General features: G+C 33.1%; 24 protein-coding genes and 1 long non-coding RNA gene across 43 annotated transcripts; 7 read left to right on the top strand and 18 right to left on the bottom strand.

The window, feature by feature from the left end:
• Positions 1-4607: 4607 nt before the first annotated feature.
• On the bottom strand, positions 4608-7271 carry LOC116402060. Its single transcript, XM_031880819.1, has 4 exons — positions 6990-7271; positions 6154-6894; positions 5945-6061; positions 4608-5848 (listed from the first exon to the last, which is right to left on the bottom strand). Exons 1-4 carry the CDS (start codon positions 7269-7271, stop codon positions 5072-5074), a joined length of 1917 nt encoding a protein of 638 aa, XP_031736679.1. The 3' UTR covers positions 4608-5071.
• A 3178-nt stretch (positions 7272-10449) lies between these two features.
• On the bottom strand, positions 10450-18297 carry LOC101215351 (ERAD-associated E3 ubiquitin-protein ligase HRD1B). 2 transcript variants are annotated; one of them, XM_031881236.1, is made up of 8 exons: positions 18159-18297; positions 16470-17013; positions 15827-16003; positions 14870-15019; positions 14576-14781; positions 13301-13460; positions 12863-13142; positions 10450-10904 (listed from the first exon to the last, which is right to left on the bottom strand). In XM_031881236.1, exons 2-8 carry the CDS (start codon positions 17000-17002, stop codon positions 10731-10733), a joined length of 1680 nt encoding a protein of 559 aa, XP_031737096.1. In that variant the 5' UTR covers positions 17003-17013; positions 18159-18297; the 3' UTR covers positions 10450-10730. The 2 variants fall into 2 exon arrangements, with proteins under 2 accessions (XP_031737096.1, XP_004139202.1); XM_004139154.3 differs by having other exon boundaries at positions 13301-13457.
• Positions 18298-19593: 1296 nt separating this feature from the next.
• Positions 19594-22205, bottom strand: LOC101215592 (50S ribosomal protein L18). 3 transcript variants are annotated; one of them, XM_031880522.1, is made up of 4 exons: positions 21918-22195; positions 21693-21772; positions 21378-21569; positions 19594-20255 (listed from the first exon to the last, which is right to left on the bottom strand). In XM_031880522.1, the coding sequence occupies exons 3-4, from the start codon at positions 21486-21488 to the stop codon at positions 19803-19805; spliced, it is 564 nt and encodes a 187-aa protein (XP_031736382.1). In that variant the 5' UTR covers positions 21489-21569; positions 21693-21772; positions 21918-22195; the 3' UTR covers positions 19594-19802. The 3 variants fall into 3 exon arrangements, with proteins under 3 accessions (XP_031736382.1, XP_031736383.1, XP_004139203.1); XM_031880523.1 differs by having other exon boundaries at positions 21693-21748; XM_004139155.3 differs by lacking the exon at positions 21693-21772 and having other exon boundaries at positions 21918-22205.
• A 709-nt stretch (positions 22206-22914) lies between these two features.
• Positions 22915-36917, bottom strand: LOC101215828 (probable manganese-transporting ATPase PDR2). Of its 2 annotated transcripts, XM_011650489.2 has the most exons (22): positions 36759-36917; positions 36346-36646; positions 35155-35247; positions 34318-34520; positions 34074-34146; positions 33753-33925; positions 33494-33665; positions 33314-33418; positions 33122-33232; positions 32932-33018; positions 32639-32821; positions 31123-31173; positions 30905-31030; positions 30701-30780; positions 28704-28812; positions 27169-27297; positions 26378-26443; positions 26095-26166; positions 24939-25090; positions 24688-24799; positions 24488-24604; positions 23219-24334 (listed from the first exon to the last, which is right to left on the bottom strand). In XM_011650489.2, exons 2-22 carry the CDS (start codon positions 36592-36594, stop codon positions 23219-23221), a joined length of 3579 nt encoding a protein of 1192 aa, XP_011648791.1. In that variant the 5' UTR covers positions 36595-36646; positions 36759-36917. The 2 variants fall into 2 exon arrangements, with proteins under 2 accessions (XP_031736789.1, XP_011648791.1); XM_031880929.1 differs by lacking the exon at positions 36759-36917 and having other exon boundaries at positions 22915-24334; positions 36346-36594.
• Positions 36918-38110: 1193 nt separating this feature from the next.
• LOC116402221 lies at positions 38111-38853 on the bottom strand. Its single transcript, XR_004214677.1, has 2 exons — positions 38711-38853; positions 38111-38392 (listed from the first exon to the last, which is right to left on the bottom strand). It is a non-coding gene; the product is annotated as an uncharacterized LOC116402221 (long non-coding RNA).
• A 2786-nt stretch (positions 38854-41639) lies between these two features.
• LOC101216070 (vesicle-associated protein 2-2) lies at positions 41640-47088 on the bottom strand. Of its 4 annotated transcripts, XM_004139157.3 has the most exons (10): positions 46696-46940; positions 45957-46074; positions 45808-45878; positions 45626-45707; positions 44985-45100; positions 44704-44919; positions 44326-44598; positions 43842-44030; positions 42688-42765; positions 41640-42021 (listed from the first exon to the last, which is right to left on the bottom strand). In XM_004139157.3, exons 2-10 carry the CDS (start codon positions 46003-46005, stop codon positions 41911-41913), a joined length of 1185 nt encoding a protein of 394 aa, XP_004139205.1. In that variant the 5' UTR covers positions 46006-46074; positions 46696-46940; the 3' UTR covers positions 41640-41910. The 4 variants fall into 4 exon arrangements, with proteins under 4 accessions (XP_004139205.1, XP_011648790.1, XP_011648789.1 ...); XM_011650488.2 differs by lacking the exon at positions 46696-46940 and adding an exon at positions 46955-47088 and having other exon boundaries at positions 44326-44919; XM_011650487.2 differs by having other exon boundaries at positions 44326-44919; positions 46696-46941.
• Positions 47089-54322: 7234 nt separating this feature from the next.
• On the top strand, positions 54323-56342 carry LOC101216307 (acyl carrier protein 1, chloroplastic). The gene is made up of 4 exons (XM_004139158.3): positions 54323-54479; positions 55155-55256; positions 55353-55475; positions 55973-56342. The coding sequence occupies exons 1-4, from the start codon at positions 54414-54416 to the stop codon at positions 56099-56101; spliced, it is 420 nt and encodes a 139-aa protein (XP_004139206.1). The 5' UTR covers positions 54323-54413; the 3' UTR covers positions 56102-56342.
• Positions 56343-57479: 1137 nt separating this feature from the next.
• On the top strand, positions 57480-69778 carry LOC101217350 (coiled-coil domain-containing protein SCD2). 4 transcript variants are annotated; one of them, XM_011650484.2, is made up of 19 exons: positions 57481-57790; positions 58001-58311; positions 58986-59578; positions 60341-60416; positions 60870-60911; positions 61240-61302; positions 61917-61966; positions 62056-62083; positions 62985-63062; positions 63148-63258; positions 63342-63402; positions 64075-64182; positions 64355-64473; positions 65884-65944; positions 66336-66377; positions 66840-66880; positions 68304-68427; positions 68927-69089; positions 69508-69778. In XM_011650484.2, exons 2-18 carry the CDS (start codon positions 58006-58008, stop codon positions 69040-69042), a joined length of 2019 nt encoding a protein of 672 aa, XP_011648786.1. In that variant the 5' UTR covers positions 57481-57790; positions 58001-58005; the 3' UTR covers positions 69043-69089; positions 69508-69778. The 4 variants fall into 4 exon arrangements, 3 of the variants coding, with proteins under 3 accessions (XP_011648786.1, XP_011648785.1, XP_031737161.1); XM_011650483.2 differs by having other exon boundaries at positions 57498-57790; positions 57985-58311; XM_031881301.1 differs by having other exon boundaries at positions 57499-57790; positions 57985-58311; positions 68927-69074.
• Positions 69779-70540: 762 nt separating this feature from the next.
• On the top strand, positions 70541-71623 carry LOC105434715 (senescence-specific cysteine protease SAG12). Its single transcript, XM_011651800.2, is given in 6 exon segments — positions 70541-70570; positions 70735-70886; positions 71057-71366; positions 71369-71411; positions 71414-71453; positions 71455-71623. Coding segments are annotated over 6 exon segments (744 nt in total).
• A 124-nt stretch (positions 71624-71747) lies between these two features.
• LOC101217582 (pentatricopeptide repeat-containing protein At1g06270) lies at positions 71748-73342 on the bottom strand. Its single transcript, XM_004139326.3, has 2 exons — positions 73154-73342; positions 71748-72983 (listed from the first exon to the last, which is right to left on the bottom strand). The coding sequence occupies exon 2, from the start codon at positions 72927-72929 to the stop codon at positions 71898-71900; it is 1032 nt and encodes a 343-aa protein (XP_004139374.1). The 5' UTR covers positions 72930-72983; positions 73154-73342; the 3' UTR covers positions 71748-71897.
• A 738-nt stretch (positions 73343-74080) lies between these two features.
• Positions 74081-77924, top strand: LOC101216556 (superoxide dismutase [Cu-Zn] 1). 2 transcript variants are annotated; one of them, XM_031880774.1, is made up of 9 exons: positions 74116-74275; positions 74452-74508; positions 75149-75237; positions 75326-75427; positions 75527-75622; positions 76236-76267; positions 76357-76432; positions 77160-77213; positions 77723-77924. In XM_031880774.1, exons 3-9 carry the CDS (start codon positions 75162-75164, stop codon positions 77743-77745), a joined length of 459 nt encoding a protein of 152 aa, XP_031736634.1. In that variant the 5' UTR covers positions 74116-74275; positions 74452-74508; positions 75149-75161; the 3' UTR covers positions 77746-77924. The 2 variants fall into 2 exon arrangements, with proteins under 2 accessions (XP_004139207.1, XP_031736634.1); XM_004139159.3 differs by lacking the exon at positions 74452-74508 and having other exon boundaries at positions 74081-74275.
• An 857-nt stretch (positions 77925-78781) lies between these two features.
• LOC101216792 (probable pre-mRNA-splicing factor ATP-dependent RNA helicase DEAH5) lies at positions 78782-83731 on the bottom strand. The gene is made up of 2 exons (XM_004139160.3): positions 80249-83731; positions 78782-79430 (listed from the first exon to the last, which is right to left on the bottom strand). The coding sequence occupies exons 1-2, from the start codon at positions 83509-83511 to the stop codon at positions 79037-79039; spliced, it is 3657 nt and encodes a 1218-aa protein (XP_004139208.1). The 5' UTR covers positions 83512-83731; the 3' UTR covers positions 78782-79036.
• Positions 83732-85930: 2199 nt separating this feature from the next.
• LOC101217025 (translation initiation factor eIF-2B subunit epsilon) lies at positions 85931-101583 on the top strand. 3 transcript variants are annotated; one of them, XM_011650479.2, is made up of 15 exons: positions 85931-86426; positions 86879-87109; positions 88094-88408; positions 88748-88855; positions 90769-90958; positions 91778-92040; positions 96991-97102; positions 97890-97966; positions 98192-98446; positions 98527-98603; positions 99597-99688; positions 100422-100504; positions 100639-100710; positions 100932-101057; positions 101135-101583. In XM_011650479.2, exons 1-15 carry the CDS (start codon positions 86292-86294, stop codon positions 101180-101182), a joined length of 2184 nt encoding a protein of 727 aa, XP_011648781.1. In that variant the 5' UTR covers positions 85931-86291; the 3' UTR covers positions 101183-101583. The 3 variants fall into 3 exon arrangements, with proteins under 3 accessions (XP_011648781.1, XP_011648780.1, XP_031736633.1); XM_011650478.2 differs by having other exon boundaries at positions 96991-97114; XM_031880773.1 differs by lacking the exon at positions 85931-86426 and having other exon boundaries at positions 86975-87109; positions 88059-88408; positions 96991-97114.
• A 615-nt stretch (positions 101584-102198) lies between these two features.
• Positions 102199-112288, bottom strand: LOC101217267 (protein HASTY 1). The gene is made up of 22 exons (XM_031881171.1): positions 111918-112288; positions 110731-110832; positions 110116-110259; positions 109572-109652; positions 109366-109435; positions 109100-109170; positions 108863-109026; positions 108711-108782; positions 108392-108629; positions 108109-108171; positions 107717-108007; positions 107032-107145; positions 106824-106941; positions 106571-106740; positions 106406-106495; positions 105945-106048; positions 105361-105649; positions 104765-105012; positions 103507-104010; positions 103087-103381; positions 102794-102977; positions 102199-102713 (listed from the first exon to the last, which is right to left on the bottom strand). The coding sequence occupies exons 1-22, from the start codon at positions 112020-112022 to the stop codon at positions 102634-102636; spliced, it is 3597 nt and encodes a 1198-aa protein (XP_031737031.1). The 5' UTR covers positions 112023-112288; the 3' UTR covers positions 102199-102633.
• Positions 112289-113590: 1302 nt separating this feature from the next.
• LOC101217497 (probable serine/threonine-protein kinase At1g54610) lies at positions 113591-119470 on the bottom strand. Its single transcript, XM_004139163.3, has 8 exons — positions 119145-119470; positions 118511-118918; positions 117847-118131; positions 117434-117751; positions 116794-117021; positions 116510-116610; positions 115528-115645; positions 113591-114445 (listed from the first exon to the last, which is right to left on the bottom strand). Exons 2-8 carry the CDS (start codon positions 118850-118852, stop codon positions 114152-114154), a joined length of 1686 nt encoding a protein of 561 aa, XP_004139211.1. The 5' UTR covers positions 118853-118918; positions 119145-119470; the 3' UTR covers positions 113591-114151.
• A 1411-nt stretch (positions 119471-120881) lies between these two features.
• On the bottom strand, positions 120882-124362 carry LOC101217731 (probable nucleolar protein 5-2). The gene is made up of 9 exons (XM_004139165.3): positions 124204-124362; positions 123741-123840; positions 123442-123483; positions 123111-123290; positions 122858-123022; positions 122537-122737; positions 121867-122364; positions 121651-121785; positions 120882-121573 (listed from the first exon to the last, which is right to left on the bottom strand). Exons 2-9 carry the CDS (start codon positions 123816-123818, stop codon positions 121238-121240), a joined length of 1635 nt encoding a protein of 544 aa, XP_004139213.1. The 5' UTR covers positions 123819-123840; positions 124204-124362; the 3' UTR covers positions 120882-121237.
• A 5994-nt stretch (positions 124363-130356) lies between these two features.
• Positions 130357-142138, bottom strand: LOC101218131 (acyltransferase-like protein At1g54570, chloroplastic). Its single transcript, XM_011650475.2, has 14 exons — positions 141455-142138; positions 140808-140859; positions 140310-140365; positions 139439-139597; positions 139240-139344; positions 137614-137720; positions 136305-136426; positions 135280-135388; positions 134295-134428; positions 133082-133451; positions 132834-132947; positions 131612-131697; positions 131020-131342; positions 130357-130895 (listed from the first exon to the last, which is right to left on the bottom strand). Exons 1-13 carry the CDS (start codon positions 141864-141866, stop codon positions 131042-131044), a joined length of 2127 nt encoding a protein of 708 aa, XP_011648777.1. The 5' UTR covers positions 141867-142138; the 3' UTR covers positions 130357-130895; positions 131020-131041.
• A 2256-nt stretch (positions 142139-144394) lies between these two features.
• On the bottom strand, positions 144395-157971 carry LOC101218371 (WD repeat-containing protein 48). The gene is made up of 19 exons (XM_004139167.3): positions 157711-157971; positions 156845-156954; positions 155328-155483; positions 155001-155066; positions 154808-154897; positions 154336-154641; positions 154125-154222; positions 152995-153030; positions 152652-152772; positions 152343-152579; positions 151725-151820; positions 151562-151627; positions 151282-151320; positions 151059-151193; positions 150006-150367; positions 149020-149113; positions 147005-147178; positions 146071-146182; positions 144395-144922 (listed from the first exon to the last, which is right to left on the bottom strand). The coding sequence occupies exons 2-18, from the start codon at positions 156941-156943 to the stop codon at positions 146084-146086; spliced, it is 2274 nt and encodes a 757-aa protein (XP_004139215.1). The 5' UTR covers positions 156944-156954; positions 157711-157971; the 3' UTR covers positions 144395-144922; positions 146071-146083.
• A 5374-nt stretch (positions 157972-163345) lies between these two features.
• LOC101217819 (probable disease resistance protein At5g66900) lies at positions 163346-168118 on the bottom strand. 2 transcript variants are annotated; one of them, XM_004139327.3, is made up of 6 exons: positions 167966-168118; positions 167212-167852; positions 166706-167115; positions 166174-166532; positions 164967-165175; positions 163346-164874 (listed from the first exon to the last, which is right to left on the bottom strand). In XM_004139327.3, the coding sequence occupies exons 2-6, from the start codon at positions 167840-167842 to the stop codon at positions 164042-164044; spliced, it is 2442 nt and encodes an 813-aa protein (XP_004139375.1). In that variant the 5' UTR covers positions 167843-167852; positions 167966-168118; the 3' UTR covers positions 163346-164041. The 2 variants fall into 2 exon arrangements, with proteins under 2 accessions (XP_004139375.1, XP_011648776.1); XM_011650474.2 differs by having other exon boundaries at positions 167212-167855; positions 167966-168110.
• A 2885-nt stretch (positions 168119-171003) lies between these two features.
• Positions 171004-175591, bottom strand: LOC101218606 (cysteine synthase). Of its 2 annotated transcripts, none has more exons than XM_004139168.3 (11): positions 175468-175591; positions 174542-174603; positions 174309-174421; positions 173832-173889; positions 173449-173712; positions 173234-173371; positions 173088-173139; positions 172838-172917; positions 172150-172209; positions 171920-172000; positions 171004-171429 (listed from the first exon to the last, which is right to left on the bottom strand). In XM_004139168.3, exons 2-11 carry the CDS (start codon positions 174581-174583, stop codon positions 171337-171339), a joined length of 981 nt encoding a protein of 326 aa, XP_004139216.1. In that variant the 5' UTR covers positions 174584-174603; positions 175468-175591; the 3' UTR covers positions 171004-171336. The 2 variants fall into 2 exon arrangements, with proteins under 2 accessions (XP_004139216.1, XP_011648774.1); XM_011650472.2 differs by lacking the exon at positions 175468-175591 and adding an exon at positions 175303-175362.
• Positions 175592-182900: 7309 nt separating this feature from the next.
• Positions 182901-193423, top strand: LOC101218843 (5'-3' exoribonuclease 4). Of its 2 annotated transcripts, XM_011650470.2 has the most exons (22): positions 182901-183266; positions 183910-184012; positions 184092-184168; positions 184255-184446; positions 184625-184744; positions 184883-184945; positions 185046-185189; positions 185280-185444; positions 185621-185698; positions 186323-186409; positions 186826-186906; positions 187665-187757; positions 188697-188767; positions 189025-189153; positions 189547-189623; positions 189917-189957; positions 190083-190157; positions 190864-191015; positions 191116-191220; positions 191301-191376; positions 191928-192010; positions 192196-193423. In XM_011650470.2, the coding sequence occupies exons 1-22, from the start codon at positions 183060-183062 to the stop codon at positions 192866-192868; spliced, it is 2892 nt and encodes a 963-aa protein (XP_011648772.1). In that variant the 5' UTR covers positions 182901-183059; the 3' UTR covers positions 192869-193423. The 2 variants fall into 2 exon arrangements, with proteins under 2 accessions (XP_011648772.1, XP_011648773.1); XM_011650471.2 differs by lacking the exons at positions 182901-183266; positions 183910-184012; positions 184092-184168 and having other exon boundaries at positions 184304-184446; positions 184570-184744.
• A 218-nt stretch (positions 193424-193641) lies between these two features.
• On the bottom strand, positions 193642-195585 carry LOC101219075 (rubredoxin). 3 transcript variants are annotated; one of them, XM_011650468.2, is made up of 2 exons: positions 194572-195584; positions 193642-193777 (listed from the first exon to the last, which is right to left on the bottom strand). In XM_011650468.2, exon 1 carries the CDS (start codon positions 195201-195203, stop codon positions 194598-194600), a length of 606 nt encoding a protein of 201 aa, XP_011648770.1. In that variant the 5' UTR covers positions 195204-195584; the 3' UTR covers positions 193642-193777; positions 194572-194597. The 3 variants fall into 3 exon arrangements, with proteins under 3 accessions (XP_011648770.1, XP_004139218.2, XP_011648771.1); XM_004139170.3 differs by having other exon boundaries at positions 193670-193974; positions 194572-195573; XM_011650469.2 differs by lacking the exon at positions 193642-193777 and adding an exon at positions 194025-194229 and having other exon boundaries at positions 194572-195585.
• LOC101218055 (probable transcription factor At3g04930) lies at positions 195206-197588 on the top strand. Its single transcript, XM_011650467.2, has 2 exons — positions 195206-195230; positions 196486-197588. Exons 1-2 carry the CDS (start codon positions 195206-195208, stop codon positions 197586-197588), a joined length of 1128 nt encoding a protein of 375 aa, XP_011648769.2.
• A 246-nt stretch (positions 197589-197834) lies between these two features.
• On the bottom strand, positions 197835-199465 carry LOC101219313 (40S ribosomal protein S24-1). Its single transcript, XM_004139171.3, has 5 exons — positions 199286-199465; positions 198923-198964; positions 198461-198631; positions 198267-198353; positions 197835-198180 (listed from the first exon to the last, which is right to left on the bottom strand). The coding sequence occupies exons 1-5, from the start codon at positions 199355-199357 to the stop codon at positions 198139-198141; spliced, it is 414 nt and encodes a 137-aa protein (XP_004139219.1). The 5' UTR covers positions 199358-199465; the 3' UTR covers positions 197835-198138.
• Positions 199466-204833: 5368 nt separating this feature from the next.
• LOC101219552 (probable serine/threonine-protein kinase WNK9) lies at positions 204834-208228 on the bottom strand. Its single transcript, XM_004139172.3, has 7 exons — positions 208145-208228; positions 208016-208053; positions 207664-207891; positions 207329-207549; positions 206565-206722; positions 206056-206485; positions 204834-205958 (listed from the first exon to the last, which is right to left on the bottom strand). The coding sequence occupies exons 1-7, from the start codon at positions 208220-208222 to the stop codon at positions 204913-204915; spliced, it is 2199 nt and encodes a 732-aa protein (XP_004139220.1). The 5' UTR covers positions 208223-208228; the 3' UTR covers positions 204834-204912.
• Positions 208229-214991: the final 6763 nt, after the last annotated feature.

The following is a 214991-nucleotide window of genomic DNA, read 5'->3' as shown; positions in this document are numbered from 1 at the left end:
GGATTAAAAGAGAAAATCGTGTCACATTGGTCTTTTAGTTTTTCCATTATTTTTCTCTAATCGGCATGAAAATATCTCCTTGTTTTTACACATTAGTTTTACTCCAGTGAAAAAATAGTCTTTTTTTTCCTTTTGATTCTGCCTTGTATGGCTTGGATGAGTTCAAAAGAACTTCCTTGTGTAAGAACCTTAGCATAAGATTGTATCGTCTCGGCCGGCTATCGAAATCAGATGAAGTGTTGGAGTTGTATAGTCTAGCGTTCTTTATAACCTGGTTAATTGGTTGATACTTTCCTTTTCTTGGTTGTTTCCTTTCTACTAGACAACATTTCAACAAATTTGGTCCATCCATTTCTGTATGTACCTTCAGGAATTAGAATGTAGCATCTTCGACTTCTGTCATCAACACGGAAAATCTCTGCTAGGTCCCTTTTCTGTTGTAACTCTTCTGGACCCACAGACAATATTCCTCCAAATCTCTTTTTAACAAAGAATCTAGTCGTTCTTGGTGTCTAAGAGGTTTTGAAGGTGGACTGAAGCCATTCTGGTGATTCTTGTGTGTGATATGGCTATTGAAAAAGATTTATAAGGCCCCATCTCTATGATAAGTATCTTCAGTTCTCTGGGTCTATTGTCCACAAATATCACGAAATCCTTCTTCTCAATGGAGCATAAACGGGGAAGTTGATGCAAGAAAGCCATTGATCTGTGTTGAAAGGGAAGTACAAGAAGAAACAATAAAAGTAAATGGTAGATGAAGTACCTTAATAGGATTGAAGTTCAAAGATCAATCTGAGATGAATCAAAGAATTTTTGGAATTAATGCAGTTGCTTGAAGTAATTATGAGTTCAGGGGAAGCTCACCAGTTGTCCATTAGTGTTGCCCGTTCCCTGGTCAGCTGGTGATGAAGTGTGGGCGGCAGAGTGAATTCTAGAGAGAGGGACTCTCGTTTTTCAAAAAATAAAATCCTTCCTTTTGACAACAAATATTAGAAGAGCAGTTGTTCAACGTCAAAAATGTTAGAAAAGTCGTGAGTTTTTTCTACATTAAAATGGTCTAATAAGAAAGTCAGGGGCTAGGCTATAAAGAGTTTGTCTTTGGTTTTTCAATTGTCTCCGTTGGAAATTTTTAAATTTTATTGTGCTAACTCTAATTAAATTGCTTTTGTATTTCTCTAGTTAGAGAGAGTGGAAAAAATGTATAAATGGTCAAAAGTTCTGAGAGAGTATTACGTGCAATCGATGTCAGAAGTGAAAATTATTTTTGTGTGAGCAATTTTTCACATACTATCTCTTTCTTTTTATGGTTTTTCTCCATTAAATTAGTGTGTTTTCAATTTTTATTGTTTTCACATAATATCTCTTTATCATTTTCAAATATATTATATATAGCAAAACGAATCAAGTTATTTATAAAATATAGCAACATTTTACTGACCATCAACTATAAATGTCAACATGAAACTTTCGTGAGCTATTACTTATAGATAGTAAAATTTTGCTATACTTTTCAACAATTTTCTTATTTTTTCTATTTTTAAGATATGTTATGACATATCAAACTAAATTTTTAAAAAATAATAATCACTCTTCTCTCTCTTACCGTCCTCTCTTCTGTCTGCCGTCTTCCAAATTTAATTATATCTACGAACTTATATCTCAAGAAAACGATACAATGAACTATACTCACTTGATTTCTTCAATTTTTAAGTTATTGGATTACAAATTCCTAAGTAGTTGACTGGAAAAAAATAATTAATTTAAATTATATGGGTGCAGTTTCTTTGAGAGAAATTTCAGACAAAATATTCCACAAGTGAAAATCGAAGATGGAGAAGAAATAAGTGATGGCATTGGAAGAATATAGCAACAAGATTTCCCTGCCTTCTAAGAAAAAACAATAAAGTTGAATTTGAATTAATTAACCCTACAAACATTATATCAATCACTTGGACTCAAAAAGAAAAAACAAATGAAGACTTGAATACTTTTACGAAAATGAGAGGAAGTTCAGATGATGTATATCATAAATGTCGATGGGAAGATTTGTTTCCAGACTTACAATATTTGCTTCCAACCGTGCAAGTCACTGATGCTTATTATCTTTGAGTATATATCATAAAAGAAATGACATAACTTAACCAGTTGTACACGCATTGCATTCTTTCGTCGTTAAATATGCTCTTGAATGGTAACGGCAATAAATCCTTGCAGCACAAGATGAGAGTGTTAATTTTCTAACACCCACAACTTATGTTCTGTTCTAATTGAGGGGGAGGGAGGTGAGTTTGTGGCGGCAATGGGAGGAAATTCATAGATGGCATAAAACATATATAAGAAGTTCTCGAAATGGAAAAGAATTTTACATAAATCTGAAATCTATTAGATTTTTGTTGTAGAAAAACTTCATAAAAAAAAAAATGAAAATAAAGTTTGAATCTTTAAGGAAATCCGTATACTCAAAATAAATCAAAAAAATTCATAACATAATTGTATCTAGAGTAATTCACTTTGAAGCAACTATTCCCCGGACACACATCCTACACACCTCTTGATTTAAGAAAGACCTAAAGTTAGAGATTTATCAATCGATAATGTTGCTCAGTACCCAACCAAAGGGCTACTGTGGTACCAATAAAAAAGGCGGCTGTCACTGAGATGAGAAAAGGAGGCCGGAAGTGAATGCTTATATGGGCTTGTGTGGGTTATGGCAGTGGTGTGTTGGTGGTGGTGGCGGCAGAAGGGGAGGATTAAAGTGGTTTCGTTGTATCAAGGAGGAGGAGATTGAGGAGGCTTTGCTGGATGTGGAGTGTACGATGTTGATGAGGTCAGAGATTTGGACGGAGTTGGTGGTGAGGTTGCCAACAGCATACTGTCTGAGACAGTCATGAAGAGACAATGCGGGAGTAGATGGTGGTGGAATACCATATGCAGGTGGAGAGTGGAGCACCATATAGTTAAGGAGAGGGTGGCAAGAGAGATGCAATCGGAAATTGTGGAATCAAACGGTTATGGAGGTGACTACTGTGGTGGCAACGAAAAACTTGGTGGGGTTTCCGATGAGATGAGGCGTAGTTGTGGAATCTATTCAGAGTTAGACAATTGTTACATTGGTGGCTATGACGAACTATTGGATGAAGAATTTGAAGCTGGGATATTCATGTCTTAAAGGAAAGGAAGAATTTGAAGTTGGGATATTCATGTGTTAGAGGAAGTGAGAAGATGAACAAATGTGGATTTGTTGATATCACTTCGTAAATCTAATAGGATTGATGAGGTGAAGAATAAAATAATAATAATTTTATTAAATGTTTATTTTGTTTTTATTAATAAAAATTAGTAAAGTTTTGTTGAGACATTAAAACCTTGAAGGCATTAGACGAGGCATTGAGATTGTATAAACACGTTTAGAGGTGAGGTGTTAAGGGGCTAGGTGCTCTGATCGCTTAACGCATCGATCGTTGAAGCATTACGCTTTAACATGACATTGAAACATTATGTTTTTAGCATGATCATTGAGGCGTTACAGATCCGCAGGCATTAATGCTCTTATGACTAAGGTGGTATGAAGCCTATATATTATATATAGTCCATCTTCTCGTATCATTTTGAATCATCAAAAAACTTATCTCTTACAAAATTCTCTCTATGAGAGTTCGATATTTCAATCGATTTTGATGCAACTTCGGTCAATTATTAGGTTGTTTTACCCTGAGACAACGTTGCAATATTAAGAGTTATTTATAATTGAGAAAAGCCACGAAACGTCCTAAAGAAAGCATGTTCCACAACTCAACCTTCATCTTACAAGATTCTATCTTGTAGCTAAGCATACTATTTAGGTGTTCCGTCCAAGTGACCATCAATCTAGGCATTTTATCTAGGTGACCAATCTAGGCATTCTATATATGTATCGATCTTCTAGAGAACTATCATCCAGGTGATTAATTCAACAAGCGACCAAGTTACAAGTGTTTCTGTTCGAGGCGTTCAAAAGCTCAATACCAGTTTCAACACAAATTCCTACTTCCACTATTATTTCCAAATTTGATAGATCAATCACATCCTAAAATATTTTCAAAATACCATAATAAACAAGGTTTAAATCTCATTCCATTCCCTAAATTTAAATTTTGTTATATTTTGATATCTACCAAAATGTTTTTTTCAAAAATTATTGGCGTGGCCACTATTTTAGATCGAATGGGCATTTATGTGGTCGACATGATTCCAAATAAGCAGGCATGGTTTATTTTAGTTAGATCTATGTAGTTTAACACTAGAGACTATTTGCTTTCCAAGATTACAATAATCTAACTGATATTGAAACATAGTGTCCTGTGCCCATCTCAATCTACCAAATTGAACTCAAACTCGAACCAAAAACCATTCAAATAAACGTTCTTGTGTTTTTCATTGAACATGAAAAGGATAGTCATTGACTAGAAAGTCCCTGTTCACGGTTCTAATTATTCTTAATCTAAAAAATGTGAGTAAACTCGTAATGGAGACTGCATTCTCAAATTGCAACCAGTGCCCATCATCACGCAATCTTCTTTAAAAGATCAAGGACTAAATCCAACATCCTAAACAAAATTTGTTCAAAGTTTAAAGATCAAAATAAGATAAAAATATAATTTAAACAATGTACTGTATAAGAAGCATGCAAACCTGCCTAACTTTACAAAACTACCTAGAGTTACAAAAAGTGAAATCGTTAAAAACAATTGTGCTACATAAATAACGTCCTCCATATTCACATTATTCTTGACCTACTCGAGATTTTTCATCAACAATTTGCAATCATCCTCAAATTCTACATCGCGTCAAAAACAAGTGCAGCAATGATTAAGAACCCCAGTTTGATAGAGCAATCTTGCAAGTAATTAAGCACTCGCCAACAAAATCCAATACAACAGCCAAAACCCTACTTCCCCCATCGTCACATTATCACTACTAAAAAGGTAAGATGGAATTCCAACTGCACAATGAGGGTCTGAGACTCAAAATTTCATACGCAGTCGAAGTTCTATTGCTATATGGAATTCTGGACAAAAAATGGAAATCAAAGTTAGCGATAAGAGAACGATGGACCAGCGAATGAGTACAGCGATGAAACCGGCATTGTATCTTTTTCCACATCTTTGTAGTGCACTTGATTGTAATGCGATAGAGAACCAGCAGCATGTCTCATGGGTTCAGTATCAGCTAAATAACTTCTTGAATAAGTTGGAGGGGCTGCTTCCTCCCTCCTTGATGAAAGCAGATATGGATCAATAGAAGAAAGGCCATAACGACTGTAAATTGAATCATAAGCATTGTGTTCTGTACCACTAGCAGATATTGGTCTTCGAGGTGATATTTGATGTCTAGAATCAATACTGTAAACTGGATAATCTTTCCCATTAAAGTATACTTGATCCGAATGGACTATTTCTCTCTGTGCGTGTGTCGAGACATCATCCCTGTATCTAGGCTCTAGATGTTTCAGTGGATAGTCCCTATCATGATCCCTGCGGTATGTTTCTAAAGAAGATCGAGATACAGGGTCTAAATTTCTTCTCTCTGCCCGGAGCCCATATGTTCGATAGTCCCTTTCGCTTAGGTATAAATCACGAGGAACCTCCTCTCTACGTCTAGGTGCCTCTTCTCTCTGTCGATCCCTTCCATGAGATGACAAATGGTATTTTTTCCTGGCATCATCCTTGGACTTAGAGTTCCTAATCCGAATGTCTTTAGCTTTCCCATAAACATTTCTATCCCTAATTGGTACCTCCACATGGGACAAGACAGGAGCAGCACTCGAATGGAGTGCAACTGGTCGGAAAAGATCTGAGAGCTTCCTAACCTGAAAAAATGAAATCCTAGAATGTCACCACAGGAAAAAGAGAATCAAGAGTGCTAATGAAAACCCAAGCTAGCAGAAGAAACCTGACACATCCACCTGTTTAACAGTGAGCTCGGCTTTGAACTTGTGCTTCTCATAATAGTTCTCTTGGATAGCCTCCTTGAAAACATTCTCAGGTAGTGGAAAACAATCCTTGTAAATATTGAACCGCACCTGAAATTTTAATTTTCGAATTGAGACAATGTCCTTGGCAGATGAAAAGAATAGCTTCTGGAGTAGTTTATAATAACTAACAAAACTTGAACCTGAGCAGGGAAAGCCCCATTAAAAGCCTTTGGCTCAAGTTTCATGCCACCGGTAGAGGATGCTTTATAAATCCCATACAGAAGCTTGAGATCAAAATCGTAGAGAAAGAGCTTCAAGCCAGGCTTAATTGCCAAGACAACATCCATTTTGCCAGCAGAAACACCCATTACGTTGTAGTGAAAACAATCTGGCTTCGTTTTTGCACTGCACATGAAAATCAGTCCACCAAGATTTTCTTTATTTTTATCTTCCCTTCGACTCCTTTGCTCTCTAACCTTTTCTTTCTTTTTCTGATTCTTTATGCTTTTACTTGAAGAACCAGCCTTCTCTATGATCTTCCCTTCCTTGACGCTATTTTTAGACTCAGAATTTTGCTTTTTACTAGCAGAAGTCTCTTCTCCCTTTTCTATATGCTCCTCTTTTGATACACTTTTCTTAACATTTTCCTTTTGGTTAGGCTCCTCAGTATCTTCTACCTTTTTTTCACTTACTTCCCCATTCTCCTGCAACGAACTCTTACTATTCTCCACTTTCTTTCTGACTTGCACCTTAGGACTATTCTGAAGCTTATTAGTCTTCTTTTGACTACTGGCTGGAGATTTCTTTACAATTTTCCTTTTCACCTTTAAAACTTCATTATTACTCTTCTTCTTTGACTCTGGATTGGAACTTTCAGTGGGGTTCTGAGTCAAAGGACTTTCTTCCACTTCTTGAGCTACAGGAACCTCTTTTTCCTTTTTTCATCTTCCTGTTCAACCTGTGCTTCTTTTTTTTTCAACACACTGTTAGCTGGGGATTTCTTTATAATTTTCTTTTTTACTTTCAGAACTTTTACAATTCTCTTTTTACGCAACCCTTCTTTGACGGACTTTTGAGCAGACTTCCCAGCTTCAGTGGCGCTCCCAACTTCAGTTACAGCTTCTTTCATGTCATCTACTTGTTCTGTAGGGGAGCCTTCTTTCATTTTGCTATCTTCTTGAACTGCCGAAGATACTGCTTCTTTCTCTTTGCCTTCATGTTCAGTCGAGAACTCTTCTACATTCCCCTCCATTTTTTCTACATCAGACATACGTACTTCCTTCTCCTCACATTCAGGAAAAGCAGAATCTGCTTCCATATTTGAATCTTGTTTCATGATCTACTCACATATAAATAATGAGAAAGTCAATATTGCAGCAAAGCATATTCCTTTCTGAACCTTTTTTTATTTATCCGTGAGTGTCAAGGCCAGCTTACACGCATCTCAACTATCTCACAAGGAAAACCATGACAATTTCTAAACCTCTTTCATCACAGGAAGTATAGGAGTGATGCAAAAATCAAATGAATGGTCTTCAATACATTGAATGGTGATTATTATGTTTATGTATAAGTACATCTACACATAGATTTATTTGTTATTTAAATACAGTGTGTGCCTCAAAAATAAAAAAATAAAAATTCAATTTAAAAAACAAAAAAAAAAAACTGCACTACACAGCCCTAGAGGACTATTGCATACTAGTGAGCCTCGAGCTTTCTTTTGCTTATTCTTTTCTTTGTTTTTGTTTTTCTTTTAACCAGTGCACTTCAAGCTTACTAAAAACCTACACATTTATGATAAGTTAAATAAAGATTTGCAAGGAAAGGAGGACTTTTTTTTAACTAAAAACCTACACAATCACCGTTCCCAAACATTGATTGCAAAATAACGCGTATTTGGAAAATTATGGAATCAAAAGTCCTTGTAGCAAAAAAAAAATTACAAAGAGGTTACTTCAAGTGCTTAAAGAATTGTTTTTTGGAGAAGAGTGTTAATAGAAGGACTAACGAGACTAGCATTTGTCTGGATTCCAAAAGAAAGAATGCATGTCATGTTGAGCCTTTTTTCCATCTTCATAAAACTTCAGTGAATATCATCTTGATGTAAAGATCGAAAAAAATAATTTTGTTCGCCATTGATGTTTCCCACTCGAGTTCTACACTACAAGCTTATCGAGCAATCATATAAATATAAAAATTACAACAAAAAAAAAAGAAGCAAAGGACCCCAATTGCTAAAATGAAGAATAGAGGGGGAAAAAAACCTAATGCACCAAACTCCAACCCAATAGACCTCAAGCTTACGATCAACTATAGCTCGTTCTAATCCAAATACGAAGCCTAACATGACCAATTACAAAGCCCTGTATTATGAAGCAGAAATTACAAGCAAAAGAGAAAATTCAAACCAAACATAAATTTCGAATTTACGGCAACAAAAAACACAAGACATTAGGCACTTTCGGCTCCATTTCGTCTCTCAGTCTCTCTCGAAAACCTAAAAAAGTTCAACAATAAGTTATAGAAAGAGATAGAAGAAGATGGAGAGTACCTGAGGAGACGACGAAACTTGAGAGCGATCTGAGAACAGAACCGAAAGTCTGGAAACGATGAACAATCTAGAAAGATAGGGCTTTCGCGTTCCCTTGATTGTTTGTTTCCTTATTTATTTATTTAAATAAATATGTCCGACAAGATTAAGGAAAATTGACAAAAATGACCCTCCTCTTTTTTTTTAGAAAAATGAACCTTTTTACAAAAAAAAAAAAACGTTTTTTTTATTTAGAAAATGATGGAAGTAAAAGAGAACGAAGAGAAGAGGAAATCCGAATAGAAACTAAACGAAGAGAAACGAACGAAGAACAAGCAAAGTGAAACGAAGAGGAGAAACGGAGGAAAGAGAATAGGAAACAGAATGAGGAGAAACTCTTGTTTAGTGTTTCGCAAATTTCTTATCAAATGAAAAATGTTTCTTGCTTGTTTATTGATTCCTTTTTCTATGGAATCACATTTCAAATGTGTAATTACTTCCTCAATCCTCACTGATGAATCACTTTTGATATTGATGTTTCTTGTGGATATTTTTTGGTGAGGCATTTGAGAGGGTTTTAGTGGTATAACGCCAAATACGTTGTTAAATAATCAATGATAGTTGGTTTCTTCTTAATTCGTAAATATAACATTGTATGTTTAATTACTTTTTATTCGAAAACAAACTAAGACTAAACTGACTTACCATAGTTAACATTAAAAAAAATTAACTCTAAAACCATGCATAAACAATTAAATCATGAATAAACATACTCTTGTGCCAACGTGAACAACACTTCAAATTCAAATTATCTATGTTCCGATAAAAACGATCCTCCAAATTTGTATCACCAAAACGTTGTGAAATCATTAATGTTCTTTGATAGTATTCACACATGAACTGAGAATTCGACTCCTCGAATTCAGATTAGCTAAAACCTCAAAAATATAAGTCACGGACAAAATTATCTTATCTAATTTAATTGTTTTTTCGATCAATAAGCATATTGAAATAATAAATAACATTAATACCCTTATTAATTCATTTATAACACAACCACTGTGTTTCCACAGCTTAATCGATGGACCTAAAGTTATCTCTCAATAACAAGAGAGATAAATTTCATCTCGATTAACATTGTTCTATTCGAATAAAAATTTTATAATTATTCAATTAAAGATAAGGTTTGATTACATTATAATAGGTTAGTTTTTATGTTTGACACCACGAAGATCTCATATCTCATATATATATATATAAGGACCAAAACAATCAATTATTTGAGATTATTTATAATATATGTCTATGTAATAATCTAAAAAAAAATCAATCTAATTTTTATTCTCTAATTAAAAAATGTTATTATAATTTATGAAAATTATTTTGATGTTTATAAAAAAAAAAGTGACCAACTTCACGAGCACGTAAATATTTTGATGTTTTGTTATATTTATGAAAATTGACCTTTTATTTTACTATTATTAAATACTTAGTTTTTTAGTAGATAAAAATAACCAAAGAAGAATGTTGAAAGTAGATAATAAAAAAAGAAAACTGAACTTGAGAGTCGAGTTTATAAATTTAATTTTAAAAAAATAAAGCCAAAACGATTATCAAATCGAACATTAAATAAAAAATCTAAAATTTAGCAAAGAAACTAACAATTGTACTAAAAGAAATGCACATGATTCCCAAAGGTGAGTCGAAAAATTAAAGAACTACCGATAAATGTACAAAAAGAATTAAATTCTGAGAACCAAAATGAAAAATAAAGACATGATTAATAATAGTTTTGTCATAAGAAGACCATGACAGTCATACCCTATGAACAATAGAAACCGAGATTAGCAAAGAGGTTCAACCTTTATAAAATGCCCACTTCCAAACAATCAAAGCCTTTTCATTCATGCGCATGTCAATCTAATTGCTTTTCAAGAAAAGCATCTTTTAGACTAAGAGAATATAAACAACCAAACATCTTTGAATAAAAACTCTCTTCTTTTGCTACGATATTAAAGAAAAAAAGAAGCCATTTCTTAACCATCGCATCGATTGCTTTAAAAGAGACCAAATTCAGCATTTACAACCAAACCGAACCAACCACCAACATGGCAAAAGGGAGGAAGACTGCTTTCTAAAAAGTTACCAAGTACATCTTCCGTATACAATAGACACATATCTATGTCATCATTGTGTCGATCTGCAGTCTCGTATTATTACACTATATTATTATGCACATTTATTCTATCTTACCGCCCTTTCGGTTTCTCCAGGTGGATGAGAATCTGATGAAGACAATGACGCCGACGATGATGGTGAGATAGCTAAACTTTTCCCTTTTTTATCTGCCTCGCTAGCTCCTCTTGAGCTTTCCTCAACTTTTGGTTTACGGAGAAGTTGCAGTTGATTCTGAAGGAACTGTTGGCAAATACGAAATTTTGAATTTAATAGAAGGAAAAAGGTATTGATTTCGTAAAAACCCTCAACTACGCCTAGCTCTGTTCTACTGAAATTAGTTTGAAATTGAATTGAGTACAAATTAATTTATTATGAAGATGTCTCCTTAACTTATCATTTCTAACCTCTAGTTTCTAGAAAATATAGAGTTGTTTGGAAGAACTTTAACCCTTTTTGAACAAAAATCTAAAATCAAGTTTATATATTTATTTCTTCCATCAAAACTACAAGCATCTCCTCAACTCAACCTTTAATTGAAAAATTGGAAGGGATCTACAAAAAAGCATATACAACTCCAAGGACTTGGAGAGATACAAAAAAGTATCTTTTTGAACCGAGTCCATACGAATTTCCATGAAATTCCTAAGGGCCGGTGAGGAGAAGTTGTGTGCAATCTATGGAGGATAAATATCCAAGGGCTTAAAAGAATAGGCTTCTCTCCAAGACGTTAAGTATTTCCTGAACTCAATCCACATGGCTTACATCAAAGAGTAGACGCACTGATTTAGGTAGTTTTCAAGGAGATCCTGCATGAGTTATTATAATGCACAAGTCCAAGGGCTGTTAAGGAGAATATAAAAGGCCTCCTCCTTTGATCTACACATCTTCGCTTTCTATCTTATGTGTAAGTAATTGTGAGGGATTGTTGCATAGTTTGATTGAAGGAAGATGATTGGCTTCCAAATAGTACCCTCCGGGTGCAATTTTTGCATCGGTATTTCTTATCCCTAGTCAAAGATTTCCAAATAGTTCATTAGCTAGAACTCTAGAAGTGGGTCTCTTTCCTCTTATTTTCATTTTCATAAAGCCCTTTGCAATAGAGAAGTCAATAAGTAGCCTCCTTCGACTGATATTCTCTTCTATCCAAAGAGTAAAAGTTATGTTTGGGCTCCCAATCATTGATTGCGATCCCTTCATTCTTATAGTGTTTCCATCGAAAAGTCTTCTGCATAATTTATTCCTTTCTTTCCTCCCCGTATGCTGCTCCTCTTTTCTAAAAAAACTAGGATTTTGAAAATCCTCAAAAGACATACTTCCTTTGGAAGATTAAAACCTAGTTCTTTATCCAAAGAATCTGTGTGTAAGTCTGCCTCAGAAGATTTTTTCTTTTAGTACAACTGCGGTACGGGGCATTGAACTTCTAACCTCCGGGTACGCCACTGAGCCAAGCGCACTTTGGCATTTTGAGAGTTCCTTCAACTATTCACATAATGGTGAAAAAGCTTTCTTGAACCCAATTTCCAACATAAAGACTAATTATTAAAGAAAGTAGAATTTGTTGCCATTCTAAGGATAGTTGTTGCGAATACACAGGAAGATTTTCTTAGAAATAAATTGGTTTCAAAGGAAGGTCTGAGATTTGACACATTTTATAACTCTCTCTGGAGAGCTTACTTCGAACCCTCTTGTAATGGTCCTAATCTCTTGATCACAAACAACTAGGGCTGCTAATGGTGTTTTTTCTTTTTAACTGTTAAAGGTACCTCATCTTGGTCGGCCCAGTTATTTTTGTACTCCAATTTTGAACCACAAACATCAAAGCAGTTTCTTGTTGTTGACACAGGAGGTCCAGGATACAGCACAAATAGGAAAACCAAACAGCGGTTTGGTCAATCCAGGACAACGAGAGAATCAAGACATGTTATTCTGATAATTTGAGTTCATCATGAACATCACCTAAGTATGAGAAATGATTTTTTTTTAGAAAAAAGGGTATGAGAAATGATATTGATTCAGGAGTATTATTTCCCCATGGTCAAGGCCATGTGTGCATACTAGTCAACTACTGTTCACGTTTTTTTTTTCTTTTTTCCTTCAAAAGCAGAGCTGAAGATTATACAAGGGCCCGGCAACAAGAGACTAAATAAAACATGCACTAACCAAACAAAACAGCTCACTAAGTAACGTTGATAACATACCTCAATCTGTTGTTGAAGAAATTTTTCTTGAGCTTCAAGCTGTGAGCCTGATACATTTAAACTACTGCCCAATTCCTCTATATTGTTTCCAGTGCCCTCTCGTGGCTGAAAAGGAACAAAGATATTTTGGGGAAATTGAGTGAAGGACAGGTTTGAAGGGCCGCCAGGAAATGAAAAGTATTGTGGATGTCCATTGGGAGATTGCTCTCCGTTTGTTTCTGTATTGTTAGAGTCAAACAAAGGTCTTTCAACTTGAGGAACTACTGCATATCCAAGAGACCTGTACACAAATAAACAAATTATACTAATTATAATAATAAAATTTCATACTCTTCCTTCTCTTTGCAAAGGGAGAAATGCCTCGATGTTTGTAAACTTTCTAGACCAACATAAAGGAGAAAAAACAGAAATCACGTAGTTTGTAATGAAAAGACATACCATACTAATGTGCTCGCACAAGGATAAACATACGATTTCTCATATATTGAAGCAGCGGCGGCAGCAGCTCGGACTCTAGCTTGATGATGACTTAAATTATCATTAGTAACGCCCGTGCCACTTGTACCTTGTGCAGATGAACTTGTGGTTCCTGTTCCTGCTATCAACATAATAAACAGCTCAGTCATTGTATCCAGGTTTCAGCATGGTATACCTCCATCGTGAAAAAACAATTAAATGAAGCCAGCAGTTCTATATCTGCAACAAAGACGTCCATTAGAGAAAGCAGAGATACACTAAATGGAGTCCTACAAGCATTCACAAAACAACCAAACATTTAATGTTGTTAATCCAAAGAAATGAGATTGTATAAAAGACTTCAAACAGTTTTTTAGGTAAAGAAAGCATTTTCAGCAATAATGATCATCCATTCTCAATATGCTTAAGTTCATACAGTTCTAGAATGAAACTGCTTCTTTTAGGTCTGAGTGAATGCAATTTGCTAAGAAACAAAAATATATATAACAAACTTCAACTTTAACGACAGTCTCTTAAGAAGAACAATCATGAAAACAAAAGAAATAAGAAGAGGGAAGGGAGTAGAGAGAGTCAACACCCATGCAATGAATTGAGAGGCTCAAATTTCAACTTTCACACTGATGGTGGGGCATATAATTATATACAGAGAATACTTGCAAATATTGATAGCTTATTTTTTAATGGTTGCTTCATGATCTAGATTATTTAATAGTTTTGAAACGTTAAACCAAATCTGATACTTATAAAGCACTGACACTTCTAAGCTCGGAGAAGTGTCAGTGTGGACACATGTTAGGCATGTCCGTTATTTTTTTTATATTTATTTGTGAGTGTCGGGGCTAATTTACACACACATCGAATACTATCATGGGTGTGTCCACTATTTTATTATTATTTATTTGTATCTTAACATGCTAAGACACACCATCAGCACACCAAGGGCACTCCATGTACAGAAAAATAAGAATAAAAAAATAAATAGTGAAACAAGACCCACTATCAACCGCCCCTTTAAGGGGTATTTTAAGCCAATTAAAAATAATTATGCAGTCCAAAATTTTCAAAATTCTAGAGTTTTTACACACTTTCTCCATACTAAAGATTCCAGAAAGGTCTACAGCCAGATAAAATACACATGGAGGAAATTAATAAAACTTACCTGATTAAAAATAGTACAAGACGTAGGACCCTTTAGCCAGGCAGTAAATTGAATTGAATTGTTACAAGTGCAATTACCTTGTTGGTTAGCATCAGACTGCACTCCATGATGACCGGTTGTTGTACTTGAACCTTCGGGTGGTACAACAAGGGCTCTACAAGTGGGACAAGTATGTTGTCGCTCCAACCAAGATCGGAGACAATGGACATGAAAAAGGTGTCCACATACTAGTTTCTTTGCAACTGTCATCTCTTCACGACAAATAATGCATGTTGCATCACTTCTGCAATTCCATAAAAACAACTTTAGTAGCTAACATAAAAGTACTGGAAGCATCAAAGACACAACAAGTTGACCAAGCTTGGACGCACGAATTGAGTTCTTCAGGCGTTGCATCTGGAAAACGATCGTTCATGTTTGAAGTAATCTTTCTATAACGGATGTAATCTGCAATGCGAATCCTGAAATTCCTAAAGATCTCATAAAGCTCTCGGATCAAGTGCAAAGGCACACCATAAGTCCTACAAAAGCAAAGTCAAAAGTCAGTACAGTAAAGATGTGAACTGGGAATGAAGTTAGTGTGGATGTAACTCCAAATATTATTTAAAGTTCAACAACCATGGGTAGGAGATCAAACCATCAATGGGATGGCGATTGATGTCCTATCCCATTGTGCTACATCATGCATATAGAGACAAGGAAGCTGTACATTAAACTTGTCCTTGAGCTTTAGTTAGCTTCCTTATTTCCTTATTATTAAACAGTAGGTGAAAAAATATACTTGACCATATCTATGTGTGTGTGTGTGTGATGATGAAAACAACACATTCAAAAGACAGACATATAAAAGAAAAGAATTCTAAACTTTCTACCATGTTTACAGTCTAGCAATATCCAAAAATTAATTGGTCAGACTACAAGCAAAATCATTCTTTTTTTGTGCAATGTGTGCATGTAAACAGAAATCTCTGCCTCTTTCAATCTTTAAGGGAGTAAAATTCTAAAACAACTGATTGAAAATAATAGGTATGTAAAGGATATCCAAACAAACAAGAAATACCCTATCATTCTTAAGACACTCCTACTATGACTTATGAGCCATCTCCCACAATTAACATGAAAGAAAAATATGAGAGCCATTGATACATGAAAGGACACGAATCCTAGTAACCACATCTGACTTTTTTGGTTTGCATAGTATTTCTTGAGAAGAATCAGAACCCCATTTAGATATCGGCAGTATGAGAACATTTATGCAGAAAGATATTAATTCTGAAATTCCAGTACGCAAGAATGAGATAGCTCATGGGTGTAGTTTGATTACTTACATGAAAATCACAAGAAAGAAACACAAGTACATCGACAAGTGAAGCAAGTCTCGAATAAGTTCCAAGTAAAATGTATAGACTGGTTTCCTTTCCCATTGTCCCTCCATGAGCACATCACTGACATAGAAGATATATTTCACAAATGTTGACACAGCTGTTGTCGCAAGAATCATATACCTGAAACAAGTCATTGAATTTATTTTATGTTTACATAAGACCCTCTCATGGACACAAGAAGCATAATCGGATAAAAACCTAACTCTTGCGAGCAAAGACTACAAGACAGAGCCATAAATTCTCTATATAAGAACTTAAGTATCAAATTTAAACAATAGTTTTGTGAGTTCATCTAACATGACCTTGGCATCTCTGACATTCTAACCACACCTTCATGAAATTAATGTGATACCAAATGTTCAAAAAATTTCATTATGAAACATCATAACTAATACTTGTCTAAATACAGAATCAAAATAGGAACCAAATTTCATGGTCAATTGGAAAAGCATTTTGAAATCCATTGTATAGGACTTTCCTCTTTTGTAATTTCAACATAATAATGATATGTATATTTCCTATAACAACAACGATGACCACAAAAAGGAAAGAAAAAGATATGAACCAATGGAAATTGAAAACTTACTCAAATGAAAAGAAGAGGGAAACCGAGGCCTTTCTTGTCTGTATCAGAGAATCTATCGAATTATAAAAAAACAGACTATCGAGAACAAAGAGGAAGCCTAAGAAAGAAACAATCCGGATATGAGACAACAATGGCACCGATGGAGTGGTTTCCATGTATTCAACTCTCTTCTGAGCCAGCCAATGGAGAGCTTTGATCAACAACAGAGCCGTAACCATACCCAGGAATGCAACAGAAAAATCTTGCCGAAAAATAGTGATGGCAAAGAGGATTTCCATCAACTCCTTCCATGATTGCTCGTTGAGCCTCTCAACTTCTGCTTCTCTAAGAGAACCCAGAAATATCTTTTTTGTTAGCTGCCACAAAATGCACATGATGACTAAACCCATATTGAGAAGAAGTACTAGATTTATCTTGGAGGTCGATAAATAGACCAATGCTGGGTAGAACTGCCCTCTACTGTTGAAGGCATGATAGATAACCATTATGGTTGCAATAAAACTAATCCCCGCATATGTTTGCAGCTTCATCATTCTCTACCGCACTGCCATATGAGAAGTTGAAACGTCAGCCAAATGAAACAATTAAATGATGCTAAAATAACATCGTTACCTATCTTGAAAATATTATGAATTAGTTATCTTTCAGTAAGACATTTAAACTGAGAATAATGCATAAAGAGAGTCGAAATTGTTTCATTATCATCGTTACCATGCACTTATGATAAGATAAAAGGACATTTGCAAGAAACGACCAAAGAGTTTTTTAAGCATAATTTGGGCAATCACCATTGACAAACATTGATTGCAAAAGAACGTGTGTATTTGGAAAATTAAAGCCCCATTTGGTAATATTTCGTTTTTGAAAAATCAAGCATATTTCCTCCCAATCTCTTACAGTGATTAGCATCTTCAATGGTTGCATTCTTAGCCAAATTTCAAAAACTAAAACGAATTTTTGAAAGCTGCTTTTTTTAGTTTTCAAGTTTTGGCTTGGTTTTATAAACAATTGGTAAAAAGTAGAAAACAAAGTAAGAAATTTGGAGATGGAAGCAGTATCTATAGCTTTAATTTTCCAAAACAAAATGGTTACGGGGATAAGGAATCAAAAGTCCTTTTAGCAAAAAAAAAATGATAAAGAGGTCACTTCAAGGGCTTGAAGAGTTTTTTCTTGGAGAGGGAATGTTGATAGAAGAACCAACGAGACTAGCATTTGTTTGAATTCCAAAAGAAATAAATAAATAAAGATTAAGAAAAATACATTTTTTCACCATTGATGTTTACCACTCGACTTCTAAACCACAAGCTTATCAAGCAACGATCAATACATAAAAATTCCAAAAAGAACAAAGGACTCCAATTGCTAAGACGAAGAATAAAGGAAAATCAGAAGGGAAAAAAAAAACCCAATGTGCCAAGCTCCAAACCTATAACCAAAAGCTTATCGAGAGCCGAGAGCTTGTTCTAATCCAAATACGAAGCCTAACATAAATTAATCGTAATCAATTGCAAAGCCCTAAATTCTGAAGCAGAAATCACGAGCAAAAGAAAACATTCATACCAAACATAAATTTCCAATTTACTGCAACAAAAAACAGAAGACATTAGGCAATTTAGGCTCCATTTCGTCTGTCGCCTAACGAAGTTCAACAATGACTTGTAGAAAGAGATAGAAGAAGATGGAGAGTACCTGAGAAGGCGACGAAAGTAGAGAGCGATCTGAGAACAAAACCGAAAATCTGGAAAAGATGAAGAATGTAGAAAGATAGGTATTTTCGCATTCCCTTGATTGAATCTTAATTTAAATAAATATGTCAGAGAAAATTAACAAGCTCTTAAATGACAACTTTAGCCTTTTAACTCTTTCAATTTTAATAATCAAAATTTATTTAAACTTTTTATAGAATATATTCACTTTATTTATTTAGACATTTTGAAAAATAACAAAATTTTGAATTTTATCAACGATAGAAACGAATTTGTAGATAGAAGCATATGAATATTTATTAATATTTATTATTGATACAATCTGAATATTTTATTACATCAAATGTACTATTTTTGACAATTTTCATATATTAATTCACTAGTTTTATTTTATTTTAATAATCTACCGATTTAATCTTACGATTTAATGGATACTTATTAACTCCAAGCGTATTAATTTTAGATTTATTAACTATACTTGGTGTTGGTGGGTTAAATATTTCTCAATGAAATTAGCATATTCAAATATTCCTACGAAACATATATTCATAAATGTTGAAAACTTAATTAATTTATTGAAATATTAATTGTTTTTTAGATACAAATATTAATTAATGTTTGTATATATGAAAAAGAAAGAAACTTATGCTTAATAAGAATCTTTTAAAAGTGAAATTCTCTAGAACAAAAGAGCTCGATGGCAATGAATCATCCAACTGAGACTTAACAACATCCAAACAATCACAAAACAAAGGAAAATCGTAATCTTAAAATGCATGAATTCTACGGAGAAGATGAACAATTTTCACTACGAAGATTATACTTGAAAATATAAACACTTTACGTTCAATGCAATGAACAACGAGACTGCTCGAACAATTAAAAACGAGACACAAAGGACTGGGCACACTCTGATGAGCTTTTAATCTCCTTGGCTGCAAGTTTATTCACACTAGATTTTGATCCAAAAAATTAATTTTATTGATTTTATCGGTTTTTAATACAAGTCTTGCCCACTAATTTTATCTTTTGATTCTTTCCCTTAATACATAAACTTTACAATTAAGTTTTACTTATTTCAAATTATTCTAATATCATTTTTTTCACTCAATACTCGTTTATCAATTTTTTATTAAATACTCATTTTTCATGAGTTTATTAATCAAATCAAAATAACTAAAAAAAATTACTGATAATTAAGTATTGCGAGTGAGAGATTGTTGCACTCATAAGGGAAAAAATAATAACAATTAAGTTTTACTATATTTCAAATAGTGAAACTAAGGTCCTAGTCCAACAAAACTATTGAGTAAAAAGTGACTTTTTCCCCCAAATTAATCCAATTAGATTATGCCAATAAAAGAACTTTACATTAACAAGCTGTAAACATTCTGATCCAAAATCTGAAAACTAAAATCTCTTAAAATTTGTGGAATGTACAACTTCAAGAAATTGTTCATTTCTTCAAGAAGGAAAAGGCCTTAAGAATTATTGGACAAGAAGAAGAAAAACCACTGCAATGCAGACGGTATCTAAACCTTGATATTAAAACGCCTCAATAGAAGATTCAGAAGACAATTAATCAATGATCATGAAGTGTTACTTCATAAACTATATAAGATGTTTTTTATTCAAGATAAATTTTAACATCAATCCCATTATCAATAAGAGATTGAACCACAGCTCTTATTTTGCCTTCAAATTTGTCCCTCTCTCTAGGAGTATAACTAGCGGTATAAACATCAGCTTCTCTAGCCCTCTCAGCTAAAATACGGCCAACGGCCAAACAAGCAGGTATATCTGAACGAGACTGAAGAACAGCTTTGATATCTTTTGAGTTAGTACCTGCAACAGCAACTTGTTTACAAGTCACCCTGTGTGTAAGTGATGCTGAAACAAACCGCTTTGAGATGAACACGTCAAGTGTAAATGGTTCCATGTAAGCTAAGGTCCGTTGCTTAAATGAGATGTGCTTTTTTGGATTCTTGGATTTTTTCGACTTCTGGTATGTGTATGGCCGACTATTATCATCATCTAAGAAGTCCTCTATACCAAAGAAACTTCTGGGTGCACAATGAACCTGTGATAAAGCAATCAATCATGCATTGGATAATCAAAGCCAAAGGTTTGAAAAAGTTGGACTCAATCTGAGCAAATGATTGTTCTAATGCAAAAAATGGAAAATAATTTAAACAGCATGAATATCAAAACACGATGATGATTATTCACCAAACCTTCTTGTATAACATCAAGCGAGGTTAGTCTTTTAGAAGTCAAGAAGATAGCCAATAAGAGGAAATAGGGATATACCTAGTGATTAAATATGAACATATGATCTTCTATATCAGTGTTGATGTCTAGGCAAACTTATATAAGAATTACTGTCTAGCCCTAAAACAATTCACATCGAAAACTTGTAGAATTTTTATAACTCGAATTACCAAGTTTGAAATCAACACCTCTTAAGCATCATAGAAGAGACGCTATTCAGTTTAGGAGGTGTAAAAATCTTAACTAGTTTTATGAAAATTGCCTTGCATCTTTGGAAAGACCTTCAATTTATAGGAGATAAAGTCCAACCACCCACCAAACTAACTATAATACGTATGTGAAAATGACTAAATACACGAATGAGAGTAATTTAGAAATTGTTAAAATCACTTTTATGATATTCAAAATTACTTCAAAACAAGTTTTTAATCGCTCAATATTAATTTAACATTAAGTTTACACTTTTAAAACCTGAACATCTCTTCTCCCAAGCCTAAAACTAAAATCTTCAATCAAATACACAAGTGAGGTGACCTAAGTCATTTCCCTAATAGCCAACAAACAACAACAACCAAATGAAAAAAGAAACGAAGCTCCTAAACCAAACAAAATATTGGAAACCAAACGGTTCTTAAGGGGCACCAAATGATTCGAACTAATCAAGCTTCATACGGCTTCTTGGTGTGGTCTAACCAAAGCTTTTTCAAAACTATTTGATCCATAATATTGTTGTTAGGTACATTGCCTTTTTGGTGCAAGTCAACGTTGTTTTCTGGTATGGAATGTTACCTTATTATGTAAAATTATGCAAAGAGTTGAATCTTGTGATGTAAAGATGTATAGTGTGTGGTCTTTTATTTTGGAGGTTTCACTTACTAAAAGCTGAAATATTTATAAAACAAGAATATATAGCTACGAGATGAAATTATACCTCCCCTTTATGAAAGTCACTTGTTGGCACAAGCAAATAAGGCCTGAACCTGTTCACTTCACATGCACAAACCACATGTTTCCGCATATTTCCAAGAAAGTGCTTCAACATCTTTTCCTTCTTCTACTAGCCAACTCAACCCCCCTTTGCTCTTTTGTGCTGAAAGAACCTGATTTCAGCTCCTATGAGCACCTAAAAGAAAAAAAGAGGCGAAATATTATACCTCCCAGCTACATGGAAATATTTCAGGACTCGAAGGTTTAATAAACGGACTAAACTACTAAATAAGCATGAGTACACTAGATAAGGCTTAACTTTATGATAGAAGAACACACACAGGTTCAACTTTTATGCGGCATAGTGTCGAACAGCTGTCCGGCAATACAAAGTTCATACTAGCGAGCATTTAAAATATTAAAAACAAGTAAAAAAATGGAAGAAGCCATGAATTCGAACTAAGTTATGTGCATTATTGGCAGCTTAAAATCAAAACCCATCAAGAAAACAAAGAAATAATATGAAAAGCTGAAAGAGAATTACCCAACAGAACACAAATGAAGGAAATTCAAAAGGCAAAACAAATTTCTGCGACAAAACCCTTTGTTTGGGACCAAGGGACTTGTAAGGATTTCAAATCAGAATGGATTTGAAACCACTTATTGCGTTTGAAATGGATCAAACAAAATATGACTAAGAACCGAAAACAATTGGAAGGAAACTTTTTTTGTGGAACAGCCGGAGGAAGTGAGGTAGAAGAAAGAAAGCTGACTGTGCGTTGGTGGTGATGTGCGGCTGCGACATAGCATACACAAAGGAAAAGAAGGAAAGAACTTTCAATATTTAATTTATATAATCATAAGGGTTTATTTGTAAATTAATTCCTTTCCTTAATTAAGAAAGAAAAATTATTTTAAATAACAACATTTTATAATACTTTTGTTATAAATCATGATATAAAAACACATAAATAGTAGTTAATTTTAACAAGGTATTTTCTTCTATTTTATAAATATTTTAACTATATTTAGAAATAGTTTATAAAGGAGTTTGTAACTTTTTTTTTTTCTAAGGAGTCAGTTTTTAAGCTATTTAAATTGTGTTTAACTCGATTTCTGTTTGATTAATATGATATACTTATTATAATTATACATTATTAAGGTCAAAATAAAATTGAACTACGTTTTAGAAACAAGTTGTTTCTTATTATAGTTGACGCAAGCATAAAACCAATTATAAAATTATAGTTTGAAGCCCTCTAGCAATAATCACCTTAAAACCAAATTATAAAATTGAAACCACTTTCAGATCATTTATGCATTTCTTTACAACTATATACATTCCTTTACAACTATAAAAGGTCAACTGCAGTTAAAATCAACAAATCTTAACTTTACGATACCAAATTATATCATCTTGGTATGTCAACGTCAATAGTTAACATAAATAGCATGTATTTTTTGTCATAGTTGAGATTAGAGATTCAAATCCTCAAATCCTCTCTTCTGCCCAAAATAATAATAAAATAAAGAAATAAATGTAGTATCGAGCTGAGGAACAACGTTTCATTAAATTAGGATAAAGCAACGATGACTAATTGTGTCATTTACATCCCTTGGATTAAAAAAATTGCAACCAATCAATAGTTGTCAATGTAAGATTGCCCATAAATAGCAAGTCTAATCCTAAATTTTATAAGTAATTTTGACAAAATTCCACCACCAACTAAGCCTCAGTGGCAAATATAAATCATCACTTCCTTCTATTCCTACAATACATGGGCTCAATCCCCATTGCTTATCATCAATTGTTGATTCCGCCGCCTTTGACACCCAAAACTTCACTCAGACCTGTTTCTTCTTCTCCAGATTAGCAGCCACCAGTCTTTGTCGCTTCCGCCATGCCGGAATTTTACCTGGGAACATAAACCTCAACAGTCTTTCCCAAGCGTAACAGCACAAGAACATAAGAAAAGCCCAAGCCAGAAGCTTATCCCTCATTCCCGCAGGCAATGGAACAAGTTTCAGCCAGTCATTGAGATCTCTAAACAAATCGGAGGTAATAACGGTGAAAAAACCGACTGCAGCCAAGAGGGCGTATAAGAACGGCTTGTTTTCGGATACACTCTGGTTGAAGGGATGACCCATGTAGTTTACAGCAAAGGTTGCCACCTGAAGCATCATGCTCACCATGTATGAAACCGTGTTAACCAAGTTGGGATGAAAATCTGAGTCAGGCTCTATACATTCATCAGGCATATGCTTTTCAGCTTCTTTCACTGAAGAAATCAAGAAACATAAGTGGATTGCAAATTGGCCCAACAAAGAAAGGAGAACATAAGAGCAAAAGACATGTGGATGGGGGCGTTCAGCTGAGAGTGTTGGAAGGGGCCGCGCATGTGAGATGAAGAGAAAAAAGGCTGCTGTGAATACTCCACTGATAGTGGCTTGAATATCACCTAGCTTTACACCATCCAAATACATAACACTCAGTACGTAGGCAGTAGCGAGGCAGTTGAGACCAAGAATTTTAAACATTTGCAGTGTTGTCACTAGGGTACTTCGACCTTGGCGAATAATGTCAGTAGTAGGGGCAACAGAAGCATGCTTTGCAGTGAATGGTGATGCCATGGATGCATCTCCAAGCTTCACTATAGGGGCAGAGCGCCCATCGCCCTCTTCGTTTAACTCATCCATAAGTTTCTTTAGCTTCTGTCTTTGCATCTCTGCAGGTGTCCGTGCACGGTTGCTAGCTTGCTCAGCAGCAGAATCCAGTTTTGCACTAACTTTGCTTTTTGAAGAACCTTCTCCACTAACAAGTGCTTTTCCTGATGATTCGGATGAAGGCTTAGATTTCTTTGACTTTCCAGGCCGTACAGCCTCATCTTTAGATGCTTCTGAAGAAGAGTTACCACTTTGAGGAGGAGGGACTGCGTTTAGGAGAGCAATTCCTACATGGGCCTGATAAAAAAGTATGTAATGATTGTTATAAAGGGAAGACAATCATCTCAAACTCACGAACTAAATGTTCAAGCATAAAAATTAAAATCTATCTGTTGCTCCACGTAGTATTTGTAAATGCATTAAAAGTCGATAAACATCTTAAGTCAAGACCTGCTTCAAAGCTCCAACATCGTTTGTACCATCCCCACACATTAACGTCATTCTTCCGACTGTTTTGAAAGTGGTCAAAATGAGTTCTTTCTGCTCAGGAGCAACTCTTGCAAAAACCTAATGAAACAGTTCAAATGTATGGCATCAAGTTGGCATCATTGCGAGAAACAATATTTTGACCAGAGAGAAAGCGCAAGCACCTTAACATATGGAATAACATCCAGCACAGTGGAGGTGCGTTGTAGCATCGCAATGCAGTCACCTCCAATACAAAGATCATATGTCTCTGATAAAGTTCCCACCTCTTTCTCACTGAGGAAATATATACAAGGATAAAGAAATCAAGTTAATGCAAACACTAACATATGTAAGGGAAAAAATGTAAATCGGCATAGTTGAGAAGCAAGGGGGAAAAAGTAAAATAAGGACTTCAAATGCTAATAAAATTCACCTGTAGGGAACTGTCTGTGACTCATCTGGGGAAAGCCATTTATATTCCTCAGTTCCCTTCATTGAATTGAGAATTAAAATTTGCTTTGAGGTAATATGAACTTGGCTAGCCACGTGGCACGCTGTTAAAGCTTGGTCACCAGTAATCATGACCTAATACAACAAAAAAAAAAACATGTTTCACAATTTCTACTTGCTTAAAATACAAGGAAATACAAAAAAGAAACAGGACCCAGAACAAAGGTAGTCCGCCCATACTAAAAAATAAATAACTTCAGTCCAAAAGAACAAAATCAAGATCATAATTACATAAAGGCGTAGTGACCAACACCCACAAAAAGAGAGGTAGGTAGCAAATGTGGGAAATAAATTACTGATTAGATTGCCTATAAGACAAAACAAGACCTTCAAGAATGTCTTGATAAATCAACCAAGTTTACCGTTACGTCATACGTGACATATACACAGTCATGGTTAGATCCAGATAGATATTAAAAATTCGTTGACTTACAAATTAGAGTTGAATCTATGTACCATCAGATAAATTAAGACAATTGTACTTGGAATAACTGTCATAAATTACCGTTGGTTGACATTCTGATTCTATTGAGAATAAGACTATATAAGAATTAAGAATTAACCGATTACATCTTTAAAAGTTCATAGTTTTCGGGTGCCCAGAATGTCTTGTTCATCCAGATAGATGCTTAATCCAAAAATTTTGATTTTAAATATCCACAATTCAATTCTGAATTCCAAAGAGTACCACAGTCAGATATTTCACTCGGGAGAAAGAAACAAAAGAATACAAGTCAGTTACACGCAGAACAAATTCACTTCATAATCCCCTGGTACTGATTAATTCATATTATAGCTCATCATCATAAACACATAAAATGCAACATAGAAAGAACACTTTCTTACAAAATTAACAATGAAGCTCTTAAATCTCACTGATATAGTAAACCAATAAGTATATTCTATAAGTCACAATTAAGTGTTGATCCTCTCTCCCCCTATTGCTCTTTGTATAACCCTCATGTACATTGAGCTTTGTCTCTTTATTTATATTTATATTAATAATAGTGAGACTCGTATTCTTTTCAAAAAAAAAAAAGACACAATTAATGAAAATGATTAGGCTGGATAAACTGTACCAAGTCATGGGATGATCCTTTAAGCTCAGATAATATTGTAGCTGAATCTGCTCTAATTGGACAATTGAACACCTGGAATGTAATTGTTGAACATTAAACAATTGAAAATAGATACAAAAAAGGAACAGAAAAGAAGCTTTAATTTCAAGCTGAATATGTCGTAAGAGTAAAAGTTGGGAGAATCAGTTATGGGTGGGGGATAAGTACAAGTGGTTTGGGAATGATAACAAGAGAAAATATAATCAGATACTAAATCTGAAACAAGAGAGAGCAAGTCCCTTACCGCAAAACCAGCAAATGTCAGGTCACTCTCCACCAAGTCTCTATCCAGGCCTCGTGCTTCACTAACCTTCAATATTGGAAAGAAATAGAAACCAGCCAAGTAAATGAAGTATTCATGAAAGGAAGTATTCATGAAATGAAGTATTCATGAAATGAAGTATTCATGAAATGAAGTATTCATGAAATGAAGTATTCATGAAATGAAGTATTCATGAAATGAAGTATTCATGAAATGAAGTTATAGATTTACAAATTCAATTTAAATAGTATATCATTGTTTTCTTCATTTTTTATTAATATGTTTATTTATTATTCAGTTTCAATAGATTTTCAACCTTCTTTCCAAAGCACCTAAGTTACCTATTCTAATATAACTTTAAAAAAATAGCTTTGACCATTTTATTCCATGCATGCACCCACACAATGTGTTCCCTTTCATGTTCAAAGAAGGCACTTAAATCTTTATGAATTCAAGATTTAAAAGTAATTAAGATCAGAGATTTCAAATCACACGTCCAGCATGTCTCCAGTGCATGTCCCCCTGTGGGAAAACAGCTGTGCTAAAAATATTGTCCATGTTTCTGAGACAAAGATGTTGATAACGTCCATGACAATGATGATTATGGAAATCTCAGTTGGAAAGACCAATATAAAACAATGAAATTGTCAACTATGACAATAACAGGGACTACTATAATGGCAATAATGATGACAGTGAAAACAAGCCATCTACAAAATAATGCAGTCCTTTTATGTTTATAAATAGATGTGTGGGACAGAAGAATATCTTACTGTCATGTCTGGAAGTGATTTGTAAGCAAGAGCAAGGACACGGGAACCTTGTCGTGTATATTTCTTATAAGTCTCAACATAAAATGAAGGTACATCAGTGAGCCTCTCCTGGATGGTTTCGGGGGCACCCTGAAATGAAGAGACCAAGTTTATTTAGACTGGAGAGGTTCAAACAATTATTTGCATTGTAAATACACCAACTAGACATGTAACTCCGGCTCCAGAATCTAAATACTTGCAAGCTGCGTGTCTGCTACATCTACATGTGTTCCTACCATGTCCTAACATGTCTCAAATTAAATAACAATAGAATCAATGACTTTATTTTTGCCATTGTGTTCACCAAATTAAATTATTAATGAAAATATATGAGCATATTTGCAAGATACGTGTTCTGTGTAGAACTCCAACACTGTAAACTAGAGTTCTTTTTTGTACACTCTAAAACTAGTGTTCATAATTCATATTTCATAAAAGTTTATAAAACTATGAAACAAAAAATTCATATGATATTCCAGCAAACCCATTTTCAAGATAAATAAACTACTATGCCAAACCTGTTCATTCTAGCCTCTCATTGGACTTTGGCAAGCAAGATTTTTTAAATTTTATCACTCAAGAAAAATAGGAGAGTTTCAATGGTTTAACAAGTGTGGAAGGAGGTTTGGGGACTGAGCATTGCTCTCTTTGAGCATTCTAAGAGTTTGTTAGTCAATTTAATATAAAGCATTCTTATAAGCTATAGCAGTTTTCTTGTAATTTTGCCTTTTATTTTATCTTTTTTTTAATCCATAATTTCATTTAATACAATGAAATGTATCAAAAGGAAGTTAGTCCTTCAAAGTGTTGACGTATAACAAATTAGAAAATATGGATAAGTGGGGTTCCTCTATGCGCCCAGCAGGTTTTATTGCCCATTTTCACACCATGTGTTCCTTAAGAAGCCGGAATGGGTGATGCAAAGGCATAGACTGAAGGCTAACTTGCTAGTCTAGTTATATTGGAGTGCCTTTTGTTTAGTTTTGTGACTTTTGTCTTCCGTTGTCCTTTTCTTGAGCCATTCTTTTTCAAAGCCCTCTATTTACACTTTCATTCAATTCTGTGAAAGTTGGTTTCTTTTAAAATAAATAAATCAACTTTTTTATATGAGTGTCCAAAGAAGCTTACACAAATTTCAATTAATCTCACAAAATATCTTGTTCGAACCTGCGACATTTTGGTGTAAAGAAAACTCATAGGATATTAAATCCTAGGTAGGTGATCACTATGGATGGAATCTACAATAAACACATAAATCTAGCCTCTAATTTAAAATATTGTTGCTCCAATGTATTAGCTGGTTTTTTCCATTTCCTTTCTTTTTCTTTTAGTTACCTGTTGTATATCCTTTCATATTCTTTAGGAAAGTATGGTTTTTCATCCCAAAATGGAGAAAGAGAAAAAAATATATATAATAATCATGAAACAAGGTAAATACTAACTAGAAATAAACAAGTCTAAGACGACAGATAGTCATGCAGAAAAAAATATCAGACCTTCACAAATGCAAAAAATTCCTCTTGAAGGCGCACAACAACTGCCATTCTCTTTAAATATGAAGCAAAGTGGTGCCTCTGAACGATCTGGACAGCGTTACCACTTCCCCTGCAATTAATTAAAAGTAAATTATATGATGAAAGAAAGACAAATGCATAGCCAATGGAGGGTTAAATAATGACTATAATAGCTGAATGTTTCACCCAGTGAAAAATGAAAAGAGCAGTAGCCAATGACAAAACTTAAAGCAGAAACAGAAAATTTTGTTGGATAACACAAAATATACATTGAAGAATGAAGAGGATAACATAAACTGCTCAAGTGACATTGAACGTGAACTCAACGTATGTCTGTTCTGAAAAATAAGGGCACATCGAAAAAGATTGCTCCTAATAGGCCCTTGTGCACAGGCATATAGAGCTACACCCTTTAGGTCAAGCTAGATGAAAAATGAAACCAAAAAGAAACCGGTCTGTACCAAAAACAGCAAAGTCACAACCCCTGAAAAGGTGGTCAAAATCCTCAACCAGCCTCTTGCAGAGAATACAAGACTCTGGTCTCATTCTAACAATCCCAACAACTTTCTCAAAATACAATCCATGGTATTAACTCTTCCATGAAGGACCTGCTATACAAATTACAAAGAATTAAACCTTCTTAAAAATTTTGACCTTCTATAGCAAGGAAAAGATTCAGAAGCTGGACAGGAAAGGCTTCACAAGGCAAAAGAATAGAGCGGCAAGAAAACCTATCAACAATATTGAGACCCAAAAGAAGATGATTCCCACTCCCAAGGCTAAAGCTCCCAATCAAAGATTCAACAATGAGGGCAAAGGGCCAGAGAAAAAGAGAACACCCTTCTAGAGAAGAAGAGAATGGGAGCCATTATAATTCATATGGTCCCTCTTGGATGTACGAATTGATAACATATTCAAGAAAACAAAGAGCAGATAGGTCTATCTCCCATCCACATATCCTCCCAAAAATAAGCATCAATTTCATTCCCCACTAAACACTAAACAAAGGGAGAGAAATATAGAAGCTACCCAAAATATCGTTCCAACCATTTCTGGAAGTGTCTTTCAAAACCCCATTTGGAATCCACTCAAAAGAATTTGGCCCATAATTGCTCCCAAATTACCTTACGCCAAATGGAATTGGCATCACGAGGAAACTTTAGAAAGATAACATCACACAAGCTTCCAAACCAAAAAGCCAGATGGAAATACTTTGGCAGCAAAACCCACAACTGATGAAACATAGCCTTCAAAAATGCTATGTTTAGACCATTTCGCCAATAGACCAAGTATTGTGCCCTAAAGTTGCCCAAGGTTAGCCAAGAAAGCCATCTTCGTGTCACGAGGAAAATGCTAGAACCATTTAGCCAATAAGTATCATGCCCTAAGGTTAAACTAAGCCTAGCCCCCATGGTCGCGGCTTGGACACCATCTCCCACCCAATTAAGAGAAAATTCTTTCCCCTCATGGCCCCATCCACCCCTTCCTCCCATAAGAAGCTTTTCAAGAGCTTCTCCTAAGACTTATTAGCGGTTATAGTGATCTAAACAAAAAGAAAAAAAATAAGTTGGAAATATCAGTCAAAATGAACTGGAGGAGCAACCTCCTTTAGTATTAGCAAGCTTGGATATTAACAGTTGAGGTAGGTGATCACCAAAATTCAATTTATAACCTCAAACCAATTTAAACTTGTATCTTATCTCTTGACCGCTTGACCATGGCACAATGTGCAACTAGTCATGCTGAGGTAATACATATAAACATAAATTTTTTAATTATAACTTTAATCACAGTTGTAAACATAAATTTTTAAAATTATAACTTTAAACATAGTACATAGGAGATATGATTTAAACTAAAACTTCAATCAATTTAAGGTCTCTTTCTACATGACAATTTACATGTATTGATGCATAAGTATACCCACATACATAAATTCATATTTTTGCGGGTCCTTAAAAGAAAGGGGGGAGCATTACTTTCTGGGAACGGCTTTCTCATCAGATTTGTAAATCCAATCGACTCCCTTGAGAGCAGCCTTTTCAAGAGGATCCCCCACCTACAGAAAAGTGAAGACCAAATATAGTGTTCCCGTGTGCAATATTTTGTAAGGAGCATATTCGTGCATACTTTTTCTTTTCATCGATAGATATATCAAGGATTCAAGAATGAAGCTAGCTTACCAACTTGTTGTCCACAAACACCAATGCATGACAAGAAGCCAGAATTTCAACTGTGCGCAAAGACACACTGGTCATGTCAGTTTCCAATTCCTCCTTATCACTCAAACCAACTACTCCTCGAAACTCCTACAGATACCCAGAAAGTGAAGAATAAACATCTGGAATAATATTGCATAATGGACAACAATTTTCGTATTTTGAGTTCAATATGAGCAAACCATGTCATCTGATGTCAATGTTCCAGTTTTATCAAAACAACAAATATCAACCTGCAGGAAAAGAACATACAAAATTTGATTACAAAACACAAACAGAAAGGTATCAACTTGCCGTTCCAACAAAAAAGAACAAGAATGGGTTTACACAACACAGATTAATGTATTACAGCTCTAAAAAGGCAATACATCAAACAAAGCAAAACCAAACTCAACAGATATCAGAGAACAACAAAAGTAATATTAAAAATACAACGAAAATTACAAGCATCCCAAATGGTTGGAGTACAATTAGAAAAAACACAAACTTGTTGAAAAAGGAAGTGCTAAACACCAACTTTAAAATGGAAGAAAAATAGTAACATTGAAATTGTATTACAATATAAAGAAAGAAAATATTGCTATATCCAAGCGCTTCAAGGGGCCACAACTTTCCCAAAATTAAACTCCAAATTTCTGTCTTCTTTCATCCCACTTACCCACTCCCCATTTATAATAACCCTTTCCTAACCAACTCCCTTAACAGATGTCTAACGACAAACATGTGCAGCTAGTATCTTAATAACTCTCCTAACATTTCCCTACTAATAGTCCTAATAGACAGACACTCTCCTAACATTCCTCAACTAATATTCCTACTAGAAAGCAGAGGGAGAATCTTTGCAACTCAGTTATGAGTTACCAACCATTGTGGTTCCAATATATCCTTACTCACAAATAAGAGCTTATTAATCAATTTTACAAAGCATTTATATCCATGTGTCACACTAGCACAAGCTTGCACACACCTCAACAATTCTCATGAGACAACTGTCTAACTTTACTAAAATTTGTTGTTAAGGAAACTCACATATAAGTTGAATTCTTTTGAATACTTTTGTGACCTTTTATAGTTTAAAGTTTCTAATTAGAGTAACCAACTTAAACATTTTTGTGACCACACCGTTTTCTTTGTCAGCCTAGATTGTGGTTTGGGGGAAAGAAGTGGTCACCGTAGCTCCTCCTCCAACAATCTATAGTCTCACCTCTCTTCCAACAAATTATTATCAGCTGGTCCCACCACTCATCCATGCCAATGTCATTGACCAACTTCTTTTGCAGTCAATATTGTTTTACAAGAAATTTAAAAGAAACAAGAAACACGAGTAGCAACCACAAAATTTTGGACATCATGCATGCACTTCAATGACTCTTCTTAGTATACGGCTTCCACTCTCTTTTGTATTTATCTTATTTGCCACCCAATTTTGTAATTATCTTTTCATTAGTGAAGGTTTTGGTTTCTTATCAAATTAGGATGTCTCACAAGTCCCAACTAAAGCTTTATAATTTTGTGATGCCATGAAAATTGAAGAAAGTTTTCTTACCAGTTAATGCATCAAAGGTAAAAAATGAATAGAAATATCATGCATGTAATCTGAGTAATCAATAAATATTTTTTAATAAAGAAAGGAGTTTTAAGGGTAATTAATTGCGAAAGGAGTGCTGAAAATTCACAAAACACGCAGAGGTAAACTACCTTCCCAGCAAACGGTATTCGGAAAGGCTCTGTACAAAATATTCCACGACGTGCTAGAGCAATTAACGATGTATTAACTGCTATTGACAGTTCCATTGGTAGTTCAGGAGGAATAACAGAAGTGATTATAAGTGAGCAACTGAGGAAAAGCTTGTACTTGCTTCTCGTGGGATCTTCCAACCCCTGCATCAAATAAACAGCAGCTATAACTGCAAATACTTGCTTCCCGTGGGATCTTCACCCTATATCATTGAGATCTAAAACTCAGACCACAGAAAAGTATGTCACTTTACCTTTACAAGTACATAACCAGCAGCTATAACTGCAAATACAACTAAGAACATAATAAATAGGCCACTTTCCCAACTGTTAGCTGTAACCTACAATTGGAGCAAAAGGTATATACAAACACATTATCGGATCTAGGACAAGGAGTATAAATTTCATCAGAGTTGCAAACCCAAATATTGTCAAATTAGTTACCCTCTCTGTAGAAAACAAAATTGTGCGCATTAGTTTCCCTTGACTTGTTTCAAATCCAGTTCGCAAAACAACTGCTAGGCAGCCACCATCAGGGGTTCTAAGAGGAAAGGTCTGTCTCCACCCAAATAATAAAAAATGAGAATATTCACAAGGTCAAAACTAAAGCCACCAGATTCCTTTCAACAAATCTACCTTATCCGGAGTATGCTGTAGTATTTTGGTCCCACCAAATAACACATGACTTTTGTCTCTCTTAGCTGATAACTTCTCATCAATTCCTCTCCCAGTTATTGAAACCTGGGAAGGTAAGCTCTAGTTAAATAAATAAATTATTATTATTATAAAAATAAATAAATGGATAAGGTGGAGCACCTTCCATTGTGGTGTAGACTCCCCAGTAAGAATGGCTTCATTAGCAATAGCACTTCCAGCCAAGATTAGCATATCAGCAGGTACAGATTTATCATCACCACTCTGACCAGAATCACGCCCTATGGAGACAACATCTCCTGGCAAAAGCTCAGTTCCAGGTAGCTTAACCCACCTACATAACACCCCATCACAGTTACATGTCAAGAACCAGAGTGGCCAAGAAAAAGGAAAAGTAGCCCAAGTAGTAGAAATGACATACTTTCCACAACGATGCACCATTAAGGTCTGAGTATCCACTCTGACACGTCTCAACTCACTTAAGGTCTTTAACCGACTTTTTGCCATTGTTGACTCAAACATGAACAGCATAAACAGCGTAAACAGGCTGTAATACCAATACTCATCCAAACACCATAGTCCCACACAAAAAACCTGGGGGAAAGGAAGAAAAGTTACAACCGTGTGACAAACAACAAATGCCTCTCAAAATATATCAGGTGCTGGGGGTTGGGGGAGAGGGAAAGAGAAGGGAGAAAAACTTTAAAGTAAACACGAAATCCCTTGATAAAATAGAGTCAACCTGAAACACAAAAAATGGTTCCATACACTGCTCCTTCATTAATTTCTGAAATGTAGGTTGTGGATACTCGAATCTGTAAAACCAAAAACATTTGAAAAAGAAAAGGAGCATTAAACAAACAATTAAAAATTATCTTTGATATCCCATGTCACCCCATTCAAGCATGGGGCAGCCAATTGTAAAACATCCACGTTCAACACATGCACAAAGTAATAGTAATAAAAATGAACACAAGAAAACCCACATATTGCGCCCCCATTTTTCAACAGCAGCTACAACTTTAGGCTCAGAGCCGTAGCCAGTATTCTTTAGATAATAACCAAACGTTTCTTTTGTTGGGTATGGAAGCTTGCAGAAATTCTCCTTTTCCTTTGAATAAATAAATCGTTGTTTTCTGAAATCAAAGTAGATCTCCTCGAGATCAACTGCAGATGTAGAACCCGCCAGCTGCAAAGCAGAGAAAATTTAGTCAACAGAACAGATACTATACTACTGAATAAACAATGTCAGAATCAGGATGCACGGAAGACTGTATGCCAAATGAAATAATTTTTCACTTTCCCGGAAAATCCAATTATTATTTCTTAGTGAAAGAATACAAAATCCAATAAAATTGGAACAAGAAACAATACAAAGAAGATTACCATGGCCCTTGTGCAGTAATAACATGCACAAACCAATAAATAAGGAAATTCCAAACAAAGGAACAAAAAAAAAAAGCTAGTGAACTGCAAGAATTACCCAGGGGACAAGTGTCCTGGACTAAAACCTATTCCAGCTAAAATTCATCATTCTTAAAGTTCTGTGTTAATGTGGAAGTAGAACTTATTCTACCTTCAGCCAAACCAAATCACACAAAAGAGAATAAGAATGGAAATAATTTGCAACAGCCAGAAACTACATTTGTACTAATGAAGAGAAAAATAGTCCCCATACGTCCATAATAAACAACAAGAACACAATCTGAAACGGTTGCTAGCTAGATAGAACAAAATTTGTAATCTTATTTGGATTGTATATTCTTTACCGCTGAAAACTGCAATTTCCCTTGAAATGCATACATAAATGTTAAATCACTTACAAGCTTACGAAAATGAAGCGAAACAATTTCTTTTGAGCCCGAAAATTTCGCTGGAACTATCTTGCATGTATCAGCAAAGTAAATATCATTAACCTGCATGTCAAAAGAGCACCATACGAAGACATAAGATAACTTAGTATAGACTTCATAGCAATTCAATTTTAAGCCATAATCACGACCAGAATATTAGAAGTGTAGTTGAAAATTTAACGAATTTAAATTATCAAAAAAAGGTATGAGAAAAGAGATCACTTTTGAGCTTTAAAAATAGAAAACCGGTAAACAAAAAAGTTATCACAGGGTAACTAAATTCACTTAGCCCTCTCCATTCAGATTCTCATTTAATGAGCCATTGCTAACCCTCATGAAACTAAAATACAAAACCATCATACATCCAAAACAAAAAAAAAGCTACAACAGGGTAACTAAATTCAAAAGAACTTAAAGAACCAAAAGAGTTCAAAATTAAACTTAAAGAAAGGACAACAAACTGATTCCGACTAACGAATTACATCAATAAAGCCGTTACTAGGACAGTTTGAATGGGAAAATTTCTAAATAAGTTAAATTCTTGATCTGAAAGCTCTACCAGGAACGTGTTAATACAGCCTATAGATTTCTAAGCTATATTATTAACTACATGTAAACATGTTGCGTTATCTGCTTGAGAATTAGTAAGGATCCAGGTAAAAAGATATAATTTGTTGATTGCTTAATAAGTCTCCCTTCCAGTGTTCCAAACCTTCACGATGACCAGCCCATCATGGGTAATAACTCACAATGGTAACAAGTCCCAGGCAAAGAAAAATGTAAAGATTCCATGCACTAATGCTGAAAATGCAATCAATTGGGAACTACGGATAGAAACATATGAAACAATATTCAATGGGAAAAGTACTCAATCAGTGAAAAGGGATTCCGATTTCCATCCAAGCAAGAATTGGCAAATCTAATTCAATCAGAGGAAATGGGTACTTTGCACGCTACTTCTCAGAGTCTAACTTTTGAACATACGCCCTCAAAGCCAGCAGAAATATATAGAGAGTGATATTTTACAGCTATGCTGCATATATGCAGTTAGACATACTGCAGGCAACGATGTGACAAGACTACATCTCAAATGTAATGGCAATACATAAGCATCATCAAATGCAAGTACAAAATTAACGAAGGAAAAGAAAAGAATAACACCTGACTGTACTGAACAAAACATTTGAAATCAACAGACCAAGCAGTGAATAGCAAGACCAGAACATGAAGAGCCGCAAGTCCACCTAAAACAATAAAAGCATCTCCGAAGTCTATACTGGGAACAACAACGGCAAGCCAGGCGGCATAAAGAATGGCAAATGGCCACAGATCGAATCGCCATGCCCAGTGTTTCTTCCTCAACAAATCAACTCTCTCGACCACCTTCCCGCCCACATGGAATCTCAGCATCTTTTCCTCAACTCTGCTGCACGCAATTCAAAGATTCGCAAACGTGGACCATCTGGGGGTAATCAATAAATGAGTGTAAATCGATCAGGTCGAGAGCATGAAGGAGAGAAGAAAGTAAAATGAAGAATTGAATTGAAACGGAAAAGTAATGAATCGGCATATACCAGAGAGATCGGCGCCGGCGAGGAAGCGATTGAATCAGCAGAACGGGTCTGGGTTTTTGTTTGAGAGAGATGAAGAGATGGTTTTGGATTTTCTTTACGGACCCGTCTTTAACCCACCCGTTTTCACTAAACGGGCAATGCTTCTTTTTTTCTCTTTTCCTTTTTCTTTTTTCTCTTTTTCTTTTTCCTTTTTATTCTTTTTTAGTTCGCTTTTTTATTGTTATTAAAAATCTAAATTAAAATATCAAACGTAAGGAGGAGAGTTCTTTCTTTTCTTTTTTTTCTTTTTTTTCTTTTTTCTAGGAAGTAAGAAGGGAAGTTTTAAACATTGAATGAATTTACTTTGTAATTTTGTCAAATGGTATTTTAAAAGTTAGATTAACGTTACAATTTTAATGGATTTTTGCTTTTAAGTATGGTTAAAAAAATGTGTTATACTTATATTGGGTATGTAATTAATTATAAACATGCACGTATTATGAATCTCATCCACGGTATGAAAGTTAATAAAAATGATAGTAATCATAATGCATATATGCATATAGTTCCCCTCATAAAAATTATAGTTTTGAATTTCTCAACTCTCAAATTAATTACATGCAAGTTGTGAAATTGGTAAGATTTTAAAGAAACCAACTTTCTAATTTTTTTTAGACATATAAAATTTCGTAAAGTTATTCAATGATTAATTTATTCGTCGGTCGAGCTAGCATATGTTTAAGCAAACCTTAGGTTGTTGAACTTAATTCGAAATTTACATTGTGTTTTTTGAAAAATAAATAATGGATGGAACGGTGAAAGACTAAATTATGGTAAGAATTACAACACTTAATTAAGTTTAAGGTCAAAATTTATGGAATTGAAGGAAAATTATAAGTAAATTAGGTATAACAGTTTACCTTCTAGCTCGTATGAAAATATATATATAACACTATGTAAAAGTCTATTGATGATATTGATAGAGTCATATCAATAAAATATTTTTATCACGAATAGCAATATCTATTAATAATAAAATTATATCGATGATAGACTCACATATTCTATTACTAATAGATTTTGTTAACAAATTTTGCTATATTAGAATTTATCACCAACACTCTACACGAATATGTGATTTTATTTTTCTTTTTGTATGTCGGTTAAAATGTGAAGAAACAAACGAAGAAGAAATCGGTAACAAGGAAAAAAGTAAAACAAAAATAAAAACAATGCACGTAAGTTGGGTTTAAACATTCACGAATATAAAAAAAATACATGAAAAATAGGTGAAGGTACAATTTTTAAAATTGCTTATTTTTCAAATTATACATAAAAATATATTCCAATCATCACCACTTCTCTTCAAACACTTGTAAAGCAGATGAGCATCACGTTACATTTATATCCAAAATTTGAGTTACATACTTAAAAAGCAGCAAACTTCTGGTGCCCAAAATCAAATGTGCATCTTATTGACCACATACACATCTATCTACATAACTAATTACTTTTCTTTACATAATATATGTTTTCTGCATTCCTCATCTCCCCAACCTCCATCTACACCTTACAGTACTTCCATACAGCTAAACAAAGGAGGAAAACCGGCCTGGTTGCTCACCCTGCACCCCTCCTACTCAGTTACGTTCCATCTGCGAAAATAGCAAGACGAATGACCGAGTCATAAAATGAAATAAAAGTGAGAGAAACCATGAATGCAACTATTGAGAACATTGTTGAAATTCAAAGGGAGCCACCAAGTACACTTCAGAATGAATTTCTAACAGCATAAGCAATAGAACTGATAACAACATTTACTTTAAAGAATACACAAAAGTAAACAGAAGTGGTTTTTCTTGAATGGCTCCACTAAAAGCCACCCCTACCCTTTATTTATTTCACTTATTGGGACAGGAGGGATCTAGCAGGGAAATCCTTCTATATATATATATAAGAAAGTTTTTGGTTACCACTACGTCTCTTGGTGGAGGGTTAATGATAACTTCCTTTGATGGTTTGAGAATGAATGATTCAACAGTTGATGGTATGCAAATGCATGATTCAACAATCAACTCCTCCTCCATTAATGAATTTTGATAGTTCCTTTCTTTGATCAGATATGTTTGATTTAAATAATCCTTCAATATTAGCCTTTACTTTTATAGCTTTTATTCATTAAAGAGAGGGGAGAATAATATTGAGGGAATTTCACAAACTCACTTTACCCATTGTATTAAAGTCACCTTGTGTTTATCTACCAAAACTTAAGAAAATTGTAAAAAAAAATAACCGAAAGAATTAGGATTGATGATTTGGAAAATTTTGAATACATGCTAAAACAAACTAACAAATTTACAAAATATAGCAAAATCTTTAATATTCTATCTATGCCTATCAATGTTTATCATTAATAAAATATTAAATTTTGCTATATTTTGTCAATTTTATTGTTGTTGACCATCTTCGTTGAAGGTATTTGGAATGTCATTATTTAAAAAAGAAAAAAGAAGAATACTCTTTTTATGGCATATTTGTTAAGAATAATAACCAAAAAAAAAGTTATAATGTAGGAAAATTAGGACCATTTTTGTCTTTTAAAAACCTTCATTATTAATTTCTTTTTCTTTTAGAAAGCTATTAATTTTCCAATGTATTTGCTCCCCTTTCAATTAAATGCAACAAAAAGATCATCTATAGATCTTAATGCAACAAAAAGATCATCTATCAATTTTGAATTTTGAAGTCTCAATATATAATCATTAGATAATGTGTTAGATTAATTTTGAAGAGTTTAATTTTTAAAATAAATTGAAATGTATTTGATATTTGTTTAAAACAACTTTCTAGAAAAAGTTATCCAACCTTTTCAATTTTTAAATTTGAAGAAACCTAAATTCAAAACCTTAATCTTTCAACTTATGTTTCATTTTATTGGTTCGGAACTTTACTACGTCAAAGATGAAAATAATTGAAGAAAGTGAGAAATTATGGATAAACTCAAAGTTTTAGGTGCTATTTCTTTTATAAACCACGCACACCCACACGCGTGTAGAAGCAATAATTTATAGTACAATTGAAATATCAAAAAAAATATTTTTTAAGATACATTTTATTTAAACACTTTCGTTAAAACGAGTTTGAAATTTAAATACATGTTTAGTTAGATTTTTTTATAAGTGCTTATATATACATAATTTTGGTTGGTTTGTCATATACTTAAAATTGTTTTTATTTAATTTAAATGACCATAAAAGACTATTAAGTATCATGAATTAATTTTGAAGAAAAATATATTTTTTGATTCTTTTTATAAAGAAATATATTTTGAAATTAATCATAGGGAAGCTATTAATTTTGTTAGAAACTTGATTTTCTTATAAAGAAATGTATTTTGAAATTAATAGTACGTTATCTCAAAACTATTGACTGTTTAGAAATTTGATTTTTTTTGTGTTAATTTTTCTATCTCAAATTAATTTTTAATTTTTAGTAAAAATTGATATCAAATTAATTTGATGAATTTTATCTACCCACGAGATTAAATTGTTATACAAAGAATAATTTGTTACCTACCAAATTTTACGAACTAAATTGATACAAAATTAAATATACATGGATTAGATTGTTACAAAACAAAGTTGAAAACTAAATTGTTATTTTTTTTTTAAAGTTTGGGATCAAAAATATTTTTTTAACCGATTTTGCTTTCTAAAAAGACTAGAAATAGAAATTCACACAACACATCAAATTGACAAATTCCACGGATCAAATTGAACAATAACTAAATTCATGACACAATGAAGAACAATAATTAGGCACTGAAACAGTAGACAGGGAGAAGAAATAAATTGAAGTCCATGTGAGAATGAATAGTAACAGTTCAATGATATTGATTCAACATTCAATTCTTCTATAAATGCATTTTGAACATCTTTCTTTGATGTTCCTTTTTGAGTATTTAGTGCGTGAATGCTCCCAATGATCCATGAGGCTCTTCCAGATTGAAACGAAGAAAATATAATTTTAGAAAAATAATAATGAAGATTTTAAAAGACAAAATGATCATTTTCTACTATAAAATCCTTGTTATTATTGCAAAATGTTTAAAACAACCCCTTATCCCTATTTTTTTTTCCCCAAAACTTCCCTTCTTTTTCAATGGACCTGAAAAAATATAAATATTTTATAGTGTGTGTGTATGTTTACTTACAACTTTATTCCAAGACTTTCTAATTTTATTGTATAGTGCTTTTTAATCTTGTTTATAGACCCTGGTCATGGTTACTTTGTAAACTTAAACTATTATTTTTTTTTCTTTCTTTAAATTAATCAAATTTTAGAATAAAAAAATAAAAAATAGATAAGTAAAACAAAAAGGAAATATTATATTATTTATAAACAAAATATTTCAGAATATTAAAACTATCTACAAAATATAACCAAATTAATTCATCAAACTTCCTATAATTTATTTAAATTTATTTTTACCATATTCTGTAACTATTCATAACAATTCCTCCTTATAAACTCATTTTAAAAGACCAAGAAATATAAAATAAAATGATAACAAAATAGAGCCTTTTTAAAAGTATAAATTTAAGGACCAACTTTAGAATAGATATTTATAAATAATTATTTAATTGTATTCTACTACTAGTAATAATAACTATAGCTTCTTACAAGTCCCCACAAAATTTTCTTGTTTTAAAATCCCTCTACCTAATAACATCAATTCAAAAGATACTCCAAATCATATTCATAGAAGACCAAAAATGCTCATATTAGAACACAACTGAACAAGTATGACTTTCCAATACAAAAAAAAAAAAAGTTCAAAATTTCGGTTAGAATCAGCACATAGACTAACTCAGAAACAAATCACAAAAAGAAAAAGGGAAAAGAGAGAAAAGAAGACCAATATGAAACCCAACATTTGGTCAACCATCACAACTCATCTTCAAACATTGGTAAAAGCAGATGAGCATCGTGTTAGATTTATACCCAAAATCTGAATTGCATACTAAGAGCAGCAAACTTCCAGTGCCCAAAATCAAAATGTGCATCTTATTGACAACACACCGCACTAGCTACTGATCTATCTACATAAGTAAAATATTTTTCTTTACATATTTTCTGCAATCCTCATCTCATCTCCTCCCCACCTTACACTTCAATGGTGCAAAACGAATCCGAACACAATGCAAATTAACGCCACCATACAGATAAACAAAGGAGGAAAACCGACTTGATTGCTCGCCCTGCCCCTCCTACTCAGTTCCAGCTGAGAAAATAGTAAGATAAAACACCGAGTCACGAGAAGTAATGATAGAAGAAATGGAAGTGAGAGAAACCATGAATGCAGCTATTGAGAAACCAGCTGAAATCCAATAGTATACAAAATCCGGAAGCACAAGTACAGTTAAGAATGAATTTCTGAGAGCAGAGTGTCCAAAAAGATCAAAACAAGTGAACTAAATAACAATATTACTTTTGGGATGGCTCCACTAAAGCTACCCCTGCACTATTTTTTCTTGATGGGACAACAGACATTTAGGCACTCTATTCCTTCTACTTTGCATTAGTATTAGTACACCTCAAACTAAATTGTAAGGAGGTGGTGCTGGGGCGCTGAGTTAATCTGTTATAGTTAGAGCCCCGTGGGCCATAATATCCCATTCCACCAACTAAAACTGAGAGGCCCGTACACCCTGAGAGGACTTCAACCACTCCAAAGTGAGACAGTAACGATTTCAAATTTTCAAGCGAGAAGTTTCAACCTAGTACCTTGAATACATCTCCAATCCTTACGGCTGGGGAAAAAGGTACCTAATCTCCCTAATATTAGGGTCCCTTGAGGTGGCAAGGCTTGAATATCAAATGGACATCATAAGACTCTAACATGGAAGAAGAACATCCACTAACAGAAAAATAAGGTCCAGGAAGTTACCAATTTCTCCTTCAAGATTTTCACTTCTTGAGCACTTAATCTCCTCGCTTCAGACAGCATTGAAATGGTACCTTGAGCCTATTAAATGATGTGGCAAAAAAACATATTAACAATTGTGTTGGTCAATAAAAAGTACAATAATACGGCAAATGAAAAATGAATATTAGTGAAGTAGTTTCTTTCCTTTCCATCAACATTTCATTTCTTGGGTACTGAGATGATTATGATTAAAGGAAGCCCTCGCCTAATTCTTCATCTAATTAAGGAAAAACATTGCAAACTTCGAAGGGAAAAGGAAAAAAAACAGATGATAACCGGCAACTGAGACCAAGTTTAAACAAATTTTAAGAATCAACCTGTATCACAAAACCAAGCTTATCTAGATGCAGTGAAAAATCAAAATCAACCACAAAAGTTGCATTACTGAACATCCAAATGAATTAGCAAATGAACCAAGTTTAACAAATTTCAGGGAGTGCAATTTGCAACAGGGTAAAATGAATCTCATCAGGAAATTGTTTTAACAAACAGAGTGCAAACTTTCAAACGGCATATAAGATTCTTGATCATTTTCGGGACAAGGCTTGATTTTTTGGCTTCTTTATGAAGATTTCTTTCTAATGGTTTCAGAACTAATTCTTTTGGGAGTGATTTTCTTAATATTCTACAAAGATTTTTAGGGAGAACTCGTCGCCCTCCCCTCCCCTCCCCTCTCCTCCCCTCCCTTCTATAGGTGTAATGTCATTTTCTCTCCACATAATATTAATTTCTATTCATTCGGCCATCTACAAAATTTCAAGCCCAAAAGTGGGTAAGAGTGTTTAAGTGTTTGTATAATAAAATTTACCATAACCCACTAGTTTAAGCTTTAGGGTCAAATGATGATTTAACAAGCTCTCTTTTTCTGAATAAATTTCAGTTTTTTATCTAAAAGTTGTTTGACATAGGTCACTGGTTCTTTCTACAAATCAACTGTTATGGTAAGTTCATAGATAAATTGAATACGCATGCGCATCAACAAAATTAAAAATCAATCACAGTCCTATTTCTTAATTGAATTAGGTGAGGATCAACAATCTCAATGATCAGATTTTCAATAATAGCTTAAAGGCAGCACAAGAACGAGAAAAGCACAAAAGGCAATAAAAAATCACCTCTCCAAGCTTTAATTCAATTTCATGTAGCTTCGATTTCATCTCATCAATGTCCTTAACTAACTGTAGCTGTTCAGCTTTTTTCAGTTTCAAAGGTTCCAATTCTGTGCCTTGCTTTATCTCAGCAGTCTTTTGTAATCTTGACATGCTATTGTTTAGCTCTAGGGATTCATCCGCATCCTCAGGAAACTGATGCACAAGAGAAAAACTTCAATGTTCTAGAAGCCGATGCACAGGAAACTGAAAATCTCAAATTGAACAATGCCTAAATCATGACACGATCTACAGTTTCCTACTACAATTTTTTTTTTTCTCTCTAGAAAAGAAACACTTTCTACTGGGAAAAACAAGGAAAAGATAAGGCACCCTCCCTAGGAAATGTGGAAGAGGTTACTATAAAGAGACCTCTGGCTCCAAAAATTTCTTAGAACAACAAAAATTAGTCAGTATATCATCAAATTTGATAAGGAAAGTTTTTTCTTACTTTTGTGTCTGGTACTGGATTCTCCAGATGTGAACTTCCGTAGGCTCCCCACTTCAGTGCACCATTTTGAACTTTTTTTGTTGGTGATTCAACACTCAACTCCTCTTCCTTTAATGCTCGATTTTGATCTCTCGGTTTTAATGCTTCACGAGGTAGCTCTTCCTTTGATGTTTCATTTGGATCCTTCAGTCTTGAAAACTCATGAGGCAGAACCTCCTCCCTGAATGCTCCATTTTGATCAGATGGCTTTAAAGCTTCAATGGTCCGCTCCCCCTTCAATGCAACAAAATCATCTTTGAATCTTGAAGCCTCATGGGTCATGCCCTCATTTGATAGTCCATTTTGATATCTTAGGATTGGAACCACGGAGGGAAGTACCTCATCTGATGCACCATTTTGATCTTTCAGCTTTGGGGTTTCATTGGTGTCCATCCCATCACTTAATGGTCCACTATCTTCATTCAATTTCATAACGTCATCCATTCTAGCGTCCAATGCTCCATCAGAAGGCGAGAGTATTGGGGAATTCAGCGGACTAATGAGCGCCACTTTGAGCTTATCCTCTTCAATATATTTGCCTCCATCTTTTGAAAACTGGAAAGAAATGTAAACAGTTCAAAACCCAAGGCATGAAAGCTGAATGTATCCAAAAAACTTACCATACTTGCAGTGATGTCCTCTTCTGTTATCCCTGAAGGAACGATTGTGCTTTGAATTAAAAACTTGTCTTTACATAACATATCAGGTGGGGCAGCCCGTTGAGCTTGCATTATAACTACGTCAGAATCATAGAAGAAATTAGCTTCTAAAAAGAGGAGGAAAAGCAACAATACACAGCCAACTTCCAGGTTTAGGTTTTCTTTTTAGGAAAAACAAGAACAAAAGCAAAGAAAAAAAAAGGACGCAAGTATTACAGTAAGACAGTTGCACAGTCTTCCTAAAAGAAACTGTAAGGGAGAAATAGTTGTTAAATGCAGGATTGAATCATGACATGATATTAGACATTCTTAGTTTTTATTCCTCAAAACACTAAAGTGATATGTTCTCAAATTTCCCTTTTAAAACTTTCCAGATAGTCCTCATAATTTTGATTCAACTAAAGAAAGACATTGAGCCGATCAGATACTGTACATGTCAAGTACTAGATGGAAGAATCAACTTCATTGAAACGTCAATCATCATGGTAGTAACTTCGTTAAAATATCTAGAAACACTCTCTTTTTTGTTTCTGGGGGACCGGGAATCAAATGTCCCAGGTGGCCAAATATGTTAGATTAGAAGAAAATTATAAAGAATGTACCTGAAAATTCACATGTTGATTTTGGCAAAATTATCCCAACATTTGGTCGAACACAATATTTCTTAGGAGACGTAGTTTTAACCTGCCAAACATAATAATAACATTGCACACATGACATGAAAAATCATATGAATTATCAAAGAAACAAGAGATGAACAAAAAGAAAAGAAGGTTGTTCATACTTTAAAGGCAACATGATGATGGGTATTATTGGATAGTTGAACTGTGCACGTACTTTGTTTCCTCAATTCAACTGAAAGTAGCAAGGTACTTTACATCAATTCTTTTTCAAAAAGCAAGCAATGACTAGTATTACTAGTAATGCACTTACATAAGAATTGTAATTCCTTAGGCTGGATATGCAAGAGTTTCGTACTCATGTCTCTTCCTCACAATACACCAAATTCAAAATTAATACTTCTGCATCCAAAGCCTGGGAAACAATTACTCTGCACACAGAAACGTTATTTTCTTATAATCGGGAAAAACAAATTAAATTTGATTTAGAAGAAAATTCAAAAAATAAAAAATAAAAAGAAAGAAAAAAAGAAACATAGAATAATCCCAAGTATTTCATCATATAATTACAGATCATAGAAGCTAAAAACCACGTGTTTCCAATCCACCCTGTTCCTGGCTAAAATAAAATAATAATAATATCCCATTTCCCCAACTTTCCAAGGAAAAAAAAAACTGGGTTGAGAAAGTCAAACCAAACCCACTAAGATCAAAATCAAAGACGCACCGCTGGGCTTATTCCAAAACAGATCGTTCAAAGTTACAAACCAAACACTACTCGAACCATAAATCATTAGTCAACGAACAGAGTCACTCCAAACACTAATCCGATTACAAACTCCAACCCATTTCCAAACTCAACAAATCAAACACAAATCGAGAGGCAAAAAAGAAACTCCAATATTCAAGAAACCAGCAGAAATTCAGGAAAAAACACAGACTGCGTTCTTAACAAGATACCATGAATTTCAAACAACAAAAATAGCCAAACAATAAGATTCTTCCACGCAGAATATAAAACAAGAAGCGGAAAAAGAATCCAAAAGACTCACCAGTTACGCGGGAACGAAGATAGAAAGAGAAAGATAAACTGAAATGGAATAAATAAAAGAGAATGGAATGCAGAAATTGAAAGAGAGTCCAAAGATTTTGGTGGAATTTACAATTCCATATGAAGGGGGAGAGAGAGAGAGAAACCCTGGAAAATTCTAGAGAGAGGAAGGTGAGAATGAATGATCTAGTTGGTGGAATGGAGGATTAAACTGAGTGAAAGCAAAGTAGAGAGAGAGAGAGAGGTAGTGTTAGTTGTACCAGCAGTGGTGTGATCTTAGCTTTGAGCCGGTGCGGCAGAATCCAATTCCCGTTTGAACTTTCTTCCCTTTCTCTTTTCTTTTCAAATAATTTAACAAAATTGGCTCCAATTTCGAGGCTTTTTCTTTTTTCTTTTTTTATTATTTTGGGTGGAATTCTATGGAATTTTCTCCATTTAGTATTTTATTACCTTTTTACTTAAACTATACCCTTTTGTCCTTTTTATTTATTTGTTTTTTTTTTAATTACACTACGTAACTTTACAAGGGATTTCAACAACGGAATTTTCGAATTAAGGGAGGATCATCAATGATTTTTTTAAAAAAATTGACCGGAATCCATCAATGATGATGAGTAAAGATTGGTAGAATAATTTCAACCTTTATAAATATTCTTTTAAAATTATTGATTTGAAACTTTTCTCCTCTCGTTTTCTAATTAACAGACTTTGGTTTAATAAGTCGGTTAGATTTTTCGTCTATCATACTCATAAATAAGATCACTGTAATACATAATATAGAAAAATATACATTTATTTTTGTTAAACACGACTTTTTACCCTATTTATAAATCAAAATAAGTTAAGCTTTTATAAGCTTACAGTATCATTTTTAAATTAAAAAATATATAAATAAGATAAATAGTAGTTTTTCATTTTTCTCCTTTTATTTTGTTTTATTTAACTCACTTGTAAATAATTATGTAATAATTGTTCATACTTCCTTTGGAGGAATTTTGGTACCAATCTACGTAGCAAAGTTTGGTATTATATAAAAATAGTTACACAAAATTTCATCATAAATTTTAATTTTTTATATTTTTTAAATATTTTAATTTATTTTTCTATATTCTAAACCTAATTAACCAAATATTTATTACTATTCTTAAAATTAATGGATCTTATGTCTAAATTAGTACAATTTTTGGTACTAATACATAGTTTTGTTTATGATATTTGACTTGACCAAAAGAAAGTATTTATATCTAATAAAAAAATTCAAAACATGCATCATAGTGACTTTTTAAAAATCATCTCTGAAAATCACTCGGCTATATTAGGTGTTGAAAATTTTCATTGATATGTATTTTACTTGACCAAATATATTTTCATTTAATTATATTTGTTTTTTTCTTAACTATTCTACCTCGAATTATCACTAACTATGATCGTTTCATCTTAGTCTATGATAAAACATCTCAATGATGTGTTAGTCATGGTCTACACAAAAGACAATTATTAACAACGATATTACCATGCATTATTGCTTTATTCTTAAAAGATATATATTTTTCTCTTTGAAGTTAAATGATAGGTCTCAAAAATACTATAATTGAACTTTAATTATTCGGGTTATTAAAAATAAACATTAATTCTAAAAAGTTATATGGTCGTACATTGTTATCTTCCTATTTAACATTTTGCTTATACTTTACAATTTATAGATTTTGTTATAAAAGATGTGTTTTAAAAACGCATTATGATAAGACTAATTTGTGAATGATAGAAGTAAATGGTTATGTGATGAATTTGAGAGACTCTCGACAGCTTACCTACAAGAAATATGAGTTTTCAAACTCTTAGTTACATTGCTTCCATTTTTCAAAATGTAGAAATTATGTTATATATCTATATATATATATAATTTTATATTTTATCAATTTACCTAATAAATTGGAAATTTTGCTATATTTTTGTTATTTTTTTATTCAATGATAATTGATAAAAATATGTAAAACTTAATTAAAAGATTGGTTTTTCTAATATAAAATAAGTGAAATTTTGAAAGAAAAAAATGGTGATTCCAACTTATCATTATCATTGGTTTGAAATTTTAGAATAATTTTTATGTCAACAAAACATAGTTAAATTCACACAATACTTATATAACAAATTTTAAGATAAAAAATTATATTTCTCCGTCCATGCTTTAATAGGAAACTTTAAAAAATTTAAATTCATTTGTTTTTTTCAACGTAATTGATTTATTTCACTACCTCTATTTAAATTAAAATAAAGGTTTTATTAAAAAATATAACACTTTATAAAACAAAACCACTCAAACACAGCTTTAATTACACTCAATTTTTTTCTAAATTATAAAATTTTGTAAAAAATACTGGATAAAATGAACCAAACTTTTCATCCATTGACAGAGAAAAAGTATTTTTCAAAAAATTGCTTTTTTTCAAATTTGTTGAAAATAAATCAACATTCTCTCTCTCTTCCATTTATTTTTAAAAATTTACGATATACAAGAAAGTAAGTCTCCTTTTCAATTACACAAAGTAATTCTGACCAACTTTTCTTACTCTCAATCATTTTCCATAGGAAAAAGGTTTTCCTTAAAAAAATGGATAACTTGTAATGTTTATCTAAAAGTTGGAATTAATATATATCTAAAAGTTGCATCTACTTTTGAAAAAAAGAATAATCTATTTAAAAAAATGTGCATGAGCATGCTTTTCTATTATTACTACTATTATTATAATATTTTTAAAAATAGTAAAATAAATTAAAATATTTACAAAGTTATAAAATTTTGGATTATATCAACAATAGAGATGGATGAATTTTTATAATGAGTGTCTATTATTTATAATGAGTCGATAGAATATAGAAATTTCGTTATATGTTGTAAATGTTTTGTCAATTTTGCTATTTGTGACAAATTTTCTTATTATTATTTTTATATAACAAACAAGTTTGAGAGGTGGGTAAGAACAAATTTTAATGGAAGAATTGTAAAAAGTGATAAAGTTGATAAAATCTAAATTTTCGTAGGTATTGATTTTTTTAGTGATGTGCAAATAATTTGTTTTATTCTTATTCTTGATTAATTTTGTTATTTACAAAACTAGATGTATTTTAATGCGAATGAAAAATGCCTATCCAAGAATTGAAGTTGTGATTTTTTTGGAGAATTATTTGTTGGCCTACTTTTATTTGATTATTAAATTTGAAGGGATTAAATTGTTAGTTTCTTAGTTTTGAGTTTTTATTTCAATTTGATTACTAGATATCAAAATTTAGGCTTTGAAAAAATAAATTTAATTTTAAATTATAATATTTGAGAGTTGAAAGAAAAAAAAAAAAAAAAAGAAGTATTTTTAAAAGAGCGCTTTAAATATGAATTATGAAAAGGGAAACAAAAGGAAAAGGGCAAAAAGGTTTGAAACGAAGCATAGGATTATTTCATCAATTCAGATCTGATTGAATTACCTTTTGGCTCATAAGAAGATGAAATCTAAGGGGAGAAAAAAATTAAATATTTTTTCTTTTCAAATTCAAACTTTGTGATTGTCATCATCAAATATTTGGTCCCATTCAACCTTACGATATCATTGAAGAATCACTTTTGCTTTTTTGTAAACTTTTGGTTGCTTTTGTAATAAAATCAAAATAATTTCCATATCTTATTTTTATATGATCATACGATGTCTATACGTTCCTACACATACATATATTTTTTTCACTTTTGTGATTGGTAGAAGTTTTTGTTTCTTTTTCCCTTCATATTAACTGTATTTTGTTCTCTACGTTTTCTTAATAAAATTAATATAGGCAAAAAGAAGAAGAAGAAAAATAGTATTTATGTAAGTGAGCTTTATTTTAAAAATAAAAAGAAAGTAATGATTAAAAAGTAGTCAGATATGAATAGGAAGTAACTACCATATTCCTGGTATTTATTTTTGCCTTTTTTCAGAATAATTATTGTTATTTAATTTGCTTTCCAGCTTTTGAACTACTTTTTAAATCTAAGCCATTTTTTTTATATTATAATTATTAACTTTTTATGACTTCCTTTTAATAAAATAAAATAATTATTTGGACCACTAAAATAAAACATAATTTAATTCACATAAAAAAAGGATAAAAACCCAATAACTACAAGGCAAAAAAATATTGTTAACAAAGAAACCCAAATTTAGTTTCTACCAATTTAATATCTATATGTGTGTGTTTGCAATTTTGAATTTTAATTTCTATATTTATTATGTTTTGCTCATCATATATATTTCTATTTTTTCATTAAAAAAATATTGTTAACGAAGAAACCCAACTTTAGTTTCTACCAATTTAAAATCAGTTAAATTATGACATTAAAAAAAATATAATTCTCACAAAATATGAATATAAATGAATAAAGCCAACACATTTAACACATTTCAAACATTAGTTCAACTATCAATTAATTTACCTAAATGACTTGTCATAATTGAGATTATTAATGTTACAAAACTACTACTAATACATTACCGAAACAAATATACATAGTAACTAAAACACGGTAGAAATTAGGGGGAAAAACACTAATATTTATTATGGTTTTTTCACATTAACAAAAAAAATTCACTACAGAACAAAAACTCATTATATTCAATTTTGGTTGAAGTAGTTGGTTGATTTTACTATTTTTTATAATTATTTAAAATATTAATTGTTTTAAGTTTATACATTAATAATGAGATAAAAGGAGGGGTTATTGTTAGTTAAGAAGTGGGTGAAAATGAAACAAACCAAAATAGTTAGTTGAGAATTTAAGGAAACTTGGAAAAGAGGGAAACTCTAGAGAGTAGAGAGGTAGAAAAAAAGTGGGTGAGACACTAATAAAACCCAATTTATTTTATTTATTAATCCTCATTTATTTCTACAAAATTAGTGTATAATTTGCCTATATATATATATATTCCTTTCACACCATTTTCTCAATCTTTCCCTAATTCCAACTCTTTTAGCCACACACTATTTAGTGTTTATCTTTCCAAAATAAAAACAACAAATAAAATAAATTTCATGTTAATCCAATGTACATAATGTCTATTAATGAGGCATATATTGTCCAATTTAGGAGGGGAGAAAGTCAATGAACTTTAAATGATTAACCACTTTTTTTTTTTTTTATATCAAATATCAATCTCCACTCCTAAATTTTCAGGTTGAATATAGAACTTTTATGAGTATATTATCGATTGAGTTAATCGAATTATAAAGTTCTCATGAAATATTTAAGAAAGTCAGTTCATAAGATTCTTTACATGTTGAGTAAATGAACAAAGTATTCTCAAAGATATTCGTACGGAGAGCTTAAATGGTTTAATTTATGAATTTAATTTGTATAATTACAAATTTTACGTGAAGATTTATCAAAATAAATGCAGTTGATAGAAAATTGATATATTTATAATAAAGTTCAATGTTTAAAATGGTACAACTATTAATCCACGAAAGAGTTAAATATTTATTCATTTAAACATCACTTTCTATTTGATTTTAAAAATTAAATCTATTTCCACCGGTTATCTTTCAATTATTTTTCATCAATTACCAACGAGTATATTTGTCCTGCCTTAAAAATATATATATAATAAAATGAATAAATCAATATATATATATATATATATATATATATATATATATATATATATATATATATATATATATATATATTAAAATATCTCATTTTTCTTCGCTCGTATATCGTCTTGGTAGTTTTGAGTCTCCAATATTTATATAGAGACATTTTCAAACATAGCAAAGAAATTAAAACTGATTATAAATTATAGCAAAATTATTAAGTTCTCTATGATTTATTTGAAATTTTGTTGGTTATATTTTATGGTTTATTAGTAATAAATCAATATTTACAACATAGTCTATTAGTGATAGACTCCTATTATAAGCTTTTGACCGATTGTGCTATATTTGCAACTTTACTTATTTCTTAAACTTTAAGCTATTTTCCCTTTGTTATGGTTATCCAGTTTGTCAATTATTCCATTTTTAAAAGAGGTAGACAAGAAGAATAGCAAATTAGGAGGTTACTTTGGAAAAATAGCAAAAATATTTTAAAATTGTTAGAATAGCAAAACTGAAAAACTGAAAAAAAAAAAAAAAAGATGAAACAATGCTTTAAATGCCCCTACCTAAATACGATTGTTTCCAAAATTCAAATACATGTAATTAAACAACACATCTCACGTACAATTAAAATCCTATGAAAATGTTCTCCAAAAAACATAAAATTATATCTAATGGTCATTAATAGGAAGCTCTACATAACCTCTCCAAACATTCACTTCATTCGTTTCATTTGAAACGCTAAGAAATTTTCGTTTCATTTGAAACTCATCTCTTCATCTTCTTCCGATATTTCTTCACCTATCATTTACTTTCGCATGATTTCACGTCCATTTACTTCGTATACCCATTGTAAAGCCATCCAATAATGCTAAACAATAACGTAAAGAAAGTCAACACATTATAAGTCAGAAACAGGAACATACAAAATAAAAAATCTAATTAAAATAATTTGTAATATAAATAATACAAAAATAATAAAAGAAATCTAATTAAAATAATTTGCAATATAAATAATACAAAAATAATGAATTAGTGTTTCCATAATATTTGAGTTCAAAATTCACAAAATATTATAAAATCTAATGAATTTTGAAAATATGTTATCGATTTTATAGGGAAGCGTTATTAAACATAATATTTATGAATTAAATAAATAAAGGTTACTTGATTTAAATATTAAAACTACAATTATAAACATAAGAAAATTTTTCCATCCGGAAAACGTCATAGACATATTAGGGGATATTGAAAAATTTATCAATTTCGAAAATATCATACACATATTAGGGAATATTGGAAAAATCTCATCAATCCCAAAAATATTAAGATTTTCTAAAATTTTCCGTCTGCAAATACACTATTTTTTGAACTGTGATATTTCGTCTCATATTTGCATGGGAGAGTATCTATAAAAAATATTATGGAAATAGGTAATACAAAAATATTGAATTAACTTTTTAAATAAAAACAACCAAAATAAGTGTCATAATTAAAACAATTGTAGGAGCCATAAAACTTAATATGTATTATTTGATCATTTTATCGGATACATTTTTAAAAATAATTTAAAATGTAAATAATTCAAAAACACTATATGATGTTATATTTGAATTCAAAATATTAAAAAAAATCTGAAATGGATTATAAATTTTAGGTTAGAAATATTAAAAAATAAATAGTCGGCATGATATTTTTCCTCATTATTTATATTATCAATGAAAAAAAAGTACTATCCTACCTAAATCAGAGTAAAAAAAGTCAAAAAAAAAATTGAACTTGTCAAAAATCTTATTACTTTTCAGATTTGTTATTTTTCCTTTGATTATACCAAATTTTACGGTTATCTCTTAAAAAAATTTCCGGCCCACTAAACAAGGCCCATAAGCGAGCTTCTTCGGTTCCTCCGTTACCGGTCCCCCGTCCTTTGTCCATATTGTTCCTTCCAAAAACAATTTAATTAATGAAAAAAAGGAACCCCGCAATCAAACACTACCTATTTAAGCTGTTGCAACTGCCACGAACTTGCTCGCTTTGCTTTCTCCGTCCCATTTTGCACTATCCGTTTTCCCTACTCCAAATTCTCTCTTCCCTTTGTCGATGGCTTCCATCACAGCTTCATCACTCTCTCTGCGATCTGCAGCTCCTCAATGGCGCCAAATCGCTGTAACTAATTTTCAATTCTCTCCTTTTCTTTTTCTTAACTGCATGCGTTTAGTGGATCTGTTGTACGATTACGTTGTTTTTTTTGTTCTTTCTGTATAGTCAATTGCCTCGGAACTGTTCTTAGTTTCAACCATTCTGATCTCCATTTTAGCGTCGTTTTCTCTCACATTGTCGTTAATTACGAAGTTTGGAGCATTGGCTTGAATCCGTGTTGTGATTGTATTTGCATGGCTATGAAACGTATGGATGATGGAGTTTGTATCACTTCTTTGATTTCAGAATGTTTCATATCTCTTAATTGTTTTGTTTCATGTACTAATTTGAATTTCTTCCCGAATTTTCACGGCTATTTGGGGCCGGAGGGGTAGAAGGGAATAGTTTTCGAATTACTTGCTTTCCCAGGGAGTAACAGGTCCAAAAAAGGCAACAGACCATAAATTACGAGCGATCTTGATTAATCCTTACGTATATAATCGTTTACCGTTTTAGTTATGATGATCAGTCAACTTGATGTCCTGAAAAATTATCTGCATGCTTTACTGAATATGTGTGTACTGTTAATTATCATTTGTTTATTGTTCTTTTTGAGTTTCTGACCTTATGAGACTATATAGGTCATATATGTTCTCTGATTAATTATCATTTTGGTGAACTGTTGAATTTCTTGGTAAGCAGGGAACATCCAAGCTTTCAGGTTCAAGGAGGGTTTCGTTTTCTTTCCAAGGGAGAAACAATTTCTCATCTAGAAGATTACAGTCGCTTCGAATTTCATGTGCTGTAAGTTTTTTTTCTGTTGCATGTAATTCTTAGAGAAAATGCCAATTACTAAGTATTGTTGCATTTTGACGTTTAATTGTGTGAACTATGAAACAGGCCAAGCCAGAGACAGTTGAAAAGGTTAGCAAAATAGTGAAGAAGCAATTGGCATTGCCAGATGATTCCACTGTTAATGGCGAATCCAAATTTTCAACGCTTGGAGCTGATTCTCTTGACACGGTAAAGTACTTTACTGCGCATGTTTCATCAAATTTATCCTTTGCATGTCTTTTTACCATTTTTTTTATTTTATTTTAAGATTTTTTATACAAGAACAATATTCCTATAAAACACACACCAAAGCCCAACCTTTGTTTCTTCTTTTTTTTTTTTCAAGAATATTTTAATTTTTTTTTACATGAGTTGTGAGGAGTGATTGCACAAAGATGATGGAAGATGTCCAACCCATGATTAAAAAAAAAAAGCTCCCTTTGCATGCCCTTAACTATAGGAAAAAACTTGGGAGCAACCCTGCTACATCCAAATCAAATTAAAAGTTGCCCATGTGGTAGTTTGATTTTGTCATTTACAATAGTTCCCTTTATTTGTAAAACTACCACATTCAAATCAAATTAAAACTCCCTTTGTATTTATAAAGAACTCTAAGATTAATTCTTAATAATCCTTGACCTTCCAAATTTTCAAATAATATACATCATATATGTATGTGAGAACAGGTTGAGATTGTGATGGGACTTGAGGAAGAGTTTGGGATCAGTGTGGAAGAGGAGAGTGCACAAAGCATCACAACCGTTCAAGAGGCTGCAGATCTGATCGAGGATCTCATCCTAAAAAAAGGTGCTTAAAAATATTTCATCCACTGCATGCCTTCAAGAGGGGAGAGGGGTGAGCGAACACAAGTCTCCCCTTTTTACCATTTTGCTCTTCTGTTAGTTTATTTTACTTGTCATCTTGATTTGAAAGAGCTAGGCTCTATAGTCTTCAGTCTTTCTTTCACTCTCTCTCTTTAATCTGCTAATCATCAGTGTATTAGGTCTTAAAATAATGATATGAGACTTTTTGTTTCCAAGTTTTTTCTCCTTTCTAGATTCAATGGGTGAAGAATATATATTATATATATTATTCATAAGAAGGTCGAAGTTCAGAACCATCAGCTTTATTATTAAAAGGGGTGGATTCAAAAAAGTTGTTGATTCTTGTTCGTAGGATTAACATTGACATAGAACCTAATCGCGTTTGAATACATACATATTAATAGGGATGTATTCAGAAATGGGTTTTATACTTCTAAAAGTAACGTGAATATAATATAATTTTACCACTAGATTTATACCTCTTTTGGGTGTGAAATCAATATAAGCATCTATAATTTAGGCTTTTAAACAAGTTATCAAGACTTAAAGAGTTTGTAACGCATTTATGTTTACATTTGCAACATTTTTGCTTTTTGCTTTGAAATGCAGATTAGTTAATCAATATCAAAGTTGGACATGGAAATAACTCAACTCCAATTGATCAGAGTATAATAACCTAAAATGTTTTCATATATTTGACAATGAGCACTTTTAACTTCTTAACAATTTGTTGAAATAGTTATTACCGACTTTAATTGAATAAAAAGTTAAAAAGTTGACAACATCCAAACTAAATAATTTATTGATTCTAGTTGGTTATTAGAGGACACACGAGGTACGTAGTTAACATAAAATTTTAATCAAAAAATATTATTCTAAACAAGTTTAAAATTAATGAAACGGATAACGATTAAAACTACATATATACCATAAAAGTTTTCCTGAGATGACAAAAACAAATGTGAATTTTTCTGCGCCTAACTGCTATTACTGAAAAAATAATGTAAAATTAAAAGGAGAAAAAAGAGATCAAAATTAAATATTAAATATTAATAATTGATTTATCAATTAAAGAGACTATATATTTTTTATTTAAAAATGAGTGGTAAAATATTTAAATTGTTACAAATATAGCAATTAAATACATAAACATTTAACAACATATAACATGTCAAAATCTATTTGACAGAATATGATGCTGTCAAAATCAAATTGTTTTTTTTGTTTTTATTTTTTTTTCCAAAAGTTTAAATCTTTTTATTTTTTATTGTTTATTATTCTTTGAAGAAAAAAAAAACCCTGAAGTTTTTAGGGAAATGAAAAAGGGAAAGATCTCGGTGGGGAGGAAACTGAAAAATAAAACAAATGTAGGGACCGAAATGAAAATCGAGAAACGTTAACGAACTAACCGTTCAGAACAAAAACCGCGGCACGTCCAAAAGAACAAACAAATTCGCATTGCACTTTCATTCATTCCCTCCTCTTCTTAACCTCCTCCATGTTCGCGCGTTGGACTCTTTCCATTTCCGTACTTGCTTCGTTCTCTTTCACGAAATCCATTTTCACGATCATAGAGGTCTAATTCGGAGGAATTTTTTGTTTTCTCCCATGAATAATCCTTCGCAAGTCGATTAAATCGGAGGATTTGATTCTCCAATCCTCAGCTCGAAGATTAAGAAGGTTTGCAAACTCGCGCGATCCTTGTTCGAATTCTTTGAAATTTGTGATGTCCTCCTACTTCCATTTCTATTTTTTCATTTTGATTTTCATCTGTAATTAATTGTTTTCGAATTTGGTTTAAATATGTCAGTGACGTATGTCTATTTTTCATTACGTTTCTGCAAATATTGTCCCTAATCCCGTTGGATACTTAGATTGTGTGGATAACAGGAGCTATGGATCGGATGAGACCGGTATATACTCGACAGAAAAGTAATGCTGGCACCCCACTGGCTCCAGCGTCGCCGTTGGTGTCCTCGTTTCCCCACCACAACCGATCAGGTTCAACTGGCTTGGCAAATTCCAGGAGGGGACAGAACAATGCAGCGAAAGCTGCAGCACAAAGGCTTGCTAAAGTGATGGCAAGTTCAGCTGATGATGAGGATGAAGAAGATGATCTTTCTTTTGATTATAGTTTAGCGAGTGGCACAGGGAGCATTGGTCTAGCAGGTGGAAGATCAGTCAGAGCCCGCTCTCCTATGGTAATATCGGTGTTAAATACTAAATATTTGTTCAGGTTTGCATGACATTTGGTTTGTGAATATAAATATGTCCCATTGTACTTATGTCTGTGACAAGTTCAGGCATGAAGGTTAGAGGCCTTGACTGAGAAAATATTAGTTATTAGCTTGGAATTTTTCTCCTTTCCAAGTGGAATCTATTTTGCACTGCTTTATAATGGGTAAATCACATGTATGTAAAGCCTTGATAGTAGTAAACACTTCACAGCATCGCCCTAAGAAGGGACAAGTTCCATCCTATTTTTAATGCCAATTTATTTGACGCATTTTTGTTTGTCAAAATTTGAGCATGTAAACAACTGAGTTCTAAATGTTAGCTAATAAAACCAATGAACTCGTTGAATTGATTAAGAGGGATTGTTTCTCATCTGAAAATGATCTAATTCTTATTTTGTAGTATTTTTAGTATTCATGAACTCCATTACTCGGTAATATTATAGTTCTAAAAGTCAACTCATAATCTGGAAATTTTCTTAAGCTCCTAGATTGTGCAATTTGCCCGTGTTTTTCTTTTATGATAGTTGCCCATTTGTACTATTCTATATGGTCGTATCAGCCATCTGTGTTAGACTATTAATAAATGTTATTTCATGTTTTACTGGCAAGACTAATACATGCTTAAATTTTAAATATAGCAATCATTTAGAACTATTCAAGAACAACCTACTTCAGGACATGCGGGATCAATCGGTCGAGCATCTCAAACTGTGAACCCTACAGAGCAATCATTGTCAGGTCGTTCAACGCTAGGATATCGGCCAGCTCATTCTGATAATAATGTTGAACAGCCGCTCATTACTCGCACTTCGACCTCTGGTCGCTCATCCCATCTAGGCAACTCCATAGAACAGACTCCATCTACTCGTTCAACATCAATTAGTCGTCCAAATTTGGGAGTCAGGACTGTTCCATTGGTACCTTCTTCTGTATCCATATCACTTAAACCAACATTGCCAGTAACTCCCAAAGAGGGTCAATCTGATACGAGAACATCACTTAGACCAGCGTTGCCGGTAACTCCAAAAGAGGGTCAAGTTGATACTAGAGCATCACATAGACCAGCCTTGCCTGTAACTCCAAAAGAGGGTCAATTTGATATCAAAACGTCACTTAGACCAGCCTTGCCCGTGACACCAAAAGAGGCTCAGTTTGATTCTAAGATATCAATTAGACCAAGCTTTCCAGTAACTCCAACAGAGGGTCAGTTAGACACCAAAAGAGATAAGAGGTATTGGAACTTATTTCTTATGTCATTATCACCAATATGCCTTGCTACTGTCTTAGAATCAAATAGCGAAGTACCATTTCTATGGATAGCTATCCACCCTCAACTTATTGTTAGATCACCGATTAAAACATGTGATCATCTTGTGAGGATTTGATAATGCAAACATTTTATGTTGATAGTGTTTGTATTAAGAAAGCTTTATGATGATTGTTTACTCCAGGCACTGTGGGTTATTTTGTAACCATAAAATGTTGTATTTGTTACGAGTGTTTAGGATTTCATCGCTTAGTAAATGTTTTTTTTTTTTAAAAAAAATTAAGAAGTCTTATTTGGGAGTAAAAGCAATGCAATGCATCAGAGGTATTTGGTTTTCACTACTTAGTAGCGTGTTAAATTTTCGTAGACTTAATTTTGGTCTCTGCAGGTAATGTGAAGTAAAATTTGTGATATCTTGTGTTGAAGTGTTGAGACAATTAAAATAGCCATATCTTATCAACTTAAGCTTTTGGGTCGGTTTAACATAGTACTAGGTTTTGTGTTCAAACCCTATAATGTCATTTCCTCTCCAGTTAATATTGATTTCTACTTGTTAGGTCTTTTACAAATTTTTAAGCCCACAAGTGAAGGAGAGTGTAGTATTGAGATAATTATATCAGTAAAAAACTATCACCTTAAGTTTTTGGGTTAATTGTGATTTAATCTTTTGCCACTAATATTTGTTGCTCGAATGTCTATTTATGATTGGGTTTCTCCCTTGAACAGACTATCTTTGGATATGGGAAGCATAAACTTCAGAGACACTAGCAACCAGCCTTCCAGTTCTGATCTACAGGATGAGGTATGCCTTTACAGTATGAGAAACCTGAGGTTGATCTCATTAAATTCATAAAAGATCAACAAATCAATGGACCATCAATGACGCTGATGCCATCTTATTCGTCCTTTTATTTTATTTCTTTTGATTTTGCTACGTTCAGTTAGAAATAATGTCATTACCGGACCAAGTTCATATGTTTCCCCTGCTGACCCAGTTAGCTGGCTGGTAGAATCCAAATAATAGACTTGTTTTCACGTGAAATGCATTTGCCATTAAAGGTCTACTGGTCTAGCCTTTTTGTAGGATGGAAGTAAAACTTTATGTCTTCTTCTGGTGAACTTTTATTTCATTGTTAATTCAAGATCAAGTTAAAGTGCCTAGGTCCAACTTCTTTGACTGAACTTATATTTCGATACATGTATAAAGATTTGACTCTTTCAAGATTTGCTAATGGTGGTTATGATATTGGTGCAGCTTGATATGGTACAGGAGGAAAATGAGACTTTACTTGAAAAGGTGATGCCGACAACTTTTCTGGCTTTTCTTGTAGGAGAGCTATTGACCGATTCTTATAGATCTATTTGTGTCCTCAATTCAACAAGAACAATTTATACCTGTTGGAACATTCTTCTTTTGGAAAAAAGGCTCTATAGATTAAGAGTTCATTCGTTTATCATATGGAAACTATTTCAATGCCCATACCCCTTCTAAGTTACATAGTTCACAATCTGACTAATCAAACTCGAGCCCAATAGTAACTCCAGATAACTAAATAACATCGATGTAAAAGTGATAGGCTTTTCATTTATATCATTTGGCATACATCTAATATGTGCCTCCCCAGCTTCGACTTGCAGAAGAAAGATGTGAGGAAGCAGAGGCTAGAGCCCGGCAGCTTGAGAGTCAGGTAAAAGCAATTAATTGGATTATAATCTTCCACTATTTAGAAGTATTATCTCAGACTTTTTTCGAAATATGGGAAAATTACCCTTTTAGTCTCTCATTTGTCAGGAACTCTCTTTAACATATCTTCCTATTACTCCCGTCTAATTCTCTTGATCATTTGTGATGCAATTAGGCAACCTATAGAATAATTCATGCCACCCTCTGTTAATAGTTGCCTCTTTCCATTATCTTCTTTTGGTTGTCTTGGTTAGCATGCATAGTATTGGTAGTCATTGGAATTATACTTTCATTTCATATGATGTATGTTTTCTATTATTAACTAGGATCTTTTGGAACAAACAAGTGTTAAATGTTTTTAACGAGTTTCTATCAGGCAAGACCCAGAAAGAAATTTTTTTGGATTAGGTATCTTTTTTGATGAAGCTAACCAACCAGATTGCTTCTTTAGTGTGCTATAGTCAATTTTGTATTGCACTTCATAGTTGCAGAATAGCTGCTTGTGTACCAGTACAGAAAAATAAATCTATACGTTTCAGTGATGGGAACATCTTGATATTGTCAATACAAATCCCATCCAATGAACACATTTTTGAAGTACACAAACGTGATATTTAGGTTGCTATGCTTGGAGAAGGTGTGACGCTAGAAGCCCGTCTTTTGAGCAGGCTAGCTCCTAACTTCTATTTTCTCTTGCAACTTGCATGCCACTTCACTTCTCTTATGATTTCACAATTCATTATTGTTTTGCTTCTAGGAAGGAGGCAGCTTTGCAGCAGAGAGAGGTTTGTTTTACTATAACTGGAAATGTTGTTAAATTGTTTTTTATTGCACAATTTCAATATATGGGTAAATGTTCGGCTGCTACCATAAAAACGGAGACAGACTACTAGGTGGCTTTCCCTACATTCTTTTTTAAGTGGATAGAGTGAATCCCCGAGACCACTGCTGAAGTTTCCTAAATCCATCTAAGTGCATCTATCATGCCATTGTGATCTCCATACCCATTCTACACATTCAAACTAGGATGTCCTAAAAGTATGTACCTTAGACCCAGGGAACCATGATAGATCAAAGATCAATGATAATTGACAATCTGGATGCTTTTTTGCGGCCAATGTTACCTGTTCCTATTGAAAGCAATAAAAGAACGAAACATCGACTTACGTGGAAATCCGAGTACTGGGAGAACAACCACAATATTTTTGTTCTTGTTATTTTATGATCAATTACAATAGGTATAATGAGGGTAATAAATAGAATACACAATGAGATAAAAAAGGAAAAAAGATTTAGGGTAAATCTCCCATAATCTCCCTATGAACCAAACCCACTAATTCTAACAATTCCTAAAACTATTTGATAATTTGAAATTAGATTATCATGTAATCCTTAAATAATGGAGTTAACAACTGAAATTTATTAGACTCAATATTGAAAGTCTCAAGATGAATTAGAAACTTTTTTGAAGTACTAGAACCAAAAAACACAATCTTGAGAGTTTTGCAACTTACTAAAGTATATAAATAGACACAACTTCAAAAGTTTTGTGATCAAACTTGTTACTTACAGATTCTGCCACGAAAAAATAATATATCCTTCTCTTTTTGTGGGTTGTCTCCTTATATTAAACAAAGGAATATGTCATTCAACACTAAGAAAGGTGTATCCATCCGCTCCTTGCAGGCTGCTTTGAGAGTTGCATCACAATCTCACGGGAGCAGAGGTACTCATCATATTGCTGCACTTAAAACTGAAGCAGAGGTATGCAGAAGTTGAAAAACGTACACAACTAGTACCACTAATATGAATCTTCTATTGAATTTGACCAACAAGTACTTTGACTCAGACCGCAAGGGATGAGGCAACATCTGCTTTGGAGCACTTGGACGAAGCTGAGGCAGAGTTGCAGTCGCTTAGGATTATGACCCATAGAATGATACTGACCAAAGAAGAAATGGTCTGTTGTTAAAGTTTCGGTGTAGTTACTTCCTTTTTGGTCCATCTTAGAAATACTTGTCTGACATGCTTCTTTCACGCTAGGAAGAGGTTGTTTTGAAGAGGTGTTGGCTTGCTCGATACTGGAGCTTATGCGTCCGTTATGGTGACCTTTTTTTCTATGGAACTTGCATTGTGCTATTCTTATGTTGTTTCAAAATTTCCAGAAATTTCAATATCTATACACAGTTCCCATATTTTCTATTGCAACAAATAATCTGGTCCCAAGAGGGAGATTAGCAGCACGGATTCCTCTTTGCTTTGAAATAAAGATGCAAGTTGAAAAGATAGCTATGGAGCCATTTCCTTATCTTGTTACTCATTTTTACGTTAAATGATTAACTATCAGGCAGGAAATGAAATTTAGAAGCCTTTTCCAAGATCTTGTTTAAAATATTCCTCAAATAGGTACATTGCTTAAAAATCTGCTATGACTTGATTTGCATGATGATATCAATAAATCCAGACATTAGGGGCATCGTGAGATGGATATTCATAGGACTTCCATTGTTCCCAGTTGAAATAAGAATCTTCTGTTGAACAGAATTGAATAGGCCCTTGGGTATGTTGGAGTTTTGGTTCTGTAATCATGTGCTTGTATGTCAAAATTGTCTGTTCATTTTCCAGACACAGTGGTTCCCAATCCTAGATCTACTAGAACTATCAGCTAACTGTTCTTTTGGACTGTTTCTCAGTTTTCCGTTGAATAATGAATATCTTCTGTCATATGGCGTATAGAAGGTTCAACCATCTCTGGACTAACCTAGGGATCAACCAGGTATTCATGCTGAGGTAGCTGGAGCAAGATATGAATACTGGTCATCGTTTACTTCAAGTCCCGTTGAAGTTGTTTTGGAAGCAGGAAAGAAAGCTAAAGAGGTGACAGGTAAAACCGTTGTACAGGGATGAAAATGTTCAAGATATCCCTCTTCTTTTTCCCATGTTTGGTGGGGGAGTTGTTCTTTCTGTCCAGCTGCTGAGTGATTTGATAGCGTCTTTTAACCTTTATGTTGATCGTGTTCATTGATGCGGTTACACTTTTTTTTAATCTTTATTAGCAAGCAATGATTTGGAGGGAAGAGAAAATCAACGAGACTTGAACGAATTTTCCAGTGAGTCAAATGTCGAAAGCATGCTTTTAGTGGAGAGAGGTTTGCGGGAGCTGGCCACATTGAAGGTTCCAGCTTTACTTATACACTTGAAATTCTTGAAACTTTTATTTCTTTTTTCGTATTTTTATTCAATGTCATAATATTCTAGATTTGTACAACAAAAGAAAGGTTTTCAGGATAAAGAGTCTTCTCTATTCGACGGACTCAGGAACTGGTCCTTTTGAAATAAAGAAATAAATTCTAGACATCTTATGCTAATGTAGTAAAGATGAGTTGAAAAAAAAGCACCACAAAATTTCCTGCGGAAGCTAAGCAAAAGAGAGAGGGCTGACAAAAATAAAACAAAGAACCTGCTCACTAATACCCATGAAAAAAACCAGCAAGAGAGGGAGGGAGATTAATATAACTTCTACATCAATTACTCCGTTCTACTTGTACCAGCAATGAAAATCAGAAAAAGGAAAGAGGAACAAAATTGGATGCTTTGGGCAGCGACAGATATGCTCTGTTTTGAGTTCTAGCAGGACCTACTTTACTCCAATCTTTTTGCAATGAATAAAATACATGCCTTTTCTAAGGTTTGATTTTTCATCCAAGTGAATATTGCATGAAATTCAAATATCTTTAACTCTTTACAAATGGAAGCAATTAAACATATTAATATACAAATTTGTTTACTGAAAGTGTCAACCCGCCATTTGTATTACAGTTTTTAAACAGTTCAAAAAAGTGACGTGTCCTTTTTCTCACATTTTGTCTATCTTTATGTGCTTGAAGGGGACAAAATATAATACGTTTTGCTTATGCCTAAATTTTCATAAATTGAACATTGAATGGAAATTCATGTGTTACTTCACACACGAAAGCAATGGAACATATTAGTATACTCTTATTTGTATCCTGAAAATGTAAATCAACACATCTCTAACATTTGTATTCTTGTTTTTTAAAATAGTGTCACTTTGCTCATATCATTACCGTAAATTCTGTGCTTGTTCATGTATTGTAGCAAAAATTATGTTTTGAGGAAAACAGTAAAGGTTAGATGCAATTCTCTTTGTTAGCATATTTGTACCGGGAAAGTTTATCACAGCACAAGAGTATCTGTGCAGGGAAATAGAGTTTCCTATTGTCTGTGTATGCTATTAAGGTTCTTTCACTACCAATCCATATTTGTAAAATGATCTGGTATATGATTATATCACGTCTGGTCTTGTTTTTCTATCTTCAAGAATGCATCTTTGCACTCTCATGGTTTATAAACTTGAATGATTTTAATATTCCCATAAAAAAATGTTTTTTTTTTGTCATCTTGAGTATTTGAAATTCTTATAGCAAATATAGTTTTTATTTTATTGTTATGGTTGATTATGAGAACTCTGTAACTTGAGTCACTTCTATTTGTGGTAGCTGACTTGTCATTATTTATTTTTTAATTCCTGTGATCATAAGTTTCTAATGAAATTATTCTGAAGGTAGAGGACGCAGTGGCTCTTGCAATGGCTCGCGATCGACGTGCAAATTTGTTAAAACCAGGTAGGATTGGGAAATCAAATGAAAAAATCACTATTCAATGTATCAGTCATCAATTTAAGCATGAGATAGATATTGAGAAGACAACAAAAGTGTACCCACTCCACTGGACTTAGAACTGCATGTTGAGTTACATGAAACTTGATATTTAACTTACTTCCAATCACATTTAGTTCTGGATATTTGTGCCCAAGTTCTAGATACATAATAACTTATTTAATGCATGCTTAATCTTTATTGATACTTGTTAGGAGCATTTATCTTCACCGATACTTTTACTTTGATATGTATATTAGGCTAAATAATTGTTTAATTTTCCATTGATTCTTGATGTTATAGACTTAGGATAATATGTGCAGTCTAACACTGTTTGCACTTTCTTGTTATTGGGTAGATGAAGCAAAGCTCCCTATAGAAGGACAATTTGAAGCATTTGGTATGTTAACTAAAAACACTTTGCCCTTTTCTTTTCTACTTTTTTTTCTGGTCTACATTATATTTGGTTTTTATTTAAGAAATGAGAATGACTTGTAGTTTAACTTGAGTACAAAACAACTCATTTACTTGGTAGGAACTTATGATGTACATTTAGATTTGGAAAATGAAAAAAAAAAAATATATATATATATATATTAAGAGATAAGCAAATAAATTTGCTTTTTCTATATATCATCACACTAGGTTTTAGGCTAAGAAGTCACAGGTTTAATTTATGATAGCTACCTACCAAGAACTTAATGTCCTACAAATTTCCTTGACACTCAAATGTTATGGGACTAGGCAGGTTGTCTTTATCTTTTAACGCAATCCGGATATCTTACCGATGTATGAATTTATTGTAGTTTTTAATGTTTTTGTGAAACTTATACAAATTGTCTTAAATCAAATGCACTTACAGAATTAAGCCCAGAGGAGTCAGAGGATGTAGCGTTTAAGCAGGTATATAATGATCTCTATTTTTCACGTGTGTGTAAAATTTCTCTTTAACATGTTGCATCTGTTAAATTTCTTAATTTTTACAACTGACGGGCTAAAATGGTAGGATAGTAGGAGTGTGTGATCTATAGAAATCTATTGGCTTGGGCTCAAGGATTTCATGCTTATAAATAGGAAGTGTGATCCTCATTTGTGAACCAAGCAAAACAAGCAAAGTAATTAAAGCGAGAGTTCACACAATTTAACAACAGTTTTATCTTTATGGTAGAATATGATTGATTGTTATAGACATTATGACTTTTGTTTTAAGAAAAATGTGTAAGAGTTCACACAATTCAATCTAAAGTTGTCTACCATGGGTTTTTAAGAATTTAGTATACAAAGTTAGAATTACAATTTTACATTTTACATTATAAGTATTGGATATAAAATTAGATGGAAAAAGAGATGTCTTAAAGAGAGGTGAGAAATGGAGAGAATGAAAGATGAGTTGGAGAGATAGCTAGAGAGAGATGTTGGAAAGTGATCTAGATATCTTTTATGGAGAGACATCGAGGAGAGAAAAGTTGAAGCTAGAGGAAAACGTTAAAAGAGGCATATGAAGGGGAAAAAAGTTTGAGAGGGATTTCAGTCAGAGAAATGTTAGAAAGTGAGAAATAAGTTGGGAAGATTATGATAATGGTTAACTAAAGAAGAAGCTGTGTAGTGTGTATCAATCTATAATAAAATGGTTTGCTAATAGAAAGGTACTTTTAAAAACTCTCTCTAGTGCTAGTTATTTAGAAAGATTGATATTGTTAATCGAACCATTCTTTTTTTAAAAGGAAACATACAACTTTCATCGATAAAATGAGAAGAGACCCATTCTTAAAGAGACAATAGCTTCCGAGAGAAAAGAAAAATTGCAAAAAAAAAAAAAAAAAAAGGAGAAGAAACACTATTGAGATACAAAGAGGAAAAGAACATAAAAAAGCAAAGACTTAAAACCTAACAAACCAACTCCATAAAGGAAACCAAAACTATAGAGCACATGAACGATAGCCAAAGCTAATGGAAGTCTAATGAGCAGATGAGGTTAGAAGTCCAATAAGCCCAAATAAGTGCGAGGATTAAACCACAAATCAAACCAACTTCTAAATTGTCAATTCCAAGCTTACAACTACTAAGAGAGCACAACTTCATAAAGACAACATAAGGCTTAGGCGCATAAACACGAGAAATCCACAAAAATAGTTGAATTCCTCGACAAAACCACAAAGCTATGCTTTATTAAGAACATACAAATAGCTAAACAAAAAAATTGGAATAGGTTAGCAAATTACCCTAAAAGCTAAGAAAATCAATTGAATGTACTATTTTTTGGGTTTGTTTTCTGAAAATCACTTCAGAGATTTTTTTAACATTTATTTATTTATTTGCGATGTAGGCTTGGCTCACCTATTTCTGGAAGAGAGCAAAACTTGATGAACTTGAACCAGACATAGCAGATGAACGTCTAGAGTTCTGGATCAACCACACTAACAAATCTACTTCTCATGATGCCGTTGATGGTTCATTCTCTCTTCACTCACTGCATTCTTAATTTTCTAGTTAAAAATGTTCTCTATATCAATCTTTACGTGGAAGAGATATTGCTTCTTATGAGTTATGAGTATGACCAATCTAAAAGAAGCCTGTTTGATGTTATTGTGTCTTATCAGGATCAAGATTCTCTTCTTGACTCTAATCATGTGCTATTTGTAATTTAAGTTGAATGGCATTTGGAATATTGGTAAACCAAATCAACGATTACAAACTTTATTTTTTTCATTAAAGTTTCGAAAATAATTTTCTCAAACACAACACTAAAACTTTTATCAACACCCCACAGTTTCTCGCTTCAAATGAATTTCCTTTAAATTAACATCATTTTTTCCCTTTCCTTTTAATAATAATTGTTCACCATTCTTAGATGCTTAGTGAATGGTACTTGAAGAAAGAACAAATAAAATATTGCTACAATGATCACTCATCTGGGATTGTGTTTCTTTCTTTTTATCATATGAACAGTTGAGCGTGGGCTGATAGAGTTGAGGAAGCTAGGCATTGAAAACCAGCTGTGGGAAAGATCTCGAAGAGGGTTAGAGGTGAACCCTAACCGCAGACCTCATCAATCCGACTTCTGAAAATACAGTGCAACTCCGTTTCCATCCACCTGGTAATTTAGTATAAGGTTGGATTTATCATTGTGCTTTAGTCCTAACGAAATAACAATTTAATTTTCTTCTAGATTTGAAAAAAAAAAAAATTCAAAATTTAGCATGTAACAATTTAGCCATGTATCTCCACTTTTAAATTTGTAATAACTTAATTCTCTTGAATGAGTTTTTCAATCTATATGGACAAAAAGTTTAGATATTTAATAATATTTCTAACACAATAGGAACTAAGAAAACACTATAAATTGTAAAGTAAATGAACTATTTATACCTAGAAGACATAACTTGTTTACTTCAATCAGGGCTAAAAGTGTTTTTTAAGTTTTAAGCATGACTAAGAAGATTGATATTGTCCAGTTACATTTTTGGATTCATTTTGGGTGTAAATACTAAATCTTTTTTTAAAAAATAAAAATTTGTGTTCTTGTGCAGATGGGGAAGACGCTCAAAGTTCATATATATTACATTAAAATCCTCCATTTTTCTCGACTGGTTTGTCATGAGAATATTGATGTTTTGTTGATCATCTCAAAACATAAAACTAATAACTTTTAATTCCTCATTTGTTTTTATTTTTTTAACTTATAATTTACATGTGGTTTTGCTTGACTGACCTTAAAGACTATGTAATGTAATAATGACACTACCTAATTAAGTACAAAGTTGCCTGCTTTTCCAATACACAGTTTCAATTTTAAATTAATTTGAGAGTCATGAATCACTATTGTCATTGTTATTATTATTTTTCGAGTTCTAAAGTAAAGACTTCTTGTTGAAACTGAAAGAATCTGTATGGGTAATTGTTTAGCTTCTAATTAAAGACATGACTTCGTTCCAATATATAAGTTGCCACTGAGGCCTACGAACCATGTTGTAATAGAAAACATCTCAATTCATGATCTTATGTCCCTATGAAGAAATTTTTCTAATAAATCTGTCAGTTGGATATAGAAAGGTAAGTACTCCAAATTATCTAGGAGTGTTATGGATTGATTTTGACATATTTTTTCACTAACCAAAATCACTTTTGCATAAAAATATAGTGTTTGAAAGCCTATAAAAAGTTACTTTAGGAAAACAAGAAATCACTCAAAAATCATTTTTGAAACATCATCTCTCTAGTGATTATGAAAATGTGATCAACCAAAAATCACAACTTATTTTAAATAGTTTTTAAATACCCAAAAAAATATTTTTAATAATTCCGATAGCTGTTAAATCACTTTTAAAACATAACTATTGAAAATCAATTTTAAGTTTGTTATAAAAAAAGAATTTAGTGTTTGAAAATCAATTTTATAAAATCAACTGTACTTGGAACATTTTTTTTCTTTCTAAAATCAAGTCCTAAACATACACCCTAGAAAACATAAATACATATATCACACGAATATGGCTATTGTTATATTTGAAAACTTTATGAATCCACGTTTATTAAAATATTCTTTTCAAAAAATACTTACACATGTCTAATACATTTGTTGCATTGACAAATGTATGCTACGTATCTATCAAGTGTCAATTTTTCAAGTGTCGAACATGGACATGTTAACCAAACTAAAGTATTTGTGCTTCTTAGCAAAGTACATTGTCAATCTCAATTCTTTGAATCATTCATATACTTTGGTTAAAATTAACTATGCAGATCTCACAGATTAGTTTAAGGCAACTTACTTGGGGTATAAAACTTTTTCGCTTCCATATACATTATTTGAATATGAAAATACCGTTAATCTGCCTACTAACGTTGATTGGAGAAAGGACGGTGCAATTACCCCGATAAAGAATCAAGGCCAATGTGGTACGAACTAGTAATACTCTTATTCATCCAACTAAACAAAAATACGTTGATCATGTTCTCTTTACGTCTGATTATGAGTTTTTTTCCTAACAAGTACCCTAAACCTGGCCCTCTATCTATTTAAAGTCATTTCGTCATATTTGGAAAAACTTACCAGTCTTGAATTTTCAACACATGGAGCTGCTGGGCATTCTCTGCAGTAGCAGCAGTTGAAGGCATCAACAAAATAAAAACAGGGAAATTGATGTCTCTTCCAGAACAAGAGCTTGTAGACTACGATGTGACCTCGGGGAACCAGGAATGCAGTGGTGGTTACATATATAAAGCATTTGAGTTCATCAAGAAAACTAGTCTAACTACAAAAACAGAATATCCATACAAAAGAACTGAATCTGCATGCAACAAACAAAAAGCGAAATACCAGTCTGTGTCAATAAGTGGATATGAAAAAGTACTCGTCAACAATGAGAAAAGCTAAAAAGCAGAAAGCCAACAATTGCTAAACAGCCAGCCTCTGTAGCAATTGATGCAGGGGGAACAATTTTCAGTTCTATTCTAGTGGAATTTTCTCAAGCAATTGAGCAACTGAATCGTGAAGGAACAATAGTTGAGTATAGGGAAGCTAGCAATAAAGCTTATTGACTTGTCAAGAATTCATGGGGCATTGGCTAGGGTGAATCAAGTTACATAAGAATAAGAATGAAGCGTGATTCAACCACAAGCAAGGTACTTCCTGGTGTTAATTGAACATGTCTACCTTCAGAGGTGAAAAAATTAAATTTACCATGCAGATTTTTACATTCACTAAATTATATTCTATAGTGATGCAATAAGAATTGGTAAAAGGTTATTGTGTATGAGCACCAAAAAGTCAAAAGAAAATAAAGGATTCAAGCACAATAAAATTTGAACATATTCAAGGAGTATTTATCGTGAAAAATTCTTCTCTAAATCTTCTCCACATGCCATTTGGATTTCATATATATATTTGAGAACAAGATATAAAAAGAATTTATAGTATCTAAGACCCCAACTCTACAAATCTGCGTCTTACAGCAGAAGCAAGTTCCACTTCCCCAATGCCAGCCAGCCCCTCAACAACCTCTTGCCTGACCTTGATATATGGTATAAACCCTCTGTCTGTCATCCCCATGGTCACCTTTCCCGCTAAAATATACTCACGACACTCTAGACAACCTTCAACAAGAAGCTCATAGCTCTCAAATCCAACATCGTGACTGTCCCTCTCCAACAGCTCAATAATCTCAACTGCTCTCCTTACCTCTCGGTTTGTTCGTAACGCGGCCACAACGTTAGTAATCGTTCCTTGTCTTGGCATCAATTTAACTTTCACAACCATTTCTTTTAGCAATTCCACTGCCTTGTCCGTCCGTCTAACAGCTGTTGCTGCATGAATTAAGGTGCCATAACTCTCCAAGTCAGGAATACACCCTGCCCCTCCCATACCTTTCAAAACTTGAAAGGCCTCAGCTAATTCACCAATGGAACAAAGAGAGGATATAAGATAGTTACATATGTTGCTGTCAGGCTTATAACCAATTGACTGCATATCCATCAAGATATTAGCAACAGACTTAGCCTGGCTACGTTGTTTTAGCCAGGCAGAAGAAAGTAGAAAATGAGTCTGAGGGGAAGGGACACAACCAGAGTGGAGAATCCTCTGGAGGACTGGAAGAGAGAGGGGAAAAGGTGAAGGACTTTGAAGAGTGTAGAAAAGCAGAGAGCCATGGACAAATTGGGATTTTGAGCGAGGTCTAATAGATATTAAAGATTGTAATATCTCATCCACAACTTGTGTTCTTAAATTAAGAGGAAAAGTGGAGAGAAACAAGAAAAGATTGGGGTTGTGGCAAGCTTCTTGCAATGAAGGAAACAGATCAGGAAGTTTCTTATACGACTTTGATTCAACAGCAGCTTTAATGCTGTCTTGAAGGGTTTGTGACGGTGATATTGAGTGGATAGAAGAATATTGCCCCAAAAAGTGATGAAAATTAAGTAAAAAAGCAGAAGTCTTTGTTCTTCCAATATTCATGCCAGTAAGAATAGGAGAGTCTTTATCTTGTAGCAAATAACATTATGTATGATCCTAAAAAATGGTAGCATACAAAGAAGCAATAAAGAAGAGGAACAAAAAGAAAATGGAGATTAGGGCCAGAAGAGAAATAGGAAGAACAAATGTGGAAGGATCTTTTAAGCCAAAATACTAGAAGTGGGGGGGAAATTTTGGGATTTCCAACAAAGGCACAAAAAACTCACCACTTTGATGTCAAGAAGAGTTGTGAAGACTTCGGGCTAGATGATGTTCACAGGCCGGCGGACGGAAGTACACGGCTGCGGTAGTCGGCGACGAAACAGTGGGGAAGTGTGAGTTGAAGTTGACGAGGGAGATGGGAGAAATGGGAGAGAACTTCTCTTATTTAAGACAAGAATTTGTATTCCACATGCTCCTCTTTTATCTTTAAAGATGGTGACCTAATCTATGTCCTAGTTTTTGTATTTTTAGTTGAGTTTGTTTTTTTTCCTATTTTATAAAATAAAAATATTAAATTATTCCAATTTTACTCTATTATATTTTTGTAAATAGTTTCAATATTTTACTATTTTATTCTATAAATTTATTATATTTTGGTTATTAAACTTTCACGGAACAAAAAAAGAAAATCAAACCCTTTCTACGTCCTTTGTGCGTGCTGCAACAATTCAATTACATAAACAAATCCAAAAGTATATTGAATTATAAGATTGCTTAGGGACCTTAGCATACAATATGAAAGAGAGGAGTTTGATTCCCTTAATTTTCTAATTACCATTTTCTCCTGAAAGAGAGGGTCCATACTTTCAAGTATTTATTAGTTTGGTCATTGTCTTCGAATGGTTTATTTTAGTCTATAAATTTTTTTATTAAACAATCATTATGAATCCTTATTAAGAAAATGAAAGAAAAAATCTTTAGAAACTATCCAACTATAAACGTAGTTGTTAAAGCATTTCTACCAAAAGAAAAAACATTCACTAACCACTCTAACAAAAAAAAAAAGTTTATCAATAGGAAAGGCTTTCATTTTTTCAAAATAATTTGTGTTTAAATTACACGTTTGAAAATATATTCTAATTTTGTGAACTCTACGAAGTAATAAATATTGTAATAAAGGAAGGATTAGAATTAAAACTCTTTCCCCTCAACGAAATTGAATTATGGATTTCGTCGGTCGGTCGAATTAAAATCGTGAGTTCCACACGCGGTGTCTTGTGGATTCAAAATTATGACCATTTTCATCATTCCTTGGCTTTTTGTATATTCGGCCATCAGCCATGCCTTCAAAATTTCGCTCCATTCCCATTGTTCTCTTCCTCTTCTCTTTCAAGCTGACCCTTTAGGTAAATGGTTCTCTCCCATTTCATCTCTAATTCCTCTGTTTCTCTTTTATTTTACTTGTTCTTTTTCAGCCATGTCCTCCATTTCTGTGGTGAAACTGAATTGTTCTTATCGATTTCTTGTTTAATTTCTGTTTTTCTCTTTGCGTGTTTTATTTATTTATTTTCGCTCGTTGAAGTTTAAAGATACCAAAAGTTGCGCTTCACTACTTTCCAATTTCGATGGTAGCTGCAAGGTGTAACTCTTACGCTCTTGGTTTTTTGAGTTTAATTTTTTTTGCTTCTTGTTGTTTACTGTTTAGCAAAAAGTATGGTGAGTACTAACAGAAAGTCCCAAACTTAATAGATAGATGATCATGTTCTAAGGAGCGCGATACTTTTGTTTGGCTAGCTTGTTCTTAGCTGATATGTGTCAGACACTCTGAGTTTTTTTGTTAAACGCTCATAGAACACTTTGTTGTATAGACCAAAAAATATTTGTATGATAATAATAATAATAACTTTGAAGTGTAAAATATATCCAGCTGAGTTTTTTTTAAGCATACAAGTGCATTAACTCATTTCCTCTAGATTTTAATTTATATATTTTGAAAATCGTATTGATTGGAACTCCTAGTTTTAACTGACTAAGTGTGAACTTATTTAAGGACATTGAAGGTTAGCATTGATCTTCTCTCTCAAATTTGGCGACGAGGAATTAGTTTTTGTGTCATTCATGTAGTTCCATTTTGCTTTTGAGCATTTGAATTGTTTGTTAACTATTGCTTTGATCAATATATTCGAAAGTGAAATTTCCTTAGTTTATTTTATTGATCAGTATCCAATTTTACCAGTTATTTCAGTTCTCCTAATAACCTTCATTGGATTTGAGTTCAGTTAACACAAAACAATGGTGAAAGCTGTAGCTGTTCTTGAGAGCAATCAGGGAGTCAGTGGAAGCATCTTCTTTAGCCAAAATGGCAATGGTAGCTCAAATTAGTGTTCGAATTTAAATGCTTACTCATTTTATGTTTTCTTTTATGTGGTTTTCAGTTTTTCCCTTGTATTATTCAGGTCCAACTATAATTACAGGAAATATTTCTGGTCTTAAGGCAGGGCTTCATGGCTTCCATGTTCATGCCCTTGGGGACACAACCAATGGTTGCTTATCAACTGGTACATTCTCATGAGTTGCGCCATCTTAGTTTCTCAATGTTAGATACAAAGTGTCTTTTAGGACATTATAACTCCACTTGCAAACAATTGGTTGCGCAGGGCCACATTTCAACCCTGAAGGCAAAGACCATGGTGCCCCAGATGATGAGAATCGTCACGTTGGTGATCTTGGAAATGTGGTTGCTGGTGATGATGGTATGTTTAATGCTATTCCATATTGCTTTTCATTTTCTCCTTGAAGTAAATTTTAGGAAAACTATGTTTTTACTTTGCGAGTTCTCAGATTATGTTTTTTTTATTCTTCAATTTTCAAAACGTACATTTTTATTCCTTGAGTTTTTTTTAGAATAGATGTATTTGGTCACGAGTAAATCTTTAAATATATTTTTCATTATTATTTTATATTACTTCTATCACATTGACATAGAAAAATAACTTTCTTAAAATTTATTTTTCTAATTTAAAATAATGATAAGAAATTTATGTCGGACCTTTTGAACTTTAAAAACTCGAAAACTAAGAAAAGTACATGTAAAAAATTTAGAGATCAAATTTACATGTCCTAAAAGATTTGGAGACTAAAAACAGTATATCTCGAAAACTATGAAACTAAACGCACACATAATTTAAAACTCAAGGTAATTTTGTCTAAATTTTAATGAGCCTAAATTCAATCCCTCCAAAATGCAGGACACTGGATTCCTTGAAGGCATCCAGCTTCCCTCTCCACCCTCCTAGCAATGACAATATTTCAATAAATATCACTTAATTTGACATGATTGTAAATGTTGTTACGTTTACCGTACAGGTACTGCTACTTTCTCAATTATTGACAAACAGGTTTGGACAATTTTATGTTTAGTTTGATATTTCACCATCTCTACTGGAAGTCTCAACTAGTGAGCATTACTTCTTTCTATGTTATGCAGATTTCCCTTGTTGGACCAAATTCCGTTCTTGGAAGGTCTATTGTTGTCCATGCAGATCCTGATGATCTTGGCAGGGGTAATGTTATAAATCTTCATTGCTATATTTCTAATAGGAATTCTACACATTTAACTCTATCGAAACTTTATCGTGCAAACATTTTAATGATTGACCTGAAGAAATTAACCTCAATTGCATTAATTGTAACTATGCTCCACTTTCGCCTTGGTATTAATTTAATCTTCTTTGAATTCAGTGATATCCTTTTGGGGTTCTTCCCATTTTCTCTCCATACGTGCAGAACATCCATATTCTTCACATTTGTATAATTCAGTTTATTCAAATCTTAAACCAATAGATCATTTTACGTGCTGGAAGTATCAATCTTTGGAATATTTGTTTCCCTTCAATTTCTTGTAAACCTCCCGATGTGTTCAAAAATACCTCAAAGGAATCTTTTTTATCACAGAATGCAGAATGGTTAAAAGAAACTGTAACCAGCAGCCATTTATATAGGCTGAGATAAACAACCTAGGGAAAAAAGGGCTCTCGATAAAAACAAAACAAACTAACAGCTACCAAATAAAGCTGTAAAAATACAACTAAGAAGGGTAAAATCTAAGAACAAAGAATTATCTAACTTAAACAAGAAACATCCCCAAGAAAGAACAAGAAACTAGGAACAAACTAATAACAATAGCCCTAATGACCTCCTTTTGTCTCTGCCTGTCAAGTGGATGACATTCCATTAAATTCAGGATAACCAAATAAAGAAATCTGAAGCATAATCTGACCTTGTCTGCAGGTGGAACTGAACTTAGCCTGACCACTGGCAATGCGGGTGAGAGAATAGGCTGTGGTAAGTTACATAATCATACTAATTCTTCACATTCACATTGCTTCTAAGGATTATGCTATGCCATCCAAACGGTTAAAAAAAACAAAAACAAAAAAGCATACTTGTTCAAACCGTACATTTCTTTTTTCGATAGTAGGTTTGAGATTTGATAGAACCAAGTTCATGTTAGTTAAATTATTGAACGTGGAATTATCGTTAGGTGTATGTCTTTTAGTTAATTTACCAAGGTTTTAAATTTTACTCTCGCAACAAATGTACAGTTCTAAATAACAGTCATATATGTATAATGACGTTATGTGATAAATTGTACTGGTACTTTATACATATACACACTTCTCTGGTTTTATTGCTATAATTTACATCAATTCTTTAACTTGCACAAATAGATTTAACACCTTGAATGTATTGATTGGGACTTCTTTTATTTTCTTGGGATTAATCTGTTCTCTAAAAGAGGTAGCTAAACTTTTTCCTTGACGTAAACATCTGTTATTATATATTTGTTGCAGGCGTTATTGGGCTGCAAGAGTGAAAAACACTTTGGTTTGGATGGTCTGTGATGATTGATGAAGTATAATGTATAAAATGCTTCACTTTGGTTTGGAACATATGTATTGTATCTAAAATAAGATGGCTTCAAGCCCTATAGCAGAAATAAATAAAATTAGAATGAAGTACTGCTAAATCTAATCTTATCTTTTCTTTACTTTATTCTTCTCTTCTCTCCTCTCTCTCTTTTATTTTAGGAAACAATGTTTTCACATAATATAGACCGGCACAATAGAAGAATCAATATGTAATGCCGATTGAAATAGCAGAATTATTAGGAGAATATTAGTAGGGTGTTCGGTTGAGGCATGTTAGAATATTCATTATGTTTGTTAAGTCTTTTTGTTATAAATAGAAGGTGAGGGGTTAGAGAGGAGGGTGTGAAGAATTTTGTAGTGGAATTTCCTTGTAACGGAAATTTGAAAGAGACTAGCTCTCTCCAAAGGTTAGGGGTTACTTGTTCTTGTGATATTCTAACATATATTTTATATACCTTTGTATTTAATGTCCTATAATTGTTCAGTTCCTATAGAGTTCATCCTTTGTTTTTTTAGATAACATCCTTTGTTTTTTAGATAATTCTTGTTTGGTAGGATCTAACATGGTATTTTCAATATTTTATCAACACCCCTTCAACAACATTTCAGTATTTGCTTTATTTGACATGTCAATTGATTCTAAATAGATTTCCCTAATCATTTTCTTGTAAATTCGTTCAAAGATAGTTTAATGGATATGACAAAACAACATTATGTTTTACACAAGTTAAAACATAGGTTTAAAACAACCAATAAAGAGACCAAAGTTAATAGTTTTAGAAAGATTAGGTTTCAAACTCTCAGGTCAAATATATAAATCTGAAGCACTAAATTGAATAAGAGCTCTAAACCAAAGAAACTAACCATTCAGCCTGAGCTTGTTTTTTCTTTTCTCATGATTTTCACCTTTCCTAACTACATTTGCATTGTTAGACGATTTTGAAAACACGAGATCTTAATAAGTTTACAAGTTAACAATCGAGAGGGAAAAAGCTTATATCAACTGAAGTCCTGCGTAGTGGCAGAAAGAACCACCAAACCACAATGAACATATTAATCAATGAACTAGAGGCAGTGGAGGAAGACAAAACTTTCCTGGTATGTATTTGCATCATTTAACGGCTTTACCCTCAAGAAATTATACAATAGGATATATACATTTTGTGGTAAGCCTTGAAACCTACATAGTCAGGCAAATATGGCACATGGAAAAAAGAAAAAACTAATAAATTAAGCTTAAGCTCGTCTCTTACTCAAACGCCAAGAGTTTGGTTCGTGATATCTGTCATAGAGTGGTTCAATCCGCTCTTGTCGCTTTCGCTTACTCATCTTTGTAGGGTCTGAAACTTTGAAGAATCTTGGAGCTAATTCAACAAGCCATTTGGGATCTATGACTGTTACTTCACGCATGTATTCTTTTGTTGTCATGACCAGCTCGTGGTATATGACCCAGTCGGGTTGTCTTTGGAATAATGCACTGCTCGGATGGATATATACCGGTTGGTTCTCGACTAGCGTCCGATAACCCTCTTGAGGATCCTTTCTGGCTGCATGGAAAAAGAACCCTGCTGTGATTGCCTTCCTTATCTGTGTGAAGTTCTTGCCAGCGCTCACCACATCCAATTTGTACCTGAAATTAAGCAAACATGCACGAGTTAGAAAACAAGAAGACTCATACAAATAGTACAATGTTACAAGAAACGAATGGTAGTTAGCACTAGATATAATGATGATGGTTGATGGATGAGTGAAACAGTAGTCGATAAAAGTAAAACACCAACTAGAAAGTTCCTAGAATGCAACATATATATTTCCTCTCTACTAGCATCTCTATGTAAAGGTTAAAGCAAATAATCTTAGAAGTAGATTTCACAAGCCAGTCCCAATGAACGGAAGTATAGTCAGTTTTCTAAAATAAATTTGTACCCTGCTCAGGGCATATATGTTCCTCTTCAGGAAGTTCTCTTCACATTCAACATCAACGGATTCACAATTTAGAGGGGTATGGTCAGGATAAGGATCCTAGGCACATATGCCACCAAAAGAACACCAAATAAGGTCTGGACAAAGACTTCACTGATGTACCAATATAGGACATATCTCTCATAAAAGTCCTCCAAGGAAAGAAGCAATACAGCATTCACTACTAATATACAAACAACTCCAAACCTTATGATCCAACAAAATTCATAAACAGAAACTTCAGTTTCTACAGTGCAAGCATTAAAAGCAACGAGCACCAAGCAGGAGCCTGAGTTATCAAGGTAATAAAGAAACTACTGTGCCACTAAGCATCACATCCACAATAGAGAAACCATATCTACTCCATACATGCAAATTATTTATTTAAACAAAATAGTGGTGTGCATCAAGACAAGACAACAATAAACAGCAGCAGCTGAAGACAATAGTTAAACAAAGATTTAAGAGGATGCTCGAAGATCATACTTGTCCATGATTGAAAGAAGTTGTTTCCTCACATCCTGTGCTCTCCTCAAGGATCGAGACTGAACAAAGTTCTCAAAGCACCAGGGGCCAGAAAAGTTTTTGGCTTTCCAAGCCTCATAAACTGCAAGCAAAGTCAGATGATCTCCCTCGGGCTGGAAAAACTTTGCCCTTTTCTGATCAGCCTGGGCTTGTTTTTCCCTTGGCCTGTAAAAGATATTTCCAGTCTGAATCATAGCAATTATGGTCAAAATCTCATCACTGCATCCAAGATCCACACTAGCTAGCAGCATCTTTGACAAAGGTGGATCTAAAGGAAATTCAGCCATTTTTCTACCCAACTTAGTCAGCAGTCCTTCTTCATCAAGTGCTCCTAGACTGTAAAGTTGCTCCATTGCTGAAATTAGAGCTTGGGGTGAAGGTGGATCCATAAAATCAAATGACAGAAGATCATTTATCCCCATTGCTTTCATAGTAAGAGTAGTATGACCAAGATTAATTCTCTGAATTTCTGGTATCGTTGTAGGAGACATCTCATTACGATAAGCACTCTCAGTATAGAGGCGATAACATTTTCCAGGTCCTGTTCGGCCAGCACGCCCCGCCCGTTGTTTGGCAGATGCTTGTGAGATTGGTGTAATAACAAGAGAATCAAGTCCTTGCTTTGGGTTATATACATTCTGTTTAGCAAACCCAGGATCAATAACATAAAAGATTCCATCTATTGTCAGTGAAGCCTCAGCAATGTTAGTTGCCACTACAACTTTCCTCTTACCAGGAGGGGCAGGTTCAAAAATTCTGGACTGCATTTCACTGGGCAATGCACTATAGACAGGTAGAATAATTAACTCAGGAACATTTTTACCGAGTCCTTTCATTCTCTCGTATAGGGACTGACATGCAAAATCAATCTCCTCCTGACCAGTCAAGAAAAGAAGAACGTCACCTTCAGGCTCTGTCAAGTGGATCTGCAAGACAGTGATTAAAGCAGCATCCAGATAATCAGTTTCGGGCTGCTTGGTATAGAGAATCTCCACAGGGAAAGTTCTCCCAGGAATTGTAAAAATATTACAATTAAAGAAATATCCTGAAAATTTTTCGGCATCTAAAGTTGCAGATGTGACAATCAGTCGAAGGTCAGGTCTCCTTTTCACAAGTTGCTTTAGCAACCCAAAAAGAACATCAGTGAAGATTGTTCTCTCGTGCGCTTCATCAAGCATAATTACCGAGTACTGAGACAAGTTGTCATCAATCAAAATCTCCCTAAGAAGCATACCATCGGTCATATACTTGATCACAGTATCAGGTCCAGTACAATCCTCAAAACGAATTGCATATCCAACTTCCTCTCCTAAACGGCATCCAAACTCTTCAGCAACCCTCTTTGCAACAGACATCGCAGCCACCCTACGTGGTTGAGTACACCCAATTTTACCGGAGGTTGTGTATCCAGCTTCAGCAAGATATTGAGTTACCTGGGTTGTCTTACCTGAACCAGTCTCACCAATGACAACAAGTACCTGATTATCATGGACGGCCTGAACAAGTTCTTTCTTCAACTTGTAAATGGGTAAGCTCTGCCTTTGTTCTTGGATAGAGAGCTTCGACTTCTGCCCAAAACTAATATCCTTTCCATAGGCATCCTTCTTCCATTCAGGCATGTCATAGGCTGACAAGCCAACACCCCTAAGCTCTTGTGCAAGATGCCTCTCACCAGTCTCTGGCATGGGGTCTTCCCAAGGTCGATTAAGATCCTTTGGAATCGAATCAAGCATGGTCCGTTGCTGTTGCTCACGAACTTCTCTACGCTCCTTAATGAGTGCAGATTGAAGTGCAGCTGCCCGACTCAGAGATCCTTCTGGATTTTTGAATATTTTCACAGGCGACATGTCAATTGAGTATCTGCTCTGACCTTGCAGAAATGCAGGCTCATCTTCATTCAACTCAATCTCAAGCTCTTCTTCAGCACCCTCTTCTTGATATAATAGCCCATCTCCCTCATCATCATAAGAAGGATATTCACTTACACTTAAAACCCCAGAAGCAATCAGTTGTTTAGCTTCCCATCTCTCCGGTGAACTCATTCTCTTCAGAGGCCTACGTGAAGGGACAGTAACATCATCTTCCACAATCTTAATTCCAGAAAGGCCAGTCCTAACCACTGGACCATCATCCTTCGTGTCTGAAGGATTCATTCTAGGACCATCATCCGCATCTTTTTTCTTTAACGGAAGCAAATCCTTACCAGAATGCTGATCCACATCCCGCATAGAAAGGCTCAACTTTTGCCCTGAAACTGAAATGACCTTGACATAGACCTCTTGATCCCGCTTTACAACATCCTTGGCATTGGTAATTCTTCTGGTAGCAATCTGAGAAACATGAACCAGACCCTCCTTGCCTCTGAAATCATTCAGTTGGACAAAGCAACCCGTGTCCATCACTCTGGAAACTCTACCCTTGTAGACCGTGTATAGTTCAGGTTCGTGATTGACAGGTTGGTGTCTCCCATTTCTATCACCTCTCCAATTTCCATTACCATCTTCTACATCCCCTCTGTGACTCTCATTTTCTTCGTACCCATTTCTCCTATTCCGATCCCTTTGCCTTCCACTTCTACGATGATCATCATCGCCGCCATCATCATCACGATCCCTACCACCATGTCTCTCATCCCTATCATATCTATCTCTGCGTCTATCTCTATCCTTATCTCGATCCCAATCCCGATCCCGGTACCTATCTCTGTCTCTGTCTACATCTCTATCCCTGTGTCTATCCCTACCTCTGTCTCTGTCTCTGTCTCTTCCTCTTCCTCTGTCCCCTGCCCTGTCCCTATATCGATCATCTTCTACGTCTCTGTTCCCATGCTTCTGGTGAGCCTCCAACTCAATTTCCTTTTCAAGCTCCTTAGCCCTCTCCCTATCATCCCCAATTGCCAGGGCCCGAAACTTTCCCTTCCCATCTGATTCCTTCTCCTTCTTCAACTCCTTCTCACTGTCACCCTTCTGCGGAGGAAGAATGAGGTGAATAATCCTCAAAAGCGAGCGAACAAAGTAATCAGGCATCTCGGCGCCATTCTCTTTCAATTTGGTATCGAACTCATCCACCGACTCACAGCTCCGGCCCATCTCGGTAATGAACTCCGCAAGAACTTTATCTCCGAACCCTAAATGAGTTTCGAGTTCAGAACATACCTTGGAGACGAGAGATAAGTACTCGAGCTTCTTCAATCCATCGTCGCCGTTAGCCATGGAAGCAGCCATCGTCGAGAAACAGCAAAAGAAACTGAAAGGAGAGAAAGAGAAGCGGTGCCGACAGCGCAACGGATAAATAGAGAAGAAATGAATCAAAAACGGGGATTCAGAAACCTTTCTTCTGCCATGGGGATTGATCGACGCGCGAAGTGAAGAAAGGGGATGGGATTGACAATGAACAAAAATTGTATCTTAGGGTTTCTTCTTCTTTCATTTGATTTATTCCTTATTTGTTTCTGTGTTTTATAGTACTTTGGCTACGACTGCCCCTTTGCTTCCTTTTCATAATATTTTTTACTAATTGTTTAGTTCGAAGATGAATTTCTTTTTCTCTAAATTAGACTCACTATTCAACAAATTTCTAGGTCGATTTGCCAAAAAAAAAGAAGAAAAGAGTAAATGTTTTTTATAATAATAAAACTTATGTAATGGTACCCACTTCATCCTGAAAATTTAAAAGCGATAACCAGCTCACAACCGTAATTTAATAAAATATATTTAATTACTTGTCACATTTATAATATGTAAAATAATATGTGCTAGCAATTTTATTTATTAATTGTCTAGATTATTAACTTTATTTTTGTTTTTAAAACCAAACTCACTTTTCATTACATTTCTATGTTGAACAATTTACAGTAGTTAACTCAAATGATAAAATTTAGGATTGAGTTTAATTTTAATTTTGGATTTAGGGTTTAATAAGATATGGCCAACAAGATACTCCTCCACGTAAAGATGCATTTGCATCGACTTGGCCGTCAAGAAATCTTAATCGAAAACCCCTTCAAAACCTTAGCAACAAACGAATTTGGGAAGATTTGGATTTTATATTTTTAAGACTATGGGGAGTTTTGGTCATTTAATAATTAAACTTTTATTTCGTAACATTTTTAAAAATAATAAAATAAATCAAAATATTTATAAGTTATAACAAAATTTTGGACTATATTCATAATAGTCTTCTATCACTCTAAAACATTAATAACTATCAGTTATAGAAATTTTTATAGGTTGTAAGTATTTTTAAAAATTCATCATTTTTAAATTAGAAATTTAGGGTGTGCTTCTATCCCTTACAAATATAATTATGAAGAAAAAATATAGTTTAATTTCAAATAATTTTCTTGTAAATACGGATAGGACGTTGGTTTCAAAAACATAATAAAAGAAAAATATGAAAAATAAAATATTAAAGTACTTTGATACTTTTTTTGATGTGTCATTAGATTTTGGACAAAATCGATGAAACGGAAGAGATCCGAATAGATAAAAAAGAAAAATATCTCTTCGGGTTTGAAAAACCTCTTGGGATTATCCTTTTCGACTATAAACGATGGAATCGTCCATTTCGATATATAAAGAATGATAAATTTGACAATGCTGTTAGAAAAAAACAAAGTAAATTACTTACGATGTGATACAAATATCGATACATATTCATTTCGACGTCAAATTCATGGAAATGTGAAAATGTCAACGAAAATTTAATACTTAAAAGTGTAACATTAGCATTTTGTATTTGACAAGTAGATGTACGTGTGTATATAATTAAATGTTTTTTTTCCGTGAGTACTATATATTTGTAATATTATATAATAAATAATCATAATTTTGCATTTGTTTCTATAACAAATATTTGTAACATTTGCTTTTAAAATAACAATAATAATATAATTCAAACCACATGCCTCCTCATCGTTGACATATATTATATGTCAATTGAATTAAGTTTGATTTGAGATGTTCACAGTTTTTTCTCTCATTCATATACGCATTTGAATAAAGTAACTATGTTTTTAACTGATTAATAGTTAAATTCATAACTTGTTGTATATGTTTATCACTAGAAAATGAAAATTGAATAGTTACTTCCAATCGTGTTTATCTAGATGGAATAAGCAAAACAAGACCAAATAAAAGTGTCTTGTCTCATATGATATACATTTAGGTTTCTCTACTACTTGAACTATAAAGTTCACGAATCACTTAATTGTTTTAGAGTCGAGAGATCGTTTTGAAACTAAAACATCAAATGTATATTAATTTTTAAATTTGAAGGATAAATCTTCACACCACAGCCTATATCTCCTTTTAAACATTTTACCAATTTTATGGACATGTACATGGTTGTCTTATAAAATTGGTAAAAACCTGTCTAAGTAAGTCACTAGTCTTAAGTATAAAAAACATATTTGTAGTTAAAAAAATCAAAATATTCTTTCATCTATATACTTTAAATTTGTTTATTTTTTTCAATAAATTTTATATTTATCTCTTCAAACTTAAATATTATTAAAATGATGAAATAGTAATAATAATAATGTTTACTTTCATAAAAACAAAAAGAGTATAATATACGAATATACTTTTAAGAGTAAATTTAAAGTTTATTAAAAATAAATAAACTAAAATTCAACCAGCAAACTTCAAAATTCCGAACCATATGGAAAAAGAAAAGGAAGGAATTTGTCACTTCAACGTTTTCCTCAATCGATATTGTATTAATTTATTGTGTGAAGACGCCATTTGATACCATCTTCAAGGTCTGTGTAAGTCTGAGAGCTTACACCCAGCCCACAAAAGGGGGGAAGCACCAAGATTCTCTTACTTTTGCCCTCCATATTCGTTCCTGGAGATTTTAATTAGGGTTTTTTTTCCATTCATCAAATTGGGTGGCAATTCTGTTGAACCTGCCATTCGGAACTGCTGATTATCGCACTGCTATTGCTCTGCACATCAACTTATTGCATAGTTTTTTTTTTCTGCTTTAAGAAAATAAAGAAGTAATGGGTGCTCAGAGAAAGGGAGCATCGCGGGTTTCCGACGACCATGAGGAGCTGGCACGAGTTTCATTGCAGGCTGTTCTTCTTGCCGATAGCTTTACCACTAAGTTTCGCCCCATAACGCTTGAACGCCCCAAGGTATATTCCTAAAAACCAGAAGTGTTTCTTTGGAATCATATTTGACATTCATTTCTTACTACGTGTCCATAATTGGGCTAGTAGTTTGATTTTAGTTGTGAAAAGTATGACCTTCTATTCGGGGGTGTTTAAAAAAACCCCTGTTTTAAGCTTCTGTATTGGCAATAATATCAAGTTAAATGCAATTGAAATTGTCACTTAGCTGTATATTTACTTGCTGTACAAATTTTTTAAGCGGTTGACAAAACTTAAAACTTTAGAGGTAGAAGAATAGCTCTGCTAATCATCCACTGTACTGTCATGCTTCATATTTTAGAGGCAGTTTGCAGTAAGGTGGTTGGATAGAAGATCGTGTATGAAGGCCTTAATTAAGCTAGAACGTTTTTGAAGCATTGAAAGTTGCACGATGTTTTTCGTTCCATTGATTAATCTGTTATTTTTTTTGTCTAAAGGTATTATTGCCGCTGGTAAATGTCCCGATGATTAATTATACCTTATCCTGGCTTGAATCGGCTGGTGTTGAAGAGGTGTTTGTATTTTGCTGTGCTAACTCGAAGCAAGTAATTGATTATTTGGAGAACTCTGATTGGGTATCCCTACCAGACTTTGCAGTAAGAACTATAGAGTCGCACAACTCCATTAGTGCTGGAGATGCCCTTCGTCTTATCTACGAAAGAAATGTGGTACGCATGTCTACTGATATATGGGACTTATTTTTATACCAGCATTACTATAAGAACTAAATCCTGGCACATGAAATGGATTTTGAGCTATTGATGGATTATCCATTCCCAAATTCAAATATAGACACACACATTTATAAATTTATGGATATGTATTTTGAGCTTTTGATACATTTCCAGAATAAACATTTTTATATATTTTCTAGTTACTCAAATCCACACTTGTTACTTTGGTTTTCTATAACTTGGTATACTCATCTTATTAGTTAAGAACAAGGAACAATTGTAACCCTTGAGAACTTGCCCACTGAGCTATTTTGATTATTGTATCTTTCCTGAAAAGTGGTTGATTCAGTTTGAGTTTGTTCAGCATATGACTTCAACTCGAAGTAGAATTAACCGAACCATGGTTTGAAATTTCGTGCCTTTGTTTTCAAGTCTTTCAACTTTATTTTTGCCAGCACTGCTGTCTTGTTACATATCAGTGTTTTTTTTTCATACAAAAGGATATTCATGCATTGACATGTTTAATGCAATAAACGAAAGGTTAGGCGGGTGTATACAATATTAAAAGTGATGTGCATATCGTGGTTCACTCTTCTTTTTTCGCTGTATTTTCCCTTTTGTCTTGTCTTTTAGTTTCTTACATTTTGTAGTCTGTTAATTTTCTTGTATTTATTATCTTTTCTTCATAATTGAAACAATTCTTCCCCCCTACCCACCCCACCCTCCTACCCGAAAAATAAAAGGAAATGTGGTGAAGATTATCAAGACGGCATTTTGTAAAGACAAAAACCAACTTTCTACAGTCACTATTTCATTTACCACACTATTTAAATTTTCTGGCAGTGTTTGCCCAAAGAACTGCCATAATGAGTGATTTTGCAGTTTCATAACTTTTGCGAATGATTCATTGTGTCATCCAGTTTCCGTCGGTTGTTTCACTCAGGTGTCTTATAATACCTCTAATTTCCCATTTTGAAGATACATGGTGATTTTGTACTTATCACTGGAGACACCATAAGCAACATGTCACTTACGCAAGCTCTTCAAGAACATAAAGAGAGAAAGAAGAAAGATAGTAATGCCGTAATGACGATGGTTGTCAAACGGTCAAAGCCTTCTCCTATCACACACCAATCTCGGCTGGGCACTGATGAACTATTTATGGCAATTGATCACAATACTAAGCAGCTCGTGTACTATGAGGACAGGGTTGACTATTCAAAAGGAATTATACATCTGGACAAGTCATTGATAATGGATAATTCTTCCATATCACTTCATAACGACATGCAGGTTATTTAATTTAACCTATAAGTGCTTTATCTTGTTTACTTTCAGTGTTATTGTTACATCTTGAGTTATAATATTCATGATAAGAAGCAAGTTTCATTGGTAAAAAAAATTTAACATGAGAGGACAAGTGGTCGAAACATGAGCTAGGGACGGGGAATGTTACAAATTTTCTAATTAGTCTTTTGTTGGTGGGATTTTTGTTGCATTTTGCATCAAAGTTTTGCAACTGGATCTCCTATCCAGCGAAAGTTTTAGAAAGCATACGTACTCGCGTGCATGTATGTATGTATAAACATGTGATATGTCCTCAGATACCTCTTCACATTTCTTGTTATGCAGGACTGTTATATAGATATCTGCTCCCCAGAAGTACTCAGCCTGTTTACTGACAATTTTGACTACCAACATCTGCGTCGTCATTTTGTCAAGGGCTTGCTCTTAGATGATGTACGTATTCCTTAGTATGGACCTCTTACCTTTTTTTTTAAAATACGAATTTTAGTTTTTGTAAATCTAGCTTCTTTTATTTATTGCTAGTTTTTTTGTTATTATTTTTTTGGGTCATTTTTTTGTTGAGAAAAATGAAAGAATAAAAGGGCATAAGAAAACAAGTGTGAATTCACCCATTCAAGGCTAGAAAGGGAATCCTGTGGAAGCAAATTATTAGAGCTTTTCTTTGGTCTATTTGGCTTGAGCGTAACCATTGCCTCTTCAACAACAAAGCTCAACACTTTGATGTCTTCCTTGACCATATGTTTTTTTTATTGTAATCTCTTGGTGTAAAATGTCTAAGCATTTCATTTTCAACTCTCATAGTTTTGACTTGGAAAATCCTTTGGTTGGCAATTATTCGGGCTTGTTTTTTTGAAACCATTTTTCTAGTTTTGATCTCTTTCATGATTTGGTTATTTCTACTGCATTGTACTGGTGTAAAAATAAGCACCCTTTTAAGCTTTTAAGTCTTTCTTCTATTGTCTTACGTCAAATCCTTGTTTAGTTTGTTATTGGATCCCTCCCCTATAGGATTAAGGTTCATGAGAAAGTTAGGTTCTTTATCTAGCAAGTCTTGCTTGGTCGGGTTAACACCGTTGATAGGTTTGTTAGGAAAAGGATTTCACTTGTGGGACCTTTTTGTTGTTTGCTTTTTTGGAAGGCGGAGGAAAACCCTGATCATCTATTTTGGGAGTGCCAGTATGTGCGGGCTGTGTATTGCTCTTTGGTGTTAGCTTTGCTGGCTAAAGGAGCGTTCATGTGACAATCAAGGAGTTCCTTTTCCATTTGCCCTTCTAAGAGAAATGAAGTTTGTTTTTGACTTGTAGGGGTGTGTGCGGTAATTTTGGATGATTAGGGGGAGATGGATAGTCGGGTGTTTTGTGGTAGGGAAAGGGATTATAGTGAGGTTTGGTCTTTGGTTAGATTTCACGTATCCCTTTAGGCTTTGATTTTGAAGACCTTTTGTAACTATTCCATTAGCAACATTTTACTCAGTTGGAACCTCTTCCTTTAGTTGGGGTGTTTTGGTGGGCTGTTTTTTTTGTATGTTCGTGTATTGTCACTTTTTTCAATGAAAGTTGTTTCTATAAAATAAAAAAGATCGTAGAGAGAAAGCTATCAGGTGTGAGAGACTTCAAATTGAGAAGTCTTGTGACTTGCTTTACAAGACAGAGAAATTGGTAGTGCCACTGTCTTCATGGAAATCCTAAATTTTTGGGTGGTCCATTGTAATTTGGATATCTTAAAATGGAATTTGATTCTTCCGCAAGTTTACTACCAAAGCTGCCTTCTTACACCTTTACGGCTTTACGGTGCATTAAATTTCATCATCCCTTCCCAAAATGATTTATGAGTGGATGCTTGATGGGCTAGGTGGTTTTTTTTTATAGTAAAGGGAAAATTATTTGGGGAAGTGCTTCCTGTTGTCTTTTGTGGTGTCCTAGGAAGAAAGAAATAGTAGGATCTTTGGAGATAAGTTCATCTGTTTCTTTAAAATTCTTTTTGGGGTTCTGTTCAGCATACAACCTCTTGGTGGCACACAAACTATGCCAATTTCTGTTGTAATTATAGTTTATGTTATGGTTATTAACAATTGGAAAGTTCTTCTTCATTAGCTCCTTGCAGAGGTTCCTCCCAACCCTTTACCCTTGGGTTGTTTTCTTGGCTTTTTGATGAATATACGTTTTCTGTTTTTTATAAAAAGAATTATGAACATTAATTGGGTTTGAGATTTCTTTTGGTGGGTTTGTTTTATGTATACCCTTGTACATTATTTCATATTTCTGAATAAAATCTAGGTTTCTTATAAAAAATATTTAGTACTATAAATGTTTACTGCAAATATAATTTTGGACAATGATTTTCAGATCATGGGTTACAAGATTTACACACACGAAATTTGCTCAAGCTATGCAGCAAGAATTGATAACTATCGAAGCTATGACACCGTAAGTAAGGACATAATACAAAGGTGGACATATCCACTGGTACCCGATGTTAAATTCTTTGGGAACTCTACTTATAAACTTGAAAGGCAGGGAATGTATCGAGCATCAGGTAATGATTAAACAATTCATCATATAGATTAAATTTAGGCAAGGCTTGTTGATTTTTTTCTTCATGTTATTCAACTTCATTCTGGGGACCAGTATTTTCTTAACCCTTATATTATAATGTTTCCTGTACACTCAAAAGCTCATTAGCTTGTATTTTTCTTCTTTGTTGTATTGCTTTGTGATGCTTCTAATATCATCTTTTGCAATGTCAACGACTTATCTTTTGAATTCGATGACATAATTGTTTGTTCATTAAATGGTTCCATGGATCAGTTTTAGCTCCTCTTCACCAGCTTACTTAATGCTTCATTGGTTCCTTTTTATGGAGAAGCCATGTCATAAATATATGATTTTTTTATTACCTTTTATGCTTCTAAATGAGAAACAAGAAAAGATAATTGAAAACAACAAAAGGTGAACAATCTAGCAGCCTTGGGCCAAAAAGGAGGAATCAAAGAAATGGCCTCCAATTCAAGTTGGCCAACAGAATAGGTTTATTACAAAAGGATTTGTGAAGTATGAATAGGTTTATAGATTCAGCCTTTGTCTCTCTGATTCGTCCCTCAAAAGAAGTTCATGAAGTTTGAATTTGTATTGTATGATTTCATCAATTCAATGTGTAGTAGTATCAAGTATGTTCAGATTTGACTCTTTTTATTCGGGTCAATTTTCATGTTGGTGACATTTGGTTTGATTATGACTCTCAATTTGGTTAATTGTTTTTATGGAGCTTCTTCAGAGTTGTAGCACCTCCCTTGTATGTTCCAGTTATTAAGAATTTACATGTGTTTTAGAAAGATTGTTGACGTTGGTTCTTCAGAAATACTGCAGGCACGCTCTGCCCAGGTTGGTCCGTTTACTGTTATTGGAGATAACAGCAAAATTGGTGACAACACCAAAATTACCAATTCGATTATTGGGCATGGTTGTAGTATTGGATCAAATGTTAAAATTGAAGGCTCTTATATATGGGACAATGTGACCATTGAAGATGGTTGTAAAATCAGTAATGCTATTGTGTGTGATGGAGTTGTTATAAAGTCAGGAGCAGAACTGGAACCTGGTGTAATTTTGTCTTTCAAGGTATTGTTCCTTCTTTTTGGTTATTAATGCAGTTGAACTGATTTATAGTACTCATGAATCATGCACAGAAAATTATAATATCCGATAGAATTGGCCTCACGAGTGTCAAGTAACTTGCACTAAAGACTAAGGTGGCCCTTCGATTGATAATTGACCTATAGCTGATTGATATTCCAGTTATGCTGGATTGTGTTGTTTATTTCAAACTTCTGATGCCCTTTTTAGAACTAGAAAGTTGCTTTTCATGTTTGTTTTATCTCACTAGCTTCACATTGGAACCCTTCTTGTGGCTTGGCTTTTAGGCTTCAATTTTTCTTAGCAAGAGTTGTTTCTTATAAAAAGAAACATTTTCGATATTAAAATTCTTATTACTTGTCTAATCAATTTATGCTTTTTCTAAAATATCTGTGAGTTTCCTGGCCAGCTTACATACATCTCGAACACATCTCGACTAATTTCACAGGACAAGCTGTTTGACCCTACAACATTTGGGTGTCAAGGAAACTCGTAAGAAATTAAATCCTAGGTAGGTGGCCATCATGGATAGAATCCATGACCTCTTAGTTAGTCATTGAGATTGTCTTCGTTTTTACCACTAGGCCAATGCAAGATGGTTCTAATCAATTTATGCTTAAATCTTGTTTAGTTTTGTAACTATAAGTGGACACTCATAAGAGTTGAGTCTCTTACAAAAGGAATTTAGAATTCCAAATAACATTATCCATATGACTATATTGACTCACCGGGGGCTTTTAGACTTCCATAAAACCTTCCTTAAAGTTTGATCAATTGGAGAAGTCGCGGACAGATGGGTGACTAATGATTTGCCAGTGAAGGATCTGTTTGCTTCACGGGACCATGAGCATCTATCATTGCACTCTGCCACTTTAATATTGATCTCTACTTGTTGGATCTTCTACATATTTTCAGGCCGTTGGAGTGTTGATATTATATTAAATTTACCTTCACCCATTTTTTTTTTTTTTTTTGATAAGAGACAAGTATATTCATATAACAAAACAGAACAACCTAAGGGCGAGGGATGAGAGGGCCCTCCCCGGAAGAAGCTAAGGAACTAAGACATAATGGCCTTCCAATTGTTGAAAATCATAGAAAGGCTATAATTACAAAAGTGTTTGGTGTAATTCGTACTCCACCAAGAGGCTGTGTGTTGAACCACAGTCCAAAAAGAATCAAAAGAATTAAATCTATCGTCAAAGATTCTGCTATTCCTTTCTTTCCAAATGCTCCACAAAAGGGAACGCGTCGCGCATTTCCATAAGATGTTTCCTTTAGGGCTGTAACCTCTAAAGTTAAGACCTTCAATCATCCATCTATCAATCTTGCTAGGAAGGCAAAGCTCCAAATCGAAAATACCAAACAGAGTGTACCAAGCTTTTCTTGTGAAGGGACAATGTAGAAATAAATGATCCAACGTTTCCTCATCTTTAGCGCATAGGCAACACATCGAGGGGCTAAGCAAAGTGTTCCGAATTTTTTTTTGTAGTTTCTCATGGGTGTTGAGGCTTCTGTAAGCGACCGATAATAAGAAAAACTTCACCTTCTTCGGGATTTTATTCTTCCAAATCTGACGAATCAAGGGAACGGCAATGTTGGGAGATCTCTTAGTTAAGTTAAGAAAAGTAGATTTTGTAGTGAAGTTGCCATTTATGTTAGGAATCCATTTAAGACTATCATTCCTTTCAGTGGGGGCCCACGAGTGGAGAATTTCTAAAGCTGAGGCTGCATTGGCAATCTCGTTGTCGAGCATATTTCTTCTAAGGCCCAAATTCCAAGAATGAGTAGCAGTACACCAGCAATCAGCCACATAAGCTTCCTTATTCAGCGCCAAAGAGAATAAGTTAGGGAATTTTTCTGCAAGTGTTTCCGCGACACACCATTTATCCTTCCAAAATTTGATTTTTGTTCCTTCTCCCAAAACAAAAGCAGAAAAATTGAAGAATATCTCCTTATGCTTTAAAATACCAGCCCATAATCTATGAGATTTTCCCCTGTTTGGATTTTTGGTAGACCACCCATTCTCATCTAAACCATAGATGGCCACAATTAATCGCCTCCATAAAGAGGTTTCTTCCTTGCTAAACCTCCATAAACCACTTAGTGAGAAGAGCAATATTCTTTTGCCTAAAAGAGAGCAATCCCAAGACCACCGTAACAAGTTGGGGCGGAAGTGCATTCCCAGTTGACGACGAATGAGCAATTGGATTCGGTAGATCCACCTGTCCAAAACAAACTTCCTGATCATCTGTTCCAATCTATTAATAATGCCAACTGGAGCTTGAGCAAGGGAGAAGAGATAACAAGGGAGGCTGTTGAGAACTGATTGCCACCAGAGTTAGTCTACCCCCTTTGGAGAGGGATACATTCCTCCACCTATCAAGTTTGTGTCTGAATCTCTCTTCAAGATTGTTCCACATCTCTTTTCTATTATGACCCCTTCCAATAGAGAAGCCCAAATATTTAAAGGGAAGATTATCAACCAAGCATCCCGTAGATTCACTAAAAGGAGCTAAGTCATCATTGCTAAGGTTAATGCCAATCAGGGATGTTTTAGCTTTGTTAAGGGAAAGAACGACCCCCATAAGGAAGATATTAACCACCTTCCACCAATTCTCTAGATTTCCATCCTCCCAGGAAGAGAAAAGAAGCGTGTCGTCTGCGTACTGAAGATGGGTTAAATCTTCTGTCAGGTTCTCAAAATGAAAGCCTCTTAAACTCCTTTTCTCATTACAGTAGTGGATAAGGCAACTAAGAGCATCTCCCACAATCGTAAAAAGAAAAGGAGCAAGAGGATCACCTTGACGAATGCCCCTTTTAGCAATAATTTTTCCTCTAGGCCTCCCATTGACAATTATGGAGAAGTTTGTTGTCGACAAGCATCCCCAAATCCATTTCCTCCATCTCTTACCAAAGCCTTTAAGTTTCATGATCATATCAAGAAAAGACCAATCCACCTTATCATAAGCTTTCTCCAGGTCGAGCTTCAAAAGCACGCCTTTTCTGCCTCTTAAAGACCATTCGTCAACAGCCTCGGAAGCAGTTAAGATAGCATCAAGGATTTGCCTTCCCTCCACAAAAGCCATTTGAGAGTCATTAATTATCGATGGAAGAACTTTTTTAAGCCTTGAAGCAAGCACCTTGGAGATAATTTTATACAAGGAGGTAATCAAGCTAATTGGTCTGAAGTCACTGACACGGCCCGCCTCTTTCTTTTTGGGGATGAGGCAAATATAAGTCTCGTTACATCTTCTATTAATAACTCCGTTTTTAAAAAAATCTTGGAACACCCTTACGAGGTCGGGCTTCAGAATGTTCCATGATTTTTTATAAAACTCTCCAGTCATGCCATCAGGGCCAGGGGACTTGAGACAACCCATATCAAAAACAGCTTCTCTAATTTCTTTTTCGGTAAAAGGAGCCTCAAGTAAATTCGAATCCTGTAAGCTAAGGCCTCTCCAATTAAGACCGTCGCAAATAAACGGCGAGGAGACCCTTGTGCCATATAACATTGAAAAGAAGCTAAGGATCTCATCCACAATCTCCTTCTCTGTGACAAGAGTCTTCCCATCAATACTAACCAAGGAGGAAATAATACTCTTACTTTTGCGAGCCGAAACCCATCTGTGAAAGAAGCTTGAGTTTTCCTCCCCCTCCCTAAGCCAATGAAGCTTCGACTTCTGAATCCACAACTTCTGCTCTTTCACAATCAAATCAAGCAGAGCCCCTCTACAGTTTTCTCTTTCCTTCACATTTGCCTCGTTGAGACAGCTTGACTCTTCAAGTGAGTCAAAAGAGTTAATCTTATCAATCAGCACCTGTTTTTGGGAGAAAATATTACCAAAAGTCTCCTTATTCCAACTTTTTAGTATGGCTTTCAGACCTTTTAGCTTTTCCATGAAAGAGAATATAGGCCAGCCATCAGCCACCAAACTGCCCCACCAGTTCTCAACATTTTTAAAGAAAAGATGATGATCCAGCCAAGCATTTTCAAATCTAAAAGGTGTGGGACCCCAGGAATGAGCCCCCATTTTTAAAATTATCGGAAAGTGATCCGATGTGGTACGAGGAAGTCTTTCCACACTTACTTCTCTAAAGAACTCCATCCAAGGCTTGGAAAGAAGGAATCTGTCGAGCTTTGAAGCAGCGGGCCTGACCCCTGATCGGGACCAAGAGAACCTTCCGTTTCGGAAGGGAATATCCACCAGGTCCAATTCCTCAATCAGGTTGTTAAAACGAAGCATACTTCTAGTCGGGCGAGTGCCGGAGCTCTTCTCATTCAACCATCTGACTACATTGAAGTCACCCCCTACGCACCAGTTGTCGTTGCACAAGCCATATAGGCTAGAAAGCTCCAACCAGAATTGGTCTCTACGTTTATAAGATGAGGGGCCGTACACACCTGTTATCCATCCACAGAAACCAGCATTGAGTTTACAATGAATAGAAACAGAGAACTCCCCTTGAATTGAGTCATCTACCGTGAGTGAATCCTCTTTCCACAAAATAAGAATACCACCCGACGACCCATAAGAAATTTTGGTGCAGTTGGTGATGTTATTTCATATCTTGTATAGTTTCATCAACCAGTATATATATTGGCTTTATATTCTAGAAACTCATGGTGTTTTACTGTGCGTATTCTTTTATTTTTGACGTAGTTTTTGGACATGGAAAATAAGGTTTAGGTTCTAGGTCATAAAATTGATTATTTTAAACATGGCTAGGATTGATCAGACTTGTTACAACTATGAGCAAATATGATGTCAGTTATGTTTTTATTTTTGAAGAAATATATTGAATTAAATATTCAAATAAGAAAGATCACATTTATGTATACCGTTTATTTTCTACTCGTAACATATGAACTTAACGCCTCTTGATCCTTGTTTATTGTAGCTCTGCTGACTTTTTTATTTTGATGTTACACAGGTTGTTGTAGGGGATCAGTTTACTGTTCCATCATATTCAAAGGTATCTTTGTTTGAGCAGCCAACCAATCAAGATAGCGATGAGGAGCTGGAATACGCAGATAATAGCAGTGGTATTGTAGAATGTAATAAATTACTCAAGGCAATTTTTTTCCATTTTGAGTAAATTTTACTATAAGAAGAATTTAAATGTTTTCCTGAAGATACGATTTCATTGAAAGTAATGAAATTATGGAAGAGATAGTAAGACTAAGGAGAGAGAGGTATCAGGGGTTTTCTGGCTGGCAAGAGATTGGGAATAAACGAGAGGGTGAGTGGTAAGGTGACATGGTTTGGGTTAGAAGGGGTTTTGTTTCATTTCTTCAGTATAAGGAGACGAGTATCTTTATGTCCATCAATTCTGTCGGATTTGGGGCATAAAGAGGGAGAAACAATAAACTTTCTAATGAAAATGCTCTTTGTGGGAAAATGATCATGATTTGACCAAATTTTGTTGGTTTTTGGTGGTCTCTCAAAGCATTTGAAAAACTATTCTGCTATGGATATTTATTTGGAGTGGAATGCTTGTGTGAACAAACTTAGGCTGTGTTTGCAATACATTCTCAAGTGTTTAATTTAAAAAATAAGTCATTTTTTAGCAAAACTAGTTGGCAACCACTAAAAATAGAATCTTGAGTGTATTTTAAACCATTTTTATCAAAGGAGTTTAAATAAAAATGGGTTTTTGGAAAAACACTTTTTTTTCTCAAGTCAATCCAAGCTGGCTCTTAGACTCTTAAATTGCTAATTAATATTTTTAATTTTCTTGTTTCTCCTTTTGAACTCAATCAATGCCATTTAGTTTTGAGGTGCTCTGTGTAATGTACGAAGCAACTTCTTACATGGCTTTGGCATATGCAGTTGCAGATACAACAGACAAGTCAAATAGTGCACTGATGTCCAACCCACTGGAAATGCAAGGCTGGCCTGCATCTGAGGTTGGCATTTTTCAGATCTTTTAACCTAGTCATAATTTGGATAGTTGTGTCTAAGTTTTTTGTTAAAAAACGATATGTGGAATGTGAGCTTAGAATACTAGGTGATTAGAATCAATAATGTAGATGTCTCTTGCTAGGGATTTTTGTCCTTAACTTTATTAAGTATCAGTCTATCAGAATGGAAACTTCGTAGCAACTGACTCTGACATTCTCTACTGTTCTCAGCTAGGGAAGGGAGGTCTAGGTTATGTTTGGTCAATTTGTGAAGGAAGTGTCGAAGAAGAATGGAGGCATTCAGTTGCACCCATTCCCGCCGATAAACTCGAGAAGGTTCTGCATAAAGCACCAGATGACGAGGTGGAGTTAACTCAAGATGCTAACGTTTTACCACCTTCAGGGGAGTTGAAGTCCGACTCATATGTCTCAGACGGTGATGATAACGAAAGCTCTAGAGATGACTCCATCCACTTCGAGAAAGAGGTTAGATGTTTTGTTTTTCTGACATCTGGTGGCAGGGACAGTCTTTTGCTTGCTTAACCTCTATTAATTTTTATGTACAGGTTGAAGCAACATTTCTGAGGGCTGTGCATGAAAATATTGAAGTAGCCAATGTAATTTTGGAAGTAAACTCATTGCGGTATGCTATTATGATTTTTCCGGTGATTTTGCATATTTTTTCCTTTCACTTTTGAATTTTAATTTACATTGGTTTGTACTACCCAAATTTTAGTTTTACTTTTTGTTCTATTGAATTTTTGAACCAAAAAAAAAAAAAAACTGTTTATTGTGAAAAAAATGGAAAGAATACTAAGACATACAAAAAACGAAGCCCCTTCAAAAGAAAGGATTTTCAACTAACTAAGATGTCTTGAAACATGGAACCTCACCAAGAACCAAACATCTCTCTAGGGTCCTTTTCCACACATCTAAGCACTGTTTTTCTTTCCTCCAAATATCCTACAATAAAGCACACAACCCAGCAAACCATAAAAATCGAGTTTTTTTCTTACAAAAACTGATGGAGGAGGAACTCCTTGATTTTGTCTCTTGAACAAATTGATTTTATTGTTTTCATCCATCATTTTTTTGACTGTAAAGTGTTCTAAAACCTCTGATAGACATTTTGTTGAATTCCTGCATATGCAAGATGTCTGCAAGATTGTGCCATGTGAAAGAAGACTAACGCTCTCTTTTTCTTAAAAAAAAAAAATGCTTTCTGTTGTGAGCTTTTACATTTGAAAATTGATTCACATTTGCAAAATGTCTTCAATTTTTGCCTCGCAAGGCAAAAAAGAGATTAATATCTTTTAGAAGTGAGATTTCCTGTTGTGAACTTTTGGTTTGCACACGTAAGTGACATTCTGGAGGGCATTTGTCTCTTATTTTTCCAAAATATACTTTCTGGATGATAGCGATTATTTTTCTTTAGTGTTTGCTATGGCAGGCATTTGTTCGCTTAAAATTGTCTCTAAGAGATGAAATGATTTAAGAATACAAACCTAAAAATTTTGGTTTTTCTTCATTACAATTAACTAAGAACATTTTGCTTCTGTACAAAAGAGTTGAGATGCTTTAAAACTTTGGCTCAGTGTTGGTTTGCTGCTTGCTCAAATTAGCTTTCTTGCGACAGGTTGTCATTTAATAAGGTGGCTTCAGATTGCGCAGGAGCAATATTTTATTCTCTGATGAACTTTGCCTTAGATTCTTCACGTGGTTCATCAAGTAAGAGCTATGATCTTTCTTTCCTTTCCTTTATGGTATGGAAGTGTCAATGGAAATGTTGAGGTCTCAATCTAGTGAAAATGTTGATAGAAATATCAATAAAAATGTTGACATGGATGAATATTTCTATTTTTGCAAAAGTTATAAAAATTCATGAAGGTATTTGAAGTAATAAATAATCACTTTACCCTTTTAAATAAGGTTAAATGCTTATAATAAATGTTACATACACATTAGTGACATTTTGTTTATTATTTATTCTAACATTTCATCAATTGTTCCGTTATCTTGATGTTGGGTTCATAAACAAAATGCTACCTTAAGTAAAGTCTCATGATACCGAACTCTTTAGTATTCATGTAAATCGTGTAAATGCTGTGATGATGCAAGGAGTTGAGATTTGAGTAAACTGAAAATTTTATCATCATGAATTTGCAATTTATTGTGTCGTAAATTAGTCTCCCTGCCTCTGATGTTTGCCTTGGATTAGAGCTTACAGTTTGGATCTCCAAATTTGAGTATCCTGCTAATATTGTAGAATCCTTTAGTACTCTTATTTTAATTTTAAACAAGTGAATGTTGTTATTTCTGATTTTCACTATAGGATACAATTACTATATTGATAGGAAAACAATCTCAGAAGTACAGTTTCCGTCCTTGTTTTCTTCATGTACTCTTTGTTCCTTTTTTTTTTTAAAAAAAAAAACTGCCAAACTAACTCCATCTGCTTCAGGTGAACTGCTGAAAAATACTACAAGTATAATTACAAAATGGAAAAAACTTTTGAAGTACTACCTAACTGACTTGGATGAAGAGGTATTGCGACTTTAACACCACTTAGCTGATATACTTGACCACGATAGTTAATACTACTGCTACCTAGCCAGTATATTTCCTATGCTTTATGAAATTGTAGCAAGCAGTTAAACAAATCCCTATATCCCGTGCAGATTGAAGTGATATTAAAATTTGAAGAGATATGCCTGGAATCTGCCAAGGAATTCACTCCACATTTTACTAAGGTAATTTTATTGTTTTCTTGGAAAATGTACTTTCTAGATGTTCATTAGAAAGCATGAGTGTCTTATTCTTTGAGGTTAATTATAATTGATATAAACCGTTCTTCTAGATAATATTAGAGGCTGAAAAGTTGTAAGTTTTTCAGGAGAGACCAATATTTGTGAATTTGTGATCTTTTCCCTCGAGGTTTTTGGTGAATGATTTTCTCATTTTCGCATTTCAGATTTTGTGGCAACTATATGACCAAGAAATCATTCAAGAAGAGGCCATTCTGAAGTGGGATGCCGAGAAAAAAGAAGCGGATGATTCAGATAAGCTTTTTGTCAAGCAGGCTGAGAAATTTATTGAAGTAAGAAACTTGTTATTTTCTATTATTTGTTTCGTTTCACAGATAGATAGAGTAACTTGTATATATCTTTGGTTCAGTGGTTAAAAGTTGCATCAGAGGAAGAGGAAGAGGAAGAAGAAGAATAGAAATAGTTGAAGAATATCTATAGATTAGCGAAGAGCACAGGGCAGACTGAGGAAGTTCTTTGCTGCTGAGTTTTTTCATTTTTTTAAACGCCAAATCTTCAAACAGTAACTTCCTGGTTTCTCAAATGTGAAAGGGAAATTGCCTTTTTCTTTTTCCATCAACTTCTATGATTGTCTATTGTCTACGTCCTATCATAGAAAGAAAAATTTTGGTGCAAGTTTAAATCTTATTTTGTTCAAATTCATCCACTTATTTATTTGAGTTACCGTATTTTCAATTGTTTTGTTTCATTTCTCATCTGTAGACTATAATGTATTTTATTTTTACCAAGTTTTCACACTGTATACAACAAAATTCTTATTCTCTCTCATCGAATGCCTATAGTGAATTTTATATTCCACTGTTGTTTAGAACGCAAGTTGTTGTACATCCAAGCAACATTATATAAGGTGAAAGAAAAGGGTCGAAATGTAATGCATATATTTTCAAACATGCCAAAATGTATTTTTTAAATTTTGTTTCAATAGTTATAACGTTGATTGGTATGCTATCAACTTTTAATTAATTTTTATTTTGATTGTGCATTCTTTTAGTTCTAGATTTTAACAGATTTATAATCTAGTTTAAAAGACTTAGAAAAGCTTAGCCGTTAGTTCCTTCTTTTTATTCATAGTCTGAGAACTGATTAATGAAAAATTCTGGATGAGAAAAAAGTTTTTGATTAAAATACCATTCTGGAGCTTCTGTTTTGAAATCTATAGTTTCATAAATCAAATTCGAACTATTCTTAAAATTATGTCTCAAGGCTAGCTTGAAATTGATTTTTCTTATATTATTTGACAGCAACAGAAGGAAGACTTGAGAGCAAATGAACCAAGTGATTTGGACATATTGTGATGTAATTAAAACATTATAAGTTCAAAAGTAGAGTGATTTGAGCTCCTTTCACATAACTTCTGGTCATTTATGGTTTTAATTTGATTTAATCTCTGCAGCAATGAAAGGAGAAATGTAATTGAGGAAAGGGATTTTAAGGATCAGATTATCTAAAAAGCTCATCTCTTTAATGTGAAAAAATAGTCAGCTATGTAGCTGAAAATTACTTACACAAGCATTGACAGAAAAAAACTTAGTATAAAGAAAGACCTTTAAATAACTCTAAACTATGATTTGTAGGCTTATAAATACTGTCATCTACCTATTTAAGTCATACAGGTTCATAAAACCTGTGAGCAACGTGAACTCTTTAGATCTGGAAAACATCTTCAAACCCCAGCGAAGGAGATCTTTCTGAGCTAGAAAAGTGTAATGCCCATATCAAGAATAATTTAGAATATGGGATGTTGAAAGAGTATACGGATCCTTAGCATAGCTTTGATGATGAACTGAAGCCATTTATGTTTGACACATCGGTTAGACTTGCGATAAGTAAGAGCTCATTTCCTGTACATCACAATATTGCTGCCAAGCCAATAGAATCTCCTTCATCCAATCTGGTCTCTGAAGCGCTGACTGAACCACGTGACTTCGCTGAAGGTTTGAAAGGAGATGTCAGTAGAGCTTGGAAACCATTTAGAATGACAGAGCAGAAAAAAGTTTATAGTAGTTACCTGATACATTGGTTATGGTATTTATACTTTTCTGAGCTGCTAGTGCCTTTAATTGGTTTCCAGTTGCCAATAAAAGCAAATTCTTCATATGCTGCTTTTGTTCTTTTGGACTAAATGTCTTTGCCAAAGCTTCTTCAAAAGCAACCAAATCATGATGTTTAATGCAGGGGAGTGAGAGCAGGACCTAAAAGATTTTAATAAAAAGATATTGTATTAGCACGTTAATAATTAGGATTGTAGTGTGTTACATTTGTTGGCATTATACCAAATATAAGCTAGCAAATCAACCTAACCTGTCTAGGAGCTGGGTTTCTGTCAGATAGAAATAGAAATATTTCACGGCAAAGACCAACCAGATCAGAACTAAAGAAAGTATTCGACTCAAGAGTTAATCCTTGAATAATTGCTGAGAAAAGATCCCGGGAAACAAACTCATTGAGCTCCCCATCGTTTGTTGATATAGCTAAGAGAACTAAAGTAGAACAGAAGGAAGAAATTTTTGCCACAGCTTCACCATCCGTCCATGTAAATGCGTCCAAGCATATTCGTAGTGCTGAAATGGCTAAGCCTTTGTGCTTTAATAAGAAGCTGAAGGGAAAAGAATGAAAAACCATATACATACATCAGAGAGAAGAACTTGAATATCAGATGCACAGTTTCTAGAAAAATTGTGCACAAAGTTTATTTTGGTAAAATTGTGATACCACACTTACCCAACCATGCAACTTGATGAGTACTCATCCAAGTGTTTGGGAGATGAAATAACTGCACGATTCACATGTCCAGATTGCTCGAGGGAAGGAAGGTCTGGATTAAGTGGTGATGAAGCCATAACAGCTAGAAGTGAGCATACTTCTCTGGTTAAATCTCGGAGTAACTTTTCTTCCATAACTTCCACTTTCAAGTCAGTCTTTGAAGGGATTCCAAGGACATCTGGGACGTTTGCTCTACCTTCATGTAGGAGACTGGACCACGAGGAGTTCAGACATTGCTGGGTATGTTGAATTAATGGCATCAGGAGCTTCTCCAGCCAGACATCCCACAAATGTGGAGGGCAACCCTTAACCAGAGGAATAATAACCGCATGAACTAGCTGCCTTAAATGTCTGAATTCCATTGACTGGACATTTTCCATTAGGGCAAGAGAGACAAAATGAATATCCAAGCAATTGAAAAACGATTCTCCAACAGTTGCTGATAAACCCAGGACGTTATACCTAAAAATATAAAAGACAAGTTAGTACTTGGTACTAAATAAAGCCATCAAATGAACTTGAACACATACTCTGTACGATCATATTTTATGGAGAAAACAAAACTATTAATGGAGAGATGAAGAGTATGGTGGGTAAAGCCATCAAAATCAAAAGGGGTACAAAACTGCTTAAATGGCATTAATAAAGAAAAAGGGATAATGACACATACTGTAATACTAAAACCCTAATTATCTTCTAAAACAGCCATTCGTTTAACACTACAATACTAGTGTACATTTCTTTCATCAGAAGCCTAAAATCCAATGAAGATAAATGGAAAAACACAGCGAGTATGCTCAAAGAAGACTTTACGAAGAGTAGTATCATATATGTGCTCAAAAGGTGGTTTGAAGAAGAATAGAAATATCCTATGTAGTAAAAGATTCTCTTCTCTCCTCAAACGACTCCTCCCAAACCTACTCCCTTCTCCTGTGCCGAGCATGGTCCAGCAACAGTCATCTTGTCATTACCACCGATGGCTTTCAAAGCTTTCAGCCATTAAAATCTTCACTAACGTTTTTTTTAAATTATTATTATTATCATGAAAACAGAATTGATATAGTATGGTAATATTTTTCTTTATATCTTATCTGGTTAAGTAAACAAACAAAACAAAGTATTATAAAGCAGGAACCATGAAGAATATGGAAAGAAAAATTATATATTGCACAAACAAGAACAGACCAGAGATATGACATCATTACTCATTACTTACCCACTATCTCTTATACATTTAAGCCAATTACGAATGTCAGTTTCACTAGGCTCTGAATGCCCCCCTCCCTTGCTCATGTCAGAATGAGGATCGTCTGTGACACTTAATGCACCTTTTGAAAGTTTAGGGTTCACTTCACCAAGAAGACTGAATTTCTCAGTATCACTCAGAGTCATTGCAGCATTGAACTCTCCAGGTAATGTCTGGGATACAGCTGGAAACCAAAGGGAGTGTAAAGAACGGAGCAACTGCATATCAAAGAGATACTGATGGTTATCATTCGGTGCATACAGTGAACTAGAATTTTCTTTTGGGAAAAAAATCTGACACAGGAACTGTGATTTGTTCTATAGACAGATAGCTTCAAATAGAAAAGAAAGGAATTCTTGGTGTCCATGCATCATAGCCCACCTCACTACTACATGAGGAGACTGCACATGCCAATGTGCTATAGGAGACATCAAAATTTCCTTCTCTCTTTTTTTTTTTTACTGGTTAATAATTCTACGAGAGAACATGAAGAACTTCAAACCAAACATGGAATTTCAAAAGAAATCGTAAGAATTAGTAAGTAACAATCATAGAATGTACTTTACTTTTAACAGGGGAGGTAGCATCCATGACAAATGGGAAGCCATGGGGTGAGGAGAACTTGTGGTTGAATATTCCGGCATATTTGGATTGGATTTTCTTGTTCCACTTCTCTTAATTGCTTTTTCAAAGAATGTCACGGTGTGGAAAATTGACCACATTGTAGATGTCTCGGAACAAAGACGAACCAGACCATGGGGTTCAGACAAATAATTATTTTGCCACTCAGGCTGTATCCACTGCTGGCTTAAAGGTTCAAGCAACCAAGCTAAAATTTCATGCTGCTGCTGAATTCTGCAACAGGTTTGTAGAAGTGGAATAATAGCATGATGTTAGACAATTTATACAAAATAGCCAGTTCCAGGCCTATTTCAATAATCCACTATATCAAGAATCATTTCCTAATACTGAATGGTAATTTTCTAAGAAAATAGGTGACTACAATACTTTTAGCATAAATAAAAAAACAAAAGACTTATTCTAACCAGAAGCCAATCACATTTATGGACATCATAGATCTTTTGAAAATACAACATAAAACACATTGTTGACCATAAAGTGCAGTCAATGCAGATGAGTTGCTAATTACCCAGCAGTAGAAGCCATTACAAGAAATGCTTCACCCAGAAGATTGTGCTCACCACGAAGCAAACGTCCTTCTCTTTGTAAATATCCCATGGAGTCAGCTATACCCTATGCAAGAAAAAAAGATAACATGAATGATGACAATTCCATTTCCCATCATAAGCTAAGTCTCTTGGTCATTTCAATTGATACATGCGAAAGTTGTCAACACTTCTCTTAATTTTGAGATTGTGTTGTTATTGATTGATTTAGGGGAAAATGATAAATTAAAGCCTTTTCGTTAATATAAATTGTGTCAAGAGCATGAGGCAAGAAGATGAACAGATATCAAGGATGGAAAAGAAAACAGGGGAAGGCAAGTTCACTCTCATCAATACAGTGAATGTGAATCTATATGTATGCTTGTCGATAATTGTGCGCATATCAAGCACATGAGTGATAAATAAGACCATAGGGTAAGGAAACCTTCATATGGGGTAAAATACTTCTATCAGCAGCTTTTGCTATACGAATAAAAGATGTACAAATCTGTAGCCTCGCTCTTGTAGAAGGATCCTGCCAAAAAGACGTGCATTAAACAATTATCCAAGCATGTCCCTTTACACATACAAAGTATAAGTCAATAAGAACCTTGATAGCAATGGGGAGTGATGTTAGGAGCTCAAATAACTTATTGATGACACTTGCAACAGCATCGGGAAAATATTTCAGAAAGGGACCCAAAGCATCTAGATAGTGTGCAAGGACTATCACCAAGGCTGGCTCACTCCATTTTAATGAAAGAAGTTGCTGAATTAAACCTGGGGTCAAAGAACCAGTCAACTCAAAAGAACAAATTTAATCAAACACAAAATGCTATTAGAACAAAAGGTTAACGACAAACCTTCAAAAATTCCACGCAATTGCAATTGAATCTCAGAACTGCCTGCACCAAATTCATCAAATATTGTACTTACAACATTGTCAAGGGTTGATTGCATGCTTTCCAACATAGCTATGTCCTGTATCAGAACAAATCTTACAGTTACAAAAAAGCAGTGGTAACTCATAAGCACTACAAGGGAGTTTAACTCAAGGTACTGTAATCAAACCTCAGAAGGCATTTGTAAAAGCGAAAGACTCTTGATGATAGTGATAATTCGTTCAGAAACCTTATCACTGGTTATGACAGGCTTGTATAAAGCTAAAAACTTTATCAATTCCAACTGCATCGAGAAATTTTGCATCAATATTAGAAAGAATATTGAAACATTCCAACAAGAAACTATAATCCGAATCTGGAAGGATATTCCCTACGAGCCATTCAAAATAAATTCTCATCCAGAAAATAAAAATACCAACTCATTAAGTAAACACAAGCTTTCTCCTCCTCCCTTGCATATATACAATTGAAAAGGTTCTAACGTACACACGCAGAAACAGAACTGCTCGCATCCTTTTTGGGGTAAGAAATAATATAATAACAAACAATAAGTAATAGTACAACGAATGGATCCAACAATTTGTAAGTTTGTAACCCTTGAAAAGAAGCTTCATAGATGGAAAGGATTCAACATCCCATGGCTGCCGTTCTGACTAGGGTTTAGGGATGAAATTTTGAAAAATGGGAAAGTTCTTTGCAAAGAGGTTGAAGAAACTAGAAAAGAGTCTGCATAGAGTAATATCTCCAGAAAACAAATTTCAGTTCACATTGAAAGTGTAAAACAAGTCGAGAAGTGTTCTTATAAAATACAAAAATTACCATGATTAAATATTAAATTAAGCAGTCATACATACCAGCTTTGACCGATATTGGCTGAAATCACCCTTTCCATCAAAATCATCACTCCACAACTCCAAGCCCCCCAGTAAGGGTGCCACGATAGTGGAGACCTTTTCTTTCTTCAACAGTCGCTTAAAAGATATATCAAGAATTACAGTACATATATCATCAGTCATAAAACTTAAGATTGATCTCCTTTCATTATCAGGCGATGCAGAACTAGAGCCTTGGTAATTAGGTTTTGAAAGATCTCCTGTTGAATGGGTTGTAACTTTCAACTTCGATACCAAATCCCTCATTAGTGCCTATTGAGCATAAAAAAGGTACAAGCTGAAATAAAACCGTGTCTGCAAGATATTGTAATATCAAGAATTAAAAAAAAAACAATGTACAAACCCATACATACCAGCCAAAAGTGCAGGGAATGAAAATGAAAAGCTAATTTATCGTGTTGGAAAAAGCCCAGCATCTACAACAAGAAAAATAGCTGTAGTTAAGAAGGCATATTCCAATGTGCAAACCATGTATAAATCTTGAAATCCATTAAAAGCACAATTCTTTTATGTCAATGATATACTTTAGTTAGCCTGACCCAAGAAATGAAAACCTCCTTGGGTTGCCTTTGCAAGTGTTTCACATTCTTAAAGTCTAATGTTCAAAGCTCTGAGGGAGCAACCAATCATAATTACCTGTTGAAGATAAAGTGGAAGCAGAGTGCTGTCCCCAAATATACATTGCAAATTAGATGAACCCATGGATACAAGACTTTCACAAATGCATTCCATGAATTCAGATTCACTTTCATCAACCAGGCCAGAACTAGGAGGGCCTCTGATAAAAAATTCTCTAGAGATGTTCATCAATATCTCAAAAATATTTCTCATGGCAGAGTCATATTCAGCTGTATTAGCATCTGGAGATCTTTTCCTGCATTTTACATGCAAAATAAAATGTAAGTCAAGACATTTGCTCAGGATTGCAGAGAACATGCATAACACTGCCACATACCTTGCAGAGACAAGCTTGAAAAATTCACAGGCATGAAGGCGAAAATCAGGAGAACGGAGTAAGAAGCCACACCTGTTGAGAGTGCATTCAGAACTAAATATACCAACAACCCCAACTCAGGTTCTACAAAGAACAAGATAAAAATATCATACCCACGCATTATACCATATTTAGCAAGATCCGGTAATGGTGCCCATTCAGCATAAGCGTTAACAGCATTTAAGGCAGCAGTAACTGCGGCTGCATGCTGTTTTGCGACGTCCAGCCTTTGACTGCTTACTTCACTCAGGGCAGCTCCAAAGTGCCTCTCCAGTAACTATTTAACAAAAAGAAATGTCATCCTAAATCTAGAATGAGTAAGTGTGTGAATGCTAAGGGATGGAACGTACTGTGTACAACAAAGAAAAAACTTCAGGCAAAGATTGAGTAAGCCCACGCAACAAGACTCTGCGCCGATCACCTGAAAATCCTTAGCAAGTTACTGAATCATCACTTAAAAATGTAAACAAAGAAGATAAAGCTTAGAGGCAGAGACTTGGACCAGTACAATTATGTGTTACCAAATTTATAAACTATAATGCTACTCGCCATCTTGTCAATAATAAAAAATAACATAATAGAAGTAATTATACACTAATGAAAGTTCATGATGAACCTTCTAGATCTTCATAGTGGACGGTAATATCTTCAGGAAGCCACCTCAGCATCATTGAAACCAACTCAGCCTAAAATTAAATAAACATAATTAATTATATGAGTATAATTGTTGAAATGAAGGAAGAAGAAATAATGTTCCTGATTTTTTTTTCTTTGGTTCTTTCTAGTGCAGAAATTTCTGAAGCAACGAATTATGGAACTTACATGTATAGGACCCTTACTAGACAGGGAAACCAAAGATGGGAACAATTCTTCCCATAAACTTAATCCTTCTCTTCTGACAATCTGTAGATCAGCAAAAAAAGAGAGAAATAACTAATATGTATGAATGCTTTTATATAAAATATGGAAAAAAATGCATTCATCTGTGACAAGTTACAAAACAAGTCAAGAGTCAAACCAAATATTCATAATAACAAGAAAGCTAAGATGCAAAGAATTATACAGAAACTGATAGAAAATACAAGAAGCATAACCCTTCCTTGCACATATCCCTCTCATATTCTACTGGCTTTTTGTTTTTTTTTAAAAGAAACTGAGCTTTGAGAAAAGATAAAAGAAAGATGGCATTAAAAAAAAAGCCCACAACAGACGGAAGAAGGTGCCGAACCAACTACAAAGAGGTCTCCAATCCAACAAAATCATGACCAAATCATAATAAAAAAGAATCTATGACACCCATTTACTATTATCAACCCTATTACACTGAATAATAAATTAAGACCCTGCAGTTCCTAAAGAGCCAAACCTCAGCAACCAGAGCAGCTGACTGACTTTTTAAAGCCCATTCTTCACAAGGAGACGTGATTTCAGCCATAAGATCAATGCAAACATTTGCAAATTTTCTCTTCTCCATAGAATTTAATTCCTCCCACCGAAAACGAACCAAATGCTGCATAAAGATATAGAACAGATACAGCTAAAAATAAAATTTTGAGATAAAATCAATAATTCAAATATGTAACAGTTGAAACAATGAAGGAAAACCAAAAAAGGGGATTAAGAGTTAAGAATTTCAAAACCAAAAACAAATACGGGCAAAATAAAATTAATTTAATCAACTTCAACCATAAATCTTTATATTTATATTCATATGGAAAATTAGTATAATAAAAGAGTCATGCTTCAGGTCAAATCTACTTAGGACCACAGAGAGTGAGAAATTGGAACCCAAAAACATTTTCAGAAAAAGTTAAAAGGTTTAAATTCAGCTAAAATCTATGCTTAAACCTGGAAGAGTTCCCTATGCTCCAGTTTTATACAAAAAATCCAAACACAGATGACCAAATAAATATAAATTGTCTGTCTAACAAAAGTTGCAAAGATTACTGCAAAGGATGAATTTAAAGATAGAATCACAAACTTGTAGCGTTTTATATGCATGAAGCCGAATCTCAGAAGACCACTTATTTGTAACTAGAAGAAGGGATGTGCTGGCCAAAATACGAACATCGCCAGTTCTGATCTGCAAAAGTGAAGAGAACACTCAAAAACACAAGCATTTAAGTGGAGGTCATCGTGAATCAAGAACAAAATTTACAATCTATGAGGATTGCTTCTTTTTGTAAAGACAACAACTTTCACTGAGAAAAATGAAGGAATAAACTATGATGATTACAAAATTGATCGAAAAAAGTATGAGAACAAGAGAAGACGATAAAAGTCACTTTTCACTTGCTCAAAATTTTATTTTCATGAAAGAGAAAAAATTCAGGGAAAGAAACTTCCATTTAAAATAAATAAATAAAATAATTAACACCTGGTTTTGTTAAATAAAATCAACCCAAAAGCCTAAGTTGTGAGTTTAGAGTAAATTTAATTATATCAATACTTCAATGTTCTTGTGGGTTTGAAAATTTGTAGAAAAACCAACAGGTGGATATCAATATCAGTTGAGAAGAAAATGACATGGTAGGGTTCAACACACGAGCTGATACTATGTTATATCATTAATCAACTCCAAAGCGTAAGTTGATGGGTTATAGAAAATTTAATGATATCAATACTTCAAGAAGTTTCATGATGGAAGAAAAACAGAAAGGGGATAAAAACATTTAAAGGTTTATCTGATTCCATAGTGCTGAATTTCACAATGACCAACAACTTCTGAAGATTCATCACAAATTTAGCAAGTGATTTCAACAACTAGAAAACCAACCACTGGCAGTATCTTTCAAAACTCACAATATAGTAAGATTTCCAAAAGTTAATAAGCTTTGAAGATTCATCATAATTTGCCCCTAAATAAGTAAGTGCTTGCATAAACCAGAAAATCAATCACTGCCAATATCTTTCAAAACTCAGAATACAATAAGATTAACCCCAAGTAAGCATGCGATTCCATGACCCAGAACCCAACAACAATCAAAACGCATAAAAAAACCCAATTAAAACATCATCAATAATAATAAAAAAAAAAATCTCATTCAACTCAAAAGAATTCCCACTCATGCATAAAGAAAAAAAACCCAACAGAAAAACAATTAGCTGCATTTCCTCACACCCATAAACTATTAAACAAGAAAAAAAGCAAAGCCTGGTGAAGCTTACAGATTCTAGATAGGAGAGAGCAGCTTTTCGAGCGTCTGGAGAGGAGCTCCAGTCGAGCGATACAGCAATGGCTTGAGCCACATTATTAGCCGTATTTTCGTCCATCAATTCCCGACTAGTAGCTTTTTCCGATGCTTCTGGTACCTGGGCTTCACAGTGGCAACCAAAGCGAGAGAAAAAGAGAGAGTTTTGGAGGATTGTTGAAGGGATTGTTGAAGAATAGATAAAGATTCTGCAAGTTTGTAAAGAAGTTAATGGACCTTGGTCGTCTTCTTCTTCTCTCAGTAAAGAGACAGAAGTTCTGAAGGTACCTTTTTTTATTATTCAACTTCTTTCTTCAGTTTTCCTTCTCCTCTACTCCACCATTAATTTCTTTTTAACTCTTCTCCTCTCCAAAAAGTATGTATTTGTATGTGAACTTTTTGGTTGGTATTGGAAGACTAATTTGCTTTTGCTGTTTTTTACTAGTTATGCACCGTTTTTTAACCTTTCCTATCAAAATAGTCGTACTTTTATAATCTAAATATTTTGATTTCACTTTTAAAAAATTAAATTACAAATTTAATTAAATTTAAGTGATGGATTCATTTAATTTAAAGAGAGAGTCTTGTTTGATTACGTTTTGTTGTTTAGCGTAAGTAGAATATTGTGTGAGATTTGCATCGAATTCAATTTGTGAAGGTAAGAGAATCAATCTAATTGTGCTTAGAAATTATGTGAACTCCAAATGTGTCATGATTAAATAGTAAGAAAACAATGATACTAGACAATGCTAAGCGAACAACATCAATCATAATTAAACAATATTTGCAATATGGCTAAGTAAATGTGAAAACATTCGAATTAAGTTTGCGATTCAAATCCATTATGATTGATCCATCAATGTAATCTCACTAGAATAATTAGATTTTAGTTAATGTAGTTATAAAATAGTCTTAAATAATATCTATGGAAGAAACTATTTTGGAGAGGTTTATCAATCATAGAGATTACTTACGAGATTTTGTTAAATCATAAAGATTGAATTCTAAAGTTTAAAACTTTGAATTCTAATTTGTTACTAAGACGAATTTCTTTGAAATATAAGTAAAATATATATAATTCTTTTTTTTGTACTAAAATTAAAGTTATCAAACACATGATGCAACAACAATTGCAAAAACAAAAATGTAAAATTAAAAAGCATTGTACAAAGTTTAGCAATCCAGTATATAATATATCACTTACATTTTGGAATGTGTTTAGGAAATATACTTTTACTAATCCAAAGTCAAATAATTATTATATCATACTTGTGTCCCAAGCGTGAGACTCCTTCTCAATTTAGACCATTGACTCATAGGGAGAACCATTTTCAATCCATTCAATCAAAAGCAACTAATAAAATTATTCCATCAAAATCGTAAAAATAATAGTAGTAAAGAAAAAATCATAACGTAGTCGAGAAAAGTAGATGAGGACTAGAAGATAAAAAACCACTCAATATCGATTAATAGAAAGCAACTACTACCTATTAGCTTCTTACACGACCCTTATGTTTGTGTTATACACGTATTATATATAGACGGTTTATATATATTTCTGCCAACATCTCCTTGTACTATCAATCATTAATGTTGAACCCTGAAATTTTGGAGAAGCAGGAGCTAAATGTATTGGTACTCTAGTACAGATTATCATTCACTGCACAACATGAACAATAACAATGAAAAGATTAATTGAATAGCATACAAGGTTCTCAAAAGTTGTAATAAGATCACTTTCTTAAATTTTCTTTATTCAGAAAGAGTATTTTATAAATTTCTCAAGAAAGTGGTCGGTTGAAACATTATCTAACAAAAGTGGTAGTATCAGAGAGAGCTCTTTACACAAAGATGGTTGGTTTTGGGCACCTTATGCAATGATCTACCTTATATTTGGGCAAAGAATGGCAGCACCATCGTCAAGAAGCATTTTTTTTATATTATTTATGTACTTTCGTGCAAAAACACTCTGCAAACGAACAACGAATGAGCGAATGGGAAGATCTTGCAGTTTCTGATGGAGGAAAGAAACGGCGGGGGGTCTATGGAAGAAAAGGAGGCATTGGGATGCCCCGTTTCTGATCAAAGGTATGTTCCTGATGCAAGACACAGACCAGGCATGATCTATGTACTCGGGATCTGTGGAGCTTTTAAGTATATATGCAGTCGACCGGTTCTGCTGCACGATTCATGAACTTACGTGACGTATGTTCATGCTGCCTTTTTTCCTTTAACTGAAGATTGCTGTTCTCTTGCATCACCTCCCAAATGTTTCTGCCTTTGAGCACCGATGTCAGAAGATTGAACCAATGGACCCGACCAGGCTTGGTCTAGTTCGTTTGGATAGCCAAACGATGTGGAGCTAAAAGGAACATCAGAAGGAACAACAGCTGGATCAATATGACGTGAATATCCTAATGTGAATCCGAGTGCCCCATCCTGATGTGGAGGGGGGAACTTTTCGCTCTTGCTCTTTGCATTTGCATGAGTAATTAGACGCCGTCTCTGTTTCAGAAGAACGTGCATTTCAGAAGTCAGATAAAACAATCTTATCCAAAATTTCAATAAACATTTATCAACATGTAAAGACCTGACTTGAATGACTTCTTGACCGCTTAAAAAAAAGTGTTCAAGTGAAGAAAGTATATTTTTAAACATTTAGAAAGTAATTTCAAACTGGCCTTAAGCCATAGAGGAAGTAAAGATTACAACCAGGTCAGATGGGTAGTAAAACTAGAACTCCAATCACGCTAAAAGCATTTAGCATCCTTATCCTTGTCCTTTATTTTCTTTTAGTTCGAAAATAGAATGTGACATAAAAAATAAATTTAGGATATAGGTTGAGAAATTGAAGAGCCTGCTCCACTATCATACCTCAAGTACCAAAAGATGAACAAGAATTAATTGTGAAGATATCCACCAACACACCGTGTTTTGTACATGATTACAAAACAAATCAAAATGTGAAAACCTTATCTTCAAAGGTTCTCTCATTTCTTTCCTTCTATATGCCACCATAGATACATATGCTCCATCTGTACAAAAGACTAGGACGGATTTTTTTGGAAACAGCAGACAAATAACAAAATTGTTTTCTGACGACATTCAGGATCTGTTCTATAGGTTGTACATCTGTGTCTTTGAGTTCTAAAAACAAGAATGTTTTCTTTGTTTTTTTCAAAATCTTAAAACTTCAATTAGCATCAACGACATTAGTGAATAGTGTTTTAATATATATGTTATTAAGCACCATGTCCCACTATTCGACAAAAAGACTGTTTCAACATCAGCATTTACTATGCTTCCTACTTAGAAGCTCAAATTAAAGGTTTTAAGGCACTTCCAAAAATATCTCAATCTCTTGATACCAAAGGCACATTTTTGGGACAACCCTCATGAATGAAAATGCTGAGAAAGGAAATACTAAGAAGTTTCAATGAAGTCTAATAGACTATTAAATTCCTTGAAATTTCTATTCTTTTCGTCAAGAGTTTCACATTACTATCCCATCCCCTATCTCCCATAACCTTCAGAAATGTCAAACATACATCATAAATGTAAAATAGAATAGATATAAATATACGTACATCAATATTTGCTTGAAGTTCTGCGTTGGCTCCTTGAATAGGTATGGCCCTACCAGCACGGTTACGGGCGCGTGTCTTCTTCACACGATCATTCTGCAATTTGCTTGCTGCTCTTTGTCTGTACATCCATATGAAGTGACGCATAAGAAAACATACAAATATATGCACATATAAGCCGACCCATACTCTTAATACCCTATATTTAGGACAGGTAGTATGTTGCAATGCTCCCTTAGCATTTGCTATTGCTCCCATTTATAAGAAGATTTACCATCCAAAAAACGGGAGAAGTGCCTTACCTTTACCATAATGTTCTTATTTTACTGTGTTTTGTTTGTGATTTTTACAAGTCATCGTTCATATTTCTTCATGGAAAATCAGTTTATTTTAGATTGTAAAAAAAATTTTTCCCAAAAGAAAATGTCTCTAAATAAACAAAGGTTAAACAATACTTCCAGTCCTTGAACTTTCATGCACAACAATTTAGTTATGTTATGTACTAACACATAATGATTGTTCCTAAGCTTTCGCATGTAACAATTTAGTCCCATATTTTTCAAATTCGTTATAATTTAATCATGACAGTGAAAATTTTCATCAAAATTACTTGTTTTTTTATTTATTATAAAACGACTTCATCTTTATTGTTTATAAACACATTTGATCTCTAATTAGTTTATTGATTTACATATGATCATTAAATCCTAATTATATTATTTGTTAGAAACTAAATTGTACATATTAAAGATTAGGGATAAATTTGTTATGAAACTAAAAGTACAAGAACTAAATCATTACAAACTAAAATTTAGAGACTTAGTTGTTACTTCTATGAAAGTCCAGTAACCTGTTCTTTTAAACATAATTATATCACATGATTCTAACACCCAATGACCCAAGCACCAAGAATCAAGTCTAAATGAACTAACACAAACAACCAGAAATATGAGAAAGATAGATGTATAAGTATTCAAATTCATACCTTCGTGCTTCATCATCTCGTCGTTTGGCATCCATCTCCTTACTAGGTGGATATTTGGGGAGGCTAGAAGGTTCACAAGCATAAGGTTCTGTAGTGAAAAACTGCAAAAGAATATGAAATAACGGCATCAATACTTAGAATATGCTACCATAATAAAAACCTGCAACAAAGTTTGAAGAGCAAGTCTAGTGACCAAGTTCAAAAAGAAATGAAATTTGAAGGAAGATGCTATGTTATCGTGCAAATATGATATCATCCATAAAACCAAATAGAAGAAGCTTCACCTCGCTCTTTAATGCATCTGTAGCTGTCATTCTCTCAGCTGGATCAATTGCAAGAAGTGTTTCTATAAGGGGAAATGACGATGGTGGGAAATCCTTAAATGTCTCTTTTATACATCTCTTATATGGTTCTCGGGGTCTAAATAAGGCTGCATTTGGCAACTTTGCTCTCTTTAAATATTCATCTGAAGCTGAGCCACACAGCTTGAATATCTTATGTAGTTGCTCAACCTAGGGAGCAGTAAAAAAAATCAGATGCACAAATGTACACAAAGATCTAAATAGAAGAGAATATCAGTTCTGTAAGACAATCAATAAGTAAATACCTATACACTTGGAAATGTTTTGACAATTCATGTAATTTTTCTTTTAAGAAAAATAAAATGTGGAAACCAACTTTCATTAAGAAAATGAAAGAATAAAGTATCTGATTCATGCCAGGGTAGTATACTATCACCCTAAGAAGCACGAAAACAAATACAACACAGACACAGACACGGACAAGCAGCACACTTTTTTGTTAAATCTAGCATACAGGCATGCCAATGACACATTTATTAAAATATAATAAAGCCAGCTAGATCTAGCTGAAAGGCAACCTAGAAAAAATGAATATAGTATAGCGTGGGGAACCGATAATTACCTCTGTACGGCCAGGCATTATGGCCCTTCCAGATAATAATTCTGCTAAAATACAACCTGCACTCCAAAGGTCAATGCCTACACCATAGTGAGTCGCACCGAGTAGAAGCTCGGGGGATCGATACCATAAGGTTACAACACGATTAGTCAATGGGTGCTTCTGTTTTGGATCAAAGAACGTAGCTAGTCCAAAGTCAGCAATCTTAAGCAACCCTTCACCATCAATAAGAAGATTTGAACCCTTAATATCGCGATGAAGCACCCTGTGGCTATGACAATGCTCGAGTCCTGATAGAAGTTGTTGCATGAAACACTTAACCTACAATGTTAAAACCTACAATGTTAAACACTCTCAAATAAAGAAAGATTGCAGTCTAGATCACTATTAAAAATTATATGTAAACATGAACTAACCTGAGCCTCTGTAAATTTGATGGATGGATTTGCAGCAAGTCCAGCTAAATCATGCTCCATGTACTCAAACACAAGGTACAAACTACATGACATCCTTGATGTAACCAAACCCTCTAATTTTACAACATTAGGATGATCTAGGCGTCGCAAAATGAGAATCTCTCTGGCCATAAACCTTACACTTTCTGGCTCTACATTATCAAAACGAACCTTCTTCAATGCAACAACTTTACCAGTTAGTATATCTTTTGCTTTGTACACATTACTGTATGTTCCTTGTCCAATCTGTCCATAAAAATATGTAAATGATTACTGGGGGGCAAAGTGAAGAAGGAAGGTGAAGGGCCACTATTCCCCTTAGTTTGTCTATATAATATAAATCAATACATTAAAATCTTTCTAATTTAACCCTAAATTTTCAAAAATTAAAAGATTATATATAGAGAAGTAATAGTAAATTTTTTGCTCTGCCCCTTCATTTTCCATCTCGAATGATTTAGAAAATCATCTCCCAATCATTATTACAGCAGTTGCTGGAGAGTTATAGCAGCAAAAAATGACAGAGCATCAATTTACCGAACACAAAAGAAAAACAAATATTACACCATAGTCTTACCAAAAAGAAATTTGATAGTCAAATGATTCTCAAAGAGAAACGACACACCTTATCAATCTTCTCAAATGTATCAGCCTTCCTCGGAATCCAACCATTGAGTGCCTCCCCACAGACTGCTGTGAGCCAGGAAGGCCATCCAGCAGCCACCTGCTCCGCCTGAGATTGCTTTGGCAAATTACTCAACCTGGGGTTAGATTTCAACTTTCTTCTCTGCTCTTTTGTCAAGGGCTGACCCCCATGGCCATGCCCTTCCTCCTGAGCAACCTCAACAACAGCCACATCGGCTTCTTTTCTTTCCAAATCTTCACCACATTCAGAACTCTTCTCCTTCTTCTCCTCAGAATCTGCTAAGTTCCTGGAAGCAACCTCTCGGCTTATTATACATCCCATATCTCAAAATTAAACCCCATTTCTCTTCTCCATGGCAAACAACGAAACCCCTTTTAAAGTTGATCTCTACAAACCCAAAAAAATTCAATTGATAGTCAATTAAACAAGCAAAAATCTGTCAAGGAACACATATATCAGTAACTCCACCAGAAAAATAAAAAATAAAAAAAAAAAAAGAAAGAAAAAGAAAACCCAGTAACCTTTTCAGAGAGAAAAGGCTGTCTGTAGTCAAATCGAAATCCACAAAGACAATTATACTAAACTAGCTTTTAGGACAGAGGTGGAGAAAGACCTTTTTCGAGCTGTAATGAATTGGGTCGGGAGTATTTCAATCTTTTTTCTTGTGAAAGTCGCAGCTACATAAATAGAGCAAGAAGAAGCTCACGAAAGTGAATGAGCAGTACAAACAGATCTTCCCCAAGCTCTGAATGAGTCGAAGCCAACCACCTCTCAGTATCTCTTCTTCTTCTTCTTCTTCACCTCCTCCTCCTCCTCCTCTTCTTCTACTTCTTCATCTTCCTCTCTCTCTCCGGTGATATACGAGGTCGTTGGTGAATGAACAAAATGCAAGTGTCCGGGTAAAAGTTTTCAGTGTTGTATAGACTTCTATGATAATGGCAGATTTTTGGAATTTAGAAATTTATTGAGGGCATGCTTTCAAATAATAATTTGGAAATAAGAAATAATGATGTCTTAATTGTTTAGAAATATTTTGTATTGATTGAGACATTGATAAAATGTTTATAATTTTTAAGACTAACTTTTTTCTTTTTTCTTTTTTCTTTTTTCTTTTTTTAATTAACATGCCTGTTATTTATATTATAATTACGTGGTGACGTATTTTATAAACTTGTGTTTAAAGAAGAGGACTCTTGTTGATCTTGGGTTAAAAGAATTGCTACTTATATTATAATTGTCCGTAACATTTTGTTCCTTTTTACTTTAAACAAATGTTATTTTAGTTGTTAATTTTTATTTCTTCATTTTTTTTATAACTAAAATGTTATTTTGATCCCTTCATTCTCATTTCTACTTTATTTTTTAAGAACTAAAATGATAGTCTTTTTTTAGTAAATGATAAAATGAAGCAGAGTTATGAATTTATTCTCATTTTGAGAACATAAAGAAACCAAAACAAAGGAAAATAAAAAATACAAACACCAAAATAAATATTTTAAAAGTATAAAAACTAAAATAAACCAAAACGAAAATACACCGACTATAATAATATTTAAACTTACTTTTTACATTTCATAATTTTTATATGATATAATAAAAAAATTGCTACATATATGTGGTAATTTTTTTCTTTAAGCATAAGCCTTTAAACCAATTATACCAACAAAAACAAAAGCAAGCATAAAAATAAAACCCTTAATCAGGACTACAATGTTGTAGAATGTGGACGGTATACTTTTTGACTTATTCATCGTGGATGTGATTTAATCATACAAAGTTAAATTAAACTTACATTTCTAATTTGAAATATATTTCATGTTGCAATAAAACTAAAAATAAAGACCATGCTTTAGGTCAATTTACAAACTTTGTACTTGAAGACAAATAGATATTGGGTTTCATTCATTTACGTATACATATATTTTGCTTTGTTTTGTTTATACATTCAAGAATGCAAAACATTGTTCATTTATTTTCCTAATAATATGAAACAATATTCTACCAGACTTTGATTTAATATTGCCTCAAGTTTCTCAAGCTCCTATTTTATTTTTCTTTTTCCAGAATTTTTAATTCCTCATCCCACAATTATAGAAGTTTGTCATTGCCATTTATTTATTTCAAAAACCAGACCGACCAATGGACATTAAATTATGTAATAAGTCCCAACATTATGAAATCATGAATTAGTCCTCTAATCCAAAATAAACAACAAATTTAACACCAACAAAGTAATGATAGTATTAATATATTAATAATATATAGTTCTGAATGATACAATAAGATAGCAAATAATATTAGCTGGATGAGACTATTCAAAGCCCTTTCAACCCAAAAAGGAAGAGACAAATTAAAGAAAATAATATTCTTAGATGGGAAATGTTCATATTTCAATAGTGTAGAAGCCAAAAAAGAAAAAAGAAAAAAGATAACCCTACTTTCGCCATCAACCAAAAATTCAAGAGACCACACTCCATTATAGCTTAACAACATTTCAATCACAAATACCATATTCCCTAGTGGAAGAGAGTGACTGGATGTAAGAAGCTCTTCAACTAGAAGGAAGTTTTCTCCATGAAAATCAGAATGTGTAAGAAATTTGGAGATTACATTAGAGTTATATCTTAAACTTGAAAAGTGCAGGGATAGTAGTACCAACAACCAAATTTTACAGCCTATGCTAACAAAAATGGTTCCTTCCCTAACTCATTCTTGGCTTTTCTTCTTCTTCTTTTCTTTCTTCTTGCTTGGCTGTTCGGCTTCCTCTTCATCTTCATCATGCTTTCTCTTCTTTTTCTTCTTCTTTTCCTTTTCCTCACTACCATTTTGTACTTCCTCTACCTCTTCTGTTCGTTTCTTCTTTTTCTTCTTCTCATCTTTCCCAACATTTTCAACTTCTGGTTTTGAATCTTCCTCTTCTTCTACCCTCTTCTTTTTCTTCTTCTTTTCTTTCTTCTCTTGACCAGTTACAGGAGCTTCAGCTTCCTCCTCAATAGCCTTCTCAAGTTTTCCAAGGAGTGAATCGGCTGCAGGATTATATGTCTACATAAAACAAAAAAGATATCAGTCATCCATACAAACAAATGGGCAGATTACAGATTTTGAAAAAGCAATCATACCTTGGCAGCAGTTATCAAGCCACCAATGCTCTTCTTTCGGTCCTTGTCATAGGCCTCGATTCTGGGTTTGCCTTTAGCCGAACCAGCAACATGTCCCAACTCTTTGCCCTCAAGGCTTCTTAACCTTGCTTCCAGCTGAGTAAACATAATAATTTAGATAATATGCTCCAGTATATCTTAAAAGATACAAGTGAAGTAGATACTGAGGAAACATACCTTGGCCCGGTTTTCAAGTCCCATGGTGTTATCTTGGCCATCGCCCAAGGCATCACACCTAATTGCCAAAGCAGTTTTAGCAGCAAGAGACCGAGAAATCTTTCCTTTGAGCTTTGGAGCTGCCTGACCAATTAGGGATGCATGGTAGATAAGACCATATTTGGGAGTTGCATGCTTTGTTTTCAAAGCTCTGAACAAAGCTTTCTCAGCTCCAAGAATTTGCACTGTGCTTCCAGGCTGCTTAGCAAGGTTAAGTAAACTTCCACCATGGGCAATTAGGCGGGCACCAACAAGCTCCCCGACAAGTGCGGTCAAATTAGGAGCAATGGTGTTCATTCTACTTTTTAGATAATCGTACAGTTGAGCTCTGTATTCAGAAAGGGAAAGGACCTGGTCACAGAGCTCTTTGATATTTATCAAGTCAAGCTCACTCACTTCAGTTCCCATTGATATCATAGATGCCTCCTTCAGCTCAATCTCAACCTCCTCTGGCAGTATCTATAATGAAATACACGTTGAAAACAAAATTAACATTTGGAAATGAAAAGGCACAAAATACAGATGATTATCAAACTTGTTTGAGTTTGAAGAATAGGTGGACTAGACATTAACCAATGATATGCAACAAGATACAGATGAGATCAAACTTGAGACTATATTATGCACATACTTCAGAGAAATCAAGCTTGGCTGCATTCTCACGGTTGCCCATTAATTTCACTGTCTTCGCATATTGTATGTTATCCTGAATAATTTTAGCAAGCTCTGGAAAATGCCAACCATACCACTCCCTAACCCGCATTGCATAAGTGTTCAATTCCTTGTCAAGATCATCAAGCAATCCAATAGCCTGTATGATCATGGTATCCACCTGAAAATAAGATCGAACATGAATTGTGGCATTTTTATAAAATGTACATTAACAATATCAACAATAAACATCAATAAAAAGCCAACAGCCATCAATCATAAATCTGAAGAAAGAACAAACCTTGTCAGCGCTGAATTTCAGTTTATACCTAGACAAACTATGAGACAATCCCAAGCTCATTGGTGCCAAATCTTGAACAGCTAGGCCAGCTATGAGTTCGTTCAATTGATTTCTTAAACCTCTTATCAACTCCATAACAGAATTATTGTGCACACAATCTATTTGCTGCATGGAAAAAGTACATGACACTCAATAAGATTAAATAACTTTCATGAGGAACCAGAAAAAGTTATTTGTAAAATAAGCAGCATACAAGCTTCTCTTTGATTATATTTCCAAGTTTAGAATCAGCGACGCCCAAAGTTTCACCATCACAGTTGGCTCGTAAAAACTTCCGCAAACCTTTGCTAGGTTTGCTGTCTATCAACAATGTGGTTGCTTCCAAGGCTTCTGACATGTTCTCAAACTTAGAAAAAGCCTTCAGCTTCACTATCTGATATTATCAAATTGTTTAGATCATAGCAACAGATAAGAAGGTGCAACAAGCAAGCATAAATACTAACAGGAAAGTGTATAAATTGACATGTTAAAGAACCCCATGTCAAAAAACACCTGTAACATGGCATTAGAGAAAAAGACATTACCTGTCTAGCAGATTCTGCATTGGAAAAATCCTTCGACAAATCCTACATGTGAAGAAGTTTGAAAATTATGATCCAGTTACACATGCGAAAACAATGCATGTATGCGTTAATTTATGATCTTTAACCAAGTGGACGGTGCATTCTTAGCTTAACTCATGCTTAATTACAAAAAAAAAAAAAAAAAAAAAAGGCAATCATCAGATTGAAGGCCATCAGTAAACTAAAAAGAACGGCTATTTTTACACATCAACCTTCAAGTAAAACAAACCCACAAACAATAACTTTCATACATCACATACCTCAACTTTAGAGAGTTTCCCTTCATCCAAAACTTTAAACAGGGCAAAGCCTGCCGAGGTCTCGAACAACACAAGCATATTGACGGCCTCCTCAAAACACCTGCGAAATGCAAAACCATTCCCATTAAACATTAGCCAAATCATTCTCTTAAAACCCCAAAACCCAAACCAAAGATAAAACCCAAAGTTCCTTCTACATTAAAACAGAATACACTGATTTAATTCCAGTAACACTTACGCAATCACAACACACCCTTTCTAAATTCAATTCCTTAAGTTACATTAAATCCTCCTAAGAAAGAGATCATCATCCTATTCTGAGACTACAAAACTACAGCTCCGATGGCCACTCTAGAAGGCACCCACCAAACTTCACGGCTATGGCTACCAGTCAAACTTATCCATTAACGAAACTCGAAAGTTAGAAGCCATGAAAGTACAAATAGATAGAGATTTGCATTACCTTAAGAGAGTTTTGCGTTGGGCGGGAGTAGGGAGAGAGAGGCAGAGAAGAAGGGAGCGAGAACTAGGGTTTAGTACCAAGAGGGTTTGGGAGAAACGTTATATACAAATTTATAGAGCGGTGTTTTAGAGCGGCTGCTGAGACTTGAGAGGGTTTTGCTGACTGAAGCTTGTCTTTGGGGGCACTTTAGGTATTTAAAAACAATATTAGGGCTATTGACGTCCACTCGTGGGAAACATGTGAGCTCATGTTTTTTTATTATAAAAGAACAACTTTCTATTTTAACAATTTCAAAATTGTTTTAAGTCTAATTTGATTGACGAGAGTTATACTCATTTCAGAAGGATTCTATCTTTCTAACTCTTTTTTTTTTCACTAAATTTGTTTTCAATAAAAGTATATAATTTTCTAATCTATGAGTGGTTAAACCTTCCATGTTTAAAGGATATATAGATCGCTTGAACTATATTCATGTTCAGTGAATTCATTACTTTTCAAATTATTTAAAGTAGAACATTCTCAAATATAAGAAAAAAATATATCGATATACTTAAAAGAAATAAGGACAACAGTCAATTTATGTATGTGAAATTGATGGGTTATATCAATTTAAACTCTTAATTTTTTTATGGTTTATCAATTTAAATTTTAAATTAACAGTTATGTCAATTAAAATGTTGAACTTTCATATGGGTATCAATTAAAATCATGAATTTTCATAAGTGTATCTAAATACAACATAATGGAGGGTTTAGTCATGTTGATACCAAAAAGGGAATGAAAGAGAAATACGAAAAATGAAAACCAATTTGATCACTATGCAAGTTGAAAGAAAATAAATATGCATGGTAGTAAGCTACACTAAGACACTCGAATTGATATAATTTTTGTCTTAATATTGATATAATCTTGTAAAATGACTGTATCGTATATTTTGACATATTTTAAATGTAACTTGTTCACATTCCATTACTCCTTTTTTTTCTATAAAGAAAATTTATTGAAGAATCAATCAATGAGATACACTGCCTATGTTCAGAATGACCGACACTCATAGTACAAAGCAAATTCAACCCTCTCCCACACCCATAGTACAAAGCAAATTCAAGCTTGAGAGGGTTTCCTTTTGCTCCACATTGAAAGTTGAAGGGTTAAGAAGACGATATCAATATGAGAGCTCTCCAACCGACTCAGTTAAATATAGGCCCATAAACCCAACAACCCAATTTATGGGCCTTGTTTCATTGGGTAAAAGTGGTTTGGATTCAATTGACCCAACTAAGAGATGAGCATGTTTGAGATAACAAGGTGACCGTGCATGTTTTGTACCTTACGGCTTACTTATTGTAAGTCATGGCTGAACCATGGGTCCAACATCTAGGCTGCAATCAGCTCATCAGTATTTATCTTATTGAATCTACAAAATTAAACTATAGGTTTCACATTAACAATTAATCTATTATAGGTAATTAAACATATTTTAAGATATAGGCTAAACTAACTTCAAACTAAGTATTTTGTTTTCAAATAATATTCATCAACCTCATTGCAACAATATTTTAATTCTTTTTCCTAAAAAAATGAAAAACTCCTTGCCTTTGTTTGATGCAAGTAAAAAAAAGACAATAATATTATCGTAAATATAGTTCTTCCAAAGATCTATCATACTAGGTATGATGGAGTAAATAATTTGATCTCTTTCTAAGACATTTCGTTAGACAAAGATTATGTTTTTTTCCTCTTTTCGACGGTAGTTTACTTTGTGGCAGATGTCAGCAGTTCGAGTCCACTTGTCTCCAACTCTTGAACTTAGCCAATACAAAGCTATATGAATATTACCGTCAAAAGTCTCAAACTTGTATTTAATACTCTAACCTTTATTATATATAAAAGGATGTAAATTACAAAGAGTGTATCACACACCTTTCGCTTACATAAAACAAAAGCAAGGAGTCACCTTTGACTTGACACACAGTACCTATATATTTGCAAACTTAGTACATCATCACAAACATCCACGACAAAGTACAACCTCCTTCATTTAGATTCACACTGCTGCACCATTATACTTCCTAGCAGCCTCTTTGCAGTCAATGGTTGCTACATTAGCATTCGACACTGGAACTGGTGCCCCGAACTTTCCGTATCGCCGTGCTGCTTCTTTGCTGTCAATAGTTTTTGTGCAACTGTCTTTACGACGAGCTGATGCTGCACAAGCATTATTTTTGCTACAGTCAAGATTCACAACTTCTTTCAAACACTCTATAGCCTTCCCAATATCAGTCATTGGTTCACTTAATAATCTCATTTCATACTTTGGCAGCCTTGCTTCCTTTTGAACGTTGGCTAAGAGTTTATTGAATTCTATACGCTGGTTTATAGCAAGGTGTGAATTCAAAGTCCCTTTATCAGAATTCTTCACTGGTTCATACTTCTTAGTATGAACTTCTTCAGTATATTTCTCGATCGGTGTAACGTACCTCGTTCGGGGAAGAATGGCAATAGGTTGTTGCCTTCCTCCGGCATCGAGATAAGGTGGCTTGGATTTGGGGTCGGAGATATGGCCTGCTTTGCTCTTTAATTCTGCAGGATTTGATTCGATCTTCTTGTTGTCCGGGCGAACGAAGAAACCGTATCGAAAATCCGCCATAGCCTAAGTGGTGTGTGATATGTTCACTCTTTATGCCTTAGAGATCTTGTGGCTTTTCTCTTTAGTGCTAAATGGTTTATATAGGAACTTCAAGCATGCCAATTCAATATAGGTAGAGATTTTTATTCTTAATGCTCATGTTTCCTTCGGTGTAGCCTTGAAATTCCTTGTAAAATTCTTGAATTGATCAAGGATAAGAAAGGAATCTAGTTTTAATTTTGCCAAACAAGTTAAAGTCGCAAGCAACTAATGACTAACACACCTTTCGACGAATCTCATGGGACAATGCATTAACCATACAACATTTTGGTGTCAAGAAAACTCATAGAATATTAAATCTTTTGTAGTCAAGTGACCACATGAATTAAACTTATTCATCCTCAATATATATCATTATCAAACTCAAATCTTTTGTTTACCACATGGTCAACCCACGATGGTTTTATTGACCAAGAAGTTAGAAATTCAAATATTTACTTATGAACTAAAACAAAAAGATTATTGTAACTTATAAAACTTAAGTTTTTTAGGTTCAACTATGTGAAATTATTGAGTCATTATAGTTTAATTAAAATAGTTTGTGTTTGAGGTGTAGGTTATTTTAGTTTGGATTATAATATTTGATGTGCAGACTATTTTAGTTTGATAAAGAAACAACGGATACGGTAACAAAGAATAAAAAGATGATAAATGTCAAATAGTAAAATTTGTAGTAAATTGAGAGTTTTGAAATAATGTGTTTACGGTAGCTAATTGAAGACTTTTAAATAGGAGTGTACAAATATGGGTTGAACTCGGACTACCCAACTCATATTACAAAGGTTGAGTTGGGTTGGATTAAATTTTTTTTATTTTTTCGGGTTAGGTTGGATCTCGGATTGCAGGGTTGAAAATTTTGGTTCAACCCAACCCAATCCAAATTAATATAATATATATTATTTTAATAAAAACAAATTAGAGGTATATAAAATTTGAATTTGTTGTATGGAAGTTAGAATTATGTATGTTTGAAATTTATATGTAACAATTTAAAACTTTTATAACCACTATAAACAATTTTTTTTTTAAATATTTATATATACACTCGGGCAACCCAACTCAACCCAACCCCTAAAATATGGGATGGGTTGAGCATATGTCTCCCAACCCAATCCTATTTCACCCTTACTTTTAAATAATATAAGAGGTGGATATTATAGTTATAGATAGTTTGAGTCCTATTTCACCCCTACATTTAAATAATATAAGAGGTGGATGATATTTAAATAATAACATATTATTATTACTTTTAAATAATATGTGATGTTATGTTAAATGGTTAATAAGTTACAATAAAGTAAATTATATGGATACTTCAAATCAACTTCAACAAAAATCAACCTTTTTAGATAATTTCTTATCCTCATATGTTGCAAAACTAAAAAACTGAAGCAAAGAACAGAAATATTCTTTTTCATGGTAGATGGAAAAATCTGTTTTATATAAATCATTTACCGAAAGAACATAGAAATGAATCTTAAACAAGGGTGGTGGGTTTTGATAAACAGGTCATTTCAAGATAAATCTGTATGGAACTTCATAGATACTTTTTGTTTATAGAAACGCTGCTAGTTCTAACAACTATCCTTTTGGGATCAATTCCCTCCACTCAAATAAATGATAAAGAATCATATTCTCTTAAAATCTGGGTTTCTTCTGATATTTTGACACTTGCACTAAGCATAGAATAAAATTGACTAGTTAAGTCATAGATTATTCTTTGATCTATTATTAGGAAGTGCAAGAAGGAACTAAAATTAATTAACTAAAAGAAAATTTCATACTAACCTTCACAATTTCACACTATTCTAGATACATTCTAATCTTTTGGGTATATTGTGGTGTTTAAGAATGTGCATCACATTATCACAAGAAAGATTATGATCATTAATTTATACTATAAGCTTGCTTTGATTGTGTTTTGAGGTAAGGTTGTGTATTCAGTGTCATTCTTTCTTTAATTGATATTGAAGCAAATTAATAATTGAGTATATATATAAGAGATTAAATGTATTCAATCAATTTTGGCTTATGATGGATTATATATGCAACTTTTAGTTAGAATATAGCCTAGAGGTGGTTGAAACTTTTAGTTAGGTAGAGAGGGCTTATGAGTATATTAGCTTGTACATATATAACCACCAAGTAAATGTTTTGCATTTTTAGGGGAAAAAAATCGAACTCATATAAAATAATATGGCGTAGTTCAACTACTACTTTTTTTTAGCAAATTACATAAATCATTCTTGACGCATAGTTAATAGTTGCAATTATACCCTTAAACTTTCAATTGGAAAAGTTCGGTATTTAAACTTGTGAGAAAAGTGTCGATAGATTAAATAGGTCGTATTCATAGCCAATCAAGGTCAATTTGTGAAACATTAAATCTCTCAATCCTTTTTAAGGTTAGTTGCCATGTGAATTTTTAGTTTCAAATCGATTAGAATTGTCTTCTTTTGGTTGTATTTAGTCATGATGGTTGTAATGGTTAGATTTTGTTCTATTATATTTTGAGTGTTATTTTCATTAAATTGATAGATCATCTTGATTTCTCATTAAAAAACATTAAACATATCATAAGTTTCTTGTTCAAATGGGTTTAGTGGTTACTTGAACAAGTAGTCTCTAAGATCAATATTAAAATTAGTAATATCATATTGAGTATATATAACTTGAACCTTTTGGATTTAGGAGTGGTTTAACGTGGCAATAAAACTCAACATTCCATCCTTAATTATTATGAATAGTTTATGGATCGACATTTGTGGACCGACATTTGTGGACAAGTCTTCTAGTCCATTCTAATAGACGATGTAGTAGAAGAGAAGTATTATATCAAATTCATAACCAAACAATGAAAGTTCATCCCTAAGGTTAAGAGAGCACTCCGAAAGAATAAGTATTATATTTTGAAATATGATTCCAAAATATTTCAAAAGCTTCTGTATAACACTAAAAGTGGTTTATAATCTTCAAACACTTATCTAATTAATTATAAAGTACTAATTAAATACCGATGGATCTAAATTAACAACTTTAACATATATTAACAATAACGATTCTTTTCATCAATTTGGCCGTTACAAAGGTGAGTTGGTGCAATCCTAAAATGATAAAAGAAATTGCTTAAATTTAACACACTTTCTCGTTAGATTTCAGTCCAACCATTTGAACTTGTTGAGATGTAAAGGATTCAACCGTTTATGATTAAATTTCCACCAATATTGTAAATAGATTCGAGAATAAATATGTAAAGCAATGCAAGGTTTGACACAGATAACAAAACAAAGGTGAGGTTGACGTTTCTGTAGAGGGCATAGAGAAGATAAAAGGAGTCACTCAGCATTTGACACAAATGACATGTTTAAAGAGCTAAAATGTAATTAGTATTACTGAAAATTAGAAGAGTGTTGGAAAGTGCGAGTAATCAAAGACAAAACGAAAATGAGATCAACATGCGTGAATAGTGAGGAAAATGGTTGGATTGAATACTGTCGGAACGGAATAATTTTACATTACAAATCAGACAAAAAATGTTCAATCCAAACATGAGTTTTGGATTACATTCCATTGAAAATTCATCCCATTATGAATTACCAAACAGTACCCCAACTTCTCGGAATTTTTACTTTTTGATATCACAAGGCCAATAACAATTTCTTCATTGAACTCATCCAAAGTCTAAATATTCAAATCCAGAAGACAGGAAAGCTTCCAATAGCTATGTATCTATTAGAAAAAATGGGTAACCAAATAAGCTAAAAATTTACAAGGTAACCTTTTTTGTGTGGTTTAATCAGAGTTTGGACTTTCTTTGTATTCCTAATTGTTTATAGTACAGGCACCTAAAGCTAGAATGGGAGAAAACAAAGCCAAAATCAAGCTCATAATCCGTACCAGTTGATATCTTCCTTCTAGAACACGACTTGACATATTCGGATGGAAATATTTGAAAGCAAACCTCCGAAGGTTCTTCAATCTTGAATAAAATGATTGTATCCAACTGCAATATCAAAATACATAGGCGTAAGTACCACTATAAAACTTATTTTTATTGAAAAGGAACGATCAAACTTTACAGAAAGAAAAAGACAGTAACTTGTTACTAATAAGAGTCCAAGCATCACCTTAAACTTAAAGAATCATTTCTCATAGGTCAAATGTAGGAACTTCATGTTGAGAGGAATAAATGGCTTTATACACTGTTCTGTCGATAAAGTTTCGATACGGATCCTCTTTCCGCTTCTTAATCAAGTAAGCTAAACAATGTTCAACTTCAGATTTAACCTGATCATACAATTGGTTTGCATTATTCTTGTCCTTCAGGATTTCCTCTCTTCCTTTTGTTACTATTGGCTTACCAAACAGATAATAGAAACGGCCGGGTATTTTGGGAAAGAGCAGAGGCGGGAAAAGATTCTGGCTACCAACCTCTCCTTTGTCCGCATCCCTGAAATTTGCAGCATATTCAACACCCAGAAAGAAAAATGAACTTCAATTTACATTTGTAATGCCCGATTTTTCATAAAGGAAAATGAGAATAAGACAAAGATTTTTTTTTCTTTTTCATTTTGAAAACAAAAAAATTTTTTAAAGGGGGAAAATTATTGATAGACTAAAGTATACATGTAGAGGAGAGAACGGGCTTGTAGAGATGACAAGGCATAATGTACATAAACAATAGGTAAATCATACACTATGTGGATGAAGGACAGTTACCTCACTTTAGCAGAATTCTGATTTGCCTCTCTGATGTAGTCACTAACCATAGGAATCTTTATGAGGTCATTATAATCTAAGAGCATCTGCAAATAGATATTAGATGAAGATGATAATAATAACCGGAAGGAAGTGATAACAATATGATTTCTTTTCAAACATGAAGATCTAGACAAGGTTGCACAAATGTTTGTCTAATTAAACAAATTTAACAATTTACTTATTTATTGTTTTTTTAACGAGAAACTGAAAGTGTCAAGCTTTCAGCAAACTCATTTGCTAAAGAAAATTGCATTCCCTCTAAAATTTCCATGAAACGTCAAATTCTTCCTTCATTTTTCTATGATAGAGAATACCATGATCCCCTTATGGACACCAATATGACTCAACACCACTGCATTGCCCTTCAACCGATCAGGATCAAACAAGAAAAATATGCATGTCTCTGAAAGGCACCCTTGGGTTATCAGCCCCAAACTCTCAGGGCCCATTTGGCTCCTTGTTTGAGATGAGGGGGTTGGGTGAGGATTTACGACATTTGGTTAGTTGTTTTACAAACTCAAGTTATAGGGCTTGATGGCTTGTTAAATCCAGTTTTCTAAATTCTCAACCTACAGATCTAGGGAAACTAATTAAAAGTTTTAGCAAGGAAGCTAACTTGAGCATAGTTCAAGCTCAAATGGTTGGCATTATATTCTTAACCAAAAGATTAGATATTTAAATCTCTGTCCCCACATATTATTGATTTTTTTTATAAGAAACATGTATATTCATAGAACAAAAAAGAACAACCTAATGGCAAGGGACAAGAGGGCCCTCCCCAACAGAAACTAACGAATAAGGGCCTTCCAATTGATTTTTTTAAAAAAAGGTTTAGTCAGAAAATATGAATTGTTATTAGGATAATAAGGGACATAGCTTATCACGAGACATTAGCTAAAAGGAGTAGGTTAGTAGAAAAAATAGATCAATGGAGTGGGTATGTGGGGGTGAAAGCAAGTAGAATTTGGAATGCAGTTATTTTGGGAGAGTCCAAGTGGCCAACCCTCTCAAAGTGCTTGAGAATTCTAAGTTCGTTTTTCTATATTGTAATACAGTTTTCGAATTGCTTTCTTACTCCTCGTCCCAAGATTGGGGTCATACTCCTATCAAAACTTCTTATGCTAGAGCTACCAAATGGTGAGTGAACACAATAAATCAAAGGATATAGTATCGAACTTACTTGTGCTATGTCGTCTTCTCCAACAGCACCAAATGGTACAATTGTAGCCCCAAAACGAGCAGCCATTCTCACAAATTCCTGTTGATTTGGCCAGAACAGCTTATATTCTTCACCCTGTAAGTTTTCAGAGGAAAAAGTGAATGAATATGGGAAACCCTTAATTTCAACCATCAGCTGTTGATGTCTATTGAACTGCAATTCCTTTTTTTTTTTTTTTTGAGGTGATGGAACTTAGGAGCTTGAAGTACCTTGTAGTGAAGAGCCTCGCGTGCACCCCCAGGATAGAGAAGAACGTGTGCCTTTTGTGATAACAATTTGTATAGATTGTTAGCAGTGACTGGTACTGCACCAAATACTTTCACCCAGTCAATCAAAGATACTTCAGGAGATTCAGACTCGAGGTTTCCTAAGAACAACTCCGGATGTGCTACTCCACGAACCAAAATACTCTTCTCTCTCAAGAATCCTTCAACTAAAGGGGTTAGCTCCAATCCTAATAAGTTGTGATAACCTACTAGCAACACGGGACCTTCCTTAGGAACTCCAGAAAGACCTTTCACTACAGTTCCATCTCCCAAAGTTGAGAACATTGTAGAACCAGTGAGAAAATGAAATAGTCTGCCACATGTAGAATAGCTTTTAGTAGTTTTCTAACTTTCTGCCAACAGACGTAAATGTGAGAAGAAACTTAAAAAGGTTGATTCATGCATGGTGTTGCAAAGCCCAGAATCAGATATAGAGGGAACCTATCACAACAGCCTAGATAATTGTATTGTTAACAATAAGCCTCAAGTGTATTATTGTCCATCTGAAAGGTGATTTTTTTTATTATGAAAATTTTGGTTTGTCAATAGAGAAATGAACACACACACACACAAAATATATATATATATATATAAACAATAAATATTCAACGTTCCAAAAAAATATAACTTGATATCGTCAATTTGCACAAATACATTGTTGGAGTTTCTAATATTTATAAATACTAGTGAGTAAATATTAGTTGCCAATATTTGGTCTTTGTTGTCTCTATATTTTTTTCCCTATGTTGTAATGAGTCTTGGTATATTTTCTATTCTACAAAAATTAAGGAGGTATAAGAGTAAGAAAAATTGTATCTAAACTCTCGTAAATTTTATTTCCAATTAATATTGAATCCCACTTGTTCCTAGTTGGGCCTTCCATAAATGTTTGGGTCTACAGGTGTGCGAAAGTATAGATTAAAAGATTCCTAGTTGGGCCTTCCATAAATGTTTGGGTCTACAGGTGTGCGAAAGTATAGATTAAAAGATTAAATTTAACGTATGTGATAAGTTTAATTTTTGAGTTGCTGGTGTTGGTAATTTAACATACATTACATTACATAAAGAATTTGATCAATGTTCAAGCACACAATTTAAGCCTAAGGCAACTACCAAGAGAGGGAAGGAAATAATCACTAACTGATGTAAAAATTACCCCGTCACTTGAGTAAAAGCATAATTGTACTCTGCTAAACTGGGTGGAAGATAATCCAAAACAGTATCGTACTTTCTTGATCGGCGGTACTTTTGAGCGCCTTTAATTACTGTCAGTAAACCAATACCATCTTCCTGTTACATGATATCATGCTGACAAGTCATATGATTTTACTTGAGGCAGAGAAAGAAAAGAGTGTTACGGGCATGGTGCAGCTCTCTTAGCAGCATTTCATTGATCAGAAGCAAAAACATTTTAGTTAATTTGAATGAGACACAGGAATATGAAAGCATTAGATAAACAGATAATTTTCAAAAACAGAAAACAGCAGAATATTTTCCTTTAAGTAATGAACGAGAGTAAATATTCTAAATGGAAAAAGTAAAACAAAAGGCAAAAAATAAAAAATAAAAAATAAAAAACAAAAAACACAAGAGTCAAAATAACTAGAAACAAATACTTCTAAATTCAACCCAACATAACGAAAGAAAGAAGTAGAAAACGAAAATAGAGCGTTAGATATTGTATTAAATTTACTTTCACCCCTAAACTTAAGTTTTTGAGTCAATTGATGATTTAAATATGGTATCAAATGGCAAAACTAACTAAGTGGTGAGCAACACTAGCTAAGTGCCTTTTGTGTTTAGCCCAATCAAACCACGATTTCAAAGCATTCCGAAGATACAATGATTCGGCTCTAACAAATTTCAGAAATTAAACATTCACTGTACTAGACCAAAGTAATTGAGCTGATGGAGGAAAGGAAATCCCAATGAGAAGTTGAAGAGTGTTGGACTTTGAGTCCTTGGAAGAGAAACCCAAATTTGAAACACTGAATTCCAGCCAAACAGCACTATTCATTCTTAAAAATTGGAGAATATAATGCAGTTTTGATAATTTCCTATCATGAATGAGGATTTTTGTTATAAACCAGACTATGTTTCTACCAGCAAAGCATCATAGTATTATCTACCATACTACGTACCAATAATAAGGTGTGCCCATTTTCCTTGAAATAGCGAACTGTACAATTTTGCAATGATCTTCGAAGTCGTAGGGATTCATCACCACTTGGAACCATGTTATCCTTGCCACTGAAAGGCATAACAAATTCTTATTAATTTTAAGAACATTAGACTAGTTATGAAACTCCAGAACATTGAATTTCATTATGGTGCATTTTTGGGCTTACAATTCTTGAATCAAATCCCAATTTTTCATTTGGAATTCATGGAGTCTCATACCATATTAGATAACATGAAGTCACATCTCAAAACAAATTAGTAATAGAAGCAGTATCCCACCTATCTGGAGAGCCTATCTTACAAATGGTGAGGTTAGTTGAGTTTTCACATGTGAATCCTCCCCACTTTCCCAATAAACACATTATATTATTTAATGACTAATTAGCCACTTGCTAAATCTGACAACCATCTAATCCACTGTTCCACAACATACCATATAATTATAAGTTTCCATTTAATTAATCCAATGGATTTTGTGGGAACAAAACGAAAAAATTTAACAAGTGAAGCAGCAATTTGAGATATTTGTAGTGTTGTAATTTGACATATTTGTAGTGTTGTATTTAACACACAACTCACACTCATCAATAGTTGCATTCTGTTTCATCCTCCCAAGGCGAGAAGGCTAAAGGTTTATTTGGCGAGTCAGGTTGTGTGCTGTTTTGTGGAGCCTTTGGAGAATGAGAAACGATGAAATCTTCATAGACATTGAGAGAACTTTGAGTGATATTTGGTCCTTTGTAAGGTTCTATGTTTCTCTCTCGGCTTTGATAGTGAACCTTTATGTAATTATCCTTTAGATCTTGTTTTACTTGATTGGAGATTCATTTTATAGTTTCCTCCTCTTTTCTGGGTTTTATTTCTGCATGCTCTTGTAACCGTTTTCCCCCTTTGTCTCCCAGAAAGTTTAGTGCTTCAGTTATTCATCCAAAAGAACAAATACCACTCACACCATGCACACACACACTCAGTTCAGGGCAAGTACCTAGCAAGCACAAGTACTTCCGCATTAACAGCATGGAGTCGAGAATTAGCGTACGCAGCAGCTGATTTGAGCAGCTTCAGCTTCCAAAGAAGAGTATCCTTCGGTATAATGCTAGCCAAATCCTGAAAGTAGAATGGACGAGAAGAAATTTCAACTCAAATTTCTTTTTCAGGCATTTTCAACTCTATTTCAACTCAATTAGTCAACCATGTGCGAAAATTACAATGCCTAAAATATGATAAGTTAATTTAGAGTACTGCAAGTAAACTTCATTGCCTTAGCTCATAACCATGAGTAAGGGAGTTCATAGACAAGCCCCTGCTAAGCATGGCTTGAAGTTATAATAAACCAACTTACACATTAGTAAAATTAATAAGACTATATATACAATTTTAAAAAAATAAATAAATAAGTTCACCTTGTATTGATTTGTTTTCTCCAATCAAGTCCTTACTATTACAGAATATCAAAAGAGATATGATGTGTGAGTTTATGACTATCAATTCGGTAATAAGATGTTTATTGGGTCCAATTTCTGTAATGGCAGGGCTGTACTAGGTCGGGTAAGCATAAGTTATTGAGAGAGGTTATAAGAAGTCTGTCGATCTTTTATTTTTTGGGTATACATAACTACATCATCAAATTAAAATACATATACTTCGGATTTTCATCTCAATAAATGAAATATATTTTGATTTCACATCATATGTCCTCCACACCTCTGGAGATAGAAATTAGCAAAACACTCAACAAGTGACTTGATTTGATTGGAAAGAAAAGGACTGGGTTCAATCAAAACTTTTTTTTTTAAAATCGTATTAAAATACCATTGGATTCAACAACTTAAATTAAGAGGGCATGGTATGTTGATGTCTTATTCATTTTTTTAAGAAGGAAACATAACTTTACATTGAAAAAATGAAAAAAAATACTTATGCTCAATAATACAGTTCTATTCATATTCTTAATTACAACCAAAAAATTCACCTAAAAAATATTAAGTTTTATCGTAAATGTGTCAGACATGACCATAAAAGACTTTTCTATTTTTTAAATGTGATCTAATTAACATAGATATTTAAAAGTTGATAGTGATGGAAAAGAAATGCAAGCAACAGCAAACTAGGAAGGAAATTGTGCTTGTTTGTGAGGGTGGAAAGAAAAATGAGATGGATACTTCTCCATGATAGTAAAGGGTACATAATATGTTTATTAATTGTTAAGGTTTATTTTGTAAATTAATATTTAAAATGCAAAGTTGATACTATAATTAGATTCCACGAAAGACAAACCATTACATCCTCCTTACCGAAAGATATGGTAGTAAAGCAGTCAAATTTTGTGATACTTTTTCAAATCGTTGCACTGGGGGAAGCTTGCTTTCAACATTGACCGTTGCCATTTTCAATGGTTCACCTGGTGTAGCAGAAGAAATAAACATGGTTTCATATTTTAATCATAAGTACAAATCCATGTATTGTTTAAGAAATACTAATAAAGTTATATCTAAAAAGGAATCCAGGAATCCTTAGACTGCACCAAACTACTCAACGAAACTAAATAACACAAGAAAAAGGTCTGCCAAATTTTCTTATCTAAAACACAAACGTTCTGTAGATTATATCTGAAAATAAAACAAAGAATTTCAATAGTTTTTCTTTTTGTAGCAGTGCTGGTTTTTGCATTACGGTGGTGCTATAGAAACTTTTTGTGTGTGTGTGTAATTATTCTCCTTTGGTTCTTCAAGATTGAAGGGCTCTTTAGAGAGGGGATTCTCTCTTCCTATGCCCTTTGGGTTCTCTCTTTTCCTTTTTAGGTTTCTTCCAAAAATAAAAAGTAAAAAATAAAAAAATAAGAAGACGAGTCCTTAATTATTAACCTTCCCAAATAATTATTTCTGCTATCTGTAGAAATTATTTACCAAAAAAGGGCATTCATTTACCTCCATCCATCCATTCCCACCTTGAACGTGAACAACCAAACTAACATAAACATTAAACTCTCCTTGCAGTGTTTAGGGTAAAGAGTTGAATAGTAAAGAGTAAGGAGTAGTAACATCAGGAGAGTTGAAAACTCTAGGGATCTACGGTATAAGAAGTTGATAAGATATAAAATATAAAATCAATATCTTTTTAGTAGTGGAATCCACTAACTCCTTGGACCAAATAAAGAGTGGACCTCACGACACCTTGGGCCAAATATACCTTAACAATTTCACAAAGCAAATCAGAATGTCAATTTCCACATCTTCAATGCTTTTCATTGATACTTTTTGATTCATGGTGAACGATAAAGAGTAGCCTTAGTACCTTAGATCCTTCAAATTTAGCCCTTGCCGTTCCTTTTTGTGAAGGTAGTAAGAAAAAAAAAAGCAGTGACAAGTGCACCATATCTTAGGCATAGCTTTGCATTTTTCCATCACTCTATTTCTATTGATCTCAATACTTGGTGGGATCAATGGAATCCCAGAAGGAGGTGGTTTCCTTAGTGAATCTCTAAAGTTGATTAGAGTCACATCCTTTGAACACAAATTGCCAAAATATATAAACCTCAATTTCCACCATTTTTCTTTCTTCCAAAGAAACGTATTAAAGCATAGAATAGGGAATCAAACCTTTTAACTTCGAGGTTAATTTTATAAGCACAATGCCAGTTGAGTCACTCACCATGGTAAATGCCAGTTGAGTCACTCATAACGGTCATTTTTACTATTTCTTACGGCTAATATTTCATCATCATCCCATAACACAGCAATCATGAAATATGATCTTCAACATTATAAGTGGTGCAATGGCGCCATAAAAAAATATAGATAATAATAATTGAAAAAATGGTATGAATGGCAAGATGGATAAAAAAAGAAAATGGTTGCCGCTGAATTCCCAATAATAAATCTTATATACCTAAAAGAAAAAAAAAAATTAATAGCACTTACCCATAATAAAGCTAAGAACATAAGGAACTGTTTCATGTAGTAGATCAGGCATAGCTTCTAAAAACGGAAACAGGGGTTGCAATTGAGACCGGCCAAAAGAAGTAGCTAATGGAAGAACAAAAAATTGTCAGACTTACTCAAAAGAGCATGACCAAACCATGCCATGAACTTGAAGTTAAACTGCAAATAGGGAACCAACCTGGATTTGATAAAATGAGAACAAGGTCAATTTTAGGATTACGTGAAGCCACTGCGAGTGCTAAGCATCCTCCAAATGAGTCCCCAACTAAATAAATTGGTTTGTTTGGGGAACAAGCATGCTCTGACCTGATAGTTTCTTCAACAAGCTTCACAAGGCCTTCAGAAAACACAAGTCCGTTTCATCAGCAGTATATAGAAATGTCGAAATATTAATCAACAGTAACGATAAGTAAGCCTTACCAAGTTAAAGTTTTATGTCCAGCCACAGTTCTATATGAACTCCCTAAATACTACAGGAAGTTAGACTAATAATTCTAAAATACCTAACTTCAGTTAATCTTAACTATGTCAAGGTTGTATACTAAAATGTTGATTTCATATCATTATTTTCTGACAAACAACCATATTCAAGTTGATACCGTTGGAATGCCTTGAATTCGTTATGTAAGGCTATGAACCACTTAGTATAGAGGTCTAACCCAGTGACACCGTATTATCTTCTAAACATTTTCCTAATAATATTTGTTCTCTATGGATGTGGTTAACACATTGTTAATGAACCATGCTATTTGTCTGTCGATCTTTACATGCTTCCTATTTTCTTAATTGTTGGTTTCGTAACAACACTTTAAGTAGAACTCGCCCACTCAATAGGGAAAGGAAAGGAGGAATATTGTTTTCACGCATCATAGTGAGGTAAGTTGCCAATTTTCCCTCAAACTAGAAACCAGGAGCACAAGTGAACAGCGTATCGGTTACATAGCTCTACCTCAAAGTTGTTTCAATTTAACAGGGGAAAAGTTGACTCTGGAAGTAGTCATAAAACTGTATCCATGGAAATATTCTGGACACTAAAAAAATGTATAAACCTTCAAATGGCGTTCGATCTTGAACAGGAATATGTAGGCACCGAACTTCAAAAGCCCTGCATCAGAAGATTGATACCTTATTGGATGCTGAATTTACTTACGAGTGAAAGAAATGTTACCCATTCGAACACTTTATTATCCTAATTCCTAAATTAAATATAAAAATGAAAGAACGCTAATCAAATTTGAGAAGCAGCATAATAAACTTGAATTAATAGTGAGGCTTATACAGACGGCCATGTGCATATGCAGAGAGAGAGGCAAAAGAGCAAACAACTAAGTTTCCAATGGCAATAAATTAAAGTGACAATTTATCTTGTCTACATAATGATTCCAGTTATTCATACTAGCATGGTCAAGTTTAAATATCTAATGTATCTTGGCGTTCAAAGCGCATTTAAAATTTCTCTTTTTCTTGGTTCTTTTACCACTCCACCAAAGAACCATTACAAATTTCTAGGAGCATCAATTCAACGGTATCAGAAGTAAATGGCTTACTTCCCAAGAGCTTTATGATGCAAGATAAGGCCACATCCAGTGCCATCCATTCCTACAGAGTACAAAATCAATACCAAATCCAAATTAGATAGAAGCTTAGAGAACTGTTTGGATGCATTTTCTTGAGGACAAGAAGTATTTACTACAATTCTTCGAAAACAATGTATTAAGAGCTCTTGTTCTCTAAAGTTCTATTAAAAACAGTTTCTTGCTTATCACTCCATACAGGACATCTGCCTCAACTGGACTGCCTTCATCTGAAGAGATTAAATGCAGTTTCCCCCAATTGCTAGTTCAGAATTTGTGCTTTTGTAGTTTTGACGGGCTTTAATTTGTATTTTTATTGTTGAGTTTTTACTTTTCAGCTTTGCTTCTGTCTACCGTAGGAAGCTTATATTGAGTTAATTAATAATATTGAAGCTTGTCTCCTTTTAAAAAAAACAGTTTCTTTCTTTTGTACAAATTCCAATACAATTAAAAACGCAGAAGAAGGTCATAATCAGAAGTGAAGACATACCGTTTCCCAATTCCCCTACTTTCTATACTTAGTCATTCCATATTTTAAATATTGAAATTTGTTTTTCAAATAAATAATCACAAAACACCCATTTCAGTTTTGAACTTGTCAACTGGTGGAAAATAATTACCTGGTAAAAACAAAAGAATTGGAGAACCCTTTAATGGAGATCCAGATGAAACAGGGCAAAACCAGCGAGGTGGACCGCCATCAGGATGCTGAGTAAAATCTTTGGCGGTATCAAAGTAATCTTTAACAGTCACAGTCCCATATCCATCATCCCAAAATAGCTCCAACTTCTCTGGAACATCATCTTTCAACTTGATCTTCTTCTCTGCAGCTTTAGACTTTAACCAACCATTGGCCTTATCTATTGAAGACGAACTTCCCTCCTCCCCGACCACAGTAGCTCCATTCACCACAGCTGAAACTGAATCAGCTGAAGCTCTACCTTCACTTCTTACTCGCACTCCCCATGAATGCCTATTCTTTTGAACTGAAGCTCCAAACAATGACACCCCAACTCCTAAACAAGATGCCATAACTTATCCAAGCAATGAGGTAAGCCAGACTCTTTCTTCAGCTTCAAAAAAAGAAAACAACTTCAAGATTCCAACACTTCCCACTTCCCAAAACAACTTAAACAAAACAAACATTCAGTTTCCAAAGAGAAACAGAGAAAGAATCCCCTTGAACTCACGAACTAAAAAACAACCCAACCAACACGTTCTGCATTGAGTTGAGAACAAAATGAATCACAAGGGATTCAGCAACAAAAAGGGTTAGCTTAAAGCAACCCTTTATAGCTATACGTATTAACTAATCCGAAGCTTCAAAATTCTTTTGGAACACGTATCAAAGAACTGTCCGGAAGGAATCAGACAAAAGCAGGGTGAGTAAAAAGGGAACAGTGTCCCACAGACTCATTCATAATTGAGCAATGAGAACCATACGCGTGCTAGTATTAATCAAAGATAATAATAAATAAACAATGCATTGGAAAAAGCGAACAGAAAAAGTGCTGATAAAGTAGAAACTACAGTGGGACATTGGCGAGCCTGGAGCTTAAAATTATGAAGAATTGTGAGCTCATGTGGGTCCATGAACGAGAGAGAGAAGAATAATCGGCTGCTGGTACCCATGAGCTCTTGCTTTGCTCGCGCTCCATTTCAGCCACTCATGAATCGCACTCCATTTCGTGCTAATAGTAATAATAAAAAAGTTATCGAAACTTTTGAGAAAGAAAACTAAACAAAACTACTGAGATTAGATGGTTCAGTATCTAATTGTCACGTTGCTTTCAAACAAAGATATTTACGTGTGTAGTCTATATTTGGCCACGAAAGGAAGCTCTTGTCCATTTATCTCAAAGTACACTAGAAGTTCGTATGTTAGTTTGTATGTTAGACGATTAGTTGAACTATGCTCGATACCATAGGCTGTAATTCATATAATTTGGGTCTATATATACACATTACATATGGATTTTTTTTTATTGTCCATAGATTTGCGACAATTCGTGAACTAGTCTACAAATTCTAATAAGGTTTTATATTTTATTGTTATATTTAATAAATTTGTGATATATTTAATTTTTTTAAAAAAATTTAGATGATAAATAATATATTAGAGGTAAAATTTAAAGTTAAAATTGAATTTTATGTATATAATTTCAACTTTAAACTTAGTACATATATGGACTTGAAATATATGGCAATCAGGTGAAATGACCTATTAACCATAAAAATGAAAATTTTAACTTTAATAATCATATGGGTCTTTTTTATTTTAGTTATTGTTTTTCAAAATTTTAAAGTAATACTTTCTTTAAGAAAATCATTTTCTACGCTTTATTTATCACTATTTACTTATGTTCTCAAAAATCAAGTTATGTTTTAAAAACTAAAAAATCATTTTGCAAATTTGCTTTGTCTCAGAATTTATTTCAGTAACTCAAGTGTTTCTATAATATGTATATGAAAATAATAGTAGAAAATTTACAAGATAGCAAGTCTAAATTATAGTGAATACAAAATATAAATTGAGTTTATTTTCAATCAAGTTCTTACCATAATTATATCTAAAGAGTCAAAATCTTAACAAAATTCCAAAAACAAAAACAAATTGTTAAAATAAGTTTCAAAACTTGGCACATAGGGTTTAAAGAGATCATTTTTAAGAACTAAAAAATAAAATAGTAGAATAGTGTTGAAAAGTTAGATACAAAGAAGATAGAGGGATATTTTATGTTTTGAGTATATTTTAATTGATGAAAGATCATGAAGACACACTTTCCACATTTACTTGCCATCCCCAGAAAAACTAAATATAAAGCAAATCACCAAAATAAAACCAAGATTGGAAAGTATCAGCCACCACTTTCTTTTGGCAATTGCCTCAAAAGTTGGTGCAAGAGACATACACTTTTGTTGTCTTTCCCCAAAAGAGAAGAAAGAGGTCGATTGGGGAAAGAAATTGTCCAATGCCAATTTTGAGATAATGCAAATCTATCGTTTTACTAGGTCCAACAATAAGATATATATATATATAGTATTTTTCTATCTTTTATTTAATAAAAAAGTACACGAACGAAATGAGTTTAGTATTATAATTCAAACTTAAAACATTCTAATCAAATATGAATTATGAATTATATTACCATGTTCAATGATTGAAACACCCTTAAATATTTTAGTAAAAACGTCTTCCAAACGTAGTTTCAAAATTAGTAGAAAAGGTTCAAAGGAGTGGGGGCATTAAAAAGAAGTGACTAAAAATGATAATGTAATTAGTCATTGTCAAATCAATTTGATTTTTCCAAGTTTTTCAAGAAAGAAAAAGGAATATTAAAATATCAAGAAGTGGCTAAAAATGATAATGTATTTAGTCATTCTCATGTTTGCTGTATAAAGAAATCAATCATTTTTATTCAATAGACAAATCTCATAATTCAAAATAATTTCATAGGTTTTACGATCACTAAAATTCATGTAGCCAAATAAGAACTAAATGAACAAAGGCATTCGAGTTAACAGAATTCAATAAATCAATGCAGGAGAACCAGCAGAAGTAGGGCAAAATTTTCAAATGAAAATAGAAGAGCTCTGTAACAACAGAAGAGCACAAAGAGAGAAGACCTCCTTTTATTTATGAATAAATAAATAAAAACAAAAATAACCTTCACAACTTGGTTTTCTAAGACTAAAGTATGTAAGCCACCATTCAAATCTACACAGCTTTCCACATCATTAATCTAAACTTAGTCCCTCCCACCAACTTTTCATACTGCTGGTTTCTCCTCCATAGTCAAGAAAAAAATACCTCCATGCCATAACCCAAGGCTCTTCTTCCCTACTGTAGTATTTTGTAAAAACGTACACCTTGCAGGCAAAAGATGAAGATCGAAAAATCTATAACGCCCGCAGTTTCACCTTCGAAATGATGAACATAAAAACTCTCGGCAGGTTCGAGAAACAATGCGGAATTGAGAAATGGGTTGATGATGTTCAGATTTTCAATGCCTGGATTAAACGCTTTCATTCCTATCAAGCACCCCAAAATGAAGCAACATTCCCAGTTTCCTCAGCAAAAGAATCACCTACATAAATGTTTAAACAGGAAAAGAACAGCTCAAGAAGGTTAGCCACAGTGAAGGTTGTAGATTTTTTGTTTCCCTTCTTTCAGGAACCCGTTTGATATTGTGCACATATTTTGATATCTTATCTTCTGTTTTTCTGTTTCTTTTTAAAGATTTCTCAAACGTGTTTGTTTTGGAAACAAAATTCCTGTTTCTTTTTTCTTTTTTATGATTTTTATGTTTGCAAACTATTCGAGAACACTCGCATTTTCTTCCTTTTTGGACTATAAGCAACCACAAAGCTAACTAACAAGAAAATTATGTCATACAATATTTTACGCAATTCTCAATTTTACCCTTGTAATGTAATTAGATCTTCGTAAAAAATTTGTTAAAAGTGTTAACATCATTAAATTTATCACTTTATTGATTCACATATTTGAACACATTGGAGAAGCAACTTGAATAGCTAGGCAACTTAAATTCTACTTGTCCATTATTAAAATCCAACCTACCCATCAACAAAATTCATTTCTTCCAGGTTTGTGTACCTCCATGTTCAAATATGTTAATAAAACAATAATGTGAGGGGACGAGACATAAGATTTTTGTAGAATTGAAATTTTTAGAAGATTAAAGTTCAAATTGAGAGTTACCTGAGAATTCAGGACTACTTGGTACGTTTAGCCTAATTATTTACATTCTGTTTTTTTTTTTTTTTTTTTTTTTGTATAATGGTTCTTTTAGTTCAAAGACAGAGAAACGAGTGAACGTATATCTAAAAAGCTAGAAAATAAGAAGTTATTTGTCAATCAATTGTCATCAGTAATAGCATAAAGGTATGTTCACCTATTACTAAACTGATATATAATCCCAATCCCACAAAAAATCCATCGAAGATGGGGACTTTTTCAGGAGATGTTTGAGGACTTAGTTGAGTTATGAAGTCAAAAGTTCATATATAAGTCCTAGAAATTCTGTTTTTGGGACATGGAGTTGTAAAACGGAGTTCCTCACTAAATGTGCAAAATTCAATAGTAAACACTATTGAAGGCTAAAGAGCACCCCCTTAATGAGAAACAAGCTTTCATTGCAAACCAATACTTTTGCCTAGTCAGAACTTTCATAAGGAAGAGAAACTTCATGCACAATAGAAGAGCCATACGCACCTATTGCATGTGTTCACCTGCCTTGAACCACTCTGTAATTGAGAACTAAATCCTCTGGCTTCTTCCAAATGTAATTCCTAACTGTGGCTAAACTCATATCAGGAGACAAGACCTGTAATGGATAGAACCCAAAAATAAGGAACAGAGAGAAAGTGAAAGGGGAGCTGCTAAATTGTTAACTGTATGTTTTTGCCCATGATCAATTGTTAAGAGTTTACAAAATGAGCATAAAAATTACAAAACCCAATACAATCTCAGCTTTTCTACTTTGTAAGATCCCAAAACATATAAAGATTTTAATGCATTCCTTTGTCATCTTTGAGCAGTAAGCTGTATATTAGATAATAGATAATAGATACAAAGATATATGAAACAGCATCAATGAACTTCAGCACGCACCCATTCAGAAAGATGAGAAATAATGGTAAAAAACTGACTAGACTAGAAGCAAAATTTTATCTAGTTTTCACAAGGGACCCAAATTCAGAATGACACAATTTTCATTTTATTAAAAACAAGGATGAATATGCAAACAAACAATGCAGATGATGATTATGAAAGAAACTAAGCAGCCCGTATCATCTAGATTCAAATCTAATTACATGAGTATGTTAACAGTGTAATGTATGGTATAAAATGGGAGGCCTTCATTTCTCCAGCATAGCTCTTTGTTTGTCTATGGATTAGTTTGACTTATTTTCACAAATTAATCTCTTTTCATCATTTCAATAAAAAGTTGTGTTTTCTTCTCAAGGGTGTAAAGTGAGGTAAAAAAATGGAAAATGAACCAAAACAGTAATTACAGTTCAACTTGAGTTAAATAAGAAACCTAAAGTACAACTCAGTACTACAACTCTTTTGAGTGCCTAATCGCCTAGCAAAAAGGATAAACCGTTATTCTTCCACACAGACAAGACAATGTACTTTCATTTACCTGATTATTGCATAAGATTTCTATAGAAGGCTTAAGCTTTTGCCAAGGCTTTAAACCAGATCGAAATGATACGTCTCCAACTGTCGAAGAGAGCCCAGGACCAAAAGGAACGTCTGGATTTAAATTATCCAATGGCTTGTCAAGAACCATCTTCTCTATGACATAATTTACAACCTACATTATTAAAAGACAAATGGGGATCAATATCACATTCAATCAACCTCAAATTATAGCACAATTTTTATAATTAAAATTCTTCAACAGACAAACTAAATTTCAGCAAGTAACTGAGTGCACTAGAAATTACACAGTAGATTGTCAGGTGACCAGATGCGACTCTGTTGGAAATCCTCTAGCAGATTAAAGCAAAAGACTAGGTCCTGAAATGTTGGTGATAAATACACGAAGTGCTGGCAGTCCTTGTAAATCACCGACCTCCAAGCACAGCATAGTAACAGGGTTCAGTTGGGCATAAAATTTCCCAATTTCCCTTCTGCTCATAAATTATCCAACTGGATGTCCAAACAATCTATCTAATCTACGGATCTTTTGATACCACATATGGTATAAAAGTTATACCAGTTACAAGATCCCAATAGGAACTAGTATTGACTTTATGCACATCTTCTTGCATACAATTTCGTATGCAAACTTGAAGTCAATAGTATAAAAGATAGTTGCATCCTCCCATTCATCTAAAAGTTTCTCTATTGTTGGGCTATGGTACTTATCCTCAATGGACACCAAATTATGAGCCTCTTAGCACATGCAAAATGTTAGCTACCATCCTTCATGACTAAGAGTACCCTAACTGGAAGATGGGCATGCACAGCAGCAGGTTGAATAACCCCAGACTTTAGCATCTCATAACAAATTGCACAGCCCCGCTGCTAACCATAAGAAACATCCCTTCTCCAAAAACAAAGAAAGAAAGAAAGGGAGAAAGAAAAAAGAAACTTGCCCACAATGATCCTTCGTTTATGAGTTGGGACGTGTTTAAAAACTGCATGGATATCATTGACTTGTGAATTCTATGATGGAGTAAATAAATTGTAATGATATGCCAAACAGTATGACCTAGTTTGGATTATGTCAACTGAGGTTTCTTATAATAAAAAAAGAAAAAAGAAATAAAGAAATAAAAATTGTATGAACTAGATGTATTCAAATTTGGGCAATCAAGCAGGTTGTGAACTGATCTGAAATGCATCACGAGAAACCAATGGATGGATGTTGATCTTCACAAAGTCCTTGTCAGCCTTCATGTTGAAATCAATGAAGTTTATCATAGAATATTTGATAATAATACACTTCCACGTATTGAACTTAAGAGAAAATTTACTACACTCCCACCTATTAGTGAAGTTTTTACTAAAGTTCGAAGCTCCGCAGAAATATACTTGCAGGAACCTGTCATTTCAGTTGAGTGTTCTGCTTTGAAGGTTGAGAGAGTACTGCTCACAATAACCCCATGCCACAAAGCATTCAACTCCATGAAAGAAACACCGTAACCCTTTCACCAAAAGAGCGCAAGTGCTTATTTGTTTGACCCAAGGAGTTATGAAGAGTAAGATTTGGAAAGGAGTTGTGAAGTCCACACCTTGTTTGACCCACGGAGTTGGTGGGTCACTACTAAAAAAATCAATTTTCAATCTTATCAACTCCTTACACGGTGGACCCTAATTGTTTACAACTCTCTAGACTTCATAACTCTCACTCCTCACTATACCACTCCTTATATCTAAACACCCCCTCCTAAGGAGATGATTGGTCCAAGGTGTTGGGGTTGGAGTTGGGAGGAGGAGGAGGAGCATGAGAAAAAGAATAATTAAAAAACTCATTTAGCTTATTGACCTACCTCAGATACTTTTCACAAGGGCACCGCTTGTGAAATTTTAAGCAGACTATTATTTGCTGATATGATAATGATGAAATGAAATGTGTGTTCCTTCTAAATAGAAAATACTCGTGCAAAGCCACAAATGAAGAATTAAAAATAAAAGTAAAAAACTGACCTTATGCACTCTCAAAATACGAGGAGCGCTAAGTTTTCCTTGTGTTAGGATCTGAATGGATGAACCTTCGCAAGGATGTAGATAAAAGCTACACCTGCAGGGAGTACTTTTAATTAACATATGCAAGGAAACAGCAGATCGATTTATGCCAACTAACAAACACAATAAATATTCCTTTACCATAATAGCTCTAATATTATATTAATAAGCTTAAAAAATCACCTCCAGCATATGCCATGCAAGAAATATTAAAAGGTAAAACTAATAGCTCCAAAGGAAGACTTTGGTTTGATGTAGCCAAAAACAGTGCATTCTTCATCAAAATCGTAAACTTCCAATTGATACTTAACAACTGGGTGATGGAGCAGACAAAACACTGTGGACTTTTTAGAAACCAGGGGCTTTCTCAATAAGATCCACCTTTATAAACCAGACAGAAACAAGCTAGAAGCTCAAAACCCCTATGATCAATTTGACATGGAAGTTTAATGTCCCAAAAGAGATAAAGAGTCTTGAGTCTTCACATAAAATCTTGAATAAAGCATGGAAATTAGAACCTTTCTCCGTGTATCTGCAGCTTGTATTAAAGGAGAGAAGAAAATATAGAGTATCACTTCCTCCAAAGTTCATTTGTCTAAAAAGGACGGAATCAGATTTGAAGGCTTTTGGTTGTCAATCGTGTATGCCATTCAAGGGCTTTCTGTGGAGCCTTAGAGGAAAATCTAGAGTTTTATGGAGATGGGCCTGTCTAGCACTAGTTAAATTGGAGGCTTTTTTAATACTCCTCCTAAGGCTTAGGGATTCCTCTGTCTTAAATTCTTTGTTATGAAAATATCTTTATTTATTATATGATAGCAATCCTCATTAATTGCCTCAGCGAGGGCATAAATTTTGTAAGCATACACTATAATTTGTTTTCTTAAAATAAAGCTGTGATCTTTTCTAGACAATAGACAGGAAGGTGGGCATTGAATTTAGAAATGTACTTGGTATTTTCTCTTGGAGGTAGACGGTTATTCAACACGCAATCCAAACACCACCATGGAAAGTCTTTCTCATCTTCTGTACCATCCAATTCAGTAATCTTCCTTCTCCAAGGACCACCTTGTGAACCTTCCGTAATGATTGAAGGAGGAGAAACTGTTGAAAATTCAAATGGAGGATAGACCATGGAATCATTTTCAGCATTGCCATCAGCTTCAAGCCTTGAATGGGAAAGACTTCTTGCACTAGTATCCTTCGCAGAAAGAACATCTCCATTAGCTGAAGCTTGTGACCCAAATCTTTGTTTTCTTTTGGCAAACCAATGAGCCATAAGTCCTTTAAGGGTTTCTCGAGCTAGATTAACCTGAAAATAAAAAAATTAGCACTCATCAAGTTTAATAATATCCTATGGGAAGATGAAAAACTGAAGTTCTTTAACCAATAAGTTTAATAATAACCGAACTCCTCTTGCCAAACGCAAAAAATATTGGTTACTAATATTGCAACACCCAGTCCTTCATGTTCTTTTTTATTTTTTTTGGAGTGAGAGAGAGGGGGTAAAATCAAGGAGTGTTTTGAAAAGCCACCCAGGCACACGCCTATGCACTAGGTGGAAGTTTGGCACCTCACCTTGAAAAGACAAGGCACACTCATTAGACACACGCCTTATGTGAAACCCTGGGCCTTGGGGCTTTTTTCATTATTTTGAAAAAAACAACAATAAAAATTAAGGCCTTCCCTCTTTATTAACTAAAGAAAAAATCGAACCCTTAAAACAAAATTCCTTATGTTTAGTGAGTTTTTTTTTCTTTCCATATTTCTATGTCAACTACGCCTTCTCCTTTTTATGTAATACAAATAAACAGTACGCCTCACAACAAAAAAGAAAAAGAAGAAAGATTTTTTTTTGCCTTGCACTTTAGCCTCAGAAGACTATTGCACTTTAATGCACCTTGAGCTTTAAAAACATTTATTACGAAAACAAGAAACGACATTGTTCCATGACTATACGATTACGTGTTATATAAGTATTAAATAGAGAGCTCCAAGTCCACCTTATCATCTTCCGGCTTTCCTGTAATATTAAGGTCTGCTGAATACATCTCTGCAGAAAAGCATTGGGGGGTGTCAAGATGAACTGACAAACTCCCAAGCCTGGTATCCACGGTAAACCAAGCAGGAATGCTCACCTGAAGTCGTATCAAATTCAAAGTATCATTGTCCATCCAACAAAAATAGTAAATTTATAATATATGAAATGTATAAAAAATATCTTACCATCTCGAATAACTCTTCCTTTTTCTCTTCATATGAGACCTAAAATGTTCATATTCAAACCAAAAAAAGATGCCATGTTATCAAAATGAACTTTTAATAAAGCATATTAGATATTTAAATGTCACATTGTTTCACAGATGAATTTCATATCCTCCATGTGCCCATCAAGTTTTTCCCCTTATCAATAACCATTGACCCCATCAAGCATTGGTTTGTGTTATAGGCAATTCAATAAATTTTAGCAAAGTCAATTATAACGAATAAGAATGACTAATGCAACCTTTCCATAATCCTCAATTACAATGCCCCTGGTAACCTCCCATAGCTTCACTGAACCTGCAGCATCCTGGAACAGAAAATCACATCACTTTTCAGGTACCATCGCACATACAAATAGAGAGTAAAAAAGGCATATGCCAGCAGAGAGTTTGCCATTTAAGTACCTTTGTCAGGATATGCCTCCTATTATTTAAAATTTCATGCTGCACGATTGCTGGAGCTCCAGAAATGGTGAAGGTTGGTTCTTTATATACAGGAACCTATATAAAACAATTTGAGAAAATCATTTACCTCATTTGTTCCACTTCCAAGCCCAAGAATCAAAATAAAAACTCAAATTTGAGAAAGTATAATTTTACCTCAATAAACAAGTAGAAGGTAAAGTTTGCTAAATCTAAGATTCACAATCTCATACTAATGGAACCTCAATATTAAATGCAAGCACGCACAGCAGATAAAAAAAAACTGTGGAATTTAGCAGGAAGGTGGTGAAAGACCAGAACATATATGTGACCTTTTCTTTACAACAAACAAGAAATTTCATCGATATGATGGGAAAATAGGCTAGAAACCCACAGCACCCAGAGAAGGGACAAAAGTGCTGTCTAACTGACAACCATAAAAGACAAGTTGTGTTAGAAAATAATATCCAAGATTCCAAATACCAAAGTACACATAAAACAAGAAATGAGTACATGTGCAACTTAGTCATGAGAAAAAATGAGGTAGCAAAACCTTGAACAAAGTAATCATCAGGAAAAATAACCATATGAATTACTCACAGGAGTAGATCCTTCTAAGGAAGCCCTTGCCCTAGAAAATGACAGATTTCCAGCTAAGAATGAACCACCCCTTTCGAAAACCTTCTGAGGGTTGCGCCCCTCAGCAGGCCATCTATGGACTGAAGAATCTGTAGTTGCAACCCATATATTCTCATCATGTATTGCCAGTTGTTGAATAGGATATTCCCCTGTGCAAAGCAAAAGACTCTCTCTCGTGGACAAGTCTGTTATATACAGCTGAACATAAACAGAAACGGTCATTAAAGATACTAAAAGCTTTAAAAAAACTAACAACAAAATGGGACTTACAGAGAGGTCTCTACCACCACTATAAACATAACTAAATGATGGTGTACTTGCTAGTGCCCAAACAGAATCAGTATGTACGGCATAGGAATGCACACATCGTTGTTGACCAAGATCCCACAGTCTGTAATGAGAAAATTACCGGCTTCATATTATAATGCTTCAATATTTTTTTTCTTTGCATATAAGAAACATCATAAAGACTTCATTCCTCTAAAAAAAAAGACGAAAGAAGAACCTAAAGGGCCAGGGAAATGCTTGAAACGATTTTATGAGAGAAGGAAAACACAACATTGATTCAAGTTACATAAACATTACAGTAAATGAAGGGGCAAGACGTATCTACCTGATCATGGAATCAGAAGATCCTGATAGGCAGAACCTGCAGCCATGAAAATACGATCTTATTATAATTCCTAATATGAAAAATATCATGGGCAAAGCAACAAGAGTAATACAATTGAAAAAGATAGCTCTGAGAAAAGAGAGACGGAAGGTTTCTAGATGTTTGCTCACGGGAGCACTTTTTCAGAAGTCATCAGTTGATTAACAAATATTTAGGTGAGTAGCTGGGGTAATCAGGGCAATATGTTATGCACCTCTCAAAATTCTTATTGGTAATTTCTATCAGAGCTTTTTGGTGTATCTTCTGATCAAGTTTTTATCTTGACTTTTGGTTCTCGGATACTACCATTCACTTTTTAGGAAGTCTTTTATGTCTTGGTTTCCTTGTCTGGTTCAGTTTGGTTCATTATTTTTACTAAAGTCTTTATGTTTTTGTTGTTATCATGATGTACATCGAACATTAGTCTCTTTTTATGAAAATTTTCATTCTTTTCAAAGTAGCAGATATTGAGGTTCCTTTTCTTTCTTATATCCGTGAGTGTCCAGGCCAGCTTACGCGCACCACGACTAATCTCACGGGACAACCCACCTAACCCTACAACATTTGGGTGTCAAGGTTAATCATAGGAAATTCATTCCTACGTAGGTGGTCACCATGGATTGAACCCATGACCTCTTAGTTGGTTAATGAGACTATATCTCCTTATTCACAGCAGATATTAAGGTTCCTATACACTGAAAACGACTATTTAATAGGGATCTGTGAATCTAGAAAGAAAAATAGCAATCATTGTCCTTAAAATTAAGTCGCATATTTTCATCTAAAAGAAAGGGAAAAAAAATGAAAAAGAAAAGAAAAGTCACCCATGAAAACATAGGCAAATAAACATTGGCAAACATGTTTTCCCAGGTTTTTTATATTGTAAAACATTCTTCGACTTCCTTCCCTACAAAAACCCGAAAAATAATAGAACCATGATACATTCACAATTTGAATCTTCACCTTCCAATAGAGTTATAAATTATATGATGACTTCGCATATACACTTTTGAGAAATTTATGGAACACTTTCAAGGAACTTACTGTCAAAAAGAGAGAGAGAGAGAGAAGAAAAACTCCAGCTAACCAACCTGCCAGTTGAGTCCAAAAGGAGAGCCCTAATATTATCTGTATGTCCTCTTAACTTCATGGTCTTTGAACCAGTTCTAGGATCCCAAACACGAACAACCTAGAGGAAGTGAGAAGAAACAACTAAATTTAATTGATAGTAGAGTCCATTTGACAAGCTTGGGATAACTAAATATGTCGGCCAAACAAGGGTGTGTAGGAGTCAGAATATACCTTCTCAGTTCCACCAGAGACGAGAAGTGTCCCACTGTCGTTCATTGCTAATGCATAAACTGATTCCTTATGGCCTTTTGCAGCAATTGGAACATAACCGTGAGACTGATTTGGGTGTGTAGAAATGTTGTTACTAGAGCTGATAGTGCGTAAACTTGTGACTGGAAGTGAATTTCCAGAAGCAATGATACCATTTGAACACTCGTCATCAGTTGCATCATTTGACTTTGCACTTGGAGCATATGCAGCCTCCAAATCCCATATGAAAACCTCCCCACCAAGACCTCCAGATGCAACAACATTGCTCTATTATGCATGATACTACGATAGGATCAGAAGACAACCCACATAAAATAAAGTAATAGTCCCAAACAACATAAAAATCCAACAGACTCACTACAGGTTTTCACATTCAGCAATCTTTTCATCAGGGCATACCACAAGGTTTACACAAGTTTGGCAAAGAAATTACATTTTTTTCTGCTGCAGCAAGACAAGTCACATAGTCAGAATGCTGACGCAAAGTCTTAGTGCAACCTCCATCAGATAAGCTATTCCACGTCTAGCATAGGCCAAAAGAATAGATCAAAATAATTTAATCAAACTATTAAGGGCATGACAGAAGATAATGGAAAAGAAAATAAAGAATGTCGAAACCAAGCAACCTTCACAGTGCCATCTGAAGAACAAGAAACAAGCCTATTATTGCCTACAAGGACTGCATCATTAACCTGAAATGTAGAAAAGTGGTGTTGATAAGTTAATCTTTTAGATGCCCATGTTTTTTTATTATTCACTTTTTATTAGCTTGGATTTCTATTTATGGCATCACCAACAATTCCTTCTCAATCTGGAATAAAAAAAGTCCCATCCAAAAAAAAGTGTTGTAGAAAAAAACCAAAAGGGGCATGAAAGCACCATGAGTCCACATCGTAACTCTTACTAAGAACAGAAAATTCTATGGTAGAAAGGAAAACATAAATTGGAAATACCCAATCCACATGGGACTCGAAGGTGGCCGAGCAGGAAGCTACATCTTCAGCTAGAGACCATCTCTTCAGTGTACCATCACGGCTCCCAGTAAAAAGGAAATCACAGCCATCGATAGAAGACTTTGGCACAGCCAAGCAATTTATACCAGCAGAATGCTACATAAATTGAAAGATACAAAAAAAAGGTAAGACTCAAGCATACACTGCATTCAGAAAATAGTTTTATGGATCAAGTTACCTTTCATGCTCTTTATTGGTGAAAATGTCAACACCTACTTTCAGATTATAATCGTTCTTCCTTAATTGTTAATTGGAAAGCTGTTTCGTATTACACCTGTAGGTGTTTGGAGTTTTATTCCTTTATTTCATTCATCATTCCACTTCTCCAAAAAGGTGTATGATGCATTCACATTTCAGCTTAGATGTAGATAGACTCAAAAGAACCTAAACTAAAGCAAATCGTATATCTAAAGAAAATATAGATTATGAACCATGAAAAAGTTCTGCAGTTTACCCTGTGAAAATATCTAACTTTTAACTCCAGTGCTTTACAAAGAGCCATGAGGCACACACCTACGGGCGCCTTCCAGTGAAGCCCTAAGGTGAAAATTTGAGCTACATTGATTGGTTTATTTATATATTTATCTAAAAAAACGCTAACAAATTTAACTAAGCGTAAGTGCAAAAACACTAGTGTTAAGGTTTTTGGTTCTTTATTGAAAGAGATTGCTAACCATAAAAATAAGAACCTTTGCTTTTACGATTTGTTCTTCTTTACGGATTAAAAGAAATATAGTTTGCTAACCATAATGCAAAAATCTTTCTAAGGAAGCCCTAGCACTATAAAGGGCACCTTTTCTTGTTCCTACTTCCTTTTCTTTTCTTCACCTCGAACTTAAAACTCCAGAAAGTTACTCCAGTTTAATGCACCTTGAACTTTAAAAAACAATGTGTAGCTCAACTTAATTACCTCATCCTTTATTGTATGTATATGGAAAAGGATTAAAAATAGAGATTTCTACGCCAACATAATCAGATACTTGGCATAATAGCTCACACTCAGCTTCTTCTTGAACTAAAATCAAATAAACAATGTAAACTACAAGCCCATACGTAATAGTAAACTCGAATACGAAACATATTATAGAACTGGAAGCCTTCAAGGAGAATAATTGAAGCCTTGAACAAAAAGATTGCATTTCCCTAAGTTCCCAAGCCATCTTTGTTAAATTGACACGAAGGATTGCATGAGAAGTTCCAGTTAATTTATGAACTCGTGTCGAATGCAAAAGTTATCTTTATTGTGTAGCATAAGAAAAGGACGTGTAAAAAGGCTTGATGCTCCACAAGAAGACAAATTTCATGAATAGGTTCTTCATATGAGATTTTCACAAATTAATGTTCAATTAAAGTACATTAAGTCCAATTTCCAAATGGTGATCCTTATCGTGATTCATGAAGAAGATAAAGGCCTGAAATCAATCAGGATAGCAAAAAGGAAATACGACAAACATTACCTTACTATCATTGGCATCACTCAAAACATATGTCAACCGCTTCTCCTTGCGGGGGCGAGAAGAATTGGATGTATTCCCCGCACTACCCACTCGGTGCATTGCAGAGCTCACTAGAAACACATAAAACAAACAATTTCACTGGCAAGGTACTATGGGATAAACATCTTAACGCAGCAAACCAAAACTTAAAATGTGCAATAGGAAACTATTTTCTCATCACTTAATAGCAATAACATGTACTCCGCCAACTAATATACCTACCATTACAAATATCATTTAAAGCATTAAAATGAACACCCCAATCACCTACAGAAAGTTAATCTTGAATTCACGAAGAAAAATAATGTAGGTGGTCTCAAGAAGAAAACCTCACTCTGAACTTAATTGAGCCACAACATAATTCCCCTTCCGTTGCCAAAGATTACACGACAGCAGCCATCTCTAATAGATTTTCCAACCAAACATCCCGAACTAACCGAGAACTATTTCAAATTCAATACCATATCAAAGGCTACAGACCAAATCACCAAAAACTAACCCAAACCCATTAGAGTTCTCAAACACCCAAATAAGCCAAAAGGGAAAAAAACTAAAATAGCAAACAAAAGAACACACATAGCCCACAAAATTGATCTTCGCAAAACACAGCAATCAGATCAAGGAAGTGAAACTTGAGGCCCATGAGCAACTAAATTCAGACTAACTCCACCACAAGAAATTGAGAAAACAAAAATCAGACCAAAAACAAATGTACGTATGATGATATCGACAAACACCCACCAAAAAAAAAAAAAAGTAATAAATAAATAAGAACAAAATCAGACTTCAAAGCACAAAAATTACGGTAGATGAAATGAAAGCCTAACCTTCAGAATTGAATTGGAAGCTGTATTCAACGATTCTGGGTTTCGTCCTTCTTGTTCCACTACGGAAGTTAGCAAAATATTTTTAGAAAGAGAAAATCCCGTTGAGAGAGAGAAAGAGAGGACTATGAACTGGGCTCTCTCTGTTTCGATTTTATTGTGGCCTAGTCTTTGACTCGGTTTTTGGGATTGATCGAAGGGTAAAATTGTTACATTAAAAAACAGATAAAGCTATGCAAAATCCGACGCGCTCGATTATATAGATATTTCCCATTCGCCATTTTAGCCCTAGATTGTTCGTATGGGGCCGGCCTCGGAGCACACATCAACGGCATTCGGATACCGTACATTCAACCATTTCGAAGTTACTAATTCACCCTTACGTTGTTTCTTTTTCGTCTTTTTTCTTTTAAGACTATATAATATATAATAGAGAATGTTAGAGGAAATAATATCCTTTTGTGTTGTTATATTATATGTGGGAATTTTGCTCGTTTTGATCAAATAGTTTCATTAAATCTCTAATTTGGGGTTTGTTAACTCATTCTTGTTTAAATATTTTTTATAAAACCTTTTGAAAATTAATATATTGGTGTGTTTTGCAAACTCTATGTTAAAAATATTTTTTTTATAAATTAATAGTATTTTAATTAATGTCAAATTACCCTAACGAGAAACTCTAAAATAAACTATGGTCGTCTAGGGTGTTCGTCGCCGTAGTTGGTGGTGGCATGGCTAAGCTTTGTCATTTGGAGGGTAGGAGTGATCATCGGTCGGGAGAGGTCGATTTTGTACAAAAATCGGGACTAAAAATCTATCGACCTAATTGATTTATACTAAGGAAAAATGGCAACGATGTTCAACATGTCGATTTCGATCGATTTTTCAAAACCTTTTAATTAAATATACCATCGATTGTATTTTTAATAAAACCAACCACTGGGTGTTGGTTTGATCAATTTTGATAGCTTAGGTGTCGATGCTCGCCATTATTGGTGAGGATTGAAGGTGGTCATAGGTAGAGTTGGTGACTGGAGTTTTCCAACGACGATGGTGGTGGTTGGAGTTGGACGACAAAGAGATGATAGATAGTTTTTCATATAGTTAAGCCCAAAATCATCTCTTAGAGAAAGATTTGGCATTACATAAATCACTTCTCTAAAAGATGATTTTGTGCTATTTATCTCAAACAAACTTATTTTATAAACTAATATCTTTTATAAGCTACTCTCAGAGATTATCAAACTCTAACATTTACTTAAATAATTTTTTTTTCTTTCAAAATTGATCACTTTAAAAGTCGAACAAAATACCCTTTTAGTCTTTCAATTTTATTACATTGAACGTTATGAATTAACAATAACTCATGTATAAGAAAATACAAATTACAAACATGTTTTCAAGATTTATAAATTTATTGAAAATATAGATACCAAAATCATATATTTAAAAGTATAATGACTACAATGGACAAATCTAAAAAAAAACAATAATACAACTAGTAAAAAAATGCCCTGGTACCCCACACATTAGCATGTGTGTATAAAGTGTTTATATATCTATACTCTAAACTGTGTACCTTCATTTGTTTCAATAAATATCCCAACTTTCTAAAATTGTATTAAATTATCATCACACAAACCTTTAAAAAAAAAAATTTAATGTCATTATATGGACTAAAGTTGTTTTAACTTAAACATACTTAATTTTAGAATTCTCTTCATCGAGCCATCCTAAAAAAAGTATCAAATTCTTTTAAATATTTATTAACCATACTTTTCATATCTTATAATCTCTCATGTTCAAATGTAATATAGATTCATTCATATTTTTTTCATAAACAACACAATAAACAACACAATTTATTTTTTCTTTTACAAATTACACACGTTTTAAATGATATTCATAGCATTTAAAGATTGGTTGAAAACAATTGAATCTAAATTAGAAATATGATTCATATGGTTTATAAAATGTTGAGTTTAGTATTGTGTGATTTGAGAAATTATAATTGATACAATTACTCGAAAATAGTTATTCGTGTGGGTTAAGTAGTTGGTAATTTTTGTAATTAGGGTACAAAGTCAGTGTGATGTAAAATGGATTTAATCTTCTTAGCAATGAGTTTAGATTGTAATTGAATTGGGATCTAAGATTTGAATGCAAATCATTAGATGAAAGAACAATCCCCAAGACGCACTTGAATGGAAAGAAACAATTTGCACTTAAACGAGGTCTAAAACTCACTTGAATTGTTGTCTAAATAAATTGACTCAATACTCTCTCAATATATAGTTACGAAATCTCAATTGATTTTAGATAAAAATTAAGTTTTTTTTTTCTCACGAACACCTGATCCCCTACCCTAAAACGGGGGATGGGATAGGGACATGGATGAAATATGTTCAAGGATAAAATGGAAACCTACTCTATCTTATCGTCATTTCTACCCTTAATTTTATTTCATTAAGCCAAAATATTTATACTTTCTTAGAAGTTAAAAAAATCTCAATTCAACATTATTTCCACGCAATGTCATTATTGTCTAATGTTATGTAAAAAAAAAGACACATTAACATAGCCTTCATAATACCTCAGTTCATCGTCAATCAAAAAATGAATTATTCAAAAACTTTGTTCATTGTTTGTCACAAAAAGAATATCATTAATTTAAGAATTACGCAAGGTCTATGAAGCAAATAGATATATCATTTGATGAGACGTAAAATTTTAAATGAGAATAATAAGTAATTTATGTAATAATTTTTGCAATCTCTTCCAAAGACACAATGATGGTATAATTAGGAGTAGAAGAACAAAAAATTTGGAGAAATGTTTGATAAATACCACTTTCACCTCATGAATTAAAAAAAAAATCCAAACAATATATCATTATTATTCCTTCAACCAAAATGTCAAACACTGTGAATTCTCAAACTTCAACTATATGAAAGAAACCAAGAAAAAGCACTTTTAATAGCAGCTCAAATAACTATTAGCAAAGTGGGTGACAACTAAAAAAATAGCCCATTTAATTCAAATGGTAAGTCTAGAATTAAATATTTGATGAATTCTTCTTGCACACCATACCCATTTTAGTAAGTTTTGATTGAATTGATATGCATGAGAAAAAAAGAAATATAAGCAATATTCAATAGGGGAAAATTATAGATTTTAACAAAATGATTTGATTTCTTTTCTTCTTTTCCATCCGACTCTCAAATTTATTCCAACAAAAACCATTTAATACGTTGCTACACATTTTAGAAAAACACAACAAAAACACGCCTATTTTTTTCGCTAATCTTTGTAAATAAGTTGGTAGGTAAGTATTTAAAGTTACAAGTGGTACGTGAAGTGTCAAAAATGCATATCGTAATCATAAATTTTACTAACAACTAATACTCATATGGTATTCTAACATAATCTCAATAACTAACTAAGAGGTAATGAGTTCAATCTATGGTGACCACCTACTTTGTAATTACAATGACAAAAACACGATAACTTTCAGAAGGCAAGTCTAGATGTCCTCGTTTATAAACTTGTAATCACCTTTATGTTTATAATTTTATTTTTCTTATGCTCATTGATGCTTTGAAAACAAAAGATGGAATGAGAGTATAATATAGAGAAAGGATGTGTTGGTAATGGGATAGTATGCATTGGTGATGTGATATGTATGAATTTAGGGGTGTGGGCAATATATAATGTTACGAGGTACTTAAAGTAACCAAAAGGGACCACTTTGGAGGAATCAAAAGGGAAAAGAGAAACCACTTTGAGTTGGTGTTTTTGGGCATTGACATTATGAGATATTTGACCAATTGAGTTTTTATTATTCTTTTTCTTTTCTATCATTAATTACATATCTCCTAATTCTTTTATTGCCAAACATAAATGAGATTGGACTTGATTAATTAATTGATTGTTATTGAGATGACACAATAGAATATGAGATTTTGAAACTCTTTCCCCATACACACAAACATATGTACATGTATGAATAATGGATTAGTATGCATTGGTGATGGGTCTAAAAACGAAAAGACGAAATTACCCTCGTTTCAAATTTATTTATACGTTTGCAAAATTGTTATATGTACCGTAAATATTTTTTGAAAGTTTGTTTTATTCTTAAAACATTTTTATATACCTATAATTATTTTAATAAAACAAAACAAAATTACTTCTAGAACATTTTAAACCTATTTTAAAAACTCACGATTAAAAACTTATACTTTAAAAGCTCTGGAACCAAATGAGTCAATTCTTATAAATCTAAATACTAAAAGACACATTCTTAAAACTGAGGGACGAAAAAGTAATTTTTTCAAAAATAAATTAATAAAAGTATATACGCATACATGTAGTAAAAAAATTATTGAAAATGACAAAACTACTAGAAAGATTATCAAATATAACAAAATTTCATATTCTATTGACTATAGATACTAATATACTTCTATTAACGTTACAATATCAATGATAGGTTTGAAAGTTTATCACAGTCTATATGTGAATGTGATAGATTACATAATTTGAAGTAAAGGTATCCCTAAAGAAATATAGTCAGTCATTTATAAAGATGGAGAATAAAGAAAAATAATGAATTGAGTAATAATTTCATTTTTATTGTACTAACAAAAGACCAAATTTCATTTATTGTTAATTAAAATCAACATTTAGGTTCTGATGTGTGACCTCATATGTCCCTACAAACATACAAAGAAGTAATTAAGCTCCAAAGGTCAGAAATAATGGCTTTCTAGATAGCTTAGGACTACCCCTTAATAAAAGTTTGGTTTAATTATTATGGTGCATTTCATGTCCCAATATAAAAATAAGATATTAATTATATCAACATTATACTCCTTCACAATCTCGTTATTTTATTTTATTTTTAGTACATAATCTTGATATCAACACGTGTCTATGTGTATATAAAATCAAAAGTATGCTTTATTGCATCATTCAATATTTGTATTCAATCACAAATTTCTCAATTAATAAAATGAATGAGATCATCATAAAAGATTATAAGTGATAACTGAATTCTAATGGTTAGATCTGTTGACATATTAGAGGAGAAAAAGCCTAAATAGTGATTTTCTTTAGCTTGTTTAAATATATTTTCAAATATAATAAAATAAATAAAAATATTTACAAATTATAGTAAAAAAGTGTAATTTTATTAATGATAGAAACGGTGTTTATCAATGTCTATTAAAATAAGAGTTATAATATGTGCTTCTTAAAAATCTTAGTTAGATAATTCAAATATATATTAAAAAAATTATGTTTGAGCGTGATAACAACAAAGTTTGTGATTCAAATCAATATAGTTGTTTATTTACTCCATAAAATGTAACCATTTCTCCTTCCTCTAGGTTGGTATTATTCAAATTCCTTGATAAAGTACCTACAAAAATTCAATTTTGCAACTAGAAAATATGTGAAATGAAACATGAAGTTAAGAATCAAGTTTGAAAAGGCACTAAAATGAGAAGAAAAAGAAGAGACAAAAAGCTCAAACTCAGAGGACGAAAAGGAAAAACTCAAAAGAGTTGACAAAACTAAAAAAAAATTACCTTTCTTTGGTTATTATTTTTTGAGCTCGAACGAACTTCAAAATCCATTGCCAAAATGAATGTTATGTTGCAAAGATCACAATACAAAACCTTGCATTTTGATGAAACCCAAAATCCCATATGGTTCACAAAGCAGCTCTAACAAAAGTATTACAAGATGAGCTATACCATACTTTATCGACTTAAAACAATTGATTGCTCTTAAAGGAAAAGCTCGTGGATTTCAGTCAAGTACTATGATACATCAATTACCATTCTAAAGAGTGATGATACAATTCCCAACCACAGCAGCAGTTGAACTAAAAAAAACTTAGAAGTTTGATCTATAAGTTGCCTAGTTTGAGATTCTAATTCCAGATATTTCATACATATGTTCAGATTTTACTTGCTTGATAATTCTTCCCACTGAATTCTGAAGAAATTAGCCGCAGCTTTTGAGAGGCAAGGCAGCGTAAATAAAAATAAGAAAATGCACACATTTTTTGGATTTTCTTCAGCAATTTGCGCTTGAATGCTAAAAGAAGCATTCGACAAAAAAGGTCCTTTGTTGCAGCGATAGCACAAAGCCTTAAGCTTAGCTTTACAGAAGTCTCTTCCGTCCTCGAGTTGTTGAATGATTCTTATTTCTCTCCCACCATAACAATACTTTGAAGATGAACTCTTATAAATACATCGCCATGCTCCCATGATCCATAATATTTAATTGTACGCATACCTTAAAAAAGGTTCATAAGAAGCTGTCATCAATTTAGAAAATCCAAGTTGATTTCTTCCTTGTGTTCTTTTACCACATTGCCAAGCCGAGGTGCGACAAAATTCACCCATATTTTCATCTCGCTTTCACAAACTACTTCCTTCAAATTTTTTAGATTTCCTACTGATTTTGGAAGCTTGCGCATGTTCGGGCAACTCCACATATTAAGCTTTTCCAACTTCTGCAAGTTGCCAATCTTATCTGGAAGTTTGGTAAGGCCAACACAATGAGATATGTCAAGATAAACTAATTCCCGGAGCCTTGAGATTGATTCTGGCAACTTCTCCAAATGAATACAAGATCTAAGCCTTAGAATTTTTAGATTAATCAACTGCCCAATTTCCTCGGGTAACGAAGATAATATATGACAGTTTGTAATGCTCAGTTTCTCCAATGTGACAACTTCACATAGTCCGACAGGGAAAGCCACCAAATCGTTGCAAAAATCTATGGAGATCTCAAGTAAGTTAGGCAACATGTATGAGATCTGAGTTGAGCAGTCTGTGAAAGCTTTGTCAATTTTGCACATAAAGAACGATAGCTTCTTAAGATGCCACAGGGGCTTCAGGTTCTGGTCAATGAAAGAAGATATTGAAATCCGCTCAAGACTGATTCTTTCTAGCCTTGACAAACAATTGATTAATTGATAATCACTTGTCAATTCAGTTGGAAAGGACCTGTAATTCCTGACTATCAGCGCTTTCAATCTGTTCATTTTCTTTGCAAAATCAGGTAACTTGTAAGTTTCTGACCCAGGATTTAGAATTAACACCTCAACTTCAGGTGCTTCCATATCAGGCCAACATGATGAGAACTTCTCATCTGCACCATCGACATCTCATCCAGTGTTAGATTGTACAACGACAATATGAAAAATGACATATCGAAACATGAGAGAGAGACCACGGAGGGACCTGTTGTTATGGACAAAAGGCGGGCTTTCACAGGTTGCATCTGTCTTACAGACCACCATTTGGGAAATTCATTTTTGTTAATATCCACAAGCAATCTTGTTCTTTGGTCTACTGGCTGCTCATTAGTCAAAAGGACAGCCAATTCTCTAAGTACGTCATGCTGTGTAATATAGGACTCGCTGTAGTAATCATCTTCATGCGCTTTATTTCTGGAAAATTATCACAACAAGACTAGAACTTCAATTTCATAACCAAATGGATGTCAAGCACAGTCCACAGTCTTGCAGTTTATATTCAGATACTTATGCATTAAGGTTGAGTTAGTAATTATGATTACTCAAAATATCTTTGAGAGTCAAATTTGAAGTTGATTTAGAGACTGTTTCCCAGAACAAAAGGATAAATCAATAGTAGAATACGTTTCTACTAAGCAATCTTTATTTTCTGTTCATAAAGTAAGAGTTTACACAAGATAATTTGAAATACTTTTTTGAGTGTACATCAATGATCAATTTATGTTTATAGTTCTTCAAGTTAGTCTAAAACGATGGGAAGAAAATATATCGGCACATATCAATTCTAGACAAGATTCTTCTGGTAAATAATTGAAAGAAAACCATACCCAAAAGAATCCCTTTGTTTCTTGTACATATGTTTTACAACATAATCCACAAAATACTAACGAAACACCAATTTTTTGCCAGAATTGTCATATCAAACTATAATAAAACACAGTTTTTATTTAAGAAAAAACGTCAATTATGTAGCCAAGAAGCAAGATCAACATAAACCAACACAACTTGGAAGTAGAGATGTCATTTAACCTGCGGGGCAACGGACCCACCCTGAACGAGGACCGAATACACAGGAAATGGGGAAGGGAGTGGGGATTATTTTTTCACGTTGACATTTTGGGGCTAGGGACGGGAATACATTCTCCGGTCTATAATATATGTTTCTGTTTAAACATATATAGATGTGTTTCTGTTTAAGCATATATGTGTGTGTGTGTTTCTGTTTAAGCATATATATATATGTGTTTCTGTTTAAGCATATATATTATGTGTCTGTTTAAACATATATATATATATTTGTTTCTGTTTAAACATATATATATATATATGGGATAGGGGGCAGCGACGGGAGTGCATCACCGTCCCGGCCCCCGACCCGTGGACATCTCTACTTGAAAGACCCAGAATTTTACCTCAAAGAGACAGTGTTAACTAAAGTCCGGGTGAAGAGCTCATCAAGGTTTGACATTGTTTCACATTCATCTTGTTCATACAACACTGCACAAATGTCAATGAAGGTAGCCGCACGAATTCTTTGATCTTCAGGAAATGAACCTAAGTCCATGAAACACTCCTTGAGAACTATCTTGTCATCTGGGATTGCATCTAAGGTGTCTTTGAGGCACTTCTGAAGCTCTTTCTCAGAACCCAGAATAGAATCTCCTCTAGATAATTTCCTCCCCGTAACTTCCCAAACCGAAGTGGCTCTACCCGAAAGTGATCCTGCAATCACTTTCAGAGCAAGTGGGAATCTCTTACAACCCCTCACTATCTGCAATTCAGTCATTCAAAACTTCAGTTGCATTTGTATGGAAAAAGTTTTTACGACCTTACTTGAACTGGATCTTTTCTATAGGTTGTATAACTGTGTCCATGAGTTCTAAGGTGAGGAAAAAAAATTCTTTTAGGGGTCTTTTTAATCAAATTAGCAGATTATCTAATTACCTTTTCTACAATTCTTTCATCTGGGAACTGTAGCACTCTGTTACCCCTCGATGCCCAGCGACGAAACAACTCCATTGCATCCTTATGGTCCAGAGGTTCCAAATCATACGACTCACCAAATGCAGGAAACTTAAATCTAGAAGTGACCAAAACTTTGCAGTTGGGTAATCGGGAGAACTTTTCAAGAAGCTTGTTTGATTCAGAACCGTCCCAGACATCGTCCAACACAATCAATACAGGATTTGGACTCAATTCCCCCACCCGAACTTCTAACAACCGGAATGCCTCATCATCACTTACAGAACCAGATTCTATAGGCCCCCCGAGTCTTTGAATTATAGATATTAAGATGCGTTTCGTTTCTGGTTTGCTTGAGACAACGAGGAACAAGATGTTTCTCTGAAATTTATCTGTGAAAATGCAGAATCAGAAAGCATTTGTGAGAACTGCAAAGGACTTTTGTAATTGTACTACACATTTTTCAGAAGAATGGTTAAGTTATTTACTTTTAACTTGCTTGTCGTGACAAAAAATTTCGGCCAGAGTGCTTTTTCCACAACCTCCGGGAGCTGTCACTACCAACAATCGAACCCCATCTCTAAATAGTTTGGCCTTCAATTTCTCAACAGGCTTTTCCAACCCAACACTTTCTTCTGAAATCACAGGAACCGTCACAACTAAATCCACCGGATTGCTTAATCCAGATTTGCTATCAAGCCTGCGAACGACTTCCTTGATCTCAGTCACTAAACTCAATGTCTTCTTCCCGTCTCTAGACGTTTGGAACAACACAACGTCACTGAAACTTTTGATTCTGGCATTCAGTTCACGAAGCTTCTCTGTATGACTTGATTTCCTTATCAAATCAGCCTTCCCCACTCTTAAACACCGTCTAAGTAGCTTTCCAGCATATTCTAATAAGTTTTTCAACTTCTCCGTTTCTTCTCTTGGATAATCCAGGGATTCATTAAGACCATCTATTTCTTTAACCAGAGGAATTATATCATTTACCTTGGATTCGGTCTCGTTAAGAACAGAATTGAAACTCCACGCCCTCTCGCCAAAATTCTTCAAGAGGGTCGCTAGCTCGTTAAACGGAACACCCAATGCCGCGCCACCAATTAAAGCTCCCGCCATTTTCTTTCTCCTGCTATTTCCAAAAGAAAATTCAAACAAAACTCATATTCTGAAACCTTCTTAGACAACCATAATTAAAACCAGAAACATAACAATCCAACAAGGCATCTAAGAATCAGGTACCTCTATAGCTATCACTCGGAGCTCCACTTTCGAATGACGTGAAATCCTCAGCTCGATCGTCGAAGCTCCGCCGTGGACGATCTCACAAGTGGACCAATTGGTTAGCTCATAATTCGAACTCACAAGTGTCCAACTACATAATAAAACCCTTCTTGAAGCTTCTTGGAAATGACTTTGAACACCGAAGTCTACGTCTGTCCGTACGTGCGAAAAAGGTGGCCATATTTTCTTCGATATTCTATTTTTTCTTAAGGATATTCCTTTTTAAGAATAATTGTTTAGTTAAAAATATTTTCAAATAAATCAAAATATTACAATCTATCACTGATGTACTTGACGATGTGTGTATCAATATTTGTCATGATAGATAAGAGTGATCTATATATATATGTATTTATTAGTGTACGAGATAGACAATAAGACAGCGACATCTTGCTACATCAGCAACTATATTTAAAGCAACAATTTATTTTAATAATATAAGATGTTCAAATACAAAATTGACTGTTATGATTAGCATATGCAATAGTATGCATTTCAGATGAAAATTATTTTAGAAGATAATCAAAATTAAATCCAGATTAATCAACATAGGTTACAATAGCATGTGTTAGCAAATATGAAAAATAATCATTTTTAATATAATAGCAAGTAAAATTTAAGTTAATACACTGTTCCATCAAAACATTGTCTATCTGATACCAAGTTTGAATATTATAATTAACTTTTTAAGTCGGCAAAATATATTGATATTTAAAACTTAGACAGTTAAACTATTTAATATTTAAAAAGAAAACAACAAAAAAAGTGAGCTGTTTCTTATTCCTTGATTGGCAAGGAATTCAAAGTGAATCTTGAAATTTCTCAGAAATTCATGAAATGTGATATCACTTTATGATATCAACCCTTAGTGACAATTGATTTTCTTAGTAGTTTACATGATGTTGACACAAATACTAAACAATCATTTTTACCTTTTGCTCATCCTAATCATATTTCAAATACATTTTTACCTTTTGCTCATCCTAATCATATTTCAATATTTGACTCATAATAACATGCATGTTTATATTATATTAATCACACAATTTGGAATATTTCTGAATTCACTTAATTAATTATTTAATTCGACTTTGTAATACCATATAACTAATTAATTAGAAAACTTTAGTGTTGGTTTATAAACCATTATATATTTTGGGAGTGACTTATTTGAATAATAACATTACACGATTTTATGTAGATATATAAATAATTAGTTGTTGTTATATTGTATTAGTGAAAATGGTAGATTTACTATGAAGTAAAGTTTAGTACATGATTCGAGATGATTTTAAGCTTCGCGGGATGTTTTTTTAAATTAAGATAGTTTTTTATCTATGTTTTGGGTTGTTGTTAAAGTGCGTTGAGAATTTAATCAATTTATTTTAAAAACAAAAACACGTTTTTAAAAACTATTTTCTTAGTTTTTAAAATTTGGATTAGATATTTTGAAATACCGATGAAAAGTAGATAAGAAAAAATGAGAAATTTAGAGATGGAAGAGATGTTTGTAGGATTGATTTTAAAAAACAAAAACTAAAAAGCTATATGGTTACCAAATTAGGTTTAAAGAAATATTTGGTCATATTTAAAATTATACTTCAAAATATGTCATTAATGATGTAAACTCAATTTAATATTTTATTTTATACTCTTAAAATATAATTTTCGTATCGTTAAAATTAGTTTTGAACAAGTAAAAACATGTTTTACGGTTACCTTGAAAATAACAAATGTTACTTTAACTATTTTAAAATCACTTCCAAATACAACGCTAAATGATTAGTAACAGAAGTTCAAATTTTCATATCTAACTTTTTTAGTAAGATGTGTAAAAGAGAAGTTGAATTTCTTGTTAAAAAAATATATATCAAATTTAAGACGTGCGCACATGCACGTGAACGTTTTCCACTAAAGAGAATTTGAGTAGATATAAAATATTAAAATATAAAACAAAAAATAAGACCGTGACAAAAAAATAAAGATACCAAATATCGTTTTCATTGGTTGAAATACGGTAACTAAGTTTACATTTATTTATTATACACCTAAAGAAGAAAAGCTGAACCACAAATCTCGTAATTATTACCTACTAATACATATCAATTGGGATGTTTCATACTTGTTTTTATTGTTAAAGAAAAAGTGTATATCTATAATTTAATCATACATAGTCTTTTACTGTTTAACAGCTGAATTAATTGGTTCTTACAAATATTCAATACTATAAATTAATATTTAAAAAAGATAAAAACTATATATATATATACATATAAACAACTTTAATTTATTTGAATCACAATATATTTGTAAATTAAAATGAAATTTCTTAGTCCTTCAATATTTATGGAATGTACAGTCAGTTTAATGCATTTATTATTATTATTATTATTTTCGTTGTGCAATATGTTTATTTTAAAAAAAATCAATTATTTATTTCATATCATTTTAAGAAAAATACACCATGAATCTACAATATTACTTATACAATATCAAATTTTCGAATTATAACTTGTTTTACGTTTTCATTTTTTTTAATATCTTAAATTTTTATATACGAAGTGATTTATTTAAATAGCATTATCCTAAGTTTCTAACTTAATATATAAATAGTTATAAGTTATTATTCCATTGTATTCATGAAAAGGGTAGATTTACACTAAAGTTGATATTTGTGATATAGGTTTCTATTTATTAAATCTAGTAATTTGAAAGAGTCGGATGGGTGGGTAAAAAAAACCAACTTCTGTTTGGTTCACCAATAAATTAAAATTATTCTTATCATTTTCAAAATCACTCCGAAACATAATTTTAAGCATTCTCACCGATTTTATTGATATGAAAATTACATCTAAAAGTGTAAGAATTAAACATTAAATAGTTTGGAATGTTTTAAAAATGTATTGTAGAGTGAATTTGGATATGAGAAAAACAATCTTTAATAATTTCAAAATCAATTTCAAACATAGGCATTTATTAGTAATCATTCAACCCAATTCAGAAAAACATGCTTGGTTTTCATCTTCAAAACTATTTCACAAAGAAACTACTCGTTCAATACCTTATTCAAGTGAAAGGAACACATGAAAGACTATCCTTATTATCAGTTGCATTAGTGTTTATTCACTAAAACTAAGCAAACCATAAAGAAATTAGAAGCCATTCAGGGAACAAGTTATTCAAATCACTACAGGAATAAGCAAAAGAATAGAAAGCTAAAAAAAGAACCGCTTGAAGTTCACTTTCTTTCTTTGCTTTGACTCATGCGATATTTGGGAATGTTCAACTGCCTGGCTCCATTTGAAGCAAGAAAATATCACCTAAACTTCTCATGGCTCGAAAGTCATATTCTCGGTCTCTCGTTTCACAGACTCGAACAGCACGGTTGAGAGGTATCGTTCCCCAAAACTTGGGAACACGGCCTGTTTCAAATTTGCATGGTAAGTTTAGCCAGGTAAAGAGAAGTGGAGAAATCCATTCAATCTGGAAAATAGAGAACAATTATCCTAATCCTCTTAATGATTTTCCTTTCCATTCTAAACTAAGGGTGTTAGCCGCCTGAGCTCTGTCAGCTAGTGAAAATCTAACTATGATTCCAGTGCCCCTCCCAACCAACCACCATACGAGTATATAGCTAAACCATATCAGAAATGTATTAGGTTCGGCCAACAGTTCCCTAGATTCACTATTGTCGAGTTGAAAAAGAAACTGCTAAGGTGTTTCAATTTGTATAAGGTAAGATATTGTCGTGAAATTTGTTGAATAATGCAACTGAGTAAACTGTTCACTAAATGATCGGGAATTATTCCATTATAGAAAGTATTCCAAAGCAGAAGAATTAATGTATAGAAATAAGTTAAAGCCATGAAATGTCAAAAGAGGTATTACATGAGAAGGAAAAGAAGCACTTACAACAATAAGTTTTCCAGCATTTTCTGGTCTCTTTGCAAGCTTAATTGCAGCAGCTGCAGCAGCACCGGATGATATACCAACCTACATATAGACAATGTTATCATAACATATAGAAAGAACAAAAAGCTTTGACAATCAAACCTCGGATTCAATTGGCTAAAAAATTGTGATGAAAATAGAATCAAATAAAATTGGAAATTCCTTTTTGATGCCTATATGTCGCAACCTACCAGTAGACCTTCTTTCAATGCAAGCTGCTTTGCAGTTTCAATAGATTCTTCACTTGATACCTGCAAATGTTCAAGAAACTCAGTGATACATGAGAGGTGATTAAAGGTCTGAACAATGGACTCCAACGGACAGAAATTTGAGAATTTATTGTCCATTAGTCAAATGAGCGAATGATGGATGACGAGTCAATGATAGAGTAGAGACATTATGGTAATTGATTTTACAAAAATTGTGAATCATGTGTGAGTGAATAACTTAAGATTGTGTATTATGTGCAAAAAAATGTAGTGGGGGGTGGGGGGGCTATTAACATCCCAACCCTTAGTATTTGAGTCCATCGACACCTTCACCTAAAAGGATGCAACCTTTCTGCATTACCAGACATCTATTATACAAGTTCTTGAATCCGGAGATTAAACTCCTAGCAATAGGTACTAAGTCTCGAAGACGTGGGCCTATTTCAAAATGAATTATGATGCTCAAAGTTAATGTCCATGCATTATGTCTCCAAATGCTTTGTCATTAACTATTTGAGTTTATAATACACCACCATCGTCTATTGAAAGAAATCTAATAGAAGTTTGATGCTTACTCTATTTTCTTTTAAAGGAAAAGCAATTTTCGAGGGATAAAATAAAAATAGACCACCACTTGAAAATAAAACAAAACAAAATGTTTGATGCTTACTTGAACAACTTCATCTAGCAAATTGACGTCCAAAACTCCAGGGATGAAGCCTGCCCCAATTCCTTGGATTTTATGTGGGCCTGCAATGTTCACATACAGAATACATAGTCATTTAAGGTAGGCACTTGAAACATAAAGACCGATTATGAATTGGAAATTAATATTCATGACTAAGAAGAACAAACAAACTGGGAAAACACTTTTTTTTTTTTTTGTGGGGGGGGGGGGGGGGGGGGATGTAATGACTCACCAGGCTTTCCTCCAGATAGAATTGCACTTTCAACAGGTTCCACGCCATATAACTAAAGATGGGAGGGGAGAAAGCAAATCAGAAATTCAGTAAGCTCGTCTTAGCTAACAGCAATACAAGGGGGTTCAGAGATAAGAATAGCAAACCTTAATGCTAGGATTTTGTTCTTTGAGATACTTCCCTGCACCTGTCACCGTACCTCCAGTCCCTATACCAGAGACAAGTGCATCAACCTTTCCACCCGATCCCTTCCATATCTCTGGGCCAGTGGTCTCATAGTGGATCTGACAAAAAATGGAAATTATAACAGAAATTTATATAAAACAGAATATGTTCCACATCGAATTGACTCGAAGAATACCTTTGGGTTAGCAGGGTTTTCAAATTGCTGAAGAATGTAAGAATTAGGTGTTTTTGCTTTTATCTCTTCGGCCTTCTGAACTGCGCCTTTCATCCCCCTAGCTGGATCTGTGAGAACCAGTTCAGCTCCAAAAGCTCGAAGGATGGTTCTTCTTTCAAGACTCATCGATGCAGGCATGCAAATTATAAGCTTATAACCCTTGGCAGCAGCAATGAAGGCCAAGCCTATACCAGTATTACCACTGGTAGGTTCAATCAAGACACTCTATGAAAGGGAAAAAAGGTAAATCAAATCAACCTACCAAAAAAGGAAGAAAAGAAGAAATCCATGCAATGTAAAAGTGCCATTCAGATCTTAAAAAAAGACCAATTGCCATTGCTAACCTCCCCCGGAATGATCGAACCATTCTTTTCTGCATCTGAAATCATGCTATAGCCAATCCTGAAAGAACAGAAAGTTTTTCCTCATCACACTTGTTGCAGAAAAATTCAAATCCTAATAGAAGTGCAATGATGCAGACGATTTCAAATTCTAATAGAAGTGCAACAAGAAGGAAACTGGACAAGATAAAGGAATGGGATACAGCCTTCAGCATGAATATAAAAGCTCCATCTGTCTTTATTACTTAAAAACTCATACAATTTGTTCAAATTACAGCTAACAGTACTAAACCAATTACACAGAAACAGAAAGAAGTAAATAAGTAGACATGTCTTTCTTTTTTCTTAGTTAAATTTCATTTCTCGTTCACTGTAGCAAGAAAATGCAGGATCGGTATCCTTGCATAGATTTTAAGGCCATTTTTTGGATTACAATAATTATTTAGAAAAAAAAAAACTATAATTGAAAATAAAAAGTACCTATCTTTGACACTAGAGCAAGGCTCCATCATTTCCAACTTGGCAGCTACCCGAGCCACGCAGGTATCATCAACAACACGGTTGAGATATACAAGTGGTGTATTCCCAATTAGCTGAAAATTTTAATATATGAAAAATGGATGTAATGAAGTTCAAAAGTTCTTGATAATAAGCTAAATCAATCCTTGGAATTTAATTGAGAAAAAAGAGAGGGAGGAAGGTCAGTGGCTCACTTCAGTAACATCTTTAGCTATTGTAGACTTTGTATCAACCATTTTGAGCAACAACTATGCAGCTGGAAAAAAAATAACTAAAAGTCAGAAAATCAAAGAAAATACACTTCAAACATGCCTGATGTATAGTTATTGACACAAACTGCACAGAAATAAACTTTCCATTGTTCTAAATTGTTGAATAACTAAGATTCGGAAATGTAACATAAACACAATTAGAACCATTTCCTTTTCACGTTGGTCTCCCTACGGAGGATAACACATATCATATCTGATTCTAAGTTAAGACAGAGATTAAGAGCAGAAGAAAAGATCAGAAAGATATACAAACAGGAATCCAGAGGTCTCGTTTGTACTGCTAATTCGTTTCTCATAAAAAACAAAACATATAAATCAACCCAACAGGCCAGAGCACGTCTTCCAGTATATATATATACCAACCATCTGTATGATATATTCCAATCAGATCACTCAAAATTTACTCCAATCCGTTTAAAGGAACTTTTGTCTTAAAGCCACAAAATGAACAAAAAGATAAAACCAATTCCAAAACGAACATATATTCTTTCATCCAGCCATTCTATTCTCAATTTCATATGAAAAAACAGGTTTGAGGAAGAGATAAAGATGTAAAACGAGGCGATCCAATATATCCGACACTAAAACAGAAGAAATTCTACAAAAAAAAAAAAAAAAGAAAAAAGAACAAACGTATAGAATTAAATAAAAAAACAAATAAAGCCAAGAGAAATAAAACCAACCCAGAAAGCAATTTCACAAGAAACAGTCGAAATGTTGATGATTTTCACAGCAAACTGATACCCAAATCACAAAAACTTCCTATAAACAACAATAAACCTGAAAATGGAAAGAACCCAACAAAAAAGATGATGAAAACGACAAGCAAACAAGCTTGAAAGTCTCACCAGTGAAAGCTTATCTGAGAATCCGAGAGCGGGGCAGAAGAAATGGGCTTTAATTTCTCTACTTTTATACTCAAACAGGATGAAGAAGTGTACAACTGTACAAGGATGATAGAATGCTGGCTTTAAGAGGGGTGTACCTTTCAAGATTTCCGTCCTTGTGCGCATGGGTGCAAACGAGTCGGGTCAAACCCTACCCGAACCGATTCTCCAATGGCCAAAACCGACTATAATCAGGTTGGGTCGGACACGAATATATTAAGACAAAAAAAAAAAATTGAGACAAAATAATTATGGATATATCAACAGATTATTAGGGATAAATTCATAGAGTTAAAACAAAAAAATTGTTATACGTTAAATAATTTAGGTCTAGTTGTTATATTTACGACGTTTATAAAATAGATATATTTATCTTCTCATCTACTTTTAATTTAGGATTTTGTTTTATATGGTGTTAACGCGAAACGAATCCATAGAAAACTAACATTCTATTATTAAAAAAGAGCACGATCGGATTATTACGATTGAACTAAAAAAGATATTTTTTGAAAGATTATGTCGAATATTTTATATTATCAAATTAAAGAATATAAAAAAGGTTAAGATAATTTTAAGGTATGAAATTTGATTAAATTGAATATAACGGAAACCTAATTTTTCATAAGTTATTTTCACAATCTAAATCAGGAAGACCAAAAAAAATTCTTAATAAAAGTAAACGATTTTGCGTATAAATTTTAAATACAAGAAAGAAAAAAACAAAAAGTTGCTTCGCGAAACGGAAAATGAAAAGTAAAAACCAAAATTTCTTTAATTTTCTCTCTTCGGTTGTTTTTAAATATAGACAAGTTAAATTAAAATATAAATAATATATATAAAAAACTACTCTTTCAATCTCAATTATTGTCCACCACTATGTTGTTTTTTTATTTTAAACAGTAAAAAAAATTATGATAATAAAATATTTGTTATTACATTTTATAAATTATAAAAATAACAAAGGTAAGAGTCGATAACTCTTTGATATCTTTATCACTAATTAGTTGTCATATTTCTTATATTTCCAGTATACAAAAAAATGTCTTTTATAAATATTTCGTTATTTGATACAATTTTGCTAAAAAAAAAGTATAAAATATGATTAAATTATTTTGTTAGTGTTAAAAAAAAATTGTCTTAAAATTGAAACAAAGGATATAGTTTTAATTGATATAACTTAGCATAAAATTTAACTATACATATGAATCCTTTGAAGCAAAAAAAAAAAAGAAAACTACATTTGAACATTTTGTTGGTGCATTGTTGAGATAAGGAACATGGAGCCTTGACTTTTGAATGAGTTTTATATATGTGGAAGTTGAAGTATTGTTTCTTGTGGAACAATTTACCTACAAAATCACTCACAATTATCGTCTGTGAAATGCCGAAAACATCCCTTCAAATGATTATGCATCTCTTTCTAAAGGAAAATATAGATGAATTAATTTACGTTTGAACATATAGTCACGTTATTTGTCTCATCGGTGTTATAAGAAAAACAGTTGTATTGTAAAAGCAATATATCATTACGGGCACGAGTTGATTTATACTATAAATACATGCATTTGTGTAGACAAATATGTTATTTGCTCTCTACATTTTCATAAATTAATATTTTTTTGGAAAATTTTCAAAAATATATTTTAAAAAATGAGAAATTATTTACATTCTAGAGAATAAAATTTATCATACTTAATTTTGTTGTATGAAGCGTAAATATTTTAATTTAAAATATTGTATTTTATACTATTTATATGTTTTTTTGTTTCTAAATAGTTAAGAAATATTCGAGTTAATGAATGTACTTTTTAAAAACTTTGTTTATATACTAAAATAAAATTATGAGTTTTTATGTATGTTTACTGTGGAAACGTTTCATCCCGGAAAATGTTGTCCTCCCATTTTGATTGAAAAGTTCTTTTCTCCTAATAAATATGATTGTATAGTTTCGCACACCAACGTTATTTCAAATGAAAGATCGAGCATTTTCAATATACAATTTTCTATTTTTTTAATTGCCTAGTTGCACAAAAAAAATTCAAATTATTATTACTCGATTTTGACGAAGTCTCAGCTCAATTTTGAATGGATGTGGTTTTTATTTTATTTTATCATCAATAATTTTAATTTCATATAATTTCACCTCAAAACATTTGTGACCTTTGTATTAATTATTTGTCATTCATTTAAAAGAGTCATGCAACATATTTACAATCTATACATCTCTAAATATCGTCTTACTTTATAAGAACAATGACTAAAAACGACAATTAAATCACAATAAAAAGTTAACTAACTAATTACAACCATTTTTATAAAATTTATACCCATTGATTTTCAAAAAATTAAAACTTTAATATTTCAATCGACACTGATACTTAACCTTACGTACGTCGCATCTGAGACGTTCTCATTTCTATTAAGAGTATTTTGATTGCATTTTTACCATTTTGTTTTTAAAATAATTCTCAATGATGTTATGTTGTTAAAAAAAAAGGGTCAGTAATGTTTAATTATTTAATTAATTATATGATTATGTTGCAACTACCATCAATAATGCTATAATATATTAAGGAAATAAAAAACAACATTATTATTCACGCAATCATGTATTAATCTATATTAGTATAATGTCTACAGTTGTCACATTTGGCCATTGAAGAAAAATGAAAATGGACCCATCCCATAGCAAAAAAAAAAAAAATTATTTTCCAAAATGGACCGACCTCCGACCTTTAGAACATAAGCTAACTTCAATTATCATTAAAATAAGTACGCTCTACGAATGTAAACGGGTTGGATTGACACCCTACATAACTTGAATAACATTTATAATCAAACTCTTAAAATATAGGTTGATTTGAATCGTGAAAAAAAAAAAACAGCACAATACAACATTCGACCTAAATTTGATCAAATCGATTTTTTCAACCGAAGATTCAATCCAATATGTAAAAAACTAAAATTTTGAACCAACACAACCCAATCAACTCTTAAAATATGAGTTGGGTAGTCGTCAGATTGTTCTTACACCCTTGACACACTTCGACTCTAACTAAATACCTTTATTTTATTAATGTAAAAACATTGTACTCTCTTCCTACTTAATTGTATTTTTGTAAATATTAGTATTGGATCTTATTGTTAGGGTTAATTATAAATATTAATTTTCTATATCTTTGTCCTATCCATTCTTTCCTTTTTTTGTCTCATTCCTTTATTATATTGTCGATGTCGATTTATTACGTAATTAATTGTATTTCAAACAAAGTATGATTTAATAATATTATATATAGATAAATAAAAAGCAATACATAAATTTTTTTTTATTGATGTGTGCTATAAAATTATTGATGTCTTGATAATATCATGATTACTGGAATTTTTTAGATATATGATATGATATTACTTTTTTTGTTCAATGATATAAAATAATGTTCGTGTCATCAAAATAGAATGTTATTAAAACTACTTTATTGAGTAGTCGAGAAAGAACAATGGGCTACTTTATCCATAGGATTATAAAATATTGTAGACGAGTGGAAATGAAATCCATGGAGTTGGAATAAGAAAATAACAAAATCAATTTGAGTTGAAACTATATAGTATGATAATATATAATATGATAAAAGCTTTTAGGTGTCCCAAAAATAACTTAGGTTTCACAAGTGTTCAATTTTTTTTTCCTTTTCTAGAATGATAGTTTTTTTTTAATGCATAGTGTTTTGTCTTTGTTCAAGCTTTTAACTTTATACGTTTTAATTATCACGTAATGGTTTGAGTTTAACACATGTTGTTAATATACTATGTAAAATATAATATATTGTCGTGATTTTGATATATCTTTACTATATTAAAAGTGGTTTAAAGAAAAATTAGTTTTGGACAATTCTACTCCCAGCAAAATTTAAAGTTTACAACGTTATTCTATATTTTAAAATAAATATTGCTCGTTTAAATTAAAGAAATGGAAGTCTATGAATTCTTTTATTTTATAATTAATTTATTATTTGTTTTAAATAATAAAATCAATTATTAACTTTTAAAATTCGTTTGTTTTCTATTTATTTTAATAATTTAAAAATGAAAACAAATCATTTTATTTTTTGAATTTTCTAAAAGACGTTGATATGAATTATATTGTTTTATAATTAATTTAATATAAAAAAATAAAATCAATATTACCTTGATTATCTTTTTAAATTCTTAACTTCATCTTATAGGATGTGAAAGGTTTTTATATATTTAATTTATTAATTTAATTTTTAAAGATTATTAATTTATATTTATTGATGAAATTTCAAATAAAAAAGAAAAACGAACCGTTGATATTCCACGAGTTTTTCAAACGAGTTTATGAGTTATATTCTATTATTTTTTATTTTTATTTATTAATTATGAATAATTAAATCAATATTACCTAATAGTTATTTTTTCAAAATTCTTAACTTTATTATAGAATATGAAAAATTTCTTATCTATTTAATTTAATAATTTAATTTCTAAAAACAATTATGAATTTATATTTAATGATAAGATTTGAAAAGACTTTTGTAACCATTTATTTTTCTTAACTATATATATAAATTTATTCGTAGATTAGGTTTAGACTATATTTTGAATATATGATCTTAGATTTTTTCGAGCAACATTCATAGAAAACTATTACAATGTATAAAAAACGAATAAAAATTAGAGGTTTTGAGACCCATTATTATGGTTGAATATGTAATTTATCTCTCCATACATCAATGTTTATTTATAAATTAAAACTGCACTATTTTGTTTAATTTCATTTTAAATTATTCTTAGTGCTAAAAAAGAACGTAACTCATTTATCATCAAAGTGTATTAGTATATATCCATAAAGTTCGTAGTTTGAATCTTCATACTCAATTAAATTGCTAAAAGTTACTCTTAATGACATATTATTTTGTTTAATTAGTAATATTTGAATATAAAAAATCAACAATATAATATTTATACGATACAAACGGTTACTCTTAATGACATATTATTTTGTTTAGTTAGTAATATATAAATATAAAAAGTCAACAATATAATCTTTATAACAACACGCGTCAATATTTTCTAGTTAGTGTAAGTGTTATTGTAAACTTGTTAATGAGTCGAAAGTTTTTCAAGGTAGTCAATATAAGTATAGTTTAAGTTGCACGAGATATACAACCAATTGAATCTTGATCAATATATAAGAACTTCGAGTCTCGTATTATGAACTAAGAAATGTGCAATGTTATTTTTAGAGGAATTTTCAAAAATTGCAAATTTTACAAAATATTTATAACTTATAGCAACAATTTAAAATTATATCATTAATAGTCACTGATATGCTACAGTGATAATATCAGTGACTATTATTGATAGAATCCAAAATGTAATTAAAAATAGATTTTTACAATAAACTTTTTGTATCATTTTAACAAAATTCGAAACATTTGATTATTTTAGGGATATTTCAAGGAAGTTTACTTTAAACGTTTAGTTATGAAAATATTTACAAATATAGCAAAATATCATAATTTATATGTGATGGGCTATGATAGACAGTAATATATCGCTATATCTTGTAAATATGTTGTTTGTTTTTATGTATTTGAAAATAATTCATATTCCTAATCAACGTATCTTGTATTAAGAATATTTCGTTTTATCTTTTCCTTCCATGTTTGTAGATGAAAATGCATCCGTTTATGACGTAACTCGAGACGTAGCGTACGAAGGAGCGCATGACAATCAACACACAACATCGTTAATTTTAAACAAATATGAAGGGTTGTTTTCTTTGGGTATAATCTGACCATAAAATTTGATTTTATATACTACTTGAACCAAAACCAAATTGATTGATCTCGACTCAAATCGATGAGCGTCTTCAATGGGTTTACGAGTTTTTTTTTTCTTATACCCGAACACTATTATTTCAAATACAGGATTGTACTGCACAAATTGTATCGATCAATATAATATAGTTTGTTTCTATACTCTCTTTCTATATAGGAGAATTCTTATGGATATAAGAATATTGAAAATATTTACAAAAACATAGTAAAAGACTAAAATGCGTCGAAGAGAATTTTATAGATTTTGTTATGTTTTGTAAGTAGTTTCAATTTGTTGCTATATTTAAAAATATTAGTGTATATTTATATATCATGTTGTTTATATAAAGTATACAACGTTTTCTCATTAGAATCATGCTTTCATTGGAAAACAATTTTTTATATTATCATACAAAATTTCGTCATCAGTGTATGTTTCGAGAAAAATACCGTTGTGAAAATTTGAAAGTAATGAGAGACTGAAAAACAAAACAAATCAAGCCTAACTCTCGAGTAAAATAAATTATATTAGACTATTCATTTATGTAAAAACGAGTTTAAATAATTATATAAACTATTTACATACGATGTTCATACTTTTATGTTTTTACATGAACGATTTATATCATATTGGTCGTATTAACTACAAAGAGAGTCACATTAATGGTATGGTTAGACACTCAACCTTATTCATATACATATTATATACTGTTGATGATATATAGTTAAATTTGCCTTCAACAACTAGCTTAAACTTTTGGATGAATTGATGGTTTAATATGGTATCAAAGCAGGTGGTCCAGGGAGGTATTGTGTTCAAGCCATTGCATTGTCGTTTCCTGACATTTCGAACTTTATTCACTTTTATGTTTCTATATACAATTTAAGTTTAGTAAAAATAACATTGGATTCAATATTATACTATTCAAAATAATCATTTAATAACAACTTTAATGAATAAAATATGATTTTAAACTACAAAGTATAAGATTTATAACATAAAATTTAATGATTATACGCAAACGAGATAAAACACAATTCAATCAAGCTTATTATCATTCATTCATCAATAAAGTCTCATTCTTGGTTTACATTAATTTTCATTATGATTTGGTAAACGTGACCTTAGTGTGAGTAAACAACTCAACTTTAATAGTAAACTATAAATTTATTGAGTAAATATTCTTTTATTTTATATATAACAAACAACCCAACCGACCTTTATCTCTAATTTTGAAGTTGGCTAAGAAACTAAAATTTACCATCTTAGTCTTCTTCTTACAATTTTCAACAAATTTTATCTCACAACTCTACGAGGTAAAAGCAACCTTAACAAGTTCAACCTATTAACATAAGTATGAGCTCAATTCAACTAATATTTGTATATTTTCAAAGTCATGAAGTTCTTTCTTAAAATTTCTCTATCCCAAGTTGTACTCAACCAGACCTTAACGATGTTGACGTATATATATTAATTAATTAATTTTAAGAAATTGCAATTTTGTGTAATTTAGGATGAAAAATGGTTAGGGAAATACTTGTCCACGAGAAGGCCACAATAATCTTCGTTTCCAAACACATTCCAATTTCCCCATCTTCGTTTCTCCGTTTGCACAAATCATTCCGTACACTCAACTTGCCTGCAGAGGAAAGCCTTTTGCAGATCTCGAAATTCCCTCTTCTTTGAACTGACTCGCCGGACCTCTTGCCGCCATGGGTGTCCCAGCCTTCTACCGGTGGCTCGCTGACCGGTACCCGCGATCCATCGCCGATGTGGTTGAGGAAGAGCCAGTCGGTGGCCCTAGTGGTGTCCTCTTCCCGATCGACGTCTCCAAGCCTAACCCTAATGGAATGGAGTTTGATAACTTGTATTTGGATATGAATGGCATAATTCATCCGTGCTTTCATCCTGAAGGCAAGGTATTCAGTTCTTGTTCTTCTTTGCACTGCCTTCAGTTTCGAGATTGTAATGGGATTGGTTTGCAGGGGGAAATGAACGGTATCGTTAAATCATTTGGCCCAATTCGAGTGGCTTGTGATGTTTGTGTGTTTGGCTGTGTATTTGAGTAGAGCAGGATTGACAGAATAACGTAGAGTTTAGTGGGTTTTGCGAAATTTGACTGCCAAGAAGAGAATTCTCTAGCTTAAATTCGAGCTTGTGGTTACTGGCGTGGGAGCTTGTATAATGAGGAGACTGGGTCACTTATATTTGTTGTTTCTGGCGTTGGTTATTTCACAAAACGAAGTAAATTTGATTTTGAATGAAAGTTTACCAGTGTAGACCAAAATGTCGTTTGAACTATAATATGATGGTGTTTGAGACATGAAAACGGTGGGACATACGTTTCTTATCGAAATGAAATTGGAAGCAAAATCACTTCTACTTCTGCTTTCCGAATGCTTAAATTTATAAGACAACAAGAAGTGTGAATATGTGGTTTTTATTTGGGCTATTAGGAATGACGATGAACGAACCTACAGAATTGGCCTTCATATTAGATTTATTTCTCTAAGAATTGCTGAAATTTGTTGCTGTTGATTTGTGCTTAATCTGTCTGTGCAGCCTCCACCTGCTACGTATGATGCTGTATTTAAATCCATTTTCGATTACATTGACCATCTCTTCTCATTGGTTCGGCCAAGAAAGGTTCTTTACATGGCAATTGGTATGAAATATGTTAGGTTATGGAGCAATTTTTGTTCTCTTTATGCAAGGTCTCTTTTAGTAACTTCAGAATTTGGCAGATGGCGTTGCACCTAGAGCTAAAATGAACCAGCAGCGTTCCCGGCGATTCAGAGCTGCAAAAGATGCTGCTGAGGCCGTGAGACTGTTTATATGCCATCTATCATCATGTATATTTATGATCAATGAACGAATTTTAATTACTTTTGGCTCTGCACATGTTAGGAAGCTGAAGAAGAAAGATTAAGAAAAGAGTTTGAAGCTGAGGGGCAAACCTTATTGCCTAAGGAGAAGCCCGAAACATGTGATTCTAATGTTATCACTCCTGGAACTGAATTTATGGGAGTGCTCTCAGTAGCACTACAGTATTATGCGCAATCAAGATTAAATCACAACCCAGGGTGGAGGTTTACAAAGGTATGGTTGGAACGTTTTTGTACTTCCCATTCCTTATCTTCAGTTGGCTTAAAGATTGGATAATTCCTTATTGGTGGAGTAATCCTTTCTGTATCTTCCACCTTTTATACCTCTGGCTTTCAGGATACTTTGTCTCTCTATGTTTATTTATGGGGATGCATTGGATGATTATTTGAAGGTTATTCTATCTGATTCAAATGTTCCTGGTGAGGGAGAACACAAAATTATGCAATACATTCGGCTGCAGCGCAATTTACCTGGTTTTGATCCAAACACTCGACATTGTCTGTACGGTCTGGTGAGTGTTATGCATCTTAACTTTTTATAGTTTCTTTTTCTTTAATGCTTCTTGGCTGTATGTGCAGAAAGAGTTATTGCATTATAATTCCTGGACTATTTGTTTTTGAACTAAACTGTTTTTGTGTATTAATTTCAGGATGCGGATCTGATTATGCTTAGTCTAGCAACACATGAGGTTCACTTTTCAATCTTAAGAGAGGTCAGTTGACTGTCTCATGAGTGCTTATGTATTTCTAACTTCTAGCTGATCTCCTTGCTTCAAATTGATTGATTACTGAATACACACATTAGTTGTGCAGGTAATAATGCTACCAGGGCAACAGGAAAAATGTTACAATTGTGGCAAAGTTGGTCATTTAGCAGCTGAGTGTCGTGGAAAGTCTGATGGACCAGAAGATTGGAATGGAGCGGATGAAACTCCGATTCATAAGAAGAAATATCAGGTGGGAAAATATGTTATCTTGTTTTCAACGGTTCATCTTACCTTATTTAGTATGTCTTATTGTATCTGACACGATGAATTTCTCATGCAGTTTCTCAACATTTGGGTTTTACGAGAATACTTGCAATATGAATTGGACATTCCCAATCCACCTTTTGAAATCAATTTTGAGCGGATAGTGGATGATTTTGTGTTTTTGTGTTTTTTTGTTGGCAATGATTTTCTTCCACATATGCCAACCTTAGAGATTAGAGAGGTAAAAGCATCTAACTGTTTTCTAGGAGAATATTGTTATTTCTTTGTTTCCAAAATGGCTAAATGCACATATTCAGTGCTTTGAGGGGTTTAAAGTCATATGTACTGCCTCTTCTTCATAATTTTTTTTTTTATCTTTAATGATGGTACCATGACAAACATACTTATCTGGTTCAGGGTGCTATTAATTTATTGATGCACATATATAGAAAGGAGTTTCCTGCTATTGGTGGATATCTTACTGACGCTGGTGAGGTAATGGTCTTTTCTTTTCTTACAAACTTGTTCATTGTTTCTGACATATTTTTCCTCCGGAAGTAGGATTTCATTCTGTACTCATCTCCTGTCTCCATCTAACGTATCTCTACCCTTTTTTCCGCTTCTTTAAAACCTAACATGTCAATCTAACATATCTTACTGATACTGCTTCTTCAATGTGTCAATCATGTGCATTTTTGAGAGCCAAAGTTTAAATCTGTTCTGCAGCGCATTGGAACTGAAGAGCAACTATCTTTTTTCCTTGTTTAGTTAATTCAGTAAAGTCCCATTGCATTGGGTCAAAATAATTTACCATCTCCTCATCATATTGTTTATATGATGATCAACAACGAGTGTGCTTTGTCATGTTCCTGTATTTGTTTGTTTATAGAATCCCCTTCTTGTGGCTTCAGGATTAGATTCCCATCATTGCATTGGGTCAAAATATATCTATTTTTCATAAATACAAAATCTTTCAAGGGTTATGCATCATGACATTATTTGCTGTTATTTTCTCACTTTTCTTCTCTTGTGAAATATTTTTGTGTGGATGACCGTGTATAAAGTAATGAAGTTCTATTCTGAACAATCTTCCATTTCTGTTTTCTGTGAACGGACTAGGTTTTGTTAGATAAAGTGGAGCATTTTATTCAAGCTGTGGCTGTACATGAGGACCAAATCTTTCAAAAAAGAGCTCGGATTCAGCAGGTCTAGGGGCATCTCTTGTTGTCTGTTATCATTTCAAAGCATTTTGAATCTTATATACATTTTGTTATGCTTTGTTTTTTTATTGCTCCGTTCTGACCCATCCTTGACCCATTTTTATTTAACTTGCCTGTCAATGCAAGTACTGATGAGAACATACGGTGTGCATTTCATTAGTATTACATAAACACAATTTTCCTTTTTCTTTTTTTTTTTTAAAAAAGGTTACATTGCCGATTTGAATCTTTTGTATCCTTTTGAAAATTTCCGCTGTAAGGTAATATTGTCATGTCTTTGTCTACCATCATATGTTGTACCTTTCCATTTTCTGATTTTTAGTCTTTAGCTATTCATACTTCAATAATCTATATATTGGTATCCATGGACGAAAAGATTCTGATACAACTTGCTGTCAGCAGGCACAGGAGAATAATGAAGAAATGAGAGGTAGAGCTAGAAGAGAGAATGGTCCTCCACCCCCACCTCCAACAGTTGACAAGGTTTCAAACATAAATTTTATTTCTCAATAGTTTTGCATGCATTTAATATACTTTTTCATTTTTAATGGTTTAATGCATATATGACGTTTAATAGCCTGTTAATCCTGATTGAAGTGCTTGAGTTTACAATTATTAGGAAGATATCTGGGTAATATATGTCCTCATTCCTCTTTGGACATTTCTTCTTGCCTCGTGTCTACACTTGAAGAAATTCACTGTAATTTGTGCATGTGTTTCTAGTAAGACGTGGCAGATAGGGAAGTGGGGGAGGGTTTTTTTTTGTGTGGAAGTTATTTGTCTTGTTTTGACAAGAAATATTAACTTTCCACTGAGATTTTTGATAAGTTACAAAATTAGAGACCTACCAAATTCCAAGCAAAACTAGATGCAACCTTGACAAAGACAATCATTAATAGTAAAGCCTAGAATAAATAGTTGCCTTGATGTATAAACTATTACAGAGTAGTCCTATCTTGATAGGAATTCTGTATTAGTATTACTATTACATTTAGAGTGCTGTGGATGTTTGTTGTGTTTGACCATCTGCTATTGCTTGTACCAAAAGCTTTTCTTTACTTTTGTTTCTTTATTTTTTATTTTTATCCCTCTAGACTGTAGTTTTATCGTCCCTTTTGATTGATTTTTTTAATTGAAAGACTTTGTATGTAATCGCATGGTGATTTGATGTTTAAAATGTGTATATTTTGAAGGACATCTAAATGTGGGTATTGTATTCTTTGCCATTTCCCTTTTCCCAGATCAAGTTAGGGGAGCCTGGATACAAGGAGCGGTATTATGCTGAGAAGTTCAATGCCAACCCAGCAAACATTGCTGAAATAAAACAAGATGTGGTAAGTTCAATATAAAAAGAATAATTGTTATTATTTATGTCTATTTTTTGGTGGATGTACTTAGTGGTTCTCACTCTCTCCAAAATTTGAACTCGAACATCTTTTAACTCTTGCTATTCTACTACCTATTTTGTGCGGGGAAAGAGTATGAATCTGATTGGTTGATCTTTTAAAGTTAAACCATTGATCACTTTCCACTAAGCTAAACATGAAGACTCCTGAATAATGTTTTATGTTGTTCATTTATGTTACATATTTATCATATTAATTTGGTGTTAGCCAGGATCGTACAATTTATAAGTTTATCCTTGGTGTTTTACATTAGTGGTGAAAGATTTTTAGATTCAACCATGGTCCAAAAGGTGATGGGTTGATTGAACCTCTTTTGATACCTTACATGGAATACTCTAGATATTTCTAATTTTGCTAGCTTCTAATCAAACTATGAATAGTTTTAGAATCATCTAATAATTTTAAGTGATGAATTTCATGAAAATTAAATTTTGAAACTTAATGTGAATTCTAGGCCTAAGAGAGTGGCACATTAATTGTGCTGAATGTCAAATTTGAAAAAGCCAAAAAAAAAATTTGAAGTTGCAGAATGCAGTGTAGCATGGAAATGAAAAACGGGGTTCAAATTTCAATAATTTTAGTTTAGGAATGGTTGGATATATGCATTGCTGAAATCATGTTTTACTGTTTTCTTTTTGGTGATTCATATTTTGGTAAAAAGAAACATTTAATTGATAAATGAAATTAGGAGAGAAATCCCAAACATCAAAAGGTGATTACATAAGGGAGTGTCAATTACTGACTAAAAAATATAAGCTGATGCCGTGAAATTTTCTTTATAAATATCGTTAATAATTACCTTGAATAAATCTCCCTCGAGTGATTTTGATGAACAGAAGTAGCTGATGGGTTTATATTTTGTGGCAGGTCCTGAAGTATGTGGAGGGTTTATGTTGGGTCTGTCGATATTACTATTCAGGGGTTTGCTCTTGGCAATGGTAACTTTCATTTGCATTTTGTAACAAATGGGTGCATTCTTCAAAGAACCATATCTTCTTTTGGTTTTAGAGTTGTTCACTAATTTTCTGAGGATATGCATGCAGTGTGTTGGGTACTGATTTGTTTTTGAGTCTTGATTAAAAATCACCGTTGAATTAAAATCAATGGCCTATTAGCTGTTTGGTATCCATGTTTTATGGTATGGTAATGGGCAGTACACACGTTGTCAATGTTTCTACTTGCTTTTTTGCTTCAGGTACTATCCTTATCATTATTCGCCTTTTGCCTCTGACCTTAAAAACTTGGCTGATTTGGAGATAACTTTTTTCATCGGAGAGCCATTTAAGCCTTTTGATCAACTGATGGGAACTCTACCAGCTGCAAGGTTCCGTCCTTTTAATTTATCTGCCATTTATCCTACTAGTCTATTTAAAGTTTTACAGCTCACTGAAGATGAAATTATATCTACTTTTGTTTACAAGAAGTGAAAAGCACTTTCCATTGAAAGCATACAAAAGTTCAAAGGCTAAGGCAACAAAACTATGAAATTAGGTCTTTTATCCTGTTGGCGCTAATTAAAAAGTACAGCAGAATAGTTTCTTTATTTGGGTAGACTTTTGGGAAGCCAAAAACCAACCTAAAGCCTGACTGATCCTTATATGATTTTGTCTCAAGAGATTCTCTATTTTCTTTTCAACATATCCTCATACATTGTCTTGTTTAGCTTATTGACCATATTAATTTTTATGCATCATGCTTATTGCTTATATCAATACAGTTCAACCGCTCTTCCTGAAAAATACAGAAACTTGATGACAGATCCATCGTCACCTATCCTTGAATTTTATCCTTCAGGTAATTTCTTTTCCTTTTTTTCTATCATTATTTTTTTAAAAGTTCAACTTTAACAAAACAATTATCTTTCATTGAGATGAAAAAAAAACATGAAAGAATACAAGAACATACAAAAGATTTAAGTCCACAAGGGCTCCAACTGTGCAAGATAGTGTAAAGAATAGACCGAAAGATCTTTGAAATTGAAGTCATAAGTGGAAAATGAAATCTTGTATTTGTTTTCACTTAGTCACTGTTTTTCTTTTCCTTGTAATTATCCCTCTTCCCTCAAATGGTGTATTTTTTGTGAATAGACTTTGAGATTGACATGAATGGAAAGCGATTTCAGTGGCAGGTAGTTATGCCTTTTGTTTTTTCAATGAAGCAAGAAGTTTATTTATTTATTTTTAAAAAAGCATTCTTAACTGTTATTGGTTAAACTAATGGAAGTTGCTGAATCTTTTCCATGCTGAAATTTAGGGTGTTGCCAAATTGCCTTTCATTGACGAGAGAAAATTGCTTGCTCAAACTAGGCGACTTGAATGGTCTTTAACGGTACGAAAGAATGAGTTATGTACTTCTATTTTCCAATTATTAAACTAATTTGCTCAGATAATTGTTTCTTTTAGTAATGGACATTTGGTTTCTTCTGCTGTGGCAAAAGTCTCATTGTGCTTTCTCGGTGAACTGAATCATTGTGCCTTTTTCTTTTTTTGTCATGTCAAATATGCCTCATATATATTTATTTCATGAAAGCTGCCCGTTTGATTTCAAATATATTAATTCTTCTGTTTTCTTTATAGCAGTACAAACTCATTTCTCACCAAAATGTATTGTGAGGGTAGTAGACTATTGGGATTTTTCTGATAGGCCAGTTTTTTCTGTTTACGTACTTGTCATTTTAGGCTGTCTGGTTTTTGTGCTGACCTACTAGGAATATCTTGTCCCTGTCAGTGAACCATGGAATAGCTTATTAGAAAAATGTTATAGGTTGTCCTGGTTTGTTTTATGCTTAGGAATTTTATGGAATCTCAATATTTTGGTCTGGTTTATAAGCTAGCAATTCTCAGGTCTGTTGGCTTCTACAATGCTATCACTGCTTCAGCATTTTAGCTTTTGAGTTGCTTCTATTCTCTTACTCTTATCCAACGATATTTTGATTTAGTTTGTACTTTGTGAAGAAGGTGAAATTACTTTCTTGTATAGTCAATTGAATTTCAATGCTGAGATTAGTAATCTGCAAATTTGGTGTATTATGCAGGATGAAGAGAAGAATCGGAATAGTGTGATGCTTGATATGCTTTATACACATTGTACCCATCCGTTATCTGCACAGATTTTCTCTTATTACCAAGTTGCTAGTCAACTACCTCCACATGCAAGAACTTGTTGGGTGATTGACACGAATGCAAGGTTGGTTTGGTTTCATCACATATTCAATAAAATTCCTGATAACTTACCCCTGTATGTGCTTACTTTGCTGCTCGATCCCTTTGTTGCGTTCATTTTACAGCGGTGGGATGAATGGATATCTTTGGTTGTGTGAGAGAAATGTTATCCGTAATGTTGTTCAGTCACCGATCAACAGTTTGCCAGATATTCAGTGCAATCAAGTCCTGTAAGTCTTTCATTTGGTAACCTGAGACATACGGGCCTCTCTCTCTCTATTTATCTCTCACACATTTTATTTAACTGTAGAAATGTTACATATCTTAATCCTCAGAAGCACAAACATATCCCTGAACCTCCAAAGGGAGCAATCATTCCCAAAAAGGTGCGTAAGATTTGAGTACTAAGTCTCATCAAATTTCCTTTCAGTATAATATCTACGAAACAGATGTGAAAAACATTTAGACCTCGTTTGGTAACCATTTTTTTGTTTTGTTTTGAAAGTTAAGCCTTTTGACACTACTTCCACTTTTAAATTTCTTTGTTATCCACTTTTTACCAATGATTTAAAAAATCAAGCTCAAATTTGAAAACTAAAAAAAGTAGCTTTTGAAACCTTGTTTTCGTTTGTGAAATTTGGCTAAGATTCAACTCTTGTACTTAAAAATGATACATACCATTGTAAGAATATGAGAGAAAATAAGCTTAATTTTCAAAACCTAAAAAAAAGACAAAATAGTTACCAAATCGGGTTTTTAGTAATTTAGTTAGACATTGCCATTGTGTAAGGTTTTTTCTTTTTTTATTAGCGTATTTCTGGTCTTAGGATGATCACACACGATGCATTTTTTTTTATTACATTTCCTTTCCTTGCCACTAGATTAGTTAAAAGTATTTGAAATTTGCCTATAGCTTGATGCTTTGTTGTATTTGCAGGTTCTAAGTTCCTTGGATATCAAACCGTTCCCTACATTATGGCATGAAGATAATAGTTCCCGGCGCTCTCATGGTAGAGATCGGTCAGTGTACCTAAACTTGCCTCATCAAGTCAACCACTACAAAATTTAAAGTTCTTAAATAGATTTTGGAAAATTTAGATGGAATCGTTACATGCCTTTTGACACAATTATACATAGTTTTATGTATGGGCTATGTTAGAACCTTTTCGATAGGTTGTTTCTAACCGAGTGCACCTCTTTTTCAGGCCTCGAGTACCTGGAGCTATTGCTGGCCCTCTATTGGGAGAAGCAGCTCATCGTCTTGTCAAAAACACTCTTAATATCAAATCTAATGGCTCATCATCAGGATTTTTTGAACAACCCTATTCACGCAATTTCCCAGGACCACCTATGTTCTCTCGACCACGTCAAGTTGGACCTTCAGGTTTTGAGACGGGGTATGGCGAAGATCCAAATTATAACTATGGCCACTATAACAATTACCAAGGTGCATCAAGTAGGCCAAGATATTCCCACTCTTCAAATGGTATGCCAGGTGACCGGCAAAGTTCCCGTGGAAATGATAGAGTGCAGCTTCATGAACAATACAACAACCTGAGGACTGGAATGTCTGCTTTGACAATTGAAGAGAACGTAAGGAATCGATCTCCCGACGTTTTAACTCCTGGTCCTCCTCCTGCGATGCTGCCAAAGATGCTGAACGTCGGAAACTCAACAAACCAACAGAATTTTACTCAGGCTACTGACACACTTCCTTCCCCACCACACAAATGGATCAATAGATCACCATCTGCAAATACAATGCATGCAAGACAAGAAAGTTTTCCGGGAGGGGTCAACGAGAAGCAAGTGAGACAAATGTATCTAGCAAAGACTCCAGTATCCCAGAGCGGGTCAGGTTCTGGAAGCAGGCAGTAATCACTATATGTTTGGTTCGTGTTTGGTTGTTATTCAAGTTACCCCAATGCGAAAGCATTTGTACTTAACATGGATTTCAGTGAGGCACATCCTAACACAGGTGCTTCGGCGCGAGTCATTTGGTGGAATGCATTCTCGACGTGAAAGTGAAGTTATTATTTGGCAACCGGGGCCGGCATTTAAAGATTAAACTATTTGGATGGGTGAAGAGATTCGAGTCAGAACAATCGGTAAGATCATTTAATGTAATTTGTGCATATTGTAGCAACGAATTCATCACAAACTGTAGTGTATCTACAAGTTTTACCTCTAGAAATTCCCCAACTTAGTATTGGGGGGTTTTGAAGAGGAATTGTAGAGTAGACATGTTGATTATAGTGGATCTCATAGCAGCACACAACATATGTGTAGTTAGTTAAATAGCTCTCGTCTTTGTACTTTTTCTTTTTATTTACTCCTGAGACATAGAAGAAAGGCAAAAGATGACTAAAGAGACAAATGATTAGACATATGTACACCCTCATCATATTCTATTTTCATGCTTATTGTTCGATACTCGTTTAGAATCCTTTGAAAGAACCATGTATCGAGTTTGTTATACACTTCTCATCCTGTACACTCTTCAGCTCAAACTTAGGTGGAGCGCTGATTCAATTGGTACTGTCGTTTTCATTGCATGAGGGAAGAATGCAAAATTGCTAAAGGTAGCAAATCATGCATTTTAAACTATATTCATGTTATGGTGGATATATCATTATTAAGGAGGAAAGTTCTTAAACATCGCAAACATGTCATTTGGTGTATAATAAAAGATGGAAGTGTGGGTGTCACTCTCAATATAATCGTAAGTTTTTACCCCAAAATTTTGGTGGTTCGCCATGAATCCAAAAGCTGTGTTTATCTCTTTACCTGACCATATGGAAAATGACTTTATTACATTGTCGAATCCATTGACTTCACCAAGATGAAGAAGATTAAGAGTGAAGTTTATATATAATTCAACAGTATGATTTGCCTTTTGTTTTGTCAACACAAAGAATTCAGTAAGAATTTGGAGTTCACCAAACATGATACACAAACTCCCTTATAAATTTTACTCAATCCACCTGAAATTCCACAATTTTATGCATTAGAGTATGTAAAGTATACAACAAAATGAAAAGGAAAACAAAATTTAAAAATTTCATAATGGAATGTGTCAGTTTCACTTTCACGTTTCATTACAAATATTAGCCTTTGAATCGTACTAATCCTTGGTCTAATTTCATGTACTTAGCATAGCAATGACAATGTGCTCATTATGTTACCTATTGGCTTGAATTCTAGTTCCACCTTTAACTTCCGTCAAGTGATTTTTCTAGCTACAACGACGATAGATTAAAGAAAAATATAATTCATAACTAATAAGTATAAATCTAAACATAATTAAACTAGTTATAATTAAAGATGTGAATTCAACTAGTTATAATTCAAAAAATGAAAGAAAAGAACTAAATAAGTCAGAATCACAACTCTAACCATTTTTTTTAAAAGACAGAAAGCTAATACTATTTGGTTAGTTGTTTGGTTTTTGAATATTAAACTTATACACACCGACTGTAGAGCTTAAATATAGTTGTTATTGTTATTATTATTATTTTCCAATTTGACTGAAAATTTAAATATATATACACACCTTTCATTAAAAAAACAGAGTTTGTTACCTGATTGATGAATCCAATCTCATCCATCATTGTAAGAAATAGCCGGAGAGGAAAAGAGCAAAGAAGAAGAACAAGCTTCCATATATAAGCACAGCCTTCTGCCCAGAAGTCAAAGTGTTCCCTCCAAGTCCATACTGCTGATTCTGAGCAAACCCAGCAATCTCCACACTCTTACTCTCAAAGAAGCTCTTTGCCGCCCCACACGTCGGACACCGCCAGTCCTCCGGCAGCTGCTCGAACGGCAGTCCCGGCGCTATTGGATACGTCGGATCCCCGACCGCCTCATCGAACTTATGTCCACATGACCTGCACTCATATATTCCTGTATTCAACACTGCAAATTTCTCCTCCAGCCGTCGCTTATCAAACTTCTCCTCCTCCTCTTCAACCGCCACAACCGGCAGTGGCACCGGCGTATTTGGGTCATCAGAGGTGGGTTTGTCTTCCTTAGAGACGTCGATGGAGTTGAGGGTGAAAATGGAGATGGGTCTCGCCGCAGATGATCTCAGCAACGGCGGAATGGCGGCGGTGGCGGGGATGGGGGGTTTGAAGTTGAATCTGGGAATTGGAAGGGAAGGTTGGGAGAGATGGAAGGAGAGAGTGGTGGGTCTAGCTGAGGAATAAACAGCCATTGATGGAGGTGGGATTTGTGTTTGAAGGTTCTGATTTTTGTGTGTGTTTAAAAAAGAAGGGAAATTCAAAAGGAAGAAGTAGAAGAAGAAGAATCAGAAGGATCCATGGAATGGGGGAAGGGTATATGCTGGTTTTTGCTTCTGTGTAAGAGAAAGAGGAGGTGGAGGATAAGGTGTGGTGGTGGGGAAGGAAGAAGATTGGAGTGTGTTCAATTGGGGTTTCTTTTTGGGCTTTACTTTTACTCATCTACTTGAAAAGCCCAAAATTATGAATCAATATGAATGGTAGTTGGTCAAGATTTTTCTTTATGGTTGCAAAAGAATGTTGATAAAAGAAGTCTAAGATTCCATGTAATCTCATGTGAATTCCAGCATTGTTTAATGTCTAAGATACCAATCGCCATTCTAATCTTGTTTGTTCAGTTTTCCTTTCTAATTGAATATAAGATTACAAAAGTATATTAGAAACATAAATTTCTTTTAGTACAATTCAGATAGAAAATTTTGAATCACAAATCAGTTACTAACACCTTTTTTATATCAATATAGATCAAACTTACTTAGATTTTTTTGATAATATATACTAAATATTATATTACATATTGGTAGGCTATAACTACTAAATAAAAACACAACATACTTAATAATATTAAAAGTACCAAAGTATCAATTAAAATGTATGTTTGAAAGTTGAAATAGGATATTTAAAGTTAATAATATTTGTGTTTGAGGTGCAGAGTTATTTTGTCTAAATTCTATATTTATGTTTGACGCTTAGTTATAACAATAATTATTACTATAGTTATAATATTTTCTAGGGCAATCCTCCGGAAGCTCAAAATTTCACCACCTCATCAACCAACATTCATCAATAACAACTCTCCAACTTATTGAATGAGTGAGTTTTTTAGTAGTTAAATTTTCTATAAAATTTATCGGTCCATTTTCAAACAAAACACAAAACAATAATCAAACACTTGTAAGATACCTAACCATTTGTAACGAGTAAATATAGGGATTGTTCATATCCTTAAATTCTCTCCCAAAATTTCCGAACTCATTTGACAATATAAGCAAAAAGAGGAAGGGAGAAAATCATTACCTCTTAAGCCAAGCGAAAGACTAGGTCAAGATTCTTCTTCTTCTGCAAATTTGTAAACAAACAAACAAAAACAAGTTTACTCAAAAGAAATCAGATCAAACACAAAGTTTGAATTAATTATGACATGGCCACTTTCTGGTTGGATTTTTTCTTCTTCTTCCTCTTCCTCCATGGAGGAAGAGGAAGAAGAAGATGAAGATCAAAATACTCAACTCACTGATTCTGATGAACATGAAACACATCTTAATAATGATGACGACGATGAATACCAGGGTGATTCTTACCAAGAAGATGCACAAAACAATGAACAAAACGCTGCCGTTTCAGATGAGACAGATGCTGCAGATTTGCATCAATCTAAAACCAATAGTTTCTGTCCAATCGAAGATCACATTCCGACCGCCATTGCTATCCCTGCCAATGCTACTACTAACAATATCGTAACCGTTGCCATTCCGGCACGACGGAGAACCACAATCTGGACGAATGAAGATGAAATCAAGCTCTTGCGCGGTTTTCTTGAATACGCATTGAAGAATCGAATCTCCAGTCACCGCCTTCAGCAACAAGACGCCGTTGCGTTCTATCGTAAAATCAAACCGAAAATTCAGCTATGTTGCGACAAAAATCAATTAATCGATAAGCTTCGGAGATTGAAAAGGAAGTACCAGAACACTCTGCGCAAGATCAATTGCGGCAAGAAACCGGCTTTCAAAAGCCAACACGAACAATTAACTTTCGACATTTCACGAAAAATTTGGGGCAGAAATTCGGGGAGAAAGCAAACATCGGCAAAGGATAGCATCCTAGACGAAGTTCTTGCGGATATTAATCCTAATTTCACTGAAACCAAAGTGAAAACAGAGAACCTCGGAGACGAATACGAAGAGCGAGACGACATTCAATTAACAAAACGGCGTCGCACGGCGTTTCTATCAGGCGAAGCGAGCAATTCAAATGAGATTCCAATGAGGCCAAGTAGTGTACTCGACGATATCGGAAAATTTTCAGGATTGGTTGAGGAAGTGGCGAAGGGCTGCTTGACGCCGTTTTTCAAGGAGTTGATAAGTAACGGATGGCCGCCGGTTGGTCTCGCAAGAAGGATTCCAGGTTCGAGTGGCGGAGAGGGGGTTGAGGAGCGATGGCGGAAGCAACAAGCTATAGAAATGGAGGTTTACTTGAAGCGATTGGAATTGGTTCAAGAAGAAATTAAGATTTCATTGAAGGAGTTGAGATCAAAGGAAGAAGAAAGTAAACATAATAAGCTTCGAAACGATAATTAACAAATACTCAAACATCTAAATTAGAGTCTTTAATTTTAATTGTGAAGTCAGAACACTTCGTTCCTTCAGGATTGAAATCGAACCGTCCAAAGAGAGAGAGTAAACCGAAACATTATACTAAAATATTTCCATTATTATTATTATCCCAAACATTAATATTGCATTTCTTACTTTGAACAATCTATAATTAAAAAAGAAGTCTAATGTTAATACACTATAGTTCTATGATTCAAACAACTCAAAGTAGAAGATTTGATAAAGCTTTGGAATTATCCCATCAATCAATTTTCATAATCTACCAATGATAGCCTCAATGGGTTAAAGTGTCAACCAAAACATTAAAAAGAGAAACAAGGAAATGTAATGTCAAAAATTCTGTCCTCTTGCAAAAGAACTAAAGTTTTCATATCACTAATCACCAACAACCAAATCACTGATTAACATAATTTAATTGAAGAGTAAGAAGATAGCTAAAAGGGACTCTACTAAACGAAAAAACACAATTCTGCAGATTATCTTTGCCCACCATAAGCACAAAATTCCAGCAAATTTATTTCTTCTTTCCTCCTTTTGCTGCGTCTGAAGCCTTGGTCTGTAGGAAGATATAAAAATGTAAATCAAAGGCAACTATCATTTCAGAATCATTCATCGATTAGCTATAAGAATTTGTTCACTTACCTTCTTAACACCTCGGATTTTCTTTGCCCTGTTCTTCCTTTCCTTCATTTGCTTTCTTGATTTTTCTACCTTGGTGTCGAGGCCATTCTATGATAATGAAGTATAAGAAGCATGCTTGAGTAATGTCATTCTATGAAACAAATCTTAAGAGCACAATAATTGAAGTTTTGCTTAAAAGGACATTGTAACATTACCCTGATTAGCCTGTATTTTGGCTCGTACTTCTTTGCATTCTCGACGGAATCATAGATCAAACCGAACCCAGTGGATTTTCCACCACCGAAGTGAGTTCTGAATTTGAAAACAAAGATGGCATTTGGATCCTTCACATCATAGATTCTGCCCAGCTTCTCTTTCAGCTCAGCCTTAAGACCAAGAAATAGAAACATACAACATAATGATCACCATAAGCCAAAGCATAGCAAAATATCAGCAACATGGGTGCCAAATGAATGCCCTTTTATTCCATACAAGTGCCAGAAAAGATAGATTTTCCAATTTCAATGAAAATGGGATTAAAATACAACACGAAACACTAAGGATCCAGTGAGAAAAAATACTATAGATTGAAAAGTTAATTATTCATACAGATTTTGTAAATGCAATAAACACTCGATAACTTCATGGGGAAAAAAATAACACGAAAAATAGATTACCTTTGAGACGTTGGGTCTGCCGGGGTGAAGAACATCAATGACCTGCATAAATCACGAAACAGAAAGATTATAAACAAATAGCCAATCAAGGACCATATACCGCTAACCCGAAAGTGATTTTCATTTCAATTAGATAAGCAACACTAAAACCCTAAACTCAAAATGAAATACAAAACCGAACCATTTTCAGCACCAAATAAAATGCAACTAGCACTACACCCTAATCCAGAAACTAAGTCCAAAATCAAAACCGAACAAGGAACTTACATGGAAAAAAGAAAAAAAGAGACGCCAAGAGAAAAATCAAACCTCGCAGAATCAATAAACATAAAGTAATGCGGAAAGCAAAGACAAAGGACTCACGAATTGCTTCCTGGAGAGAAGCCTGTTGGTCATGAACTTCCTGGTCCGAATGGTGACTGCTTTGTCCGCCATGGCTGAAGAGGATGGGAGGCTTGAAGCTCGAAGGAGGCGACGGCGAAGAGAAGAGCGGCAGGAGAGTCCTGATATTGGGATGTTAAAAGAGAGAACAAAACCCTAATAATAAGGTTAATCGGTAGGTCAGCTGTTGGGCTTTTTTTCATTGCTCTATTTGGGCCCATAATGGATTTTACTTTGGGCTCCAGTTGATCAAATTCTTTTAGAAATTGGACTATAGCCCAAAAAGAAACCCTTTTATTCAATAATTCTTTTGGTCTCGCTAACCCGTTAGAAAAATGGTAATTATAATCAGACAAATTTACAAATAACTAGTTTTTAACAATATTTATATTTGATTGCATAAGTTAAAATAAATTAACCATACTAATTTACATAAATTTTTAGAAAAGGGAGTTGATGAATGAAAAAAAGGTACAAATTAAGAGAAGATGACATCAAAGTTTTTTTTTTCTTACATACGTACATATTTAGATTTTTTTTTCTATCGTTGTTTGTATTGGTATTCGAATATGCTTTCATTTTTACCGATCTTTATGGATTTCTTGAATCAAAGCCACAACTTCTCAATTTGATCAGCATATCCCACATCCATAAAAGCGTTGAGTATAATTTTAAAATAAACACATCCATAAAAGCATAAAAAACCAAAGAAAGAAAAAAGAACAGAAAGAAAATGAAAAATCCAATGAAATTGAGATATTCTTCCTTATTTGGAAGCCTATCCAAATTGTGTGCAAATTGACGTAGAAAAAGAGTCTTATATAAGTATCCATAATTAAGAATTCATAAACGTCCGTCCATTGTGTTTTGTGTAAAAATTAATAATTAAATGAATTGTTAAAGCACTCCTAAATCTTTATTTGGTAATATATAGTTTTATATTGTACAAGTTTTTTTATTTCTTGAAAAGAAAATTACATAACCATGAGCTCATTAAATATTGTTAAGTTCAATGAGGTTTCATCAAAATAATAGAATAAGAGAAGAAGAATAAGTTGATGTTACATGCAACTTTTGAATTTTAAAATCATATAAAAGACAAATTTACATAAAAATTAATTATTGACAACTGCGAGGTAAAATTATATATATCGTATGTAATTTCAACTACGAACATTTTAGATTTTGATATATACATATGTTAATTAAGTTGCTATTGTTAATCACTCTTTTGTACAATCTGAGATCAAACAAAAACACGTGAAGGTATTTGTTTGTTTCCAATTAAAAAGTGTTGTGGGGTTCTAAAATATGTTTATTTTTTATTCTTTTGCTTCTTTGGAGTGTGTGATGTTGTATACTATACAACCATGTGAGTTGAACTCGAAACACATTACAAAACAAAGTCTTTCAAATTCTTGTTTTGGGTTGAAATTTGCCCATAGATTGATTTGGGTGGGATGATTCTGTCACCAAAGATGTCCACAGGACGGAGTTGGGTGGGGTGGGGTCGGGATGCCATTCTTCGTCTTTGTCTCTGTCTCCATCTTCGATCCCCATTTCATTTCTCGTATCTATGAAATTTTCCTACCTTGGGGATCAAAGTCAAGATTCCACACAGGATTTTTTTCGTTATTTTTTTTGAAAAAAGACCTAAATCATTAACATAGAAAAATTATAATTAAACAATTAAATCTATCACTAAATTGTTTATTACCGTTAGTTTTATATGACAATTTGAATTTAAAGATAAACTAGTCAAATTTTAACTTAAAAAACTAATCAAACTTTTTAGTAGAAAGAAATAGACATAAACTAAATTATTCACACATATAATCAAACTTGAAATTGAAAATTATTATTTATATAGTAATATTAACATAACTATACTAAATAAATAAACTATAATCAGAGCGAGGACAAGGTCATAGATTATATTTCCTGTCCCAGTCTCCGTTTAGCTCAAGGAAATTTTTTTTCCTCATTCTCCACCTAATTAAGGAATCTCCATCCCGTTGAACATCTCTACCAGTTCCATTGAAATAAATCATCATTCATTTTTATATCTCTTCAGAATGAGACTACAAAATTGAAACAATAAATTTAATTCGTGCATATATTATCTTTATCTATCGTAAATCTCACCAAATATCAAGTCGAACTAACATTAGTTAGTTCACTTAAAAAGAACATGCATTAAGAAAAGTATCGGTGCATAGTGGAGTTAGGCTCAAAAAGATTTTCTTACAAATCTATGTGATCTTTTGGGGTTGGACTATATGCATCACAATTAGGTCAAAATGTTTTTGTTCATATTTTTAAATTTCCATCTTTAGTTGTAGATTTGGAGCCTAAAATAAAGATTGTTGAAGAGATCCATCAAAATAGATTTGAAAACATAACATCTTTTATACATTACTATTAGTGGATTTTACTTTTATCATTTATTTATTTTTCTAAAAATAAATTATTTAACTACATCTTGAGAATTTTGTATATTTAGATTCTTATTGAATAATTTAATTAATTCAAAGATTTAAAATGTTTAAGAACTCTAGAAATAAAAATAAAATATTATAATTTCAAAGACTAAAACAATATATATTTAAAGAAGTCCAAACAAATTGAAAGAAAAAAAAAATAGGTATATTAGTCGGATTCAAATTATTTGCATTTTAAAATGGTAAAATAAAGAGAAAATAAAATGAAATGTATATTTTTCTTCTTTTTAATTCAATACACTTTGTTTACATTGTGTTTAACACATGTGAAGTGAAGAAGTTGAGTAATTCCTTCAAATTCGAAATACTTTTTTTTTGTGGTTGTACCTTAAACATTAGATCTTAATTCTTATTGGTTTCTATACTCTTAAAATGTTCATTTTAGTCTCTATACTTTTTAATTTTGGTTCATTTGGTTGTTATATTTTAAAGTTGTTTATTTCGATTATAATTAATGTTTCCATCGATTCATAATAAAAAAATTAGAAAGTTTTATCTGGATGGTTGAAGATCGAAGTGGTGTAAGGATTATGATTTTTTTTTTTAAAGAAAAAGAATATAAAGAGTATATTATTATCATTTGAAAAGTATAAAGTAGAAAGAAACCTAAAGGCAATCCCACTTCTCAAAATTACAACTTTCACAATATCAAGATATACCTAACATCACCATCAAAGTACAAATTCCATTTGTATCTCTTAAGAATTGAAACAAAAAAAGCAAGAGAAGAAAAAGCAAAGAAGAAAAATACTATTTTGACACAATATTGTCAACAAAATTTACCCTAAATAACCTTTTCTTTATATTGTCCTAAATTAAAAAATTCTTCATAATGAGATATATAAGAACACGTACTTATAGATTAACTTCTAGTGACTATTGTTTTGTCTCTCGTATTAAATCAATTTAATGAAAAATTCAAGTTAGAAAATTTGAACTATCTTCCTTTCAAAAAAAAAAAAAAACTTATATAATATTCCCTTACTAATTTAATTTATGATTTGAATGTCGTGTAAATCGAATGTTAAGCTCCACCACTTAATCCACTTTTCTTTCGAATTTTCATCACTTTAATGATAGTAAAATTCAAGTATTACTTAGTCACTTATAAAACGATTATTTTCACAACTATACTTTTAGGCCAAACCTAAAACGAATATGAACGAACTAAACTCTTACGTACAAGAACGTACTTAGAATAATAATTTTTTTCGTAAACAATTAAAGAAAAATAAAACTTTCCTACAAACACGACTACTTTTCGTTTAACGTGTAATAAAAAGAAAAGAAAAAGAAATAATTTCCATTTCTACATAAGATGGTCAATAACCTAAATTAAAGGTAAGACTAAGATGTATACATTTTAAATATTAAATTCCCTATCTTTCTTTGTCACATAGAGACGTGCGTGCATATATATTTATATATATATTAGTATTACTTATCGAGTCAAATTTCTTAATTACTTTATAATTATAAAAGGCTTTCTTTTTCAAATTTTAAATTTTAATTATTTGCTTGAAAAGTTGAAGTTATTTTATTAAGATTTGGTCCAAAGTTGTTGATTATTATTATGTTTAATTAATCTTTGATCAATAGTTTATTTAGGTATTGAACCTTCTCAATGGTTTCCTTTTTAAAGTTATTCCATATGGTACTTATTGTACAATAATAATCATTGTATTTAATAATATATTTGATTTGCATTAGGTTAAAGTACATCCATGATCTACTTCATTATATTTGTTTTGTTTTAATATTATTTCTAGTGTGACAATAATATATATAACATAACCCTTACGTGCAAACAAGGGTACCGAAATACCGTACAATCAATGACATAATCGAAGTTATCATAATTAACAATATTCTTTTTGAAACCATTATCATAATTTGAAAATTCAATGGTGCCTTTTCCTTTTTAGCAAATTGAATGATACCATTTCTGTATCAAATTAATAATCTTGGTAGGACTAATGGTATTAGTATTATTATTATTATTATTATTATTATTATTATTTTGTAATGGTGGTATTTGCTAATTTAAAAGCAAAATCAGTATCTATGTCACGTTTCTTCTCTTCTTGCTTACTGATAGGGAGGATATGAAAAATCCATGAAAACCCTATGTTGAACACTTCTCTTCTTGCTTACTGATAGGGAGGATATGAAAAATCCATGAAAGCCCTATGTTGAACACGACTAACGTCCTAAAACAATAGTTTGATTCATAAACCTTTGATGTAAGTAAAATAGGTCTTGTTTATTCATTAAGGTAATATCCTATATTGGTGATGATGTGACTATGATTGTCAATATGGGTTTATGATATAAAATATTATATTATATACAAGTATGTGAATTATGATTCATATCACAATGTGGACCAGAGGCAATGCCACCAGTGTAAATGAGGTTAATGTGTGGACCATAAGAAAAGGTGGAATGATCTTTCTAGGTGATGTGGATAAACATTATTGTGAGAAGAAAAGTGTGTGTGCATGACCACATAAAAGGAAGAATAGGAAAAGCAAAGGTCTTTTTGAGAACTTGGCCCTTCACAGCCTATTCAGCAAAATAAACTTTTTTTTAATCTTTAAATGATAGACAACTAAAAAACCCAAAAATGAAACAACAGTTTCATCTTTGATTCAGTGGGACCAAAACAATCAATCCTTACCAGCTTTTTAGAAACTTTTTCTATGAGGTTAAAATCTGAAAGAAAATGGTGGAGCTTGATAACTTTTAAACTAATCAAACTCATTGGTTCATTGTAAATTAAAAAACATAACCATTAGATAATCAACACGAGGATATACAAGGTTCACTACCAATGTGTTAGTTACATCTACAAACAGAGCGAAGGGAGATGGTAGTTTATTACAAAAATTTATATTAGAAGTGTCAACGAGATAACTTGCTTAGTCGCTCAGAATGTTAGATAACCAATGCAAGCATTATAGGCACGATACTCGGTGTTCTAAGGCTTTTCTTTTGTGTGTGTGTTTGGGGAAGGGTGAGTCAAGAGCTGGTAAATGTGATATATTTATTTGATTTGATTCAAGTGTATAGAATACATAAAAGAATACAAGGAGTGATCTTACATTGCTATATATGAACAGCATCAACTGGGAGAGAGATTGTTCTATGGAGGGAGCTTGGAAGCAACGAACCATTGCAGGCATTTTTAGCAGTGACAACTTTATCCACAATAGAGGACTCCACAGCCTTGCGATTTCGAGACCTTTGCTTGGGCATGTCTGTACTGTAACAGCTATTATTGATATAAACATGGCTATCAGTACTACTTCGGTTCATGTCTCGACCAGAACTGTCAAGGATTTGGTTGTGGTTGCCTCTAGGAGTTGCATTTTCCATTTTTTGTTGTCTGTCTTCAGAACTTGAAGATTTTGAAGAAAGATTTAACTGTTGATCTCTGAGCTTGCTTAATTCTAATTGGTACTTGGCCTTAATCCATCTCATTTCTTGTTGGACATCAATCTCATTAATATCGGGAGGAGAAGGGGTTTCTGAGAAAGAAAGAGAATTCATCAGGCTCCTAAGCGTACGTCTCGTATTAGGAGCAGTTTTACTTTCCATGATAATTTCTTTTGTGTCTGTGTCTGTAATTGGTCGGTCTGTTTTCTCGTAATCTTCATCTGAATGGCTTTGTCGTGAGCTCATTGAACTAAGTTCACGGCTTTCATGATGTCCCCATATTTCAGGATAACTCAGCCCATCAGGATGGCTCGACACATTTGGTGCATCCTCTGCTGTATGATGCTCTGGCTCGTCAGCATGATACATTATCTCCTCAAAACGACCATGCATAGAAGCATATCGATGTCCACAACATTGAGCTACCTCTGAGTTCTTTCCATCATGATTTCTCAACATAAGACCATTTGAAGCACTGTTGTAAGTAGAAGGAGCACAATTATGACAATAGCTTTGGTTTGCAAAGCGGGGCGTTTCCTCAATTCCCGGACCTGGCCTCCATTCAGGCACCAAGGAAGCAATTTCTCCATCGATCATATCAGCAATTCTTGTCACGTCTTGATCTGTCATATCTAGCTCCGCAACCATTTCTGTCGCAACACTCAATGCTGTATCTGTCTCGACATCAAATGGAAAATAAATGTTCCTGATACGCCCTGCAAAACAAACTGGTTTAAATTTGATATTCGATAGCAGCCAGATGATAATACATTGTGTGATATGTAATCAAGAAAAAAGTGAAGACATTTCAACCTTCTTTATCTGCAATTCTAAGTCTTAAGAAGATGCCACCATCTTCACTCATCTTCCCTTTAATGCTAATATCAACATCCTCAGAATGTTCACCTTCACAATACTCAAAAAGTTCAATTCCATTATCAATTGGATGATAACCAGATTCACTTGAAGCTTCAAAGCTGTAATCATATGGATATCCAGTACAAAAGGAGCTGTCACTTCTATGAAGTTCTAGATAAGGCTGTCTTATAAGAGGGCAAACATCGTCCAATCCTCTTCCATAATCGACAGGTCTTAGATCATATTCGCCATTGTCAGTTCGAAGAAAAGGGTCATTCAAAAGCTCTGCTGCCGAGAGCCGATATGAAACTGTAGCCAAACACTTATCGATGAACTGCCGCACTTCAGGATCCTTCACTTTGTACAAGGCATCTGGTTTTTTCCCCTAGAAATCTATAACACATCAATCTTGAGCATACGAACACATATACAAAACATACAAATAGTGAGGGAAATCTTCTTACAGATATGACTTTCTTATAGATTTGAGCGGGATGTGTGCATTCGCTGTATGGATATTCGAAAGTTATCATCTCCAGAATGCACATTCCAAATGAGTATATATCGACTAATTCGTTGTACGCCTCTGCATACACTTCTGGAGCCATAAACTCAGGGGTCCCTGTGAATTTATAACACTGATTACGAAAAACTCTTACAACTTTCGCTCTTTCCAAAAGAAACATCTCAGATCAGAAATATCAATTGCCATCCAAAAAAAAAAACAATAATAAAATCACCAATAGCATGAGCAAGGGATATTAGGCTCGCGGTTGTAATAAGCTAGAATTTGTAGAATCTAGATTTGTAAAGTCTTTGAATTATGTTAAGGTATAGATTAAAGAAACAAAGTTGAGTTTATGCAACCAATGTTTACTTTTCATCCCCTTTCATGAATTCATTTCTTCTTTTCCATTACTGATGTAGAAGAAACCAACCGTATAGGCCGAGAGGTGGTTTCGAAGCACGAATTTAAGTAGTTCGTGGGATTCGCAAACCTGTAGTTTGAGATAAGCAATCCCACATAACTTGGCTTCACACACTCAGGCTATACAAATCCAACCTGTAAGCCAGACAACCCCTGAAATGAATAGAGTTTCAAGAGAGGATGGAAGAAATGGTTTGGCTTCACAATCTTAAGTTACACAAATCCAAATTGTACGCCGAACAAGCCCCGGAGCAAATAGAGCTTTCTAAAGAATATGGAGCTAAAGATCAGAAATCATACCCACACAATGATCAGCATGAGATTTCCTGAGGATTGCTGCAAGTCCAAGATCACCAATCTTAACTTCCCCTTGATTCCCGTTAACAAAGATATTGTCACACTTGAGATCTCTATGGATTACAGGAGGCTCATGGCTATGCAAATAATGAAGCCCTCTCAAAATCTGCCTGCACCAATGCTTCACTGCTCTAATATTAACTCTCTTATGTTTCAGCCTATACCTATGAAACAAGAAACCACCAAAATTAATCAAAAACCCAACACAACCTGACCAGAGAACCACTAAGATAGCCAAGAAGTTACAAAAAACCATCAATGTTTTATAGAACACTTACTGTCTAAGAGTGCCGGAAGTGAACATTTCAGTAACGAAATTGATGTTTCTATTGGCAATATCAACCCAAGAAGTATAGAATTTCATAATATTTCTATGCTTCAATGTCTTCAAAAGATGAATCTCACAGTAAAGTCTTTCCAGATCTTCAGGACTTTGCAAGAAATCATAAAGTTTCACTTGATTCCAAGCCACCTCAATTCCTTCATATTCATCAAATGCTCTGTAACTACAACAACCCAAAACAAACAAACAAAAAAAAACCCATTAAAATGCTTCAGAAAGAGATGCAAATTTCAAGCAAAATGGCAAAATGGGAAGTCCATAAGATGCAAAAAGAATCAAATCCCTACACTGTTTTTGAAGCCCCTTTTCCCAAAATTTCATTGTACTGCAAAAAACAACAAAACCCAACATCAGAAAAAGGGAAACAAAAGAAGAGACAAGCTCAGAAAATGAAAACAAGAGAGAAGGCAAATTACTCTGCCATATCTGCCAGTGGGATCAACTTCAACAAATTCAGAGCAATCAAGCTCAAGATCTGAGACGACACCATCCATTTTCTTTTCTCAAAAATTTCAACCCCAAAAGCCTTTGATTCTTCTTTAATATGATTGAACTTGAAAAGGGTTGTTGTTAAGTTCCTAAAAAACACACTACACAAGGAAGGGAAGGAGAGAAAAGGGTGATTTTATAAAATGAAACAATATATTTATTTTTTCCATAACCCTTTTAGAGTGACTGAGTGAAGAAGATGAAGATAGAAAGCAAAGGGGAAATAGAAATAAAAACGAATTATTATAATAATTGTTCAATCGAGAGAGAGAGAGAGAGAAAGCACGTTAATCCACAGGCAAGAACAGTGGTACCCTTTGAAAGTAGGAAGAAAGAGCCAGCCAACCACCACTTCCCAGAATGTGACAATTATAGAGAGAGAGAAAGAGAAAATAAATTAAGAAAAACATATAGAAAAATAAAAAAATAAACTAAATGAATTAATAAACTACAATTTAAAGCATTTTTCATGGCAGGCAAAATTGAGAGTGAGGGGTTAGAATTTGGAATAAATGGTTTCAAATTTACAAACTAAATTATTATAAACTAAAGTTTAACGAATAAATTGTCATTATCACTAAAGTTTCGAGCACATGGATTCCTAATTTATCCCACGTAGAGAAAGTTACTATAATCTAATTAGTTTTAGGTCCCCTGCTAGTTATTATAAACTAACTAGTTTGTATCTTAAACACCATATTGTTACCCAAACTAAAATAATCTCAATCTTAAATATAATAACCAATACATGGCTTAAATCTCTAATATCAATTTTTATAAAACTTCTTATCTATTTAAGTTTGATAAATAAAAACACTTATTGTTTTCCTTTTTAAAAAAAAAAAAAAAGAAAAAGATTCCCACCATAACCACATTCAATTCCAACTATCTTTTTGTAAGAAGAAAGTTTCAATTTTGTTTTATACATATTATTTGATAGCAGTCTCCAACAAGGAAAGATTATAAAGATTATGCCAAAACATCCCCTAAAAGAAAATTTTATTTTATTATTGGCATTTTTCATACTTTTTTTCTTTTTTCAATGTGATGACTTTTTCAAAGACATAGAATTGTAAAATAAAGATTGCCAATGAGAATTCCAAGAAATATAAACAAGAAAAAAAGAGAGACAAATCCTTATTTTCTTTGTCACAATGGTCTTCTCTTTGCAGAAACAAATCACTTGTGGGTCCTAATGTGAAAAGATCCCTTGAAAAAATGGCCAACCTTTTTTCCCCTCTAGATTAAAACGGGTTGATTTAATTTTCAACCTCGACATTAGTAATACAAATGTTAAATATATGTACTTTATGACTGTCCGTTAATATTGAAATTGATCGATAATAAGTTTTTCATTTCTTAGGTGATTTAATGTATTCATTAATTCAAAGATTAAACAAGAAAAATGAGTTATTTAAGTAACCTAAACGATAATATTTAATGTTTTTTTTACTATGAATTACAAATGTTACTATTTCATACTCTTCTTTTTCTCTTTTTGTCACGTTATAGTATGCACTTAAAATACAAACTATTATAATCTAGACTAAAATAGTTTGCATCTTAAACACAAAACTATTATAATTTGTGGATTATAATAATCACGTACCATTAATAACTGATTTGATGCTACAAACTCCCTCTAATAGTTAAAAACACTAAATTAGAAAGTGGATACAATTTTGAGGACCAAAACCGAACTATTTTTTGAAGTATTGATGATTTGAGTTCATGCCATTTCAGTATAGAACTTCTCCTATTGGCTCTGACCTTTAAGTCAAAAATTCAATTTTTCCTCGTCACATTTTTGTTATAAAAAAAAATCAAACGTTGAGTTTTGGCTTCTTTTTTTTTTTTTTTTTCTTTTAAATTTTGTTTTTGAAAATAAGGCTCGAGTATTTTTTTTAGGAAATTTGTTATATGATTATTTTTTAAAATTTTGTTTTTGAAAAAGTTCCATGGTTGGTTTTGTTTCTTATCTTTACTTGATTTTAAGTATTTTTATTGATTGCATTTCGTTATAAATTTGAGAGATCAGTTACACAATCTATTAAACATTAAAGTTTAGTTTAATAAAAGTTAAGTTTTAAATTGAAAACAAGTACATTAAACTAATTATAAGATTAAAAGCAATGTTTTTTTTTTTCTTTCTAATAGAATCATTAAATAAGAACTATATATTGATGTGAATAGAATACGAACACATTGATTTTGGTAAGTTTCTTTCTATATCAATAGATTTTATGATCTAATTTTCTACATAATTATTAAAATTGATATTCTATATTTTCTATCGTCGGATGGAAACGAAACACTCTCATTTTCAAATAGATGAAAATTGACTTAGGAAGTCATCCATCTTGAAATATAGCTAAGAAAATTTGAGCAAATCAATTTGAATTTTTTTTTTAAAGAGCTTTGACATATTGTCTCTATTTTCTTGACAATACTTTTGCAATATGAAGAATATTATAGACATTTTCTATATAAAAAAATGTATTGAAAATTTGCATTTATAATCCCCTTTTAGAAAAAATAATTTTGAAAATTAGTAACACTATTTTAATTAATTAATTAATTAATTTCCATAATTACTACATTTTTCTACACCAACAAAATTTTCAAGCTGATTAAAAAATAAAATAATTCTACTCATGAGTAAATGAGGCTATAAAATCAATTTTTCTTCATTTATTTTATATGTAGAAATATTTTCAATTTCTTCTCCTAAATTAATACATACCTCTTTTCTACTAATTTTGTTGCTCATTTTGTTATATTTAAAAATATACCTCCTTAACAAAAATATCAATATGAACCTAAATAAATAGGTTAACTTATTTACTTTTTATAAAAAAAATTGATGAAGGTTGTTTTGAATTAAAAAATTATTGTAAAATTTACAAATATGATAAAATATCGCATAGGCATTAGTTTATTGCACTTTCATATATTTGGTTGTATTTAAAATTATTTTAGTTTATTTTAGAAAAATATTATTTTTTCTAAACCTATTGTACATGAGATGAACTTTTTTTTTTTTTGTTAGAAAAAAAGGAATAATGACTTCAGATTTAATTGAATTCATTACTTTGGGTAAGAAGTGTTTTTTAGATTGGTTGAAAGTTTAGATAACTTATGGAGTAGTAATGATGATGAAAATCTCAATTAATTATTGCCATCATTTAAACTCTTTTAGTGGACATAAAATGTGTATAGTTTTCAACCAATAATCCTTAAGCCTTTTTAGACATGCCTACAAATATTATATTATTGGCCACCAAATTACAAAAAATAAATTTCCTTTCACTTTCCCCAAATTTTCACGAGGGAATGATGAAATAAATCATGAAGTTATCATTTTAATATTTATATTCTTTGAAAAATTGTTTTGTATTGTGATTCCCTTCATTATTTTAGATGTCTTCATTAAATTATACAATTACCAAAAATTTCCTAACCACTCGGGTTGAAAATTTTTAATCGATGAAAAATAGGGATTATTTTTTTTCAAAATATTGTAATTAGGTTTAAAAGGTTGACGTGGATAAAAATATTATAAAAAATGAAATATGTCTATTATTTATATTATATTTACATTTTTAATTCGTAATTTTTTTACGATATAATTGATAATATCGATTCACTTATTATTAAATCAATGAAAACGTAAAAATACTGATGAATAGTTAATGTGATGATCGTGGTTGATAAGATTTTATTTGGTCAACTTTGTTCATGAATGAATTCAACTGTTTAATTTGAAATTGTATTTGTATAATTAAATGTGAAAGGTTTAAATTCATGAGGAATATTAGTTAATCAACTTTGTTGAATATAAAGTTGCACTAACATTGGTAAAAGAATTCAATAAACAATAATGTGAAATTAATTGGACAGTTTAATTAATCTATTTATTGGAAAATTCTAAAAAAAGAAAAAGAAAAATATTGAAACTATTTATAAAATGTATATCAAAATCTATCGAATTTATCGGTAAATCATTTAAATATTTTACGGAAATAGAAAATGTAAACAACAAAATTTCACTAATTTTAATATAATAAATACAATAAAAGTCCTAAAATGTTTATTGCAATACTCCTTTTACATTACTACCAATACAATTTTCTATCACTTGTTGATATTTTCATCGTTCTTAGTTTTGTCATCCACGTAATCAATACAATACTAAAACAAATAACAACTATTTAATCTCATTTACAAGAGTGTATAATATTTTGTTTAACAAAATACATGTTACTAGCGTAATACTTTATCGAGATTTCTATAAAATTGAGTTCTCGACATTTTCCTTGGTACCAATATTTTGAACGTAACCTAAATATCTATTAAATATGTATTTAGAAGAATCGAAGAATGAAGATGAAAACAGAAAAGGCAAGTATTCAAAGATTTTGAACGGAAAAAATGGATTAATTTTCAACAATAGAATAGTGAATATTGATGTAAAGATAAAAGAAGAAGAAGAAGAAAAAAGGCCCTACAAATAATTTAATAGGGTTTATATAATGTTCCCTAAGAAGCAACAAAAAATGGGAAAGAAGATGAATGAGGCATTTGTTTGGATTGGAGGTTAGGGTACACTCAAGTAATCCTTACTTGTACAATTCCCACTTTTTCCCTCATACCATTGTCTCACCCAATTTTTGTTCAATCAAACTTATTAAACCTTTCCTCTATTTGTCCTTTTCATTTGGGGTTTTCTTTTAATTATTTGGGCCCTTCATCCAAATTTTGCTTTGAACATCAATTAACAAAAACAATAATGTTTATGTAGCAATTTCTTTTATAAAATATAGCAAAATATTTAACTTTATCAACAATAAACATTGATTGAATTAAAATTTTATAAATATTTTTTTTAATCAATTTGTTCATAAATATAATAAAACAGCAAATTATTTACGACTTGTGAAACAAAATAAAAAAAATCTAAAAAGAAAATTATTTAATTTAAAAAGACATTTTTCTTTATACATTTTAGAAATGAAATTTTATCTATTTTCTTATATCACACTTTTACACAACACTAATCTAATATCCACTACTATAAAATTACTCTCTCGACGTTTTTAAACTATAAAAAATTATTATTTTTTACGATTTTAAAATCGTAATTGAAACCCGCATCAAGAAAGTTGAAGTTCTTAACGGTTGATAAAAACGTTAAGCATAGTAAATGTTAACGTTTTATAAACGTCAAGTATTCAAATTTTCATAATAATTAAAAACCATCAAATTTAAAGCGTTTGTTCGTGTCCAACTCGATTTATATGGCTTAGTTATATAAAAAAAAAAATGTTGTGAATTATTCAAAGATAAAATAATTTTATAATTATATTTATTGGTTTTTTTTTTCCATATGAATTTTGTTTTGGGGAATTATGAACTAAGTGGATAGATTTGTTCTAGAAGGTGTATTAGAATAATTAAAACCCATTATTCTCTATTAAGGACTCATCAAAGGTCTTTTAAAATCAAATTGATTTGTTCTCTATTAAGTTTTAAATTGAAGTATATTCTTCAATTCAATCATTGAAAAGATATTTTTGAAAAAGAAAAAAAAAAGGACAAGTTGATACCTATAGTTTTAGCCTTTCTAAATAAAAGAATAATAATAATAACAATCACGAAAGGTTATCGTATCAAATTAGATTAAATTTAATATTAAAGAAAATATTAAATTTAATATCATATTACTACTCTGACTTAGAATCAAACCACCGAAAATAAAAGTAAACCTTCAATCTATTGAGACTTAAAAATCTCATAAATTATGACAAAATTACAAACATTATTTCCAACCATTCTTTGTTACTATAAATCTTTAAAATAAAATTTAAATTTCGTCAATGCATTTAGTAGAGATTAGAAATTTATTAATGACTATTAATGATAGAATCTAAAATTTTGTTATACTAACTTGTAAGTATGTCCAACAGTTTTATTATTTACGTTTAAATTGATTTAATTTAATTTTTTTTGTTACTTATAAGCATTTTTTAAATAATTAGAAAGTCAATCCAAATTATCACATTAAATTGTGTAGAATTTAGGTAAGGACTATATGGATGTGTATTAGTCTTATTCTTTTAGTTTTCACAGTCAATTCAACAAAAGTTTGATATACATACACACATTATGCTCATCTCTCTTTTTTATTCTATGCTAATTAATTTCATGGGTGGGAATAGCTACCCAACCTTTCAAGCTATATACTAACCTTTACAAATCTCAAAACCTACTTTACACAATTCTATTACGTTTTAAATTGAAAAAACCTCGTCGAAAATTTATAATTGTATCAATTATACTAGTAAACGTTTATAGATAGATTATTTAAGAGTCTTGGTCTTAATTTCTTATGAGAGATATCGTCCATACATCTACTCTAATCGTCCGTTTTATAAAACCAACATTTGAAGAAGATTATGCATATTTTGATAATTCAACATCTTGACGTCAAATTTGTAATAGGAATGAAAGAACAAAATTGATTGGGTTAATTATGAAAAATTATAAGTTTAATTAATTAACTCAAATCATAAATTTCACAAAATATTGGTCGAAATGATACACTTACAAAAGTTAACCCTCAAAATTTAGGATATAAATTGATATTTGTCTAAAGAAAAAAGTTTATAATTTCTCGTCTCTCGTAATTGAGCCATCAATCTTAACCCTCGACTTCATATTTTATATTGATTTAATTTGATATTTAAAATTGCAATTAGCTAAATGAAATATTAA

Source organism: Cucumis sativus, chromosome 2, assembly GCF_000004075.3.
Source record: "Cucumis sativus cultivar 9930 chromosome 2, Cucumber_9930_V3, whole genome shotgun sequence".
Taxonomy (NCBI): domain Eukaryota; kingdom Viridiplantae; phylum Streptophyta; class Magnoliopsida; order Cucurbitales; family Cucurbitaceae; genus Cucumis; species Cucumis sativus.
The sequence above is the reverse complement of the archived record's forward strand: the minus strand, read 5'-3'. Positions and strand labels throughout refer to the sequence as shown.

Coding starts and splice junctions, on each gene's coding strand:
- LOC101218843 (XM_011650470.2), top strand. CDS start 183,060: ATGGGTGTCCCAGCCTTCTACCGGTGGCTCGCTGACCGGTACCCGCGA. Junction 184,946..185,045: donor ACTTTTCAATCTTAAGAGAG/GTCAGTTGACTG, acceptor TTAGTTGTGCAG/GTAATAATGCTACCAGGGCA. Junction 189,624..189,916: donor CCTTGAATTTTATCCTTCAG/GTAATTTCTTTT, acceptor TTTTGTGAATAG/ACTTTGAGATTGACATGAAT.
- LOC101215351 (XM_031881236.1), bottom strand. CDS start 17,002: ATGATGAAGCTGCAAACATATGCGGGGATTAGTTTTATTGCAACCATA. Junction 14,782..14,869: donor ACGCCTGAAGAACTCAATTC/GTGCGTCCAAGC, acceptor ATGGAATTGCAG/AAGTGATGCAACATGCATTA. Junction 10,905..12,862: donor TTCTTCAACAACAGATTGAG/GTATGTTATCAA, acceptor ATTTGCCAACAG/TTCCTTCAGAATCAACTGCA.
- LOC101219313 (XM_004139171.3), bottom strand. CDS start 199,357: ATGGCGGACAAAGCAGTCACCATTCGGACCAGGAAGTTCATGACCAAC. Junction 198,632..198,922: donor GCAGACCCAACGTCTCAAAG/GTAATCTATTTT, acceptor CTTGGTCTTAAG/GCTGAGCTGAAAGAGAAGCT. Junction 198,354..198,460: donor CAAAATACAGGCTAATCAGG/GTAATGTTACAA, acceptor TCATTATCATAG/AATGGCCTCGACACCAAGGT.
- LOC101218606 (XM_004139168.3), bottom strand. CDS start 174,583: ATGGTTGATACAAAGTCTACAATAGCTAAAGATGTTACTGAA. Junction 173,372..173,448: donor AAAACCCTGCTAACCCAAAG/GTATTCTTCGAG, acceptor ATTTTTTGTCAG/ATCCACTATGAGACCACTGG. Junction 172,001..172,149: donor CATTGAAAGAAGGTCTACTG/GTAGGTTGCGAC, acceptor GTCTATATGTAG/GTTGGTATATCATCCGGTGC.
- LOC101217350 (XM_011650484.2), top strand. CDS start 58,006: ATGGATCGGATGAGACCGGTATATACTCGACAGAAAAGTAATGCTGGC. Junction 59,579..60,340: donor GACACCAAAAGAGATAAGAG/GTATTGGAACTT, acceptor TCCCTTGAACAG/ACTATCTTTGGATATGGGAA. Junction 63,403..64,074: donor GAGCTTATGCGTCCGTTATG/GTGACCTTTTTT, acceptor GGGATCAACCAG/GTATTCATGCTGAGGTAGCT.
- LOC101218055 (XM_011650467.2), top strand. CDS start 195,206: ATGGAGGTGGGATTTGTGTTTGAAG. Junction 195,231..196,485: donor GGTGGGATTTGTGTTTGAAG/GTTCTGATTTTT, acceptor CCATGGAGGAAG/AGGAAGAAGAAGATGAAGAT.
- LOC101217497 (XM_004139163.3), bottom strand. CDS start 118,852: ATGGGATGTATAATAAGCCGAGAGGTTGCTTCCAGGAACTTAGCAGAT. Junction 117,752..117,846: donor TCAAATTTACAGAGGCTCAG/GTTAGTTCATGT, acceptor TTAACATTGTAG/GTTAAGTGTTTCATGCAACA. Junction 114,446..115,527: donor AACTTCAAGCAAATATTGAT/GTACGTATATTT, acceptor CTTCTGAAACAG/AGACGGCGTCTAATTACTCA.
- LOC101215828 (XM_011650489.2), bottom strand. CDS start 36,594: ATGCTGAGATTCCATGTGGGCGGGAAGGTGGTCGAGAGAGTTGATTTG. Junction 34,521..35,154: donor CGCTTCATTTTCGTAAGCTT/GTAAGTGATTTA, acceptor TCTGCTTTGCAG/CTGGCGGGTTCTACATCTGC. Junction 30,781..30,904: donor TGTTTGTGGACAACAAGTTG/GTAAGCTAGCTT, acceptor ACTTTTCTGTAG/GTGGGGGATCCTCTTGAAAA.
- LOC101218131 (XM_011650475.2), bottom strand. CDS start 141,866: ATGGCATCTTGTTTAGGAGTTGGGGTGTCATTGTTTGGAGCTTCAGTT. Junction 140,860..141,454: donor AATTCTTTTGTTTTTACCAG/GTAATTATTTTC, acceptor TGTACTCTGTAG/GAATGGATGGCACTGGATGT. Junction 140,366..140,807: donor CATCATAAAGCTCTTGGGAA/GTAAGCCATTTA, acceptor CTTCTGATGCAG/GGCTTTTGAAGTTCGGTGCC.
- LOC101217267 (XM_031881171.1), bottom strand. CDS start 112,022: ATGGACGAAAATACGGCTAATAATGTGGCTCAAGCCATTGCTGTATCG. Junction 106,049..106,405: donor GTATTTTACCCCATATGAAG/GTTTCCTTACCC, acceptor TTTCTTGCATAG/GGTATAGCTGACTCCATGGG. Junction 102,714..102,793: donor TACCATAACCAATGTATCAG/GTAACTACTATA, acceptor TCAAACCTTCAG/CGAAGTCACGTGGTTCAGTC.
- LOC101217582 (XM_004139326.3), bottom strand. CDS start 72,929: ATGAATATTGGAAGAACAAAGACTTCTGCTTTTTTACTTAATTTTCAT.
- LOC101216070 (XM_011650488.2), bottom strand. CDS start 46,005: ATGAGTACGAAACTCTTGCATATCCAGCCTAAGGAATTACAATTCTTA. Junction 45,879..45,956: donor TAAGGAATTACAATTCTTAT/GTAAGTGCATTA, acceptor TGCTACTTTCAG/TTGAATTGAGGAAACAAAGT. Junction 42,022..42,687: donor AAATCTTGAAGGAGAAATTG/GTAACTTCCTGG, acceptor CTATTTTCTCAG/CTGGAACTGAGTAGGAGGGG.
- LOC116402060 (XM_031880819.1), bottom strand. CDS start 7,271: ATGGAAGCAGATTCTGCTTTTCCTGAATGTGAGGAGAAGGAAGTACGT. Junction 6,062..6,153: donor ATGGGGCTTTCCCTGCTCAG/GTTCAAGTTTTG, acceptor TTAAAATTTCAG/GTGCGGTTCAATATTTACAA. Junction 5,849..5,944: donor CCGAGCTCACTGTTAAACAG/GTGGATGTGTCA, acceptor TCATTTTTTCAG/GTTAGGAAGCTCTCAGATCT.
- LOC101218371 (XM_004139167.3), bottom strand. CDS start 156,943: ATGCACCGAGTGGGTAGTGCGGGGAATACATCCAATTCTTCTCGCCCC. Junction 153,031..154,124: donor CTTTTGGACTCAACTGGCAG/GTTGGTTAGCTG, acceptor TCATGGCTGCAG/GTTCTGCCTATCAGGATCTT. Junction 146,183..147,004: donor AAATCTTATGCAATAATCAG/GTAAATGAAAGT, acceptor TATCCATTACAG/GTCTTGTCTCCTGATATGAG.
- LOC101219075 (XM_011650469.2), bottom strand. CDS start 195,203: ATGGCTGTTTATTCCTCAGCTAGACCCACCACTCTCTCCTTCCATCTC.
- LOC101217731 (XM_004139165.3), bottom strand. CDS start 123,818: ATGCTTGTGTTGTTCGAGACCTCGGCAGGCTTTGCCCTGTTTAAAGTT. Junction 122,365..122,536: donor CCAAGCTTGATTTCTCTGAA/GTATGTGCATAA, acceptor ATTTCATTATAG/ATACTGCCAGAGGAGGTTGA. Junction 121,574..121,650: donor GCTTGATAACTGCTGCCAAG/GTATGATTGCTT, acceptor TGTTTTATGTAG/ACATATAATCCTGCAGCCGA.
- LOC101216307 (XM_004139158.3), top strand. CDS start 54,414: ATGGCTTCCATCACAGCTTCATCACTCTCTCTGCGATCTGCAGCTCCT. Junction 54,480..55,154: donor CTCAATGGCGCCAAATCGCT/GTAACTAATTTT, acceptor CTTGGTAAGCAG/GGAACATCCAAGCTTTCAGG. Junction 55,476..55,972: donor GAGCTGATTCTCTTGACACG/GTAAAGTACTTT, acceptor ATGTGAGAACAG/GTTGAGATTGTGATGGGACT.
- LOC101216792 (XM_004139160.3), bottom strand. CDS start 83,511: ATGGCTGCTTCCATGGCTAACGGCGACGATGGATTGAAGAAGCTCGAG. Junction 79,431..80,248: donor CTTCTTTCAATCATGGACAA/GTATGATCTTCG, acceptor GCTTAATTTCAG/GTACAAATTGGATGTGGTGA.
- LOC101217819 (XM_004139327.3), bottom strand. CDS start 167,842: ATGGCGGGAGCTTTAATTGGTGGCGCGGCATTGGGTGTTCCGTTTAAC. Junction 167,116..167,211: donor TCACGACAAGCAAGTTAAAA/GTAAATAACTTA, acceptor GCATTTTCACAG/ATAAATTTCAGAGAAACATC. Junction 166,533..166,705: donor ATGAAAGAATTGTAGAAAAG/GTAATTAGATAA, acceptor ACTGAATTGCAG/ATAGTGAGGGGTTGTAAGAG.
- LOC101217025 (XM_011650478.2), top strand. CDS start 86,292: ATGGGTGCTCAGAGAAAGGGAGCATCGCGGGTTTCCGACGACCATGAG. Junction 86,427..86,878: donor TAACGCTTGAACGCCCCAAG/GTATATTCCTAA, acceptor TTTTGTCTAAAG/GTATTATTGCCGCTGGTAAA. Junction 97,967..98,191: donor AAGGCTGGCCTGCATCTGAG/GTTGGCATTTTT, acceptor TACTGTTCTCAG/CTAGGGAAGGGAGGTCTAGG.
- LOC101219552 (XM_004139172.3), bottom strand. CDS start 208,222: ATGGATGGTGTCGTCTCAGATCTTGAGCTTGATTGCTCTGAATTTGTT. Junction 207,550..207,663: donor ACTTCCGGCACTCTTAGACA/GTAAGTGTTCTA, acceptor CTTGTTTCATAG/GTATAGGCTGAAACATAAGA. Junction 205,959..206,055: donor TAGAATTGCAGATAAAGAAG/GTTGAAATGTCT, acceptor TTTGTTTTGCAG/GGCGTATCAGGAACATTTAT.
- LOC101216556 (XM_004139159.3), top strand. CDS start 75,162: ATGGTGAAAGCTGTAGCTGTTCTTGAGAGCAATCAGGGAGTCAGTGGA. Junction 76,268..76,356: donor TCTCAATTATTGACAAACAG/GTTTGGACAATT, acceptor TATGTTATGCAG/ATTTCCCTTGTTGGACCAAA. Junction 76,433..77,159: donor TCCTGATGATCTTGGCAGGG/GTAATGTTATAA, acceptor CCTTGTCTGCAG/GTGGAACTGAACTTAGCCTG.
- LOC101215592 (XM_004139155.3), bottom strand. CDS start 21,488: ATGTTGAAGCACTTTCTTGGAAATATGCGGAAACATGTGGTTTGTGCA. Junction 20,256..21,377: donor GTGACTTTCATAAAGGGGAG/GTATAATTTCAT, acceptor GCTTTATCACAG/GTTCATTGTGCACCCAGAAG.